The sequence below is a fragment of the Macaca fascicularis genome, chromosome 14 (genome assembly GCF_037993035.2).
Source record: "Macaca fascicularis isolate 582-1 chromosome 14, T2T-MFA8v1.1".
NCBI classification, from domain to species: domain Eukaryota; kingdom Metazoa; phylum Chordata; class Mammalia; order Primates; family Cercopithecidae; genus Macaca; species Macaca fascicularis.
Window position 1 is genome coordinate 42,879,409 of NC_088388.1, and position 288,358 is coordinate 43,167,766.

The 288,358-nt window shown below is 36.0% G+C and overlaps 2 protein-coding genes across 5 annotated transcripts; one reads left to right on the forward strand and one right to left on the reverse strand.

Moving 5' to 3' along the window:
• Window positions 1-2,102: 2,102 nt before the first annotated feature.
• On the reverse strand, window positions 2,103-181,810 carry GAS2 (growth arrest specific 2). 4 transcript variants are annotated; one of them, XM_065528372.2, is made up of 9 exons: window positions 178,607-181,810; window positions 137,419-137,583; window positions 127,185-127,306; window positions 88,730-88,871; window positions 77,503-77,566; window positions 66,135-66,276; window positions 59,429-59,536; window positions 43,960-44,013; window positions 2,103-3,314 (listed from the first exon to the last, which is right to left on the reverse strand). In XM_065528372.2, the coding sequence occupies exons 2-9, from the start codon at window positions 137,561-137,563 to the stop codon at window positions 3,096-3,098; spliced, it is 996 nt and encodes a 331-aa protein (XP_065384444.1). In that variant the 5' UTR covers window positions 137,564-137,583; window positions 178,607-181,810; the 3' UTR covers window positions 2,103-3,095. The 4 variants fall into 4 exon arrangements, with proteins under 4 accessions (XP_065384444.1, XP_045227553.2, XP_005578433.3 ...); XM_045371618.3 differs by lacking the exon at window positions 43,960-44,013; XM_005578376.5 differs by lacking the exons at window positions 43,960-44,013; window positions 178,607-181,810 and adding an exon at window positions 145,651-145,972.
• On the forward strand, window positions 181,162-184,685 carry FANCF (FA complementation group F). The gene has a single exon (XM_005578381.4). It carries the CDS (start codon window positions 181,197-181,199, stop codon window positions 182,319-182,321), a length of 1,125 nt encoding a protein of 374 aa, XP_005578438.3. The 5' UTR covers window positions 181,162-181,196; the 3' UTR covers window positions 182,322-184,685.
• Window positions 184,686-288,358: the final 103,673 nt, after the last annotated feature.

Here is a 288,358-nt window from a genome sequence, read left to right on the forward strand (position 1 = left end):
GAGAGCAATCTGAGAAAAGATTTAATTAATCACAAACAAGTTTAAATTTAGTTTACTCACCCAGTGTTTTTAAATGTTCCTGTGGTAACATCTTTGAGGAAGTCAACTCTAGTTGATATTGTCTTTTCAGTGACAAAGTGTCAAATACATTATGAGGTGGGCATTGTGTCGTGAATCATTTTTGTAACACAGTTCCTCTTTCCTTTGAGCTACATTGGTGATCCAGAGTTTTCTCCTCATTCTCCCTGCTTCTATTCTTTTCACTAGTACAAAACAATCTGTAGACAAGACAGCTAACAGTTCCTCCAAGTAATTTCTTAACAGTAAAAATGAATACCTCTCAGTGTTCCTGAAATCATTCCTTATATGTCTCTGATTCAAGCACTTTTACCACATATCCTGTAGGTACAATTCTGTCCCCACCCACATCAGGAGACACTGAATATGATAGCAGTGAGTCACTTAATTTCAGAATCAGCCTAGTCTGCTCAATGTGTTGATATTATTTCTCACTGTGGCCTTTTTACTATTTACTTGAACTTCTGGTTTGAGATGTTTCCACTCTGTTTGCAGCCAGATTTCTAGACTACTTAGACTTTTTAATTCTTTATTCATTGGCTATTGGACCCATCTCTCCATTGTCCTTCCTTGGATCTTACATCTAGCTGAGAATAAGGTGACATAAACCTACTTTGTCTATGTCCTGGCCAGTCTTCAATAAGGAGTCGAGGAGTAAGAGGCTGAATATAGTCTAATTTTTTTTCACATCCTTGGTTGGTGCTGATTGACTAGCAGCTAGACTCCAGTGGCAGTTGTGACCATGTTTTCAGTGACACTTCAAAGACCATCTTAGATGTGGTATGGGTGTCATAATCCTTCCCTCCCCACCAAATATGTTCATGTCCTAATCCCTGGAACCTGTGAATATGTTATGTTACACGGCAAAGTGGATTCTTTAGATGTGCTCAAGTTAATGACCTTAAAATACATTATCTAGGTAGAGCCAATCTAATCATGTGATCCTTAAAAGCAGAAAACCTTTGTAACCTATGAGAGAAAGAGATATGAAGAAAGAAGACGGGTCATAGAGATGCTGCATTGCTGATTTTGAAGATGGAGGAAGGAAATCATGGACCTTAGGAATGCAGGTGGCCTCTAGAAGATGGAAAAGGAAAGGAAATGGATGCTCCTCTAGACCCTTCAGAAAGGAAAACAGCTTGGTGACACTCTGATTTTAGCCTATTGAAACCATGTCGAATGTCTGACTGCAGAAACGTGAGATAATAAACATGCTTATTCAGCTACCAAGTGTGTGACAATTTAATGCAGCAATAGATAACTACTAATGCAAAAGATAAGGAGGTTAATATTACTTTTGTTAAGCTGCACTTATTCTTTAATGAAGTTGACTATTATTTTAATTTTTGTTTGTTTTAGACACAGGCAGTAAAATTATATTATTAAGGATATAAATATGCTTATGGAACAAATTTAGGCACAGGAGAAAATGTTGAGGGAAATATTGTCATTAACTATACAAAGAAATTCAGTGTATTAGGTAACTTAAATATCTTAATCACTCAAGATTATACTTTTAAATATATTAGAATTATTCACTGTACCAATGTGACTATCACCTACAACACCTCAGGGGTTTTTTTTTTAATCTATTTTTTTTTTAGGTTTCACTGACTTTCTCTCCCTGAAATGATTATCATCACTTCCAGCACCACAAAATTATGCCACGCATGTTGTTTAAGAACTTCTCAATTATGTATGTTTTGACTAAATTTGTCATGTAACAAACATTCTTCCTTCCTGACTTTTTGGAGAAAGAAAGGTGGATTCTTTTGTTAATGTTGAAAAATTAGTACATGAAAAATTAACTTTCTATCCTTTTTATACTCAGAGCAGCACTTACATTACTACCAATAATAAAACCTGAACTCTCTACTAAGGAAGACTAACACCACCATCACTCATCTCCCAAAGTGAAGAAGTGCCAGGGAGCCCTAATTTGATTCTTCTTATAACTCTTGGAGAAAGTTGCCATTTGAAAATTAACTTGATTTCAGAATGAGGCATTGATTTAGAGACAGATAACATTTTTAAAATATATCCTTTTAATTCTTGAATGAGTAAGGACAATATTTTGCTGTTTATTGGTATAAAACAGCCCTGTCCCAGGTATACAAGGGTATACGTGAGTCTGTAACATCATTAGCTACAGTGAATTTACTTTACTAGAAGGCATAGCAAAATAGGATTAACTAAAGATATATTTTTAATAAGAAAATGCTTTGAAATAACATGAAATCAATGAACATTTTGACTGTACAATTTACTCATCAAAGTATCAACGTATGTCAGCTCATGTGTGAATTACACTAGATCATTCTAAACACAGCCATGTGCTCAGCAATGTGAGAAATAACTCATAAGCTATTCTCTAAGGGGGTGTACTGAAAACTTCTAAAAGTACCCCAGATATTTGGTCACAGATAAGAGATATACTTTAAGGCAACCTTCCAAGTGAATGTAAACTTTTCTGAAGTGGCCTTTCCAGTAACATATTACTATTGTGAATACTCTGTACTTATTTGTAGTGCTGTTGGATATTTTTTTTTTTTTGTAGCACATTATCACACTAATCAAAAATGTAATGTAAAAAAAACAGCATAAAAATCTTGCAGTTATAAAAATGTCTGGGGTGCTTTTACTCATGGATGTAAAGCAGGCACTTTCTGTTGACTTATCTGCAAATCCTAAATGTTCTCTCCTTATAGTGTTTATCTTTAATTAGAATTGTGTTTCTAATAGTTTGTGTTCTAAATACTGTGTTTGCATATTAAGAAATAATAATTTGCCTAAAATTTGGCTAATTTAAATTTGAGTTTAGAATTTCTTTTAATAGGTCATATTCTACAGAAGCGTTAAAAATAAATAGTGCTACTCTTTGAACATTTTTCAATATGATGACATTTTTCTGTCTATCTTTCTCCAAAACAGTTTTCAGAACATATGAACTAAACTGACTACACTGGAGAAGCGGATACAGGCCATTATGAGGGTCCCCTTGTCGTGACCAATTTGTTTCACTTAATTTCCTTCTTAGCCTTATAATTGGCAGAGACCACCAAGTAGTTATCTGGATTCATGTCCTTTAGAGTTGGAGATTTGCTTTGGATAGGGGATGTTTTGCCATCCACACGGGAGATCTGCAGCATTCGGCAGGGGTCGTGTTTCAACAAATACCCTGCAAAAGTTTCCCAGCCTCCTCCCACACGGACCATGACATGTTTGTTGTGCAGCATCTGAAATGAAAAAATATCAAAAGTGTTAAATTATGAAAATTCTTATAGTATCTTGAATCAACCCCTGATTCTAGTGAAATTAGTGTTTTGGTTTGGATTTCATGACCCACTGTTTTTCTACTTGGTGCACAATGTCTGAGGTAGCATATAGTCTATGAAAGAAGTCCTTTTTTTCTATGGAAGTGAATTAAGGATAAACAACTCCAGAACCCAGCTTTGCTGTGCTATGGGAACCAGCACCTATGTACAATTCTTTGGTTTAATGTGTCTGGAGGCTTCTCTCTGATATCTGATGTTCTATTACAGTTCTTATCACTGTCTCTAGTTCCTGCCTACTGACTCAGCTTAGTGCTCCATTTTTCCCAGTGGGTTATTCCCCTCTGAATCAGGATTTTAAAGACCATGGAAATGTCTGCTAATGAATTATAATGCTAAGAGTCAAACAAATACTCAATACAAAATAACATGGAAAAATGCACTAAAAAAATTATTGAAGTTTTCCCCAGTCATTGTCTGAGCCCTTGAAGGCAAAGTGTTTTTGAATAGGCAAACATTTATGTTTTTCTTTATTCTTTTTCTTCCTAATTATCATAGAATATGTCTTTGAAAACAAACAAACAACTTACCCCAAGCCCAGGAGCCATCTAGAGCTCCAACTTAACAAGGTTATTGATTTAAATGTGAAGAATGCATGATTCTTTGTATCTAGTAAAAATATGTTATGGCAGTTTGACATGGAAAACCAAATAATTTGTCATCAACTTCTTTCAAATATCAGAAAATTTAATATTAAGAGGTAATGTTGCACAATCATCAAAGACCCTGTTGACGCCCTCTCCTGCCCAAAATGTTATGGATACATATGGGCACTGTAATGTTGGGAAGAGGATGTGATTGTGAGAGAAAATCTGGGAAGTTACATCATAGAGTCTATAAAATCTGTTTCAATTCTTCTTACTTGGTGTCAGCTTGAGATCTAGACTTTTTTTTTGACTCCCAGCCAGTGGGAGATGACTTGTGTTCTTACCACTTTCATGTAGCTTTTGATAAAGGTTTTGGACCTGCTTTCTATCTGCCTGTATCTAAAATTTCTGCATGTGTATTTGGGGGTTTCATAGAACTTCATTTATGTGGTTGACATGGAGCAGTTTTCAAAATCAAATATTGTGCCAACTAATAAAAATTTAATGAAAAACAGTAATTAAAACTATTTGATTTATATGAATTAAACGTATTTCTACTGGTTATTCTCATTTGAGTATTAGAATTTTAGAACAGAAAGTGAAACCAGCACTACTGTCCCATAGAAATGATGTTTGTGGTTTCTTTTGAACAAATACAGAAACTGACCCTCTCAGTCTTAAAATTTGAGAAAATTACAATTGTCTTATTTGAGTTCCCTTCTCAGAAAACCAAACATCAGGCATCCCAGTTAGTATCAAGGAGCTGCAAGTTACCAGATCACCACATCTGGACAATGAGACATCAGACCCCTCATCTGTTGTGATTGCCTAATAGACCATCTGTTCCCTGTTGACCAATTACTCTTCCTTACCACTCCCTAATTCCTGTTTTCAAGGCTACATATCTTCCCTGCTATATAAACCCTTAATTTTAGTCCATCAGGTAGATGGATTTGAGACTGATCACACAGCACCCGAATAAAGCCTCTTTCCCTGGAAACACTCATTGTTTCAGTGACTGGCGTTCTATGCAGTGAGCAGCAGGACCTAGACAGAATCTCTGACATTTCAGTAGCAAAAGGACCTTATAACACATCTTCCAGTTTGAAGTCTTCAAACTTATTTTAGCATCAGAACGTACTCATTAAAACATCAGTGAGAATCCCTGAAACATAAAGCAGATAAAAAGAGGGTTTAGCTTGGAATTACTTTGCCTTTCCTGGCCCTGCCAGTGGCACTGAAATTGGCTCAAGTGTCACACAGAACTAATAGTTACTTTTAAAAATAAATAAATATGGTTGGGGATGGTGGCTCACACCCGTAATCTCAACACTTTGGGAGGCCGAGGCGGGTGGATCACCTGAGGTCAGGAGTTTGAGACCAGCCTGACCAATATGGTGAAACCCCATCTCTACTGGAAAGAAAAAAATATAAAAATTAACTGGGTGTGGTGGCAGGCACCTGTATTCTCAGCTACTCAGGAGGCTGAGACAGGAGAATTGCTTGAACCTGGGAGGCAGAGGTTGCAGTCAGCCGAGATCGTGCCACTGCACCCCAGCATCGGTGACAGAGTGAGACTCCATCTCCAACAATAATAATAATAATGAAAATAACAATAATAAATATAGAAATTGACCCTCCCTGGTCTTAAACTTGAAACTTAAATTTGTCTTATCCGAGTTTCTTGCTCAGCAAACTGACCTTTAGGCAAGGAACAGATGACACCAGACAGTTAAATGCCAGACTCCTTGCCCCTCCCTAAAATTCCTGTTTTCCTGCATGTAGCTACATTCCTTCTGCATTATAGAAACCCTGAATTTTAGTTGATTGGTGAAATAAATTTGAGACTGATGTGTTCTTCTTGGCTGCAGCATCCAAATAAAGCCTCTTTCCCTGGCAATACTCATTGTCTTAGTGATTAGCTTTCTATGTAGCAAGCAAGAGGACCTAATCCCTGGTGTTCCGGTCACAGTACCATGTTGTTTTACAGATGCAGACACCAAGAACCAGATCTTAGGATCTAAGCAAATCAAATCAAAGATCTGGTTCTCAGTGTCTGCATCTGTAAAACAAGAACCTAACTGGAGGCAGGTTGGACTGGAGCCAGGTTCTTAGCATCTGACTCTAGTCTAGTCCTTTTCTCATGACAGCTTTTACTAAATAAATAAAATCAACTAGGGCTTTTATAATTTTATCCACATATTCATAGTCCTACAAATTTCTGCATATGTTTTACTACCACCAGCTTCCAAAACTTGAATTCACTGGGACAAAAACTGCAAAGGTCAGTGTCAGAATAACACTTGGATTCTTTCTACCACTGTTCGAGAGAACAACTTTGCCTATTTTGAAGTTCTGGCACCTCCTAGCTCTGTAAATTACATTTAAGTCTTGTCTCCAAACATTCTTGGTATCAATGCCCCTGGCAAAATGCCCAAGTCTAATTCAGTGTTTGTGAGCAGGCCATTTCAACCAGAAAGAACCGCCAGTGAGAACGGTTTTTAAACAATTCTAGGAAGCAGTGACAGAAACACTTTTCAGCCTGGAGTATACTGACCATTTAGGCACATATGCAGTTTGCTAATTTCTTAATGAATCAATAGTACTTTGCAAAGTGGATACAGCATGGAACAGAGTCCCATATCGAATATGAATAATACAGGAATTAAATTTCTGCTCACTTCTTCTTCCACATCCTTTCTACTGCAGATGTTGGTTTCAGTCCAATATTCTTACCACAGTCAATAGAGGAGGATTAGCAGGAAATACTTTTACAATGTATCTAGGTTTACTTTCCTGCCTTTGTAAGAGTAGTCTAATGGACATAATTGTATTTTTGCGAATAACATCCATCTCCAAAGTCTAGCTTCATCATGTGAAAGTTCCTTTAATAAGAACTACAGTTGGAGGAGGCATACAGCTTTGTTGATTGATTTTGTGTGACTGTGAGGTGGAGGGATATATTTGTTGTTTTCTCATTTTGAACCCTGAATCTAGGTGTTTCATGAGATTATCTCATCCTTTTGAAACTTGCCCAAGGGTCCCATAGAACTGATGTTTATGATTTCTTTTGAATAAACACAGACATTGACCCTCCCAGTCTGAAAATCTGAGAAAGTTAAAACTGTCTTATCTGAGTTCTTTTCTCAGAAAATCAGTCATCAGGCCTCCCAGATAGTGTCAAGCAACTGAAACTTACCAGATCATCACGTCTGGACTATGGGAGCCAGATCCCTCACCCACTGCCTAAGGGAACACCTGCTTCTTGTAACCAACTTCTCCTCCTCACTCATCCCTAATTCCTGTTTTCCCACACATAGTTACATTTCCTCTCTGCTATATAAACCCCTCATTTTAGTCAGTTGAGATGGATTTGGGACTGATCTCCCATTCTCAGCTGCAGCACCTGAAAAAGCCTTCTTTCCTGGCAACACTCATTGCCCAGTGATTGACTTTCTATGTGGAGAGCAATAGGACAAACACCAAACCTCTGGTGTATTGGTAACAATTTCCCTTTGATTGTGGTTCTGTAGGCAATAACTGGAGAGGTGTTTTTCTCCAAAGGTATAAGATGACCTCCTTCCACTCCCAGGCTTTTAAAGGAAATAATGAACAGACAATTTATACCTACATTTTAAAAACGTGTTCCACAAAATTAGAGAATTGTTTTCCTTTTAGAAACAGATGCAACTTCCTATAAAACACTTTACATGAGACACTGCTTTATATGGACACCTTAAGAATGGGACATTACTAATAGTAAAATCAGATATCAGAGGTTTCTTTCTCTTGGAAGATTTCTTTTAGGTATCAGCCTTAGTAGTTTGTTTGGATTTTCCAATTATTACAAAGAGAGTTTATATTTTTCCTGATCTTCTCTATGGACCTAGTCAGTGCTCTGCAGCTTGGGTCCTTAAAAATTTATCAGAACTGTAAAGTGCTTCTCCCTTTCTTTGAAGTAGTCGTTTTTTTCTTTATTCTTTGCTTTCGTGTTTCTAAGCTACACTGAAAAAAATGACAACATACATAAATATACTATTGCCTTTCACTGAATGCTTCCTTGATGCTGTGTTTGACAAGGGTGTGAGCATCCATGATTCATGTACTTACCCATGATACTTAAAACAGAAAGGACTTTCTACATCTTCAAAGAAGAATATTGATTTCATATTGAAGAGGAGTAATTGTGGAATCCATTACCTTTCCTCATGCCTCATTTTGGCTACTCTCGGGAGATGGAAGGGTTTTAGGTCAATATTATAATGTTTCCACAGCAAACCTTACAAACTATCTCCATGAAATAGGTGGCCCTGTCTGAGGATATACTCTAGAAAACAGATTTTCAATTCTGAGTTATTCTTGCTGATGTCTCAGTTAGACCTTGCTAATCAGTAACCTAAAATTTGCTAAGAAAGCCAGTGGCTAAGCTGTTCAGAGGTTTCAAGCATGGGATTAAGATATTAGGGTCATACAAAAGATAACAAGTGTTGGCAAGAATGTGGAGGAAAGGGAACCTTTACACACTATTGGTGGAAATGCAAGTCAGTACAGCCATTATGGAAAACAGCACAAAGATTCCTCAAATTATTAAAAATAAAGGTACCATATGATCCAGCAATTCCACCCCTAGGTATATATACAAATGAAATGAAATCAGTGTATCAAAAAGATATCTGCACTCTCATGTTTACTGCAGCACTATTCACAATAGCCAAGATATGGCGTCAACCTACACGTCCATTAATGGATGAATGAGTAGAGAAAATGTAGTATATGTACATAATGGAATACTATTCAGCCATAATACGGAAGAAAATCCTGTTGTTTGCAACAACAAGAATGAACCCAGAGGACATTGTGTTACTTGAAATAAGCCAGGCACAGAAAGACAAAAATACCATATGATTTTGTCGGAGGCGTGTGAACAAGAGCAACACCATCTTGAATAGGGGCTTCAAAATGAGGCTGAGACCTACTGGGCTGCATTCCCAGATGGTTAAGGCATTCTAAGTCATAGAATGAGATATTTCACAGGATAATTCATAGGATAAGATATAGGATAAGGTCAGCACAAAATACAGCTCATAAAGAAGCCAACCAAAACCCATCAAAACCAAGCTGGCAACAAGAGCGACCTCTGATCATTCTCACTGCTACACTCCCACCAGTGCCATGACAGTTTACAGATGCCATGGCAACATCAGGAAGTTACCCTATATGGTCCAAAAGGGGGAGGCATGAATAATCCATCCCTTGTTTAGCATTTCATCAAGAAATAACCAGAATATGGGCAACCAGCAGCACTCAAGAATGCTCTGTTTATGGAGTAGCCATTTTTTTGTTTGTTTGCTTTTTTACTTTCTTAACATACTTGCTTTCACTTTTACTCTGTGGACTCATCCAAAAACCCGCGCTTGGTGTCTGGATCCAGACCCCTTTTCTGTAACAATTTCACTCATATATGGAATCTAAAGATGCTGATCTCATAGAAGTAGAGAAAAGAATGGTGGTTACTAGAAGCAGGAGTGGTTGGTGGGTGAGGGGGATAGGAAGGTGTTAGTCAAAGGATATATAATTACAGTAAGTTAGGAGGAATAAGTTCAAGAGATTTGTTGTACTGCATGGTGACTGTAGTTAAGAATGATATATTGTATCCTTCCTTAATTAAAAAAATGCAAAAAGAGTGGATGTTAAGAGTTCTTGCCACAAAAATGATAACTATGTAGGTAATACATTTGTTAATCAGCTCTATTTAGTGATTCCACAATGTATATGTACTTTAAAACTTTATGTTGTACATGATGAATATGTATAATTTTATCTGTCAATTTAAACAAATACATACATAAATAGAAGAGGATCCATATATAAATTCTTTTTTATAAAAGATACTACTGTCATAGAGATTTATAGCCCTGATTAAAGAGATTAAAATTCCATGTTTTTCTGGTATGTGACCGATCTAAAAAAAAAGTTGAACACTCACCTCCATCTCCATAAACCAAACTCCCACTGTTTAACCTAAAAGCGAATCAGCCTGCTATTATTATTCAAACTCTTCCCTCCCTTTCCCTAGAATGGTTGCACTGCAATGAGCTTTTCCAGCACAGATGCTGAGCTGGTTTAGAAGGAAGATTATATACTTCATCCAAGAACTCTTCCATCTCACAGATTAGTGACATTAGGTCAATTGCAATTAATTGATTCTTTTAGTTTTGGTCAGCTCCATTTCCCATTTTATCTATTACCCTCAAACACACCACTTGTCCCCCTCCCTCCATCAGCCTACTGATGACTTCACCTTTATCAAGCATGCATCCTCTATTGACACCTCTACTGACCAATATACCTGAATCTGTATTTATCATTTACTCCACCTTTCTTATCTCAGAAGTTCTCCTGTCCAAGTTCAATTCCTCCCACTATGTTCTAACTCTCGTTAATTTCTACTCTTACTCTTATACCTTCTGCTTACATCTGACCTTCTTGATAGTTACATTCACACTTGGTGTCTTCACTTCTAACTTGCTCATCACGGTATAACCTACAGTACACTTTTCTTCTGCCCCATACCTCTTAACTGACTGCACAGGGAAAGGGAGCCAGATGGCATCTACTGTATCAAATACAATGTATGGCCCTTAAACTTTATTTCTCATGATAACTCTGTCAAGTAAGGTATCTAATGATGTTGACCACTCCTTCCTTGAAACTCCCCACCTCTTGACTACCTGTGACAAGTATGTCTCCTGAATTGCCTACTACCTATCTTGTTGTTCTTTCTCTGACTCCTTGATAGGTTACATTTCTTCTACATTTTAAGTTTTGCCATTCCAACATATTCTGTCCTTTGTTTACTGCTTTTCTGACTCTAACCACTCTCTATTTGCAACCTCATGGTTTCCACTACCACCTACTTTTGTCTCCAAATTGTACCTCTAGCCCTAGCCCTGATGTTCAAAACGTCACCCTCAACTGGAAAATCTTCCATGGTCATCTCCTTCCCAAGATAAGTGAATCCTTCCTTGCTGTGTACTGTTTAGTTTCCACATGATTTCACTGTTACACGCATCCCACAATATTGCAATTGCTGATTTACCTGTATGTCCCTTTTCAGAATATGTGAGCTCTCCGAAGAGAGGGATGATGTAGTCTTCATTTCTGGACTCTCATATATGCAAGCTCAGAACAGGGCCAATATTGTTATCATATAATACTTCTTTTCATTTGATACTGCCACAAGTTGTACTCACTTTATCTAATCTATAATGTCATTATCAGTATTACTGCTTTTATAGACAGGAATATTGATGCTCTGAGAATTTAAGCAACTTAGGCAGGATTACACAACAAATCAGTAGCAGAACAGGGCAAGAATCCTTTATTCCATTAAACCATACCTGCTAGATTTTGGTTTTCACCCATGCTTGGTTACTTACCTGTGGTAATTCAGCACAGGCAAGACATCACTACTATCAGAAGTAGTAAGTAGGGTAAGCAGATTAACTGTGCTCATTTAAAATGAGTCATAGGCTTATGTCCTAATAAATCTTAAATAAATATTAAATTTAATTTCAGAAGATTATCCTCAAGTAGCCCTAATTATTTTAGAAGTAAATGTGTTAAGTGAGGTAACACGATGGAATACATTCATATCTAGTTATCTGTTGGCATAAGTAAGAAGGGGCTTTGATTTCTGTCCAGTGTGTATCTCACTGCTTTTTTTTTTTAATTTTAATGCTTCATAGAGTTGAACATTTTGTTCTTCATTCCAAAAGGTAGCGGCTCTTGCCCAGTAGCATCAATGCATATGTCAATTGAGGATGGTCGTGCAACACGTAATAATGAGAACACAATCTGAGAAATGTGTGTCAGGCAATTTCACCACTATGTGAACATCACAGAGTGTACTTACACAAAACTAGATGGCACAGCCTACTACACACCTAAGCTATATAGGATAGCCTGTTGCTTCCAGGCTACAAACCCGTACAGCAAATTACTGTACTGAATATGTAGGCAATTATAACACATGGTAAGTATTTGTATATCTGAACATATCCAAACACAGAAAAAGCACAGTAAAAATCAGTATTAAAATCTTATAGAACCATTCTTATTGACTGAAACAGTTATACAGTACATGACTACATTCAATATCGAGTCCTATGTTGTTGTTATTTTTCTTTATTCTTGTTGTTGATAAGAAACACAAGAGTTGCTACAAATAGCCTCCAACACCATATGTTGCAAAGCAGTAGCTTTTGCTTGTTAGTTTTATTATGGCTGTCACCATTTTGAACAACTGGTTTCATTCCTTACTGTGCCTCTGATCATAGCAAAGCCCAGGCGATCCATTACTGACTTAAGCAACATTTCTCAATTCTGAAGGGGGGAAAAAGACAGTGACCAAAATCTTCTCTCAGCTTTTATCCCAGTGGCCCTAATGAAGTTCTATAAGCATAATCAGGCTGTTGCAAACACTGTAAATCGTTTCTTTGTTTCTATTAATGACACACATTCCTTGAGGAAAGAATCAACATGCCTCAAAGTTGTCTTTTTGTTGCTTTTTTTTTTTTAAATATTTTCTCTCAGTAATGAGAAGAAACACTCCCATTCTTAATCAAGAGCATTTTGTTTCATGACTCTGTCTTACTGTGATGCTTAATTATGTGTTTTAATTAGAAAACCTCTTCATATGTGACACTAAGAGGGAAAGTGTTTCCTTGGATGACAGAGTCATACAATAGTAGAGTGCTTACTATGTGCCAAGTAATCTACAAATACCCCCTGTTGAAATTAAGAGGATAAAAAGAAACATTGAGGTCACTGGTAATGTTTCACAGATGCACAGTCTGAGAAGTCACATAGGTGGTTCACTAGAGCCAGGCTAGAAACCACATCTTTATTCCCAATCCAGCATATGACCTTACAATTAAGGACCTGTGTTATTTCAAAAATTATTTTCCTGGCCGGGCACGGTGGCTCACGCCTGTAATCCCAGCACATTGGGAGGAGGAGGCAGGCAGATCACGAGGTCAGGAGATCGAGACCATCCTGGCTAACACGGTGAAAACCCGTCTCTACTAAAACTACAAAAATTTAGCCGGGCATCGTGGTGGGCACCTGTAGTCCCAGCTACTTGGGAGGCTGAGGCAGGAGAATCGCGTGAACCCAGGAGGTGGAGCTTATAGTGACCCGAGATGGCACCACTGCACTCCATCTAGTCTGGGCGAGAGAGTGAGACTCTGTCTCAAAAAACAAAAACAAAAACAAACAAACAAAAAAATATTTTCCTAATAATGAATGCAATATTTAAGGGTGGATGTATCATTTAGTATATTGAAACAGCAGTGATTTACATCAGGTCAGGTAAGTCACTATGTTTTACTGAATTGAATACACATTTTTGAGACTATCATATGTTTACTTAATGCCTACTTTTTAGTGCTATCTTTTAATTTTATTTTCCTAACATTAAAACAAACAAACAAACAAACAAAAAACTATCTCATGCTCCAACCCCAATCAAGTTTCTTAGCTCATCCAGATACTTAATCCAAAGGGGAAAAATAAGTTGATATGAAATAAGTTAACTTTCTCATGTTAACTCAGAATATAACAAAAATTTTGTAAGTTGTGGAATGATCAGTCAGCAGCTTCCTATGGGTCTTGGGGAGGTCACTGCAGCATCAAGGGGTCTAGCGCTCTGGCTCCTATGATACATGATAACAGGATTTCAGAAAGTAGTTTTTTTTTCCCCCCTCTGTCTTAATTATGTAGTTTAGCAAGATAGGTTGGAATCACATTATATGGAGTTAAGAACTTAAAGCAATAAAAAAAAAAAAAAAAAGAAGAATGTCTTTTCCTTTTTCTTGGGAACATTTGTGTTTAGAAACAGAAGCATATCAACTCAATTTTCATTGAAAAGGTAAGGCCTACATTCATGTAGATCACAGAAAATCATATATTTTACTAAGTGAAAAAGGCCACATAGGACAGCCAGAAAAAAATGTGTATTTATTGGTAACGTACTTGTTTTTTAAGATAACCAAGCTGTATATATCTTAGCTATATTACATAAACAACAAACAAGCAAAACTACTAACAAAAATAAAAACTACCCAACAGAAAATGTCTTTTAGATGAGAATTTTAACTTAAAATGTGAGGGCAGCAGGAGTATCTGTCAAGTGCTCTGAACACAGATGTCATTAGACCTTGAGGACGTGAACGCTCTTCTGCAGGATGCCCCCTCATCTCTCACTCTTCACTAATCCACCTTCTACTCCAGAGCCACAGTAACATTCCTCAAAGGAAAATCTGAACATGCTTCCGCCTTCTTAAAAACCTGTGAGTGGCTCTCCATTGTCTAGTGTTTCTCAGACATTCTTAGCTATAGCTCACCTGAGAAATATGACTCACAGTAAATTAGCAATGTGGCAAAGATCCTGGGAAAGCGGGGGTGGGGGGTGGGGGTGGGGAGGGTAAGGGGAGGATATCAGCATCTCCATGGTGGTCAGAAGCATACATAATGTGGAAAATTTGACAGCAATTCTGATAACCTTCTCTTTTACCACTACCCCCATCCCTCCATAAGAATAAGTAACCTGGCTTACAAAGCACTTTATAGCCCAGCTACTATTTTCTTTTCCCACATTCTTTCTCACTATGCCAGAGTTACCATGTATTACTGTTCAGGATGTGCGCTGCACAACTGTACTATACTGTATGTAGTCCTACCTTCTGAGCCCAGGCCCACTCTCCAAATTACTCACTCCATAGATATTCGGAACTCCTTAAAATCCCAAGAAAGTTTCCTGCCTTTATACATGCAGAGAATTGTTCCACATTCACCAGGTGAAGTAAAGTGAATCCCTTCCTTTGACCATTCAACAAATATTTGTTGAGTGGCAGGCAAGGTTATTCCTTGCTAAATTTCATACCCTAGGGACCTAGCACAATGTCAGGCACACAATGCTTACTAGATGAATATTAAATGAATAAATGCATGCTAAACGACTGGATGAACAACACTAATACTTACTAATGCCCCATTCTGAGCAACACTACCTTTATAAAATACATCTGCATTGCTTATTTATGAAAGGATAGGAGAAAGGGAAAGGTAAAATGGTTTGTGCCCTTATTTAGAAAGAGAAGTCTGAAAAAAAAATCTGTGTGTGAATAATTCAGACACCAAGTTTTGCTTCAAGAATTTCTTTGAAAGAAAGATAGTTTTGGGTCAAAAATTGAAGCTATAACAGGAATTGCATAAGAAAGTGGGAGATTGTATTGAGAATCAAGAGAGAAACAGAAGAAGAAATGGGGAAAAGGGAAGCAAAAAGAGAAGAAACAAATACCATGACAGAATCCATAGTGAATTAAGTACATTATTCTCTTCATGATCTTCATTCACAAATTCTTATTATACCTGGAATGCATTTTTTAAAAAACATGGTTTACAGGAGTAATAAATTGCTTCATAAAATTTTCACCCCTTCCTTTTCTCTCTTTTAATGCCTAAGTGCCATGGTTCCCTCAGTACAATTCTGGGTCTCATTAAACGATTCCCCACTTAATGGACCACAGAGGCTCATGTTTCTGCACAATCTGTTAACTGCTATTCACTGAAGTCATCCTTTTAAGAGGCAATGGTATCTGACACCAACTGCCTAGAAGAGACAACCCACCTAAATTTAGATCTGTTCAGTCCCCTGGGATATCATACACTTCCCAACACCTTCTTGTCAACCCCATTCACTGTGTGTTTTTACAAGCCATCATAACTCGAGAGAAAATATTGTTTTTAGAATGCAGTCATCTGCTCTCCAGAGGAAGAATGTTAAATTAATTTATAGGACAACAGACTCTGTCATTGTCTACTATTATTCTGAAATGGCATATGCTCAAAATTGGGCGATTGGGAATTCAGCTATTTGCCTGAGGTACCTTAACACATGGAGGAGTGAGACAGCAGGTGTTCCATGGATAGTTTGCCATGTTGAAAGCTTGATTCTAGCATTTTCAAGATAACTGATAAGGTCACCGGTTAGCAGGGCAAACTGAGGCACTACTAATAACAAATGACATTTGAAGACGTCCTTGCCAAAGGTGGGGAATTCATTTCAACCTCTCTAGTTATGTGCAATTATAAATAGTTAATCACAACCCAAATAAACAAGCTTCTGGAATTACCATTTTACTGTTTACAAGCATTTTTCTTATTTATCATCTTATTTACTATCTCATTTTAACTTCCCAATAGTCCTTTAGCCTATTATACCCTTTCCTTAGATAAAACTTCAGAGAGATAAATAACAGTAAATAAAGCAGAAACTACTATTTGTTTTTCCTTTATCAGACTGCTAACTTGCTGTATGACCAGAATAAATTTATTTAATCTGTGTCTCAGTTTCTCATCCACAAAATAATGACTATAGTAATTCCTTCTCCCCATAGTTGTTCACACACAGATATTAATATGTGTAAGCATGTAGAAACAGTGCCTGGAACATAATGTAGACAATAATAACCTGCTATTGTTATTTTTAAATAATAATGTTGTGCTGCTGCTGCTGCCACTGATAATGATAAGGTTGTTACAGGTTTTATTTAACTTAATCCTTGGAGCAACTCTAAGTGGTTTGCATTATGTCCATATTTAAAAATGAGAAAACAGTGGCTCGGCAAGGTTGAGTGAATTGCCCAAGGTCACCTAGCTTAGAAGCAACAAAGTTTAGCTTTGAAAGTCTCTTATGATTCAGATAATACTCATTACTACTCAACTATACATCCTAAAGTGACTTTGCCAAGGGTTAGAGCCACCTGAGTTTTTATCAAAGGTCTTTCCATGGGCAACACCCCTTTTCTTTACGGATACATATTGCCATTTTATCAAGTCCTTGCTGACGGTCATATTGCCCAACTGGGAATGAACTCCAAAACCACAATAAAGAAGGTGTTTTACATGCTTGGAACAATTTACATGCTTGAAACACTTTACTTGAATCTGAACCTCATTGTTTCGGCCATACAAAAATGCTGAAAGCTAGGTGCAGCCTGAATGCTTAGCCCTTGAGCCCACATTCAAAAATGAAATCTTATTAAAATCCTGACAGTACTTCCTCCTATTTAATTTTGTTATCACCATTACCCAGTGGCTCAGTAGGCAAGTATTACTGTTACCATTATTCGGATAGAGAAATAGGGCCTCAGAGAGGTTAAGTGGGTAGCTCAAGGACACACAGTGCACTAGTCTTCTGATGCCCAGTTGTGAGGCATTGTCTCCAGTGATAAATCACACATTAGGGTGAATGTCATCCTCAAACCTTTATTTGAAGGGTGAACTACTATAGTGCCCTAGATGTTGAGAACCAATCTCCCAACATGGACAGGGACTTGGGTCAGAAATATTCTGGCTATTAGAACTGAACAGAAAAAAGTTCCCGGCTTGCTATAATTGTCTCCCTCTGGTGGGGGAGGGAATTCAGCTTTATAAAGCAGGCTCATTGTAGAGACAAATGACTTTCACTAGCCTCTTTCTGGAAGCAAACATGGGAAAAGCAGCAAGTAAGTGACATATGATGATGGACTGGTGAAAAGTTCCATTTGCATCTTCTTGGAAATATGTGTAGGAGCACTTAACGCCAACTGCCTGTCAGTCCTCATCTCCTTGTTATGTAAGGTCTCCATTTTCCCAGCCCTGCATCAAATGAAATTAAGAAGGCTTAGTCTCCATCTAATTACCAGTGTATAGCACCATTTCAGACAGAGAAGACAGTCATAATAAATATTTTATAGAACAGTCAGCATAGTGAAAGCAATGAGATAGAAAATGTTAGTGTTAGAGGAAGGATTGGTAGCTGGTCTATACCAGAGTGAAATTAGAATTTACCCACTCCAAAGATGTAATAACCTATTTAGGAAGGGAAGCAGGATTCCATAGGGCAAAGAAAAACCATTCCCTCTACTAAGCAGACAGGGTCACATTTGCCTGATTCAATCTGAATTCCATTATCACTTCTAAACACTAATACCAAAATCCAACAAACAGGCTAGAATAAGTAAGCACTGGGAGAGCCAAAGTTTAACACTGCATGATGGTGATACACAACAGTGGTTTCCAAACTGATGTTGTCTTGAGTCTTAAAAGGCAACAAAAGAGTTAGTAACCTAGATACTCTGAAAAACTATTACTTTGCTACTGGTTTTAATGTGCCTTTAGTATATTGATATTACAATGGAAAATTAAGTATTACTAAATATATTCAGTTTTTTCTATTGGTAAAATATTTAAAAATATGAGCCTCCTTCCTTTTAAAACCCTACTTAAATGAAAAGGAAAGAATAATGTTACAAAGTCAAAGGATAAGGGAAGTTGAGAGGATAAAATGATAGAGAAGAAAGAGCAATACATTTTTAGAAGCTGGAAAACAAATGAGTTGTAACTAAGAGAACAGAGGTGGAACTCAAAGCCTGAAACGGCAGCTGTCAAAAAGAAGCAAGCAAAGCAATGCCTGGAAACTATAGAAAACGTAGGCTTTAGAATCATCATACCTCCATCAGGTGAGGAGAAAAATGCAGTTTAATAAAGTAGAATGGGTTGAAAATTAGTATAAGGATTGGTTAGCACCCAGAATTACTATGTCCCCACCCCAGATTTCCCATGCCAGTGACTGTGTCATCACAGCAGGAGACTGAAGGTTTATCTCTGCAGAAACTGAATCAGAGAAATGTCTGACTGGCAGATGATTCAGCCAGAGGATGGAGAGAAGGAAAAATATATGATAAAGCAAATACAGCAAAAATTTCATTGCAGTATCCATTTGGTAGTTACAAAAGTATTACCGTCTCTATGTGTATGAAAATTTTCACAGTAAAATATTAGAGGAAAAATACATCTAGAATCCAATCTTTTCTCACCATCTTCACGGCTGTCTCCTTAGTCCAAAATTCTTTGATCTCACCCAAATTATTGTAACAATTTTCAAATTTGTCTTTGGGCGTTCACTTTTGCCCTTCAGTGTATTCTCAATGGAGCAACTAGAGGGATCTTGTTAAAAGAGAAGTCACCTCATGCCATAACTCTTCAAAACCCTGCATGGCTCCCTATTTCCCTGGGAGTAAACTACAGAGTTCTCCCAATAACCTAAATTTCCTAGGGGATCTGGACTCCTGTTACTTCTCTGACTTCATCTCCTACCACTGCACCCCTAAAATGCTCTGCGACAGCCACACTGGTGTCCCTATTTCCCAAACACTCAGGTCCACTCTAGATATTCTTCACTTGGTGTTCTTTCTGTCTGGAATCTTTCCTCCCAGATAACCTCAGAGTAAACACCTCACCTCCTTCATACCCTTGCTAATAACTCATCTTCTCAATGAGGGTTATCCTAACCACCCTGTAAAAATTGCTATCCCTCCTCCTGTTACTCCCAATCTGCCTTACCCTGTTCTGCTTCTCCTTCCCCATTGCAGCATGACACTGATCACTCTCTACCATGCTATTTATTTACCAGGGTTTTCTGGTATACAGTCTAATCCCTCCCAGTTAGGGTTGTCATATTTAGCACATAAAAATATAGGACACCCACTCAAATTGAATTCCAGAGAAAAAATTAAATTTTCTTAGTATATCCTTTACAATATTTAGAAAATATTCGTACTGAAAAGTATTCATTGCCTGAAGTTCAAATGGAATACAGCACTCTGTATTTTATATGGCTAGCCTACACACTACACACATAAATATGATGTCCTTAGAGAGTCATGGATCTTCTGTTTTGTTCCCTGATATATCCTTATTTCCTAGAACCCTTTTGGTTTCATAATAGATGTTGAATAAATATATGTTGGATGAATGAATTACTGATTTTCTCAGGATGAGCTCTGGAAATTGAGGGAGTAATCTACAGAAGACTCTGATCCAGTAAATAAGGGATCCAACAGAACAAGGTAGAGAAGTTTCAGGGTGACACTGTGAGATCAGGCTGGAGAAATGTAGGGGACCGGAAATGAAATGGAGAAATTCACTGGCATGTTTGCCTGTGACATTATTGTGAGGGTCCTACCCTTCCCTAAGGGGATCTGGTAAGGGCCTTTTCATCACACTTAGGATAACACAATGAAGAATTATTGACTTCAAGAAAAATTGAAATTATTTCAAAAAGGAAGAGCAATCATAGTACACTGTAATATTAACATGATCATTATAAAGTAAATGCTGAATAACGATTTGACCAACGTTATGGCATGGCTAATGATGTTGAGCAAATAGAAAGAAAGGAAGTGTAATATGTGTGGTGAGTAGGGGAAGGGGAGAGAAAAGATGGCTAGATCGTCATCTCCCTACTCCTGCTACACTGAGTTCATGAATATGCCATAGAAAATATCTAAAATTTAAAACTAAGATAAAGCAGCGTAAGTGAATAATGTTGAAGCTTGGAGATAAATACAAGAAGAAACAGCCATAACAGCTGTCTCTGGGGAGAACTAAGGAGAAAAAAAGAGTGGAAAGGGGTAAGAAAGGAGGAGCAGGTTTGCTGTTTTGAGGGCATAAGTCTTATAGCACCATTTTATTAACAATGTATATGTATTTCTTCATAAAAATAAAATCGGGTTTAAAATGCTCAGCTCAGCTACTTAAAAAAAAGCAAGAAGACAGAAATATTTCCAAAATGTCTACATTAAGAAAATGTTTTTCTTCACTGAAAAAAAATTGTTTTATTAGTATGAAGACCTTATTCTTGTTGTGCAGACTAGCTGGCATGCTGTCATATAATTCACTACATAAAGATGCAATTTTACCTGAAATCATTACAAAAGTAAGGATGAATAATGATCTATTCCCCCTCCCCCACCATACTTCAGGAGTAGCAGATAATGGAAGAGTCCTCAGACCTTAGGCACAATCTAGCCACCCAATTTCAAATCCATTTCCTAACATTTTAATTGCACTTTATGGTTACAAAATCCTCTCTTACACCATTTCACTTTATCCTTTAATGTTACTTTTTAAACTATTTTCATATTACACATTATTTGAACTCCTCCCATCACAAAACACAACCATCATAATATCCTCAGACAAGGCCATGACTGAATTAGGACTCAGAGCTTTGCTATCTGTATTGCTTTTCCTTTGTTTTATCTTCCCCTTTCTATAACATACTTCTGACTTCTGAATAACTATAAGCCTTCGTATTTCTCTCTCAGAAAATTTCTCCCCAAGATCATCATTCCCTGTTCTTCCTATTTCTCTTCACACTTTCCATAGCTTCATCATTTTGTTCCCTATAAATCTAATAGGCTCCAAACATTTTATCTGGGGCACAAAGTGTTCTTCTTTCTCTAACTCTGTGTTTCTCAATCATTTTTTGCCCAGACTATACTAGTTGACTTCTTTCAAAGCTTTAATGATCATAAAGTTTTCCTACTATCTGAACAGTTAATGAACATAGAAGAAAATTATAAACCAATTTCATTTACCTATATGTAAAACTGACTTTTGTAATTGTGTTCTTTTTAAAATTTTTATTTTATTTATTTATTTATTTATTTATTTTTGAGATGGAGTCTCACTCTTGTCATCCAGGCTGGAGTGCAGTGGCATGATCTTAGTTCACTGCAACCTCTGCTTTCCGGGTTCAAGAGGTTCTCCTGGCTCAGCCTCCCAAGTAGCTGGGATTACAGGTGCGTGTCACCACACCCGACTAATTTTTGTATTTTTAGTAGAGATGGGGTTTCACCATGTTGGTCAGGCTGGTGTCGAACTCCTGACCTCAGGTGATCCACCCACCTCAACCTCCCAAAGTGCTGAGATTATAGGCTGAGCCACTGCGCCCAGCCATGGCCTCTTTGTAATCCCTGTTTTTGTCTTCCATACATATGATCTTCGTTATGTCTTTTAAATTCTTTGACCTATTCTGAATTACAAAGTCTTTCTTTACTGAATATTCTGATTCCATCACTCATTTTCCAATATGAGTAGGTGACGCTTGGAGCTCACTTCCAAATTGTTCAGTCTTCTTAAAGATGAAGTCCAGAAGAATTAAACAATTCATCACTGACTATGTCTATCCACCCTAGCTTCAGAGCTGGTCACATGCTGACTTATAAATGAGCCTATTGTTCCATGGGGCCACCCAGAGGTCTCTGTAGGGAGGATGACACAAATGCTGTTTATAAAAGCCACACATAACGAATGCCCTAGGAGCTTTTCACCACAAACTGCCTGCTGAAATTCAGCCACTTTTTAGACATAAACTCCCAAAGCTCCCATGTTGACTCTTTGCTCTTAAATTTACTTTTGCCTCTAGAAATTCTAGTAACTTTATTCCTTTCAAAATTTACACTAAAAATTGTCACCAGTTCATCTTCTATTTTTGTATTTCCACAATTGTATATTTCTATTCTCTCATTTCTATAATTTTTTCTCATGATTTCCTAAAGTCTGTCATATATGTGTGTACAGGTCTTCTATATGCACACATGTAGTAGAGAAAAATGTATATAAATTTATCCCATCTGATATAAAATATATACATCCATCCCATTCCCATGTCTTTTTTCCTTCAACTATTGTTAGAAGGATGTTGTTTAACTAATTAGGGCCCAGCTGGCATACTGGAACTACTTTCTATTCGTTTAGTCCACCTCTCTCAAATGATGTGTGTTTTCTTATGACAAACTATGGCACAAATCTTCAGCTATGTGGATCCCTCAGCCACTTCCTTTTCTTTCCCCAGTAACCCACTGTGTGCAATGATATGCTCCTGCTTGCACAAATATCTTTAATATTTCAGAATTTTCCCTGCATACCCATATCACTTTGTGTCAGTGAGAAACTGTAAGTTTTCTGAGAAACACCTTCCTGGGCCTTTTGTATTTTAAGCTAAAAAATGATGTTGAAGGAACACCAATATTCACTCCTCATTGATAAGTCTAACCTATATTTCCTAATACCTTGTTTTCAATTCAGCTCAGCCTCCAGTGATGTGCTTGTTTATATAAGGGCCTAGTATACAAAACCATTCCTAAGTTGCCACCACTTTGGCTTCATGAAGTCATCCCCTTATCCATAGTATATGTGTAGGGAGGCAAAGCTGGCAACAGTGTAACTCACTCTGATTCTGTTCATTCCTTCATTTGTCTTAAAAGCCCTCTTTCCTTGGCTCCAATATCTTTTAAGTTCACCCATATCTCTTTTCTGCCACTTTGTGATTCATTCTCCCTAGTATCTAGCCAGCTTATTTTAGTGAGATCAGAAAAAGAAAATTAATTAACGTTCAAGTCACATTAGCAGCCTCCAGATTTTAAGATCCTTCCTCTTTCTTTTCCTGTATATTATGATTAATACATATACTGTAATGGAAATGGATATTTCACCTTTGGCCCATTAGCTTCTAAAAGTAGTTGCAAAAAGCATGTCTGTCAGGTCTTGAAGACCTCAGCACTGAGACCTGCAAAGTGAGACAGATGTGCTATCCATCTATACCACAGACCTGGTGGTAATCTCTGATGTGTGATGTCAGCACCTAAAAGGCTTGCCTCTCCCTTTTTTATTTTTGCCTATTTCTCCATTTAGAGATTCTTCCATCCCCTCTATACCTTTTCTAGATTTTTAACTCAGTGTCACAAGAAATTCCATTATCCAGTCTCTCAGCATCTTCACCATAAATTCATTCTCAAATCTCACACTTACCATTTTTTTTTCTTCTCTGTCTATCCATTACCCTAACAGGTCTTCAGGAAGGGGATTTAATCTTGCCTAATCTATTCTTTTTCATTTTGAGTTTATTTGGTCTCTGATAGCAGCCATTTCTGCTAGAATTTCTTCACCTTTGTGATTTTATCTATGCTCTCAGTGTTTTTATTTATCCTCTGATGTCCATTTATATAGCTGTTTTATTTCTCCATTATCTTTGATACTCTGAAGCAAAAAATAGGTCTTCTCTGCATGTACTACATTTCAAATTTCTCATTATAATGTAATTTTAATAATCTATATTAACTATATATTTAATAATATATCTTTGTTAAGCTTATTCTAATAAAGGATGCTAAGAAAGCATACCGAAAACCGGGTGTGGTGGCTCACACCTGTAATCCTAGCACTTTGGGAGGCCAAGATGGGCGGATCACTTGAGGTCAGGACTTCGAGACCAGCCTGGCCAACATGGTGAAACCCTGTATCTACTAAAGATATCCTGGTGACAGAGCGAGACTCTATCAAAAAACAAAACAAACAAACAAAAACACACACAAAAAAAAAAAACAAAAAAAAATTGAGGATATTTTCAGCCTAGTCTTTGAGGGCAATAGGTTTTGTGAAAATGTCTCATTGGAGGAAATGATATGAGCATTAAAGAAAAGTAGGACTTTGTTGGAGAAAAAGGATAAAAATGCATTCCATCTGAGGGAAATCAGGTGCAGAGGGACAGAAATGTAAAGCAGCATGGCTCTGTACATAGCACTGAGTAGTTCACTATTAACACAACTGTGAGAGGGATAGGAGAGGCCAGTCTGAATGCTATTGCAGTGGTCCAGGCTAAAGAGGGTTGACTGCACCAGGGGTGGTGTAGCTACTAGAATCTTTCTCGTAGTGTTCCAGTTACCTCACTCTCATCCAATTTCCCACCAGATTTTTGCTATCATTTTCCCAGGATGCACCACTGATTCACAGAGAGAGATCATGCCGTTGGCTGTGACATGTGTTAGGTAGGTAGAGTAGGTAGGGGTACACATAACCCATTGAACAGAGGAGAAAAGGGAGACACAGAAGAAAAATGTGCTTACCAAATATGTTGTCTTTCTAATGACTTCCAGAACAGACTCAGAGAACCATGTTTATATATCATGCCATGTTAGAAAAATAAACATGCTTTCTCATAATTAATGTGTTATAATGAACTGTTTACTTGTTTTATAACTCAGTCAGCATTCTGAAGTAAAATATATATTATATATCTATCTCTCTATATATATAGATATATAGATATATATTTCTTTTCTGCTAGTTTCAAAAACTACATTAAAATATATATCATATGAGATACACACACACACAAACACACACACACATACACACACACACACACACACATGAAATCTAGGCATACTGCCACAAGAAATTGAACTTTTTCTACTTCAGCCAGTTAACTGCTGACTAGCATTGATTCCCAAAGGCATCTCCAACAAATTGGTGTCAATCCTAATAACAATGACACGTCATAGGATCTTGTACTTCTTCTCTATTATAGTAGTGATCAAGATAATTATATATATAACTATATTTGAATTCTTTTCCCACTACACTGATCTACTTTGGGAAATGATGGATAAATCATCATTATTTCCCTAGTAACTGTAACAATTCCTGGCACATAGAGGGATTTAAAATATCTATTAAATGATAATTAATACTTACTGAGTTATTACTAATTGGTAGACACTGCGATATGGACTTTAAATGCAATATCTCATTTAATTTTTACACTTATTTTGTGAAGGCAACGCAATAATTATCTCCAGTTTATGGCTGAAGAAAATGGAACTTTAGATTTTAATATTAATAGAGATAGTAAATTATTTAATCACAAAATTTAGTAAGTGGCAGAACTGAGATTTAAACGTATACTACTTATCATTATATGATGTTGTCTCTCTCAAATACATAAATGAGGGAATAAGTAATTAAATAGCTTGAATTTGCTGGCAATTCCTGAGGCATCACACAAGCTCTGTCCCCAATTAGTACAAACCCTAGACTAATTAAAAATATAAAAATCACTTTTGATCTGTAATTACCATAGTGTGCTTTTCAGTGGTTCTCAATCCATGAGACATTTGACAATTTCTGGAGACCTTTCTGGTTCTCACAAGAAGGGGCAGGGAGACGGGTGCTTATACTGGCATCTAACGGGTAAAGGCCAGTGATGCAACGAAATCTCCTACAATACACAGGACAGCCCCAGCCCCCAAACAAGGAATCATCTCATTCAAAATGTCAAGAGCCTGAGTTTGAAAACATACTATTCTATATCATGTGATTGTTCATATGAAGAAGTCAAATCATACTGAAACTTTTCCTGTCAAAGGAATAAAAACATGTTTTTCTCATATTCTACCTCTCAGTGATAATTTTTTGTTTTTCATGTCTCTTGGGCTTTCCCTTTGGTGCCACTTTTTTTTTTTTTTTTAGACGGAGTCTCGCTCTGTTGCCCAGGCTGGAGTGCAGTGGCCGGATCTCAGCTCACTGCAAGCTCCGCCTCCTGGGTTTACGCCATTCTCCTGCCTCAGCCTCCCGAGTAGCTGGGACTACAGGAGCCCGCCACCTCGCCCTGCTAGTTTTTTGTATTTTTTTAGTAGACACGGGGGTTTCACCGTGTTAGCCAGGATGGTCTCGATCTCCTGACCTCATGATCCGCCCGTCTTGGCCTCCCAAAGTGCTGGGTGGTGCCACTTTTACTACCATGAGCTTAATTAGCATGCAAGACTCACACTATAACATTCTACTATAACATAATAACAGCGAAATGGAGCAGATTTAGTGCTACATTCCTTTTTCTTGCAGAGCAGAAGTGTCTTGCTTAAATAAAAACGTAAGGAAATGCACACCATTTCATGTTGCAGAGGCACTCCGGCAGCTTTCAAAAAGATGAGCTACATGACAAGAAGCCAACAAACCATTCCACTTAAGCCAGAAGCTATTCAAAATTACATACTCTAAAAAGAAAGGTGAACCAATACACTTACACAAACATATATCAACCATATTTAAGATTCCTTTCAAAAGAACTAACAAAATACCAAGCTGTTTTCCAACCCTGAATACCGGACATTAAAACCCGCAGAGCAAAATAGTAGTTATTGAATCTAAGCACTAGGTGGCAGCAGCACATTAAGTGCGTGGGTTTGTCCCGGAATAAAAATGCAGTGCTGCATTGTTTAAATTCTATCGGAACTAAAGAAGCAAACATGATTTTCCCCCAACGCTTCTCACCAATGTCTCCAATGCATTTTACAGGGCTAAAAACTATTTAGCTGCTCTTTTTTCTTTTTCTTTTTTTTCCGGAATAAATCTACTTGTCACTCCAGCACATGTGTTTCTCTGTGTGAAAGTAACAAATATTTAATATGCATATGTGTATGTATACATATATATACACAACAATTATGTATACATAACTATGTATATGTGCATGAACTGCATATATTGCATTTAATTGTATAAGTTTTGCACATGAAATTGATAATAAATACTGGATAATAGGAACAATATTACTTTCTATTGAGCACTTTATCTCATTTAATGCTTCTAACAACCTTACGAAGAAAAATATTTGCTTTCTACCTTTGCAGTTTAATTGCCAAGGATCAGAGAGATTGAGTAGCCTGTCCAGGGTCACACAGCATAAATAGCTACAGAGCGAGCCTGGATTCACGTCATACATTTCAGAAAACTCTAAGTCTGGGAGCTTTTTGAGAGAAAGGAATCTTGTTTCATTAGTGTCTATTCTCTCGCACCAAATATAGACAAATGCTCAAAAATCTATTATATCAGTTTTAAGAACAATTGTGTATTTTCATGGCGGTGAGGAAAAAGAATTCATGTGGGGAAATGAAAGTGATTATTGGAATACATATTAAAATGTGGATTATCATGCCTCACTCCAGACAAATGAAATCAGAATTTCTTACGGAGGGTAGTTTTCTAAAAGTTATCCATGTGATTCTAATATGCATCGTTTGAATCTATATTGCTATAGTAGTGATATATATCTCATAGTAGCAACTATGAGAATGAGATTTTAAGTAGTAGTAGAAGCCTTTCTCACTTTTCTGAAAAAGTTCTCAAAAATAAAACTGAAAATATCTAATACCTAATAGTGTGATGTTTAGCACTGAAGGAGATACAAGTTTGTAGCTCACCAACATTGACAATGTCCTGCCCATTTGCATCTACTTTTGTGGTCAATTTTGTGACTTCATTGTCAGAGGCAGGTATCTGTTTTTGTCTATTTCCACACAAGGCCAACATTCATAGAAGTAAATGACAGATAAAATTACAATCATTTCTGTACTACATTGCCGATTATCTTCTAGAAATTCAGCAAATTGTTCAAGACACATCTTGAGATATGACTTATTATTAATACTCTCCTTTATTACTGTTACTGAACACCAATCCTTGCATAGTGGACAGTGATAAGTTCTTTCTGCATGAATAAGTGGATAAACGCTTATCTATCCATAAATAAGTAAATGAATGGACATAGGATGACTTGTTAGGTAATGAGATATGCAGTTGATCTTATTGGTTAGTCTTCAAAAACCCACTTCAAGACATTCTCAGTAATTTCTACCAGTATTTCTATCTGGCCAATTGTTTTTAAAAATAATACAAATTAATGGTGACAGCTTGGATGAAGTTCATTTTCACAATTTTTTAAATCCAACTCATGTAAATGTAAATCTCTTTTCACAAATAAAAGCCTGGTAAGCTTTGTGATTGTTCTAACAGAACTATGAGACATAATTAAGAACATTTTAAGCCATTCTGAGGTGGATACCACAGAAGCAGAATCTGTTTTTGGACAGATAGAACAATAAAAGGGTAGTTCTTTGCTTGGTTTGCTTTGGATTTTAACCAAAACTCCCCATAGAAAACTAAGTCCTTTAGAAGGATTTATCCAAGAAGTATGCCTTGCATTTATTATATCCTTTCATGTTCAGAAATTCAGAAACAATTTCAGATAACTACATATTACTCACAGTCCATATCATCATGTAGGTAATTCCTGAATATGCTAATATGCTGACATCTTCCAGAATTATAATGCCAGTTCTCCCAAAAAAAGCACAGCTATCTATGCTTACAGTTTTTGCCCTATACTTCCTTATAGACTTACAATCCTGAAGAGAGAGACAAGGAAGAGGACACTAGAAAAAAAACTTTTCAATGAAAGTGGCATATATCTAGGACTTTGAATGGCAAGCAGCTTAGAGCAAAAAACCAAGTGCTGAAGATATAGTTTAAAAAAAAAAAAAGGTGAAAACATGCTTAGCAAAGAGTCCCCCACAAAACTTGTAGTCTGCATAAATTGTCAAGGCACAGCTGTGGAGGTGACCGGGGCATTTCCTGATTCCCAAGACATCAGCAAAGTCCTTTAATCAACACATACATTATTCTGTTCTGTATGTAATATTGTTCTTGAATATTAAGCAGCCAGCGATTCAGTGCCATCTGGCACTTCCTGGTTAAGCACAGCTCTGATACAGTAAGAATGTGTCAAGAGTCCAGAAAAGCACTTTCCAAGGAGGATAATGCAACAGTGAATTAGACGGGCTAGGCAGGAGTGGGAGAAAAGAGACACTCTTCCTTCACCCAGGATGAATGGAAAAAGAGGAGGTGGTAGGGCATCAAATGCTTTGTGCCACTGACCCTCTTCTTCCATGCAGACTATAAAGATGCACTTTCTGAGTGCTATGGGGGGATTTTTGTTTCTGTTTTTTACCCCTCAGCAATGATGTAAAGTGTGGCAGAGTACATCGGGCTTAGATGACAAAACATCCACGACTCACACAGACCAAACAAGTTGTTCTTGGCCTTCAGAATCTCTAGATTTGGAATATGTCGAGTGTGATGGAGGAACACTGGAATTTTTGCTATTCTTTTTCCTCTTTTTGTCCTCTAAGACTGAAGACGTCCTTGCAATTTAACCACAGGATTTTGCCTGTGTCAGGTTTACTGGAACCTTCTGTAGCCATGCCAGAAGATGCAAAATGGTCTTCAAATGAATCTAAACCATGACCTCAGATCTTATAGTTGAAAGCAACAATGAGTTGGGGAAAACAGGTAGAAAGAGAGACAGGAGAAATGTCTCAGAAATGAAAGTGAATGCCTCTACATAGGAATAGAAGACAGAAGATACACAGAGGATTTAGGCTACTTATTAGAGCATATTTATAGGACTGGGTTTGATTCTGAGGCTCATATTGGAGGAAGGATATAGTCAACTTGGAGCATATACAATAAATGTGCATAGGATGGTGAAAAACCTATGAAACCTTGCTTGTGGGGAAAGGCTGAGTAAGCAGCTACCATTTACATTGTGAGCAATGACTATTATATACCAGGCTCTTAATGTATAATCACTTGGAAGGCAGTTATTTCTATATCCATTCTATAGATAAGGAAATTTAGAGTTACAGAGGATTCATGCCTTGCCAAACAAAACCATCTGTAGCAGACCTGGGGAGGTTGGTATATGGTAAGGAATATGAACTATCTGACCTAGAAAGTACCTTGAAATTTAGTTAACTTTACTAGTAACTTACTATTATCAATCCAAAGCTTTCCTTCTTATCATTGAAGACAAGGAACCCTTAAATGATATCATTACTTTCCCAAGATAGTTTATAACAGAAAATACAAACACAGATCAGTTGAGTCTTGACTTCATGAGTACTCAAACACTGCTTCCCAATTTACAGATTCAACACTATTCCTATCAAACTACCAATCATTTTTCAGACATAGAAAAAGCTAAAATTCATATGAAACCAAAATGAGTCCAAATAGCCAAAGCAATCCTAAGCAAAAAGAACAAGGCCAGAGGCACTGTATTACCCAACTTCAAACTATACTATAAGGCTACAGTAACCAAAACAGCATGGTCCAAGTATAGAAACAGAAATACAGACCAATGGAACAGAAGAGAGAATGCAGAAATAAAGCCACACACCCACAATCAACTGATCTTTGACAAACTTGACAAAAATAAGCAATGGGGAAAAGACGCTAATTCAATAAATGATGCTGGAACGGCTGGCTAAGCATATGCAGAAGCATATGCAAAACTGGACTCCTTCCTTACACATGTACAAAAAATAATCCAAGGTGGATTAAAGACTTAAATATGTCTCAAACTGTAAAAATCCTACAAGAAAACCTAGGAAATATCCTTCTTGATATGGGGATTGGAGTAAAAACTCACAAAGGGCAAATAAAGAATTTCCACTCCTCCCACAGGCGTGCTAACTCAAAAAAAGTAAGTAAGTGGGATCCTTATAGGGCCAGAGAGAGGCTCTATGCAGGTGTACAAACTGTTTCAAAAGTCACTGGAAAACTCAGCCTGCGGGAGTAACAGGAACAAAAAGCACATGGCAAGTCATAAGGAGCCTTTGCAAAGAAATTATGGCTAAGTCCTCAAGAGCACTGCAATAAAAACAAAAATTGATAAGTGGGACCAAATTAAACTAAAGAGTTTCTACAAAGGAAGAGAAACTATCAAGGAAGTAAACAGACATGTTACAGAATGGGAGAAAACATTCACAAGCTGTATCTCTGATAAAAGTGTGATATCCGGAATCTATAAAGAGCTTAAAGAATTCAACAGGCAAAAACCAAATAGCCCCATTAAAAAGTGGACAAAAGACACGAACAGAACCTCTCAAAAGAAGACAAACAAGTGGCTAACAAACATGAAAAAATGCTCATCACTAGTCAAAAGAGAAATGCAAATCAAAACCACAATGAGATGCCATCTTGTACCAGTCAGAATGGCTTTGTTATGTCAAAAAGAAAAGGATGTTGGCAAGGTTGCAGAGAAAGGGGGACATTTACACAATGTTATTGGGGTATGTAAATTAGTCCAGCTCTGTGAAGACCAGTTTGGAGATTTCTCAATGCACAAAGAGTGGAACCACTATTTGACCCAGCAATCTCATGACTGGGTATGTACCTAAAGGAAAATAATCATTCTACCAAAGGAACACATGCATGTGTATGTTCATTGCAGTAGTATTCACAAGAGCAAAGACATGGAATCAACCTAGGTGGCTATTAGTTGTAGATTGGATAAAGAAAATATGGTACATATATACCATGGTATATACACACTATACAGCCAAAAAAAAAAAAAAAAAAAAGAACAAAATCACATTATTATGGTTATTATTATTTGCAGCTACATGGATGCAGCTGGAGGCCATTACCCTAAATGAACTAACATGGGAACAGAAAACAACGTACTGTATGTTCTCACTTATTAGGGAGAGCTAAACATTGGGTACATGTGGACATAAAGATGAGAACAATAGACACTGGGGACTACTACAGGGGAGAAGGATGTGGGAGCAAGAGCTGAAAAACTCCCTGTTGGATACTATGCTTACTACCTGGATGATGGGTTCAAGTCATACCCCAACCTCAGCACTGGGCAATATAGCTTTGTAACAAACCTGCACATACAGTCTCTGATTCTAAAATAAAAGTTGAAAAAGAAAGACAAAACACAGTGCTTTCCATTTGACTCACAGCTAAGGAACCCCTTAACTTTTTCTTTTAAACTTCCGGTTTTGAAAGAAAAAGAATGATAATGATGCTACTGCTGCTTCTACTGCTGATGATAACTCTCCATCATTAAGAGGCTAGGCTACTATGTGCTAGTTATGAGCTGGGTGTTCTCTCCAACTCTCACAACAAATCTGTCTAATTAATATTATTAATCCCTTTTATGTAGATGAGGGAATTCATTCCCACAATCATTGCATAACTTATTCAAAGTGACAAAACAGTCAGGACCAGGGTTCCACCTTACAATTCCTTCCAAAATCTGCATTATTTTTCACATACCATGCTGAAAGACTTTATCAGCAGATGTTATTCATTAATAAATAACTTGGTCCCCATTTTAATTAAGAAAAAAATATATGAAATGCAGAATATCAACTGATTAGTAGAAAGAAGCAATTTTTATATTAATTTGGCCTAAAGTATGTTATTTGGTGAGTCAATGCAACCTAGCTATTGGTAAAGGTTCAAGTTCCATTGTCCTTTCTGAAACACTGAAATTAACCTATGAATCCCAATTTTTATAAGCACAAGACCCAGGGATCTAGACGGTCCTAGAGGGGAACTGCTTTGTTACATTACAGTATTATAAAAAAAAATTCCTGCTAATATTATATTTTTTGGACCATATAATATATTACACTGGGGTCAATAATAGACCTCAGGGAGTTTACCCACATATCTTTAGCTCAAAACACAGACTAACAATTACGATTTTCTTTCAATCAAGGTTCCCAATGAAAATCTATATGTTGTTAAAGGGCTTACTAATCTCTTCCTACAGAAAGAAAGGCACCATAACCATGCAAGAGGTCATGAGCACTGAACTTTTTTCTCTCAGAGAGAAAAAATTACAAAACAGAAATGATAGATGGTGCTTGCTAGAAATTTTAATTAAACCTGTGAGTGAAAACATCTAAATCAGGCTGAGTGGCAGCTGCACTCATACATGACCTGCTTCAGCAGCAGAGGCGGGAACATGTCAGGATATAGATATTCTGTGAGAAAAGCCATAATACCCTTGAGTTTCATTTAATCTAACTCTCTACGTGGCCTAGGTCTGAAGGGCCTTCTAGGAGATCGCCCCGCACCTCCCGCCCCCACCTCAGTGAATAGCTCGGAATACAAAGAAATCTCCTCTTGGTTGCTAAGTGACAGTACAGTGTGGACCACAGGATGTCTGTAGTGTGTGTGGGCTGTCCCTTGTTTACCAAAGGACAGCAGACTCTGCCATTCTGCAACTTCCAGTTTTGCTGCAGTAATTAAGCAAGACTCTATATGCAATTTCGCTAAGAGCTATGATTAAGAATACTAGCTACCCATAAAAATATCATAATGCATGCTCCCTTTCTATATTGCCTACTTTACCAGAAAGACACTTAGGTGATCCATCTTTTTTCATCCATAGCTTTACATGTCAGGCTTTGACATGCCCTTGGGAACAGGATGAAGAACTTGGACTTAACATAGGACGAACATGGTTCAGTCTTGACTCTATCACTTATAAGTTGTCTGTCTCTACTCTGATCTGCTTTTTTCTCAGGTTCTCACCTCTTAATCTATCTAGTTTTGGGGGATGTTATGAGGTCAAATGCCCTAATTCAGAATGCTCTGCTTTGTAAATGGTCAAGATGCTGTGATTATCTTTTTAAAATTTCTGAACCACATTTACTTTGTCATACTTTTTGAAATTTACAGACATAGAAGGCTGATTGAATTTAATCCTGAATCCAAGTTAGAATTAAGCTATTTCCAAGTCAATACATTCATCAGAAAAACATGCAATTCCTAGGCCGGGCGCAGTGGCTCACGCCTGTAATCCCAGCACTTTGGGAGGCCGAGACGGGCTGATCACAAGGTCAGGAGTTCAAGACCATCCTGACTAACATGGTGAAACCCCGTCTCTACTAAAAATACAAAAAAATTAGCCGGGCGAGGTGGCGGGCTTCTGTAGTCCCAGCTACTCGGGAGGCTGAGGCAGGAGAATGGCGTGAACCCGGGAGGTGGAGCTTGCGGTGAGCCGAGATCGCGCCACTGCACTCCAGCCTGGGTGACAGAGCCAGACTCCACCTCAAAAAAAAAAAAAAAAAAAAAAAAAGAAAAACATGCAATTCCTTATAAAAGCCATCTTTTTCTCCATCTTTTTGCCTGAGACACAGAACCACCTTGGACCATATGTGTCTGAGACCTACCACCGGTGATGGCAGAGTATTGAGCTTGAGTAACTGAGTCTGTGGGGACTTCGAGTCATCTAACCACCTGGAATTTTATGATGAAGAAACAATCTTTTATCTTCTTTAAGTAACTGCTGCTTGATTGTTTTCTGTTACTGTTGTTTAAGTAACTACTGCTTGATTGTTTCTGTAAGATTGTTTCTGTAAGACAATCTTACAATCTTTTTTTGAGACAGAGTCTTGCTGTGTTGCCCAGACAGAGAGACAGTGGTAGGTCTCAGTCACATATGATCCAAGGTGGTTCCGCTCTGTTGCCCAGGCTGGAGTGCAGTGGCACAATTTTGGCTCACTGCAGTTTCTGCCTCCCGGGTTCAAGCAATTCTCCTGCCTCAGACTTCTGAATAGCTGGGACTACAAGCGTGCGCCACCACGTCCAGTTAATTTTTGTATTTTTAGTAGAGACAGGGTTTCTCCATGTTGGCCAGGATGGTCTCAATCTCCTGACCTCGTGATCTGCCCGCCTCAGCCTCCTAAAGTGCTGGGATTACAGGCGTGAGCCATGTCCGGCCCTCACAGCCAATCTTAACCCTAGCTAGTGAAATTACTTTTCTACTTTTCAGAGTTCCCTGACTTCCCAAAATCCTGTATTATGTCTAAACAGTACCTGTTTGTTTTAGCTCAATTCATTTGACAAATAATTATTAAGCAACTCATATATACCACGCAATGTACTAGAAAGTACACTGCACTGGGAAGAGAGTAACAATCAACCCCAAGTCAACCCTTAAGGTCAAAAGCAGTAAAGAATGGAAGAAAACACAGCAAAGATTATGGCATCATGAATGTCATGAAAGAAAATTACAGGGTAGTTGGGATCATTATCCCCAACAGGGAGACCTAATCTAACAGTGGCCTAATTTTGGGAGGAAGGTTGGTTAGTTGTAGGACAGGACATTGGGAGTAACCACTAAAAAGAATTGAAATGAGATGTTAGACAATGGATAGAGAAGGGAGGTACATCCCAGAAAGAGTTACTGTAATTCTTTTTTTTGTTGTTTTTTGAGACGGAGTTTCGCTCTTTGTTGCCCAGGCTGGAGTGCAGTGGCACGATATTGGCTTACAGCAACCTCTGCCTCCCGGGTTCAAGCAATTTTCCTGTCTCAGCCTCCCGAGTAGCTGGGATTACAGGCCCATGCCACCACACCTGGCTAATTTATATATTTTTAGTAGAGACAGGGTTTCACCATGTTGGCCAGACTGGTCTGGATCTCCTGACCTCAAGTGATGTGCTCACCTCAGTCTCCCAAAGTGCTGGGATTACAGGAATGAGCCACCGTGCCCAGCTGAGGTATTGTATTTCAAAAGGCCCTTGAACAAGATACAACACACTGTGTTGAAAAAAGAGAAGACCAATATGGCTACAGAACAAACAAGAACTCAGACATAGGTGTAGAGGTGGGCACCATCCCCACATTTTCACTCTATTCTCTATTGTCTCCCCATCATCTCCAAAACTAGGGAGATGGGCACAAAATGAGGGCAATTACTAGGGATCATGAAGAAAAAAATTCCAAGAACCATTTTTCAGAATTTTTTTGTGGGTGGAGAGATAGAATTTAAACCCACACAACAGAATCAAAGTATTCCCTGATTCTATGTTTTTTCCTTTATTTTATCCCCCCCAAAAAAACACTGAAGTGAAAAAAAAAAACCTTAATGGGGTCATTGTTTTGCCCTAGTTTATATAAGAATGAACAGACCAAAATAAAATATGCAAGTCATCCCTCTCAACAGAACACTTCTTGTTCCCCTCTGTTTCCATTCCTTCTCATTTACAAAAATAAATAAATATATTCCTCTTCAACAGAGCTGCCTTCTCAGAATTCTGTTTCCTACATAAAGAAAGAGTAATGCATTTCACAGAACCAATGCACACATACACAGTTTCAACATTCTTCATGGCACTTGGAAAAGCCTATTAACAGGATTAAATAAGCCATAGAGGACACTAGAGGGCATGTGACCCTTTTAAATCTGCTATGATTTCTACCCACAGACTAACAATTAAGTATTACATTTGTAAGTGTGCATTTCCTAAAAAGTCTGCTACACTGCTCCTCAAATAAGCCAGCCTTTGCACTTGCTCTTCCTGTTACCTCTGAACTGCTTTTCCTGCTCTTCGCAAGCCTGGCTCCTTCTCATCATTTACATCTCACTTCAAATATCACTTCCTTGGAGAGGCCATCTCTTCAAGCTTTACCCAAAGTAACCCCTCCTGAGCCCTATTATTCTACATTGAATCAAATGTTTCCTTTCAACTCAAGGTTTAATCTTATTAGAACTCAAAATTACCTGTATATTTGCTCACTGAGAAAGAATCTGTCTCCACCAGAAAATATACTTAATGGCAGGGACCTTGTCTCATTCATCACTCTATTCCCAGGAGCTAGACAATAATTGATGGAATAGCAGCTGAATGAATAATCAGCCCTCTAAAAATGAGTAGCATTATAATTCGCATCATAGATGAGTCACAGAGACTTGATCAAGGTTATGTAGCAAGTGGACGACAGAATCATTTCACCTCAGAAACTCTTTTAAGCTAGAAAGATTTCAACTAAATTTTTTTCTAGGGGAGGAGTTATTTGTTTTAAGAAATCACTATTTTCAAAATTCTAGTTTCTTCTTCACTTTTTCCCTCTATTCCATTAATAGCCAATCAAGTCTACCCTCAAAATACCACTAATATTGCCTGTCATTTTCCCATTCTACCATTTTTGTGAATGTGCATAGCATATGAACAACTGAAATAGCCTCCTAATTGGCAGAATTGCCTTTGGTTTCTTTCTGCTCCACCTATAATTGTACATACAAATCTCTGTCAGATTAATTGGGTTAAATTTCAATTTACCATGCTATTGCTCAGTATCTCCAATTGTTGTGTAATGCCTTCAGGTTAAAATACCAAAATTTTGACTTTATCAAGGCCCTCCAACAATTGCCCCCAACCTACCTTTCTCACATTATTCCCTGCTGGAATTCTCTACATAATCTCCAGTCAAACTAATTGTGCTCATTGTTCGAAGAGACCTTGAGTTCTTCCTATTCCTCTGCCATGCTTATCCTTTAAAATGGTGCTCTCAAATTAAAATCCCAAATACTTCTCAGGACACTGGTGAATTTATACCTTCTCTTTGAAAGCTTTCCAGATAAATCTATATCATATTGATCCTACTTGTTACAATTCATCAGTGTCTAGAACAATATCCAGCTCATTATAAGTACTCAGCACAATTTTGTTGAATGAATATGTACTCTAAATAATGCTGCTTCATGGAACTTTTCATTTTGTCTTATTTTATTTGTGTAATTAACTCTTGAGTCTTTCTTAAACTGGATCGTCGAGGTCTGAAGCCATGGCTTCTATCCAGTTCCTTATATACAAGAGGTAACACCTGTTGTCTGACAGATTATTCCACATGCATCAACAAAGGGAGCCAAATGACACAGAGTATTGTTCATAAACTTGTACTCTTTAATTTGTTGTATGGCTTAGGATTTAACAACAACTACAGTACACATAAAACAACTAAGTCTACAAATCTTAGAGAGATCACTTGAGATTCACAAGTAAGCCTCTCCTTTTCCTTCAGCTAATGTTTTCCATATAGGAAGTTTTCGTGCATTGTGAAAGCAAATTATCAATCTGAGCCACCTCTTCTTGGAATACTAGCTGCACTCTCTTTTAACTTTTCTGATCCTCATAAAATGGTAATTCAATGGTTATGACATGCCAACGACAGAAGATGCCAAGCTGAGAGGCCAATTTAGAAACTAATATATAACACTGCCCACACACTTCAGGTCAGCATACACAAAAGATACACTAACCAATGTTACATTTTCTTGGGGCTACGTGAATCTCATCATTTAATAAATGCCATGGAAATTCAGAGGGAAGTATGAATTAAAGAAGCCTGGAACTTTTGAGAAAGATATTATCTGAAATTCTCTTCAACAATAGCACAACAATTATTGAGTCCAGGTATATGTCAGCATGTTCTATATGATTCCCACCTCCTATAAACATGTGATATATAACTTAATTTTCATAGCTTTATATATAATTTTAAGAGAACGGTAAATAGATGATAAATAGATGATATTGACAACTTGCTCTTTAATCACTTGGACACTGATTTAACCCAATCACAAAAAAAGTCTTGCACAATCACTTTGGCGAAAGCTGTCACAACTACTTCCTTCCATATTATCCTGTTCTATTTTCTTTATTATTAGTAGATAAGATGAACTTCCTTATTTAATGATCTATGTTAGGGGTCAGCAAACTATATGGCTTATAGAACAAACCTGGCCCATACTCTATTTTTGTAAGTACAGTGTTATTGGAACACAGACACGCAAATTCATTGCTAAAACAATAGAGGTAAGTAGTTGTAACAGAAACCATACACCCCACAAAGCCTAAAATAGTTATATCTGGCCCCCTTGGTCTATGTATTTATTTCTGTCTTCCCACTCCCAGAACATAAAAACAAGACTGTTTTGTTCACTGCTCAATTCACGACACCAGTTCCAGGCACATAGTAGGTAATTACTCTCTGCTACTGACAATCAACAGGCATAATAGGAGGTAAATAAATTGTGTTAACATGTACCCAAAGTTCTTAACTCAGCCGTACATCTGAAATCAATGCTTTCTGGGTATATTTGCAATGAACTCACGTAAAGAAATTTGTAAATGGCCAAAGAATGCTCCAGAAAGGATCTTGGCCCAAGGAACAGTTTTAATATAATGTCTTGGTCTCTATGAAAGGTTTACTGTGGGCAGAGCCCTATATTTTTTATAGTTCTTCTATGCTAAATGAGGCATGTACTAAATCATGAGGCAGACCTAGAACTGAGAATCTGAATAACATCTGGAGAATAAGAGCTTAGGGTAACAAATTTCTAAAAACTTGCTGTTAGGAGCACCAGTCTATGCTTTTTATTAATTTATTTGACTCTTGTCAGTTGATATTACCTGTTTTTTAAAATAACAATAAAAAAGAAACTCACTACAGCGGTAAAATGTTAAAATACTATTTCCCATCACTCTCTTTTAGTTTCTGTGAGTAGCCCCCAATTTTATTCTACATAAAATTCTCACCGAAGAAACCACACATTAACAAGCAGAAATTCTAATATTTTGAAACCCAGTCAATTCCTCTATGCCAGGCATATGTATCAGAATAAGCCAAAATCAACGTGTTGCTTTTCTGTTATTGTTTGCAAGACAAAGATGAACTTAACGGTGTTTCCATTTTAAATAACCAAAACACCAAGATAGAAAGCCTCACCCAGCAGATAATAATATACATATCTGGAATTTCATGAGATAGGTTCCCAGACTGAGCTGCCACTCTCTTGACCTACACATTCTCCAAGCCAAAACGGTGGGATGCTATTCCTCCAACTTTATACCATTTCAATTCATTATCTGCATTACAGCCTGCATGATTTAAAATGCAGTATACTCATGTTTCTCCTTGTCTAAAAATTATTTAGAATTTCCTTATTGACTTTAGGAGAAAGCCAAAGCTTTCATCATACAGGTAGCTCTCCATGAGCTGGCTCTGTGTGTCTGCCTGGCATCATGTCTCCCTTGCTACACCAGCCCCTCACTGCCCACTCCTCCTCTTGTTCTCAAGGCTGCACTTCTACAGTTCTGATGAGGTCTCACTCTTTCTCTTCCCTTCATTCCTCCTCTGTTACTTCTGGGCCTTTTTGTATGCTGTTTCCTTTCTTTCTGATTCTGATTGAAACACTTTCACTTTTACTTTGTTTAGCCAACATGTGCTTATTCTTTGAGTCTCATCTCAGACGTTACTTTCTGCAAATACCCTTTCTTGACTCTTGACGTCCACATTAACAGCAAAAGAAATGTATTGCATGAAAGATTCATGAAAGGAAAATCTCTACCTTAAGTTTGATGTTAAATTGGTATCTCCTCAAACAGAATCTCAGTTCTTAAAGTCAACATACCAAATACTGCCTTTAGTACTTGCCCATGCAATTCAGTTTGGGTCTCCCAATATTCAAGCGCTTTGCTACCAAAAAAATCTAGGAGTTGTTACTTTAAGAAAATGCCTTGTTTAAAACATCATACTAACTACATTTCCATGAAACATATGTCTTGTTTTGAAAGCCTTCACTTTAAGAAAATCAGAAAGAGATCATGTTTGAAGATAAGTCATTTGTAGTAGCTCTAACACCTAGTAATTTGAGATAGTTCTGGGTTATTTTAGAGAAATACTTGTAACAGTAAATAAATTTGGAGATCATTGAACATAAAATTGCACAAAAGGCTGGGCGCAGTGGCTCATGCCTGTAATCCCTGGACTTTGGGAGGCTGAAGAGGGCCAATCACCTGAGGTCAGGAGATCAAGACCAGCCTGACCAATACGGTGAAACCCCATCTCTACTAAAAATACAAAAATTATCCGGGTGTGGTGGCACGCTCCTGTAATCCCAGCTACTTGGGAGGCTGAGACAGAATTGCTTGAACCCAGGAGGCAGATATTGCAGTGAGCTGAGATTGCACCGTTGCACTCCAGTCTGGGCAACAAGAGCAACACTCCATTTCAAAATAAAATAAAATAAAAGTGCACATAAAATAAAAATGGAGCTCTTATGTATTTGAGAATGTCTAGGAAGCACATGCCAGTTGGGAAGCACATTACATACATCAGTGCCTCCCTCACTAGCCTCTGGTTATGTGAAAATTGCTGGAATCTAAATGCTTAAAATGGTCTTTGCCACTTTTTTTTAATAACCTGCTGTGGAAGGGGGGTCAGGAAGGAGATCATGTTGAAATGATGATCAAGTGAAAGAAACTGATCTGAGAAATGCAAACAAAAACAAGTAGAAAGGGCAATCTTGCTTCAGAGAGAAAATATTTCATAGCAAATAAGCCCCAAGGAGAGTGCCAATTCCAGCCGTGTACAGATTTGGCAAGACTTGATGGTGTTCTAAAGAGAAGAGATTAAGATTGAGGTGTGACATTGGACATAAAGAGCAAAGATGACTGGAGCATAAGTTCCATCCTTGGAAAAGTGCTTGAAATTAGGCAGGGAAAACTGGGCCCAGATGTGGGTAATGAGACTCAGGAATGAAGATATCTTGGCAAGCCTCCTTACCAAAAGTCAGAAGGGCCAGAGGACAGAGGTTATTCTGGGGAATACTGGGAAAATGAACCGCGACCACAGACAGAAGGCTGCAGCCTCTAGGAGGAGGAAGAACTAAGAAGTTGGCACTATGTAGCCTCTGCTGGCCTCCAGGTGTTTCAGCCCTAGGTGCCAAGGTATGAGAAAGCCTGAACCTCTTAGCATTCTCCTGGAACTTCCTGAGTTCAAGAGTAGAAGGAGAGATGACCCTGGAAGGGGTTATACACACTAAAGCTCCCTCTCTTTATTCTAGGACTGAAAAAGAGCCCACTGGTGTAGCTCAGCTCCAAATTATTTCTTTGGGCATTGCAGAGTGTGAGAAATGTAGGAAGCATGCTTTGCTCTTGATTTTATTGCATTTAAACTTTAAGTAGGATAATGCCAATGCTGTCATTCGATACCTGCATTTAGAAAGAAAAACAAATCAAAATGGGGATGCTACTGCCAAAACTTAGCAAATTATCCTCCCTCCTTATACTCATCTCTGGGAAAAGATGGAAGGCAGAGGAAAGGAAAGAAGAGAACTCTGCATGATTTCTAGCCCCTCCAAATGGAGACCTGAACTTCCTTCAAAAAACTATCATGCAAACTCCATTACAAACCTCCAGAATAAAATCCATGATGCCTACAGAAATCATACTAACTTTAGCGATATTTTTTTGAAATTTATTCTAAAATAAGAATTATTCCTAGGGTTTTTAGAAAATACCACCTCGTCTATATAGTCCAATACACACACCCCTTTAAAAGATACTGATGAAAAGTAAAAAACAAAAAACAATAATTTTATAAGACACAAGGAGAACAGCAGCAATTTCAGTAGTGAAAATAACAGAGGTACTCATATTATTTGAAGAAAACCTGTCAGCCAACATCTTCCTCTTGAACCAAGTGACACCTGAATAGTGAAAGGGGGAAACTTAACACCAGCCAGCAAGAGGGGTTCAATCGACTTTGGTGACGAATGGGGGTCAGGGCTGTCATGGTCAGATTAGCTCCACAGACTTAGGTTTCATGTTCATTTACAAGTAACTTGCTTCATAAGTCTATACAATGCCTTTCAACAGCTCCAAGAAAAGTCATGTCTGGTGTTTCTGTCACACAACTGAGTTATACTTGTATCTTGTACGACACATTTGCAGGTCTGTTGAAGGAATTTTAGAAGTAGATTTTCAGAAACTCACATCTGGTCTTTGTCAATTATTAATGGGGATAAGAAATTAAATTATATTGAACTGTCAAAATAATTAGTGGTATATGACCAATATTTACATTATTAAGCATTATCTTTACAAGGAAACAGAACCTACAAAGAAATCACATCCTCAAGATTTCTCACAGTTCTTTCAAATAGCACACCCTCATGTATGTGATGAATGAATGACAAAATAAATGATGGACAAGGAAATACATTTAACCGTGCTCTTTTAGAAATCTAAACATTCTCATAATGTAGTTTCAAGATACATTCATCTAGTTTGAAGTAGAATTTATAATACAGGGTTTCTCTTATAACTATTATAACAGACAAGACTTTCTCAAGTAAGCTGTGCTTCCTAGATATAATCATTAATATTTAAAAACTAAAAATGAGCCAGTTTTCCTGCATGCAATGCAACTTCAGTACATCAAAATCAAGTCCCATTCCATTTCCATCCTCTCTAACTTTCATCATACTGAAGTGTTAAAACATGACTGATACATCTGGAAGTTTGGTATGGTGTCAGGAGCAAAAATGTGGTAGAGGTCCATGAGGTTCCTTTTGCATTAAACTACAAATAGGAGTAGAAATGAGACATTCTGAAATTATATAGTGTTTCATTTTTTATTCTATAAGTGTATTGTTTCAAACATTTGAAAGCAAAGACCAAGATGATATTGCATACAGAAGCTAAAACCCAGGTTTATACAGACAATTTTTAACAGTAAGCTCAACATTCCTGGAGCACAAGAATTTTACTAAGAAAATGACAAATATTATATTACCAGGTTACTGTCTTCTAACCGCCCACAATAAATCTGAGATTGCCATTTTTAAAAAGTATCATGGTAAAAACAAAAGAAGAAACAGTGTTTTAGTACCTCATGAAAAAAAGGTAAAATATGAACTTTTGAGTGCCCAACTTCCCTCATTTGACTAAAGGCCAAGGCACCACAGTGAAAGCAAAGTGGAGATTTGCCCATTAATTATCTAAGTAATTACCTTAAATGTCTGCTTTGCTTTGGCTGTGGAGATATAGTCACAACCATGAAGACCCTACTGAAACAAGAAGATATTAAGTTCATAAAATGCTCTCCGTCTTCAATGAAGAAAGGTACATGAACGCCACCTAAAAATGCAAACTATGATCTTTTGTGACAAGACTAAAGAAAAGCTTTTTGAACGACAATGAGAATAACTATTTCTATATTTTTCATATCTTATAGTGAAGTTTCATTGCATAGTAATCCATATTAAACGATATGTGAGACATATATACTCTGAGAATCACCAGTTACATTGGTAGTTGGCAGTTTGAAATACATATGTTAGAATTATCTCTCTTCTGGGGTTTTAGTCTCCTGTTCCAAAATAAAAGATACCTGTAAGGAAATATTCTTTTTTTAAGATGACAGATATCAAGTCTGTGTCTCAATTCTATAAGAGAAACATATCAGACTCTAGAGAATGTCTAATAAAGTCCTAGAGAAAATTGTTAAGTAAATGAAATGTTTAATTTCAGTGCAAAACTTTCTACTTTGGGGAAATATCCTACTATATTGTTCTGAGTTCCCTCTCACCTCATTCGTGTTGGCCCCTTGCTTCCTGTCTAGGCCCTACCACTGTATTATGAAAGTAATGAACCTACCATTGCTATTTATTTATTTATTTATTTATTTAAACTTCAGTTAAGTTCCAGGGTAGCTGTGTAGAAAGTGCAGGTTTGTTACATAGGTATACATGTGTCATGGTATTTTGCTGCACCTCTCAAGCTGTCACCTAGGTTTTAAGCCCTGTATGCATTAGCTACTTGTTCTGATGCTCTTCCTCACCTCACCTCCCCTACTCCCACAGGCCCCAGTATGTGTTGTTCCCCTGCCCTTGTCTATATGTTCTCATTGTTCAACTCCTACTTATGAGTGAGAACATACGGTGTTTGGTTTTCTGTTCCTGTGTTAGTTTGCTGAGGAAGATGGCTTCCAGTTTCATCCATGTTCCTGCAAAGGATATAACCTCATTCCTTTTTATGGCTGCATAATATTCCATGCCTACAATTTGTTTCAATGGCAAAAACTGCAATTACTTTTGCACCAACCTAATATTTACCCTCAGAAAGTTATATGACACAGGAGGCACTCTTTTCTACTCTACCGCTTTCTTTTGCTGTAATTAAAAATGTAATTTAGGTAGCATCTTAAGCTCACAATTAGAGAGATTAACTCAAAATTAGAGATTCCAAACTCACAAGGAGACAGTTTATCTGAAAGGTAATTTGTTGAAAGGCTTTCAATAGGAATCAAAGGATATGTTTCAGATTTTCTGACTAAGCATCAGGATGACAAAGTTAAGTCATCTTTGGGAAAACTGTTTCCCCTCCCATGATTACATAGTATTATGGCTGTAATTTTTAAAATTTACTATTTCAGGCTACTTTCCCTTTTGTCTTCAGAATATTTCATCTTCACTTTTCCTCTAGTTAATATATGTAGGCATGTTATCTATCAGATCTACGAATGCTGTACATGAGGGAAGAGACTGTTCATGTCGCTGTTGCCAAGCTGTCAATTAAATTTCAGGTTCATCTGGAATTCTTTCAGTACTTATTGGTGGATTTATTTTTGTTACAAGATTTTGGGGGAAAAACAGGAGATAAATAAGATCTTCAAGGCTGGACATGTTATTCCTTGCTGTGCTCCTTAGAATGCATGCCCCTACCTGCTTGTCATGTTGGCTGTAGGTTGTTAGAGAAATAGTAGGAGGTATGAAGGTGTTTTGTAAACATCAACATGGGAGAGGAGTTTTGTGATACGTATCTTGTGGTTCAAAGTGCCTCCCTGGGCAATGCTAAAGCCCACCTTAGGTTAAGTCCTACCAGGTGGACAGGCAATGTGATGTGAATAAAATTGTGTGCCATATGAGTTTCCATACTTTTTCTATTAACCCTGGACCTCATTAGGAACATAAAGAGTTCCTTAAGATCTTAGCATGATTACCAAAATAGAGTCCGGGACTGAGTAACATTAGCATGCATAACACATTGGTAGATGATGACAAATTAATGTGTTACTTTGTCTGCATGTTACAGTTCTGGAATGAAATTCTTAGAGACCTTATGCCTAATGCAAAAGTTAGAAGACAAATTTGAAATAAGACCTGCCCTTTATCTGCCTTTAAATGAGATCTTAGGAAGACTATTCAATCGTCTCTGCATTCCCCTATAGTCTATGAAGCTAGATTTTAGGAAAAATATGATAAATGAACTATGTTGAGAGTAAAAGTTAGAGACTGGGAACCAAGGTATCAGTTTCTGAGAAAGGGAACTAATAAAACGTTGGATAGGTTGGTTTAGCAACAACAACAAAAGGTCAGGAAGCCCATTACAAGGTGAAGTCTCAAATAATTTGTTCCCATGGAGTTTGTAGTCCCTTAAAACTTGCTAGAGAGAAGTCAGTTTTCCATAATTGGCAAGAGTGTTTGAAGGGCAAGGTGTGAGTGTGGGGCTGGGAGATTAGAAGCTGGCATGAAAAGCTGGTGTGTAAAAGAGATAGTGATGTAAAAGAAAGCTACAATTGGGAGATGAATAACACCTTGATGTAGTGATTTCTTATTGCTGGTGTTTGTTTAAAGAAAGAGACAAAATGCCATTAAATAACTTGCCAGGGTTTTTGTTGTCATTTTGCTTTGTTGTTGTTTTAATAATATCTGGAATTTCTTTATAAAGAAAATTGAATAATATATCTTTAGGACAATATGTAACCCAAATTTTCACACACTGCTCCTCCCAAAACCTACCTAAAGAGCTCCTTAAGATCTTATTCTGCTTCTAACAAGATGGCAGACTATATCATGAAACACTGTACACTGAGCCTTCAAATGAAAATGTTAATACACCGTTTCAGTGAACTAAAAGTTGCATGTGAATCAGTAAACCTCTTGCAATGGAAGGACTGGCTGTTTAGATGAAGGAGGTGCCTCCTGGGTCCAGGACCATGATTATGTGTTTTTACTGAGGAGGTGAAATTCAAAATGTCAAGCATTAAAGGGAAATGCAAGGCAAGCTCTAAAATGACCAGTCACGTAGAAACTTAACTCACTAAGTTTATGAAAAAGATAGCACTAAACGAGTCCTAATTTATCATAGTGAATCTTGTAACAGCAGCATTTCCACCACGCTTGACTATGTTCAACAAAAACTCAAAATGGCCACAAGTGCAAAGCATATTTCTTAATGAATCTAGCTACATCCTACTTATGCAACTTGAGCCCACGGGAGAACTATAGACAATTTATATGACAGTTATTTCACAGGTTTTTTTCTTTGGCAACTAGAAGACATCAATTATTCAATAACAAAACGTATTGTGCATAATTATTTCATTTCTTTCCCCTTTGCAAAAAAATCATTCACATATCAGTATAGAACATATAAACCAAGAAATATTCTTGTCAGGATGTCTACAAAAAGATAAAAGAAAAATCTTACAAACATTGCGAGTAGACATTACTGTGTTGTTTACTTTGGAATTTAAGGAAAACAATGCCAAAATCAAAAACACAGGGAGCGACTATTTTCACTTACATAAAGTTTTTTTTAAAAAAGAAAACTTCAGGCTGGGCGCGGTGGCTCACGCCTGTAATCCCAGCACTTTGGGAGGCCGAGGCGGGCGGATCACAAGGTCAGGAGATCGAGACCACAGTGAAACCCCATCTCCACTAAAAATCCAAAAAATTAGCCGGGCGCGGTGGCGGGCGTCTGTAGTCCCAGCTACTCGGGAGGCTGAGGCGGGAGAATGGCGTGAACCCGGGAGGCGGAGCTTGCAGTGAGCCGAGATCGCGGCACTGCACTCCAGCCTGGGGGACAGAGCAAGACTCCGTCTCAAAACAAACAAACAAAAAAAAAAAACTTCAAAAGGAAATTTTATTGTGTGAAGTTTAAATCATATAAAATTTAGACATAAAATTTTCATACTATAATTAAACCTGGATCAATCACTTACTAACAGGATTACTTTAGGAAAATTACTAAATTTCTGTTAGCTGCAATTTCCTCATCCATAAGTTTTATAAATTAACAATCACACTAATTTTTGTCATAGAGTACTAATGAAGCTAAATTGAGATAATGTATAAAATGAAAGTACTTTACAAACAATATAAAAGATATCTGTACTGCTATCAAGAAACAAGACAAAAACAGTTAAGAAAAAATGTTATGTAAAAATTACTTGACGCTTAATTTTAGGAAACTTGCTTTCAAAGCATTAGTTGCTATGCCAACGTTTTCAGTTTGCACTTGGTCATATATTTAGTTTAGACCCTTTAATAAAAGTAAACAATGATACAAAATGCAAATTCATCTCTACGCTATACCATAGCATGCTCAGAAAATCCTTCCATGCCTAATGAAATTAAGAGGATTTAATCTTGACTGACCAAAGGCCATAAATATAAGTTTATAATTGTAGTAAATTGTAAATATTCCTTAGTTTCTTCATTCCTAGAATAAATTTTTGTTTCTGGAAGACTTTTCAAGTAAAGAAAAGAAAATCAACAACTATACTGAACTATGCTAAACTACTGAACTATTCTTGTTGGGTTTTCTAGTTTATGTTGTTGTTGTTATTGAGGCTGTTTTGTAAGATTCTGTTTCCTGGGTGCTTTTTTTGTTTTGTTTTGTTTCTTTTTTTTTTGACTCTAGAATAGGGATTGGCTGTTAAATTCCTTGTTTTGCTAAAGCACAAAGGCAAACGAATAAGCAAACTAGGAGCCATTCATCGAGTATAGGTAAATTACTAATGGATTGAGCAGTAATACTTACAAAATGACATGCCAAATGTCTATATGGTCTGAAATGGAATGAATAGCATATAGTTAAAACTGTGGGCTCTGACATCAGATACATTAAATTCAAATAAAGGTTTTGACGCTTACTAACTGTGTAATCTTTGACAAGCAATTAACTCTCTAACACTTAATTTCCTTATTGTTACTATTAGGATAACAACAGTGCCTACCTCAAAGAGTTGTGAGAGTTGGAAAAAAAAAAAAAATCCAAGGAAAGCACTCAGACATCAGATGCACAGAAAGTGTTTGGTTAGTGTTAATTAGTATATGACACAGTTTAGATATTTGTCTCCCACCCATGTCGCATGCTGAAATGTAATCCCCAATGTTGAAGCCGGGACATGGTGGGAGGTGTTTGGATGATGGGGGCAGATACCTCATGAATGGCTTGGACCATCCCTTTGATGATAAGTGAGTTATCGCTGAGTTCACAGAAGATTTGGTCATTTAAAAGTGTGTAGCACCTCCCCTCCCACTCTCTCATGTTCCTACTTTCACCCTGTGAAGTGCCTGCTCTCTCTTTTTCTTCCACCATGAGTAGAAACTTCCTGAGGCCTCCTGCGAAGCAGATGCTGCTTTCTGTACAACCTGCGGAACCATGAGCCAATTAAATCTATATTCTTTATAATTACTCAGTCTCAGGTCTCTCCCTCTCTCTCTCTCTCTCTCTCTCTCTCTCTCTCCTCCTTCCTTCCTTTCTTTCCTTTCTTTCGTCTCTCTCTGTCGCCCAGGCTGGAATGCAGTGGTACGATCTCGGCTTACTGCAAGCTCTGCCTCCCGGGTTCACTCCATTCTCCTGCCTCAGTCTCCCAAGTAGCTGGGACTATGGGGGCCCACTACCATGCCTGGCTAATTTTTTGTATTTTTAGTAGAGACAGGGTTTCGCAGTGTTAGCCAGGATGGTCTCGATCTCCTGACCTTATCATCTGCCCGCCTCATCCTCCCAAAGTGCTTGGATTACAGGCGTGAGCCACTGCCCCCAGTCAATCTCAGGTATTTCTTTATAGCAATGAAATAATGGCCTAATGCAGTAAATGTATATATAAATATAGGATAAAAAGGTGGATTTTTCCACAACATTTTTAAGTTGGGATTTCAATTTCAGTTGTAGAAAAATCAACCTGAGATCCCTGTTAAAATCAGTTAAAATGCCAAATCATTGGACCAATTCAACTCTCTACTATATTGTTGCTTTTCACTATACACACATGTATTTCTGTATTTTTTTGTGTGTGTATGGAGGTGTGTGTCTATCTGTATAATATATACATACACTATATATATACATATATATACACACACACATCACTAGGTATAAAATACACATATATGGAACAAATTTATCTAAATGGCAGGAAGGCCATAGCAATGTAGAAATCCGAATGCAGATTATAGAAGCTGTGCAGTTTATTCAATGAAGTCATTTGACTTTTCAATGCTTCCTTTAGTTTATATAATTTTGATTTGTGGCCAATGAAAAAGCAATTGTACATTGATTCTAGATACAGCGTTAACGGCAAAAGAAAATTATTCAAACTAAAGTAAGGTGGCATGTGTATTGTACAACTTAAAACCATAGTAAACCTTGCTAACTGAGTTGGAGATGAGTAAGAATGCTTATCAGGGCAAGTGAAAGTAGACACTATTGAAAAATCTACTCATTGCTAAATGGCCAATGGTGGTAAGTTTTTAATGAAGAATAATTTTTGGTTTTGAGCTTCTATTTATTTAATGTTTTTCACATTTAATATGTCAGTGGAAGAAGAAATGAGTTATCTAACTTAATTTAGAATATAGAAAACTGCCCAGATGTATTATTAGGTTGGTGTAAAAGTAATTGTGGTTTTTGCCATTACTTTTAACTATTGTAATAAATACCAAATTTCATTGTCTTTCTTGCTTTTTGAAAAAAATGGATGTAGTTTCAGGGTGCAATTCTTGACAAAGCTTGTTTTGAATTTTTAAGATTTTTTTAAAGGTTTTCAACCTGAAAGGGTAACTCTCAGAAAAAAAAATTACCTGAATTATTTACAGCAATGGTTAGTTACTTAAACTGCATTTATCTAAAACATATGCCTTTCTTAGACACTATAGGTTAAGAGTATTTATCAATATCTGCAAAGTCCTTTGAGATACATTTTACCAAAGTGTCATCAATGGATGATAAAACAAATGAGAGTGTCTTTAGTGAAGCAAAAACATAAAAGAATTAAAAGCTAAAAGCATTTGAACATATTTAAAATACTATTACTTGCATTTCCTGAATTAGTGTTTAGTTTTGAGGCAGTTGGGAAAACTGAGTTTGGAAATATTCATGTATTAATAGCACTCATATTTCTCTTACTATGGCTTAGAGCACTATAAATGTCTGAGGTTTTATATACCTCAGAAGCAAACACACCCATATTTTCCCCCTAGAAACAAATCTAGGCATTAATATAATTTTAAAATTGTATTCATTGTTCTCATACATTGCTAAATTAGATGATCTGTGTGTGTGTGTGTGTGTGTGTGTGTGTGTGTCTGTGTGTGTTTTAAGGAACTGTTGACTTTCAGCTGCTGAGTAATGGCTGCTTCTGCAGCGTTTCCACTAAGGATAAATGGAGGTTTTAACTTCCTTGCTAGTTGTTTAAAACTCCTTTACATTTTCACACAACAGCCCATTTTTCATCACTAGGAAAAATATGAAATTTGAACCATCCTACGTTTTACTTACAGTAAATCAGCATGTGTCATAAGAGCAAAAAGGAACGTAATAGCACTCCCTATCATGGACCTTTCGTTAGAGCAAGTCCCAGAAGACATTGCCAAGTTCAGTTGCTATAGCAACCGAGCTCTGGTGCCTCTCTTGCTTGGTTTGTTTCAGAGAGTTGATTTTTACCACACAGGCATAATCCTGAAGAATTTTTATGCTAAGGAAGAAATTACACAGAGTCAATAACAATGTGTGTGATCTTTCTATTGATCGGTGATGATTTAATTTAAAAGTAGTACAAAGGAGGTTAACGCCATAACATTTCAAATCCCTTTGCTGACTTCCAATTAAATTATTCATTGTCTTTTCTTTAGGCCCCTCAAGTACTCATATTTCTTAACTAGAAAAGTACTCGTAAGCCACTGGAGGGTCAGTATGGAATTTCATATTATTTTACCCAACTGTGAAGTTCTGCTATGAAAATATCTTGAAATAATACCAATATACTTAAAAAAAAACTACAATTAGCAAGAGAAGACTCAACAAGACTATACGAGCAATATGGGAGAATTATCTTCTGATTTGTATTGAAAAGATATCAGGACGGATAACCATATGTCTTATTATAGAATGCTAGTTAATTTTGCCTATTAAGGAGATAGACCACATAAAGCATTTTATATAGTGTCCATCATACAGTAACAAAAATATTATCATACGTTTTATCCTGTCATAATATAGTCAGGCAAATATATTATATATCTTTACATTAGGCACTATTGATTATGCAATTGAATACCCTTTGGATACTGAATACTTTTAAAGTAAAAATGGTATAAAAATACTTTACTATGGTTGAGCATGAAATATATTATAAAATATATTATAAAAAATATATTTCTACACAAAGTTATTTTATATGTAAATATAATTTAAAAGCCTATTTTTTCACTTACAATGACATCTTAAGCATTTCCTTCCAACAATACATAAAAGTCTTCAAAATGATCATTTTTAGCACCTAACTGCTAATGTTCTTTCATGATCAGACATGCAAATGATTTTGAGTTGTGTTGATTATTTTTAGAGGACTAACCTTTTGAATAATATATTTGCATTTAATGGACATGCCACAGGCAGCAGCTTAGAGAGGAATGTGTTGTAGGTTTGGCAAGTCAGGGCTTTGACTTTTATTTATTTTACTACTTACTTAAGAACTTCTCTAAGACTTTATTTTTTCACCTGTAACAAAAAGATAAAAACAATTTCCAAGCTGTATGGTTTAGAAAGAATCCTGTGATATAAATATAAACATAAAGCAGCTGGTAAAATGCCTGGAACAAATGATCCTTATTAAATTTTAGCTGTCTTTTCTTTAAAGGTTTTCCAGTCATGTCCTTGAAAATCATTTCCAAATGGAATCTGAAGGTAAAAATGAGTACAAATTAAATATTCCTTAATACCTTAAAAATATATGAGTTTTAATTGTGGCAAGATGTGGAAAACTTTCAATATAAATTCTATGTTACAAATTATTCCACTTGCTTCAGTTGACTTTCTCAAACTATGTTTTCATGACCTCCTAGCAAAGGAAGATGATCTGGGGGGAAAGAAAGGTGGGAGGGAGACTATTTCTATGGTTAAATACATTTGGAAAATGCTGAACAATATATTTCCCTCTAAGAGCTTACAAATCACATTAGTATTTTGAACTGTCCAAGAAATTCCAGGTAAAGTGATCAATACTGTTTAGTGGTAAAGAGTATACATTTAGGAGTTAGGCTGCCAGGGTTTAGTACCCACTTCCAATGCTTATTACCTTAGAACTTTGAGAAGTTACTCAACCTCAGTGTCTCAGTTTCCCCATCTGTAAAACGGAAATGGCAACAAAATTTTCCACACGAGTTTGGGAGGTTATAATGAGATATGTCAAGTGTTCTGATTCAGGCTAACAAAGGCAATTATCAGTAAATAAGAGCAATTAAAGAAACCTGTTTCAACCCTTAACCATGTTAACTTTACAAATAATATTTTTGAACATCATCTGGAACTATTATTCTTGGGAACACACTCTGAACAACTCTAAAGTACAATATTAGGGTAGTGATAAATTGCAATTAAGTAAAAAAGTATTCATTACATTAGTGAGCAAACCAAGAAGCACAAAATGTCATCTACCTCACAACATGTGACCCCACTGGCTGCTACTTTGTCAGAAATTTTTATTATCAGAACATTAGAGCAGCTTAGTTAAGTGTGAAGACCTTATCCCATAGATGTTCTATTCACCGGGGCTGTCTGCATCCATTTCATAAATTAGCACAGATAAGTTTATCATATTAGGTTATTTTCCTGCCACTAAAAACTGAGCCCTAAATGAATGGAACACCAAATGGTTAAAATTGTAATGATTAGTAGAGAAAAATCTGAGTATGTAGATCACTGATAGAGTCTGCAAAGATAAGGAAAGACAAGGCATATTATCCAGACAGTAAACATTTGCATATTTCCAGGTACTAATCCTAAACAACATCAATTTCCAAAATGGAGACATAAAATAGTAAAGGAAGACAGCTTCATCTAACGAAAAGTATGCTACAAGTTCACAAAAATATGCAATAATTCTCTGTAGTCTAAATAATACCATGACTCCAAAAAACCTCCCCACCCTTTTCCGGAAGATAGGAAGCTCAGCAAAAGGACCATTTAAATGAGCAGTCTGCTAATTAACCTGACAACTTTCAGAGGGCTTTTAATTTATTCTCAAATTTTTAACTGTATCTGGTTGCTGGTTTATCCTAAAGAGTTCATATTTTTTAAATGATCATCAGAAATTTGCAGAACAGAAAAAAATCACTCACTCATAATTCCATGTCCTTGACAAATAAAAACTATTTTCTATGTTTCCCGTTTTCTTTGTCTTTATGCTAATCATTTCTACACAAAGTTATTTTATATGTAAATATAATTTAAAAGCCTATTTTTTCACTTACAATGACATCTTAAGCATTTCCTTCCAACAATACATAAAAGTCTTCAAAATGATCATTTTTAGCACCTGACTGCTAATATTCTTTCATGATCAGAGATGCAAATGATTTTAAGTTGTGTTGTTGGTGCACTGAATCCCTTCCTATATATTGTTCTAAAGTGATTTTCAAACTTCAGGACACATATGAACCACCTGGAGGACTTATTAAAACACAGGTGGCTGGGCCCTGCCCTCAGAGTTTCTGATTTAGTAAGTCTTGGGTGAGCCCCAATGATTTGCATTTCTAACAAGTTTCCAGATGATGCTGATGCTGCTAATCTGTGGCCATTTTAAAAATTACTGTTGGAAGAGGCTGAGTGCGGTGGCTCATGCCTGTAATCCCAGCACTTTGGGAGGCCAAGGCAGGCGGATCACTTGAGGCCGAGAATTTGAAACCAGCCTGGCCAACACAGTGAAATCCTATCTCTACTTAAAATACAAAAAAGAAAAGAAAAAGATTAGTTGGGTGTGGTGGCACACATCTGTAACTCCAGTGACTTGGGAGGTTGAGTCACAAGAATCACTTGAACCTGGGAAGTGGAGGTTGCAGTGAGCTGAGATCACAGCACTGCATTCCAACTTGGAGTACTTAGGTAGAACATAGACATCAAATCGGAATTGATAAGTCAAATAACACAGACATTATTATTGCATCTAAGACATATTTCTGAAGTCCGTTTTTACAGGCTCATTCGGATTTGTAATGCCAGGTGACTTCTTGATACTTGAAGCCTATATAAATACCAACTGACTGAATAAACAAATGAACAAGAGAAAATTCTCTCCTCCCTGAAATCAAGACATTAGTCCCGAGATCCACCTATTTACATTTCAAAGATATATGTATTATGATTGAACGGAAATAATCCAAATCTCTATTACTGCAGAAATCAGCAAGGTTTTATCATCGCTCTCCAAATTCCTGAAAAATAACTGAAATATTTATATCTTGGAGGAGAGTATATTTGCATGTACACAATACAGACAAAAATTAGCTGCATTTGATAGTTCAAAAAAAAAAAAAAAAACCGTTGCTCTTTGGAAAGCACAGGGCAAAAATCTGGCTTTGACAAATTATTTTTCATAAGCTAGAAACAAAAAAAATTCCCATTTGGCAATGGATTATTAGGATGTTTGCCTAAATCCTCAGAGGTTTTTCTTTGTATTAAAGGATTCTTAATATTTAGGCATGGATTAATCCTCACCTGTAAAAGAGAAATATGAACATAAACAAGTCTGTCTACAAAAGTACATCCACGCCTCTATTAATACATAAGTACACATTAGATAGCCATGTATGTGAAGTATCTATTCATACATTGGTTTCCAGAAATCCACAGACAAGACATATGCTTAGTAAAGATATTCTCTGCAGAAAATATCTTCCTGAGTCTTCCTTTGAAATTTGCGGGCATTCTTATTTTTTTCATTCATAGTTGTTATTACTGTATCTGTTTGAATGTATAGGGAAGATACATTCATATACATACATAATCATAAATTGACACATAAAGTAGTTATTGTCAACAAACCTTGTAAGGTGGTTAGCAATGGAATTGTTAACTCTGGCTTAGTTAAGCATCAGTCAAGAGTTAACTGTGTTAGGTACAGGCTTATCAAAAGACCATGATTTTATTTTCTTTTCTTTGTTTCTTTTTTTGAGACGGAGTTTTGCTCTTGTTGTCCAGGCTGGAGTGTAATGGCATGATCTTGGCTCACCACAACCTCCACCTCCAGGCTTCAAGCGATTCTCCTGCCTCAGCCTTCCAAGTAGCTGGAATTACAGGCATGCCCCACCAAGCCCGGCTAATTTTATATTTTTAATAGAAACGGGGTTTCTCCATGTTGGTCAGGCTGGTCTCAAACTCCTGACCTCAGGTGATCCACCCGCCTCGGCCTCCCAAAGTGCTGGGACTACAGGCGTGAGCCACCGTACCTGGCATATCTATGACTTTCTAAGGAATAATTCTTACTGAGTTAGTGTTCTGATAATTGTTTTATCTTTAAGTAAAAGTAAACAGTTTCATTAGCCTTACGTGACTCGGAATTGTTCTTTGCATTTGGCATGTTCATTATGACCACATGAATACACTGCTGCTCTCAGGGTGAACAGCCAACTAGGGGACAAATGTTAAGACACAATGTATATGTCATCGTAGGTATATTTTATAGAATAATATACATAAATACTGCCAGTAAATATGACCATATTAGGCAGCCTCTAAAAATATGTGACAAAGTTTAAAATATGCCCATGTGAAAAATGCAAATTTAAGAAATGCAAGAACTGTAGTGAAGACACTATGAGGCAGTTGTTCACCTAGTATGTGTGAGAATTTGACTATAGGCACTTGCTACTTAATCCAGGTGTTCAAGGAAATACAGGTAAAACATTAGCAGTGACAACCATATGATCATTTGAAAACCAATTCAATACCTATGAGATTTTTTGAGTAGTAACTGCCAGTTTCTTACAATGAGTTGGAGCAAAATGACAATCCCTACCACAAATCGAAAGTACTAGCATATGTATATGCACATTAAGGAGATATTTTTAGTTTCTCTAGTTAACACAGAGGAGGAAATAGGGAAAAATATGCAATTCAAGGCACATGTGACCTGCCTATGAAATTTTAATTTTTAAGCCTCCACGGATAACCAGACACATAGAGAGAAGCCTTTTTTGAATCACGTTACTCCTTCAGGGTAGAAATGAACTCATGACAAGCCCAAGGATAAGTATTTCAATCAACATATGTTCAAAAATGTTTTCTTTTTTTTGACAAATAGTTTTTGTTTGTAATTTAGGCAGTGATGGAAATTTATCTTTATTAAAAACTAAATTTTTAAAAAATTTCATTTTAGAGGAAAATGTTATAAAAATAGTAAAATTGTATGTGGATAGTACAAAAATCAAGAGAATAAATTATTAAAGTTCGTTAATACACTATTCTAAAACATGTCATAATAGCATGATGCCATAACTTGCTGGGCTAATCAGTGAATAACCACATCACAGTTAACTCTTATTGCAGGTTCACCTGGAACATTAGAAGTAAGAAACTGAGTGTGCACAACATGTTCTTATGTATCAGTTGCTATTAAATTAATATCCCTAAGAAATTTGATACAATTTTTTTCAGTACAGCAAATCTCAATTTCTCTATAAATAATGCATGAATAGATTTAAAATCAATAGATAAATATTTCTTGAAAAGAGAAATGGAACAATGAAAAACCTGTCTTATATAGTAAGGACTATAAAAACATGTTATTCATAAACGTGGACATTAAAATCTTTGACGAATGACTAAATTTGCATGTGAAAGCTCAGATGCAAATAAACATATGTAATATATATATTTTGACTGAAGATAATAGGTTACGTTGGAGGGAGCAGTATATAATTTATTAATCATGTGTTTTAGTAACACTTTTATTGCAAAAAGGAGTAACTGTTTAAACAAATGACTCTCTATGTTTTGATTCTAAGCTCTGGAGCCTAATATTCTAAAGGAGACTGATTATCAATTGAGAAAGGTCAACCTGGTAAAATTTAAACACATCTGTGGCGATTCTAGATCACTATTATTTAACGTACTAAGTGACAGCAGGCAGTTTGACTTAACAAAATATGTATGCTATCTTTGCAATAAAGAAGAAAAAAACAATAAGCAACCCAGACAACTGCCTTTCCTAGTGAGGCCATCTACCCAGATCTCATACCCCTAATAATAACACATTGTTATATCATTTTTGCTGCTATTCCAAAGCAGAACAGCAATTATTTCCTGGAAAATTAAGAACTATATTAGTAAACACTAATCTAAAATTAGATTAAAATTCAAAATCATTAACATTATATTTTAAGGCTAAAATTATGATTAAACTTTCTTTTTTCAACTGCATGTTGCAGAGTCTTTAAAAAGACCTGTTATGGGCCGGGCGCGGTGGCTCACGCCTGTAATCCCAGCACTTTGGGAGACCGAGGCGGGCGGATCACAAGGTCAGGAGATCGAGACCACGGTGAAACCCCGTCTCTACTAAAAATACAAAAAATTAGCCGGGCGTGGTTGTGGGCGCCTGTAGTCCCAGCTACTCGGGAGGCTGAGGCAGGAGAATGGCGTGAACCCGGGAGGCGGAGCTTGCAGTGAGCCGAGATCGCGCCACTGCACTCCAGCCTGGGCTACAGAGCCAGACTCCGTCTCAAAAAAAAAAAAAAAAGACCTGTTATGCAAATAAGTTTTGGTCAAAAATAGAAATTAAGAAAACTTTACAAGGGCAAAATTTCAACAGAGTCATTACAGATTTGAGTATTGTGAGAATACACATTGCTGGTACTAGATGTACGTATTCAAATCATTGTGTTCTACAAAACAGCAAGATATTTTTTAACTTTTTCAACTGAGGAAAGAATATAGTTTTTTCAAAAAAATCACAACCTCTGTTCCTTTAGAAATGACTAAACCATAAAGCAGAAAATTACTTTTATTTTCAACTGCCGATTTCTAGGAATGTATCGCTATTTTTCATTTTCTTATTTTTTTTAAAAAAAAGAATTATTGGTCTTAGTAAAAGTCACAAACTTGCTTTGAGAGATTAAATTATCTTGATTCTTAGCAAAACAGAACACAAATGGAAAGGCTTCTTCATTCTATTTGATCTCCACCTGTCTTTGGTGTGTATGTGTTTTGGTATATGTACAAAGAGAAAACAGTTCTATTTAGCCTTCAGTAGAACATTATAATGTATGCTACTTAAAAAAAAAAAAAAAATTCGTACCATGTATCTTTAAATGTAAGCACCATATGGAAGTTCCTGCTCTTATCTGTCATATTTCCCCTAACTCAAATTCTGAATGTTTCCATTAGTAACAAAATAAGTGAAAAGTAAAACTTTACCCTAATGAAAAGGATCTTCTCTCCCACTCGGTATCTTCCTTGGGAGAGCCGCTCCACACAGAACTTGTTTGGGCATTTGCAAGGAGGATCTTCAGAAATTCGTTTCACCTGAAATAGAAGAGCAGGTAAATTCATTCTTCTTAATTAGGTTGCATTTATGTTAATTTGCTCCAAGGACTCCAGGGCCGCTGAACCCTTAATGACTTTAAACTTGTTCTTTATCTATGGACATCATGTGAGCATAAGAATATCATATTAAATCATAACTACGTAAAGTTCAGGTCCCAAAGACATCTGAAGGCAAATGACTGCACTAAAGCATAAGCTAGCTAATGACAGTGACGAGGCTGGAGGATAATGAGCGGGAAATCAACTGAAATTATAGAATATTAATAATCAGCTGGGTTCCTACTTTTGGAGGACTGAAAAGACGATGCACATTTGGGTTGTCAAGGTCAACCTGTTGAAAACTAGAATAGAAAGTATGTTAACATAGAGTTTATGTTACTTCAGTATAATTTTAATTGTATTAATTTTACTCAGTTTCAGAATAAATTGAGAGTGAATTTAACAAGTTGTTGTTGTTGTTGTTTTTTAAATGAGACTATTGTTTCACCTTATTTTGAACTCTAAGATTTTCTCTAAGAATTAATCTCATTTACTCAGATTTACCCTGCAACTCATTCCATCTCAGTAATTCCTACCTATCAAACCCTTCTTCAACCACGTTTTACAGCTTACGTGTGTTCTATGTAATCGATGCCTGAATATCAGATTTTCATCCCTGTTATATCTATTCTTCCACTCTTTTAAAAATACATAATCTAAATGATATGTGCACAAAGCTTATGAATAGTTGTCATTACTAGAAGATGATATAATAGCCCATGATTTTAGGAACAATTTAATGTTTATGTTTTCCCTGACTGGGAACCACCCACTCTGTCTGCTCTTCCACTAACCAACCAACCAATCAACCCAAAACAATAATCTCCTGTGTTTTGAGGAAAAGTTTCCACAGAAGAAACAGAAAGCTATAAATGATGTGCAGCCTGCATTTAGAAGCTAGATAGAACAAATTTAGAAATTGGTCTGGATTTTCCTCACCGAAATTCTTCCACGAAGATGTCAAGGTGTCTACATTTATGTCACAAAAGAAATGCAATCATTCCTTCAAATAATTCAATTTCTGACTTTAAACAGCCTTCTAAGCAAAAACTGTGCAGAGGGTAAAACATGAACTCAATTGCATGTTAATGTAAAGGAATTAAATTGTTTTTCCTAGAATAAGAAATGTTCCAGAAAGTATGGAAGCATAAGACACTGGAAGAATAACCAAAAAAAGGAAAAAAACCCTGAAATTAAATTTATCTCATAAGCAATTATGACTCAATGAGGATGTATACAAAGAGAATCAACACTATTTGGGGGGGGGGAAGAACAAAAGAACCAACTTTAATATATACATTGCCATCAGTCCCTTTTGCTGTCCCTAATTCTGCTGACATATAAACCTATAGCTTTTGGTACTTATTTTTATCATAGCATATTGTATCTCATTTAGTGGTTAACCTTAATGTCTTCTCGCTAGACTGAGTTCCTTTAGAGTTAAGATGGTATTTCACTATATTTTAAAATCATTGATATAAAGCACGTCTTAACGGCAAATAAATATTCATTAAATATACATTGACAAAATAGATAAATAAGAACATGAATCTATACAGGCCACAGGGGGAAATTAGAGGAACAAAATAATCATGGATTCACAGAATCTTAGAAATAGCCTTCATCAAAAAGTGAGAAAACTACTTAACATTAAGTTAGTGATTAGGGCAATTTCTTTGTGTTCTGTGTTTGTTCTATCTTCTTATACTTGGCCCATAGATACATTCACCCCAGTACTAATAGACTTCTGTTCTAAGAAATTGTTTGAAAGGTTATTTCTAATGGGACGATGATAATAAAACAAGATGTACAAAAGTTGAATAATGATCATATCATTTCCTTCCAATAATGCAGAACCACATTCTGGGACTGAGGGTAGGGTCACAGGACCAATGAATGTCGTCTATGGTTCCTGTTTTCAGTGTTTTTTCTATGTGTATCTCTTTCTATATGCGTTTTAAAATATGTTTAAATATAAATATGTGTATATATATGTAAATTATGTTTATGCCATTGCTAGAAGGGGTACAGTTTTTCTTTTCACCACAAATAAGGGCTTCCATGAGGAAAGCAAGGATGAAGAAATGGAGGGGCATTGGGAGGAAGGGTTGATCATCCAGAAGAAAATCAGACTGACAGCATCAAGAAAGCACATGGCCTGAGGCCTAAACTTTAGGAGGATCGTGCTTGGCACAATTTTGCTGCCATGTGGTGATTAACCAAAGAGTAAATTGATGTTCAACTGGTTCCTCCACTAAAAAATGACAATCATAAGTCTGTGTGGAAAGTATTTCCATTTTTCAGTGTTCTTAGACAAAAGACAGAAACTCTTGGTATCAAATGAAGTAAAATACAAGAAACATTTTCTCAAGTGGCCTGCCCTTCTCTAATGCCTTTCTAGCTTTGAAAATGGAGTTGATTTTAAAAATCAAGGGCTGTTTTTGTAGTCGTATGAGAGGTGGAAGCAGAAATGAAAGAAACAAGGCCAGACTGTGGCCAGTGGAAATATATTGTTAAGTAAACAGTGACTGATGACATCTATGCTTCTTACATTACCTAGGGAAAAGTCAGTCTGGCAGGTGTTCTTTTTTGGCTAGGAACCCAGCCAGTTTTCTGCTGAAATGGGATTTCAAGAGGAGCCTGATTACTCAGAATTATGCTATCTCTCATCCCCAGACTGAGGAAGTTGATGGAGAAGAGGAAGAAAGTAAGAATGATTTCTGAGAACCGTATTCAACTCATTGTGTGAGAACTAGCCCAGCAAAGAAGAGAACTAAACCTGACTCCACCGTTTTATCACAGCTGAATCACTCTATCAGGACATCTGGAGAATAAATTAATCTGAATGGACACCACTGTGTTTCTTTCATGATATCTTGATTAAAGAAGGTGATATATTTTCCACCTAAATGGTCACCTATTTTTTCCCACTATTCCCCTAAGTATCAAACAAAGAAATGTGAAGAAACATTGAAGGTTTCAAAACTGGCAGTTATTGCTGAAACTGTTCACTGGAATATAATAACTTAACACAGATCTGCTTATTTTGCTTTCTTTTATTTTTATTTCTTGTTTATTTTCCCCCCTTTTATTACCCCTCTTCTCTTTTTCCTCCTCCTTTTCTTTTTTGAGGTGGTAGATAATAGCTTTCCCAGAGTAAAAATAGCCAATATTATTAACTAAATGCAGAAACTCTGCAAGCAATCTCTATTTTATATTTCTATTCTAAAACCCATGTTGGGGTACATCAATTTGAACTCCCAACTGCTATATATGCCCCACATGCAGTGAAGCTGTTACTATAGGAACAATTTCCTTTTATATTAGATATATTAATTTCTGATTTAAAACGTTAGTGAAGTTCAAATTACTTTTCTCTCTGTTCCACTGTTCCTGAAATAAAACACTTCAGTAAAAAACAAACAAACAAACAAACAAACAAAAAAACCCTATCAAACAGAATGCAAATAGTTCAATGTAGTTTTCTCCAGTGTAAAATGAAGAAACAAGAGGCTTCTGTGGTCAAATAAGTTTGGAAGATTCCAGGTTAAACAAGATCTTATTATGGAACTCACTAGAGTCTTTGATATGCCAAACTAGAGTCTTTGATATGCCAAACTATATCACCAGACTCTAGATGAGGACTATAGTAAGTTGTATTTCTCAAACTAATTTAACCATGGTGTCTTTGATCAAACATTCCTTGAAAAATGCCATTTTAAAGACTTGTGAAACATAGTATTCTAGCTGACAAAGGCACAGAAATATCCACATTGTATATTTCCTACATTCGATTAAAACTTTTAACTAAGCAGATGGTTATGTTCTAAACTCTGGTAAACTTTAAAGAAGGTTTAAAGTTCCTGTGAAATCCCTTCCATTGTTCTCAATTGAGAGCACACAATTTGGGAGTAGGGGAGAACCACCATGGACTGACTGACTGGCTTACAATTGTATGGAAAGTCTTTATCTCACTCTCTTTTTCTGAACTGGAGTATTGGTTTAATTCTGAAATCCTTTTCATAGATTTCCTACCACCTTCCTGCCCTCTCTTGTTTTTCTCCCGATCCCAAGGATTGTCAGATATGAGACAAGCTAGTGAAGAAAGAAAATCATCCTAGCTACTTTTTCTAGGTTCACAGAAATAGCTTCAAGTGGCAGCATCTCCTCCCTCTACAAAGTTACAATAGAAATGAAAGGTGCATGCATTTTCAGAGCATGTGGCCAATTTGGATAAATAGAATAAGGGAGAAGGTTAAACTTTGATTAGCTACATTGATAATTTATCCAACAAACATGGTACTGGATATAGATCGATAAAATATGGTCCTTGTCTTTGAGTACAAGGTCTGCACCTTGAGATGAAAGAATATTTGTGCCTAATACAGTAAATGCTTCATTAAATATGTACAAATACTTGGAACACCAAGGAATAATTTGCCAAGTATACCTGGGATGAGAGATACCAGAAAAATCTTTATATAGGAGGTAGCACAACCTTAATTTTAAAAGATGGAAAGGTGCTTAAAAGTAGTGTAATAGGTGAGTAGGCAGAAATATGGTGAGAAAGCAACAATGGCTTCATCAAAATGCAGGGACAAAAGCAGCAGACAAAATAGCCAGAAAACACACAGTAGGCCAGAACATGGAGGACAATGGACTATATGACATGTGAACGATCTTGGGTTTCACCCTAGATGTTATAGGGAACCCTATATAATTTTAACCAAATCCAAAGTGCATTCAGTTTGATCCTTCTGGTAGCGGAAATGTTGTGGAGATGCATTTCAAGAATGGAGTGGTCAACAGTGTCAAATACCAGGAAGCGATCTCATAATTTCAGGACTAAAAAAATTCATTCGATACAGTAATTCATTCAATAGGAGGTTAAGACAGACATTAACCAGATACTCTTCAGTGGTCTGGAACTCTGACTATAAGGTATTTTTTGAAAAAATGAATGAAGGTGATAGCTGAGAGGATATGGACTATAAGCAAGTATATTTGCCACAGGAAAATACATTTATAACAGAAAGACTAGAGGTACATCTTACCCTAAAGTAAGTCTAGTCAAAAAAGTATATTGACAGAGAAGAAAGAATGTTCTCATCAATATATAAACAATAGACCATTATCTACTATTAACATAACGTTACTCAATTTCCTTACAAAATAAAAAGTGAAATACTATGAAAAGTAAGGTATATGACCAATTCTTCGATAAAGTTATGTGATTTTAAAATCCTTTTCAGTAGCATTAAATCAAAATGTCTTACCTGTTCTTCTTTAGTTCCAGAGTGATTGAACAGTTACCCAGAAGAAACCAAATTAAACTGGCTAAGATACCTTTAAGAGCTAATATGTTTGCTGCCCTTAAAAGAAATGAGGGTTCTTAATCTATGAGACAAACCGTTATATTTCGGCTCATCTAAGTCTGCAATAGCGTTTATAGTGTCACATGGGGAAAAGCAAAAGTCAGATAAATCTCTTTTTCTGCATCCTGTAGTGTCGAATCATTTTCTCAACTCTTTTCTGCTCCTATCCTGGAGGAAGAAACTCACAGCTATGGACAACCAGTCCTTTTCAGTTCTGCCTATTTTTACAGCTGGCATTGTGGTTGGTGCTAGTTTCTAAGGACTCTCTCCATGTATGTGAGATATACGTCAGTCTCATGCCTCTGGCATAGAGATTTTCTATAAAATTCATAAGCAACTACAACTCCCAAAATACAAACTTTGCATAAACAACATCCCAGTCACTCATGATTTATCTCCTTTATTAATATTTTTTACATTTGCACTTAAAATATATGTGTGGAGGGCATATGCATACACATACTCAACCACACCGCTTTTCATAACCAGTAACTACTTAACAGACAACCAAGGTACCTTGAGAGTTTTAATTCACCGTGTTTGCTGCTATACCTAAAAACAATTTACTGTGATTCTGAGAGAATTGTTAAAACATTTTCTAACTACAAAAAATTGTGACTCAAGTACTCTGCTGAGTAGAGGGACCTTGAAGAGTTAGACAAAACTCTGTTGGAATCTAAGCTCCTCCCCTCCCCTCAGCAGGTTACTCAACTTCTATGTTTCCATTCCTCAAGATGGAACCTGCCTTTCATAGATGAGAGCACTTGAAAAACAATGGTAGTCCATAAAAGGCACTTATCTTCTCTATCACATACTTACTTTCCCTTCTTTAACAATCCTCAAGATCTTGTTTTCAGACTTCTTATCTGTGAAAGTGGGAATCGTGATCTAGTGACAAACAGACTTTCATGTTTTCAAATACAATTTTCAGGGAGCTGACTTATTCTAAAGTTTTAGATATTGCTCTGCAGCATTAAGTGACACTTTATTTTAAACAACTAGTTCAGTTCTGAATCTCAAAATGAATTGTAGGACTACAAAGTTTTTCATATGGGCTTAAAATAAATTTCAAGAAAATTGATATTGGTAAAGATTAGACTGACATGAGATTGCACAGAATATGTTTTGTAGTGTTGGTAAGAAGTCTGACTGATTTTACTTACTGCATCATCCAGTAAGTTTCCTGTACTCTTTTTTCCAGAAGACTTTGATGAAGGAGAAGGTGAAGGAGAAGGGGCAGAAAGTGTTTCTTCTTGTTCAATCTCTTTTTCCAATTTTATCAAACCAGGAGGCTCCACACCATACCTTTAAAAAGACACTGGATCATTACACATGCATAACTTATAATGATAAAATTACAATATATTACGTTTGATGACGAGCACCATGGGAGTAAATTGCTGACTTTTAAAAGCAACATTCACTTTTTTCTGGCATTGAAATGGTAAGCTCTTGAATTAGCATCCTTCTAAGCAGAGGAAAAACACGTATACCTGCTGTGTATTCATATGTGCACATATATGGACACATATAGTATACTAAAAATAAATAAAAGCACTCAATGCAATATATTAATGAAACAGCAACATGAATAACCATGTAAAATTTGGTCTCCAGCATTCACATTTACCAGCTTTACTGATATTAGTGCTGTAACTAAACTATTTTGAACCTAAGTTTGTTAAAAATAGAAATACAATCAGAGGATCAGAGTCAAGTTTGCAAACAGCAATCCCCAGAAATAAACATCTTCAAATGATTTAGCAGGAGAGAATTAACTTTGAATATATTTCCTATGGGCCCAGAACAATGTACTATGGGTTATACAATGTCATAGGTTATGCTCCTAGGAACAGCATAATGAAAGCACATATATTGTGTTGGGAAACAACTGAGCAGAGAGGAAAGAGACATAATTTAGAGAAACAAGGTACAAAAAATGTGTGTTGCAAATTATAAATGCCAGAAAAGTTCAAAGGGAGAGACATAGTTACTATCTCCTGTAATCATGTATTTCTTTACCTAAATATTAAATTAGATTTGGTTTCCTAAGTAGATATCAACTGTACCTAGAAGGCCCACAATAATTCTAGAATTTGAGAGTTGTGAAAGGTTTTGAGGGTCATTAATTTACACCCTTTCACTTTTACAGGTAACAATAGAGATCTAGAGAAAATATATAACTAGTGAGAAGCAGGATAAAGACTTGAATGCAGATTCTCTGACTTTAATCAGGTGATTGGGTGTTAAAAAGGAGAGGGAAAAATCACTTGGAGAGTTATAAAAATAGATACTTTTAAAAATCAACTATTATCTACTTTTTTTAATCTACAAAGTAAATAATCTATAGGTAGATAATACATTGACAATATGTTTTAGTACCTCTTATTGAACAGTATATGAAAACATCATTAGATTTAACCTTAAATAGCTGTCCTATTCTAATGGCTTATTATTTTAACTGATACCATTACACATATGTTCAGTACATACTCCTAGGGGAAAGCAATTTCCCTATTCTTGGTGTTTGGTTTTTGCAGTGGATGCTCAAGTAGTTTTATTCCTGGCTTTTCTGCTTCATTAACCATCCGCTACAATGTAAAGGGATTTATAAAATCAGTAAATTTAAGAATAAACTGAACATGCTTTACTTAGTTTACCCTACTTCTTCTGGAGAAGAAGCTGTCCACCAGGAGCCCTCCACATGGACCCCCACTTTGCTTGTGACTAGGCAGTTAATTGGCCTAATTCTGGAGCTCTGTTAAAGACACTAAGCATGTCTCTCAGCTTGGATCTTTTTAGCTGTAAAGGTGATATGTAAGTCTTTTATTTTCTATTTTTTCAGAATTCAGATAGTAAAGAGGGGTGCTATGTGTTAGGAGCCCTTTGAGAGTTGGAAAATTTAAACAAAACAGTCTAGTGAGCTCAATTCTACTGAACAATTACTGCTTTGAGAACAGCCTCTAGTCCACAGATTCGTGTTTACTTACATCGATATCACTAGCTAAAAGGCTGTAGGCACCACTGAACATATTTCTAATCTTTCGTACATAGGTAACAGTTTAGGGGACAGGACAATGGCGGAAACATGCTAGACTGCAAACTCTGTAGTGGTCGAGACCACCGTCTGTCTCATTCCAAGAATCACAAGCATCTCCCATAGACCTGGGCACAGGGTGATTACCTAATAGCTACCATTTGAATGTAAAAAAAATTCCTCTATTCTCATATGAAAATAAGGTTCTTAATATGAATTCAGTCTTATGATTTTGAATCCCTAACTGCACACAAGGCTTTAATAAAACATTTAAGTATTAAATGTACCAAAATGCTTCACCAAAAAAAGTTAATCTGGAAGACTTTAACTTTGTCGAAAACTAGAGCACATTTTTTTATTTTTTTATTTTTTAGTTTTCTAGTAATCATTGATTATGCTGAATTCTAGACAGCATCTGGTTACCTTGCTCTTGACAAGTACCAACAATACTCACACTAAGATTTATTTCTCATTCTTCTCTGAGTTCGATTTTGAACTAACTGCTCCATTAATCTACTTTTTAATTTTTTTTTTTTAAAGTAACTTCAACTTGTATTTTAGATTCAGGGGTACATGTGCAGAATTGTTACATGGGCATACTGCATAATGCTGAGGTCTGGAGTGCAAATGATCCCATTACCCAGGTAGTGATCATAGTACCAAATAAATAGTTTTTGTTTAGCCTTTCCTCCCTCCCTTGCTCTCCACTCTAGAGTTCCCAGTGTTGATTGTTCCCATCTTTATGTCCATGAGTACCCAGTGTTTAGCTCTCATGTATAAGTGAGAACATGCAGTATTGGGTTTTCTGTTTCTGCTGTGTTAATTTGCTTAAGAATGGCCTTCAGCTGCCTCTATGGTACTGCAAATAACATGATTTCATTCTTTTCTATGACTGCATAGTATTCTATGTCTTACATTTTCTTTATCCAATCCACCATTGATAGGCAATTAGATTGATTCCACGTCTTTGCTATTGTGAACAGTGCTGCTATGAACACATGAGTGCATGTGTCTTTTTGGTAGAATGATTTATTTTCCTTCGGGTGTATATCTAGTAATGGGATTGGTGAGTTGAATAGCGGTTCTAAGCTCTTTGGAAAATCTCCAAACTGCTTTCCTCAGTGGCTCAACTAATTCACATCATACCAACAGTGTATAAGTCTTCCCTTGTCTCAGCAGCTTCACCACTAACTGGTGGGTTTTTTGTTTGTTTGTTTGTTTGTTTGTTTTTGAGACGTGATCTTGCTCTGTCACCCAGGCGGATATGCAGTGGTGTGATCATGGCTCGCTGCAGCCTTGACCTCCTGGGCTCAAGTGATCCTCCAACCTCAGCCCCCTGAGTAGCTGGGACTACAGGCACATGCCACCATGCCTGGCTAATATATTTTTTTTCTGTATTTTTTTGTAAAAGTGGAGTTTTTGTAATTTTTTGTAGAGGTGGAGCTCATCTCAAACTGGAGTCCAGCGATCTGTCTGCCTTGGCTTTCCGAAGTGCTGGCATTACAGGTGTGAGCCATTGTGCCTGACTTCATTATTGGTTTGATTCACATTTCTCTGATGATTAGTGATATTGAGAACTTTTTTGTATGTGTTGGGGCCAGTTGTATGTTTTTTTAAGTGTCTGTTCATGTCTTTTGCCCAAATTTTAATGAGGTTATTTGTTTTTGCTTATTGAATTGCTTAAGTTTCTTATAGATTCTGGACCTTAGATCTTTGTCAGGTGTGTAGTTTGTGAATATTTTCTCCCATTCTGTAGGTTGCTTGTTACTCTGTTGAATTTCTTTTGTTGTGCAGAAGCTCCTTAGTTTAATTAGTTCTCACTTGTCAATTTTTGTTTTTGTTGCAATTGCTTTTGTGGATTTACTCCTAGTATTTAGAAATCCTAGTATTTCCCAGGATTTTTTCTAGAATTCTTATAGTTTGAAGTCTTACATTTAAATCTTTAATGTATCTTGAGATAATTTTTGTATATAGTGATTGGTATGGATCCAGTTTCATTCTTCTGCTTATGGATACTCATTATCCCAGCACCATTTATTGAATAAGAGAGTCCTTTCTCCATTGCTTATTTTTGGCAACATTGTCAAAGATCGGATAGCTGCAGGTAGGCAACTTTGTTTCTGGCTTCTATATTCTGTTTCATTGTTCTGTCTGTTTTTGTACCATTACCATGCTATTTTGGTTACTGTAGCCTTAGGGTATAGCTTGAAGTCAGGTAATGTGATGTTTCTGGCTTTATTCTTTTTGCTTAAAATTGTGTTTGCTATTTCGGCTCCTTTTTTTTGGTTCCAAATGAATTTTAGAATACGTTTTTCTACTTCCATAACAAATGACAGTTGCAGTTTGATAGAAATGGTGTGGAATTTATAGATTGCTTTGGGCAGTATGGTTGTTTTAATGATATTGGTTTTCCCACTTGTTTGTGGGAAAGAAATAATAATTTCTTTTCTGCAGTGTTTTGTGGTTCTTCTTGTAGATATCTTTCACTTCTTTAGTTAGATGTATTCCTAGGTGTTTTTGTTTGTTTGTTTGTTTGTTTGTAGGGAGATAATTTGACTTCTTCTTTTCCTATTTGGATGCATTTTATGTCTTTATCTTGCCTGATTGCTCTGGTTAGAACTTCCAGTACCATGTTGAATAGGAGTGAAGAGAGTAGGCATCCTTGTCTCATTCCCGTTCTTAACGGAAATGCTTCCAGTTTTGACTAGCTTTTGCTTCAATATGATGCTGGATGATGTTGGCTGTGGTTTTGTCATAGATAGTTCTTATTCTTTTGAGGTAGGTTCCTTTAATGTCTAGTTCATTGAGTTTTTTTTTTATCATAAGGGATTTTGGATTTTATCAAAAGTTTTTTCCATATCTATCAGATGATCATATGATTTTTGTTTTTAATTCTGTTTATGTGGTAAATTACATTTATTGATTTGCGTATGTTGAACCAATCTTGTATTCCAGGAATAATGTGCTGTTAAATTCAGTTTACTACTATTTTGTTGAGAATTTTTGCACCTGTGGTCAACAGAAATATTGGCCTGTAGTTTTCTTTTTTCATTGTGTCTTTGCCAGATTTTGGAATCAGGGTGATGCTGGTTTTACAGAATGAAGTTGGGAGGTGTCCCTATTCCTTAAATTTTGGAATAGTTTCAGTAGAATAGACACGAGCTCTTCTTTGTATGTCTGGTAGAATTTAGCTGCGTACTCATCTGGCCCAGGGCCTTTTTTTTTTTTTTGGTAGGTTTTTTATTGCTGATTCAATTTCAGAATTCAATATTGGTCTGTTCAGGGTTTCAACTTGTTCCTGATCCAATCTTGTGAGGTTGTATGTTTCCAGGAATTTATCCATTCCTCTAGAGTTTCTAGTTTGTGTATATAGGGTGTTCATAATAGTCTCTGAGGATCTTTTGTATTTCTTTGGGATCAATTGTAGTATCATCCTCGTCATTCCTGACTGAGCTTCTTTGGATCTTCTCTTTTTCTTTGTTAATCTAACTAGTGGTGCATCAATCTTGGTATCCTTTCAAAGAAGCAACTTTGGGTTTCATTGATTCCTTGTATGGATTTTGGGGTCTCAATTTTGTTCAGTTATGATCTGATTTTAGTTATTTCTTTTCTTCTGCTAGCTTTGGGGTTAGTTTGTTCTTATTCTCCTATTTCCTTTATAACCTACTTCTAAAATTTCACAAATCACTTAACCTCGATGAGTCTATTTTTCTATCAGAAAAGTAGAAATGAAAATGGCCTGTTCTCAAGATCTATCGTAGCAGTGGAGGGAGGGAGGCAAGAGGAAGAATCTTAGAAAAGCAACTGCTACTGAACATCTTCCATGCACCTGACATTGTTGGATATCTTGACATATATTATTTCTGAATCTCAGTTTTATTTAAATATAAAATGGAAATTCTAATTTCTATGTTTTAATGTTATTAGAAGGAATTAAAATAGTATACTTTATGTGTCCAGTATAGTGTCTGACACATGGCACAACATCTGAGATTGTTGATAAGTTAATTGACAAATTAAGTGTTGCACAACCTGGAAACTGCAGCCCTAAGGTTCTGTTGCTAAAATTCTTGGTTTTTAGAATATATTATACCACTGAATGACATCGTGTTGACTTCAAAATTAAGGTGTTAAAATACAAAGTAATATTGTTATATTCTTTACCAAAAAAATTACTGTAGGTATTTTTTAAATAAATTTCCCTAGAATTGTGAAATATCAGAAAAATCTCACTTCTGGAGTTTAGCAGATCAAGTTATAAATTCAGCTTTGCTACTAACTCACTGGATAAAATTCGGCAAGCAGTCCCTTTTAAACTCTGTAAACTTTTCTGCCATCTTAGTTCCAGGAAGCTATAAAATTTGGTTATGTATAATGTTCTTAAGAGTATAACATAAACTTGGTAGTGAGGCTAGAGTAACTTAAGACATGAGAAGTCACAGCCAAATAAAAGTCATCCATAAGTGAAAATATCATATTTGAAACTTAAATTAGGTGAATTGGAAAAATATGATTTCATTTGTAATTGTAGGTGGATTCATGCCCCCTTTCAGGGAAAGATTGCATAATTTTTAAATTTTTTTACAAAGTGAAATAATAATAAATATGTTAGAGTAACAACAGACTTGGCTCTATGTCCAATATAAACAAAGTAGACTAGGTTTGAATAAAATTGGTAACAAAGTCACCCATGGAAAACCTTTCTCTGGAGATTTTTCTTTATCTGGGAATGCTGAAAATTAGTTATGCCACTGAACATAAAAAATCAACACTAAGTCCCAAATCTCTGCTTATATTGGCTTTTGAATACTTCAAACTGCCTAAGGTACAGTCAGCCAGTCCTGAAATGCATACTTAAACACAATTCATTGGCTTCCTGTCTGTCTGGAGATGTCAACAGATTGTAAATCACAAAATTCCCTTTGGGTTGGGGGCTTGCACCTGCAAGCCAACTTAGTCATCAAATAGATCTTTTTTCTGTTCTCCAAAAGGCTGCTTCATTCTGGTTTCCATGAACTCTATACCACTCCACATTTTTATTTTGTCTATGAGGTTTTTACACATTTATAGTATTTTCCACTCCCTTCCAACTACAAAGATTTCAGAGTTTTAGAATGGAGTAGCTGTTGTTCTCCAACAAATTAAGGGTCACACCAAAGAGACCAAGAAGGTCGAATCTACTAAAATCATATCCTCATACCTTTATACCCCAGTGATATGAAAGTAGGGTGAATACTCAGAGGGCAACATACCCTTGTCTTTTTTTGAAAAAAAGTGATAGGGAACAGGTCTTATGGTTAATGACTTTATGATGAGGTTTTAGGAATGGATTTCTCATTTTTCTGGCACTTGACACAATTTTCGAGCTCTAGGTAAAATAACTAAGTCCCCAAACTGAGACCTGAACTAGAAAATTTACTCAAACTATTTAGTAGTCTAGAGTTTTCAAACAAAAGACATCTGGATCCTATTTTACTAGGGTTAGAGGAACAAATTTTACAGCCTAGTGCAAGAAACTGCCCTTTTAAAGGCATATAACAGACAGTTTATAGATTCTTGCAAGATAATTTTTTCCTCATTTATCTTCTGTTTTAAAGCAATTTAAAGATTGATTTAGATTTGGAAGGAAATTTCAACCATGTGAAAGTATATGATGTTCTCAGCAGTTAGCTCAAGTGCTTTAAATAGGATGGATCAGTTAATCATCTTTGTATAAGAACATTTTTTTCTTTTAAGTAACTTTTCCTTTCATAATACCATGGATTAAAATGAGAGATTAAAGAAAATGTTCAGAAAGTATATTTCTTTTAAATGGTCATAAATTTTGCTCCAAATCAAGGAAATACTAAAAATTAAAAATCACAAAAACTCCACTCTACCACTGATTATTGATTATGACCCCAAAAGAAAATATCAAAAGTTGTTTTTTACTTCTATTATAAGGATCATTTTAATTCTACAGTCAAAAAATGTTGAATTTATACTAACTTCGTTTTCAGCAATGAATATCAAAGCACTGTCATTAAAAATATCTTTGAGGTTTTATTAACTTGCTTTTATACAGAGTTTTACTTTTCACAAGTCAAACACATATTTTATATTCAGAAACTGATATTTTTCCGAAATATTAGCAGAGGGATTTCACTCTCCAGTGATGATAGCTCTATTTAGTTGAAAATAAAGGAAGTTTTACCCATGAGAACAAAAATAAGTGGTCTCATTCAGCCATCTCAGAACTCAGAGAAGCCCACAGCTTGCAAAGGAGCTTCACTAAGTGTCCCCAGAGAGGAAAACATGGCAGAGAATCAGAAACTCACTGGGAATCATTTCCAAAGTGATGTTTATGGTTTTAAAATTATGTTTATGTAATCTGGAAAAGTGTTTCGAATCAAATATAAGAATACATCGTCTTTCAATGATGAAAAACACAAAACTCACAATATTGTACTGGAGACTTCATTAAGGTTTAAACTCATCTGCTCTGTGTGCAAATTACTGTTGTGATTATTGAGAGTGCTCCTAAAATCAGTTCTAGTTCTGCCTAAAACTGCTTTAAGTTATTAATTTGTATAATCCTTTACGGGTTTGTGAGAAGCACAAATTTAAGCATTTAGATGTAAGTTTAATGTATGGAAGGCAAAATTTAGGAGTAAAATTAGATTAAGAGAAATTTCCCTTTTTTCTTTCAACTAATTATGCTTCAACACAGGGGTAAAACAGTAAGATCTGGGTTTATTGGGTTGTTGTTTGTAAAACACATTTGAATTTGCATCAAAATGAAAAAAACTTTAAATGTATCCAGAGAGAAACCTAGACATTCTTACTTAAATGTTCAATCTATCCTACTGGTATTCAACTGTTTACCATCACGTCACACACTGAAACAACAGTAGCACCATGAATAACTCATAGGATATTTTTATTGCTGGAAGTACACAATACTTCACACCATCCAAATGAGTAAAGAAGATAAAAGACCAAATTTGCAAATTAAATATTTTAATGTAAGGGGTATCTTAATCCTTGTGGATCTTCTTTTGTAAAATCCATAATTTATTTTTTGGTAAAGTGAATAATCACTGCTTTTATCAGGTTGCATGGTAATGAAGCACGGTCAGAAATGGAACAACCCCAAATCACAATTTTAAAATATTTGGGTGGGAGGAACCCTTCATATAATGTATCACCTTGAAAATGACAAGGCCATTATAATTCACTTTCATTTACCAAGATTTTAATTTGTTGTACATCCTGTAACAAGGGACAATTTATGCCAGACTCAGAGCTGGAGGAAAGGTGATCCTTAAAGGCATTTTATAATTGGGCAGCTTGTCTTGCTCTTTGATGGCTTGCCTATGATTAAAATGTTTATTCAGCGGGCTCCCTAATCAGAGTGCTCATGTAATATAATACATAATAACAATATATAAAATAAAATCCAGAAATAAGGCAAATGCTATAAACTTAAATTGGAGGAAAATTTATAAATCCCACCTAATTCTAGAGATAGAATAATCCCGTCCGTTTACTTCTGTATCACAACTTTCAGAAGCAAGATGCTTATCTGATGAAATATTTAGAATATTTAAGTAACAAAAAAGTTGTTTTTTCTCTATTCTGTCTTTAAGTAGGAACTCTAGACAATCTATATTTCTTTTTGTTTGTTTGTTTTTGAGGTGGAGTCTCGCTCTGTGGCCCAGGCTGGAGTGCAGTGGCGCGATCTCAGCTCACTGCAAGCTCCGCCTCCCGGGCTCACGCCATTCTCCTGCCTCAGCCTCCCGAGTAGCTGGGACTACGGCGCCCACCACCTCGCCCGGCTAGTTTTTTTGTATTTTTAGTAGAGGCAGTTTAATCCTGTTAGTCAAGATGGTCTCGATTTTCTGACCTCGTGATCCTCCCGCCTCGGCCTCCCAAAATGCTGGGATTACAGGCGTGAGCCCTGGCGTCCGGCCAACTTCCCCTTTCTTAAGCGATAGATGCTAAGTCCTTGGTTTTCACTTGACTCAAGGCCATTTGTCTTCCAGGCCAGAAGCCCCAAGGTTTGGTGGGGGAGTAGGTGTGGCGGGGTCCTAGAAGCAAGAGGTGTATCTTTATCCTGCTCCTTCACAGAACCCAAGTATGTGGCAGCAATGATAGAGAACGAAGTCCTAAGAAACAGCCAGAGGCCACAAGTTTGAACTCTGCCTGCGCAGTGGATATCTGAGAGCACCAAGACTAGAGAGTTCTCCCCCAGAGGCCTTCCCACAATTAACTGGGAAGAGTGTGAGGTAAATAGAAAAATCTTCACATGTCTCAAATTGTTTTTTTTACTCCCTGTTGAGGTAAGACTCAAAAATATTAAATTTGAATTGAAAAACATTAAAGCAATATTTTGCACACCCAATTATTGTGGCAAAATAAAATTTATACCCGATGCACAATTCACGAAGATTGTATTGATATGATGATATAAAGAACTTGAGGTTACACATTCTGATTACAGGTTAATTTTCTATTGGATCAAAGAAAGGTCTATTAATTGGCAGCAAGTTTTCTAGCCGTGTTGTAAATTGCTGGTGTGCTCACCCATTTTTTTCTTGATTTTATTAATAAATTATTTGAGAATATTCATTCAGTGTTAGTTCTCACTTTATCTTACTTGTTCATCTAATCTCAACCCTAAAAGTATACCGAGATGTGGATAAGAAACCATTTTCTAATTAATCTTGAATTTTTAATTTGCATCAAGACTTCTTCAAACATTTGTATCTTCATTTCCTGTTCTTTGGGCTTCACGGACTGGCCAGAAGCCCTGTCTGATGGTATATGCAATATAATAAATGGGAAAACATGAAACCAAAGCAAGTAGGTTTAGCTAACAGAGTTCCTTCCTCTGCTTATTTAGCTATGATTTCTGCAATTAATTCTTCTTTTGCCTTCCTACAGGAAAAAACAGGTTTCAAAGAGGCTTCTACATAAGGATAACATTCTATATCTTTTTCTAATAAAAACATAGATAATTTTAAAACTATCATCCCAGTCAGAAGTGGAAACGAAAAGAGCAAAATGTTGAATGAGGGAAAGTAAAAAAAGGAATAAAAAGGGAGGCTGAAAATTATTAAAAAGTAAATAGGAAGCTAGGAGGTTAAGGAGGAGGAAGATAGACAGAATATGGGAATAGACTTCCACTAAGGAGAACTGTCATATAAAACTGCATGTACAATGTCCTCCCCCACCCCCAGGAAAGTTTTGGAGGGAAAATGTATTTTATTAAACGATATTAGCAAATGCTTAGACATAGTGGCTTTGACAACAAGATCTTGAGGTTAAGAATATTGGTGGCACACTTTTAGTTTGGTCAACTGCTGCCCTAAAGAAGTTCATACTATCATTCCCGAATGAGTAGATTCTCAACATCCAGGTTAAACATTAGCAATGAAAAGCCAGCAAGCTTCTGTGTTGCTTGGATGCTGAAATCGTCTATGTCGTGACATAGTTGCAGTAGTTTGACCTACCTGGCTGCAATCCGGCCAAGCTCTAGCAGACAGAGACACACTTCTCTGGGTTGCTTGTGGAGGACTGAAAGACAAGATAGAGGCAAACACCTTTACAATAGGAGGAATAAGCAGCTCAACAGTACTGGCTTGCCAGTGACCCTCATCCCTCATGCTCCCAGGAAAGGATCTAGTCTTCATTCTGACAGTCATAGAACCCATCGCATTCCTCAATTCACCTGGCTCTACTAAAAGTTTAAATTCGTTCTCAAAACTCTGCCTATGCTTCCTCATGAAAGCTATTCGTCTCAGGAACTCTCACCCCAGGTAAATCTCACCCTAAAAATGTTTTCTTCAATTAATTAATATTGGTAAGTCAATATTGGATACCTATGTAGCTGTAATTATGATATCTGTCAATAATTGATATTTAAAAACACAAAACACAACTATGGAGCAAGGGCTAGCCATTTTAATATTATGGGCCTACCTCCAACAGTGGTTTTAGCAGGAAAAAAATGAAATAAGGATAAACATTTTATACTACATTCTTTTGTTATCCTCCAAAGATGAATGTCAAAGTGAGACCCTGTCACTTCATGTGCCCTTCGAATCAAATCTGATTAAATAATACTTTAGGAAGAAACAGTTTCAACTGACTGAATTTTGTAAATATGTACCAATGCACCATCAGCCAGTTTTGCCCGTCACAAAAGCAAATCAGAAGGTTGTACTTTGAATTGATATTTCTATTATAATGTGATTAATTAGTGCATTTGCTTTATTGATAGACATTCAGTAACGTTGACAAATCATACTTGTTTTTGTCAAGCCTACAAGAAGAGCATGTAAAAGAGCGTACTATTCTCTTTTTTAAGCAAAATGTGGGGATTTTTACAATATTCTTTTATTCAGCACTGAATAAAGATAAGAGAGATTGGAAAAAATTTGCACTGAGAACAGTCTTACACTGATAAATAATATTCTAAAAGAAAATATTAGCTTATTGATTGTTTATTGATAGACTTTAAGAAAAAGAGAATATTGCCTTTATTCTTAAACACAGAATTCTGTAATAATTTAACTTGCCAGCGTTAGTCTATTCACTCAACTTAAATATTCTAATTCCTTCTTTCTACAGACTATGGTAGTGGCAATATTTGGTCCAGTGACAGCACAGTGGAATTTGCTGGGTGTGCGTAGTAAATAGAATAAACACTTTTACCTGATTGTAGAAGTATGTGATTTCATTTGGTTTTAGGGAGACATCCAAATGTATTATTATTTGGTTATAAAATGACATTTTAAAGCTTTTAAAATAAATTTGAATCCTACCAGAATTCTAATGCCTCCATTAAATTTTAAATCCTACAACTAATTATGGAAAATCTGAATCGCAAGATATTTCTATTACTGATAACACAAATTTTAGATTCAGATGACCATTAGTAAATTGTCACAAAGTCCTAGTTAGGGAATTCTTAATTACTTTTAATTAAAAGGGTTTAAAATGAAGATATTTACTACCTCCAGTTTCAAATGTACTACAAGTTGACTGTGGCTAGAATGATATCAACTTCATAAGGTTTAGCATATTAAATAAATTCCAGCACATAGCAACCTAAGGGCTGTAATATCACACAGTCATCAATTTCATACAGAGAACAATAACACATATTACAAAACAGAAATAAACAAATGAAAATGGATCTTCCTGTCTAGATCATCATTTTTTTTTCTGATTCAGATTTTTTTTTAACATATCCATGGTACAAAATAACAAAAGGGAGTTTTGAGTGGGAGAAAAAAGTATATAAAAACTGAGGAGAGGAGGACTTTTAAAGCTAATGCTTTCATCCTAAGTAAAAGCTGTGTGAAGCAGTGGCTGTAGCATCAAGAGCTTTGGATACAATGTCATGCATTTCTTGATGACAAGAGTGTCAAAATCTAAAAACTATTAGTTAACTGACTAAATTATGTCAATGTGCTGCTAATAACCAACTATAAAAGGTAATACCTGATAATAATGGTTCTTTAACCAACTTACTGTACATATTATGAGTACTAATTTGGAAAATCAAATTCATTCTGAAGAAAAATAATAATGTGAGTGCTATAAGAAAGACAATTTCACATGTAGGATGCATCAATTTTGTGTATTTCTTTGCTTCTTCATTTACCAATTTAAAACAGCTTTTGCATGCCAAAACTCAATATCAACTCTATCATAGACTCATTAGGAAATCAGTTTGGCAAACTGAGAAGAAACTGCATGATTCTCCATTTTATTTCCTTAACAGAATCAGCCCATTAAAATTTAACACAGATAAACCTCTTCCCCAGTATCACTTCTTAGGAAAATGCTAACAGAAAAATGGTGTTTTACTTTCAATTTTTTGTGTAACTATCGCCTTTTTATAAAGCAATAACATTGCTTTAAAGCACATCTGTAATATTACCTCACACGTTAATAGCTTTTCAAATAACGAATATACCAAGCCTGGCCACTAATGGACCAAAAAAAAAAAAAAAAAAAAAAAAAAGAATGATTGGTGACCAGTAAGCAATGACTTAGATAAATCTGTAGAGTTGCATAACTTAGCTCAATACTTAAAACAGAGAAAGGCCTTAGTAACTACTATGCCTTATAAGACAAGGAAGATGATGGTTATGTGGTGGTGGTGATAGGGGTTGTGATGCTGAACAAACTGAATAAAGGCTAACGTTTTACCTAGCATCTTTGGAAAAGGAAAGAATTTAAATCATGCGAATATTTAATTGCAAAACCAAGCACTCTTACCTTCTGGCTATAAAATTTAAATTCAAATGTCTGTATGTAGTATCTATATTATACTAAAAAGGTGACTTTTGTTGTGGCACTAGAGCAAGTTCTAAACTAAAGTTAATAGATGAAAAGAGTATAATGGCTGTGTAATTCAAGCCACAAAGCTCTGAGTGTGAGTATGAGCACTAATATTTGCTAGTCATGTTATTTTGGGAGGTTATTCTACAAAATCACATTTTTCTGCAGGAAAATAATAATGCCCACCTCATAATATTTTTGTGATGATTAAACAAAATAATATTTACTGTTATGCTTAGCACAATACTTGGCATATAGAAAATACCTGCCCAATGTTAGTTTTATATTTTTTCTTTTCATTATTATTATTTTATTTGGTTTAGTCGATTAACATTAATTCACTTTTTTCCCCATAGGCACTTTTTTTTTTGTGCATCATAATGTGTCAGTTACTAGACAGTGAAAGAAACTCTGAAATGAAGAAAAGATTACTGTTATGAGATGTAATTTCAATTGATTCTGTTATAATGAGTATACATTAAATTTTTATCTTTTATATTATATCAGATATAGTTAATTTTAAATTTAATAAAATTTCATGTCAAATGAGTCAATTTGGCCAACATATAAAATATAAAGCAGATATCCTTCAGTGATTACAAGTTGATGCTAAGTATAAAGTTCAAGTAACAATTGCATTAGGACATATATCAGTTTCTGAAACACCAAATATCTTGCCTTTAATTTTCCTTTGTGATTAAATTTAGTAGAGTTCACTTTTAGTAATTATTTATGTTGATTATGTATTATCTATTTTAGAAGATAAAATAACTGAATGTATACCTTTGTCAAGATGATTAGACAGGGAACTTTCATTGTATTGTGTTTGTACTAAAGCCCTTGCATCCAGTCATATGTACTAGTCATTTTAAGCACATTTCATCATTTATCTTTTTCAAAAGAGCATCTAGTTACTTTAAAATTTATAGTAGGAGAAATTTTCCCCACTTTATCATTGTAACATTAACGAAGTCTTTTGCTTTGAGTTGGGGTAGAAGAGAGGATTGCTGTAGCTTTCCTCTGAACAAATTCTCTTCAAAACAAATAAAGAGCTCTCTAGTCAATGGTGATTATTACACAAATGGTTTTATCATTGGCGGCTTCTTTTTAAATAATCAAAACCATTTCAAGAAAAGCATAATGTAAAACACCTCTGGGAAAAGTAACACAGGTTTCCATTCTAAAAATATGTGGCAAGAGACTCAATCTCATAACCTAGATTCTATAAAAAAAATCTCATGGGCATCAAATGTCAAATGGAATGCTGCTAGCCCCAGGAATAGAAAATGAGGCCTTCCACTAAAGCAAGAGGGTAGAATTTCAATGTCACAGAATCTGCAAGGATAAAATGCATTGGACCATGAATATATAGTTTAGCTAAATATATTAAGTTTTAACAGATGGGCAAAGAAATGAAAGCATGAAAAATTGTGTTGTCCATTTGGTTTCTATATAACTAGAGGTTATAACATTAATGGTAATGTTGAAGAAAATTGCTTTTTAGCCTTTTGTTTAGTAAGGAAACTTGAAAAATATACTTTTAGATAAATGTTGTTCACTTATAAGAATATCATAAATTAATGACTGCCTACTTTCCCAGAGTAGAGAATTGCTTCTAATATGCCAAGGAGAGTGGTATTGTAGAAGAAATAGTAATCTAGAGGTCAGAAGAATTGGGTTCTACTTAAGGCTAATTTCTTCAACAAGTGCCATGTTTTCTACTTGCTCTTCTTTATAAGGTAACCATACAGTTAAGAACACTTGGTACCTGGCAAACACTCAATAAATGTTACTCTCTTGCACTAAAGTGTGACCCACAGACCAACAGTATTGGCATGGCACAGAAGCTTGTTAAAAATGCAGATTTGGGGCCCTATCCAGCTCTAATAATCAGAAACTACATTTAAACAAATTTTCCAGGTGATGCGTATATAAAGTTTGATAAGTACTGTATTAATCAATGTTATAATAATAAATAGTGGTTATAACTCCTACATCTGTTTTGCTGAAAATATTTAAGTGTGCTTTGATATATGTAACATGCTCTACAAATGTGAAGGATAACAATGGTGTTAGTGGTGATGATGATGATGATGATGATGATGATGATAACGATAAATGGAAGGGAAATAATGTGAATGTTGGATTAGCCCTTAATAAATATTATAGGCATTTCTCTCCTGCCAGAATCTGTAAGATACATAAAAACTTTCATGCTTCCCAAGAAAGTGAAGACAGTCACAAACTACTTTCTGTGTCATGTCACTCTGAGTAAGACCCACACAAAAATCTGTGAGGTTAAATGTAGGTGTCAAATAGGGATAGTAATTTAGGGGCTATAAAACTGATCTGAGGCTAACAAGAAGAAGGAAAAAGCAAACAAAGAAGAATCTCACAAGCTCAATAATCATATGTGTGAGTATCCACATTTCCCAGAATCACCAGTAAAAATGATTTAAAATGGAATATGGCATCCATATAAATCATTTGAACAAGGAGCTTCCATTCATAATCTCATCAGTAATGGAAACCCTACAGAGTAGAACGTATTTCATTGCCTTTGCCCCGGAGTTGAGAAATATCCTGGAAGAAAGAATGCTCTTTCTCTAGCACCCAGTGCCCAGGTTAAAATAATGGATTAAGCCACCATCACTCAGAACAGTAATGAGAGGTGAGTCTTTTCTAAGTTGGTGTATATTTTTTCCTTTTGCTTGAAATAATTCTAACAACATCTAAAATGAATGCAGACAAAGTATACGTTTCTATAACAGATGGGGCATGATTTTTGAAGGTGACTGGAGTTGAATTCAAACTGTAGCTGGGCCATTTAAAAGTTGTGTAACATTGGGCAAGGGATTTAATTGCTCCCTCCTGCATCTTCCCTGGCATAGGGGAGAGGGCCAGATTTGAAAAGGGTTTTCTCAGTTCCAGAGTAAAAGTGAATTCAAATGCTAAATTTCATAAAACCAAAATGTGTTAAAAAGCAAAAAGTCTAAAAGAAAATGATCCTGGGAAATAAATGAATATAAATAATCCAGGGCTGAATGAGTAGCCTGAAATTATTTTTGTAAATTAATACTAACAAAAGTAATATAGCTTTTTTTCCACAAAAATACTCTCATAGTCTTCAGTATAGACAAAAACAAGAATAAGGAGTGATTTATCAAACACTTAAAGGCAGGCATAGATTCTTTTTCTGATGCAACATGTGACTTTAAGAAATGAAATGGAAAATGCCAGTATTTAAAAATCCACACACAAACCTTTTCACTTCAGGTAGACAATGTTTGGCTCTGAAGCAAAATGCTGGCCAATGTTCAACAAAACAAAATATTCATAAAATTCCTCATCAGAATGATGCATCAGAAGAAGACAGTACCACACAGCAAACACAAACACAGAAAATAAAAAGTTTTTAAAGTTATACTCAAACAAATCACACACATTTGCATGCTACACCGCAGATAGCAAACCCTTTTCTTGTTGAGTAGATTCTTTCTCAGAGAAATAGATGAAGCATAGTCACTGGATTCCAAGTCCTATAATTATCCAATAACATAATGATATGACACAATTATAGCAAGCAAAAAAAGTGTGTATTTTTAAAGTACTTCCCCATTCCTTTTTTCTCCAGCTCCCAGCTCACCAGAATATATATAAATAAAACAAAATAAACAAATTTCTAGCAAAAAAAGTTAACTTGACAATTTCTAAATTGATAGGCCAATGTAAATTACAAATAATAAACTGTACAGAAAGACTAGCAGTAATTTAAGAAAATGGTTACTCAAAATATCTTGATAAAAAATGACATAAAACCATCAATTTTATGATTCATAATTGAAAACTCTTTTTAAGCTTGAAAATAAAGTATAGATTTCTGATCTTAATTTAAATTGTAAAAATGAGCCCCATAAAAACACTCAACATCATTTTAGAAAACGTGCTTAAATGAACATTTGAAAAATTACTAAATTTACTGTTAGCAAGATTATTCATTAATACAGTCCAATAACTTTTACATTTTGGTGAAATTGAAAATATAAATGCTTTCACACCTAGAGCCTTCTATAGATATATATATTTTTAACTCTACACTAAAAATTAATTCCTTATGAAATAATTATTGGGGTCTATTTTGTTTATAGACTGATCAACTACATACTTCTGAATTCAAAATATTTATGCTCATCTTTTTACCTTAAAGCACAATCCTAAATATTTTAAAGGAATCGAATGAAACTGTTGTTCATCTTAATATATCAGAGTAATGAAAAGAAATGTTTCCCTTGTCACTTGTATGTCAACACGGTTTGAACAGCAGGGGTCAGAGTGAGGGTTATACGTAGACCCTTCTGGTTACAACATGCTCCGCAGACCACGCAAAAACCTTTGTTATGATACAACATAGAATTCTGTAATCACTTAAAATATCAGTTTAACTTCAACAATGTGAAAAATCCTTTTAATATACTGATGTATAAAATTTTATGTCAATAAATCTCTAGGCTAATTGGTCCAATTGCATAATATAAATCAATTGTTCATGTTTCAGATTACATGCCATAATTGTTCACTATCTTAAGTTTGTTTGTTAATAGATAATTAAAGAAAATGATATAATTTACAACCTAATTACTATTTATTTTTCTTTCAAAGTCTGAATATTAAATTTTATTGTTACATATAGACACAAACGGGTGACCTCATGTTAATCATATATCATATTTCCCATATCCTTAAATAGTTTCAAGAATATTATCTTTGGATGGTATCTATGGATGACTACAATTTGTTTAAGCTGCTACCAAATATCATGGGTTCCAGCTATTTTTTGTTAATGTTTCAGTAGACATTCTGGTTCCTATCTCTACTAATTGCCTTTTAATACATTTTTGGAAGCAGAAGAACTTAATCAAAGTGTATAAATATTTCTGAGGTCTTTGATATATAATATCAAATTGCCTTCCAAAGAAAGCATGCCAATTTCCAATTTTCTTCAGCAATGTATGGAAGATTCTGATATAATATATACTTACCAATACTAACTATATAATTTTCTTAATTTAGCTATTTTTTCATAGCTTTTATTCACATCTACCTTATTACTAAATTGTCCAATATTTTAATATCTTAATTGGATTTTTATAAGTCTTTTGCTAATAGGTTCTTCATGTCCACTTTTCTATAGGTTTATTTCTGAAACAGTTCAGGATGTAGCGAACATATGATCTAAGAACGGACATTCTACAGAGGAGAAATTATCTCTAAAGAATGCCACAGAGTATAAATTGCAGGTTAAACCCTGTATGTGGCATAGGAAGTTACCTGCCAAGCATAAAAAAGACAAGAAGCATGACATAAACATATGGAATTAGTTGCTCTCCATTCTCCCCAGTTCATCCCTTGCACACCTTCCCTCACCCACTGAGGTTTCTTGTCATTAGCTGTTGTGAAAAGAGAACAGTGAGTTGTGAATCAAGATCCTCTAACAAATACTTGTACAAAAAAGCACTGCAACAGAGGGTAGCATATCAGTTGCCACAAAGATAAGGATGCTTTATGCAGGCAAAGACCTTTGAACAGCTAAACACAGAAGCCTCTTCATACGCACTCTCCAGTGATCTACTTTATCATTCAAACACATTTTTTTCCCGTTCATCAGAGCATCTTTTCATTTTATTTGCTGTTCAAAACACTAGGACACAAAGGATGTGCTTCATCTTCTGTGCCACTGAAATGAAATCTTGAGGTAAAAAAAAAAAAAAAAAAAAAGCCTTGCCCTAAATTTCCTTTCAAAAGTGAAGTGTGAAAAGACATCAAGCAGAGGACACAGTGTTATTGTTGCAAGAAAGTCACTTCTGCAAGTAGAGTCCAAAGTCATCAGCAGCGGCTCAATCTCTTCCTCACCCATAATGAATAATAATAATAATAATAATAATAATGATGATTATGAAAACAAGGAGAAAGGGTTCCACTTGTGGAAATGGAATTTCTTATTGTGCTTCCTCCTGATTATCATGAACATCTATGAGCACAGCTGTTTCCTTTCTCTGACTAATCCTAAAGTCAATGCCATAATATTGACCCCCTTCTATTACATCCTTAGAGCCTATTATATATCACTTTGGGTTCTATTCTGAGCAGGAGAAATTGAAAATGTATCTTTTCATTGAGCAGCAACTGGAAAACCTAACTAATTAACTTAACTTGGTACTGATAAGTTTAGAAATGATTTTTAAATTTTTATAACCTTTAAAAATTGTACAAAAATTTTTGTACAATTATATATATATAATATAAATTACGGACATTTTATAATGTCAGAATATATTTTTTCAAACAGACTGAAGAAGTAGGGCATCTAAAAGTTCTTCCTGACATAATTTTGTTTGCTACAGAATATGCATTTATGTACCAGGGTCATTATATAAGTTGCTTTAAACTTTATAATTTTAGGGTAAAATGTATTATTATTTGAATGGAGTTTTTAAAAGCCATCAAAGTAAATACCCATGAGAACCTTCACCTATAGTGCTATTTCTAGCAGAGAGGATTTAATATTAGATGGATTCTTTTCGGTGTCCACAGGAAAATTTTATTAGTTCGAATAACAAAAGAAGTCATGGACAATGAGAAAATAAGACAAGACCATATTTACATTCATAGATTTTATTAACCAATTTCACCTATAGTAATCACTGAGAAAATACTTCTTTAATGAAAAATTGTACAATGAATAGACTAGCAAATTAACGATAGTTCTCCATGTGATTGTTCTTTGGCAATTCAGAGGCACTGTAGAATTTTAAATCGTGATGTTAATTGTCCACATGTGCAGAGTGTACTACTTGTTACTAAGATTTGATTTTATGGCTATATATTTTTTACAAGATCTTAACATTTACCAGATCTTGTAAGTGATTTTATTTAATTGTGCAAATAATTCTTCTATACCCCCTTCCTATAATCCTCCACTCACATGGTTTCCTACAAACCTGAAAGTTAAAATTGATCTGTAAATTAACCACAGGACTGAAAAACAGGTATTATCTATGTACACACACATCTTCCACCAAATTTTTTTACTTTGATATGAGGAAATGGTAATAATAATCAAAAGCTGATTTATTTACTGAGCATTTCATGAGCACACTATTGTATACAGCAGACTACTGTGAGATTATTCTGTTTCCTTTTTTTAAATTCAGGTCTAGAATATTCCCCCAGGCTAAATTTATGCTGTTCCCATCTTTGCTAAGAGAATTTTCAGAAACTTGATGATATTTCTTTGCCATATCACACCAACTCCTCTGAGAACAAATACAGATTTCCTTAAGCAGATAAAATGAGTAAGATTTCAGCTGTTTCCATAAATTTCCTAGGTTACGCATGGGAATGGGGCCTAGGGGCAATAGGCATTTTGGCTGTTTGGAAGGTAATTTGTATACTTGTTCTCTCTGAAGGATGCTCAGCTTACTTTGATATTAATATTCTGTATTGTATGACCTATTAAGTCGACTTTTTAAGGCTTCAGGCAAAAAGAAAGCAAAGGTTTTTTCTCTAGATGTCTCCTTTCTCAACTTGGTTGCATTTTGCAAAAATGAGCCTTTAGTTCTATTATTTTACATATTCGAGTTATACTGTGGTGGAGCCTACAAGGAAAGTTTCAACATTTTATCCTAGTACATGGAGTGGTATTGAAACACTGAATGCTCCAATATATGTTTTCTTCCAAAGAAATAAGCTCATTCTACGATTTGGAAGTGACTTTGCCAAAATCCAATCAGAACACAACTACAGAAATCTAGACAGTTATCTCAGTAGGTGTAGGCACTAAGGTATCTGTCTTTTAATTCAACATCTTTGATGATATCAATCTCTTGTTTTCTTGCCTGATTTTTAACTCACTAAAAAATAAATAAATGAACTAATAATCTGTAGTTTCAATAAAGGTAGAGCTTATGGGCAATAGTGTTTCCATACTGCTGTAGAGGTGAACAGACAAGAGTGCTCTCTACGGCTAGAACACGCACAGCTACCCTTTAATCCAGATCAAAGTCTGGGGGTAAAATTTGGCCCTGTGTTTTCCAAATACCTACAGTTTTACACTAATGGCCCTTGTATTTAGCTTGGAAAGAATTGTGCTACTTCTGTTTCTATTCTTGTATCCATGAGGTAACCAATAGTAAGAGGGCATATTCATTTTTCTATTTTCAAAGTATCAAGTTAGCAGCAAACCTGCAAGTTTTCAACAAACTCAGACTTTTTAAGCTGATAATCTGCAAAATGACATCATACAGAAAACTTTTTGATGGCTATACTGACAAAGACAAAAGATAACTTGAGTATCTTATCAACTAAAATTCTGAAGGAAATACATACCCAAACCTTCCGATTCAAATAGACATGTTTCATCCACCCCTAAATCTCGGCACCAGGATAAGAAATTTGCTGTATTGTCTCGGGCAAAAAAGGAGCCCGAGGGTGCATTGGCTTTGCATGGGATCTTCTTCAATGGTAGATTCTGAAAAATAAAGAAATTCATTCTAGGAGAAATCTGTCAAAGTTAGCACAATGATGTTTTAAAAACATGTTTTCAACAAAATGCTTTGGAATGACCTCATGCCAATAAACAGGCTTGTGAAGAACCCTAGAAAGGAAATATAATGCTATGCAATTAACCTGGCAGTAAGGGACTGAAAATGTGTTCCTGCAAGCACATATCCTTTTCTTTTTCGTACCTAGAAGGAAAGATAGTTAAGTACTTTTCTTGGCTCGGGCTGCCGCTTCTCTTTCTCTTCTATAATTTTTATGGCCTTCCCTTTCATCTAAGCGTTCTATCAGTATTTTTCACAAAGTACTTATTAATGTATTTCTCATTGGTGAAAGAGGAATGGGAGAAACACAAATATATTATATGAATATGATATACATATAACATATATACACCTGCATTCTTACAGGTATAAACACATACTGTAAAAATTACACAAGAATTATAAAGTCAAAAGAGAGCAGCGGAATTATTTAACATCACAAGTCTCAATCATCAATACCAAGAAAGGGAAATGCTAAAAATAATGTAATGATAACATTTGCTGTGTGTGGTGGCTCATGCCTGTAATCCCAGCACTTTGGGAGGCCGAGGCAGGAAGATTGGAGTCCAGGAGTTTGCAACTAACCTGGGCAACATAGTATATCCTATCTCTACAAATAAAAATTAGCCAGATACTGTGTGCACCTGTAGTCCCAGCTGCTCAGGGAGCTGAGGCAGGAGAATTGCCTGAGCCCAGGAAGTTGAGGCTGCAGTGAACCTTGACCATGCCACCGCACTCCAACTTAGGTGACAGAGTGAGATGTTCTATCAAAAATCTAACATTCTACAGACTTTTTTCCAGACTATTTTCTTTTAAACCACAGGATATAGCAATAGCATATAATACAAACATAATTCTGGTCTGAACTCTGCTATCCGACCTTGAAAGAGATTGTTTACTTTCTGCATCATTTCTATTCTGGGATAAGAAAGTGCTTAAGATAAGGGTGGGGGTGAAACTGGATAGAGTTTTCTGTTAACCATCTCATAAAATTTTAAGCAGGAAGTCTCCCTTGGAACCATACCAAGTGTTATCTTTTTTCTTTAATAGAACATAACTTATTTCCATGACATTCCATGAAACTAAAGAATGTAATTCTTTATGATGTGAAAGAATGAGCCATGCCTTTGGGTGAGCTGGGCTACATAGGACTTTGCCTCAACAAGCAAAAAAATCAAAGAAGAAGCACTCTGTGATTTAAATTTATAAAATCTTTCTTATATTCACAGTGAACCCTTAAATACAACCAAAATATTGTTGATTGTTGAACTCATTTACAAGGATGGTTATAAAAAAATAAAATAGTGGCTAAGGTGGATTGGTGAAGTCCTGCCAACATGCAACTCTTACTAGAGTTCTTACTGAGTTCCAGGGATTTTTTGATTATATATAACAACTTAAAACATTCAGTTACTACGTCACTCAAAATGCATGTCTGTCTAATCTCAAAGATCCATCTCTTTGTTGCAACTTGAATTTGATTTAGGATAGATGCAATCAAAGTTTCTGCATAAATACACAGATACATACTTCAAGCACTATAGCTATATAAACCATATATAGGGTTACCTATATAACAATATTTCCTTAAATGATTTTGCCCAGATATCAAGTAATGGCTTTCAAAAGAATGCTTTCCTAGATGAGTTATAAAAACAATCAGAAATAGTGTAGTATAATGTCTCCCTTGTAACGTATTCATAAGCATTAATTAGCATGTATTGAAATTAAAATATAAATTCCTTAAGTCTAGCAATTCACTTCTAAGAATATATTCTACACATAAAATAGCACTCATGATTAAAATATATGTACAAGTATATTTGTTGCAACACTGATTGAATAGGAGAAAAACAAAAACACATCAAGAGAGCTAGTGGAATGGCATATAATATATAAATACAATGAAACTCTATATAATCATAAAAGTACAACATATGTACATGTATTGAACCAGAAATATGTTCAGAATATACTCTTAAGCAGAAACAAATTTGCAAACAGATATTTGTTCCATAATGTATCATTTTATGTTGTATATACATGTGTACACATTAGTGTGTGTGTATATACATGCAATATAATTGGCCATATATAAAGTTAAATTGCATGTAAATATATTGTGATACATATATAAATATTTACATAGTTATAGAATGTAGATTTAGAAATAATTCAAGAAGGACCTGCCTAATTGATAGTAACTGCCTTTGAGGAAAGGAATTGATTGATGTATCAAGGAACATTTACTTATTTTATATAATTCCAAAACAAGTAATAGGATTTTTAGTGTCTTTTATGTTTTATCAATACTACCAAATTAAAAAAAATCAAAGTAGTAGGCAAGTTATGTCAGCCAAAACATATTTTTTAAAAATCTGCTGAATAAAATCTCCAAGAGATGATGGTAAAGCTTTTTAAAGACACGAATAAGGCAAAAACTATGTTTAGGAAAAGAACATAATTAAATCCAAACAATGAGTCGCTTTAAGATCTACCACCTGTATCCCTGGTGGGCAGGAAAAACTACATGTGAAACCACTTCAAACCAATATGAGTTTGCAGGTAAAAATTGTAATCTAGGAAGTATAAAATAAGTCACATAGCTACAGACTTGCTAAATGACATGAGGTACATGATCTATGCGGCAAAAAGGAACAAAATATCCATTTTGCACTGAAGAAGCAAGAGATTGATTTGACACTTAATCCACCAAGGGGTACATTTTGAAAGAACAGGCACAAGTGACAAGCCCTCAAATATCATTCAGCCCACTCTTGAAGAATTTACAAGGACAACCACTAAGCGTGTAAATGAAAATAGCATTTATTTTCCCTTTACAAAGTCATGTACCTATCATATGCCAGAATCTCACTATTTATTTAAAATTCAATGCAATTGTACTGGAAGATGGGAAAGTCATTTTAAGACAAATAAAATGATGCTGGCTATTGATACTGAAAAACTTGGGAATTCCCAGTGTAGAAGAATTTAGCAGTAACCCTGATCTAACTACTTGGCATTTAGGTAATTTATGGGGTGTTTGCTTCTGAGGAAGAGCTGTTAAATTGAGTGTTCCCATGCCAGCTGAAGACTGGAAAATAGTAAACAGTGTGAATAGAAGCTTCCAATTTTCATCCATATAAAACATTTTATTTGAGGATTTTTTAAAGTCACACTCATTAGTCCTATCAAGTCCATCACATATAACTAGAAATAAGGATCTCTGCTCATCAGGAATTTAAAAGAGAACCTTCAATAGTTCACCTGATATGTTTTCCATATTAGTTTTATTGAGCATATTGAGCAGTATTAACCACTCAATTCTTCAAATAACTACAACATTTAAATTATATATTATCTTTGTTTACTCAGGAAAGTTTTTTTAGACAATATTATGTTCTCAAAAACGAATTGATGAATGAATGAATGAATGAAAGAATGCTAGACTGCCTCCTCAAACTAGATCATAATCAACTTGAGAACAGAACCAAATACTCTGTATTAGAAGTTTTACATCCCCAAGGGACATGTTCCCAGGCCTTCAAAATTCACTAAGTTAATGGGATAACCATGCATAAAATGCCTTCCAGAAATTCAGAAAAGCATAACTGAAAAATTTAATACCTTCAAACCTTTTCTGAAAGTTACTGAATATGAATAATGAATAGAAAACAGTCAAGCTGAACCTAAGTTGGACAGAAATTTAGTCTCACTCACTCACTAGCAAGAGTCATGCTATATTGTACAATAGTGTCCAAAGTGTAGGATTCAATATTTTGTGTTAGCAAAATGAGAAGTTACTACCAATAAGCTATTGGGATTGTGTGCAAGCAGTCAACAGGATGAACAGTAAAATTTCTAACATCAAGACTCTACTGATTTTATCTCTCAACAAGATTAATCCAACATACATACTTATAGCTTCTAAAATACTGATAGATTGGTTGATTGACCTATAAGAGAACAGTTATGCATTCCAAAAGAGCCCTTCCCATTCCCGTCAGGAAACAACCAAGATGGGTGACAATAAATAGAAAAAAGTTAAATTTTCTTCTAAAGGTTGTTATTACTAATTCAATCCACTGCTTTTCAGATTAGTTGCCAGGTAGGCCTCTGGAGTCCAATTACCTGAGTTCAAATTCAGCTATATTTCCCTTCATGCTGTGATTGGTAAATGTACTTAAAATCTATATTTCAGTCTCCTCTGCTATACGATGTTCATAAAACAAGATGTACACCCCATTGACTATGTGTCCTGGGGTGCAAATTAATTGAAGTGTATTAGTAAGTATTCAGAAAAGGTCATCAATGCAAGTAAAAACATACTGAATATCTGTGATTTCCTTCTCTCATATTTTCTTGCCAACATTGCATTATTTCCATTATGGGTATAAGAATTCAGAAATAGACTGCCAAATAATTTACTTCTTCTTATCTTTACCCTAAATTTGAACCTTAGCTTCTGAATAGTTTTCTAATATAACTTTCTACATTGATAAAAATGTCCTATATCTGTGCTAACCAATATGGTAGTCATTAGCCACATGTGGCTATTGAATATTTGAACTTTTAAGCATTTATTTCATTTATCAACCTAAATTTAAATAGCCACATGTGGCTAGTGGCTATCATATTAGACAGCACATTCATGGGGGGACAGTGAAGCTACAATTTGGAGTTTTATGAAGTGTGGTGTTTGACTGCCTGACTAGCTTCCCTCCTAAATCATCTCCATGTCTCTCAACTCCCATCAAATCCAGTAGTTACCCTGGGTGTAGTTACTAAGACATAGAAACATGAAAATCATTTTCAAATATTGTACATATATGCTGCAGTATGTCCTAGTTACGGTGTCATGAAGCGCATTCATAACTAATTCTATTTATAATGTTGTAATAATCTGCATCTGGAGAACCAGGATCTTATTTAGCATTACACTGCCACAGTGCCAAATATGGTGCTTTACATACAGGGGGTACTGACTTACTGTTTCCTGAAAGTTATGGTGGGAGTGGGGAGGAGGGTACTCGTGTTGTAAGTGCCTTCAGTGCTCTAGGTACACAATGTTTACTTTCATATGATTTGTCCTATTTAATTCTCAAAAAACACCACTAAATGAATTGGGTAGGTAAGAGAAGCCCCATTTTCCAGATGAAGAAACTGAGCTTATGCACAGTTCAAACCAGATCATTTGGTCTCTTATGCTCCTACACTTTCAACTGTTCCATGATAGCCCACCAATGCCTTGAAGGTAATATATTTCAACATTTGATTTATCTCCCAAATGTTTGTCCAGGCAGCATTAAAATCAAGAATCATATATTCTCTTTCACCTATTCAAGTCAGAAGAAAAAAGACTGAGAGAATGGTATCTTTAGTTCCCTTGCATTGTGTGAACTGAAAATTTAATACTGGTAGTTTAAATAATTCATTCTTCACAAAAGTTTAAGTCATACTACTCCCCTTGATTACATCAAGTAGACATTTGAGATATAAAACAGAAGAGATAAATGAAGACACGAGGCTTGCCAAGAACTAATATTTTTTCTTTTCCAAAGGGTATATAAAGTGTACTGTTCAAATAGGCAGGCAATAAAGTCACCCTTTCCATGATGAAATTAATGTTTCTGCCTGTATCCCCTTGCTACTTTTAGTTTCACTGTATATTTAATAGAAAAATAATCTCTTTCAATAAAATTATTTCCTTCCTGATTCATAGTATCAAGGTGTCTAACTATAACAACCAAGTGGCTTGATAAATGATGAAAATATAGTCTTTAAGATAAAAATTATAGGAAATGTTTTAAAAGGAAAAAAAACTTTTGTGGTACCCTAACCCTCTCCTGGGGACTCTCCAGTAAGACCCTGTGCCTCAAGCAGTGAGCTATGATTTAGGACAGTTGAACACAGTAAGCTTGAATCCAAAATTGACCCTTTCTCCTTTTTCTGTCTCCAAGATAAATTCCACTTTATATAGAACACATCTTACATCAAAATTTTCGTGCAATATTCATGCTGTAATGCCATAGGAATATTGACATGCATAAAAAGGAAATATAAAACAAGTTTCTCATAGCAGAGTTTTAGTACACCCTTCTTCCTCTGAAATCATGAAATTAATCACTTAACTGACAAAGTTGGCAAATAAGTACAGCATTTTGAATTATCTGAAATCATCTCTGGCGTAATATAAACTAATGTTTGAAATGAAGGTCAAACCTAGTCCTCAAGCCTCAGGCTTACAAGATGGACAATAAAAGTTACTATGTAAAGGAGTTGAAAACATTATCTACTAAAAATCTGCCCATGGATGCTTATAGCAGTTCTATTCGTTGGAAACAACCAAGATGTCCTTTAGCAGATGAATAATAAAGAAACGATGGTAAAGTCAGACAATGGATTATTTGGTGCTAAAAAAAAAAAAAAAAAAAAAAAAAAGGGCGCTATCAAACCATTAAAACACATGGTGGAACTTTAAATGCATATTTCTAAGTGAAAGAAGCCAATCTAAAAAATACTACAGACTGTATGATTCCAACTATATGACAATCTGGAAAGGCAAAACCATGAAGACAGTAAAAAGATCAGGGGTCAGCAGGGAGGGACAGATGAAAAGGTAGAATACACAGAATTGTTAGGTCAGTGAACCTATTCTGTATGATACTATATTGGATACATGTCATCTGTAAAAACACATACTGTTTAACACTAAGAGTGAACCCTAAAAACTATGGACTTTGGGTGACAATGTGTTAACGTAGGTTCAATGACTGTTAACAAATATCCCATTCTGGTGTACTTTCCACTCAATTTTGCTGTGAACTGAAAGCTTCTCTAATAAGTGAAATCTAAAAATGTTGAACTCATAAAGTCAGGGAGGGGAACGGTGATTGCCAAGGGGAGGAGAAAGGGGTTGAGGTCTTGGGAGATGCTAGTCAAGGGTACAGTTTCAGTCAGCCAGTATGAGTAAGTGCTGGAGATCTAGTGTACAACCTGGTGACTATTATTAATAACAATGTATCACAATAATTGCTAAGAGAGAGGATTTTAAATGTTCTCATCACAAAAAAAGTAAGTGGGGTGATGAATATTTTAATTATCTTGATTTAATCATTTCACAATACACACATATATGAAAACATCACAAATACACCATAAATACATGTAATTTTTGTTACACGTTAATTATACCTTAACAAAGCTTTAAAATAATGTCTGCAAAAAAGGTTACTATGTCATTGATAGTTTGAGAAGCAACAAATGCTTCCCAAAGGAGAAAGTACAGGAAGTTTGACAACAAATGCATTCCTTCCATTTTTTTATACTGTGTGCCTAATTTATATATCCATCCACATGGAATCATCATCAACTATGAAAAGCTTGTGTTCTCCCAACTAATCGTTTGCATATGAACACACTGAGATTAATTTCTTAAAACCTCCAAAAGTCTAGTTCTACACTTTAAAATTAGTCAATTGGTGAGGCTATCGAAAAAATTTAAATAGAAATCTCAGTGTTCATAATGAGGAGTAACAGAAAGATTGTAACATTTACTATTATTATTATTTCAATAGTTTTGGGGAGACAGGTGGTGTTTCATTACATGACTAAGTTCTTTAGGTATAATTTCTGAGATGTTGGTGCAGCCATCACTTGAGCAGTGTTCAATGCACCCATTGTGCAGTCTTTTATCCCTCGACCCCCTCTCACCCTTCCCCCAAAGTCCCCATAGCCCATTATATTTTTCTTATGCCTTTGCATCTTCATAGCTTAGCTCCCAGTTATAACTGAGAACACACAATGTTTGACTTTCCATTCCTGAGTAACTTCACTTAGAATAATGGTCTCCAACTCCATTCAGGTTGCTGTGAATGCCACTATTTCACTCTATTTTATGACTGAATAGTATTCCATGATATATATATATATAAAAAATATATATAACATAATATATATACACACACACCATATATATATACACCACATTTTATCCACTTTTTGGTTGATGGACATTTAGGCTGGTTCCATATTTTTGCAATTGCAAATTGTGCTGCTATAAACATGTCTGTGTAAGTGTCTTTTTCATATAATGAATTATTTTCTTCTGGATAGATACTCAGTGGTGGGATTGCTGGATCAAATTGTACTTGTACTTTTAGTTCTTTAAGGAATTTCCATACTGTTTTCCGTGGTGGTTGTACTAGTTTAATTTCCCACCAGCAGTGTAAAAGTGTTCCTTTTTTACCATATCCAGGCCAACATCTACTTTTTTTTATTTTTAAATTACGACCATTCTTGCAGAAGGTGGCATCACATTGTGGTTTTGATTTGCATTTCCCTGATAATTAGTGATGTTGAGCATTTTTCCTGTGTTTGTTGGCCATTTGTATATCTTCTTTTGAGAATTTTCTATTCATGTCCTTTGCCCACTTTTCGATGGGATTATTCAATTTTTTTCTTGCTGTCTTGTTTGAGTTCCTTGTAGATTCTGGATATTAGTCCTTTGTCAAATGCATAGTTTGTGAATATTTCTCCCATACTGTGGGTTGCCTGTTTACTCTGGTGATTGCTTATTTTGCTGGTCAGAAGCTTTTTAGTTAAGTCTCATCTATTTATCTTTGTTTTGTTGCACTTGTTCTTGGGTTCTTGGTCATGAACTCTTTGTCTAGGCTAATGTCTAAAAGAGTTTTTCCTGATGTTATCTTTCAGAATTTTTACAGTTTCAGGTCATCTTAGAGTTGACTTTTATATAAGGTGAGAGACAGGGATCCAGTTTCATTCTTCTACATGGGATTTGCCAGTCTTCCCAGCACCATTTATGAAATAGGGTGTCCATTCTCCAATTTATGTTTTTGTATGCTTTGTTGAAGATCAGCTGGCTGTAAGTATTTGGCTTTATTCTGGGTTATATATTCTGTTCCATTGGTCTATTTCCCTATTTTTATACCATACCATACTGTTTTGGTAACTATATCCTTACAGAATAGTTTGAAATCAAGTAATGTGATGCCATCAGATTTGTTCTTTTTGCTTAGTCTTGCTTTGACTATGCAGGCTCTTTTTTGGTCCCATATGAATTTTAGGATTTTTTTTCCTAGCTATGTAAAGAATGATGATTGTATTTTGATGGGAATTGCACTGCATTTGTAGACTGCTTTTGGAAGTATGGTTATCTTCACAATGTTAATTCTACCCATCCATGAGCATGAAATGTGTTTCCATTTGCTTGTGTTGTCTATGATTTCTTTCCTCAGTGTTTTGCAGTTTTCCTTGTAGAGGTCTTTCACTTCCTTGGATAGGTATACTGCTAAGTATTTTATTATTTTTTGCAGCTACTGTAAAAGGGGTTGAGTTCTTGATTTGATTCTCAGCTTGGTCATTGTTGGTATATGGTAGTGCTACTGATTTGTGTACATTGATTTTGTATGAATTACTGAATTCATTAATCAGATCTGGAGTTTTTTCAAGGAGTCTTTAGGGTTTTCTAGGTATATGATCACATCATCAGTAAAAAGCGACAGTTTGACTTCCTCTTCAATAATCTGAATGCCCTTTATTTCTTTTTTTCCTCTTTCTTCTTCCCTTCCTTTCTTTCTTTCCTTCCTTCCTTCCTTCCTTCCTTCCTTCCTTCCTTCCTTCCTTCCTTCCTTCCTTCCTTCCTTCCTTCCTTCCTTTCTTTCTTTCTTTCTTTCTTTCTTTCTTTCTTTCTTTCTTTCTTTCTTTCTTTCTTTCTTTCTTTCTTTCTTTCTTTCAGAGACTTGCTGTGTGTGTCACCCAGGCTGGAGTGCAGTGGCATAATCTTGGCTCACTGCAACCTCCACCTCCCAGGTTCAAGCAAGTCTTGTGCCTCAGCCTCCCTTGTAGGTGGGATTACAGGTGTGTGCCATCGCACCTGGATAAATTTTGTATTTTTAGTAGAGACAATGTTTCACCATGTTGGCCAGGCAGGTCTCAAACTCCTGTCCTCAAATGATCTGCCTGCCTCAGCCTTCCAAAGTGCTGGGATTATAGTCGTAAGTCACTGTGCTTAGCCTGAATACCCTTTATTTCTTTCTCTTGTCTGACTGCTCTCGCTAGGACTTCCAGTACTATGTTGAATACAAGAGGTAAAAGTGGGCATCCTTATCTTGTTCTGGTTCTCAGGGGAAATGTTTTAAACTTTTCCCTGATCAGTAAAACATTTGTCATAGATGGCTTTTATTAACTTAAGGTATGTCCCTTCTATGCCAATTTTGCTGACGGTTTTAATTATCAAGGGATGCTGGATTATTGCCAAATGCCTTTTCTGCGTCTACTGAGATGATCGTATGTTTTTTGTTTTTACTTCTGTTTATGTGGTGTATCACATTTATTGACTTGTTAAACCACCCCTGCATCCTTGGTATGAAACCCACTTGATCATGGTGGATTATCTTTTGGATATGCTGTTGAATTTGGTTAGCTAATATTTTGTTAAGGATTTTTTCATCTATGTTCATCAAGGATATTGGTCTGTAGGTTTCTTTTTTTGTTATGTCCTTTCCTGGTTTTGGTATTAGAGTAATACTTGATTAATAGAATGATTTAGGGAATATTCGCTCTTTCTCTATCTTTTGGAACAGTTTCAGTAGGATTGGTACCAATTCTTCTTTGAATGTCTGATAAAATTCAGCTGAAAATCTTCCTGGTCCTGAACTTTTTTTTGTTGGCATTTTTAAAAATTACTGTTTCAATCTTGCTACTTGTTATTGGTCTCTTCAGAGTTTCTATTTCTTCCTGGTTTAATCTAGGAGGGTTGTATATTTCCAGGAATTTATTCATCTCCTGTAGGTTTTCTAGCTTGTGTGCATAAACTTGTTCATAGTAGCCTTAAATGGTCTTTTGTATTTCTGTGTTATCGGTTGAAATATCTATTGTTTTGTTATGTCTTCCTTCCTTCCTTCCTTCCTTCCTTCCTTCCTTCCTTCCTTCCTTCCTTCCTTCTTTTTTTGAGACAGAGTCTTACTGTGTCGCCCAGGTTGGAGTGCAATGGCACAATCTCGGCTCACTGCAGCCTTCACCTCCCGGGGTTCAAGTGATTCTCCTGCCTCAACCTTCTGAGTAGCTGGAATTACAGGCATGTGCCACCAAGCCTGGCTAATTTTTCTATTTTTTTGTAGAGACAGGGTTTCAAAATGTTGTTCATGCTAATCTTCAACTCCTAACGTAGTGATCTGCCCACCTTGGCCTCCCAAAGTGCTGGGATTACAGGTGTAAGCCACCGTACCTGACCTGTTTCTATCTGGAGCTTATTTGGAAATTCTCTCTTCTTTTCTTGGTTAATCTCATTAATGGTCTATCAATTTTGTTTACCTTTTCAAAGAACAAGCTTTTTGTTTCATTTATATTTTGTATTTTTTGTCATTGTTTCAATTTCATTTAGTTCTGCTCTGATCTTTGTTATTTCTTTTGTTCTCCTAGGTTTGAGTTTGGTTTGTTCTTGTTTCTCTAGTTCCTCGAGGTATAAGCATAGATTGTCTATTTGTGCTCTTTCACAGTTTCTGGTGTAGACAATTAATGCTATGAATTTTCCTCTTAGCATTGCTTTTGCTGAATCCCAGAGATTTTAATTGGTTGCATCATTGTTATCATTCCGTTCAAAGAATTTTTAAATTTTCATCTTGATCCTTGGGTCCACAATGAAATCAATAACAGATTATTTAATTTCCATGTATTTGTATAGCTTTGAGGATTCTCTCTGGAGTTAATTTCCAAATTTATTCCACTGTGGTCTGAGAGAGTACTTGATATAATTTCAATTTTCTTAAATTTATTGAGACTTGTTTTGTAGGTTACCTCAGAGAATGTTCCAGGTGTTGAAGAAAAGAATCTTTATTCCGCAGTTGTTGGATGGGATGTTCTGTAAATATCTGTTAAGTCCATTTGTTCTAGGGTATAGTTTAAGTCCACTGTTTCTTTGTTGACTTTTTGTCTTGATGATCTATCTAGTGCTGTCAGTGGAGTATTGGAGTCCCTCACTATTACTGTGTTGCCATCTATCTCATTTCCTATGTGTAGTGGTAATTGTTTTATAAATTTGGGAGCTCCCATGTTAGGTGCATATATATTTAGAATTGTGATATTTTCCTTTTAGCCTAATCCTTCTAACATTATATAATGTCCCTCTTTATCTTTTTTTAACTGTTTTTCCTTTAAAGTCTGTTTTGTCTGATATAAGAATAACTACCCCACTCGCTTTTGGTTTCCATTTGCATGAAATATCTTTTTCTACTCCTTTACCTTAAGTTTAGGTGAGTACTTATTTGTTAGATGAGTCTCTTGAAGATGGCAGATAGTTGGTTTGTGGATTTTTATCCATTCTGCAATTCTGTACCTTTCAAGTGGAGCCATTTACATTCAACATTAGCATTGAGATGTGACAGAGTAGTGTTCTATTCGTCATGCTAGCTATTACCTGAAAACCCTTTTTTTTTTTCTCATTATGTTATTGTTTCTCATTGTTTTCTCATTGTGTTATTGGTCCTGAGAGATTTATGATTCAAAGATGTTCTATTTTTGTGTATTTCAAGGTTTTGTTTCAAGATTTAGAACTCCTTTTAGCATTTCTTATATTGCTGGCTTGGTAGCAGTGAATTCTCTTAGCATTCATTTGTCTGAAAAAGACTTTATCTCTCTTTCTTTGGTGAAGCTTAGTTTGCTGTGTACAAAATTCTTTGCTGATGATTATTTTAAGAAGGCTATAGATGGGACCCCAATCCCTTCTGGTTTACAGGGTTTCTGCTGAGAAATCTCAGGTTTTATTTTATAGGCTACCTGATGCTTTTGCCTCTCATCTCTTAAGATTCTTTCTTTCATCTTGACTTTAGATAGCTTGATGACTATGTACGTTCCTAGGTGATGATCTGTTTGTGACGAATTTACCAGGTATTCTTTAGACCGTCTTGTATTTGGATATCTAGATCTCTAGCAAGACCAGGGAAGTTTTCCTTGATTTCCCTCGAATAAATTTTCCAAACTTTTAGATTTCTCTTCTTCCTTGGGAACACCAATTATTCTTACATTTGGTCATTTAACATAATCCCAAATTTCTTGGAGTCTTTGCTCATTTTTAAAATTATTTTTATTTGTCTTCATCATATTGGGTTAATTCAAAAGACTTCTTGGAGCTCTGAATTTTTTCTTCTACTTGTTTGATTCTATTGTTGAAACTTTCCAGTGTATTTTGCATTTCTCTAAGTGTGTCTTTCATTTCTAGAAGTTGTGATTTCCTTTCTTTATGATATCTATTTCTCTGGAGACTTTTTCATCTGTATCCTATATGTTTTTTGTATTTCTTTTTTCTTTTTTTTCTTCCTTTCTTTCCTTTTTCCTTTTTTTTTTTTTTTTTTTTTTTGGTTTTTTGTTTTTTGTTTTTTGACACAATCTCACTCTGTTGCCCAGGCTGGAGTGCAGTGGCACAATCGTGACTCTGTCTCCTGGGTTCAAGCAATTCTCAAGCCTCGGCCCCCCAAGTAGCTGGGACCACAGGCTTGAGCCACCACACCTGGTTAATTTTTTGTATTTTTAGAAGAGATGGGTTTTCACCACATTGACCAGTCTGGTCTTGAACTTCTGACCTCAGGTGATCCACCTGCTTCAGCCTCCCAAAGTGCTGGAATTACAGGCATGAGTCACTGCTTCCAGCCTTTAATTTCTTTAAGTTGGTTTTCATCTTTCTCTGGTGACACCTTGAGAAGCTTAATAATCAACTTTCTGAATTCTTTTTCTGGCATTTCAGAGACTTCTTGGTTTAGACCATTGCTGGACAGCTAGTATGATCTTTTGTGGGTGTCATAGAATGTTGTTTTGTCATATTACCAGAATTACTTTTCTGGTTTCTTCTCATTTAGATAGAATGTTTCATTGGAAAGATCTGGAACTCAAGGGCTGCTATTCAGATTCTTTTGTCCCACGGGGTAATCCCTTGATACAGCGCTCTCCCCTTTCTTCTAGGAATAGGGCTTCCTGAGAGCCAGACTCCTGTGACTGTTATTGCCCTTCTGGATCTAACCACCCAATGGGGCAACTGGGCTCTAGGCTGGTGGTGGGGAATGTCTGCAAAGTGTCCTGTGATGCAATCTATCTTCAGGTCTACCAGCTGTGGATACCGGAACCTGCTCTGGTGGAGATGGCAGGGGAGTAAAGTGGACTCTGTGGGAGTCCTTGGTTATAGTTTTGTTTAGTGCACTGGTTTTCTTGAGTGTTGGTTATGCTAGCAGTGAAGTTGTCATGTGGACAGACTCAGGACCTCTGGTTAGCCAGGGTGTGTCAGGTGGTAGAATTAGCTGTTGTTTTTTCCTGCTTCGAAGCAAGGTTGTTCTGTTATGAGTTGCTGTAATGACTTGAGTTGGCTGGCCTCCAGCCTGGAGGTGGTGCTTTCAAGAGAGTAAAAGGAGGATAGCAGTAGAAGAGGGATATAATTTTGCCTACATTGACCAGATGAGTGCTCAGGTTTCTGAGGTGATGGCAGGGTCACACAGCTCTCAAGAGATTATGTCTTTTGTCTTCGGTTACCAAGGTGGGTAGAGAAAAACCATCAGGTAGGAGCAGAGTTAGGTGGACCTGAGCTCAGACTCTCCTTGGGCAGGACTTGCTGCAGCCACTGTGGGGGTTTGGGGGTGGTTTTCAGGCCAATGGAGTTATGTTCCCAGGGAGAGTATGGCTGCCTCTGCTGCATTGTACAGGTCACCAGGGAAGTGGGGGAAAGCTGGCAGTGACAGGGCTCACCCAGATGCCACATAGTCAGCAAGGCCAGTCTCACTCCCACTGTGCCTCCCCAACTGCACTAAGTTTATATCCAGGCAGCTTGTGGGCAGGACTGAGATCTTGCCCCAGGCTATAAGCATCCCAATTGAGAAAGCAAGCAGGGCTCTCAGGCCTTGGCCTGTCTACCCACACCATCTGTGGCTTCTGTACTTGTATCTGCACTTCCTGTTCTCCCTCTCTCCCCCTGATTCTGCTCAGGAAAGTTTGTGCTCAGTTGAAATTATTACAAAGTTAAGCTAGGAGTCTGCCTTACCCTGTGCACCTCCCAAATTCCACCAGCTGCTTTCCTTTCCCCAAGGACCTCTGTGAGATAAGGCCAGAGATGGCTTCCCTGGACTTGAGCTGAAGACTGGAAGTGCCTATGGGGCTCTTCCCCACTGCTTCTTCTACTTTTATCTTTCATTTGGCTTCCTAAATCTGTTTTGGCTCTCGGTAAGGTTAAATCCTTCTCCCATGATCAGTATTTTTTGGTTCACAGTGGGGATATATGTTTAGAGGCTGACTTTTTACCCCACACACTTTGGGAACTCATAGTTTTTTCAGCTGTCTCATGGCATTTGCAGAAGCAAGCTGCTTGTTTCAAAGGGTCTTTGAATTATTTCTGTTTTCCTGATTTGTTCCTGTGATGGTTCTTGGAGCAAAAGTTCACAATGTGAGTCTCCAGACACTGTTCTGTCCATCTAAGTGGGAGCTGCTTGTTAGTCCTGTCTCCTATCTGCCATTTTTCCTACTTGAATTGTAGATTTTAACATTTTAAACTAAGAAGTAACATAGACTTTGGAAAAAATAATTATGACATTGCTCTCAAGGAGGGACTAAAGGAAAAAAATTAATAATACTTCTGCAGAAGTAAAAACACTGATTTCTTTTTCTCCTGACACTTTCATCTTGGAAACCCTTAAGTCATAGCTGAGTGATAAGACAGAAAAAGTGACATACAAAATGGAATATGAAAGATTTCTCAGAAAGAGGAAGGAGTTTGAGACAGCAGGTATGACAATCCTCAGATTCTCCATATGATTAATAGAAATTATTATTAATTATAGATCAATCAAATTGATGATAGTTTTATTTTTGAGAATGTGCATCAGTTTTTCTGTCTCTTCCACAATTGAGTAACTTTCTTAGGAGTATGAAACTTTCATATATATATATATATATATATATATACATACACACACACACACACACATATATATATATATCTTGAATTTTTCATTGCCAGCAAATATTCTGCACGTTCCATGACATCATAATTTATCATTATTGGCAGCAAATTGTGAGTTCAGAGTCTCTGGCTCTAATATTTTAGTCAAAACTACTTCTGGGTACTCATCCGTAAATTATATATGAGATAAGTATTTTCAAAAGTTCAAAGATTTTTTAACAGATGGATTCCAAGAAAGGAATTTATTTTAGTGGCTCACAGATTACTAAATGATTTTAGGGGAAACTTTTTTTTTTTTTTTTTTTTTTTTGCTGCTAATGTCACTGCACTAATAATAACCAAGAACAGCAATTTAATCTAATTAACCTTTCAAACTGAAGGCCTAACATTTGTAACATGTTTTGAGAATTAAATAAGATATCCTAGAAAGCACCTAATACCAATCCTAGAAAATAGCTTATCTTCAACTAATTTAATATTTTTTTCAAATACATGTCTACTTTTAATTACTTTTACAAATAATGCCCTGAGGAGAGTTGATTATTAGCTATCTCACCACATCTGTAATTACTGTAGTAAGCCCACATATACACAGGAAAAAATAAACATTTAAGACAAATGTTTTACCTTTCTATGGTGATTTAATTACAATATCTTCTGTTTTGTTTTGTTTTGTTTTGTTTTTTTCATTACCATGCTGTGCATTCACCTCTGAGTTCTACAGTCTAATCAAATTAGGGTTTTCAAACGGAAAATTTGATTGAGATTTTCCCTGCTTAAAAATCTTCAATGACTTCCCAGTGCTTTTAGGATAAAGACGAAGCTCCCTATGATGTGGCTTCCATGGTTTGTATTAGCCTGCACATGGTCTGCTCTAGTACCATAGGCCCTCTGTCTCCTGTAGCCATGCTAGCATTTGTTCCAATTCCTGCATGTTCTCCATCGTGCCTCCCACCACACACTTCTTGCACATTATGTGTCCTCTCTGCCCTTCTCATACTTCTTCACCCAAATAACTGCAAGTCCCACCCCTTACACTTCAGTTTACCTGGGTAAAATCCACATTGTTTAAGTGGTCCTGCTATCAAGTTCCTTCATATGATTAATTGATTAACAACTATCTCTCCTTTTAGGCTGTAGGCTTCATGAGGAATGGAACAGTGACTGGTTTTGTTCACCACTTTATCCCTAGCACCTACTGTAACAACCCATCAAATAGTACTTATGAAATATTTATTGAATAAATACAAATATGATTGTAGCTAAGGCATATATTCCATATATAGTGAGGGGCAGCAGAATGGAGTGGTCATAAGTACATTTGGAACCAGACTGCCTGAGTTTGAATACTGGATTTTCAATTACTAGTTGTGTTGACATAGGCATATTAACTTCGTCTGTGAAATGGCATAATAATAGCATCTACATCATGAAGTTGCTATGAGGGTTATATAAGTTTAAACAGAATTTCTTGAAATAATGACTGGCATATAGTAAAATTTAGGTACATGTTTGTTAGAAAACTGAAGAAAAGGACATTTAAAGTAATTGAAATAAAATTCAGTCTGGGGTGCCAATGAAAATTTGGGGATTTTAAAAATCACTAAAAAACATAAACACAATCTCAAAAATATCTGTAATATCTACCTACATATCTTGCTATTCAGTACATCTATCAAGTCATTATATGTCTCCCACAAAAACAGAATTTCCTTCTTTTGTTTTGTCCCCTAATCATCATATTGTCTCAAATTGCAAAAATTATAGTAGCTTTGATTCTTCCTTCATCCCTTCTTTTTGTGCCCAGTAAATCACCAATCTAGCTCATTGTTGTTTTCCAAAAATATCTCTTCAATTACCCTGCCCCTTTTAATCAAATGTTGACACACTAACTTCAGACCATTTAACATCTCAGATCTCAACAAATGCAGAAATTTTACCCCACGATCCTCCTGTCTCCTACCTCAAATTTCTCCAACTTAATAGGAATATACATCAACCTCAGATTAATCTTCCTAAATTTAATGATCTCATTCTCCAGCTCAATGCTTACAAAAAAAAGTTCAAATACTTAAGTCTTACAGTTATGAGATGTGAGCTTCACCAGTCTGTGTGCCAAACGTTCTCTCCATATATGATCCACATCAACCATGTTTTTCTATTCACTATTACTGGTACATGCTTGCATTTTTCCAACTTTAATACTTGGTTCAGTCAGTACATGTTTATATAACATTTGCCACAAATTTCTCTGTACATTTATTTGCACCATGTTTGGACAATTTAAATTCCATTGCTGACATGCAAACTTCCCCGAGCACTTAGACAAACTGTTTCTGAACCCTTACAAGAACCTACTATGTATATCAGCAGAGGTCTGTCTAAACAATGGTGTGTCTAGATCAGCTGAGAGGCAAGTCTATAAACATTTGTTACTTTTAAAAGTATAGATCTTAACAGCTTACAACTGAAATATTTTTCAAGGACTAAGTCAAAGAAAATTCAAGTTTACGTCTAAAGCACCTCCTTACTCATTTGTTTACGTTTCCTTGAGCAGAAATGAAAGGAGTGGCGTGACAGGGAGCCGACAAGGCCCATAACCCTCAGGTACTCGTGAAGATAGAATGCACATGTGTGTAAGAAACAACGATGTTTCCCCAATCCTACTCTTCCGTGGCCTTTCCAGTTGCAAAACAAAGCACCACCATCCATCTGTGTCCTCAAGTCGGAAACTCTGGACCAATCTCCCTAACCCATTCTATCCAATTTATCACCAAGCTCTGACAAGCCCACCTGGTCTCAATATACCTCAAAACCATCTATTCTTTCCCATTCCACTGCCACTACCCTAGGATAAGTGGTCATTATCTGTCACCTGAGCTGGGAAATAGCCTTCTGACTTGGGTAGGTAGTTCCACCTTCACTTCTCCTTTCCAATCCATTCTCTATACTGCTAATGTTGTCATTTTAAAGGAGTCTATCATGCTTCTGTTTAAAATATTAATACTTCAATGGCATATTGTTATACTTAAGATAAATGCCAGCATCCAACAAGACTTAGCTCTGGTCTCATCTCTTGATTCTCTTGAGTTATGTGCTAGTCTCCAGACATACTTGCTTTCCTTTACTTCCTCAAAGCCATCATGCACCTTCACATCTGAGGGCTTTCACATGTGCAATTTACTGTATTTCGCACACTCTGTATTCCCTCTCTGTCTTGTTTATTCTCATTCTGCTCCAAAATAATCTAACATATCCTTTGTACATGACTAGTTTAGGTCCTCCTCTTAAAGCTGTTCATGTATGTACACTTTCCTGTATCTATACACAGCAGTTGAAATTCACTGTTTGCATACTTTTTAATTACCAGCTTAATGCTATTATCCCCTGCTAATCCACAAAGGCATGAAGCATGTGAGCATTGAATATTTTGCCCTGTATATTTTAGGTGTTCAATATACATATATTGAATAATCAATGGAATGTTATCACTGTAATGTATGTTATGGTTAAACAAAAGTTGAGAACCACTGGTGGGTATCATTTATTTAGCACTTGCCATTGATATCTATATTATTATATGTTCATATTTTATGTACCTAACTAGACTGCAAGTTCTTGGGGAGGACCCAGTAATGCTTTACTCTTCTTTATCAGATCTTGTACACAGTTAGCATTCAATAAATGTTTGGCAGTTGAAGAGTCTGGAAGAGCATTCTTGAAAGGTTCTTTATATAGGTTGGTCAGGGAAGGCCTCAGATAAAACATGACATTTGAGCAGCGACATGAAAAGAGTGAGAAGCAAGTCATACGCATCCCTGGGAAAATAATACTCTAAGAAGCTAGGAGAACAATTGTGAAGGCTCTGTGGTAGATGGGACCTACTTGTCAGGTTCAAAGAATTGCAAGTAGTCCAGTGTGGCTGCAACAAAGTGAGGTAAGGGACAAGTTAATAATAAATGAGATCAGAAAGGTCGCCAAAGAACAGTGCATATAGAGCCTTGTAGGCTGTCATATAGATTTTGGCTTTTTCTCCAAGAAAGTTGAGGTGTCATTTGAAAAAATTTGAGCTAAGAAGTAGCAAGCTCTATCTTGAGTTTTAAATTATTTGATGATTTAATACATGTAAAAAGCTTACTCTGAATGACACGAAGTAAATACTAAGTAAATGTTTGCTTTATTATCATATCAGATGGCATTAATTAAGTCTGTGGAAAAAAAGGATCATATATCTACTTTTCAATCTTTGAACAATTTTAAATGTAGCAAATATAAAAACATAGAACAACTATGGTTTGGTTCCACACATATATGTTTGCACACACATTTATTAGATAAGTAAAGATTAATCTCTCCTGTATTAATCTTCCCACTGCATTTTGTTTATTCTGTAAAAATCCATTTATTCTGAGTTTTGTTTGTTTATTAGAATATGCCTTACTACAATACTCCTCACTACAAGAAAGGGTCCTTTTCTGGGAGAATCATGAATTTGAGATGAGCAAAAAAAAAAAAAAAAAAAAAGGATGTTTATTTTCACTAGCTTGTATTTGAAATTTAATATCCCTTCAATTATAAATGTAGACAAAAAAAATCACAGTAGTTCTATCATCAGTAAAAATTGTAGAAGCTTTTATTTCATATTACAATTGTTCCTGATATCTGGAAATACTGGGTTTACTCTCTTCTCTACTTTATAACTATAGGATTTATTAGAAGCAATGCCAGATTAACCTTTTTAAAATACAAGCACATAGTAACCAAAACAGCATGGTACTGGTACCAAAACAGAGATTTAGACCAATGGAACAGAACAGAGTCCTCAGAAATAATACCACACATCTACAGCCATCTGATCTTTGACAAACCTGAGAGAAACAAGAAATGGGGAAAGGATTCCGTATTTAATAAATGGTGCTGGGAAAATTGGCTAGCCATAAGTAGAAAGCTGAAACTGGATCCTTTCCTTACTCCTTATACGAAAATTAATTCAAGATGGATTAGAGACTTAAATGTTAGACCTAATACCATAAAAATCCTAGAAGAAAACCTAGGTAGTACCATTCAGGACATAGGCATGGGCAAAGACTTCATGTCTAAAACACCAAAAGCAACGGCAGCAAAAGCCAAAATTGACAAATGGCATCTCATTAAACTAAAGAGCTTCTGCACAGCAAAAGAAACTACCATCAGAGTGAATAGGCAACCTACAGAATGGGAGAAAATTTTTGCAATCTACTCATCTGACAAAGGGCTAATATCCAGAACCTACAAAGAACTCAAACAAATTTACAAGAAAAAAACAAACAACCCCATCAAAAAGTGGGAAAAGGATATGAACAGATATTTCTCAAAAGAAGACATTCATACAGCCAACAGACACATGAAAAAATGCTCATCATCACTGGCCATCAGAGAAATGCAAATTAAAACCACAATGAGATACCATCTCACACCAGTTAGAATGGCGATCATTAAAAAGTCAGGAAACAACAGGTGCTGGAGAGGATGTGGAGAAATAGGAACACTTTTACACTGTTGGTGGGATTGTAAACTAGTTCAACCATTATGGAAAACAGTATGGCGATTCCTCAAGGATCTAGAACTAGATGTACCATATGACCCAGCCATTCCATTACTGGGTATATACCCAAAGGATTATAAGTCATGCTGCTATAAAGACACATGCACACGTATGTTTATTGCGGCACTATTCACAATAGCAAAGACTTGGAATCAACCCAAATGTCCATCAGTGACAGACTGGATTAAGAAAATGTGGCACATATACACCATGGAATACTATGCAGCCATCAAAAAGGATGAGTTTGTGTCCTTTGTAGGGACATGGATGCAGCTGGAAACCATCATTCTTAGCAAACTATCACAAGAACAGAAAACCAAACACCGCATGTTCTCACTCATAGGTGGGAACTGAACAATGAGATCACTTGGACTCGGGAAGGGGAACATCACACACCAGGGCCTATCATGGGGAGGGGGGAGGGGAGAGGGATTGCATTGGGAGTTATACCTGATGTAAATGACGAGTTGATGGGTGCTGACGAGTTGATGGGTGCAGCACAGCAACATGGCACAAGTATACATATGTAACAAACCTGCACGTTATGCACATGTACCCTAGAACTTAAAGTATAATAATAATAATAAATAAATAAAAATACAAGCACATTATTTTAAATTTGTGTTTTAATGCTGATTTTTAATATTGAAATAACTGTATTTTAATAAAGTTGGTTCCTTTTATTTTGTATTTATTTCATGCATTTAAAAATAGCATGATGAGAAATGATCCACAGGCTTCACCCAAGTGCCAAAAAGAACATGGCACAAAGCACTTAGTGTTCCTCATCTAGAAGAAAGAATCTATGACTTATTTGCTTCACATGCTCCATAACACCTACAAAACAGACTCTCAAAAGACTTTCTGAATTTATTGAATTGTTTCACCTTCATTTTCGAGTTCTTTTCTTCCTTGTCACTTCAACGATTTAATTCTTTTTTAACAATTTTTGATTGAGCTGGGATTTTTGTTTGTTTCTTTTGGCTTCAAGATATGCAAATTATCACTTTTTTTTTTTTTTCTTATATGAAACAGCAATGCTAGCGAGCCATCTGTTAGACAAGCAGCTTACACTGGTGTGAAATTAGACATGACCAGCCCCGTAATATAAACACAAAACACATACTAGAAGGCTTCATGCATGATATGTAATGCATTTTCAAACTGCTAAGTCAAACAATAGAAGTCATTCATGTAGTCAGCCCCTAAGAGCTTAAGATACAGTTGAAGAGCTCTATATACTGTAAACTCAGTTACCTCATCTAAAAAACATTATTCCATTACTCTGTAATGTACCAGTACCACATACCTTGGACCACACACACATAAATATGGTGAGCGCTTACATTTTAAATTACCTAGCAATTCTCAGACATTTTTAAATGAAAAAGCAACTCTTTTCCCCAAATTTCAGCCTTTTAGAAAAGGCTCTTACTATAAAATCTATGAATGTTCCCCTTTAAGGAATAGCATACATATTCATTATTGATTTGTTCCAAAGACTTGAGTTTCTCCAACACATTTAGTAACAGCTCATTTTAAAGTAATTAATTTTCCATTTTCCATATGGTGAGAGTGACTTTTCCTGACATGATATTCTACATCCACAGTGCTTTGAAAGCAGTGACCACAATTAGTGCTATCAAATATCATGAAAACAGCTCCCCAGTTAGACTCCTTTTACAATCTTGTCTTACTGATGTGCCTGCATGTTGTTAAGTGCAGGATGTGAGACTGTAAGTAGAAGGGATGATATCATCATGGAAAAATTCAGTCAGGTTTACTTTTATGCTCAAGGGACAACACTGTGCTAATGCTAGGAAATCACGTAGATGAAAAATGTGTGTGTGTGCATGTGTGTGTGAACCTCCCTTTTTTTCAATCCAGAATTTGTTCTTCTTCTTTTTATACTTTCTGGAGTTTCAATTTAACATATTTTATTTTCAGTCATATGTTTCATATGCCTTTAATGCAACTGTTATTTACACTACCAAATAATATATTATGGTTTGAGCTCATAAGCAAAAAGAACAATTTTGAAGGGGCCCTTTATAAGCAGATTCATATAAATGTAGTAGCCTCTGGAATCTAGACAAATTTCTAGGTTAGAATCCACCACCTGGTCTTTCCCCATCTCTTCTCCCTGCTCTGAACTATGTAGATTCTCAGCAGGGTACAGAATAGGGCTAGATATACTCTTCCCCACATCTCAGCACAAAGTCCTTATTAGGAGCATATCCCAATATGAAGAGAACATTAGAATTGTGGAAATGGCTTTTTGCTCATATGAGAAGGCTAGCAGCTACTGGCCTACAACAAATAAGAAAGGAGACAAATATGAAGATGATAGATTTTATGTTACCCTCTTATAATTTAAGGGAAATTCTAAAATAAATTTTACTTTTGCCATTTGCTTCTTAGGGCGTAAAAAGTAAGCTATCTCAAACACGAGTGCTTTTTACAAAGGCTTTCCAGGCTTTGCATATGGTCATTTTTCATTTTGCTAGGGCCTATATACTCTTATCCAAATAATTTTAAATACATAGGCCATAAAGTACTTTTGTTCAATTTGTAATTCCATCTACAGATAGTTCAACAAACTTCATACTCTTTTAAGTATTATTCCTAAAGAACTTCAGCCCAATATCTTAGACACTGGCTGCTTCTGCCACCCACCTCTAGAGTTATATATCAAAAGGATGAGAGACAATTCCTTCTATGATTCATTGAAAACAAATAAATGAGATTAATTTGGATTTTGACCTTGTGATAATAAAAACAGTAAAGAAAATGATAATGTATGGGTTGTCAGAATGGTCAAATTAATCAGTTTAAACCCACTTAAAAATCATTGTAATAGGTGTATACATAAGCACTTTAGACATTGCAATGCATGTGCGGCTCCTATATTTATATTATATGGCAGGTATTTTCATTTTTAATTAATATCATTTTTGATTTAAGAAGATAGGACACACTTAAAATAATTTTAAAAGCGTGAAAATGTTTCAGTATGTACTGTTATATCTTTTAACTTCTATTTTAATTTAAGCCCCATAATAAAATAATGCCTTTTTCTTAAGACCTGTGACTGCTTGCAACTAATTTTTTTCCCAACTGTTTTTTTTTTTTTTTTTTTTGAGACAGTCTCACTCTGTTGTCCAGGCTGGAGTATAGTGGTATAATCTTGGCTCACTGAAACCTTGAGTCTTCCAGGTTCAAGTGCTCTTCCTCCCTCAGCCTCCCGAGTAGCTGGGACTACAGGCTTCTGCCACCATGCCTGGCTAATTTTTGTATTTTTAGTAGAGACAGGTCTCACTATATTGGCCAGGGTGGTCTTGAACTCCTGAACTCAGGTGGTCCACCTGCCTTGGCCTCCCAAGGCTGGGGTTACAGGCATGAGCCACCGCGCCCAGCCCTTTCCCAACTTTTTTTTTTTTTAAGCTTGATCTCATAAGCTATGCATTACCACATACAACATATTTCTTCCTAATAGAGAGTAAACTCTTTGAGAATATTCTATATTTAAATCACACCCTTTAAATCACAACTATCTTTCTCACCATCAAGACAAATGCATATTAACACTCACAGCCAATAACATCATCTTTTGTTGCTAACATATACTAAAACTATTCAATTCTAAAGTAACGTATATAAGTAGGACTCAATTATCATGAAATATTTGTAGTTGGTAATATTCAACATTATAAAAGATCGATATAATGAACTTGCTGTACTCCATGATCATATTTAACTCTTTTTTGAGTTACCCATTGTTTAATAACACATTTTCAGCAAGTCGATAGCAGGATTTATTGTGCAGTTTTCCTAAGTACTAGAATTCTGATTCTCTCCTGCAGTTTTATAGAATTTGTATTTTTACATTGGTTGTTAAACAGTGCTTTGACAGACAGCTAATTAGGTGCTCTGAGAGAAAATAAAGGTTCTAATATTCTCATTTCCCTCACCAACTATTTTATTGAGCAAAAGAGGCAGTTATTGGGAAAAAGATGCAAAAGAAAAAAAATGATTTCATCTTTATGGTTCCTTTAGTCATTGAAAGACACAGCATTTCGTTTCAGGTCAAAAAAATATCTTGAAAACCTGTTACCTAAGAGCCCTACAATTATTTTTCTTCCTAATTTTCAATGCTCAGCAAATTCATGAAACCATTGGCTATCGTACATCTGATGCTTATTTTATACTGCAAGCAGTATAATCAGGCCTTGAAAAGAAATCCCCAAACTGAATGAACCATTGGATATAAATATGATCATTTTTATCCTAATTTTTACCTTTATATAATGCTCCGAACTCAAATAATACATCATGTGACTATATAATAACATTTACAATTAACTAAATGATTAACCTCCTCCAAGATTCACTTTTTCCTAACTAGTTTAAATCCCCATGGTCTGTTACTTCAGCCAATCTCTTGTCAGTGCTTTTAACATCCTCAGATCCTTGTTCTTTCCCTAGACCATTCTAAAATTCTCAAATCTTCCGTCTTTACTACTTGAAAAGTCAGATTTGCTCCTCATGCTTTGTCATATCAAAGACTTTTGAGCTAAGCAAACAGGCAGAGGGAGGAATTTCAAACTTAATGAGAATAAAGTCTTCAGGATTAATAATCAAAGATGGCTAAAACCCATGGATAATAGTATTCTGGATCTAAAAGTAAATATCCATATCAGGGCATGTATTTATTCATTCATCCAACACCATGTCTACTGAGCATCTATATGCTAGGCATTATGTTAGACTCACAGATGAATAAAACATAAACTATGTACTCAAGGATCTTAGAGTCCAGCAAAGGGATAAAGACTAGGAAACAACTAAGTACGACAGTGTGGTACAAGAAAGAGTGGTTAACATGCAGATGGAGAGCAACCGTAAGAGAGAGGCCAGATCTACAGATACAGAGTGTAGAGACTGCAAGAGCATCTCTACACTTCCAGTATCCTTTTCCCTTCTTAGGTAAGAGTATATTAATTTTCCTTAGGGACACTATCATTCTTTCATCTTATTCAGTCTGAGCAGTCAAGGTATGAAGCCATGATCTAATCAGAATATTGGCTGTTAATCAGGCTCTTTCTTGCTGAAATTTTAGTCTTCAGAGGAATGATACAATAAAGTTAATAGCTAAATGTTAATGTGCACCCATATGTGCTAGGTACCACTCAGTGCTTGTGCATACTAACTTACTTAGTCCCCATAATAACTAAATGAGGTAGTTACAATTATTACTACATTCTACAAATGAGAAAACTAAGGCACAGAGGAGGAGTTACGATTTCACCCCAGGTAGTGTGACAACTGAGTTTAAACTATTAACCATTTCTGTTCAGCTGCCCTCTCTAAAAAATTTCTGAAATTATTTGCCCTAACAGTGGTACCCTGAAATGACTGTGGATCTCTGCTGCATAATCCTTGCAAATAGTCTAATTCTTAAGCCCTCAAAATCCAGTTTAACTTTCCTTCACATGTCTTTTCTCTCTAAGAAGTACCCCCATATCTTTCCAATAAATTCTTTTGGCAATAAGTTCATCTTTTCCAAAAATTTTAGATTTTAAAAAATCTACCTGTCACCTGATTCCCCACAAGGCATTTCTCTTCCCTGAATGCATAATAGAGAGTCTGGATCCCTTTGGAGATTAGAAGGAAGCAGTACAGTAAAGACTTGAGATCATTACTCCCTTCATTCAGAATCCTCCCTTCATTCTGTAAATTTATCTCAATAAATTCATCTTTTCCAATAATTTATTTGGTACCAGAGTATGGAGTTAAGTTGTCAAGACTCAGAAAAATATGTTATATTTGGAATTGGTGTTGAGACTGATAACGGAACACAACTGTGGAATAGAAAACTAGCAGCCCATACCATTTACACAGGGGCTAGAAGAGAAACAGTTTTTGTGGGGTCTTGAGCTTATTTTATTTGGGGGCTTTCCTTATAAAAAAGAGCAGAATTATAATTACAAAATTAGATATGGAATTAAATATTTTAGCATAATAAAAAATACAAGAAATTAATAACTTTTAAAAGATGGCAAACACTAGAGCCATCACAAAGCACAGAAAATTAACATAATATTTCTTATTAATTAACTGCATGAAGGAATGCTACTTCACATTTTCTTAAATATCTTCATTTTAAACTTTTTGGTCACCTCTTCTTAAAACAATGTTTTAGAAATATTTACATAGGAAAAATATACATACATAGGAATCTTTCCTTTAGCATGATTAATCAGGATAAAATTTCTAATAATTCAGGAAAATCTCTTTCAAACTCACAGCTCATTATTGGTGAATATCACAAAATTTTGAAATTTTTTCTTTATTTCAAATTTGTTTGACAAATATTCTGTTGTCAAATTTATAGAAATCACCAAGTTTCTTTCATTTGTGAGCTGTTGCATACGGAAGAATTTTCCACTGAAGAGCTGTGATATATGGAATTTACAGAATAATATGACTTGCATTTGCTACTGTTTCCTGTCCTTTGCTAAAATCCTGTCCCCTTGCCAGATCCTGGTCTCAGATGAGAAGGGACTAACATTCTTTTCTTGGGAAGAGAGTCAGAGACATGAAAAGAATGGACAAGTTGGGAAAGAAAATAGCAAGCATACCCTCCCAGGAAATAGGGAGGGTACATGGTGGATTCCTCTACATCCAGTATGCTCCTGGACCAGGTTAAGAAAAGTATATCAATTAACTTGGACAGTTCGGAAACAATGGCTCTGTCCTTAAATTTTAGCTAGCCACAGAATAAAGAATCTTTTTTTTTTTTTATTTTTTGAGAAAGAGTCTCACTCTGTCATCCAGGCTGGAGTCCAGTGGCAAGATCTTGGCTCACTGCAACCTCCGCCTCCTGGGTTCAAGCGATTCCCCTGCCTCAGCCTCTCAAGTAGCTGGGATTATAGGTGCACACCACCACACCTGACTAAATTTTTTATGTTTTTGCTAGAGACAGGGTTTTACCATGTTGGTCAGGCTGGTCTCAAACTCCTGACTTCAAGTGATCCGCCTGCCTTGGCCTCCCAAAGTGTTGGGATTACAGGGGTGAGCCACTGCACCCAGCCAAACCCACACTTTTTTAAGCCATTGCTGACAACCTCTACCAGGTGTCAAAATACTGCAGCCTGGCTAAGGATTAATTTAGATACATGTTACAGTAAAGCTCAGGAATCCCTGGATAAATAGTTACAAAGCCTCAATATACATTTAAAATGTTGAGTGCCACTAAATATATTATGGCAGAGCATTTTTTCGTTTTGTTTTCTTTTTCTTTTTTTTTTTCTTTTTGCTGTCTTTGCAATAAATTTTGAGGGCATTAGTCTGAGGAGAGCAGAATGTAATTTTAGAATCAGCAAAATTAATTTACTCATACTGGACTAAAAAGATGTCCCCAATTCAATAGGCTAGCATGAAATGACCCTATTAAAGTTTGCTAGATTTGCTAATACACAGGTAGATTCAACAATAGCTTACATTAAATGACACAAAAAGGCCAGGAATCACTTGGTATGATAGAGATAAAGGAATTAAGAACTTGAAGAAAAAATTCCACATTCCATTCAACCTATAGTGAATACCTCACATAAGCATACTTTTCACTATGCCACTCAGTGAGGCCCAAGAGGCTCTATTTTCCACTAAAGGATGAAGAATAAGTTGATGAAGAAAGCTTCAAAAATTTTAAGGTGACATTATTCTTCAGAAAGTCTTAGGAGCTGTTGTTGAAATAAGCTTCCTCATTTTAGTGTGAATGGAAATTCTCAGGGTAGCAGTAACACGTGTTGGCACTTAATTTCCAGAGGCAAAATAGATATGGTGGATAGAACACAATCTGGAGAGGCCAATCAGATCTCCTAGAATGACCTAAAGCACAGGAAATCTGATTATGGTTTATTAATCATGGGGCCTTGGGAAGTAAATTGAAAGTCAGCTCCCTAAATTCTTGTTTTTTTTTTTTTTAACTTTTATTTTAAGTTCAGGGGTATAAGTGCAGGTTTGTTACATAGGTAAACTTGTGTCAGAGGGTTTGTTGTATAGATTATTTAATCACCCAGGTATTAAGCCTAGCACCCATTATTTTTCCTGATCCTCTCCCTCCTCCTACCCTCCACCCTCTGAAAGGCCCCAGTGTGTGATGTTTCCCTGTGTGCCCATGGGTTCTCATCATTTAGATCCCACTTATAAGTGAGAACATGCAATATTTGGTTTTCTTTGTATAACAAAAAGAGCAACAATATGAGAGAATCTTCTGATTGCCCAATTCCCAGACTGGAGCCAAATTATAGATCCAGAGCTCACTGAATGAAGGCAGTAATGATCTCAAGTCTTTATGTAAAGCTTCCTTCTAATCTCCAAAGGGACCTGATCTGTTTACTATGCATTCAGAAAGGGGAAATGCTTTGTGGGGAATCAGGTCACAGTGAGAATTTTTACCTAAACCTACTTTATACTATGACTAGTACACCTTTGCAAACATTAGATGTTATTTTTATAGTTTTTCCTGAGTGCATAATTTGCATGGATATTCTCAACAATTGTCCTAATTTTTATCTTTGACACATGGAATAAGTTCTTTTGTGGTAAAAGGATCAAATAAAAAAAGCACACCTATTTAAAAAGCCAGAGATTCATGCAATTATTAATGACCTGAATATTGCAAAAAAATAAAAAGTGATTTCTACCACCTCTCAATGAAAATCAGTAAAAAGAAAGATTGATATGACTTGGAAACAGCAGGGAGATTACAATGAAGTAACATATTTAATCAGAATCGCTGTTACAGATGTGCTCTTTTCAATGAAGTGTATCACTCAATATCCTGGTTCTTGACATTCATCTCTTGGTTTGGAGAATGCAGCTTTCTTTATTCTAATGAGTAGAAAATTCCAGAATCAGTTTGCATATGTTTGACAGTAACAATAGAACTCTTACTATCCTATACACCATCTCCAGCCTTGTGACATAACAGACAGGGACCATGGATATTTCAACATCACAGGTCATCAAGCTCCTCTACTATTTTATGATATTTGACATTGGAGATTTGATACTGGAAAGCAAGAATAGTAGGCAAACCAGACGGTTTCATAAAATACACACATTCTGGAGGGTAGAGAATAAATCTCATGAAAATGCAGAAAGGGGGTTCTGCCAACTAAACAAAGTTTCTGGGTCTAGTAGTAGGGGCCAGGTAGGAACATTGCTGTTTTAGGAAGGGCACGATTCAAATGTTCCTCGCTTGTTCTTGTTGTCTGATGGAGACTGAATTTCTACCATGGGAACCAGTAATCACGAAACATTAACTGTTTATGATGAACTTATTGCCATGTGATCTACTGGGCCATATTTTTTATTGTGCCCAGCACTAGTTTATCATTGAATATGTGAAAAGAAAATATCTTGGGCCCCCAAAATCACTAAGCTAAAAGGAAAACTCAAGCTGGAAAGTGCTTAGGGCAATCGTGTCTCCCATTCTATTCAAAGTTATACCTCTGGTCACTCAGATAAATGGGATATCTGATTGCCTCCTTTGGAAAGGTTAATCAGAAACTCAAAAGAATGCAGCTGTTTGTCTCTCATCTGTTGGTGACCTGGAGCATCCTCCCCACTTCGTGTCTTTCTGCCTCTGCCTCAAGTTGTCCTGCCCTTCCAGACCAAACCAATGTACTTCTTACATATATTGATGGATGTCTCATGTCTCCGTAAAATGTATAAAAGTAAGCTGTGCCCCGACTACCTTGGGCACACGTCATCAGGACTTCCTGAGGCTGTATCATGGGTGCACGTCCTCAATCTTGGCAAAATAAACTTTCTAAGTGAACTGAGACTTGTCTCCGATTTTCTGGGTTTACAAGTTCAAGTGCCATGTATGGGATGGGCTCAATTAGACATTAAGATCTAAATAAGTTCTATAGGCACATCACTCATTCCCTATCTTGCCCACTTTTTCACATTACTGCTTTCCGTGCCCCCCGCCAACTGCAAATGTAGCCCGTATCAAGTCTCCTGTGACCAGTTTTATCTGAAAAATAAAAGTCAAGTTCCTTTACGTACTATTCTTTTTATTCTATATGATATACCAACATGTAATGATATGGCATTGAAACCCCATTTAGGCATATCTCTGGAAGATGGTATAGAACAGAAACACTCTCGGGGAAAAGAAAAAAAAAATTAAGCAAGACATTTCATTGTCTTTCATTTGGAGGTGAATAATTTGGCTATTTGGTCAGACTTAGAAAAATAGTGACAGGGGGATTTAATTTTATACTGAGAAATAATTCAACCTGAGGAAGCAATTACAAAGTAAATAAAAAATTTTAAAAATTCAGTGTATTTAAAGCTTAAATATATTTTACCTATATTTTACAAATCCTGAGGAACTGGTCTTTACCACTAACTTTCTTTTTCCTTTAGTCTCTGGTAGCAACATACCTATAAAAAATTATTTCTTTCCTCATCATTCCACCTATATTCTTCCCATCTCATCATAATATATTCTGTTTAATTCTAGCATTATGTTTGCAATTTAGAAAAATAAATTTTTAAGGGATATAAAATCATTTAGCTGTGTAGCCAGCAATGAATGACTCCAGAATAATCACAGCTGAGATTTTATTTTCTTTTTCATACAAAACCTTTTATTGCATCTACCATACTTTCTTGTTCTGCCAGAGTGATCAGCAGTAAACACAAATATCTGGATTTCTCAGAATTAAATCTTGATAAGATGTTCTCTGAACACAAAGTGCTACTGATTTTTCTGAGAAGAAAATCTCTAATCTTTATGTCTTATTTAATTCCCGGAGGGCACAAAACAACATCCTGAGGTATTGTTATCTTGCAGCTCAAGGAACCAAGTACTCTTGATGGGCAAATGCTTGCAGCTATTCTATCTGCAGGATGTTCTTTCTCCTGAACAAGGACTGGATTCTACATTTAGACGGTTAATGTTCAGTTCCTTCCTTGGAGCATAATGTAGCATTCTACTAGGTAACAGAACTTCTTTTTTCCCCCCTCCTTCATCTGCTTCAAACTTGATCTAACCACCCAGGGTTCTTTGAAGTCAGAGGAAGCTCTGAACCCAGAGAAACTCTGATGTCTGAAGAAGAGACTCAAAATAAACGAGACAAATGCAAAGGAAAATTAGTAGAAAAAGAAAGGTTAAACCTTTTGAATGTCTTGCCCTACACTGATGCCCCTTGGTTGAGAGAGTCTTTTGCATCAATCAGCAAACTTGTGATTGGTGGGGGGGAAAACAAAAAAGAGAGAGCAAATATACAATAGGAAGGGGTTTGTACTGTGGAACACTATTTGCACCAGGAAAAGAAAGTTCATGCATAAATGTAACAATTCCCCTGTCTTGATTAGAGATGCCAATTGGATCAGGTAGCTGAGAGCCAAAAGGCATAAAACTTAGCCTTAAACTTGCCATTTGGTTTGGTTTTCTCATCCTAAAACGATACTGCAAAGATTCGTTTCATTTATATTTTTGTCTTTAAACATTCTCAACTCCAGAAATATTGAGATTTATAATTACAGTGAATTTATATTATACTACCTATAAATGAATTAAATAAAATTACACATTAAACGGCTGCACACTGGTCTCAAATGTTTCCACCCATCTACTGCCCAACTCTGCGAAGTCTCTGCATTGCTCTCATGCAGAGTTAGAAAACGGCCCACTACACGAAAGCTAAGATTAACTACTTAGAGCTCACACACACAAAGAAGCTATTTTTAAATTGATCTATTGATGTTTGCAAGAAAGAATCATAGGACAGAATTGTTTCCATTCAGAGTATTTTATCAAAGCAAAGCTGGATATAAAAGAGTCATGGATTTATATCTAAAATATTAAATATGTGAACTAACATTTATTAAAATTTACTTTCAGATTTAAGAGCATTTAAATCATCCTTAATACAGACATACTTCACACATACCAGGCATAACTTACTCGTTCAAATTTGTTTACACAGCTGTAAAATCTCCAAATTAACTATCAACCAGGAAAAGTAAAAAATATTGCTATGAAAATGAGGAGATAAGATTAAAGCTGCTAGAAAAAAAATTACAGAGAGCTTCCTGTGGCATGGCTTTGGATGGGAGCAAGTTCGTTGTCAATTTTTTTTTTTTTTTTTTGAGACGGAGTCTCGCTCTGTCGCCCAGGCTGGAGTGCAGTGGCCGGATCTCAGCTCACTGCAAGCTCCGCCCCCCAGGTTCACGCCATTCTCCTGCCTCAGCCTCCGGAGTAGCTGGGACTACAGGCGCCCGCCACCTCGCCCGGCTAGTTTTTTGTATTTTTTAGTAGAGACGGGGTTTCACCGTGTTAGCCAGGATGGTCTCGATCTCCTGACCTCGTGATCCGCCCGTCTCGGCCTCCCAAAGTGCTGGGATTACAGGCGTGAGCCACCGCGCCCGGCCCGTTGTCAATTTTTTAAAAGTAATTCTGTTTCAACATCTCCCTATGCACAGTTTCACTAATTCAGAGCATGTATTGACTAATGCATCTATTTTTGCCACCATTTTTTTGGAACTTCAAAATGCCAAAATGAGAAATAATTCTGTACAAACCATACATGAACACATGAGTATAAACACATGTAAAAGCAGACTTAATATTGTAACCTCCAGACTATTTAAACTCAATTTTAAAGCCTCATTTTTTCTCATGGGAAATATTCACTGTAATCCTAATTACCTGGGTTGTAGTGAATCCGTTATTATTTAAATTTGTATTTAGATTTAATAATATCAACATGCTTACAATCTCATAACTTTTTGTTTGTTTGTTTCTAGACCAAAAATGAACTGAAAATCTTGAGTTCAACAGAAGTATTTTATGAACAATAGTAGCCATGAAGATATACATACTAACGTTTTGGCTTTTCATCTTTTAAAATTTTACTATAAAAGGCAGAAAAGAAAATGTAGTGATCTTTGCACTTTTCATATGGTAAGGCACAAATTATTATTGATTTAAGCTGCATATTACTGGCGGTCAGTTGTGAATATATAAATGCTGCTAAGAACACAGAAGGCAATTCAGTCAAGAGCAACTATGTCAACTTTTACTTCAGATCAAATTTGATGTATTGAGCAGTGAAAGTGAGGTCATAACTGGTATTTTTTTCAACTTTTATTTTAGGTTCAGAGGGGAGACATGTGCAGGATTGTTACATGGGTAAATTGCACCTTGTTGAGGTTGGGTATACAAACGATTTCATCACCCAGATAGTGAGCATAGAACCCAATAGGTAGTTTTTTGACCTTCACCCTCTTCCCGCCCTTCCTGCTCAAGTAGGCCCCAGTGTCTTTTGTTCTCCTCTTTGTGTCCATGTGTATTCAGTATTTGGCTCCCACTTATACGTGAGACCATGTGGTGTTTGGTTCTGTTCCTGCATTAACCTGCTTAAGATAATGGCCTTCAGCTGCCTCCATGTTTCTGTAAAGGACATGATTTTGGTTTCTTATGGCTGCATGGTATTCGTGGTATACAGGGACCATATTTTCTTTATCCAGTCCACCGTTGATGAGCATCTAGGTTGATTTCATGTCTTTGCTATAGTGAATAGTGCTGCTATGAACCCACAGGTGCACGTGATTTTTTGGTGAGATGACAATAAGTATTTTTAAACCTGCACTTGTTCAAGTAACACATTTAAGGTTTTATACTAAAACCTTTATCACAATCTGAAAAAAAATTTAGCTTCATATTCAGTCAAACAAAATTGCCTAGGTTCACAGAACTATTTCAAGTTTAATAATTTGCTGCAGTTCTACTACTAACTGAAAAATATTCTTTTGTTTCTTTATGTTTTATAGTTTTATTATAAAAATTATAATATTGAAATAAATGTTTAAAAGGAAAGTAGTTACATAACTTTCGATCCGTAAATATCCTCAATATTACATATTATCATGGAGATTGGGGCAAATGTATACATATCTGCACATAGCAACTCTCATGCTAAATACAAACATTTATAAAGCATTTATTTTCTCCCTTCCAAGTACTAACCAGGCCCGATCTTGCTTAGTTCCCGAGATCACATGAGATCGGGCATGTTCAGGGTGGTATGGCCATAGACTATAAAATATTTATTTTCTTATAGTTAATCGAAAATTCTTATGAGGGTCTCTTACTTTTCACATAGGAAAAAGAGATTTTATCAAGAGTCCTATTTTGTGCAATGCTCTATGGAAGGTATGCATGCGTAAGTATTACTCCTATTTCACAGATAAGGAAACTATGGCTCAGACATGTCCAATGAATAAATAAAACTAGAACCCAAGCAAAATGCACTTAATGTCAAAGCCTTTGACCTATAGGCTAATGCTTTAGGGTTATCTTACATTTGAGTCTTACAATTGCAAATCTATTTGGGAATCTTTGCTTCTGTTTTAAAAAAGCAAAGACTTACAAACAAAGCAAAACCAGAAAACTGCACAATGGCCTTAATAGAGTTGGTTAATCTTTATTACTCTGGAGGATTCAAGGATTCTTAACACTGAGGCATTGGGCTCTCCATCCTCAAAAACAAGCAATACGGGTTTCAGGAACCTCGTAATGTGAAGGTAATGCTTTCAAATGTCTGGGCACCACAGCTTATTTCCCTCTGTTCATTGCTTTACAGTAAACCTTCTATACAAATTGTCCTCTTATTGGCATTATATTTTCTCATCAGTAGCTGATGTAGAGGCCAGTTACATCACGATGGAAATGAGAGCAGAAGAAAAATTGGTGTCCTAACATTAAGCTTGACACAAAGCATTTTCATAAACAGTCTCCTCATTCCTGGGCTACCCATAATGAACCAAAATGAGACAGCATTAAACTTGCAAAGTTGTCTGTATCAGCTTCATGATTGGTCATTTACTAGCCAATCTTGTACAAATTACTTAGAGTCTTCAACCATCCAATCAAGGAGAAAATTAAAAGAAATTCATGGTTACCAAACTTTGCTGCGCATTAGAATCACCTGGGGTGCTTTTTAAAAATTCCAGTGCCCAGGTTTCACCCTATGGGATTAAATCAGAATGTTAAGGCATGGGATCCAGGTCTCGGTATTATTTTATTTTATTCTTATTTTTGAGAAAGGGTCTCACTTTGTCTCCCAGGCTGGAGTGCAGTGTTGTGATCTCGGCTCACTGCCACTTCAACCTCCTGGACTCAAGTGAACCTGACGTCTCAGCTTCCCAAATAGCTGGGACTACAGGAACCCACCACCATTCCCTGCTAGTTTTTTTGTGTTTTTCTTACAGATGGTGTTTCATCATGTTGCCTAGGCTGATCTTGAACTCCCGAGCTCAAGCAATCTGCCTGCCTTGACCCCCACAAACTGCTGAGATTACAGTCATGAACCATCACATCCAGCCCAGCTCTCAGCATTTTTCTTAAAGATGCTCAGGTAATTCCAATGTGCAGCAAAGTTTGGGAGCCACTTAATTAATTAATACCTTCACAGAGCTGCTTTTAAGATTTAAAAAAATAGAGGAAGGTTTTGTATATTATACAATACAGAGTAATAGAAAATATCTAAAAAATAAATTCAGTGGCAATACACACATATACACACACACACACACAAACACACACACCCCTTTTATTTTTTCTGTCAGAGTTGCACAAAAGCCTTAACAGTTGCTTTCTGTAGTAAGTTGTCTTCAACATTTTTATTTTTATTTTTTTATTTTTATTTTTTTTAGATAGAGTCTTATTCTGTCACTCAGGCTGGAGTGCAATGGTGTGATCTCTACTCACCACAACCTCTACTTCCTGGGTTCAAGCAATTCTCCTGCCTCAGCCTCCTGCGTCGCTGGGATTATAGACATGTGTCATGGTGCTGGGCTAAATTATTTTAATTTATTTTTTATGTATTTATTTATTTATTTTAGTAGAGATGGGTTTTGGCCAGGTTTGCCAGACTGGTCTCAAACTCCTGATCTCACGTAATCTGCCCACCTCAGCCTCCCAAAGCAAAGTACTGGGATTACATGCATGAGCCACCATGCCTAGTCAACATTATTTTAATATTTTTTATATCTCTTTTCATTCTCTATTAAAAATTAAGTACAATCTCTCTTGTTTTCTTCAAAAAAGTCAAACACCATACTTTCATCAAGTGTTTATAATCACTAGAAAAGAATATTAGAATTAATGTGGAGAAAAGAAATCTGAGTAGTTAGAAATAAAATATATAATTTGTCCAAATTTACTTAGTTCAATGGTACTATTATTTAGAATAAACAAAAAATTACAGTCCAGAAATTTTGATCTAGTATTCTGCCATAATATTTTTGAAAACAAAGATCTATTCAGTAAATCTTTCTTGGCTAGATTTGTGCATTGCCTAATGACACAATTATTTCTCTGCTAAGATTTTGGTCAATACTTTAGATTCATTGAGTTTATATACAACACTCTTTTAATACCATCATTTTTCATAAGCTTTTATTTAATTAGATTCACCAAAAGGATTATGCAATTTATGTAATTAGAGTGCAAATAACACATTACCTAATTAAAAAGAACCCTCTGTACTTTGTTGTTAGTATAGACCTTGATGCATCTGTTCACAATAAATTTTTAATTACATTCAATTTATAAGCAATTATAAATGTAATCTACCACCTAAGAGTGATTTTTGCATTGGGATCTTTTACCTTTGTGGGCTTGTTAACATCCATGCTCTCCTTGAATTTCTCCTGCACAGTTTCTGCAAGTTGACAGAGCAAGGCACCATTGTCCAACTTCTCCATAAAAGTTTCTGCTGTAATCTCCTTCCCTGAAATGACAAAAAGAAGCATTATAAAAAGAAAATCAAAATGTCAGATTCACACTAAATAAAATATTTGACACAATCTTATTACTAAAATTGCTATTCTAGCTGAGTTACGTATCTGGGATAGGAGCTTACCAGAAATAGTCATTTCTTTGGAATTTTCTATCTTCCGTTGGTTGCAAGAATTTCAGCATTTAATATTTTCATAACATAGTGCTAACTGCATAAAAGTTTTATTTCATATTAAAGGTGGCAAAATGATATCCTGGGTAAAAGAATTCCATCATTTAGTAATCAGGGGGAATGAAAACTAATCAACAAAACTCAAAGAACCAGCTTTACCAGTGATTTCACAATTTGGCCTCCATTAATCATTCCATTCTCATCCTCAATGGCCCATTAAATTACTTTGACCCATAAGGCAGGACATAATGCAGAACAAGTATTTTTTGTTAGGTGTATGTCTGACTACAAGAACAACGTAGGTCTCTCTCTCTCTCAACAGGATTGTACTCTATCACCCAATCTGGAGTGCAGTGGCAGGATCATAGCTCACTGCAGTTTCAGACTCTGGGGGCTCAAACAATCCTCCAGCCTCAGCCTCCAAAAGTACTGGGATTACAGTCATGTAATCTGGGGTGCACCCAGCCAGATCAATTTTCTTTAATTTAAAATAGAGCCATGTATATATTTTTAAAAACCACCACTGGGAACTTTAATAACATGGCCAATATATAAAACCATATCTCTAGATTCTATTGAAATGGTTTTCCTGATTAAAATAACACAGGTAGGCTGGGCACAGTAGCTCAGGCCTGTAATCCCAGAATTTTGGAAGGCCGAGGTAGGTGGATCACTTGAGCTCATGAGTTACAGACCAGCCATGGGGCAACATGGTGAAACCCCATTTCTACAAAAACACAAAAATTAGCCAGTCATGGTGGTGCATGCCTGCAGTCCCAGCTACTTGGGAGGCTGAGGTGGGAGGATGGCTTGGGTCTGGGAGGCAGAGGCTGCAGTGAGCTGAGATCCTGCTACTGCACTACTTTCTTATATACTCTTTCAAATCATATCTTTCTCAAAGCCCTCTCCTTTTTTTGTTTCCTATTAATCTAAATTTCAGAATATTCCGTTTTCCTGCCTTATGTTTCTGTAAATTATTAGTCAGAAGTCCTACAGATTCAAGCTTCCTTCTATTTCTCACGCCATAACCTTAATAAAAATCTTCATAATGTGATACTTAAACCTCTAGCAACAAGAACAATGGCTATTCTTTCTGTCCTCAGCTTCTCTCTCCAATACATACCATGCTCACTGCTAAAATTAAGATTGCTAAACACCGTCCTCACTGAGGCATTCTCCAGACACCTTTATTGCACAATCCCTAATTTTCTCCTTTACCTGGAATATGAAAACTACTTACATTATTTATAATATTTACTTTCTGTAATTTTGTGAAATAATTTTCTTATTATTTGAAAATGCGGCCTGGCATGGTGGCTCATGCCTGTAATCCCAGCACTTTGGGAGGCCAAGGTGGGCAGATCACCTGAGATCAGGAGTTCAAGACCAACCTGGCTAACTAGGTGAAACCCTGCCTCTACTAAAAGTACAAAAATTAGCCAGGTATGGTGGCGCACGCCTGTAATCCCAGCTACTTGGGAGGATGAGGCAGGAGAATGGCTTGAATCTGGGAGGCGGAAGTTGCAGTGAGCAGAGATCACACCACTGCACCCCAGCCTGGGCGATAGAGTAAGACTCTGTCTCATGAATAAATAAATAAATAAAATCCGGCTGGAACAACAGATGAACCATTTACCATTTAAGTTAAACTCACAATATCTAATATATTTGAATTTCAAGAAACATCTGCTTAAAATGAATTTTTTTTTTCCATTTTGGGGGGCAGTCTTAGGGACAAAGAATTACTTTTTAAACAAATGTCCTTTTTCCCCTACTGGGTAGTTCATATTTTGGCCCCCAATTAGAATAATGACTTCTGCAGGTGGAAAAACATCAGTAGCTTTAAATATTCACCACACAGGTAGCCTGTGCAGAACTTTCATTTCAAAACTGTGTGCAGCTCCGTTCAGAAATGAAAGTAGCATGCCAAAATACAAAAAGCCAGCATAACAGAATGTGTATTGTGTATTCATCATATTGGCCTTCATTTTCCTTTTCTTTTTTTTTTTTTTTTCAACAGAAAGTGACTAGCCACAGACTGGAGTGCAGTGGCACAATCTCAGCTTTATTGCCGAAATCTATTGCTAGGCTGGAGTGCAGTGGCATGATCTCGGCTCACTGCAACCTCTACCTCCCAAGTAGCTGGGACTACAGGCATATGCCACCATGCCCAGCTAATTTTTGTATTTTTAGTAGAGACAGGGTTTCACCATGTTAGCTCCAATGGTCTCGATTTCTTGACCTAGTGATCTGCCCACCTCAGCCTCCCAAAGTGCTGGGATTACAGGCATGAGCTGCCACGCCAGGCTGCATTTTTTAATAATAACAAAATTATTTCACAAAATTACAGAAAGTAAATATTAGCAATAATTTTCTTAATTATAGTGTTATTCAAATAAATTTAAATTTTAAGATAAAGAAGATAAACTTTAAATTGTTGAATTATTTCTTTACACATTACTTGCAAGACTTTCCATTTTTAATAGATCTTTATATATTTTTATTTCATTAAATTCTATGGCAATTTGAAGATTCTATTCATAATTTTAAGTTATAAGATGTTTACAATATACTTAAAAGAACACATAAATCATAAAAAGAAAAAAATTGCTTTCATTAAAAACCCATTAACAATTTACCAAAAGGTACGATTTTTACTTTTTATGCATTATATCTTTTTAGTTATCCTGTTTTTCATGAATACTTGTAAAAAGAATTTTACATTGAACATCTGTATCTAATGAAAAATATATTAGGTGTCAGCTTTCAATTCTGTACATTTTATAGCTCTGAAAGGTGAGTTTTTTTTGGCTAAAACAGACTATTACATACTTTATAGTTGAAATGTACTGCCTCAAATGAAGAAAAAATACAAGTCTGAGACTTTTATAAATAACTTCATGTGTAACATATTTTCCTTCCAATGATTAAAAATTATTAAATATATACTTTATGATTACAACCACTGTGTGATTGTAAGAAATCAGTTGTAATCTTTATATGGGGATGATATATTATCTAGTTCTTTATTGCATTAATATTAATAATATCAACAGTATTTTTTTCAAAAAACAATACAATATAAAAGTAGTTGAATTTATCTATGGCAAATTCTTAAGAACGGGCTATGTAGAAATAATTACAATTTCTCAAGTAAAAGTCATACATAGGTAAATATCTCTGTTAAACAGAATCGGATCTTCTGTAATTTAAATTGTGCACCTGGTTTAACACATCAGACTACACGTACTGGAAACAGTGTGATTTTAGCACCAGAAAATCATTTCTTCCCTAACCCTAGCATTTCATTTTGGTTGGTGTTTGCAGGGAAAGAAAGAACAATAAATAGATACAATTAAAGTATGTTAAAGTCCTGACCAGTGCTGGTCCATAAAGCCATTGGTTTGAACATTAATCTAGCGTATCCTAGTCTAGAAGTAATAGTTTTGCTTCCTGAATTTATAATTGTGATATTTAATCTTCACATGATTAATTTAGTCAAGAATGACAACTTGCCAGTAGATCAAAATCAGGAAATTTGATTAAATGTTGTGGCTAGTCGCTTTCTGTTAAAACATTATAGCTCAAAGGTGGGATATAAACATCTGCCTGAAATCTTTTGCCAGGCAACTATAATCAACATGCACACACATACACATCAGTGTATTCCTCCCAGAAATATGTTTGCCATAACTTTTGTAAAGATTTACATATCAGTCTATAAAGTGTTTTAGACTGGGGCCACCTGGAAAAAAATAATCCTTTTAATCTTCTAAGTTGCTGAGAAAGAATGTTTTCTTCCCAATAAATTAGCAGTATTAAATTTCTAAAGAATTCTAATAATAATATTTAACAGTTGAGTTATTATTATATGTCAAGTACTGTTCTAAGCATTTTACATGAATTAATGCATTTAATCTTCTCAAGAAAACTGTGAAGTGGGTGCTACTATATATCCATTTTACAGATGGTGAAACAGATGTATAGATTAAGTAACCTGCCTCAGGTCAACTAATTCGCGGGCAGAGGAACTTGGCTCTTTGGCAATTTAGGTTCAGAGTTTATGCTTTTAGCCACTATGCTTGACTACTTAAATATTTGCTGAATACACAAATGACTATTTTCCATGACAATGAATTATCCCTCTTGCAGTTGTCTTTTTCTATGTAGAAACACCACAGAAACCTCTTTAGGAAAAAAAGAGAAAAAAATAAAAGCTTGGGGTTGAAGATTGTGGTGCTGAAAAATGAATCGCAATCCACCTTGTAGGTTGGAGAATGGCTAACAATATCATTCAGGCAAGTTCTGGTACTTGGCATGATTCACTGAAGAAGAAAGTTGGTATATTTTTAATCCCTAAAGATGATCCAGATACTATCAAATTCTATTTTCATCCCCACTGTACCTCTCAATACAAATATATTTTTCTAACTGGAGAATTCAAAGTGGTTCATATGCTGTCTACAGTTTCAAGGTTGTAAGATAGGAAACAGTTCATTATATGCAAAATCCCTAGACCAGCACTTGCTTCACACTAATTTTCAAGTGTCTACCCTGAATTTACATCAAAAAATATAAAGCTGGTTCTGCTGCACAAATCACATACAAAATTAGGATAACTGCTCTGAAAGGTGTCAACTTGTGAACATGAAGGTGATTCTGTAAGCTTTTGAACTAACACAAGATACCACCTGTCCTACGGAATTTTTGTTGGCTATACCAAGAATATGAGAACCCTGCAGAATAAGTATCTGGCAAAAGGGCCACAAGAAAAAAGAAAAGCAAGCTGTTCCAAACTCATTAGATAGTAGCTGTATTTGACAGCAGCAACCCTAATAAATAGGTGCTTAAATGTTTAATGCTGAAAATTTTATTTTTTAAGAATAACTGAAAATAATGAAATGTTACATATTGCTTGTATTAAGTAGAAAACAACTGCATTTTATTTTGTATGCATGCACAAAGCTCAGAGAGGGGGAAAATCACCATGATATCAACTGTCAATGCATTTTCTAAATATAAGTAAAATCAATTCAGCATAACTTGATTTTTAATATATCTGATGATGTATTCAAAGTCCCTGCATTATCCAAACACATATGCCTATATCCTAAAGATCTATAAGCTTTAAGAACAATTTTAATTTATTTGATGTTTAACAACTATAATCCTTTCTTTGAAATACACTCCCATGTAATTTATACAGCATTAGACAAATATTAATTGAAAATAAAGGCAAGCCATCATTTTCAATTAAAAATACATATGAAATAGACAATTTGAGAACATTTATTTTAGTGTATAATCAAAGCCAAGCCAGTAATATTCTTCACAAGTCCATCAATAATTATAAAAGTAGTAGAATATGCCTAATGTATTTGAATAATGGGTGGTTGCCATAATCCAGGACTGTTAATGTAATAACATGCTGTTTGCTCACAATGACAATTAAAAATTTCCCCAAGCTTTATTTACATATACAATTCATGTTCTAATATACCCTAAGGGCATAGTTAAATAAAAGATTAGCAATATTTGGTTCATGAGCAAAAATACCAAAAGACCTAAAATAAAAATAAAATGTGTATATTTAATGTCAATAGGCAACAATGGCTGAAGAAACTTTTTATAAAGAAAGACGATAAGATCTTCATGACTGTTTTGCTGTCTTTTTTGAATGTTGGTCACAAAACTGCTCCGTGGTGCCAGCCATTATTCAAAAACATACTAGGACTGCAAAGAGTATTTTCTATAAGATCAGTAGATATATCCAAGGATATGTAAATAGTCAGTAAATATTACATGATAATCTTCTCGTTAATTAATGTGTGCTACCCCCTAGATAAATCTCAGCTACTATAAACTATTTATTCATTTTAACTAGTTAACATCACAAGACAGCTTGTATTTTATATTCTAATATATAAATTTCAGTTAGCTTAAAAGTTTGCAGTTGATGCTTTAATCCTATGCCTAGGAATTTAAAATGATATTTATTATTATTACTGATTAAGTAAGTATATTTCTGGGAAATGACAGTATAATACATATATACATTACATGAATATGAACATTGGTTTATGAACTAATAAAATCACTTTCTTCTCCATCGAATCATTTTGATCCATCAAAATATCAGAATATAAATGGAGTATTCTTTAAGGAACCATATTTTTAATAGACAGTTTATATGTACGATCAGAAATATCTGAATTTAGAACATCATTAATACTCCTTTTGAAAAACATAAAAGGAAAAAAATTACATTTTAGACAAGCATACTAGAAATCAGGAGAAAAATCTTTCCACAAGTAAACTCTAATGGCACAACAGCAACATCTAATTAAAAGTTTTAATTTAACATGTAAATTTCTACCTCAGTTAGGAATTCAGAGGAGATATATCAATTCTGAAGTTACTTTCAAGACATTTTCTTTTTATGTTTTTTACTTTGTATCTCTTTCAAGTAGATAAAAAGCAAGACTTGAAAAAGAGTGGCATAATAAAAATCTGCAAATATTTCTGAAGTGACAAAACAGCCAATAATAAATTATTTTAAAATATACTTTAATTGCTCTATTTCCAAAGTATGTGAGTACTAAATGTACCTAAGTGTAAGAAAAATATCTTCTAACATAACCATAAATTTATTCTTTCCCTCCTTATTATCACCATTCTAGTACACAATGCATTTTTCTACCTCCAAATGTTTTACCACGTTTCAATAATCTCAGGTTATTAGTCCACTTATCAAATTGCGATGAGAATATTGACTTGAAGTCTATTATCTGTCTACTTTGTATGAACTGAAGTCAATTCAAAGGTTAAACTTTACTGTATCTTGAGATTCTTTTAGGATTCCTTTTCTGAGAAAATTTCACAAGTCATGAATTGCATTTGTGTTATAACTACTAACATTAAAAAAGTCTTAATTTGAAGGAAAAAAGTCATTCATTTATGTAAATCTCCTCCCTGTTTATGTATATTGATGACTCTCTCAACTACCCCAAACTGGGTCTCAAGAGATGGATTTCCTAAAACTCAGACTTTGGGATCTGGAAAGGACATTAGAGATCATCTACTTCAACCCCTTCATTTTATGGTTGAAGACACTGAGCCCAGAAAAGATGGCTGAGTGACTTTGGGCAAGTTTCCTACCAAGTAGCAGAGCCAGAACCAGAGGCCAGGTCTCCTGACGCCCAGTTAGGAGCCAGGTCTCCTGACTTTTAATCCAAGGATCTTTCCATTACAAACACTGACTCTCTATTCTTTGAGGCTGTCTTGGGCTGCTCACACTGATCAAGCTGCCTTGTAAATTACCACACTCACTAAATAAAATGCCTTTGATGACAAGTCATAGGACATTATAGCATACCTTTATAAGCAGGCTATACTCTAATTAATCACACTCTTCCTCTGTTTAGAACATCTCAATGGTTTCTCATAGATCATACTGTAAATTATAAGCTCCTTAATATGATCTTCAAAGTAATATATGATCCAGCCCAAACATGTGTCATGAAACTCTCTATTTCTTTTCTGTTGAAACTAGACTTGCTTCATTTCTTGCAATGTACCAAGCTCCTTCCTACCTCAATACATGCCCTTCCCTCCTTGCAAAGGCTCTTACCCCATGTTTGGTCTGGCTAGCTATTAATCTTAGTTCTCAGTTTAAATATACATTCCCATAAAGAAGATTTCCCAATCCCTCTGATCCTTTGCCCTACTCCTACCTCAATTTACATTTTAATTGCAACTTGTATCTTTTAGTGTTTATAACAAGTAATAGATTATACATTCAATTACTTATTTACTGTGTTTTTTTTGCTAATCTACTCTAAGCTTTGCAAGAATAGGTACTACATCTATTCTTAATCACTATCTTCCAGTACCTAGATGACTGTCTGGAACACAATAATCATAATAGTTATTATTTACTGCTTGATTATGTGCCATACCTTCTTCTAAAGGCAATTATCTCATTCAAACCCCCAACAATCCCATAAGGTCGGTTTTATTATGGTATTTATTTTATAGATTATATAACCAAGACACAGTGCAATAAGACACGTGCCCAGTATCACATAGTAAGTGATAAAACCAAGATTTGAATTGAAGCATTCTTATTCCAGAGTCGATGTTTTTACCAATGCTTATGCTGCTGCACACTCAAATGTTTGTTGGAAAAAAATGAAAAAATGATGCACAAAATCAAATTTTCACTGAACTATATAAGTAGTATAATAACAAAAACAGTATAGTGTTTACTAGGACCAGATACTGTTCAAAGTACTATACGTATTTTAATCATTCACTCCCACAGCAGCCCTACAAAGTAGTTACTACTGTTATTACCACTGTACAGATGAGGAAAATGAGGCACAAGAGAGGTAAGTAACTTGCCCAAGATCACACTGCTACCAAGTGGCAGAGCTGGGGTTCAAACACAGGCAGTCTATTTCCAGAGCCTGTGCTCTTAACTTTTATTCTATACTACCATACTTGTGATTGCCTACATCGGAAAACAGATAGCTCAAATTTAATAATTAATTCCTAATATAGCAATCATTAGTGAACCCAAAAAAGACAGAAGAGAGAGAAAAATCCATCTGCTTAGGCTTAAATAACCCCCACTCCTTGATGGAGATAAAAGGTCCTCTGCATGAATGAATTGCTGAAAGGTGTAGCCCCTTCCTTCTGGAGGAGAGACTTCCATAGCAGCGTGAAGGGTCTTTCTGGGGAGTGTCTTCTTTTTCTGACCTCACTATTTGCTGGTGAAGGGTACAATTTGCATACCCATATTCAGTAGCCTTGGTTAGACTACAGAGTTGCCAAAATTGTGTGCACACCATGAAGAAAAACGAAACATAGGATAAAGAAATCCTAGGATAAAGACTAAAAAATAAATAAATACAAAAGCCATGCAAAAATCCAGAGCCATGGAGAGAAAGCAAAACTCTGATAAAATGTGCTAAACCCCTGCCAAAAATTGCTAAAATTTCAGATGGACGGGGTGCACCTTCCTAAGCTCTTTAGTTTCATTAGCTAGAAAATAAGGATAACAGCCCTTACCTTGACAGATTCTTTAAATAATAAAATAGTGTTGATGAAATCTCCCCTGCAAATGATAAAGCTGCATGCAAGTTCTATGTTTACGCAATGCTCAAATCTTGTATCTTATAAAGTCTACAGGGATCTTTTTTCTCACATTTAAATTAAATTTATTCTCTGTGAAAAACTTAGTGGAAATAGTGTTGCTATATATGATGATCCTTTAAATATGTGATTCTATTTTTCACATAGTTGAAATTTTATCCTGTGAATATGAAAGCACAACAGCAACAAAAGGATAGGCATCTTTACCAGGAGGTAGCATGAGGTCAGCAAAAGTACTGTTAGACTAGACCTTAAAAACAAAAGCAAATGGAAATGAAAAATTTTAGTTCAGGGTTAGATGATTCCAGTCAGCTCATTTGGAAAAAGGATACATGATTTTGTTCCTGAGTCTGAGTATTCAGCAGTTTTAGAAGGTGTGCTGTAAAAGTAGGGCAAAGAAATCCAGATTTAGAAGCCAGATTTTACAGACACTGTGGCCTGTGTACAATGTCAAAAGAATAGGTCAAATTGGTCAGCTGCATGAAAGAAAAGCCAAAAATAAATCAGACCAGCATATAGATAAAATAAGCAATCTGACCGCATATTTCCACATTTGAGTGCATCATATTGGAATTACTAAGCACAGTTAATGTGACAGACATTGGGAAATTCATTAAAATTTTCCACCTGCCTCAGGTTTCCCCAGTGCAAATGCCAAATAGTAAAAGTCTTTCTTTCCAAGGTGCTATCACATGCTTAGGTGAAGGACACTACAGGAGGAAAAATAAAACAAAAACTGTTATCTTTGATCACAAAATGAGATCTTATAACCTTACCTAATAGATTGGTTAACCACAAGGCCAGATCTTCTTTCATTGGTAGCAAATTAGCTTCATGTCTGCTGGCTAGCCATTGGCTATACTGATGCATATCAGAGAGGCCAGGTCCACTGCGTATCTTTGGGCTCAGAGCAGTGCACATTATTTATCCACTTGTAATACCTGTTTTGGAAACAAAAGAGCAATTGCTTTTTATACAGACTTCTCTCACTAAAATGTTGTCATCATGACATTATAATGAACTGGATCTATGGGTTTTTTGATGACAGATCAGTTTGTTAATTATTAAACCCCATGAAACACTATTTGCTTTATCTGTACTGGCCCTCTCACTTTTGGCCAACCACTTAGCAGGAAAACAGCAGTAATCAAAGGTCAAATAGAAAATCAAACAAGAAGCTCCAAGTTTGTATGAAACAATATACTTGGAAAGAGCCAGCTTCTAAGCAAGAAATTCCACTTATTGAAACACAAAAAAATGTTAAAATGTTAGTGTCCAGTTTGTTAGCTCCTATTGTTTGGCTACTATTTAAAACCATAGATTTTCACCAAATTTTATGAACTGAACACTAGCAATGACAGCATTTGTACAACTCACTGTAAACACATGATCATTACCTTTAATATTGTAGCCTAAAATGTTAAGCAAATCACTTCCTTTTTGGAGACGGCCAAGCAATCATGGACTCACAATTTAGAGAACTGGGTAAAAAGCGGGGGAAGAGGTATACCCAAAGACTCTCTACTACACTTCTCTCTTGCAGTCAAAGGAACCAAAAAAAAAAAAAAAAAGAAAAAGAAAGAGAGAGAGAGAGGATAAGTGACTTCACCAAGATCATATAGCTAGGTCATGACAGAACTAGTCTTGAACCTGAGTCTTCGTATTCCCAAGACCACTGCCCTTTCTGTAATGACACATTTTTACAAAACGGAATAGTTAAGAACCCATATTGATGATAACCCAAGAACTGCACCATAGTTCTAACAAATGCTGCCAGAGGTGTTTGTTTGTCCTCTGCTATCGCTACAATAATCTCTTTCTCTTTCTTGCTTTTTATCTTTCCACTGTATTTGTTTTACATGCAGGGTTTTGTTTGAAATTATCTTTGGAGTAGAAGTACTTAAATATCTTACACCTATAAAAACAAGGATGCTTTCATTAACCTGACCATATTGTAAAGTAGTGCAATCCCCCACTTGGGTTGTAGACAAGGTATTTGAAAAATAGTTGGCCTTGAATATAGCATTTTGGTTTATTTGTTTGTTTGTTTTGTATTTTTTAGTGGAGATGGGGCTTCATCATGTTGGCCAGGCTGGTCTTGAACTCCTGACCTCAAGTGATACACCTACCTCGGCCTCCCAAAATGCTGGGATTACAGGCGTGAGCCACCATGCCTAGACAGACTATAGCACTTTTGTATGCATTATTTATAGGATGTAAGACTACAGAAGAACTAATGAAGCAGTTAATATAATAGTCATAATGTTTAACAACATGTAGGATTCTACTCTGTATATAAATATGCTTATGAAATAACCAGATGCATTATGACTATATGACAGTGAAAATGAAAATATTTACAATAGGCCAGAAGTAATGTTTATATGGTATCATGGGGTTTTCAGCGATATTCCAGTATTTATGGCATTTTAAAGTTACCAATAAGTTATATATTCTCCTTTTGGTTTTATCATTTGAAACTCTACATAGTATTCCTTTCCAGGTAACCTCAAACTCTAATTCACTTAACATAAGTTAATTTCTTTTAAATATTGCCTTTGAAGAAAAAATAAGACACTGGTGTTTAGAAAAATGCAAAGTGGGAGCATCTCCCAAATATTTTGCTGTAGCGATAGAAAAGACTGTTGGGAGTATGAGTAAGTACCTAAAAGGTATCATAAGTACACTATTTAAAAGCATAATTTCATTTATAATTAAATTACTCGAGTAATTTTTTGAAAAAAATACCATAAATTTTCTCTGAAAACATTACATATATGTTTATATATATATATATATATATATATATATATATATATATATATATATATATATATATAAATTCAACCATTATAAATGTGAACTGCTTTTAATATACTTTGCCATATGTTGTTAGATTGTCATTACGGGAATCAGAACATCACCACTTTTTATTATTTCATAGTTAATAATGACATTATCCATATAAAGTCCTAAAGTTTTCTCCAAATTCTGTGATTAAACACCAAAAACCTAAAGCATTTTCTGCCCCAGTTAAAAAAAATATATGTCTAGTCCCAGAAAAAACAAAACATCTCCCTGTAGCTGGTTAAGATTCCTATATGCCAGCTAGCCTCAGAAACATTTAAGTAATACATGTGAGCACAAGATTCATATATTGAAATAACTAATTGAAATCTTAAAAGGGTTACCTCTAAAATGCCTTTCTTCTCAAGACACAATCTCTCCCACTACTTTCCTGAAAGTGAGATGTGGCCGTTCAGTAACTTTACCTACACCCTATTATGTGCTCTGCAACTTCCATTTAAGCATCAGAGTCCTATTTTGCTCTACAAAAGCAAGAAGACACCTCAGATTCTTAAGCTCATTGTCCGGCAAAGAATTTATCAAGGGATAGTTTACAGTAAGCCTAATGGCATGTAACAATTTCAATGAGCCAGAAGGACACAATCCTTTCCCTCAAAACCTCTAAACAGTGAAGTTTTTATTTTCCTTGACAGTGGCACATTTATTTCTCATGTACTCTGTCCTGTGTTTTGCCAGAAAACTAACTCAAACTACCTTCTAATAATTAGAGATGAACATTAAGTAAAAACAATAAGAAAAATTAGGCAATTTTTATTTTGCTACTTTGTATACAGTCAAAAGTTTAGTGGTGAAAAAAAAAAGCAAAAATACAGTTACATTTTCCCACAAGATAGAGGTGAGAGAAAGAAGGCTTAGTGAGTAATTAACATGCAGTAGAAGTTACACAATTAGACTTATGTCAAATATGTAGAAACCTAAAGTCACTGTCATAGATAAGGACTCTTCTGTTTAAGTCCCTTCTTAAAAGAATTCAGATTCTCAATCCAATTTCTCCTGATCCTTTAAAAGAATTCAGATTCTCAATCCAATTTCTCCTGATCCTTTTTTCACATTTCAAATCACTGCCAAACTTAACATGACTCAACGGTTTGGCTGAAAGTCAATACATGGAGGTCTTGGATTTAGATTTGGCTAGCCATGAATACGAAACATGAAAATGGATTCAGCTAGCATGATCAAAATTTGGAGTATGGAGAATTTACCCCTTGGTGAAGTAGTTTCCAACTACAATGATTACATTGTGGTGAAGAAAGGTCAAATTAATTTCTATTATTCCCATAAAAAGATCACTATGGAATTTTACCCGTCTTATAACTTTTTAAAGAAATGTTTAGTCAATATGGATCAGATGAATTACATCCTAAAGAACAAGCTACACAAAAAGATCATTTCAGTTCTTTTAATTCATTCAAAAGTGTTCAAAACCACAAGAGATGCCAAGGGGTAACTTTTAAAGGTGGGAAATAAAGTGACTGATGATTCATCAGACTTGAAGAAAACAGTGAGGTTAGGAAGAAAGAAAAACCTTTTTGTATAATGTGCCTAAACATTGAATGATGTTTCCAATAAAGTATATATAGTCCAAGTATTTTAAAAGCTTGATAAGTAACTTTGGTAATTGTTAAACAAAGTCAATACTTTAAAAAGAAGAGTAAGACTCAAATACTTCTATGGCTCCTCCAAGCTTTCTCGGTCTTCCTAAAATGGATAACCAACCCTTAGGTCTAGGAATTCAGAAAAATAAAACTTAAAGAGAAAAACATGCAGAAACTTAATACTAAATCCTTCAAAGACTGTGTGTGTATATATTTTTTCTTTCTTTCCATAGCAGAAGTGATTCTGGAATAACAATTATGAATATGATGAGACTTGAAATAGCCCAGGAGAAAAAGAAAAAAATAATGACTTTGTAAGTAAAATATCACATGTTTAAAGACTTTGTCTAGTTTGTTGTCCCAGAATCCCAGCTGAGGACATCAGTTTTGACTCTGAAGAAAAAGTATTCTTCCATGCCACCTAGAGGTGTGCTTTGACTATGACCAAGATGATTTCTGGCTTATCTCTAGACTGTGCCGACATGTTAGAGAAAATGCATTGCGATATGACATAGAAAAGCAACTGAAAAGACAAAAAAATGAAATGATATACACTTCTGTCTGCTATGAGGTTTCACTTAGAAGCCTGAATAATGGATAGAATATTGGAACTGGAATGAGAAGTCCAGGATCAAATAATAGCTGCACTACCTAACCATTTAGTAGCTATTCTATTCTAGTCGTATGAATTTTCCTCTTTGTACCTGTGTTTTCTACTCTATACAAGGGAGGCCAAAACCTTAAAGATAATTGTGAGGATTAAATATTTATGCCAATGCTTGGCATATATTTAATATTCAATATATTTTTATTAGCAAAATAGAAATGATCACCATCAGAAATGTGCCAAAATAAAACTTCTATTGACATATCCCAAAAAGAAAAGCAATTCTGTGACAAAATAGGAATATTTTATAGAACTCTAAATCATTAAGAAAAGACAAAGAACAAGGGGGAGAACAAATAAATGTATTAATGATACAACAGATAATGGATTATTCCAAGTTTTCTTCATATTGAGAAGAACGCTACCCCTAAGATGATGATTAATCAGTTAATAGGGAAATGCTATATACCTCTCAAAGTAAGTGTGAGAGGACATCACTACCGCCATCCCATCTACACACACAGATTCAACTGTGAACATTGAAAACAATGAATCCTAATCAACCCACAGTCAAAGGTCTCCTCCCTAAAGGTAACCTTTGTTGCTCTCATCTGCAGCACTTGTCCTTACATCTGTTCAGTTTCATGTGTTACAGGTGTCAAACACTGAGGAAATAGTTTATCAGTCAGTCACATTAGCTTTTAAAATTAAAAATAAACAGTGCTCCAAACTGAATACCCTTCCAAAATCTGGAAAGAGAAAATGCCATTTTTCTAGCTGAACTCAAAGAACAAATTACCCAGGAAAGTTGTAGATGTCTCTTTCATCATTGTGGGTTCTTTACTCTTGTGATTCATTTTGACTAATTAATAGTATCTCACAAAATATACAATTTCAACCAATGTTATGGATGCAAAATCTTACTATAAAGGTCTAATCAGAAAATAAAGTCCATAATTTCAACAGAAAGGCAATTTCAGACCTTGTAATGGTACCTCCACCTCGGGTTCAGTAGAGCAATTTATCCACAAATTGAAAAGCACCAAACATAAAGCAAAATGACACTTAATGGTAGTTTATCTAATTCCATAATAAATCTCTTTAATTCAAAGGAACCTTAGAATAACAATATATTCAGACTCCCCGTTATTAATAAGGGGTTGGTAGCCTAAGAGGATATTTTGTCCACAGTAACAAGACTGTTTAGTCATAATTATTAAAAGTATCCTACTCATCTCTTGTGATTCTTAATTTTGTATAGTGCTGACTCCCTTTTAGAGAGTTCTTTTTTATCCCACAGTCCCATCTTGATTTGTCTTGGGTGAAATGATGGTATAGTTACAAATAACAATTTCTTCTCAAATCATGATTTTAAAAAAACTGAGTGAGAATTGATTTTCTATATTTTCATGTTGTTAGGGATATTTTAAAGTTTTAAAAAAATCATATTAAACCATCCTTCCAAACAATTTAGCATAGTTTTTTTTAACCCCTACCAGATTAGCTTGGAACATAATTAAAATAGAAAACCATCTGACAGTTATTAACAATATTAACAACTAGAATATTTAAGGATTTACATCAAAATTTTATCTGAGTTGATTAGGTAAACCTCAATTCATGAGAAAATTCTTTTCTGTTGTTTAAATATAAATATTTCTGTTTTAATTAGCTATAATGTAGTTAAGAACCAGCAGGGTTCTACATTCTGTGGAAATATATATACGTATATGACATGGTCTCACATAAGGGAGTAAAATCAACAAAGTTTTAATTGTATTGACCCTGAAAACATTTAATACAGAAAATTACATAAGCCTCTTACTTAATTTTGACAACATATTATTTTCTACTTTTACTCCAGTTCATTTTACTAGTCAAAAAACAGTGAGTGGAAACCTTCCTAGTTGCTCAGGTTTAAAGAACCAGTTGGATCCTGTTTGGACCTTAATATCAAAACCACAAAGATACCAAACTAACCTCACAACATACCCTGAAGTTTTAAACAGGAGTCTCTCTGTAAACAGTGATAGCCTCATCATGCCGTTTCAACCAAGGTAACTTAGCTTTCCAAAGTTTCCCTGAGTCTTCAGTGCAGACTTCCAGTCTTGAAGTAAGATTTTTAAGTAACACACAACATACTTAGGGTTAATATAAGACCAGATATTTCACCATACTTGAAAGTTTGAGGTTTAACTGAAGTTTCTAACCAAGATGCTAAAAAAATTCCAGGGCAATCACATGACCTTTTGCACCAGGTGAAATAATTTTTTGCCATGTGAACTTATTTCCCAGTAAACCACAGTCCATAACTCCACAGTATAGTGTTTAACAGTAAAGTAATGAAATAAACCCAAACTTCAGTAGCATTCAGGCTGAAATCCAAGCTACCTTTTCCATGTAAGGGACCATGCAGGCAGCCCCGTGCAAAGTCTCCAGTGTGCATTGCAAAGGCACACTGTCCCATGCCTCATCCATCTGTCCCTTACCTTCTCTTAGGCAGTCAAAACCCAGACACCCATGTTGGAGAGGACCACCAGAGCCACCACCTTCACCGCAGTTAGAGGAAAGCATTCCTTGAGAAGGAGTTCATTGATCAATATCAAAGTCAAGCTGGGCGAATCAGACCCCACCTGCAGTTAATCAGTGTCCACACTGCTAAGAGTTTGGGGTAAAGAAGCAATGAGCACAGGGCTTGTTACCTGCCTTGCCTCTGTGAATCTCAGGGGATAAGTGGGGAGGAAAGGTGTTCTTCCTCTGCCGGGCTGGCACATCCAACCTATCCAAGCCTTTATTTTAATACTAGAATGTCTAATGGATGTTCCTGTGCACAAGCAGATCTTATTTCCTTGGCATAAGAACTCCCATACACAATTGATCTAACTTTGTTGGAGAGGGTTGGAGGAGATAATTTTATAAGAATAACGTTTTGCAAACACTTCACTGTAAGAAGATCGCAGAGGTGAGAGGATGAAGATGAAGATGGAGAGGGTAAAGACTGTGGTTTCAAAAAGGTTAACTGGGAAAATAATAACCCTCCCCCAACCTCAACTGTTTTTGGAATGTAGAAATAGAATATGTTAACTCTCACTTTTGCTCCCTCTTCATTCAAGACAATGGAAACTTCTTCGGATGTCTGAGCTAAGTTAATGGTAATTTACCATACTGAGTTGACAGAATTTAATTTTGCCAGTGTAAATAATGTCTCCAAACCAAAATTGCCTCCTTTGTTCCCCAAACAATTTCAGATTCCAGTCTCAACTTTGGACCGAACAAAAAGAACAATACCATGCAAAATCTTCCCAAAGTGTGTTGATATATATCGGCTAGCGTTTTATTCACATAAAACCTAATTTCATCAAACTTATCAGACACAAACAGTGAGTATCACCGCAGATCACACATGTGGTGCTCTTTCCTCCCACCCTGGCCTCAACGACTGAAGTAAAACATTCAGGATCAGCCCTTTAAGACCATTCTGGCTCCATCCCACCCACTGCCCGCCGCCCCCATAACAGGCAATGCTGAGCATGCATTACAGATATTCTTGTGCACGAATGCATATGTGTACATTTATAATCGATGTGTTCATTAAAAATCCTCACTCTGTCCCTGGTTTGCAGAGCCACCTCAGCGGGCTTACGCGCTGCGGTCATCTGGGGTGTTCCACAATAGGGATAAGGAACACATGGTTGTTTCCAGGGAATCAGAAAGTCACCCCCTGCAGCGAATACCCACTCTTAGAGAAAAAGCCTGTACAACTGTCTGCCGCTCTTCACTCTTCCCCGCCTCGTTACTGAGGTTATTTTTTAATGACCTCTCCCCTCCCCCGCCGCCCCGGGTGCAGCAGACAGGCAGGGGCTCCCGTGAGCCCCGGCTGCAGAGCGCGCGCGCTGCGGCGGCGTTGGCGCAGAACTGGGCCAGCCAGTCATGCTCACCCCCGCTTCCCGAGCTGGGCTGCTGGCGGCTCTCAGAGGCTCTTGGGCTCCGGGCTGGGCTCCTGCAGCTTCTCGGGGCCGGCCCCCTCCAGGCGCAGGTCCTGCAGCAGCCGATCCCCGCACCCCACCAGCTTGGCGGCAGCGGCAGCAGCTACAGCCGCACTACCCTTCTTCATACTTCTCTGATGGCTCCTTTTAGTGCTGTTTGGGAAAACGATTTTTTCTCCCTGCCAGAAACAGATTTCCTACATTTCATCAGTCCTCATAGACTGAGCGGAAGTAAAATGCTTACTTTTTCTGGTGGACAGCAAATGCAATTGACACTGATTTACCCTTCAAACGGGGAGAGATTGTATTACAAGCCCTTGGCAGCAATTCCGAGGTTGGGGCCAAGCTCCAGCCCCCTCCTTGTCCCCCAAACACTAACCTAAGAGAGAAAAGGTGGGGGGTGGGGAGGGGATCATATTTAACTCTAGAGGTTTAACAGAGTCAATAGCTTTAGCACAATATTAAAATTGGGTGTTGGAAAAGTTTTTGCTTTCCTGGCCAGTGATTTTGCAGACGGAGGCACGAGCTTTCCAGTAACTTCGGCCACTCTTCATTCCAAATTGAACATTTTGATGTCTTACAATTCTCTTTAAATATCACATTTTTAGAAGAGCCTGCACTTAACGGCTGTTTTTGCTTTACCAAAGGAAATACAATTCCACCCTTCCTTCTCTCAGCCTCAGCTCAGAATTATGTTGAATGTCAGAGACAATTGTCTCCAACTGTTGTTTATTAGTACGTGTATTCTGAGATGAAATGTCTTCCACGAAGTGGACAGATGTTCAAGTGTCTGATTCACCTCTAATGCGCGGGGACTGCTTGTTGAGTGTACTGATTGCCACAGGTTACCACTTCCCACGGAGCATAGATAAAACGTATTACACTTTTTATTTTGTTTCGTTCTCATGTTCATCAGTTTCATGTATATTGCCATCCAATGTTTACAATGGCAGTGGCACAGGTGTTCTGATCCTTGCTTGGATACCATTTTTATAATGATGAGTTACCTAGCCTCACTCCCAAATAGAAACTACCTGTACCTCCACAATAGCTAAATGATGTAGATGATTTTAGATATAATTTAAAAAATTATTCACATTTCACATTTATTATTGCTATTATCTGGCAGAAACTGCATCAGTTATTTGCTTCTAGTGGCAATACATGTAATAAAGAAGAGAAAACAGACTGAAAAGTTTGGAGTCATCGAACTCCAAACTTTTTATTTTAGTTTAATTTGGTTTTGCAGCTATCAGCTCCACATTTCCTCCTTAGCTTTCTAAAAGAAGGAAGAAATAGTCATTCTTAATTTTAAGGAGAAACAGCATTTTTAAGAGCTCTACATAACAGCTTGGATAAACATAAATAACAACAAAACATACAGAACTCGTTACTGATGAGTTTTAGTGAACGAATCTGAATGATAAAATTTCCTAAAATTTGATCAGATCTGAGTATTCCTAGAGCCCCAACAAAGAATTTTGAGTGTCTGAACACATACAATTTAGTAAAAAATCAAATGTTCTTGATAAGTTTTCCTGATCAAAACATCATCAGCCAATAAATGTTAATTTAAGAATTATCCATATATGTAATGAGTTCAAAAAATGTAGCACCTTGAACTTTCAAAATCTTGCATCCTATTTCTCCCCAGATATGAATATTCTTGTCACATTATTCATTATTGGTGTTATAAAAAGCAAAGAGTAAGGCAATGTTTTTGTTGATTCAGGAACAATGCTAAATACAGTTTGGCGGGAAAGAAAAGGAGGCTTACATCTCCATGTCATTTCTTCCAGGCATTTTTTTTTTTTTTTTTGGCCTTAAATTTTGCATTATAGCAGATCCTCTGTCTCTCAGAAAGATCCAAAAGAAAAATACCAGGAGAAATAAAGAATGTGTTTTTTTTTCATTAACATCTAAGAGTTGCGCTGAATAATTTTTTGTGTGTGTGACAAAAGAGAAGTAATACAAAAGATTTCTGAAGAGACACGAATATAGTGTTTTTATTTTAATTTTTTTAGCATATGTAAAAATTCCCATTTGATTTTTATCTTGTGTTTTTCAAAATCTATATTTCTATTTATATATTCTGATCACTCACTGATACATTTATCAAAGATTATCTTTTGTCTAAGTATTTTATTAGCTTAGTGTGGACTCAACCCAAGCTGTTCACCTTAGGAAAATGTAGTCCAACTGAAGCAACTATAGCTTATCTCATGTGAAGGCAAAGGAAGCAAATACCTCACTTAATAAGATGAAAAAATATTTAAATATATCCTTGAAACTTAACACCATTAAAAAGAAAAGTCAAGCCAGATTTAAACAGTTTAGCTTTTATTGTCAAGTGATCACAGTTAGAAGACTTTAACACGGGAATTTTCTGGGTTACTATGTGTGTCCCACATTCTAAACTTTCAACATTGTCTCAAACATGAATTTTCTCATTTCTCTAAGAAATACTTAAATTTTGAGTTTAAAAATGATCAATAAAGACGTTATTTTTTTCCTCCTATGTAGATAACTCTCCTTTTCTCTCATAGTCTTTCTCCCAAATGAAAATAATATATGTAGCACTCACTCTTAAAAGTGAAGCAAACCTTCAATAAATAATTGAGGTTAGAGGACACTTTGAGAAAAAATTAAAAAACACGGAAATAGACACTGGGTTAAATTTGGTAAAATAAATTTCCAGAAGTGACCAACAAAGACTTATATTCCTAAACAGCTTCCAAGGAGCAATTAAAAATGACAAAAGACAGCCTGGGAAGCAAGTGAGAATAATGATACAGAAAGCAGTATGAAGACATACAATGGTATTAAAAAATACATGAAGAAATATATTTAATAATAACTTAAAACATTTATTTACATTTTGTTAAAACACTTCCTCAGTGAGGTCAAATATGTTTATTTTTCCCAACCTAGCATCTTACTCTATAATACAAGGCCTTCAATTAACATATTGTGAAATACAGTTTTTTAATGTCATAAAGCAAAGAGAATAAATTTTATAAATCCTAGCACAGTAATTACAAATACTGTTAGGAATAAAAACAGACTGTTTCTGAAATTTTAAACGATAAATGCTATTACTTTCCACCACCATTCATATATAAAATTACAAAGGATAAATCAAAGAAATTTCACATGTAAAGTTCAAGGTTTATTCACCATCTAATACGCAATTTTAAAAATCTATTACTTTACTCTCAGTGGAGAACTTTAAACTTTTTAAGTACAACACAACAGTAGCATAAATATTAATTCCCTCCTGTGGAAGACTCATTTTTTTGGCAAATCATGTTATATATAAGCATATGTTTTCTAATTTTTACATAAGAAATAGATTAAAAATCATTTCATGAAATATGCCATTTGTCTTATCTAGTTTTATTTATTTTAAATTTTTGTTTTTTAATTTTTTGGTTTTTTTTTGAGATGGTATCTCACTCTCACCCAGGCTGGAGTGCAGGGGCGTGACCATGGCTCACTGTAGCCTTGACCTTTCAGGCTCTAGCTATCGTCCCATCTCAGTGTCAGGGTAGCTGGGACAACAAGTGAGCACCACTGATATGGTTTGGCTCTATGTCCCCATTCAAATTTCATCTAGAATTGTAATCCCCAAATGTTGAGAAAGGGACCTGGTGGGAGGTGACTGGATCATGGGGTCAGTTTCCCCCATGCTGTTCTCATGATAGTGAGGGAGTTCTCCCAGACCTGACGGTTTTAAAAGGGTGGCACTTCCCCTCTCTCTTTCTCTCTCTCCTGCCGCCATGTAAGACATGCCATGCTGCGCCTTTGCCTTCCCACATGATTGTAAGTTTCCTGAGGCCTCCCCAGCCATGCAGAACTTAAAGTCAATTAAACCTCTTTTCTTTATAAATGACCCAGTCTCAGGTAGTACTTTACAGCTGAGTGAAAACAGACTAATACAGCCACCAACTCTGGCTAATTTTTTATCATTTTTTTTTTTTTTTTTTGCAGAGACAGGGTCCCATTGTTGCCCAGGATAGTCTCAAACTCCTGGCCTCATATGATGCTCCTACCTCAATCCTCCAAAGTTTCTGGGATTACAGGCATGGGCCACCACACCCTGCCTCATCTAGTTTTAAATATCCTATGCAGTACATGCTGTAGTGTGACGTCTGTTGTCTAAGTTGAAGGTGTTTTTTTTAAGTTTTCTTTATTTGTATGTCTTGTAGTTTGCTTCTAAATCTTTAAAAAGTCTATGTCATGTCACTTTAATCACAAGTACCTCAAGTATAATATAAATATTTAATGTAAAATATGTTTATTTCAACAACCTTTCTTGTCTTTTCCACCACTATATCTCTAGCATGTAGAATATCATTAGACATAGTAGACATTCAATAATTGTTGAAAGAAACGAATGATTATTTTAGAAGAAGCTTGTGTCTTAGAAAATATACAACTAATTGGTTATATCTTTACATATTGTCTCTAATTTAACTGTTTAGAACTCAGAATAGAAAAGTAATGTTAAAATAACATTACAAATGATAGTTTCACTCCCAAGCTAGCAGCATTTCATCTGGTAAAATGTAACTAGAGTTCACTAAAACAGATGCTTGCCTGCGTGCCAGGCTTATAAATGAGGTCAGTCTGTGTCACTTGTCACTTCATTAAAAACCAAGGTTCATTTGGACTCAAGGTTTAATCATAACCAATATAAAAAGAGTGCAATGAAAAGTAATAGAAAATATTACTACTGCAGTGGCTTTCAATTTTTTTTTATTGTGACCCACAATATGAAATACATTATGGAACAGACGCATAGAAACACACTTAGACACAAATAAACTAAACATGTTTCACAAAACATTACGTACTTTCCTATTATATTGCACTCTGATATTTTTCTACTTGACATTATTATAGTCTCTTCTATGCTATTCAATTTAAAAGAAATGCTATTAGAGAACTGCTAAATTTGTTTTATGACCTACAGTTTTTTAAAAAATCTGACTGTAAGGAAACTAAAGTAAGGGGAAAATCAATAAAAAGTGAGGTAGGGTCTCAATTTAACGGATGGTTTCATTATAAAGTATGCAACAGATATGTTTATATATTGTCATTGGTAGACTTGATGCGATGTAATGTCACAACATCCCAAACATCTTAGACCCTCACACTTTCAAGCCTTTGCTCATGCTAACCAAAATGATCTTTCACCTTCACTGTCTCCCTCTGAAGAAATCTGATTCACTCTTCTAGGAGAAGCTTAATTGTCACCTTCTTTGTGGTTCTCTTGATCTCTCTGGTAGAGATATTTTTTTGTGACTCTATGTTCAGTGCTCTGAGCACTTTGCTATTTCTTTTGTTTCTCACTTATAATGTAGCATCACAGTTATTTGCTTATGCATCTATCTCACTTACCAAACTGTGAGTAAGTGAGTAAGGACTAGGCTATTCATCCTTATATTTCAAGTCTTTATCACAATACCAAGCCTAAGGTTGCCAAATAATTGAGTAAATAAATAAATAAGTAAATAAATAAATCACAAAACCACTGCATATCCAAGGGAGGAAAAAGTGGGGGCCATTGGGTGAGAGAAGGGATACTGCAAGAACTGTGCTCATCAAAGGAAAATTCAATGGAGATCCCTCTGTAAAGACAATACCAGTTATTAATTTTGCATCTTTATTCCTAGCACAATTTACTTACAAGTGAGATTTTAGTATCACATTTCTTGGGATTCTCTTGCAGTTAGATATTGTTCCAGTTGTTAACTGATTTTTAAGTACGCTGATAATTTCAAATTTAGGATTATTTTGTTGAAGAATGAGAAGTTTGCTGAAACTTCCATTATTGTAACTATAACATAGGTCACAAATATGGAATATTTTCCAACTGTTGATTTATACAAAGCACTTAGAGATATGACACTTAAAGTAATCTCGTTAAAGCATTTTTGTAGCTCCAAATAATGGATCAGGAAGCATCCTATAAAAGGGCAGTACTCCAAGCCCAAAGTGAGAGAACTGTCTGAGGATGAGGTCAGTGTCAGTGGGGCTTTTCCTAGCATAAAGGAATATTGCCATTCTGCTATGATCACAGTAGTCACTGAGTCTCTAGAGTCATTTGCAAAGAAGTTTCACCAGCCATCATCCCCACAGAAGTTCTCAAGGAATAGGCATAGTAAATTGTAATATAGTAGTCACTACAGTTAGCAGAGTAATCTGGAGTCCAGATTTGGTCATGGATGAAATCAGGCAGGGTCCACTTCTAGCTTCTTCGCCTGTTTGCTAAAAGTTATAAGCAAATGATTTTACCTTTTCAGTATCAGTTTCCACATCTGTAAAGTGAGATTAACAAATACCACTCTCTCATAGGCATGTCTTGAGAGTTATACAAGTTAATACATGTAAAATAGTTTACTGTTTGACATATAGCAAGTTTTAAATGAATGTTAGGTATGTTATTGATAAGTGAGCACCCAAATATTCTTATTGACTCATTAAACAATTCCCTAAGATAAAGATATTAGCAGCATTAAAAATACAAACGTTCAGAGAATCTTATACATTCTTTCTCTGAGTCTTCCCCTCCTTGCTTCCTACCATTCCATTTTACTCTCTTTAGACATCCAGTGGCTTCGTGATTTGTTGGTTTACTCATTCATTTATTCTCCAACCTCCTCTGCATTAGGCACTTGTATCAAAATGAAGCCATATTCCCTGCATTCCAGGAGCTCATTCTAATAACAAAAAATGGTTTTAAAAAGCTTACCTAATGACACATATCTATTAAGCAGCATAGGTAAGATTTCAACTCATGCCTGAGTCTGACTGATTTGAAAATATGCTCATTTCCCAACACAAATGGGAAGCAACTTCAAGCAACTTATTTGAAGCAACAGAGCTTTCCTTTCCTTCCCTCCCTCCCTTCCTTCCTTTTTCCTTTCTCCTTCCTTCCTTCCTTCCTTCCTTCCTTCCTTCCTTCCTTCCTTCCTTCCTCCCTCCCTCCCTCCCTCCCTCCATTTTTTCCTTTCTCTCTTCTTCTTTCTTTTCCTTCCTTTCTTCCTTCTATCCTTTCTTTTTGTTTCTTTATGAGGAGGTGTGGGGATTCTATATATCATTTTAAAAAATTTCTTAGATAAAAACTAGAAGGATTTTATATTTAAAAGTTAAAATGTGATAATAAAATTATTTGAGAAAAAAATCATTTTTGAAAAGAAGTGTGTTTCTGTCAGGTATCCTAACTCCAAGCCAGATGAGCTGCCCCCTGTACTGAAGTTTCTGCATCACAGAGAATGAAGTCAGATGCCTCATAGAAGTACGAGAAGGAACTCATGAAAAGAATACTGAAGAAGGCTTTTGAGGAAAAACTTTTAACCAGGAAAAGTCACGAGAAGGTTTCAAATCCTACACAGAAATAATCTCTTTTCTTTTGGATTTGGTATCAGTCGAGGATAGATGGGGGTCAGGGAAGATGTCTTCTTAACTAGCTCCCAGGCCTAAGCAGGCTGAATAGCCAGGAGACTCAAAGTGCCTCTTAAAGGGGAGGGGTTGCATTCCTATTTTTAATAATAAGCTGACTAGGAACTGAGTCAAACAAATTTGACTTCAAAATAAGATGCAGAATAAGAACATACCAATCAAGATCCAGAGTTGGATTAGATTATCAGAGCTAATAGTAAAAGATCTTCCCTACCTAGACCATCTAGTCTCACACATTAATCGCCTCTGGAAACACCATCATGGACATACCCAAAATAAAACTTCAACAGGTTTCTAGGTATTCCTTAATCCAGTCACATTGACACACCTAAAATTAAGTTCACACATCTACTCCTTGTCAATTTAGCAACCATATGCATCTCCTTAAACTATACTTAATTTCCAAAAAGAGGCAATAACAAAATCATAGTTATATCCAATATGATGCTGCTAACATGATGCAACTATGCTGCATACAACCAAAACCACACTAATCTCATCCCCACAAGTTGGCTTTCGTAATTTCAACATTCAGACTTACGGCATTTAGAATTGCATCTTTAAGGAGTATAATCCAAACTCCTATGGCAGAATCAATAAATGAGGGGAGAGGAGATAAAAGTCAGGGAGATCTTTTGAGTGGTTATTATCTTCTCTTTTATTCTTTCTCAGTATGCTCATCTTCTAAAAAAGCAGGTGAATTATGTGAGCATTCAATCCTACTCTACAAACATACATCATCCATGATATAATTCATCATTTTAAATTACGATTTACATTTTATTATGATTTGCTGATAGATGGGTATGTGGTGTGAGAAACAGACAAGGAAAACTCCTAGATCTTTTTTTTGGATAGGAGGTTGCAAAAATTATGCTGCCATTTAATGAAATGGGAAAGATGGGAAGAAGTTGTTTTGCTTTGTTTTGTCTTGTCTCATGTTCAGTGGAATGAAAATCAGGGTTTTAGTTCTAGACAAGTTAATTTTGAGATGCCTATCTGATAACTAGAGGGATCTATAGTGTGGTCAGTGGGCACAGGAAGAGGGTAAATCAAAGTTAATTGAGTCTTTTTTAAAATTAATTAATTAATTATTATTATTATACTTTAAGTTCAAGGGTACATGTGCATAATGTGCAGGTTTGTTACATATGTATACTTGTGTCATGTTGGTGTGCTGCACCCATCAACTCGTCAGCACCCATCAACTCGTCATTTACATCAGGCACATATACACCATGGAATACTATGCAGCCATAAAAAAGGATGAGTTTGTGTCCTTTGTAGGGACATGGATGCAGCTGGAAACCATCATTCTTAGCAAACTATCACAAGAACAGAAAACCAAACACCACATGTTCTCACTCATACGTGGGAACTGAACAATGAGATCACTTGGACTTGGGAAGGGGAACATCACACACCGGGGCCTATCATAGGGAGGGGGGAGGGGGGAGGGATTGCATTGAATTGAGTCTTTTAGAAGCAAAGGCCAGGCACAGTGGCTCATGCCTGTAATCCCAACATTTTGGGAGGCTGAGGCGGGCAGATCATCTGAAGTCAGGAATTCAAGACCAGCCTGGCCAACATGATGAAACACCGCCTCTACTAAAAATATTTTAAAAGTTAGCTGAGCATGGTGGTGGGCACCTGTAATTCCAGCTACTTGAGAGGCTGAGGAGGGAGAATCGCTTGAACCCAGGAAGTGGAGGTTCCAGTGAGCTGAGATTGTGCCATTGCACTTCAGGCTGGGTGACAGAGTGAGACTCCGTCTCAAAAAAGGAAAAAAGAAAAAAAGAAAAAAGACAAAACGCAAATTGTGTTCAGTTGCCTACATTCCACCACTTCTCACAGATACATCTGGATTGTTTTAAATTTCTAACACCAAATAGTGGCGAATTCCTACATAAAAGTAGAAATTATAAATAGTTCTAATCGTTTACTAGTTGTTGCACAACTGTGTGGGAGACTCAGTTCATTACTAAATTGTGAAGTAAATTTAAATTCTAATAAAACACATTAAAACTAATACATGATTGTGGGCCAAGATTTGATGCTCACATAAGTCAGCTGCCCCGTTTGACAACAAAAGACCTGGAAAGGAGTGTGAGGAAGTAGGTAGTCATGACCCTGCAGGTTAAAAGAAGAAAATAACCTTGTAAAGAACCTTCTGTTCAGGAGCAAACATATATTTTTTTCTTCCCTATTATTTTCTCTGTTTTATTTGCCTTGTTTGTATTTAGAGTTTATTCAGCTCTTTTTTACTTCGTGTATGTGTGTGTGCATGTGTGTTGGGGGGGGCACACACACACACACACACAGGAACAGCCAATGAAGCCCACAATCCAACCACTTCCCTTAGTGAGTTCTCACCCTCTGAGCCACTACACACTCACCTTAATCTCCCCTGGGACCAAATATCAGACAACTAGGGGGAGACCCTCTGCTCTAGAGTCTTCAGAATTATTCAAATTAGCAATCCACAGGGAGGGGAAAACCAGCTAACCCCACCTTGTTTGCCATACATAGCTGCTCTCCACAGCTGCAGCTTGCTGTTACCCTGTCCCAGGGTCCAACCCCTGTGTGGTTCTGACAGCCTTCTCATTTGGAGAGGTAACAGAGTCCTACCTTTCATCTATCAGGTGTCAATGTGTTGTGTCCCACCATCAACAGAATCTTTAAGTTTTACAAATCAGTAAGGGACGAAGAAGTCTGTTTTTAGACTGACCACTTAGCTTTCTTCATCTTATTCACACTTCCAGAATTCCTCCTCTTATTTGATTGCTAGATTCTTTCTACTTCACTGCCTTCCTCTTTTTACGAAGTTCTTTCACTCCCACTGTCTTCTCTCTATGGAAATATAGTGATCATACTTACTGGGATCAGAAATTTCTGTATGTTATCTCAAAACACATCATAAAAGTTAAAGCTAAAGAAATGACATGTGTAAAATATATGAAGTTTAATAGAGTAAAAATGAAAATATTCAGCATACAGCATGAAAGCACGTAAGTGCTATAAGTACGCCTCCTTAACACACACACACACACACACACACACACGTACGTCATGACAAACACTATCGCTGAGAAAGTAATAAGCAATATCTCTGTGTCATGTGCACTGTGATATGACCTGCCTTTGACTATTTCCACTATTACAATCTTCTCCAGCTCATACATCTTACAGGTTATTATTGTAAGTTTGGGGATGATTTTTAGGTGTTAATGCTGCTTTACCTTTTGATTGTGGACTCATGAAAGCATACGGTTTACTTCTAGATGCTTTTAAGTTTTTCTTAAGCTCCAGTAATTCTTTATAGTTTACTTGGATTAGGCATTGTACTTTGTTTTCCTCAATATATGAATATTCTTTTTATAGTTATTCAATTTATCCTTCACACAATTTTGTAGTATTTTTTCTTTTCTTATATCAACCCTCTTTCATTCAACAGGTATCTTTTTCAACATTCTGTGCCTTAGGCAGATCTCTCTAATTGGTGTTGGTGTCTGTCATGTGTTGATTTAAGCAAGGGAAGTTACCCAACTCCCTTCATTAATGACATATGTTGCTGCAACTCAGAAGGAGATGATGAAAAGTTTCAGGTTTCAAAAAACATAGCCAAGTTTAAACACCCAAAATATAAGTCAAGAATTAAAAGAGACATCAGCAACTAGTATATGCTGTGGTTTTAAGATTTGTAGAAATTATAGGTATGACTGAAATTGAAAAATTCAATTTGTTTTAAAACATTTTAGTCCCTTGTTCATTAATAAATTTGGTCCACAGTTTTACTCAGACAACATGACACCACCCAAAAAGATATTTTTATTTTTTAGTGAATGAGAATATTTCTATGAAACAGTGGAAGAATGTATGACCCACTAGGAACAGGAAGTATAAAAACATACTATAGAAAAAAATGTTTGCTTACCATTCTTCCTCAGAACTATTTAATAATTGATAAAATCACATACATTAATCCTTAAAGATTGTGTTAATTTTCAGTCTAGACACATAGAAAGTAAAGAAATAAAAGTAGGCTCTGTATGAAGGAAGAATATGATTTACATCTTACGGTTTGGTTTAATTTATTTGCTGAATGAGCAAACAAGACATTTGTGAGCCCTGCCAAATCATACATTAATTTTTTTCATTGAGGCAGATTTTATAAGTGGAATCAAATTATGCGTAGGAACAATACAGATGCCTTCATGAATAGAGACACTAATTTTTTCCAAAGAAAATTGGCAATTTCCACAATATGAAGTTTATGACTTCAACGAAGTGCAGTGATTTTTGTTTTTGTTCTTGTTTTTCAAATACTTGGATGAAATTTTTGAATCAGTGAAGAGTAGATGGAGATTCTGCTAATGTTTTTGGAATGTTTCCTTTTTTTCATATTGTTTTTAAACATTTATGAACTCTTTATTGAGTACCTAAACTGGGCATTGTGGGAATACAAGATGAATTAGACAGAATATTGTCCTTGAAGAATTTTCCATTGGTGAAGGAAACATAACCTAATGCAGAATCAAATAATTGCTACATATAAATAGAGATGACGTTCCATGGGAGAGCAAAGACACACAAGATAAGTATGCCTCTGGGAATCAGGGTAGGTGGCAAGGTTCAGTGGCCCTGTCAGGATAAGGTAAGTGATTGAGCCCTAGCCCAGAGGTCTGAAAATGTACAGTCTTCAGAAAAGGACAGACCGTCTGAAGAACTTAGGAGATCAGAAGATAAAGGGCAGTAGGGAGGGAGAGAGGAGGCTCTGATCAGGTTTAAGGTGGTTTTGAGCACCATTTTAAGACGTTTGGACTCTTAATAGTGACACTAAGGTTTCCATTCAATTTTCTGACAGATTTGGTTATTAATTCAGGTTTAAGCATCACACACTACGTATTTCATTCTTTGATGAAAATGTTCATTTTCTAATCATGAAGACTAGTATGTAGCTCCAAGTTAACCGTAACTCTTTATGGTCTTTTAGTTTTATGATAAAATTTCAGGGAGATACTACCTGGGGAAGGAATATATTCTTTATCAGATAAATAATAAGTGAATGTCATTTGGACCTATGAGTTCTTGCATGTCATTTTATTCTTACTTAAAACAGTCCAAGCGTGATGGCTTGCATCTGTAATTCCATCACTTTGTGAGGCCAAAATGGGAGGATTATTTTAGCCTGGGAGTTCAAGATCAGCCTGGGCAAAACAGCAAGACTCTGTGTCTACAAAACTTTACAAAGTTAGCCAGGCATTGTTGCACATGCCTGTAGTCCCAACCACTCAGGAGTCTAAGGTGGGAGGATTGCTTGAGCCAAGGAGCTCGAGGCTGCAGTGAGCCATGATTGCACCACTGCAGTCCAGTCTAGGTGATGGAGAAAGATAAAAGAAAAGGAAAAAAGAAAGAAAGAAGGAAGAGAGGGAGGGAGGGAGGGAAGGAGGGAGGGAGGTGAGGAAGGAAGGAAGGAAGGAAGGAAGGAAGGAAGGAAGGAAGGAAGGAAGGAAGGAAGGAAAAAATTACCTAAATAATTTCAACTAGAGGGGTTTAAAAATATCCCTGGATCATCAAGTGATAATGACCTTATAGTCTTTACCCTAGTTTTGAATTAAGCACTCCTGTTCAAGCATCACCTAATGCTCCAGTTACTACTGTTGTGAAATAAACCATCTCAGAATTAGTGATATAAAACAACAACAAAGTTATTTTGCTCATGGATTCCATCAGATGAATCAGACAAAGCACTGTATTGTGGCAATAGCTTACATGTATCCCACAGTGCCTGGGACGTCAGGTGGGAAAACCTCAACATTCAAGAATCAAAATAATTTGGGGGCTTTGCCATTCACATATCTGGTGCCTGGTGTGGGATGACTGAGCCTTCTCCATGTGACTTAATTTTCTTACATTATGGAGGGGGGTTCCCAGAAAAAGCATCGTTAAAGGAGGGCCCTAAGAGTGAGCAGAATAGAGTGGAAGCTGTATGGCCTTTTGGGATTTTGCCTCAGAAGCCACAACGCATGTCTTTTATCATGCTTTATTGATCAAATCAGTCACAAGTCCATTCTCTCCAGACAAGGAGTGTCAAATAATTCTGAAGACATGTTTAAAACTGCCACACCTAGTGTCTCAATCCTAACTGTGACTGTCCACCATTTGAAGTTTCTTTTCTTTTAGATTATGTTTTGCTAATGCAGACTCTATTTTATTCATTATTGTATCCCTAGAACATAGTATAGCATATAGTGCAGGTTCAAGAGTATTGATTGAAAGAATAAACAGATTATTTCCCAAATGCATCCTGATCACATTATTTTTTCATCTTCCAGTCTTCATATAGATCTGGAAGTGATTAAAAACAAGAAAGTTTATTGATACCTTTTTTCACCATATTTGCTATTTACACTATTTTGCTACTTGCTAATGTTAACTGTACACTGATAATGTACTAGTCACTGCGCTAGGTGCCTGGCAAACATTTCATTGAGTCCTCACAATGAAACGTAATTATCTAATAAAAAGTTAAGTAACTTGCCTGAGGCACAGTTCTTGTTTAAATTCTTCCCATACACTAAATGATAACAGCTCTCTTTTTTTTCTAAGTACTTACATGTGAGAATATTGGTACTCTGCAATCGATGAGTCTTATTCTGACCATATATAGAAGCAAATGAGTATACATAAGGAGAAAAATAAGCAGGAGGAGAGGAGAGGAGAGGAGAGGAGAGGAGAGGAAAGGAGAGGCAAGGAGAGAGGAGGAAAGAAAGGATGGAGGAAGGAAGGAAGAGAGGAAGGAAGAAGGAAGGAAGAAGAAGGAAGGAAGGAAGGGGAAAGAGAAAGAAAGCAGGAAAGAAAGCAAGAGAAAGAGAGAAAGAAAAAAGAAAGAAAGAAAAGAAAAAAGAAAAGAGAAAGAAAGAAAGAGAAAGCAAGCAAGCAAGCACGCACAATTGAGAAGAAAAGAAAGAAGGAAGGAAGATGGAGGGAGGGAGGGAGAGAAGTTTATAAGAATGACAAAGCAAGCTGTGTGTCAATACCACTTAACTAAGCCATTTACCGTGGATGGTGTATGAAGTAGGTTTTTGCTTTCTGGATTAAGTTCTAAAAGAAATGCCATAAAAATACAATTTAACAGAGGCAAATGTCATGGCTCTCTGTTTCTAAAATACCGTGCTTTTCTCAAAGTAGATTTTTGTTTTAAAAGTTTCTGTTGCATATTTCCTTTAATGCTGTCAGAAGTCCTTACAATGCCCTGTCATCTGGGTATCATAGTTTATGTTCCTTGATTATATACCAAACGAGATTACAAAATTCAAAAACACATAGATCGACTGGAAGTTGAAAATATTTGGAATGCTAGAATTCAAGTGCTAGATTTGGTGTATGCTAAACTCTAAATTGTAAAGCATAAAAAGGGAAAATTTGGCAGCCAGCATAGGCAATAAAAGGTAAACTGATCCTAAAGCACACTGTAACGACATTAAGTCATTCTGCTAAAATTAAGTTAAGCTATTTTTTAAAGTATAATCTGTAAACAAACTAATTGAAATTATCACATCAGAGAGCTAGAAAAGAATTTAGCATTTCCCTTAATACGTTCTCATTATACAGAATTACAGATATTACATGATATTCTCCTGGTGAGCAGAAGACAGAAAACCAAATTGTTTTTTCTCAGTAAATAAAGATGCCCGTAATCCCAGCACTTTGGGAGGCAGAGGCAGCTGGATTACCTGAGGTCAGGAGTTCGAGACCAGCCTGACCAACATGGAGAAACCCTGTCTCTACTAAAAATACAAAATTAGTCGAGCGTGGTGGCGCATGCCTGTAATCCCAGCTACCCGGGAGGCTGAGGCAGGAGAATGGTTTTTACCTAGGAGGCGGAGGTTGCAGTGAGCCGAGATCGTGCCATTGCACTCCAGCCTGGGCAACAACAGCGAAACTCCATCTCAAAAAAAAAAAAAAAAAGAAAAGAAAAAAAAAGCAAATGAAACAAATACCACTTTTTGCAACTAAGAACACCAAGACAGAAAACTTTATCTGAACTAGAAAATTATAATGTCACAATTCAAAATTTACAATTTTTACTAACAAAAATTTTCACTATAAAATTTGACATTCTTTGTTTGGAATTATATCATTGACTGTGATCCCTAACTTTGTAATATTTTAATAACAATATTATTTAGAACAACATCTCTCTGAAAATTTTCTCAATATTTCCCACTAAATAAAGCCTGAAAAATTTTATGTGTATATATGTATATATGTATTTATATATGTATATTTATATACATATATTTATATTTATATTTATATGTGTATTTATATCTATATATGTGTGTATATGTATATATGTTTATGTATATATGTGCATATATGTATATATGTGTAAATGTATATATGTATTTATATATGTATATATATCTGTATATATACCTGTGTATATGTATATTTTAGACAGTTTCACTCTGTCACTCAGGCTGGAGTGCAGTGGCACGATTTCACTTCACTGTAGCTTCTGCCTCCCAGGTTCAGGCGATTCTAGTGCCTCAGCCTCCTGAGTAGCTGGGACTACAGGCACAAACTACCATACCCGGCTAATTTTTGTATTTTTAGTAGAGACAGGATTTCACCATGTTGCTCAGGATGTTCTTAAGCTCCTGACCTCCTGATTCACTCTTCTCGGCCTCCCAAAGTGCTGGGATTACAGGCGTGAGCCACTGCACCTGGCCATATATACATACTTTTAATCTCGCCTTTATTATTATCACTGCTTTCCTCCTTCTACCCTACAATTCTCTCTGTAATTTAGACTTGTTCTAAACTCTTGGCATTTTATGATATGCAGAATTGGCTATGGAATACAAAACGTCTTTGAATGGATCCAGGTACAACCATCATCCTGGTAACAGTGATATTGCTCCATTGTGTACTTCTCCTCCTCTATGTACAGCATCAATAAGATAGAAAATTCTAGTTATATCAACAAGAGAGAAGGTGAAGACACATTTTATTCTAAGATAACAAGAAATAGGCAGCGGTAGTGGTGGCTCATGCCTGTAATCCCAGCACTTTGGGAGGCTTAGGCAGGCAGATCACTTCGAGCCCAGGGGTTCAAGAGTAGCCTGGCCACTGTGGTGAAACCCCATCTCTACTAATAATACAAACATTTATCCAGGCGTGGTGGTGCATGCCTGTAGTCCCAGCTACTTGGGAGGATGAAGCATGAGAATCATTTGAACCCAGGAGGTGGAGGGTTGCAGTTAGCTGATATCACGCCACTGCAGTGCAGCCTGGGTAACAGAGGGAGACTGTCTCAAAAACGAAAAACAAACAAAAGCAAGTAGGAGCTTTCACTCAACATATCTGTTTAAATAATATATGCAAATTCAGAAATTATAGCATTTATTAATCTGTTCAAAAGAACAAAGGGAATAGAAATGTAAGCTATAGTAGTTTTGACTTCAAATACCCCTCTATTCCCTTAGAGTGGTTCTCTCAAATCTGATAGAATATTCTCTGTAAAGCCTCCCTTTATATTTGGAAATTAACTGATAAAAACAATACTGGAAAAAATTTTTACATTCTAACAAAATGCCTCTGTGATATTGCAATTTTTTAAAAAATCACTTATTTGGCTTATTTCAGCCAGTTTATTTTGAAATGCTAGGGAGCTCTGGGGAAAATGCTCCTTGACATTAATGATATTAACAGACTAACCCAATCTAACTACTCAGATTACGTCTGGAAGTAATTTTAAAAAAGAAATTTCCTGATACCTTTTATATCATAATTGCTACTTAGTGAAAGAGTAATAAGAAAAATTAGATTCATCTATTATCTTTTAAAGGAAATTAAAAATGAGTTTACATATCTACATACAGGTAATGTACATGCAAATTTTTCTTTGCTTTACATTTTCTTAGCTTTTTTATATTAATTCTCTTAAGACATTTTGTGTTATATGTCTGGAAATTTCAGCCATCCAGAAAAAAAGGAGGTTGGGAAATAATGAAAAAAATGTGCTGAAAGAATTCACATAAAAGTTTTGGAGATTTGAAAATGGGAACAACAGACACTTAAACAGTTATTGAACCAGAAAAAAAAATGTCCTTCCTGGCAGGTATATAGCAATATACTGATAACTGCTGGATAAAAATAAAGGCATCCAGACATTATTATAGAGCTCTTCTATATGAAATGCAACTTCTTATTCAAAAGTAAAAACAGAGCCTGGTCTGTATTTTTTTTTTTCTTTGTGGTTTGAGCATTAGAAAAATATCATCAATTGTAAAAGAAAAACGAAGTCTTAAAAATAAATTTAGTTTATTTAGTTCAAATATCTGCTTAATAAGTTCTTCCCATTTATTACTACACAAAAACACACTTACATACTACAGAAGATATGTGGGTTATCTGTATATTAATAGGAAGTTTCAAAATAATTTCTGTTAATATGATTGCCATTGTTGTCCCTTCTATATATATATATATTTTTTAAAAACAGATGTCCAAGAAGTGGCAAAAATGTAAAAATGGTAAAGTCATAGAAGCCCCTTCCAGTGGGACTAACTCAAGTATTATGTAGTTTCTGAATATTAGCAATGCAAGAGGTTTCGAATTAAATGCTCAGATTCTGGGCATTGAACTGATGATTATTTTAAGGAAGAGGATAATTTCTTGTTTAAATTCTTCCTTTTTTATATTTTAATCCATGTTTTTAATAACTCATCTCTCATGAATTCAAGATGTTGTCTGGTAGACTTTGAACCAAGTCTATCTGCCTTTAAATCTCATGAATTAATAAAACCAACCAACCAAAGCTGGAGGCTTTTTATACTTTTCCCATTATTCATTTATTTGAACTTTATTATATAAAGTTATTTAGAAAAAAAAAGTTAGAAAGCAAAACCAAAGAGATAAAGTGGAGCCAAAATATAAAAATAGAAACAAACATAGGACCTTAGATTCTATGCACTGAGCAATAAGAAGTCGTGAAAGTCTCTCAAACTCAAGAGTAAGAGAACAAAATGCCACGCAGATGTTGGTCTTGCTGCTGTTTTAACATCCTTTTCCTTCCTGAGTTTGAGCCCAACTACAGAGCAGGCAATGGGTCTAGAATAATTTATAGATAAGGTTCCACATTATGGCATACCTATAAAACATATTGATAATTTAGCCAGAACATAAAATCATTTTTTTAGTGGATAGAACTATCTTGTTCTTTATATTCCGTGTAAATTTTCAGATGTCATTTTTAACATAATTACAAGATACTGACAAAATAAAATAAGCTTTCAGCTGGTATTGATTGCTGATTTAAAATAATCCAGATGTCTTCTGGACATTTTGTGCATACCTTATTATCCACTAATTATCTATTATATTCTATAATTGTCTTATCCAGGGGCTCTTAAAGAGTGTGAGGAATGACAGTAGTCTGTGATTAAAAAACAAGTTTATAAGAATTTCCACTGAGTCAATGTTCTGCTATGAATTTTGTTTTCTTTTTCCTAATTACTGGCATCAGTCTAAATCAACACTAATTCAATTCCAGAGGTAAAGAGGCTTCACCCAATCACGTAAACGAGAAAATGCAGAATAATCTTTCGCATTCTTCTCTCCATTAAGATTTGTTTATTCTTCATCAAAATTTTCAAATCTCAGCACCATCCTATCAAGACTTCCTAATATTTCCTCTGCCACTGCTGTAGTGAGGCATCATTTTGCTCATGAGGACTATTGCAATATTTTTCCAGCGATCCTCTATCTGTATTCAGTTGTTCCAGCTAGCAGTAATCAATTCTCTACATTGTTTTATAACAGATATACTCATCATTCCTGTGCTTCAAAATTCTCAGTAAAATTGGAATGTCAATTGAACACAGACTCTCTTCCTTAGCAAGGTATTCTAATGTCTTCACAATCTTAGTCCATCTACAAATATTTCCACCATTTCCCACACTATAAGAAATGCTTTTCCCCTTCAATTTATTTAATTACTTTTATGAAAACACTTCATATTGTTCTGTCATATATTTTTCATTTATTACTGTAACAATGATGACTTTGTCATAGATTGGCAACATTGCATGGTAATGACAGGTATTTGGGAATCACTGTATTAGACTTCTCATCATTTTCTGAAAACACACTGATGGATAGTATTATGACTCACTAACTTATATTAATTATAAGAATGGCTGATAGTTCAGGCAACTGCGTCAGTCAAGCTCCTGGCAGGAATCAAAAGCACATTCAGCAGGGATTTTTAAGACCATTTAATAGAGTAATATTTACAGAAGTATGGGTAGGGTTAAGGGAATCAAAAAGGTATGTTAGAGCAGTTAGGAATTAGCAACATCAGGAGGCCCCTACAGTTGCAAGGAATAATATGTGTTACCTCAGTCTGGGGGACATCTTACAGGACTTCTAGAAGGGCCTGTTGTGGGGTGGGGGAGTGGGGAGGGATAGCATTAGGAGATGTACCTAATGTAAATGACGAGTTAATGGGTGCAGCACACCAACATGGCACATGTATACTTATGTAACAAACCTGCACATTGTGCACATGTACCCTAGAACTTAAAGTATATTTATATATATACTTTATATAGATATAAAGAATATAAATACATATATATATATATAAAGAAAACCCTCTATGACTGCCTTGTTTGAAGACGTGGAGTCCAATTCTATTTGTTCATATAAAGAAATATTTCATCAAGCAGAGAGCTGTAATTAGTGTGCACGTCATTGAATTTATATATATATATATATAAAATCTATCTATCTATCTATCTATCTATCTATCTATCTATCTATCTATCTATCTAATCTATCTATATATATATATAGAAAGAAAGAACAAACCAGAATCCTGGAACCTTAGCAGAGACCAGGGAATAAAAACCCTTAGTCTCTCTCCTCCAGTTCTAATTTTTTGCTAATGCCTCCCCTTGGTCAATTAAAAAAAAAGCTGGCGCACAAGGGAACAAGGCCTCACACAGTCAGTAAAGCTCAGTTCACTCCTCTGCACAGAGAGGCGGTGGGAAAAACAGAAGAAACAGATGAAGCTAAGAGGGAAAAACAAATGGAGATTAACTAGCTAACTTACTTTCTCCCAGTCCTATTTACACAAATCTAGCACACACTAATTTGAATCACAATGCCCTTTCTTTTGCCCCCTTTTCTTAGCTAATTGTGTTAGAATGCCTGTATTAGAACAGTAATTCCCAAACTTTTTCAGACCAAAGCATAGGCAGTCAACCAAAGAGCATTTAAGAGGCATACATACATACGTGGTGAAATAAATTCTTTTGCACTTGCTTTGTATGATAATATGAATACAGGTGATTACATATACAATTTATATAAAAATTCCCAACATCTAGAATTCTCATATTTTTAAGAGAGAAATTAAGCTTGCTTCATGAATGCAATTTTTTTCACATTGGTTTTTATGTTTGAAATGGTCAGTTACAATTCCTGATCAAGACTTTTAAACACGTTCTCTTTATATTCTTGAGAATCTCCGTTGACTCTCATAGAGAAATGTTGTTGACAAAAAAGGTAAAATTATTTTGTGAATGTCTATAAAGCCATTCAAGGTTTATAAGAAATGAGATTACATTTAAATAAAACCTCTTTTCTATCCTTATAAAAGCAATAAAATGTTAAACATTACTATGATGATGCAAATACATTTTAAATTCAAACAACATTTTCCATATCACAAATTTCAAAGTGTTGATGAAGCTTGAATTTGTAGAATATACATACATTGTTATAGCGGTCTTTCTGCTGCTGGCTTTAAGGCCACTTAAAGTCACACCCACTGGAACTAAAAAGATGTATCTCAAATTTGTGAAAACAGATTTGTGGCCAACATTTAGATGTGTGCCCACAAGGAAATTCTATCTTTAAATTCCTCTTCCACTATGTTCCTCTGAATTCACTATGTTCTATTATGTCCTTCTTGGACATCTGAAATTCTTCCACTAACTTCATGGGCCCTTCGTCTATGATGGATTGCAATGTATGCCCTTTCTAGCTAGTGTATAGATGTCCAGGTGGTAATGAATATCTAAAGAAGACCACAGGATGGATTAAAGGATCTCTTTCCATCTCAGCAATGACAGTCATGTCCCAGACCTCATTCATATGCCCCAAAGGTAAAGGAGATCGATATCTCAGGCATACACTTGTAACCCTTTCTGCTGTACACGAAGTAGAATGCTCAGGAACCAGAAAATTTTTTGTCTAGTTACAGTCTATTATGGCCTACTGAAAATAACTCTAATGGTAGGAAAGGTAAACCTAGTGTGTTTTCCCCATTAAAATATAAATTTAATTTTTTTTAAAGATTTAGTATGGCATTTATAGTTTGATCAGGGAATAGTTATAATATCATAGGATGCAAGACTGAAAACCTAATTACCAGATTTTACATGCATAAAGTCTTCTATCCATTATAATTCATTTGGCGATTTTCCCCTTTTGTAAGGGAAATCAATGAAATGAAGAAATCACGATTTTACAAGTAAATACCACTAAGATCTATGTCTCAGTCCATTTTCTGCTGCTATAACAGAATACCACAGACTGGTAATTTTGAAAGAAAGGATATTTATTTGGCTCATGGTCCTGGAGGCTGGGGAGTCCAAGGTGAGGACCTTCTTGCTGCTTCAAAACATGGTAGAAGGCAACACATGGTAAAAGACGGCAAGAAAGAGAGGAAATCGATCTATACTTACTTTTATCTGAAACCTACTACTGGGCTAACTAACCATTTACTTAATATTATATGAGGACAAAGCCCACGTGACTTAATCACCTGTTAACAGCCTTCCATTCCAATACTATTATGTTGGCAATTAAATTTCACATGAGTTTTGGAGAGGACATTCAAACTACAGCAATATGGAAAGCTTTTTTCTAGAAAGATAGTTTGCAATACCACAAACATGGCAAATATGTTTGCAAAGTTTCTATTAGAAATCTCGATTAAAAAATTGCTCCAGCTTGCTCTTTATAGTTGCTACTAAAGCACATAGAAAGACCTAACCTTATCCCTGACTTGACTGAGATAGTGAAGTGGAGTTGCTATCAGTATAATCACCACCTATAATATTTACCCTCAGAGTGATTGCCAACACATCAAAAAATTTCCCAAAAAGTAGATTTCTGGATGAGGAAAAAACCCTCTATGACGGCCTTGTTTGAAAATATGGAATCCAATTCTATTTGTTCACATAAAGAAATATTATTTCATCAAGCAGAGAGATGTAATTAGTATGCATGCCATTAAATATAATATTGTTCAGAGTAAAAACATCAGAATAACTTGTTTTCATTGGTCCATCAGTTGCATAGTGTCCTATAATTTCTTGCATATCTTAAAATAATAACAAGCCGGGTGCGGTGGCTCATGCCTATAATTCCAGCATTTTGAGAGGCCGAGGCAGGAGGATATTTGAGGTCAGGAGTTCCAGACCAACCTGGCCAACATGGTAAAACCCTGTCTCCACTAAAAATACAAAAATTAGCCAGGTGTGGTGCCAGGTACCTGTAATCCTAGCTACTTGGGAGGCTGAGGCAGGAGAATCGCTTGAACCGGGGAGACAAAGGCTGCAATGAGCCGAGATCACGCCACTGCACTCCAGCCTAGGCAACACAGTGAGACTCTGTCTCAAAAAAAAAAAAAAAAAGTGTTATAATAACAACAAAAATTAGATTCAATGTAGAGAATGAAATCAACTCAAGTTTTCAAGTCCTAATATTCCATTGGACAGGATTTTTTAGAAACCTCTCAGGACCCAGAGTACATGTTGCAGCAGCAAGTTGTGTCTTTGATAACATTTCCTCCACCACAGCCCATAAAGATGTTAGTGGTTGCCTTTTTACATTTGGCAGTGGTGGAATAGGGAGAAGACATGGGAAGATGTAAACTTTGGAGGCTTATGTAATATTTATAACAACAATAGCCAATGCTCATTGAATATTTGTACCACACAGTATTCCAAAGGGCTTATACTTGGGTGCATTTAAATGAAAGCAACAGAAAGTAAAACTGAAACTGGAAGAAAAAAAAAAACATTTGGGAATACATGTAAGGTTACATAATTTTAAACAGGTTTGTTTAAGGTCTGTCTTAATCCAATTTTTATTTGTGATTCTGAGATTTTCTTGGTTTGGGGAAGGAGATATCTATGGCAGCTTTGGGTTTCAGGTATATATACAAAATATATATGTAATTTATATATAAATCTATAGTTTACATATATGAATAATATATAAATGTAAACTAATTTACATTTAAAAATAAATATTACTACAAATACATGACTATGTAATATTAATTATATTATAATATAATACAATATAAATTGTATTATATTAATATATAGATTATACTACTATAATATAAATTATAGTAATATAATTTATCAATAATATAAATTACATATATAATTTTTACATATAAAGGGAGATGTATGGTATATACATAGTTATATGTTATATATAGATGTTATATATGTCTAGTAAGTATATATAAATATATAACATTATTTTAAATAAAAATTTATATTACCTTTTTATATTACCTAACATAAACATAATGTACAATATTTATATTAATAATAAAATATTATTTTATTAATAATATAAATGATTTAAATAATATATTGTTAATAATATATATCAATAATGCATTTAACTATATTAATATTATTGCTGTAATATAAATCATTATATTAATACTAATATAATTATATTACTAATTATACAATTAAAATATAGTATATTATAATTTTAATACATAAAATATATTTATATATTATATATTTTAATTATATAATTAGTAATATAATTATATTAATAACAATATAATTATTTGTATCAATATTAATAAATATAAACAATAATACAGTTAAATGTATTGATATATATTATCTACAATATATTATTTATATTAGTATAAATAATACATAATATGTTATCATGTATTATTTATACTAATATAAATAATATATAATTATTAATATAAATATATTGTATATTATTATATTAATATAATTATATATAAATATATTTCATATATTAAATATATTTATTATATATTATATATAAATACATAATCATTTAATATATAATCGTATAATTAATATATGATTAATATATTAATCATATATTAATATATAACTTATTATATATTAATATAATTATATTAATTATTAAGTGTATAATAAAACAATATATTAATATTATATTAATATTATAATATAAATATTTATATTATATCAATATATTAATATAATATAAATATTACTATTATAGTTAAATGTATTATTGATATAAACATATATTAATATTAACAATGTTATTTATATTATTAATATAAATATTGTATATTGTTATATTTAAATAATATAAATAGGTAACAAATTTTTATATAAAATGTGTTCATATATACTTACTAGACATATATACCATCTATATATAACATATATAACTATGTATATAACACATATATCTTCCTCTTTATGTAAAGAGGAAGAGAGAAAGTATCTAGTATGTTTGATATTAAGCCTGTATACTCTAACATTCTCTTATGGCTAACTTAAAATTAATTAATGTTCATGTACTGACACTGAAGAAAGTAATAAAAGTTTTCACTAGATCCTCTAGGCCTAATTGATTAAAATTAATTCAGTTCATATGGATATTTCTGAACAAATTTCTGACATTAGAGAATGCTATACATTGATTGGCTTAAGGCTAGGTTCTTGAATTAATTACTGAATTAGAACGGGATTGAATTAACATGATTGGCTCAAAATGATCAAATCCCCCATTGAGCTGAGCTGTGGTCAGTATCCCAAATTGCACGGCTGTTATGCAATGTGGGTGGGTAAGCGGTAGAATTCATATTAAAAGACAGCCACAATTTTATATTTGTGGCATTTTATATTTGTTATCCCATTTAATCCTTACCAGGGCCCATGAGGTAGGTTGTTTGTGAAAGCATCTTTTCCTGATCCTTAGTTGTTTGTGTTGCTAACTCCTATCGTTTGAATGACATCTTAATTTAATACAACCTCCTGTTTTTCCAGAATGGTGGATTGGAGGCATTGTTAGCATGTCTCTCCCACTGAGAAAGACAAAACACTGTGTAGAGATTCATGCTGTGAACTTTTCTCCAAGAAGCAACACAGGAATTTAACAGAAAAACTGAAAAAACAAAAAACAAGCAAACAAAAACATAGACCCTTTGAAAGAAGCAGTGGGCAGCAACCTACACCCTAAGCCAGGCAGAAAACTGAGTCCCCAGAGTGTGAGTGGGGAGAGACTGCCTCCATGGTAAATCCACAAGTCAGGCAGAAAACTGTGAATCCCCAGAATGTGAGTGGTGAGACTGCCTCCATGATATATACTCCCATTGGGGAACCTGCCCCAGGCCATGGAGGAAGGCCTTAACCCTATCTAACACTGGAGCTGATTTAGTGAGTGGTGAGGAGTATATGAGAAGGAGCAGCATCAGGACATGCTTTGCATGCACTCCCAGACTCCAGTGGAGACAGAGGAAAGCCATTCCAAATCCTACCTCACAGAAGTAAGCCAGCTAACTCAGGCAGCAGTCACAGGTTGAAAGAAGCTCCCAGTGGAGATTCACAATATAATCTTGAACAGGGATGAACCACTTTGGTGAGAACTGAGACAAGTGGGAAGTACTATAAGCCACAGGTGCAGGACCTGGGTACCCCAGCTCTGCAGGCAGACAGGGAGGGGTGTGGTCTGAAAGCCAGCGTTCCTGTCTTGGTAGGGAAGGCTTATGGCCTGGGGCAGTTTTGAGTGCTGAGCACAGGCTATCTGGAACCCAGTTAGCTGCTGCAAGTGGAACACTGCAGGTGTGAGATGTGCCTTGATAAGTGCGTAGGCACCAGGTGAGGCTTACTGCTATTGACTACCCACTGCTCACCATACGGATTCTTCTGCACAACAAAGGCAGCTGTGCTCCTCCCTGGAATGTTCCCTCAGAGGCCACAGAACTGCCCTTTGATCTCCACTAGAGCTGCTGCTTATGCTGGCATGTGGGAGGCCAGAGTGTGGGACTTGATTGATCCAACCACCACCTGGCTTTGCACCTCCATCTACCCTAGTATCCTAACACAAAGGGCAGGGACTTTGGGGAGTCCCACGACCCTGCCCATTGCCTGAGACAGCACAGTACCTACCCTGGGTAACATAACATAAGCACAAATCCCATCACAATCACTGCAGCTGACACTCTTTTGCAAGCACTGCCTCCTGGCTGGAGGCCAACTGACACAGTCCATTACAGCATCTGTTGGCACAAAAACACAGCTCCCCGGAAGGAGAAAACTTTTGGATGACCTCAGCACCACTGCCTGCATTACTCTGGGTAACCAGGAGGTCTTTAGTCTATTCACGTGACTAGCATATTACTACTAGAGCTGGCATTTGAGAATAGCAATGCATTAAGGCTATGTATAACCAAGAAAATCTCAGAGTCTACATCACTCCCCTGCCACCCCCATCAGAACTTCTGCTGGTACCCACTACTGGGAGATTAGAGAACAGGTCCTATCACTGGATCCCTTCCAGACATTCCCCAGCACCATCCTGGAGAATGGCAGCCCCACTGGGTGGCTAGAACCAGAAGAGAAGCAGCAGGATTGACAGTAGTTTGGCCCTCAGGGATCCCTCCTCCTAGGGGAATTGGGAATATACCACATCAAGGGAGCACCCTGTGAGACCAAAGAATCCAGACTGCAGGCCTTTAGTCCCAAAACTGTCCGTTTGTGGGAAGTTTATTTCAGCAAAGGCACAGGTACAGTGCAGGGCTCAGTGGAGAAAGTTTGTGCCTCTACTCCAACCATCAGGTAGCCCTGGTGCTCATGAAGCATCCTGGGGAAGAAGACTTTTTCTTCCTGATATGGTTTGGTTATGTCCCCACCCAAATCTTACCTTGAATCGTAGTTCCCATAATTTCCATATATTGTGGGAGGAACCCAGTGGGAGATAACTGAATCGTGGGAGCAGTTTCCCCCATCCTGTTCTCATGGTAGTGACTAAGTATCACAAAAGCTAATGGTTTTATAAGGGGAAACCCCTTTCACTTGGTTCTCACTCTCTCTTTGCTAGCCATTGTGTAAGACGTCCCATTGCTCTTCCTTCATCTTCCGCCATGAATGTGAGGCCTCCCTAGTCATGTGGAACTGTGAATCAATTAAACCTCTTTTCTTTATAAATTGCCCAGTCATGGGTATGTCTTCATCAGCAGTTTGAAAACAGACTAATACACTTCCTCTTGCCCATCACTGCAAACATAGCTGTGGCTTCTCCCACAGGAGCTTGGCATGGGTGCACATGTAGAGAGGCTTCCTGGAACACTTCCGGGTGACTGCATCCCCACAGGAGGAGTGTCCTCCAGGTTCAGACTTACATGAGGGATAGAGTCATAGTCCTTTTCTACATGTAACATCATCATTCCTGCAGAAGAAAAGGGATGCCTGTGTCATCTGAATAGCTGGAACACTGGGTCAGGAGTGTGACTGGGAGTTGGATCACTTTCCTGCTGGCCTGGCTGGGGAACTACAGTGGCTCCTCCCTTCACCATGAAAAGACCTTAGTGCATTTCACTGAAAGCTTCTCCAGATGCCTCTGTCAAGGTTAGGACCTCTGTCCATCACCGGATATTGCATTACACCCCTGCTTTAGCTGCAGACTGTTTTTACCCATGAATACCTCCTACTTGCCTGAAGCCTGAACTGTTCAACCCAGTAAATAAAATACTGAGAAAATAAATGAATGAATGAATGAATTAATGTACACCACTGGGGAACAAAATAAGCTTCGTGACATCTTTGTCATTCTGGCCCCATAGGAGACAGTGAACCTGCTCACACACTGAGCACATTGCTACTATAACCAGTAACTGAGAAGGCCATCACACCAAGGAGTTCATACAGATTTTTCATACAGATTCTTCATCATTGAAAACACCAAGAGCTGAAATAAACTATAAACATTAAAGTCACATCCTCAAGAGGGAAAAATAGAAATTGAAAAACCACATTTGAATAAAAAATAAATTCAAAAAATAATTAGAAGAAATGGTCTACCCAAATGAGAAGAAATCAGAAAAATAATTCTAGCAATATGTAAAAACATGATTCTATAACACCACAAAGATTCTACTAACTCTCCTGCAATGGATCCAAACCAAATGAAATCTTTAAAATACCAGATAAAAAGTTCAAGAGGTTGATTATTAAGTTCCTCAAGGAAATACAAGAAAAAGATGAAGAACAGCACAATACAATTTAAAAGAAAATCAGGTTATGAATGAAAGATTTCCTAAACAGATTGATATTTTAAAGAAAAAAAAAAAACAATCAGAACTCTGGAGACAAAAGACACATTTAGGGAATTATAAAATGCAGGGAAAAGTTTTAACATTAGACCAGACCATGTGGAATAAAGAATTCCAGAACTTGAAGACAAGGTTTTTGAATTAACCCAATCACATAAAAATAAAAAGAAAGAATTAAAAGAGATGAATAAAATCTCTAAGAAACATGGGATTATGTAAAAGCGTCAACCTAAGAATCATTGATGTTCCTGAGGGGGAAGAAAAAGCAAAAAGTTTGGAAAACTTACTTATTTGAGGAAATAATTAAGGAAAACTTCCCTAGCTTTGCCAGAGATTTAGATATCCAAATACAAAAAAGCTCAAAGAACTCCCGGGAAATGCATTGCAAAAAGGCCAACACCAAGACCTAAAGTCATCAGGATATCTAAAGTCAATGTGAAGAAAAGAATTCCGAGAGCAGTATGAAAAAAGCATCAGGTAACCTATAAGGTAAAACCTTTTAGACTAACAACCGACTTCTCAACAGAAGCCTTATAAGCCAGAAAGGGCTATGGTCCTATTTTAGCCTCCTTAAACAGAATAACTATCAGCCAACAATTTTGTAACCAGTAAAGCTAAGTTTCATAAATGAAGGAAAAATAAACTGTTTCTCAGACAAGAAAATGCTAAGGGAATTTGTCACTGTCTGACTATTAGCTAGTTTAACCAAGAAAAGAAGAGAGAAGATCCAAATAAGCTAAATTAGAAATGAAAATGGAGATGTTACAACCAACCCCAAAGAAATACAAAATATCTTTCAAGACTACCAAGAACACCTCTTTGCAAACAAACTAGAAAATCTAGAGAAAATGAATACATTTCTGGAAACACACAACCCTCCTAGCTTGAATCATGAAGACATAAAAATACTGAATAAGCCAGTCACAAGCAGTAAGATTGAATCAGTAATACAAAATTTGTCACACACACACACACACACACACACAAAGTCCAGGGCCAGATGGATTCACAGCCAAATTTTATCAGACATTCAAAGAATTGGTAACAATCCTACTGAAACTATTGCAAAAGATTGAGAAGAGGGAATCCTCCCTATTTCATATGAAGACAGTATCACCCTGAAACCAAAGCCAGGAAAAGACATAACAAAAAGGAAAATTACAGACCAATATCTCTGATGAACATAGATGCAAAAATATTCAACAAAATACTAGCAAGCTGAATCCAATAGCACATCAAAAAGATAATTCATCATGATCAAGTGGTATTCATCCCAGGGATGAATCAATGGCTCAACATATGTAAGTCAAAAAATGTGGTTCATCACACAAACAGAATTAAAATAATAGCAACATGATTATCTCAATAAATGCAGATAAAGCAATCATTAAAATCCAGCATCTCTTTATGACATAAATCTCAACAAACTAGACATAGAAGAAACACACCTCAAAATAATAAAAGCCATATATAACAAACCCAAAGCCAACATTTATGTTGAAGCATTCTCCCTAAGAATTGGAACGAAACAAAGATGTCCACTTTCATCACTTCTAATCAACACAGCATTGGAAGTCCCAGTCAGAGCACTCAATCAAGAGAAATAATAAATAAAGGTCACCCAAATTGGAAAAAAAGGAGTCAAACTATCTCGGTTTGCTGATGATGTGATAATATACCTAGGAAACCCCAACGACTTCTCCAAAAGACTCTTAGATTTGATAAATGAATTTAGTAAAGTCTCAGGTTACCAAAGCAATGTACACTGCTTTATACCAATAGTGTCCAAGCTGAGAATAAAATCAAGAACTCAATCCCTTTTACAGTAGCTGCAGAAAAATAAAACACCTAGGAATTTACTTAACAAAGGACAGGAAAGATCTCTACAAGGAGAACTACAAAACACTGCTGAAAGATACCACAGATGACACCGAAAAATCAAAATACACCTCATGCTCATGGCCTGGAAGAATCAATATTATGATAATGACCATACTGCCCAAAGCAATACACAGATTCAATGCAATTCCTATCAAACTACTAACATTATCTTTCACAGAATTAGAAAAAGTAATCATAAAATTCATATGGAACCAAAAACCAGCCTGAACAGCCAAAGCAATCCTAAGCAAAAAGAACAAATCTAGAGGCATCACATTACTCGACGTCAAATTCTACAAGGCTGTAGTAAGCAAAGCAGCATGACACTGGTATAAAAGTAGATATACAGACCAATGGAAGAGAATAGAGAACTCAGAAATAAAGCCAAATACTTACAACCAGCTGATCTTCGACAAAACATACAAAAACATGAATTGGGAAAAGGTCACCTTATTTAATAAATGGTGTGGGGAAAAGTGGATAGCCCTGTGTAGAAGAATGAAACTGGATCCCTATATCTCATCATTTAAGAAAAATCAACTCAAGATGTATTAAAGACATAAATTTAAGAGCTGAAACCACAAAAATTCTAGAAGAAAACTTAGGAAAAACTCTTCTGGACACTGACCAAGGCAAAGACTCATGACTAAGACCCCAAAAGCAAATGCAACAAAAACAAAAATAAGTGGGACCTAATTAAACTAAAAAGCTTCTGCACAGCGAATGAAATAGTCATCAGAGCAAACAGACAACTCCCAGAATGGGAGAAAATATTTGCAAAATATACATCAGATAAAGGACAAATATCTAGAATCTATAAGGAACTCAAATCAGCAAGAAAAAAAATAATCCCATTAAGAAGTGAGCAAATGACATGAATACACATTTCTCAAGAGAAGATACAGAAATGGCCAACAAATGTATGAAAAAGTACTCAACTTCACTAATTATCAGGGAAATGCAAATTAAAACCACAATGGGATACCACCTTACCCTAGCCAGAATGGTCATTATTAAAAAGTCGAAGAACAATAGATGTTGTCACGGATGTGGTGAAAACGGAATGCTTATACACTGTTGGTGGCAATGCAAACCAGTACAACCTCTATGGAAAAGGATACTATCTTACTCCAGCCAGAATGGTCATTATTAAAAAGTCGAAAAATAGATGTTGGCATGGATGTGGTGAAAAGGGAATGCTTATACACTGTTTGTGGGAATGCAAACCAGTACAACCTCTACGGAAAACAGTATGGAACTAAATGTAGAGTTACATTTGATCCAGCAATCCCACTACTGAGTATCTACCCCAAAGAAAATAAGTCATTATATCAGAAAGACACTTGCATGTATATGTTCATCACAGCACAATTCACAATTGCAAAGATACAGAACCAACATAAGGGCCCAACAACTGAAAAGTGGATACAAAAAGTCATACACACACACACACACACACACCATGGAATACTACTCAGCTATAAAAAGAATGAAATAATATATTTTGCAGCCAACACACACACACACACACACCATGGAATACTACTCAGCTATAAAAAGAATGAAATAATATATTTTGCAGCCACTTGGATGGAACTGGAGGCCATTATTCTAAGTGAAGTAACTCAGGAATGGAAACCTAACACTGCATGTTCTCACTTGTAAGTGGGAGCTAAGCTGTGGGTATGCAAAGGCAGACAGAGTGGTATAATGGACACTGGAAACTTGGAAGCAGGGGAGGTGGGATGGGGTGAGGGATAAAAATCTACATGTCGGGTACAACATACACTACTCAGTTAAAGGGTACACTAAAATCTCAGGCTTCACCACAATAAAATTCCACCAAGTAACCAAAATCCACACTTGTACCCTTAAAGCTATTGAAATAAAAATAAACAAAAAAGAAAAAAAATAAGTCTGTTAAAGTAATGAAAAGAGGACAAAAAAATTTTATGAGCTACAATATTTGAAAACTTCACCAAATAGAAAAAATCAAAATAAATAAATAAAAATAAAATCTGCTGAAATTTGGCCTTTTTCCCCCCCAATTTACTGTATTCAAGGAATTTGGGGATCAAAACCCAAAGGAGGGAGACTGTTCCTGGTATTCATGGCACACAGTACACACATTTGTGTTCTCATATATTTTACCTTATATTATTTCTCTCACTTGGATTTTCTTCTGTCCCATGATTGTTCAAATACTTCGAGGCCTAAATCAAGTATCAGTCCTCTGTAGTCTTCCGAGAACTCTCCTGTCAGTTTATATCTAGTCTTTCATAGCAACATTCTTAAAATTTTCAAAATATATAAAATCTGCTTTGCATTATAATTTTTTGTATCCCTACCCACCCTGCCTCAAGAATATAGGTTAAAATCCTAGGCTTTTCTTTCTTCTACAGGGGGAACTTCATAGACATTTCAGTTAATGAAAATAGACTAACCTGAAATATGTAGGAGTTTATATATTACTATGCTCAAGGAAGAATTTAAAATCAAGATTTAAATACATAAGTTGAAAGGTATGAAGCTAAAGTTAATCTGCGTAATTCTTGCCATACACTGTCATCCCCATTTTGAATCAAAGCTTTTTTGGATTTTTCCACCTCCTTAAATAGGCCTGGTTCTTTCAACTCAGATACCTGCAAAAAAAAATTAAGGATTCCTGTAGCCTTGAAGGCTCCTCTCAACACTCAGCTTTGAACTTTCAACTGAAAAGTCTGTTTCTTTTCTTTCCCCCACCCCGCCAACTCTTTTTTTTTTTTTTTTTTTTTTTGAGAGGGAGTCTTGCTCTGTCGCCCAGGCTGGAGTGCAGTGGCCCCATCTCGGCTCACCGTAACCTCCACCTCCTGGGTTCAAACTATTCTCCTGCCTCAGCCTCCCGATTTGCTAGGGTCACAAGTGTGCACCGCCATGCCCAGTTAATTTTTTTTTTTTTTCCCCCAGTAAAGACAAGTTTTGTCATGCTGGCCAGGCTGGTCTCGAACTCCTGACCTCAGGTGATCCACCTGCCTCGGCTTGGCTCTCCAAAGTGCTGGGATTACAGGCGTAAGCCACTGTCCCCAGCCTGAAAAGTCAGTAATTAAAGAGACCTTCCTATCACCTAAGACTTGGTGACCCTACTCAATTTCATCCTCCTACACATTTGAGGTTATTCATTTAATGTCTCTCTTAAACGGTACAACATGAACTTTTCCACTCATGCTAGGACTGCATTTATTTAACTACTACATCTGTAGCACCTCATACTATGTATCATAATAGGTGTTCAATATAAGAATAAATAAATGAATTAGTGATGCCTGTACATTTGCTAAAGGCAGGCTGCACATTTGGTTCTAAGTTTCTAGTAGCCAACAAAAATAATTTTAAGATTCGTAGTATCCTTAGGATAAAATAAAACAACCATTTCAGGACCAAATACGAGTTTGAGATAACTAAGAAAAATCAAATAATAGCCGAGCGCAGTGGCACACGCCTGGAATCCCAGCACTTTGGGAGGCCGAGGCGGGAGGATCACTTGAGGTCAGGAGTTCGAGACCAGCCTGGCCAACAAGGTGAAATCCCGTCTCTACTAAAAATACAAAAATTGGCCGCACCTGGGCGACAGAATGAGACTCCCTTTCAAAATAAATAAATAAATGCATAAATTTGAATTAACAGCATGCACATGACTGCTTTACTTTCTAAAAGGTGTAGGAATGCTTATTTTAATAAATGAAAAATGACTTTTCGTCTCTTAAATTTCTCTTCCCCTTTTTGTTAAAGTACAAAACAAAACACCTTGCTCCCACTTTTTCGAATAGGACTAGAAAAAAAATTTTGACTGTCTGTAGGACTAGAAAGAAATTCAGCTCAAACGAATTAGTATATGATCAACTTTAGTAAGAATTATGCATTTGGTACACAATGTAACTCCTAGGAGTTGACAAATGTTTGTTAAGTGCATCAATGAGCGACATAAGACCTTCTCCTCCCTACTCTCTTCTCACAGTTTTTATTTAATCAAACATTTATTATTGTTCGATGCTCTTAAATGCCATTTCCTTCAGCTGATTATTTGTGTGGCAGAAGAGTCAATTAAGCTATTTTGTCCCCAAAATTACGAAAACGAAATGTACAATTGTGAAGTAAAATTTTGTTCTTTTGCAAATTTTAATAAATCATTAAACTTTTTTTTTGTTTCAAATAATCAGGGCTTCAGTTCTAATAACGAAAGGACAATGTGAAGGCCTAGAATTTAGCATAGCGCCTGACATTAATAGGACGTCAGTACATTTTTAGTACATGTTTCTCAAATAGATCTTAAAATTTCATTTAAGAGCGTTTCCTCACGTCACGGTATGTCTCTGGCGTTACTTAATTTTGAAAAACCTCAACACAGATTCTAGTTTTAGGCAAAGCTCAGAAAAGTTCTACTTAAGGATATTTCCAAAGCGAAAGGAAGCGCGGAGACGTTCATGACTGGCATCATCTCGCATATAGGCTCCGGAAATTGTCGGTAGGATGCCCTACATCTGCTCTCCCTCCACTAAGAAGAACCTCTTTGTGTGGCGAAAGTAAAAGTATTAAGGCTTTTAAGTTGCCCAGTCGAGGAACACGGATAAAGACGCCAGGAGATTGACATGCATTTCGACCAATAGCATTGCAGAAAGGCGTATCATTTCACGGATGTCCCAATCAGTACACAGAGAGTCGCTGTCTCCAAGGTGAAAGCGGAAATAGGGCCTTCGCGCACCTCATGGAATCCCTCCTGCAGCACCTGGATCGCTTTTCCGAGCTTCTGGCGGTCTCACGCACTGCCCACGTCCGCACCTGGGACCCGGTCACTGTGCGCCGGGCCCTGCAGTGGGCGCGCTACCTGCGCCACATCCATCGGCGCTTTGGTCGGCACGGCCCCATTCGCACGGCTCTGGAGCGGCGGCTGCACAACCAGTGGCGGCAAGAGGGCGGCTTTGGGCGGGGTCCAGTTCCGGGATTGGCGAACTTCCAGGCCCTCGGTCATGGTGATGTCCTGCTCTCTCTGCGCCTGCTGGAGAACCAGGCCCTCGGGGATGCAGCTCGTCACCACCTGGTGCAGCAACTCTTTCCGGGCCCGGGCGTCCCGGACGCTGATGAGGAGACGCTCCAAGAGAGCCTAGCCCGCCTTGCCCGCTGCGGGTCCGCGGTGCACATGCTGCGCTTCAACGGCTATAGAAAGAACCTGAATCTCCAGGAGGACTCTCTGATGAAGACCCAGGCGGAGCTGCTGCTGGAGCGTCTGCAGGAGGTGGGGAAGGCCGAAGCGGAGGGTCCCTCCAGATTTCTCAGCAGACTGTGGGAGCGTTTGCCTCAGCACAACTTCCTGAAGGTGATAGCGGTGGCGCTGTTGCAGCCGCCTTTGTCTCCCCGGCCCCAAGAAGAGTCGGAACCCAGCATCCATAAAACACCTGGAGAGGGGAGCCAAGCGCTAGTCCACTGGCTTCTGGGGAATTCGGAAGTCTTTGCTGCCTTTTGTCGCGCCCTCCCAGCCGGGCTTTTGACTTTAGTGACTAGCCGCCACCCAGCGCTGTCTCCTGTCTATCTGGGTCTGCTAACAGACTGGGGTCAGCGTTTGCACTATGACCTTCAGAAAGGCATTTGGGTTGGAACTGAGTCCCAAGATGTGCCCTGGGAGGAGTTGCACAATAGGTTTCAAAGCCTCTGTCAGGCCCCTCCACCTCTGAAAGATAAAGTTCTAACTGTCCTGGAGACCTGTAAAGCGCAGGATGGAGATTTCGAAGTACCTGGTCTTAGCATCTGGACAGATCTCTTACTAGCTCTTCGGAGTGGTGCATTTAGGAAAAGACAAGTTTTGGGTCTCAGCCCAGGCCTCAGTTCTGTATAGGCAATGCTGTGTTATTATTACTTGAGTATAGAATATATAGTTTACAAAATGAAAATTACAATGTTCTCACCAAATATATGCCTTCGTGTGTCCAAAGTATAATTATTTTAGATGCTAATTTTGAATAGTTTATTAAACAATTATAAATGTGCAAAGTAACTGGCATGTAGTATCATGGATTTGCTGGATAGAGGAAGTGATTGGAAGTACTCAGCCATGGAATTAGCAATAGTTTGCTTGTTAATGGAAGGCCCATTTGTAAGAATATTGAAAATATATGTACCGTTTGAAGAAAAAGGAGCTTTAAGGTGACAAACGAAATACCTTTTTCTTTCAGTATGGTTTATTTTTCTAGGTTTTCTTTCCCTCCCTCAGTAGTGAAGAGTTTTCTTTAACCAACCAATATGTGACAGTGTCAGGAATGTTGGTTTGAAAAGCTATTGGCCTGTCTAGAGTTTGGCCTTGTTAAGCTAGTATTCTAAGTATTCTAGCCAGTTAACCAGCCTTAGTATGCATTAAAATTGTATTATTAAGAAAGTTTGTTTCTCATTTTCTGCAAATTCTTACTCTGAAAATGAGTCACCACATAGTATGTCCATTTAAAGCATTGACTCACCGACAAATGTTTAAAGCACAGTAAATACAAATATATGCCTTTGGATATCAAATTAATGCTTGATGATGAAATAATCAAAACAAACTTTTTTTTTGAAACGGAGTCTTGCCCTGTCGCCCAGGCTGGAGTGCAGTGGTGCGATCACTGCTCACTGCAACCTCCGCCTCCCAGGTTAAAGCAATTCTGACTCAGCCTCCCAAGTAGCTGGGATTACAGGCCCACGCCACCATGCCCGGCTAATTTTTTGTATTTTTAGTAGAGATGGGGTTTCACCATGCTAGCCAGGCTGGTCTCAGACTTCTGACCTGGTGATCCACCCGCCTCAGCCTCCCAAAGTGCTGGGATTACAGGCGTGAGCCACCCCGCCTAGCCAAAAGAAACGTTTTAAGTAGAAGATCCAGGTTTTAGTGCAACTTCTGCCGTTAACTAGGTTAATAAATCACAAACTTGGGACCACAGTTGTCTTATATGTAAATGAAGTGTTTAGACTAAAATAGTTAAATGTCATTGTTTTTCCCTCGGTGGCTGCCCTATGGAAACAGTTTAGAATATTTGTTTTGCATGTAGGAACCTGGTTGTGTTAGTTTACCTGGGTGTTCCATAGCTGATAGTGATTTCCAATAACCAAACTTAAGGGCAATTTATTCATTTTTACTAGGGAGGTAGAACTTTACAGTAATCAAGATATTTTTGTCCATATTCAGGTTAGCTGGTAACAGGATTTTTTTGGAGGTAAAAAAATGGTATTTAGAAAGTTAATTTCTATTTCTAGAATAGAATAAAAACAGTAAGAGCTGTGTAATCTTGTGGAAAAAGAGTTGTATAATCTTATAGAATTTCTCATTCTGTGGTACAACCCAGGGGTAAACTATTATTCCAGTAGTAAATACACTTTTCTAGATAATCTTGAGTGAAAACCAGTAATTTCTTTTTCCCTGTGGTCAGATTCCTTTTTCTAATCCATGAAGGCCATCTTGTAGATTACATTTGTCATTAATGCAAGAATAAAGACAATTCCTCCTGTCAGTTACATGAAATTATTTTTTTTTAAGAAAGAACCCAGTGAAGAGTTATACCATAGCAAGGCTTAATATTAGCTTTAGCTTTAGAAAATAAGTTTGTGAACTTACTTCCCTATGTTTGCAGTGGTATCTCACACTATGATTTACAATGAAATTATAAAGATTGACAATAGACTTAAATAACATTTTAAAATCTATTTTATACTTACCATTTATTATTCTTTTAGTCTCCATATGTACATTACATACATAATCTTATTTAATCTTCACACCAAAACTGTATTCTTATGAATATAAGCTAAAAGATTAAGTAAAATGCCCAAGGGTATAAACAAAAGCAACATGAAAGTGGAAACTGTATCTGTTATTTATTTTGTTTCCAGGAGCCTAGTATAGTGTTCAGGGTATGGTAGATACTTCTAGTGTTTGAATAAATGAAACCAGCTTTATATACTTTCTCTTAAAGACTTGAAAAGATTAAGAATCTGTGCATACACTGAGAGAAAAGTGAGAGGAAGACTATAAAAATAGAATATTTGATAACTTCTTTATAACATCTAGAAATATTTATTTTGTGTTTTTTTCCCTATGTCCTATCAAATGAGGGAGCACTATTGAAATCTCCCATTGTAACACTGTTTCAGGAAATTTTATCAATTATCATCTTATGTATTTTGGGCAATTTTATGACATGAAAACAAATATACAATTGTTATATCATCTTAATGAATTGAACCTTTTATTTGTAGTGACTGCTTTTCTGCTTTAAAGTCTATTTTTGTCTATTGTCATTGTCATATATTAACTCTATATGATTGGACTTTTCCCTGCTATCCTATTTTGTGCTTTCCACTTCCTTTGATTTCTCTATGTTTCATTTCTCTCTCAGTTCTTTAATTGACTAAATATGTGTTTGCCTTCTTATTTCATGATCTTTTCCCCTCTACCAGTTAGGATGTTATATTCTATACCCATGCTTTTACTCTCAGAACTTATCATATTTAACTTAAAAATATCTAATATTAGTATCTAAACCCTCCTCTTAATGATACGATGGACCTTAGGAAACTTTAACCCTGATCTCTTATCTCTAAACTCTCAAGTTATTATCCAGTGTTTTGGTTTAACAATTTTGTTTCCCATGATTGTACCTCAAATTCACTTGGAGAAGGTCTCTTGGTGGTAAACGTACTCAGTTTTTATTTACAAAGATCATTCCTTGTTGATGTTGTTGGAAGGTAATTTTGCTGTGTTCCTGATTTGAGGTTAACATGTTAAAGATATTAACTCTTTTCTGGTTTCCATTGTTGATATTAAGAAAGCTATTCACCTACTTGTGGTTCTTTTGTAAGTGATTTCTTCTTTCTGGTTTATTTTAAGGTGGTCCCAGTTTCAGTGTCTATAGTCACTTCAGAATATCTAATTGTAAATTTCTGTTTTTCTTGCTTGTTTTATGTTGTGTTTCATTTATGTGTGGATGTGCATTTTTCTTCATTCTTAAAAATTTCCAGCCATTTTTTCCCCAATATTTCCTTTCTTCCATTTTTTAAAATCATTCCTGTCACTTTGATCAGGCCTATAGCAGATCTTCTCACACTACTCAAATCATGTAACCTCTCTCTTCCAGTTTCTATCTCCATATCATTCTATTTTGCTCTGGAAACTGCTGTTATATCCCAAGATAAATTTCCCCATCTTCATTTTAGCCTACCACCAGGTTTTAGCTGAAAATGGCCACTCAGAGAGTAAATTTCTCAGTTTCTCCTACAGTTACATGTGGCCATAATGCTAGGTTTTGGTTACTTTTATATAAGCAGAAGTGATATGTACAACTTACTATTCATTCTCTAGAAATCTGAAATGATTTTCCCTTAATGCTCTGCTTCTCCCTTTTAATGGGCTGGAAAGTTAATTTGCTGCTAGTTTGCCGCTACCTTGAATCAGATGGCTGAAGATGACTGGGACAATTGCTGTAGACCCAAAGATGAAGTCATATGTACAGAATGGCAAAACAGAGCCCACCTGCGTAGCTTGTCCTGTTAATATAGGAGAGGAATACAACTTTGTCTTATAAACACTGCTTGAGATGTCTTATGTCATCAACATTGCCTATAACCCTAAGTAGTGTTGGTATAGTCATGGTAATTCTGTCTGATCTGAGGTTTAAGCTATCAATTGAGTTTTAAATTTCAGTGCTTTTTTAAAAGTCTTAATTGGCTTTTTTTCTCCTAATCTGTTTACCTTTTAATAATCTCATATGGCAGGCTTTTTGTGATTCTATTTTCATTTTTTATCATTGTTATTTTATCATCTAATAATCACAACCTGAAGTATTGGGGATCTAAACCTGTTGATTCTCATGACAGTTTATTTCTTTACATCTTTTGTAATTTCTTATTGTAAATTCACATGTGTTTGGTCATAGTCTATGTAAACCTAGGAGTCTAAATAAGGTATTCTTTGCCCAATGAGGGTATATTTAAATGCTTCTGCTAGAGAAATAGAGAACCCCCCTAACCTAGGACTACTTTGGTTTATTGTAAGAGTTTTGGCTTGAGTTTTTCTACCTTATGTTTTGCTCAAAGCATATTTTCCAAATTTTATTTGCTTACTACTCAGATCTCCCTGTTTTGGAGAAACAGATATGAAGGGGTGGCTTGGAAATTTCCTTTATTTTCTGAAACCCCAACAAAACATTCAAAGAATGTTATATTGAGAATCTATTTGTTTTGTAGCAGTTGGGCCCTATGGAATATCTAGTTACTGATTTGCTAAAAGTGGAAGTCCTCATTTTCCCTTTAGCCCACACCAACCTAACTTCTGCCATCAACACTCCTCTGAAATAAGTCTTGTCAAGCTCACCAATCACCTGCATGATGCTAAATTCAAAAGACACTGTATTAGTCCATTTTCACACTGCTATAAAGAACTCCCCAAGACAGGGTAATTTATAAAGGAAAGAGGTTTAATTGACTCACAGTTTCACATGGCCTGGGAGGCCTCAGGAAACTTACGATCATGGCAGAAGGTGAAGAAGAAGCAAGTACCTTCCTTACGAGGCTGTAGGAGACAGAGAGAAAGAGAAAGAGAGAGAAGAGAGGAGGTGCCACACTTTTAAATCATCAGATCTCATGAGAACTCACTATCACAAGAACAGCATGGGGAAAACTGCCCCCATGATCCGATCACCTCCCACTAGGCCCTTCCCTCAACACGTGAGGATTACGATTCAAGATGAGATTTGGGTGGGTTCACAGAGCCAAACCATATCAGACACTTTTCTGGTATTCAGTTATTTGACTTCTCAGCAGCATTCAATACCATGGCCTATCCTCTCTTTTTTGAAACTGGGCTTGGAATTCTATTGTTATAACATACATGACACCACTCTATCCTAGTTTCCTCTTACCTCTCCAGCAATTTTTTTACAGTCTACTTTTTTGTCTCTTCTTCTTCTAATCATCCTTTAAATATTCAAGATTTCTCAGTGTTTAATGACTGCTGCCTCTTTTTTGTAGTGCTCTCACCCCATATGATCTCATCCATTTCTGTGGCGTTAAATACTACCTATATGGTATGAATTGCACAGTTTATATCTTTAGCCTGGCGGTCTCATCATAGCTTCGGGACCAATATCCCCACTTGAATGTCTCACAAGCCTCTCATACCAAACACCCAAACCAACTCTAAATATCAGAGAGAGGGTGGAGCAAAATGGCCAAACAGAAACCAATCATTCCCCTGCCTCCCCAGCAAGGACACTGAGTTAAGATAGGTATACAGAAAAAAGATCTTCATAGCAACCAAAAATCAGGTGAGAACTCATAGTGCCTGGTTTTAACTACATATTGGTAAAAGAGGTACTGAAGTGATTTAAAAACAGCCCTGAATCACAAATGCCACCCCTTCCTCACACCAGGAAGCAGCAGCCTCTGAGCACTGAGAGAGGGAGAACACAGCAATTGTAAAGCAATGAATTCAGTGCTGTCCTGTTACAGTAGAAAGGAAAACCGGACCACACTCATCCTGCCCACAGAGGGAACATTTAAACCAGCCCTAGTGGGAATCTGAATTCCTGCAGATCTCACCAACATGGGCTACAGGCTATAGCAGTCTGTGCCTCCAAGTAAACTTGAAAGGCAGTCTAGGTCATAAACTCTTAGGAAAGTCCTTGTGTTGAGTTAGGCCCATAGACAATGGACTGAAAGGGCACACGGCATACTGAAAAACCAGCTGGGGCAGCCAAGGGAGTTCTGGCATCACTCCTCCCCTAAACTCAGGTGGCACAGCTCATGTCTCCAAAAGAGACCCTTTCCTTTCACTTGAGGAGAACAGAGGGAAGAGTGGGGAGGACTTTGTTTTGCATGTAGGATCCCAGCCCAGCCACAGCAGAATAAGGGACTGATCAGAGTAGTGAGGCCCCTGTTCCAGACACTACCTCCCAGATGACATTTCTAGATACACACTGGGCCAGAAGGGAACGGAACCTGCTGCCTTGCAGGAAAGGACCCACTACTGGCAGCATTTATCACCTGCTAACTGAAGAACCCTTGGGCCCTGAACAACCGGCAGTGATGCCCAGGTACTATATCAAAGGCCTTGGTGAGCCTCTGAGATTTGCTGACTTCAGGTGAGACTCAGTACATAACCAGCCATGGTAACTAGCGGGCAAAATTCCTTCTACTTGAGAAAAGCTGAGGGAAAAGTAAAGGGGACATTTTTTCCCGCACTTTGGGCACCAACAAGGGGAGGAAGGGACCAAGTGTGACCCTGAGGTCTTTGATTCTAGGACTTGACTCTTGGATGACATTTTTGGACCTGCCCTGGGCCAGAGGGAAGCCCACTGCTCTGAAGGACGAGTCCCGGGCCAGGCGGCATTCACAACACACCTAAGAGACTTTGGGCCTTAAGGGAACATTGGAGGTAGTCTGCCAATACTTCTCACGGCCTGGGGTGGCAGTGGCTGTGGGAAGAGGCTTCTCTGCCTTTAGAAAGGTATAGGGAGAGTGGTAAGGACTGCCTTGTGTGCCTTGAGTGCCAGCTCAGCTGCAGTACTTTAGAACATCGAATAGACTCTTAAAGTTTTTGACTCTCATCCCTGACTCCCAAATGGCACTTCTGGACCCACCCAGGACTTGGGGCACCTTGCTGCACTGAACGGACGAACACAGGCCTGGCTGGCTTTACTATCTGCTAAATGTAGTACCCCAGGGCCTTAAGCAAATATAGACAGTAGAAAGGGAGTTGTTGTAAGCAGGCCTTGGGAGAGACCCAGTGCTGTGCTGGCTTCAGGTCTAACCTTCTGCAGTCATCGTGGTGATGGACACAGAGGTGCTTGTGTCACTCCATCCCCAGGTTCAGGTGGCTCAGGAGAGAGAGAGAGAGAGACAGAGAGAGAGAGACTCTGTATATTTAGGAGAAAGTAAGGGAAGGAAACAAGAGCCTCTGCCTGGTAATCCAGATAACTCTCCTGGATCTCGTCCAAACCCATCAAGGCATCACCTGTATGAGTCCACAAGAATTACAACATTGCTGGGATTGGGGTGCCCCCTAATGCAAATATAGTTTAGATCACAAACCCAAGTCATTTTAAATGTCTGAATAGCCTTCCCAAGAAGGACAGTTAAAAATAAGCCCAGACAGTGAAGACTACAATAAATACCTAACTCATCAATTCTCAGACACCGAAGAACATCTGCTAGCCTCAACAGCATGTAGGAAAACATGATCTTACTAAATGAACTAAATAAGGCACCAAGGATCAATTCTGGAGAAACAGAGATATGTGACCTTTCAGACAGAGAATTCAAAATAACTATGTTGAGGAAACTCAAAGAAATTCAAGATAACACAGAGAAGGAATTCGGAATTCTAACAGATAAATTTAACAAAGAGATTGAAATACTTAAAAAGAATCAGGGCCGGGCGCGGTGGCTCACGCCTGTAATCCCTGCACTTTGGGAGGCCGAGGCGGGCGGATCACGAGGTCAGGAGATCGAGACCATCCTGGCTAACACGGTGAAACCCCGTCTCTACTAAAAATGCAAAAAAATTAGTCGGGCGAGGCGGCGGGCGCCTGTAGTCCCAGCTACTCGGGAGGCTGAGGCAGGAGAATGGCGTGAACCGGGGAGGCGGAGCTTGCAGTGAGCCGAGATCGCGCCATTGCACTCCAGCCTGGGCGACTAAGCGAGACTCTGTCTCAAAAAAAAAAAAAAAAAAAAGAATCAGACAGAAATTCTGGTGCTGAAAAATGCAATTAGTGTACTAAGAATGTATCAGACTTCTTTAATATCAGAATGGTTCAAGCAGAAGAAAGAATTACTGAGCTTGAAGACAGGCTAATTGAAAATACACAGTCAGAGGAGACAAAAAAAAAAAAAAAAAGAATAAAAAGTAATGAAGCATGCTTACAGAATCTAGAAAATAGCCTCAAAGGGCAATCTAAGAGTTATTGGCCTTAAAGAGGAGATAGAGAAAGAGATGGGGGGAGAAACTTTATTCAAAGGGATAAGAACAGAAAACTTCCCAAACCTAGAGAAAGATATCAACATCCAAGTATAAGAAGGTTATAGGACACCAAGTATATTTAACCAAAAGAAGACTACCTCAAGACATTTAATGATAAAACTCTCAAAGGTCAAAGATAAAGAAAGGGTTCTAAAACAGCAAAATAAAAACAAATAATATATAACGGAGCTCCAATATGTCTGGCAGAAGACTTTTCATTAGAAACTTTACAGGCCAGAAGAGAGTGCCATGAAATATTTGAAGTGCTGAAGAAAAACAAAAAAGAAGTCTTTACCCTGGAATAGTAAATCTGGTGAATATAGCTTTCCAACATGAAGATAAAATAAGACTTTTCCAGATAGGCAACAATGAGGGATTTCATCAATACCAGACCTGTCCTATAAGAAATGCTAAAGTACTTCAATCAGAAAGAAAACGATACTAATAAGCCATAAATAATCTTCTTAAGGTAAAAACTCACTGGTAAGAGTAAGTACACAGAAAAACACAGAGTATTATAACATGGTAACTGTAGTGTGTAAATTACTCTTGTCCTAAGTAGAAAGTCTGAATGATGAACTAATCAAAAATGATAACTACAACAACTTTTCAAGACATAACCAATACAATAAAACATAAATAGAAACAACAAAAAGCTAAAAAGAGGGGGATAACATTGAAGCATAGGACTTTTATTAGTTTTCTTTTTGCTTGTTTGTTTATGCAAATAGTGTTAAGTTATTATCAGGTCAAAATAATTACTTATACGATAGTATATGCAAGCCTCATGGTAACCTCAAACAAACAAACAAACAAACACAAAACATACAATGGATACACAAAAAATAAAAAGCAAGAAACAAAGTCATATAACCAGAGAAAATCACCTCCACTAGTTGAAGACAGGAAGAAAAGAAATAAGGAAGAGATTACAAAGCACCCAGAATGTCAGGTATAAATTCTCACTTATCAATAATAACATCAAATGTAAATGAGCAAAACTCTCCAATCAAAAGACATAGACTGGCTGAATGGTTGAAAAACAAGACCCGTTGATTTGTCCCCTACAAGAAACACACTTCATACAAAATACACATAGACTGAAAAAGCAGTGAAAAAAGATATTCTATGCCAACAGAAACAGAGCAGCAGCTGCAATCCTTATATCAGACAAAATAGATTCCAAGACAAAAACTGTAAAGAGAGACAAAGAAGGTCATTCTAAAATGATAAAGGGATCAATGCAGTCAGAGGATATAACAGTTTTAAATATATATGCACCCAACCCTGGAGCATCCAGATATATAAAGGAAATATTAGAGCCAATGAAAGACATAAGCCACAATACAATAGCTGGAGACTTTAATGCCCCACTTTCAGCACAAGACAGATCTTCCAGACGAAAAGTCAGTAAAGATACCTCAATCTTAATCTGCACTGTAGACGAAATGAATCTAACAGATCTTTATAGATTCTTTAGATTTCTATAAATTCTTTTCCTCAGGACATGGATCATTCTCAAGGATAGACTATGTAATAGGCCACAAAACAAGTCTTAAAATATTTTTTAGAAAACTTGAAAAACATCGAGCATCTCCTCTGACCAGAATGGAATAAAATTAGAAATTAATAATTAAAGGAATTTTGGAAACCATACAAATACATGGAAATTAAGTAATATGCTCCTGAATGACCAGTGGGTCAATGGAGAAATAGAGAAAGAAATTTAAAAAAATTTCAAATCAAATGATAATAGAAATACACCATACCAAAACCTATGGGATACAGCAAAAAGCAGTACTCAGTGGGACGTTTATAAGTGCCTACATCAAAAAAGAAGAAAAATTTCAAATAAACAATATTGCAATGCATCTTAAAGGACTAGAAAAGCAAGAGGAACTCAAACCCAAAATTAGTAGAAGTAAAGAAATAATAAAGATCAGAACAAAAATAAATGAAATTGAAATTTCAAAAAGCATATCAATGAAACAAAAAATTGTTTTTTTGAACAGTTAAATAAAATTAGCAAAACTTTAGTCAGACTAAGAGAAAAAGATATCCAAATAAATAAAACCAGAAATGTAAAAGGAGACATTAAAACAGATACTGCAGAAATTCAAAGAATCATTAGTGTCTACTATAAGCAACTATTTGCCTATAAATTGGAAGATCTAGAAAAAATGGGAAATTTCTAGATATATACACACTGCCAAGATTGAATCAGGAAGAAATCCAAAACCTGCATGGACCAATAAAAGGTAATGAGATTGAAGCTGCAGTAAAAACTCTCCCAGTAAAGAAAAGCCTGGGACCCAGTGAATTCATTGCTGAATTCTAACAAACATTTAAAGAAGAACTAACAATACTACTCAAATATCCTGAAAAACAGAGGAAGAGAGAATGCTTCCAAACTCATTCTACAAGAGCAATATTACCCAGATACCAAAACCAGACAGACATATCAAAAAAAAAAAAATAATAATAAATAAATAAATAAATAAAAAAGAAAGAAAGAAAAAAGAAAAGAAAACCGAAACTACAGGCCAATATCTCTGATGAATATTATTCCTCAACAATATGCTAGCAAACCAAATTAAACAATACATTAGAAAGAGCATTCATCATCACCAAGTAGGATTTATTCCCGTGATGCAAAGATGGTTCAATACATACAAATCAATCAATATGACGCATCATATCAAGAGAATGAAGGATAAAAACAACAGGATCATTTCAATTGATGCTGAAAAAGCATTTGATAAAATTCAATATCGCTTCATGATAAAAACCCTCAAAAAACGGGATACAGAAGGAACATACCTCAACATAGTAAAAGTCATATATGACAGACCCACATCTAGTATAATACTGAATTGGGGAAACACATCCTCTAATACCTGGAACATGACAAAGATGCCCACCATCACCACTGTTATTTAACATAATACTGAAAGTCCTAGCTAGAGATATCAGATAAGAGAATGATATAAAGTGTATCCAAGTTGTAAAGGAAAATGTCAAATTATCCTTGTTTGCTGATGATACGATCTTATATTTTAAAAAGCCTAAAGACTTCATGAAAAAACAAAACTAATTCAGTAAAGTTGCAGGATACAAAAATCAACATGCAAAAATTAGTAACATTTTTATATGCCAACAGTAAACAATATAAAAAAGCAATAAAAAAGTAATCCCTTTACAGTAGCCACACATAAAATTAAATATCTAGGAATTAACCAAAGAAATGAAAGATCTCTGTAATGAAAAATATAGAACACTGATAAAAGAAATTGAAAAGGACACCAAAAAAATGGAAAAGTACTCCATGTTCATGGAGTAGAAGAATCAATATTTTAAAAATGTCTGTATTACCCATAGCAATCTACAGATTCAAAGAAATTCCTATCAAAATGCCAATGACATTCTTCAGAAATAGAAACAAAATCCTAAAACTTATATGGAACCACAAAAGACCCCAAATATCAAAAACTACCTTAAGTTAAAAGAACAAAACTTGCGTAATCCCATTACCTAACTTCAAATTATATTACAGAGCTACAGTAACCAAAACAGACAGCATGGTACTGGTATAAAAACAGACATATAGACCAATGGAACAGAATAGAGAACCCATTAAAAAAAATCCCTATAGCAGACTTATTTTTGACAAACATGCCAAGAACATATACTGGGGAAAGTACAGCCTCTTCAATAAATAAATGGTGCTGGAAAAACTGGATATCTATATGTAAGAGAAGAAACTAGACTCCTATCTCTCACCATATATAAAAAACAAATCAAAATGAATTAAAGGCCTAAATCTGATATCTTAAACTAATAAACTACTACAAAAAATTGGGGGAAAACTCCAGTACATTGGTCTTGGAAAAGACTTCTTCAGCAATATCCCACAAGTATAGGCAACCAATGCAAAAATTGGCAAATGGGCTCACATCAAGTAAAAGAGCTTCTGCACAGTAAAGGATAAAATCAATAAAGTGAAGAGACAACCCACAGAATGGGAGAAAATTTGTAAAATTACCACTCTGACAAGGGATTAACAATGAGAATATATAAGGAACTCAAATAACTCTATAGCAGGGGTCCCAAACCCAAAAGCCCTTTCCCCACCCTGGTCCATGGCCTGTTAGGAATCAAACTGCACAGCAGGAGTTGAGCCATGGGTGAGCAAGAATTACTGCCTGAGCTCTGCCTCTTGTCAGATTAGCAGCAGTATTAGATTCTCATAGGAGCACAAACCCTATTGTGAACTGTACATGCTAGGGATCTAGGTTGTGCTCTCCTTACGAGAATCTAATGCCTGTTGAACAAGAAATCATACTCCCATCACCCGCATCATCCATAGAAAAATTATCTTCCATGCACTGTTCTATAGAAAAAAAAATCTAATAATCCAATCAAAAATGGGCAAAATATTTGAATAGACATTTCTTAAAATATAGATGACAAACGGGCATACGATAAGGTGCTCAACATTATTGCTCATCAGAGAAATGCAAATCAAAATTACAATGGTATATTATTTGAACCCAGTTAAAAGACTTATATCAAAAAGATAGGCAATAACAAGTGTTAGTGAGGATGCAGAGAAAAGGGAACCCTTGTACACTGTTGGTGGGACTGTAAATTAGTATACCCACTATGGAGGTTTGAAGATTCCTCAAAAATCCGAAAATTGAGCTACTATATAACCCAGCAGTTCAACTGCTGAGTATTGATATGGTTTGGCTGTGTCCCCATGCAAATCTCATTTTGAATTATATCTCCCATAATTCCCATGTGTTGTGGGAGGGACCTGGTGGGAGATAATTGAATCGTGGGGGGCAGTTTCCCCCATGCTGTTCTCATGGTAGTGAATAAGTCTCACGAGATCTGATGGTTTTATAAGGGTAAACCCCTTTTATTTGGCTCTGATTCTCTCTTGCCACCACCATGTAAGAAGTACCTTTCACCTTCCACCATGATTGTGAGGCCCCTCCAGCCATGCGGATCTGAGTCCATTAAACATCTTTTTCTTTATAAAATACCCGGTTTGGGGCATGTCTTTATCAGCAGAGTGAAAATAGCCTAATACAGTAAATTGGTACTGGTAGAGTGAAGGCGCTGCTGTAAAGATAACCTGAAAATGTGGACGTGACTTTGGAACTGGATAACAGGCAGAGGTTGGAACACTTTGGAGGACTCAGAAGAAGACAGGAAAATGTAAGAAAGTTTGGGACTTCCTAGAGACTTATTGAATGGCTTTGACCAAAATGCTGATATTGATATGGACAATGAAATCCAGGCTGAGGTGGTCTCAGATGGAGATGAGGAACTTGTTGGGAATTGGGGTAAAGGTGACTCTTGCTATGTTTTAGGAAAGAAATTGGTGAAATTTTGCCCCTGCCTTTGTGATATGTGGAACTTTGAACTTAAGGGAAATGATTTAGGGTATCTGGCAGAAAAAATTTCTAAGCAAGGAAGCATTCAAGAGGTGATTTGGGTGGTGTTAAAAGCATTCTGTTTTATTTATTTATTTTATTTTATTTTATTTTTTTGAGATGGAGTCTTGCTCTGTTGCCAAGGCTGGAATGCAGTGGCGTAATCTCGGCTCACTGCAAGTGCTGCCTCCTGGGGTTCACACCATTCTGCCGCCTCAGCCTCCCGAGTAGCTGGGACTACAGGCGCCAGCCACCATGCCCAGCTACTTTTTTTGTATTTTTAGTAGAGACAGGGTTTCACCGCATTAGCCAGGATGGTCTCAATCTCCTGACCTCATGGTCTGCCTGCCTCGGACTCCTAAAGTGGTGGGATTACAGGAGTGAACCACCACGCCTGGCCTCATTCTGTTTTAAAAGGAAACAGCATAGAAGTCTGAAAACTTTGTAGCCTGATGACGCAATAGAAAAGAAAAACCCATTTTCTAAGGAGAATTTCAAGCAGGCTGCAGAAATTTGTACAAGTAATGAGAAGCCAAGTGTTAATGGTCAAGACAATAAGGAAAATATCTCCAGGGCATGTAAGAGACCTTTGTGGCAGCCCCTCCCATCACAGGCCCAGAGGCCTTGGAGGAAAAATGGTTTTGTGGGCTGGGCCCAGGGACACCCAGCTGTGTGCAGCCTAGGGACTTGGTGCCCTGTGTCCCAGTGGCTCTAGTCATGGCTAAAAGGGGACAAGGAACAGCTTGGGCTGTGACTTTAGAGGGTGCAAGCCCAATGCCTTGGCAGCTTCCACATGGTGTTTAGCCTCTGGGTGCACAAAAAGTTTGTGTACACAGAGAAGAGGATGAAGGAGTCAACTTTGGGGCACTCCAATATTAACAGTCAGTAATTGAGGTTTGGGAACCTCCACCTAGACTTCAGAGAATGTATAGAAATGTCTGGATATCCAGGAAGAAGTTTGCTGTAGGGGCAGAACCCTCATTGAGAACCTCTGCTAGGGCAGTGCAGAAGGGAAATGTGGGGCCAAAGCCCCAACACAGAATCTCCACTGGAACACTGCCTAGCAGTGCTGTAAGAAGAGGGTGACCATCCTCCAGACCCCAGAATGGTAGATCCACTGACAGCTTTCACCCTCTCCTGGAAAAGCCACAGCCATTCAATGCCAGCCTGTGAAAGCAGCTGGGAGTGGGACTGTACCCTGCAAAGTCACAGGGGCAGAGCTACCCAAGACCATGGAAATCTGCCTCTTGCATTGATGTGACCTGGATGTGAGACATGGAGTTAAGAGATCACTTTGGAACTATAAGATTTGACTGACCCACTGAATTTCGGACTCCCATGGGGTCTTTAGTCCCTTAATTATGGCCAACTTCTCTGATTTGGAATGAGTGTATTTATTCAATGCCCGTACCTTCATTGTGTGTAGGAAGTAACTAACTTGCTTTTGATTTTACGGGCTCATAGGCAGAATGGACTTGCCTCATCTCAGGTGAGACTTTTGTCTGTGAACTGTTGAGTTAAAGCTGAAATAAGACATTGGGTAACTGTTGGGAAGGCATGATTGGTTTTGAAATATAAGGTCATGAGATTTGGGAGAGGCCAAGGGTGGAATGATATGATTTGGCTGTGTCCCCACCCAAATCTCATCTTGAATTGTAGCTGTCATAATTTCCATGTGTCATGGGAGGAAACTGGTGGGAGATAGTTGAAGCATGGGACAACTTCCCCCATATTGTTCTCATGGTAGTGAATAAGTCTCAGGAGAGCTGATGGTTTTATAAGAGGAAACCTCTTTTGTTTGGCTCTCATTATCTCTTGCCACCACCAAGTAAGAAGTGACTTTTGCCTTCCGCCATGATTGTGAGGCTTCCCCAGCCACGTGGAACTGTGAATACATTAAACTTCCTTTTCTTTATAAATTACCCAACCTCAGGTATGTCTTTATTAGCAGTGTGAAAACGAACTAATACAGTATATACCTCAAAGAATGAAAATCATTCTATTGAAGAGATATCTGTACTCATATATTTGTTGCAGCATTGTTTACAATAACTAAAATTTGGAAGCAAACTAAGTGTCAATTAACAGGTGAATGGATAAAAAATGTGGTATATGTACACAATGGAGCACTATTCAGCCATAAAAAGGGTGAGATACAGTTATTTGCAACAATGTGAGTGGAACTGGAAATCATCATGTTAAGTGAAATAAGCTAGGCACCAAAAGACAAACGTCACATGTTCTTACTTATCTGTGGGATCTAAAACACAAATCAATTGAACTCATGCATATAGAGAGCATAAGGATGGTTACCAGAGGCTGGGAAGGGAAGTGGGAGGTTGAGAGGGGAAGGTGTGGATGGTTAATTTGTACAAAAATCTAGAAAGAATGAATAAGACCTACAATTTGATAGCATAATAGGGTGACTATAGTCAATAATAACTTAATTTAATTGTATATTTTAAAATAACTTAAAGAATGTAATCCAATTGTTTATAACTCAAATGATAAATGTTTGAGGGGATGGTTAATCCATTCTCTGTGATGTGCTTATTTTGCATTGCATGCCTATAGAAAAGCATTTCATGGTACCCCATAAATATATATACCGACAATGTACCCACAAAAATTAAAAACAGAAAACAAAAAACCCAAAACAACTCTACATATATCCACAGAAGCCTGCTTATCCTCATATGTTTCTCAGTAAATACCCAGAAACCTGGGAATTATCCTTAAAATATTTCTTTCTCCTAAGCACCATATCCATTACATCAACATATGTCACCTTTTCTTTGTTTCTACTCATCACCTTCATATCAGATATGTTAACCATGTATTTTTATTTGCTCAGGAACTATTTGGGATATGTCTATTGTCCAAGCATAATTATTATAAGTGTCCCTTTTATTCTCTAAGGTGCCATGGTTTCACTGATAATTTATATGATCACGTTGGTCCCAGTCATCATATCTCCACCAGATTATTGCAACTGTGTCTTGACTGTTTTCCCTGCTTTCTTTATTACACCTATACAATCCATAATCCACATTACTGCCCAGGTAGTGATATTTTAGTGACATTCATTGAGAAATCTGAAGCAACTGGAAGATAACTTAGTCTCTCACCACAATATCTATTTATAGTAACATTTATGCCTATGTACTTTATCTTCTGCTTGTTTTCAGTGATATGTTATTCTATACTAAGCCAATTTTTTCTACTTCCCCACTAGATTTCATACCTCTTCAAGCACTCAAGATCAGGGATTCAGAAATTCTTTCTTTCTTACCACTCCAGCCTACATACATACCACTATTTTTACCAACTTAAAGCAAACAAAACATCTGTTCCCACTTTACATACCAAATACCTGCTTCATTTATTTGCTCTGCATTGCAGCAGGTTTCTCGAAAGCCTCTATTTTCTCTTAAGACTGTTCCAATCTGGATTCTCCCACTGACCTTGCAATTCCATCAAACATGCCCTTGCAAGGACACCTAGTTTCTTCTACCTTACTAAATCCATTGGTAAGTTCTCAGACTTCATCTTGTTTAGTTGATCAGCAAAAGTTTACATCATTGATGCTTCTGTTCTTATTACAATTTCTCCATTTGGCTTCCAGAATAACATAGTTCCTTGATATTCCTCTACCTTTATTATAACTCCTTTTCAATATTCTCCTTTCTATAAACTGTTAATATTGGAGTGCCCCAAAGTTGACTCCTTCTTCCTCTTCTCTGTATACACGAACTTTTTAAATAATCTTGTCCTTTCCATGGCTTTAACATCATCCATGTGTCAGTGACTCAGATCTTTCTCCAGCCCGGACTTTTTCCTCAAATTCCAGATCTGTATATTCAACTTCATGCTAAATACCTCCTCTTGGATACCTCAAACTAAACACGTGCCAAACCTATTGATCTGCAGCCTTCCCCATCCCTGTTAGTGGCACTTCCATCTTTCCAGTTTTCTCAGGACAAAAATCCTGGAGTTGCTCTTCTTTCCTCTCTTTATTGTTCTGTGTCCAAACTGCCAGACTTTTAGTTCAAATGTCTTCAGAATGTGTCTGCATCATCTCTGTTGCTAAACCCCTTGTCTGAGCCACCATCATCTTTTACCTGGACTCCTGCAATAGCTTTTTTCTTTTTTTAATAGGCTTTTTTAAAAAGAAGTTTTAGATTCACAGCAAAACTGAGCATATGGTGTAGAGATTCCCCCAACCCTTCGCCCTATACATGCATAGACTCCTCCATTATCAACATTCCCACCAAAATTGTATGTTTATTAAAATTAATGAGCCTAGAGTGACATGTCACTGAAAGTCCACAGTTTACGTTGGGGTTCACTCTTGGTGTTACACATTCTATGGGTTTAGGCTAATATATAATATTATGTATCCACCATTATAGTAGCATAGAGAGTAGTTTCACTGTGCTAAAAATTATTTATGCTCTGCCTATTCATTCCTCTCTCCCCATTTATCATTGAAACCGCTGATCCTTTTACTGTCTCTATAGTTTTCCTTTTCCAGATTGTCATATAGTTGGAATCCTACAGTAATGTATCCTTTTCAAATTGGCCTCCTTGACTTAGTAATATATATGTAAACATCTTCCATGTCTTTTCATGACTTGATAGCTCATTTCCTTTTAGTGCTAAATAATATTCCATTGTCTGGATGTACCACAGTTTATCCATACACCTGCTGAGGGACATCTTGGTTGCTTCTAACTTTTGTCAGTCATAAATAAAGCTTTCATAAACCTCTATGTGCAAGTTTTTGTGTGAATACATGTTTTCAACACCTTTGGGTAAATACCAAGGAATGTGAGTGCTGGATTGTACTGTAAGAGTATGTTTAGTTTTGTAAGACACTGCCAAACTGTCCACCAAAGTGGCTGTACCATTTTGCATTCCCACCAGCAATGAATGCGAGTTTCTGTTGCTTCACATCTTTGCCAGCATTTGGTGTTGTCAGCGTTCTGAACTTTAGCCATTCTAATAGGTATATAATGGTATCTCATTGGTTTAGTTTGTGGTAGACAGTAGCTTTTTAATCAGGTCCTGACTGCATTGGGGTCTCTCTACCATCCATTCTGAACAATGCAGTTAGGGTAATTTAAAATATAAGACAGATCATGTTATTCCTCTCCTTAAAATACTGCATTGGCATCTCCTTTTATCGAGTCCTTCTAGTGTCCTACAAGGCTTTATATAATCAGCACTTTCTCTTGTACCCCTCTGCCTTTTCTCTTACTCTTACCCTAACTCCCTCTGCCCTAGCCACACTGCCCTCCTTGCTGCTCTTAGAAAATGCCAGGCATGGCCCTGCCTTATTGCTGTTCTCTCTGCCTGTGAAACTCTTTTTCCCATTACCTGGTTAGCTAACTTTCTAACCTACTTCAAATCTTTGCTCAACTTTCACCTCGTTGAATCTTATTCTAAGTACTCTGTTTAATATAGCAACTTTCCTCACTACCAGAGATCCTGCCCACTTTTGTCCCATCCCCATTCGTGATCCTCCTCGTACTGTTCCATTCTTTCTTGTTTCCATAGAAATGTTCATCATTACCTACTAATTTACTATTTCCTTGTTTATTTTATTTATTATTTTTTTTCCGCCTTATCTCTATAGAATGTAAACTCCTTAAAAAGAGGGTACTTAGTCTGTTTTGTTTGGTCATATATCTGAAGAGTGGGGAACAGTTTTTAGCACAAAGTGAAAGCTCAAAAAGTATTTGTTAAATAAATATATGAAAGAATAAAGTAGTTTTTATAGAGTCAATTTTATGATTTCAGTCACTTACTCAAAACCTTTTAGTGGCTTCTCATTCCACTTTAAATAAAGGCCATTTTTCTTTCTTTCCTTGCCTTACAAGATTAAAAGTATACTCTCCTTCTCTACACATGTTTATTTGCTCATCTCTTGTCATTCTCCTTTCCATACACTCCAAAAACATGCACATTCTTTCAGTTTTTGAAATAAACAGATTCTTTTTTTCCTGTTCTAGCACTTTTGCTTACATTATTCCTTCAGTCAATAATGTTCTCATTCAGGTCTTTCACCTCTCAGCTTAACCTTATCTTCTCACCATAACATCTCTGTCTAAATATATTTCATCCTGATATTTTTCTTCAGGTGGCCCATTTTTTATTAATCATAGTTTTCCTGTTCATTTGTGTCTGTCTTTTCAACTGGACTATAAGCTCAGGGAGGGTGAGAATGCCTCTCTTTTGCTAACTATTGAACATCTAAGCCCCTCATACTATGACTGACATACATTAAGTAGCTTATGAATAGGAATAAATTAGAAATTTGATGAGAGCATCATCCTCTGTGTCATATATCTAAGAAACATAAGTCATTTTGGTAGTGGCTACAAAGAGTGTAAACTCACACAAGAAGAGTGGGGGTCCCAATATATGGTAACATTTTCATGCTACCACCCAACAATCTGAAAAATCTTCCAAATCTTCTTTGTTGCATTTGAGTTGGATCAACAAGATTTATCAATGTCAAGATTTAGTTGCTGTGGTTAAATTTCCATTTTTTTCTTGATCTTTATAGCTCTTTTATATATGTTAAAAGTTCTGAAACCATATACCGAAGCTCTAAAGTAGAAACCAATTATAAATAGAATGGCCCATCTTCCCTAAGAAATTGTGGATATAGGGTATTTATTATTAACATAAATTAATTAATGTAAATGCTCTAGGAAGGAACCATTGATTTCTCTCAGGAATAAATTGAAAATGATCAATCACTATATTAGAAGTGTGGCAGTAGCATCATTTATCAGATGCTAATTGTCATAGTGGGCTAAGAATGCCCTTTTGGCTTAGAAATATGGTGTCCCTAGGGAAAAGTAGCTTGAATCATTACAATAATTAACGTGTATACAACTGTCTCTTGGAGCTTCATTACTCTTAATATTGGGGTTAAGATCTGAGTTCAGAATAGCTTAAGGTGTTCTAAAGCGCCATTGTGGTTTTATTCTTTTAACTCATGAATGATCAGGACTTAAACCTTAAAAATTTTTTATATGCAATGATTTCAAAGTATAAGTGCAGGGATATAACATGAATAATCAAATTCTATTTTACATTTATATGTAATACAAGTAGTATCAATCTCTAAATGAGGTCTATGATAATCTCAGAATATTGAGCATTTATTTAAAATTCAGATTTATACTTCAATGTTTAATTTATTCTAAAGGCAAATTTATTTGCTTATCACTACAAACAAAGCCTTCTCACTTTATACACAACCTTTAAATTTTATATTAATGTCACAAGTTTTTACTCATTCATTTATTCAATAAGAATTTGGTAACGAACTATATGTCAGGATGTGATTTAATGCATTAAAATGATTACACACCAGTTTCCATAGTTTATATATTTAAATTTTATTAACCAAATTTCTCATTTTTTTAAATGAAAATCTTTCTGGAAAGCAGTATGTAAAGGACACATATATGTACAGATCAATATTGGATTTTTACCCTCCACAATTTTTCAAAGCTTTGTGGAATAGCTGTTAAAATATCCATTATTATACTAAGCATCTGACATAATATCAATAGTCTTTTTGTAAGATATTCTGTGTGAGGTTATGCATATATTTATAAGCACTGACAATATGCCAAGATGGAATAAGAAAATAGAATGCCGTTAGCTTTCATTGTATATACATGCACCAATGGAAAAGAATGGATAGAAGTATTTGCTAATCTCAGGCACGTCAGGCACCTTCAAAATGTTAACTGAATTTAAATGCACAATTGAATTTCAAATAATCTTTCATGAAAAAATTGGCTATCAAAATCAGAAAGTAAAATCAATGCAGATTATAAATCATTTCATAATCTCTTCTAGAAATAAAGGGATTTCTTAATTTCATAATAAATACTCTTGGTAGAAAGAGTATTTTTTCTATCTATTTTGTATTTTCTAATAGAGAAACATAAAACCGTGTTCGTATTTTTTGATGATTTACAAAAATAGTCAGTAGTTTACATAAACCTTAATATCCAAGAGTGGGGGTGAGATTGAAGGTGGACGTTCATCTGTTTCTCCAATAATTGTAAAAACATGTGTTTCTGACACTGCCAGTTTGAAATTGTTGTTGAAAACATAAAATAAATTACAAGTGACTAATGAGCAATTTACAGAAGATACACGATATAGTTCAATAGTCAGCAGACATAGGTTGCATATGGAATTGCTATAGTAACCAAAACTAATCAAGAGCAGGCACCATTTTCTAATTATAGCTGGAAAGCACTGAACCTTGTGCAGTGCACCAGCAAATTGGCCCCTGTAGATTAAAAATGATTTCACTGCTTGTCATTATACATATTATCCAGGGCAGGATATTGGTAGAATATAGTTTCTGCAATTTGTTAAAGGTATTATATTCATATTTATAATCTAGTTCTATAAATGGAATATTATACTTACTGTTACAAAATTATAATTAAAAGACATTTATAATTCTATTTAAGAGCAAAATAAAATTTAAAAAACAATATTTTTTATGGTGTGGGAACTAAAGAGTATGGAGACAAAAGGGGGAATATATTTAAAAACTTGTTAAATGGGCTCTTTAGTGACTTATTTTTATAATGTAAAATTATCTCTGAAAATCTTGGGTAAACTCTTCATTAAGTTTCCTTGTTCTTATTTACACAATTTACATAAAAATAATAACTACATCTTCTCTCAATAAAACATGAATATTTTGTTAAAAAATTCTTTTAGTCTTTGTTTAGAGGAGGTCTGTTGGTGACACATTGTCTTAGCTTTCTTTCATCTGAGAATGTCTTTTTAAAAATAAATAAATTAATTAATTAATTAGAGATGGAGTTTCACTACTGTCATCCAAGCTGGAGTGCAATGGTGAGATCTCGGCTCACCGCAACCTCCGCCTCCCGGGTTCACGGGATTCTCCTGACTCAGTCTCCTGAGTAGCTGGGATTACAGGCACCCCGCCACTACGCCCAGCTAATTTTTTTTTTTTTTTTTTTTTTTTTTTTTTTTTAATAGAGACAGGGTTTCGCCACGTTGGTCAGTCAGGCTGTTCTCAAACTTCTGACCTCACGTGATACGCCCGCGTCCGCCTCCCAGAGTGCTGGGATTACAGGCGTGAGCCACCGCGCGCGCCAAATGTCTTGATTTTTGAAGGATAATTTAACCTTATATAGAACTGGAGGCTGACATTGCTTTTCTTTCAGCATTTGAAAATGTTGTACCGTTTCCTTCTGGCATCCATGGTTTCTGTTGACAAATTTGTCATTTATATTATTTTTGCTCTATTGTTAAAATGTTGTTTTTCTCTCACCACTTTAAGAGTTTTTCTTCACAGTTTCAGAAGTGTAATTTTAATCTATTTTGGTTTGGATTTCCATCCATTTTTTCTGTTTAGAGTTGGCTTATCGTTTTGATTCTGTAGGCATGTCTTTTGCCAAATTTTGGAAAATATCGGCAATTATTTCTTAGAATATTTTTTTAGCTCCATTTTCTTTTCTCCTTTCTAGATTCCATTGACATGATGTTAAATCTTTCATTTTAGTTCCACAGGTCCTTTAGTTTCTGTTCATGAATTCCACCCCTTCTCCCAGTCTATATTTTCTCTTTTGTTCAAGTTGGGTAATTTTTACTGTTCTAGCTTCAAGTTCACTGTTTCGTCTGTCGTCTTCATTTTGTTGTTAAGCTCCTCCATTGAGTTTTTTTCAGTTTTTGTATTTACTTCAGTGTTTTCTCATTGTCCAGTAAGATATTTTGATGAAACAAGTTTATTCATTCTATCAAAAATAAAAAATTATATACCTCCTCGAAGGTTAAATGCCCTAGTAGATGTTATTTGTAATGTTAAAATCAGGGACTTTCCACATGGGACCCAATTATTTTTAGAGGCTCAATGATTTTTAGAGGCTCAAATAACGAACCTGTATTACTGTTGAACTCCTGAAATTACATGCAAAATTTGATGTCCATGTGTTCTCTTCTATAGGGGGCAGTCCTCAGCTTTCATCAGATTTTCAAATGGGCAAATTATACAAAAAATCGTGTTGACTCATGCTACCCTATGCAGTACCTGGATGTATAAAGCAAGATTATATATCAAAATCAACATGATGTTAGTTATAATCTATAATTATAACAAAATAGCTAATATTTATTTAGTCATCTCAGTTGCATATACTAATATACTGAATTGTTATAACAACTCTCTGAGATGGGTTACACTTATTTTTTCATTTTTCAAATAAGAGCTTATTTGGGAATTATAAATCTTTGCCTTTTTGAATAAATGCCTTATTTTCACAGCCATTTTAAAATTTCAGATTATATTATCACATGTGTAGACTTCTAATTTTATTTTCCTACTGAACTTAGCTCTCAAACTCTGACTGCTATTTATTGCAGAAAACATTATTTTACCAAATTAAGGTAAGAAAATTCCTGGTGGTTTAAATCACAGTCTTTTTGAGTAAAGACTCCCCATTCTATCCCTATATTCCATAGGAAATTTCAGCTCAAGAGCCCTGTGGCACTCCTCTATTGGTGTCACTTATCTGTGTTTTTGGCCTGGGCAGTGTATTAGTCCATTTTCATGCTGCTGATAAAGACATACCTGAAACTGGAAAGAAAAAGAGGTTTAATTGGACTTATAGTTCCATATGGCTGGGGAGGCCTCAGAATCATGGTGGGAAGTGAAAGGCACTTCTTACATGGTGGTGGCAATAGAAAATGTAGAAGATACAAAAGTGAAAACCCCTGATAAAACCATCAGATCTTGTGAGACTTGTTCACTTCCATGAGAACAGTTTGGAGGAAACCACCCCTATGATTCTAATTATCTCCCAGGGGGTCCCTCCCACAACACGTGGGAATTATGGGAATACAATTCAAGATGACATTTGGGTGGGACACAGAGCCAAACCATATCAGGCAGTGCATGGAGATCTTGATGGTCACTCCTTGAAGAATATGCCCACACCTTAACTACGAGTGGCAGTACTGATACCATAAGTAGCCACATCCTTCATCCAGACAACACTTTAGACTGTGTAATGTCCAGCTGATGCTAATGGTTCCCCACGTATACCCTCCTTCCTCTGCACTGCATTAGGCATACAGGCCCTCAGTTCTCAAGTATGCAAAACACATGTCACACCTTGCCAATGTTCTGTGGAAGTGAAGTAAAACTCAAAAGGGAAAGAGATGAAAAAATCTGAGGCCCTTTATCTCTTCAGACTTGCCTTGCCTACGTGATAGCATGAACCATTCTTCATGACTCTCTCCTCTCAGAGTTCCATATGGAAAGTGACACAAAAGTTCTCAAGTTCCTTCTACTTTTGGATGGCCAAACCTATTGAGCGTGTCCTATAATCTCTTTATGATTTTGACTCTAAGGAAAGGTAAAACTAGAAACAGACTTCCTTATCCATATTTAAGTTGTCTTGCCTTCTCTTTCAAAACTTCTCCCAACTCCTATGCACATTCCAGAAAATGATTTTAATCTGTTCTCTAAGGAAAGACTGGATTAATGTTGTTATATAACTTTTCCTCGTTATGGGATTTATTATATAATTTTATGTTCTCAGTCATCCAGACTTGCACTCTTAACATGCAGAGCCAGGTTTTGCAAATCCAAGAACAGATAAACAACCACAATAGATGTTTAGAAAAACATGTTTGGGATACTATTTTATATCCGTGTGCTAAGTGATATGTTCTCTTTCGCCAAAGAAATAAGCGCTTTTTACTTAGTGGAAATTGTAAGAAATTATATTACAGGAATGTTGGCTGTCAAAATATTGTAATGCCCTAGTAGAATAGAAATGGATCCAAAAAGTCAACAAATAAGAAGATTTTGGAGTGTATCTTTCAGGTACAATGGAAAAACTAGTATAAATTTACCTTTAATTTTGGGTAAATTTCTACTTTTTTAACCTTCATCTTTAATTTTTTAACTTTAATTTTGGGCAAATTTATACTTTTTTTAAATACTAGGAAAAGGGAGGAGAAGAAACCGTGGTTATTCTTGGAGCTAAGATTAAAAATGAGAATACAACTTCTTGGGCCTCATACAATCACTAGTCACTTTTTTCTTAAGATATTCATGATACTTCTAATGGAACCAACTAGTTTCTATTAAAATGAACAAAACATCGGGTCATGGGTAGTCCTGGGGCCCAAAGGGAGAGAGTTTAATATTTAGTGAGCATCTCCTATTTGCTTTGTTAGGTTATTTCCTTTATGATTTTATTTAATCACCACAATAACCTGGTAACATAAATAGCATTATCTCTATGTTGTAAATGAGAAACAGAAGTTTGTAAAGGTTAAATGACTTGTCCAAGGTCATTCAGTTAGTAAGTGAAGGAGAGAGGATTATAACTCTATTCTTTCCAAAATTTTGTCCTTTCCTCTACTTCAATCATTGGCTACATGTAGGCCATTGACCCAGGGTTCATGGGAAAACATTTTTAAAGTTTTTGAATTCACATTTGCTTATGTGCATTCTTTTTTTTTTTTTTTTTTTTTTGACAGGGTCTTGCTCTGTCACCCAGACTGGAGTGCAGTGGTGCAATCTTGGCTCACTGCAACCTCCGCCTCCAGGGTTCAAGCAATTCTCCTGCCTCAGCCTCCTGAGTAGCTGGGACTACAGGTGCATGCCACCACACCCGGCTACTTTTTTGTAGACACGGGGTTCACTGTGTTAGACAGGATGGTCTCGATCTCCTGACCTCGTGATCTGCCCACTTCAGCCTCCCAAAGTGCTGGGATTACAGTGTGAGCCACCGCACCTGGCCGCTTATGTATATTGTTATTTCACAGATACCAACAATAAGGCTACTCAATAAGAGTAAGCAGAATGTTTGGACAGAAAAGAAGTGACAAGAAAAATATGCAAGCACACCACCACCACACACACAAACTTTTGTTTAGTTTGTCATAAACAAAAAGGAAACTGTTCTTGAAGAAAACATAACTTAAGGAAAAGGATAAAATTCCCCAGTGATTCTTCATACTGTAAAAAACATAAGTTAAGGAATTCAATGAAAAATGAACTCAATGACAACATGACAATAAAGAGAGGTTGCAAAACTAAAACAAATGGTGAATCATTTCTGAATATATAATAAATAGATTTTAATGTGCTGACTTAGAGAAAGGTTTGAGATAATCACAGTAATTTTTAAATGGTAGATGTGAGATTAAAATATTAATGAAATTAGAGAGATAAAAATGTGATGGATAAAGATAGTTAAAAATAAGGGTACTTGACATCCTTGAAGAAGACAACCAACCCCTGCCAAAATGGAACAAATAAAACTATTCAAAGATATGGTAGAAAAAAACGAAAAGAAGAAGAACACCGAAACTAAGGAATGAAAAAGCATGCCACATTCTTGGAAATAAATGATTAAAAATATCAAGCAAATATGCTGATTAAATTATTGCACTTCAATGATCAAAGAAAAAGTTTTGGAGAACCAGGTGGAAAAAAATGAGTCACATATGAAGAAAAAGATCAATTTGGCCTAAAATTTCCCCTCAGCAAGATTGAATGCCACAAGATAATAAGTAATAAAAATATACTCTGATGGTAGGTGCTGGTGGAGAGTGTGTTGCAGGAATATTGTATTAGTCTTGATTACTTTTTCAAGAACAAGATAAGAGGCACATATTAATCATGGGAGAACTTAGGAAATTTAGAAATAAATTTGAAATAACCTACTTATATAGGCAATCTAGCCAAAAAGCCAACTAAAAGATAAATGGAGGAGGCTTTGTCCTCAACCGAGCAATGGGCACTATTTTGGGGAAATGAATTTGAGTCATGAATTTTACATCCAGCCATACTTCCTTTCAAGTATTGTGGCAACAGTCATTTTCAAGGAGGCAAGATTTCAAGTAGGAACTCAGAAAACCTCATCTCTAAGTAAAATTTCAAATTTCTTTCTTTTTTCTTTTTCTTTTCTTTTCTTTTCTTTTTTTTTTTTTTTGAGAGGGGGTCTCACTCTGTCGCCCAGGCTGGAGTGCAGTGGAGATCTCGGCTCACTGCAACCTCCGCCTCCCGGGTTCACGCCATTCTCCTGCCTTAGCCTCCAAGTAGCTTGGACTACAGGTGCCTGCCAGCACACCTGGCTAATTTTTTTTGTATTTTTTAGTAGAGACGGGGTTCCACCTTGTTAGCCAGGATGGTCTCGATCTCCTGGCCTCGTGATCAACCCTCCTTGCCTCCCAAAGTGCTAGGATTACAGGCATGAGTCATCGTGCCTGGCCATCTGTAAGTAAAATTTCTAAAGAAATACTTAAAATGCAGCCAACTATGAGAATTATCAAATTAAGGAGCATAAGTATGTAGGAAGCCTAGTGGTAAGTATTGAACCTATTAAAACGCATGTGTGTGAGTGTGTGTGTGTGGCATAATGTGTATTATAAATTATGGCCCAGTAGTCAACATATAACTGATTTTAAAAAAATGTGAGATAGAGGTAAACGAAGAGGGAGAAAATGGGAGTGATAATTTGTTCATCTTTTGTGACAAAAAGTCAATACTGTCTAAAGTTGAAATATGGAATTAACAAAAGTCACCAACCCTTCTTATTGTCATAATCTTTTGAGTTTATTTATCTAGTAATTTGGTTGTTGGCTTCCAGGTCTATTTTTCACCCCTGCCATTGGTCTGCTCCGTATGTCGTGGAGCTAATTTCTATAAGCTATATTTCTTAGGCTTCTTTACCCAGGACTTTCGGTTAGGTTTGGCCAATGGGAATCAGAGGTGGCAGATTGATAGGTGGGGAAAAGCCAAGATACTCCTTTCTTCTCTGCTTTGGGTGACATCTCTGGCAGTAACTGTGTTTATGTGATCCCAGCTCCCAAAGAACAGCCTCTGTGGTGCCTGCTTCCTCCATCCAAGCAGCGCTGGCTCCTGTGCTTTGAAAAACCACTTCCTTCTTTGTCCCTGAATGGTGGTGGCTTCTCAACCTTTTTAATAATTAAATTGTGCCACTTTTTTGATTATTGTAACTAACTCCTCACATTAAATTTCCCTTATTTAGCCATCTAATGGGCCACTTGGCATAGGTTTTGTTTTCTTGACTATACCTTGACAGTTATATATCATCCATAAGAAGAACTTTAAGTCATTAATATCTCTTATAGTAAACAGATATGTGTTATCAATTTTTAAAGTTGTATTTTGTTTTTTTCTTAAATTCAATTTTTATAATGCTATCTTTAACTATCTACTTACTTATTATCTAACTCCCTATCTACACATCTATCAACATCTATAGCCACATCTATAGATATACATACAGCTATGCATAGAAAAGGATCTGCTAGTTCAGCTTAACCTAATGATCATTATTTTAGATAGTAGGATATGGTCTTGGTTTCGCTTTCTTTTTTGAACTTTTGTTGTATTAAAGAAGTAAACATATATAATTTTCTATATATAATAAAATACCATACATTTATCTTAAAAATAATCTTTTTGAATGCAGTTAAGAAAATATATCAATTTCAGCCACCATCAAATTAATTTAATAACCATTGCCAAGGTGACCAGACACATTAATTTCATACTCACTAGCAGGGCATTGATTTAGTGATTTTTAAATGTAAGCCTGTAGATGTTATGAAACTGATTTATGCCTTGTATGACAGCAATTGTGCAGTTACCAGATACATTTTTCCCTGCGGACCACTATTATGCATCATAACAAGAGAAGACAGAAAGATGAGAGAAGCTAGAGAAAAAAGACAATTAGCTAAAGCATAAAACAAACTATTTGTGTATATGTGTATGTGGCTATATATAATTATATATAATTAACAGTCAAACATTTTGAACATGAAATTTATTTATGTAGCCAGAAGTTGTTTTCCTTTTTAAAAAGTTAGGAAAATAACATACTTGGTCTTATTAGATGTGTGAATTGAAAATAAGTTGTCTGTAACTTTGACATAGAAATACCAAACCAGATTCCTTTTAAACGTTCTTTAGAGTCAGGAAAGATTGATAGAAAGGTAGAAATAATTGTGACCTTTCTGCAACAAGAAATTAAGAACTACTGGCATGTTTTAAAAGATAACATGTCAGTTAACACTGCCTATTGTTATCAAATAAATCTCTACCTTTTTGATGTCCTAGTTATGGAAAAATATATAAAAATACAACAGTGCTGTGATTAAAAGAAAGAAATAAGAGTATAATCATTATTCAAGTATCCTATTTTACATTAAACTGGGTAAATATACCTTTGTTTGCTCTGCTTTAAATATTCTATTCTGAAACTGTGGTGTGAGTGAAAATAACTGTTTTACAATGGCTCCTCAGGGATATAATTACATATAATAAATAATTTAAACAATAACACAATTATAGAATAACTTTCTTTCTTTCTTTCTTTCTTTTTTTTTTTTTTTTTGACGGAGTCTCGCTCTTGTTGCCTAGGCTGGAGTGCAATGGCGCGATCTTGGCTCACTGCAACCTCTGCCTCCTGGGTTCAAGAGATTCTCCTGCCTCAGCCTGCCCAGTAGCTGGGATTACAGATGCCTGCCACTACACCTGGCTAATTTTTGTATTTTTAGTAGAGACAAAGTTTCACCATGTAGGCCAGGTTGGTCTTGAACTCCTGACCTCAGGTGATCCACCATGCTTGGCCTCCCAAAGTGCTAGAATTACAGGCGTGAGCCACCTCGCCCCATCCTAGTAACTTCCAATAAATGGGAATTTATAATGTTTTGAAGCTAGGATAATATTTGAGAGTTTGTCTTCCTAATCTGTTCTTCAGACTATTTCAAAAGAGAGATGTTGCTAAGCTTTAACTGAGTCCAGAAATTGCTAAGGGGAAGGGTTTTTTTTTAAGAAATCACTGACAATACTGCCATTCATTGTGTTTACAGCCAGTCTTTTTTTTTTTTTTTTGGCTTGTTTGTTTTTTTCGAATTCTGAACACATACCATGTCAGAGAGAAAAGGACAACTTAAAATGTGTGACTTGGACAAAGCCCAAAGATTCACCTTTTGACCAAATTTTAGTAACGCTTCTCTGAGCCTTCTTTCAGCTTGGACTGCCCCCACCTCCACCTGCTTTTGGCCTACTCAGCCCAGTCTGAGCAAATAATCCTGCTAAGTCAACCCCTACCCATGATATCAGATGAAGTTCATTATCATTCACCTTTGATGTCTTGACCAGCCTTTAGCAAGATTCCTGTTAGGCCAGTTTAGCAAGAATTCCTATCCTTGATGTCTCCTGTTAGTAATTTTCCACCCACTGAGATTCTTACTATGATTATGGCTATTGTAATACTACTATTGCAGTCTTGAACAAAGTCTGTCACTATTCATAGATGGGGCCTCACATGGCAAGAGGCCAGGCACATAGGAACTAATTCCATTAGTGAAGGCTCCACCCTCATGACCTCCTAATACCATCACCTTTTGTGTTACGATTTCCATGTATGAATTTTAGGGGAACACAAACACTCAGACCATAGCAAACAACTTTACTGTTAACTAATGTGTCCAACACAGTATTTAAAATTAGACAAATGCAAACTGGAAACCTGTTGAGCAATAGGTTAATTTTCATTTGACAAAAACTGAGAATCATAATACTACCAACCCACCCAGAGTCCTTGTGAAGATAAACAGTATGTGTAAAATATTTAGAACAGTATTTGCATATGATAAATGTTCAATGACTAATACATATTATATATTATTATGGAACCGTGATCCTACTACTACTGCTAATAACAATGAGAGAATAAGAGGAAGAAGAAGACCAAGATGAAGAAGGAGGAGGAGGAGGGAGGAAGAGGGCAAATGGTATATTTTTCAGCGGTGTGTGTGCGTGCATGTGCATATTTAAAATGGTTTTGTGCATGTTTGAAAGGGAAGTATAGCGGACATTTTTAGCTTATGCCTTCCAGCATGCAGTTCCTCTCCAGGTAACAAAACCTTATTTTTACTTCAGGAAAAGTATATTTTTTATTTGTATACAGTTGGAGCTCTGCTTCAGGTACTCTGCTCTCCCTGTTCACCCTGATCTTGGTGTTCTGACAGGCTTGAGCTGATTGTCTGGATCCTTAGATGTTTCCTGTTTCTTTGGCCCTTTTCTATTTTTATTTTTACTTTTTCCAGCTATTCTTACATGTGAAGAATACATATCCCTGTAATAAATTATCTTTTATATAGATTGACCAGGGATAATCTCTGTTGTTTGCAACCATATAATTCTAACTGGGTGTAGAATAAGAGTGAATAGAATTTTTAAACAAGGAGGGAAAGAATAAGAGTGAATAGAATTAAAAAAACAAGGAATGGAGCAGTCATTCTAGAGCAGAAGGTAGGCTTTCCTTCAATTCATCTAGGATTACAACAGCAGGGAGGGGAGAGAATTACAGACAAGAAGGTGTGGAAGCAAATGGTATTATAAAAGATTTCTATGTGAAAGCACAGGTAGATAACCTTGATCTCAGTAAAGACAAATATTACACAATCATCCATTCTAAATGAGAATAAAAGGGAGTAAGTGGAATCTTAAGGAAAAAGAGGGTGCAAAATAACCACCAGGAAGTGTCCTCCGAAAAAAGAGAACTTATAAAGCTAGTGTTTTTTAGACATTGGCAAGAAAACCTCATATTAAATTTAAGAGAGAGAGCACTGAGTATTCTAATATATTTTCTCATGATAAAACCACTCAATATCAGTAAGCTTTGCCTAATCCAGGTTCTTGTTCTCTGGCAGCAAGTCATAATGAAAAGTAATTTAGTTTATACAATGCAAGTTGAAATATTAGATTTTCAACCGGAGTAAAATATTTGAGTCTGAGAGAGTGATAAAATCTTGGGAATTAATGGTATAGTACCAGAGTGGACTCAAAGCATAACATGCCTCAAAGAAACATAGAAAAATAGGTCACATCCCTGCCACATCTGTCAGAAAGATGCACAAAACAATATTTAGCAACTAATGGCTGCTTCTGTCATTGAAATATCGAGAGGACTAAAAGGAAAACTTTGAATTATTTATATACAACACTGTGACTTCAGAAAGAGTATAACTTCTAGTTCCTGCAGCAAGTTTTATCTCAACTCTCTCCACCATAACTGACCAACAGAACTTTGGTGATGATGAAATGTTCTATGACAAAGATAATTTGACATATATAGTCTGTACTGTCACATGGGCCCAGAGGCTAGGCTACTGTATTGAATAGCACAGCTCTGCACCATATATATCTTATTAATCTATTGATATTCTAAAAATGTATACACAATATCCAAGAACAGCCCAAATGGAAAGTACAGATGATAATCTAAGAACTGATAAAATAGCTAGAATTTTATTATGGTTTCAATTTGTTTGTAAAAAGTATGCTAATTTTTATTACACATACTAGTGTTCTCATATATTTTCAGTTTAACTTTAAAAGAAAATAAAGTGTGTCTGTGGTGGTTAATATTGTGTGTCAACTTGATTGGATTGAAGGATGCAAAGTATTGTTCCTGGGTGTCTCTGAGGGTGTTGCCAAAGGAGACAAACATTTGAGTCAGTGTACTGAGAAAGGCAGACCCACCCTCATCTGGGTGGTCACCATGGAATCAGCTGCCAGCTGTGGCTAGAATAAAGCAAGCAGAAGAAAGTGGAATGAAGAGACTTGCTGTGTCTTCCGAACTCCATCTTTCTCCCGTGTTGGATGCTTCCTGCCCTAGAACATCAGACTCCAAGTTCTGTAGCTTTTGGACTCTTGGACTTCCACCAGTGATGTGCCAGGGGCTCTTGGGCCTTTGGCCACAGACTGAAGGCTGCACTGTCAGCTTTCCTACTTTTGAGGTTTGGGGACTCCGACTGGCTTCTTGCTCTTCAGTTTGCAGATGGCCTATTGTGAGACTTCACGTGTGATCGTGTGAGTTAATACTCCTAATAAACTCCCCTTCATATGTACATATATCCTATTAGTTCTTTAGAGAACCCTGACTAATACAATGTCTAAATTCCAAATTGACATTTTTTTCACACAAGTGGGAAAGAATATGAGATTATTTTTAAAGATATAAATAATTACCTTAAATTACATTTTACTTAGTTTACACCTAATAGTTTTTTAGGAAATGATTCATTTCTATTTTTGGAGGATTTACTGATTTGAGTGACATATCCACTGAATAAATTTTGATGAAACATTTTGGAACAATATTTTGCTTTATCAGTAAGAATTTTGCTCCTGGAGTTTATAGCTTAATTTCCTAATAAACTATTATGAAAACTCTTATCATAAAAGATCAAGTAACAACTTTTTTTAAAAAAATATAAAGTGTGCAGTACATGTCAATGTTTAAGAAATAGTTCCTGTGTAAAATTTCAGGAAAGTGGGGACAGTGGGGAATAAGAAAGAATAGTTATGTAGATATTTCTATCTTGGTCCATATAGGTAGAAATGCAAGTGCAACCTTTGAGATTTTCTTGCTGCCAGAAATGTCCAATCAAATGAGGAAGATATCATAAGTAATTGTAGGTAGAGTAGTAAAGAACATATGTGAAAATACAGAGGAAAAAAGATTAATTCAAATTGAGATGTTCTGATAAAATTCTAGGAGGTGGACAGAAAGATATATTTCTGATCATGTAGATATTAAATGAATTATGCTGTTTATAAAATATAGGAATATAAAAATTAATATCCATTAAGACCTCTGTGTATAAAAACTACATAAGAAGTAGTTGTCTATTAACTTACATTTTCTAAGAATTATGCAAATAGAAAAGAATAAAAGATGTAATTTCTTATGAGAGACTTCACAATGCAGAGAGAAGTGAATTATATTTATTAAGATCTAGGAAACATATTTTCTGCATGTATAATATTTTTTACACAAGTGGGGGACACTATGAGATTAGTTCTTAAAGATATAATTACCTTAAATTAAATTTTACTTCATTTACACTTAATGGATTTTTAGGAAATGATTTATTCCTACTTTTCGAGGATTTACTGATTTGACTGAGATATCCACTGAATAAATTTTGATGAAATGTTGAAACAATATTTTGCCTTATTACTAAGTATTTTGCTACCGGAGTTCATACCCTAAATTACAAATAAGTATATCTATTACTGTTGGTAAGTTTAGCTATAATAACAACAGAAAAATATATAAAGGCACATGCACATATGGGAAAATACACACACACACACACACACACACTTAATATCTAGTGGATTTATCTCAAAATCTAGAAGATTGAACCCAAGGATGCATCTCCATCAAAATAAACAATGTACATTTTAGTCAGTTATATGGATGTGTTATCTTCATACAAGAGAAGTACTACCATATTATCAGTTATCATGTAGGAACTACTAATATCATAGGAAAGCACAGTACTTAACGTGACATGTGGTAGAATTTAGATATACTTTAGATTAACATATGCATGGGAAAAATATACAAGTTAAGATAGTATAAAGACAGTATTTTGCTTATATATAGTTAGCAATATGTGTATGAGATTCAAATAATTAAAAATTAAGTTGTATCCATGGAATATAATAACCATATTCAGACAGCTTGCTTAATGCCAAAATAGATTACAGAATAAATTCTGCCTTAAACACATATTTTGATTTGGATAATTGTCCTCATAGCCATTTTTTCTTCTCTTACCTTTACATTTAATACTGACTACATTATTTGCCAGACTTGAAAGCCTGCAATTAGTTTAACATTTTAATTTCTCCAAATGAATCATGTGAACACTAATTTCAAAGGATGTTCAACAACTTGCAAAATGGGCATTTAAAAATTAAATAGTTTTGTTTTGTTTTTCTTTACTGAAGAACTAGTTAGAACCTTTAATATGTAAGTATAAGTCATTTATTTCTATTTGGGAGATATTTTAATAGAAGTTTAAAATACATTATTGAGGGCTTATTGTTTCCTGGGATGAATAAAATAAATAGGGATCCAAGTATCATGGATTTATAGACTAATGGGGAAGACAGATATGAAATAAACACACAAACATATATACAAGTAGACAAACACATGTAGATGTAAAAGATAAACAGAGAGGAGATATGATATTTCTCATAAATAAGACTACATGACTATTTTTTTCACAGCATCTCAGGGCACTAGTATTATTAGGGCCAGATTTGGGAAAATTTTGATTATGAATTTCCCAACCTTATCATTTGTCTATATGTGATATATTTGCGTTTTGCAACTAATAAGTAACACCTTCTCAAATATGTTTCCTTTCGCTTGGGACAATAATTTCTGTGTTCTGATTACTCTCATATTCTATGGTTCCCATTAAATAATTATAATAATAAAACTAAGAACTTTGAAATGTAAAGTATTTTTACTTTTTGGTTTCTAGCCATGATACAATGGCATGCTACTAAAGTTATGATGACCTCCAATAATAAATATAATGCATTTGTGTACTTTCGTTAGAATATGTTAATTCAATGATAAATGATAACTGAATTATGTTAAATCATATTTTCCTGGGGCCATTTGCAGGAGTTGAAATTATCGGCTCTCTAGTCTTTTAGTGAATATATACATTTATTAATTAAAATGAAGTTGTTATGTTTCAGTTTAGTTTAATATCATAAATAGCCTAGTTTACATATAAAACACATTTTTGTAGATTGGGGTATTTTTCAAATTTAGACTTTTATAAAGCTTTTTACTTAAATTAATGGCAGTGAATTTTCACTGCATTGGCTTAATTGTACTCCTAATGTATCTGTCAGTCTGGAATAAATTACCAAGCCAGTTCAGCAATATAAATAATAACATTTAAAGTGAAACATGAATGCCTATTAAAATATATCTAACAAAATAAATTATTTGGACTTTGTGTCCTAATTTATTTTTCTATATCACAAGTCATCAAGCAAGAGTGTCCTAATTTTTAAAAAGTATGGTTAATAAAACTCATTTTCCTATTGTACACATATTTTGCTTTTGAGTCATTATCTGATCATTATGTATACTATTCCAGGAAACCAAAATGATTATGTGAGAAATAATATACTTCTACTGAGTATGTGTGACTAACACAGAGTGCAGAATGCAAGAAAACTTTTTGGTCCCAAATTTCCACTTATGTATGTTACTTGTCAAATCTCTTCATATTTTAATTGGTGAAGTAGTTTTTGGTGAAGCCATGAAGACAATTCACCATTGTATTCAGTGTTAAGTGTGAGTGAGTGTTGTCTACATACAGTTCTAGGTACATCTTTATGTTCCTAGAATACAGACCTAGCTAAAGAGGACTATTTAAGCTACTGTAAATCAGAGACAAGTTCTCCCCTGCTCTCTTTCCGGACTACATGAAGCCACTTATTGAAAGGTTCATCACCACATTAAACATGGCAAATATGGAAATTTAAATCAAGGAAATATAGTTAGCATTTTCTAGAATGTGTTTATAATTAACTTTATTAGTCTTACTTCACTAATAAAACAATTAAGATTATCTAAACAGCTGGAAGTCTATGTGGGCAATAGAGAATAAAAAAAGAGGCATGACACCATTATAAATGTGCATAATAAATACACACAATAAATTTTATATATCAATGTATAATGTGCTATACTTACTCATCCTTTCAATTAAAGACTGCAAATGTCTATCTCAATACATATGATCTATTCATCAAATGAATTATGTTTTTCTTAATCATTTTGTCATTCATGCATTGAATTCTTCGCTCAATTGGTGACTTACTGTAACTTCTACAGTGTAAGACTCCGATCACAAAAAGAAATTAACAAATGCATAAGATAAACACTTTTATTATAGGATTTGTTCCCTTGCAAAAACTGTTAACAAATTATTCCAGGTTCCAACAATGGAATACAAAATTATAAAATTTTAGTTGGTTATTTCATAAAGCTTTAAAAAGCAATTTTGTCCATCACAACTATGAGGCATAAAACTAAGTGGATTAGCAGAATTTAATAAATAATCAGGTTTGACAATGGAAATGTAACCAGCACCTTAAGTTATACATTTGCTAAGTGCTTATTTTTATATCAAGTAACCTTTTACTTATTTGATTTATTACATTTCACAAAATTCTACTTATTAACTTGTTATTACATAAATAAACAATATACTAAATTCTTTATCAAGTTCTCTTTTTCTATCTATAGGTATTAAAATAAAGGAAAAGCAAGTACAAATGCTGTGATAACAATTTAAGGGCTGCCACTAAAATGATAGAAGCCAGAAGAGATGAAAACCTCGTATTAAACTTTGCTTTTTTTCTGAGATATTTGAAAATGATGTTTATCTCTCAAGAACCTTGGAAAGTACAAAATTTTACATGCCAAATATTCAGTTATTCTTAGTTATTATACAGTAAGAAAAAGACTAATAATTTTATCTTTGAAAGTATAAATCAAAACTATTTTTTAAAAGAAAATAAAAAATAGTTTATTTTTCCAATATAGAAGTCTAAAACAATACTGGGTTACATATTGAATTCTTAACATTCTATTTAACTCATAGTACAGTAAGTGTAATGCCAAAATCATGTGAGAATTATAATGAAAATACTTTTCTATTGAATTGAATTCTCTTATTACTCTCATACACTATGAAAATTAAACTATCAAGATTATTAAAACTATAAAATTATCAAGATCAATAGCAATTCCAAATTTCTTGATCTACAAAAAGTTTTGGAATAGAGATAAAGATTCAAATGGTAAATGGAATTTCTTTACTCTCCCCTAGATTGGCAAGAATTCTATTTGATTGATAGTGACTGCCTGACTTGCTGAATTGAGAAGGATTCTGAGACCACGTTGGAACTCAGCAATTGCTGATTAGTTTCTGCCAGCTCCACTGGGATGAAAGATTAGGGACATGTACAGCATATATTTACCATAGGCTGCCTCTAACTTTTCGTTAGGAATATTTATTTCTCTGTGTAGATTGTCAGTTGATCAAACCAGTAATAGAAAGTGCCTCTACTTAGCTGTCTTTTTGATTTACATCATAAGTAAAGGCTATTCTACACCATTACGTTAGTTGATGGTATGGTTTTGCTACAGTTCTGTTACTGAGCAGGGACAGGGTTTCAGAATAACATAGGTGGATGTGATTATTTTAATTTTTGGCTGGCATATGGTTCTTTTATTGAAGAAAGAAATCCCTCCTGCTGATTTGGTTATTTTTCATGTTTATAAGGTATAAGTGTAGGCTCATATGGTAGATCCATATGAAGCAGTCAATTGAAAATAACTTATAAAACATGATTTATTTATATTAGTTCCACGTTTTCCTTTTTATATAAAATGCATTCTATATATTATGCCAGAATGATCACATTTTATCATGTACATTTTGCAAAGATTATGGTTATCCTTTCTTCTTCGCTTTTTAGTTTAAAATCAAATTTATTACTTTTGGCTGAGTAAGCACTTATAATGGGAATGCCATATGTGCCAGCAAAGATAGTTTACATTTTTGCTTGTGCTGGCCTTGGCTGACTGTCATCTCTGTAAACTCACTTTCTCACTCTTGCTAAATTTTGTAGTCTCCAACTCAGGATCTTAGAGTGTGGCCATGTGAGGAATTTCAGCGGCTGGCACCTTTCTTCATGACTTCATGTATGCCTCTGCCTTTCACAACTCAGGGGGTGTTCTTAATATCTTTTTTTTAATTTCAAAAATAATGTAAACCCATATACAGAGCAAAAATAGTGACGTTCTTCTTCATATTGCCACTATCACCTATACCCAGCTTCTTTCCATTTTGCAGAGGTAATTACTTATAACAATTAGTTATGTATCCTTTTAAGCAGAAAAGATTGTCTAAAGACTCTCAGTTATATTATACATATTGTTCAGTAATTTGTTTATTCATCTAACTACATATCTTGAAAATATTTCAGTCTTTGTTCATTCATATCTAGCTTTGTCTTTCTAATAGCTGTATATTATTCTGTTATGTGGATAGATTGTTATATATACTATATGTTATATAAATCATAATATATATATTTAGAATATATATAGATTATGCTCATTTTAAGAGCATTTAGGTTTCTGTTTATTTATGTTAAAATGCTGTTATATGCATTGTTTTTCAGATGTCATTTTATTATTTTTATTTGACAACTAAAAATCATATATATTGATGGTGTATGTGTTCATCCATTTGCATTGCTATAAAGGAATACCTGAGGGTTTATAATTTATAAAGAAAATAGGTTTATTTTGCTCAGGGTTCTGCATGCTATACACAAAGCATAGTGTTGGCATCTGCTTCTGGTGAGGGCCTAAAGAAGCTTACAATCGTGATGGATGGTGAAGGGAAGCCAGCAGATCAAGTGGTGAGAGAGGGAGCAAGAGAAAAAGGGAGGAGTTGCCAGGCTCTTTTAAACAACCAGATCTCGTGTGAACTCAGAGCGAGAACTCACTCGTTACTGCAAGGACAGCACCAAGTCATTCATAAGGGATCTGCCCCCGTGACCCGAACACCTCCCTCTAGGCCCCACCTCCACCACAAGGTCACATTTCTACATGAGATTTTGTGGGGAGGGGACAAAACATCCTAATTATATCACCATATAACAGGATGTTTTGATACATGTATACATTGTGGAATGGCGAAATCAAGCTACTTAACATATGCATTACTTCAATACTTATCATTGTTTTGTGGTGGGAATACTTACAATCTACTTGCTTAGCAATTGTCAAATATACAATGTATTGTTTTTAACTATAGTTGGCATAATGTACAATAGATATCTTGAACTTATTTGTTCTAACTGAAATTTTGTGTTTGTTGACCAACATTTCCTTCATTCCCATGCCTCAGCCTCTGGTAACCACCGTTTTACTCTCTGTTTCTACTGTTTCAACTTTTTCACATACCATATATATAAGGGAGGTCATGCAGTGTTTGTGTTTCTGCTCTCGTGTTATTTCACTTAACACAATGTCCTCCAAGTTAATCCATATCATAGCAAATAACGAAATTGCCCTGATTTTAAAGGCTGAATAGTATTCCTTGGTAAATACATACCACATTTTCTTTGTCCATTCATCTTATGTATGCATATTTTTTATGTCATATTTAATTTATCTGAGTTTATCTTTAATCTACCTGGGATTTATTTTTGCCTGTAGTGGGTGCAAATGGAGATATTAAATAGTTTTCCACTGGATTGCAATGCTAATTTTTTTTTTTTAACGTTTTAACTTTTATTTTAGGTTGAGGGGTACACATAAAAGTTTGTTATATAGGTAAATTTGTGACTCAGGGATTTGGTGTACAGATATTTTGTTACCCAGGTACTAAGCACATTACCCAACTGTTTGGTTCTTTTTTGATCTTCTCCCTTCTCGTTCCCTCCTCCTTCAAGTAGGCCCCAGTTTTTGTTGTTCCCCTCTTTTTCTCCATGGGTTCCCATTATTTAGTTTCTACTTATAAGTGAGAACATATGGTTTTTGGTTTTCTGTTCCTGGGTTTTCTAAGGGCTAACTTTTTAAATACTAAAATTCACATCCAAATGTTTCTAGACTCTTCTTTCTGTTTGACTAATCTATTTCTTCATTAAAACCATTCTGTTTTCATTTTTATATGCTTATAATGTAACTTGATATCTGGTAAGAAAATATTCCTTGCACTATTTTTTACCAGATATATTTTAGTTACTCCCTCTATTTTTTGACTCCAGGTGGACTTTAGAATTTGCATACCAAAATCCATCTAAAATTGTAATGGCTTTCTCATTGGATGTGGTTGAATTTATATCTTAGTTTGTGGCATCTTTAAAATTTGTAAGTCTTCCCATCTAGGAAAATCTTCTCTCTCTCCTTTTATTCCGAGATTTTTTATCCTCTTTGTATTCTGTATTTATTTTGTCCTTTATGTTGTGTTATTTATTCCTTTATAGTTTCTGAACATTTCTTGTTAAATTTTTTTCCCAGCTATTTTAAGATTTTTGTGCTATTTTGGAGTACCTTTTGTTTCTAAAGTACTTAACCCTAAAAAAGAGTCAGTTACTTCTGCCAGTCATTATTTATAATTAACTATTTTGTCCTACTGTATATAAAATATTTTATTTGAGAAAACTAATTATACACCTATATTTTGGTGTTGGTTTATTAAGCTTCAGCTATTTAAGGGTTAATTTAAATCTTGCCTTGTATAACGAAACTTCCAACATTTCAGAAGAAAATGCTCTACATTTCTCATTCCTGGAAAAGGCAATCCCCCCTTTCTTCCAATTTCAGTATTTTTGGTAACAAGTATGGAAAATATATTCAAGTATTTTTAGTTTTTCTCTTTAGATTCAATTTGTGTGCAATGTGAAATATGGAACTAGATTTGAGTTCTTCAATTAACAGAACATTTTAATTTATTTTTACCCTAAGACACTTCTTCCATGTTCAGCCTCTAAATTTCTGGCAGTCAAGTTAGGAAACATACATTTGCATAGCTATTTTGGACATCATTCATTATAGTATTGATTTAGTTCTACATCTTTCACGATGGCTTATTCATTTCAGAAAGCGGGAATGCAAACAAAAGGGACAAACAATTTTTAAAAGTCATATGGGTTAACCATATTTTTAGTATAATACTTTGTTTATTGTGGCATACGGTTTTTGGACGTTCTTCTCTCTCATCTACAACACTAAGTTTTAAGCAACTTGGTTATAGCTGGCCTTCGTTCCAATTTCTATTTATGCTGGTAATGCTTACTAACACTTCCGTCATCTTGCTTGCTTTCCCTCACTCTGCTACTGAAGAGTAGGTTCAAAGAAAAAAAAAAAGAAACAGAAATAAAATTAAATAAAAAGCTCATGTTGAAAAATAAGACTAACTTGCCGGAAACATCGACATTTCCAGGCAGTATCTCACAATAAGAAGCTGTAGGCATTGAAAGAGTCACAGACAAATAATTACTTTCTTTGTTAACGGTTGTCCTGGGAAGTGTAATCAATAAAGTTTATATTGTAATGTGATATTTAGTATGCTGGCATCTTTCATTTTTATGTCGTTAAGTCTCCTTTCTTTCTGTCAGGTTTGAATTTGAACCTTGAAGACTTGTGACTCTTTTTGCAAAATTGTCTTCAGGTACTGGGAACTGCTTTGCCAGCCCCTGTGAAGAGCTAGAAGTGTATAGGGTGTTCAGTTTATGTCTTCCCCAATTCTCTGGGGTGCTTATAACCAATGAAGAAAACTTCAGCTCCGTTTCCTCAAATCAGGACAAATTGAAGGAAAACTTACACTCCAGGGATTCCCTGATTGTTCTGTGGAAGTTTTCCTCTGTGATGCTTTGCTGGAAAGCTCACCCTTGCTGAAATTTCTCCCTTTCTCTAGTCAGCTGCTCACATGCTCTTGCTGGTTTCCTCAAGAGCACTTCCTTATTGTACCACTTACTATGCATCTTTGTCTCAAGACCTGTCTTCTAGGCCAGGTGACCTAAGACATGGCAAACAAAAGCATTTTGAATATCATTTTATATTTTCTGCAGGTTTTCAAGTTTCCCCATCAAATACACTGGCTCTTTATGTCCTTTTCTTTAGCCCTTTTTAAATTCTTTATCTTACTGTAAAAATTGCCTTTTTCAGTAATAACCCCCACATTCCTATCTAGATTCTCTCTTTGTTTTTCATTAGTTTTGCTTTCTCACTCAGTCATAGCTTACAACTCTGGGCCTCTTGCATTTGCCGTCAATTTCTGAAGAGGTCTGAGAGAATTAAACTTGGCAAGATTAGGCTTGAGGTTTAAACTCACTTAGCCTACAAAGAGTTCTTCGAAAGTATAATCTCAGGCATTGGAAGAAGAAAAAATAGGAGAATACATAGCTACCATTTATTGAGTGCTTGCCATATACCAGCCATTCTGCCAGTATTTTTCTATAATATTTCATTTAAATATCATAACACCTATATGAAATATACTATTATTGTCAGCATTTTATATATAAAGAAATTAAAGCACAGAAAGATTATTTTTTTCCTGTGTTTACTCAACTAATAAATACAGGAGATAGAATGTGAGCTAATGTTTCTCTGACCCTAATTCATCTAATTCATAGTCTTAACCACTATGCGGCATTGGCTCACAGAAATAAGACTCTTAGGAGCGAGTGAGACTTTTGTTTCTGAAAATATGGTCCCAGTGTTAGTAGCATTAAATCTTCTGGGAATTGATTAGAATTGCAGAATCTTGGACTTCACTCTAGATCTCCTGAATTAGAATGTGAATTGTAGCAAACTCCTCAGGCAATCATATTTACATTAGTTTGAGAGACACTAGGTCAATTAAGCCATTGACCTAGATGGAAATTAAATTGACAGTTAACTCCACAAAATTTTACTGAAATTTACTCTGGGCAAACTTTGAATTAAGTATAAGGAATAAAATTGATACCCACTTTTAAAGTGTTTACAGCTGAGTTAGAATCCAAATGAGTCAACCAAATGAAATAGGTCGAAATTCTCACTCAATTGTCATTGTACAAACCATTGTAAAGTATATAGTCATATAGTTGATGAAGAGGTTTCCTATTTAGAAAAGTTGAATCTTGTTGTATATGTGTGTATACACATATATGTGTATTTATAACATATTTTAAAACAGCATCTGACCTTGGATCGTAGACCAAAATTACTCATGTTTTAAAAAAGATGTTAGCATTTTGGCATTTGTTTACAATGTGAGACAGAAGAGCATTCTGTTTTATTTTGTTTATAATTGATAAAAATGTACTTGACTGACCAGGTATGCACCACAGTTTATTAAGTAGTGGGGAAGCTTGTTTTCATCTTAATATACCAGCTTAAAATGAAAACTCAGTATGTATTTTAAATGTAAAATAATATTAAAAATAATGAGAACTCAATAGAGCATTTCTTTTTTTTTTTTTTTTTCAAGAAGTGATAGAGTCTTAGTTATTTCTGTACTTGCTTTGCTAACTCCCTTGTGATTTAAGTAGAATACCTGACACTTCTAAAACTGTCTTTAACCAACTAGGTCAAGGATTCATGCAAATATTATCATGTTAAGCAGGAATATATATATCTTGGCACAGCAAGACCATTACTTTCCATTTTGTAGTCCAAGTTTTGAGCTGCCAGATATCCATATAACTTCCAGATTACTAATGGAGCAATGAAAAAAAAGCCTCTATTCCCCACTCCTCTATCTAGGACCCAAGGCTAAGTGTTTGGTGATATGATCATCAGGAACTCAAGAATAACTAAACATTGCCTTGTCTATGTTCCAAGAAGTTTCACAGAAAACTGCACATTCAAACAATAGCAGTATAGGTATTGTTAGCTTGTGAAGTGTCTGGTATAATTGTGGTATTCTGATAAAGCTCTGTTGGGAAGTCAGCTTAGATTTGAGATCTATATAGAGTCCCCATCTTTCATTTTAGCTCAAATTGAAAACTTACCCTTAGCTTTTCTCTGAGCTGGAGAAAATGACAGTACCATAGCGTGCAGGGAAGAAATGAGAAGCAAAGAATGAGATGGTTGGATCTGCTCTAAAGAAAGAAAACTTAATTTACCCATACAGCAGCATAGCATGAACATGGGTGCCAGTAAGTAGTAAATAAGGCCCAACTTGTGTCTGTAATCTAGATACTCAAATATCTGTGTCTATATATTTCCCTTTGGAAAGAGAATTTTTTTTTTTCTGATATGAGAAGAGAGCTGAGAGCTCCTTCCTTGTAAAAAGTCTACAACATGTTTTGTCAAGTAAAATTTTTCACATGTCAGTCTGAAATTTGAACAACTCCACCAAAATTCAGGACTGAGTTGAAGATATTGAATAAGAATTCAGCTGAGAGAGTCATAAAATGATCTTTCTCACAACTTAATAGAAAAAAAGGAAAAAATAATTTAATGAAAATAAAATATTTTTCTACACTTAAAATAATACACATCTAACCAGTTTTGGCATTTAATCTCTGCTTTCATCCATAAAAAGTTCAGGAATATTGAATTTTGTTGGAAGTTACAAATTTAATTAGCACTTCCATCTTTCATCTTAGCCCAAATTGGAAACTTAACTCTAGCTGGTCTTTGAACAGAAAGAGATTTGATACAGCTTGTTGGGTACTTGTAAAATCACTAGAATGGCTGGAGGAGCCAAGTTTTATCCTTGGTGCTCTAGGAAAGACTCCCAGAATGCACTGCCAAACTAGTTTATGAAGGGGCGGTTGTCTTCTACAATCAGGAAGCTGAGGAATCAGAACATGACATACTAATTACTGGCTCTAGTATTATATTATCTTATTCATAATCCAATCGGAAAGCTGTTATGAGACATTATTGTCTCCAGGAAATCATTGCTTATCAGTATTATGGAAGTCAAGAAGAACCTGCAAGAAATGTTGGCTTCAGACCCGTAATCCACTGGCTGGGTCTTCAACAGTAAAATCAATGTCTCAGGTCTTTACTATCTTTCAGGGTTCACTTGATTGGCAGAACCAACATTACATCTAGAACTCTAGCTGTAAGGAAGTCTGAGAAATTTCCTTTTTACCTTTGCTAACTCTGTCTACTGAAAGCACTATAAAAAAAAGGCTGAAAAAGATGTTGAATGAGTGAATACAGAGAATAGGACGCAGTCCACTCTAGTTTCAAAGAACCCTGCTACAAAACCAAGAATGGCTTAATGATTACAAAACAATTTCACATTTCTTATTTTATTTATTATAAAGGAAGCTAAGATGTCAAATTATTAAGTCCAATTTCACATACCTGGCAAACAAGTAGGAGGAGAACTTTCAGTACAGAAATGAAAGTTGCAGAAAAAGTTGGTGATGAAATCATAGAAAGCAAGAATGGAAAATTTTTCAATTTCTAAGTATACTGCTTCCTTAGTCATTATGGAAAAACTTATGAATAATTAATAAAAGTATCTTCTATTCATTCTACTTTCCATGATAAGTTCTGGGAATTTTAGAACATCCTAATTTTTCTTGATTTAATTATTTCTCTGATAACTGGTAACTATTTGGGCAGGAATTTCAATTTTGTCAATGACTGGCAAGGTTGGATAATTCAGAGTAATATTTTGAGACACAAATCTGAACCATGTATCTGTTTTGTCAACTAAGAAGATACAATGTTAGGCTGACCAAAACCCTACTTTACAATTCAGAAATATATAATGTAGCTCTTAATGACAAAATCAAATGCGTTAATAAAAGTATTCATATTCTCATTTTTTTCCCATTAAGATTAAATTTTTCTTTTGATTAAAATTTTTTTGTACCATACACAGGCTATTTAAGGAAGTAAAACAATGGATTTACAACTCATTTCATTCCCCTTGGATAAAATGACATTAATTTTCTGTCTGAAAAATTAAAGTGCTCTTATAGCTATCCAAGTCAATCTGTCATTCCTCAACCTCTTAGAGGACCTATTCTGTATTTTCTATAACTTTATATTCATCATATGCCTTAATATACTGCTAAGGCAAGGCATCTTACTTCCAAAAGAATGTAACTTAAATATTATCAACTCACACAGTCAGGTAGTTACCCATGGATTGTGTATGAGGTTTCAAGATTTGGACATAGGGAATCAGACCTGGTTACATGGAAAAAAAGTAGGTAAAAGACAACCACAAAACCATAGGTGGATCAAAAGGAAGTAAGCATATTTTATGCAGCCAGCTTTTGGCATGGACAGCTCTTTCTTTTCTTTTTAAAAATATTTTCTAATAACTTGCAACTTTTAATATTTGTGGGTACATAGTAGGAGTATGTATTTATGGGTTTCATAAGATATTTTGTTACAAGCATACAATGTGTAATCATCACATCAGAGTAAATGGGATATCTATCACCTCAAGCATTTATCCTTTATGTTACAAACAATTCAATTATAGTTTTAGTTATTTTAAAATGTACAATAAATTATTGTTGACTATAGTCACACTGTTGTGCTCTCCAATACTAGATCTTATTTATTCTATGTAACTATATTTTTGTACCCATTGTCTGGCTCTTTCTTGACATTTGGTCTCAGCCCTGTCTTTACCTTAACTGGCATTTCTGGAAATCAGATACCCATAGCCCTTGAGCAGTTCCTTTCTATCACATTATTCTGTTTTCTTTTTTTTTTTTTTTTTTTTTTCACTTTACACGTAAGAAAGTATTCATTTATTGCTTTAGTTGAATGTCTCCTAACTCCTTCCACTAGGATGTTATCTCCACAAGAATGGAGACGTCTTGTCTTTCTTGCTCTCCATTTGTTTCTCCAGGGCTTAAAACAAGGCCTGCCATATAATAGTAATTTAATAAATATTCCTTAACTGAATGAAAAAATAAATCCTTAGCCAGATGCTGTCTCTTTCTCTCTCAAAATGTATACATATGCCTGAATACACGAATTATAATATGTAGTTCCTGGGATTATCTTCAGTTAGGCCTCAGTGGAAAATTCCATAAGGGTGTTTCAATACCACCATATATCCTTCAGCTTATTGAATCTACTAAAACTAGTCTATAAAATCTCAAAACTAATAACTTGACACTTCTAGTTAGAGCCAATGTTGCAAGTAAAATGTGACTCACGATTAGATGCTCTGTGAGGGTTCATGTCACAGCTGTTATTTATTGGATATTGCTAATGAATTGGGTCTTCATATCAAATCACCCTAGGTCCATTTTACAGAGCATTTATTTATATAGAAAATAATAGCAATATTATAGACCTTGGCATAGCCCTTGGAAAATTCTCTCCCAGGGTTAGACTTTTCTCATAACAGTCATTATTTTTCCTGCCAATATTTCTGGCCAAGGCAATGAACATTCTACCATACCCAGTGTTGACTTTCCATTGTTGAGTTTGGGTTCCAGATTCATGGCTTTGCTGTCTATCCATCTCCAGGGTTTGCCCTTATTTTTATAATCCTTTTATTAAGTGCCCAATAATGTATTTGCATTTTTCAAGTTATGAGGTATTTTTATTAGATTTCTTTTTCTGATTAGAGGTTGATTTGGTAAGTGTGGTGGTGTCATTGAATCTTTGATGATAGTAATTTTATATTGCCGAGAGTCATCAATTTGAACATTGACTTCCATTTAAAGTACAATAGGTGCAGAAGGAAATGTTTTGTAGACATCAATGAAAGTAATTTTTTATTATATCTCAGAAGAAGAGCAACTGATCGGCTGTTCAGCTAATTTTTTAGAAAAACAGAAAGGAGGAGAAAAATCTGATCAATAAAAATGTTGTAACTATATTTAAAACAATCGACATTTTATATGTTACCGAATTATTTCAAAGATCTGGATTCACTTATAAATAAAAAAATCCTGTTCTTAGTGTTTATTCACTCAAAATCACTCACATTATTAAAACATTTTATGTAATTCAAAAATATCCTTAAAATCTATTTATAAAACAGGCTGTCATTCTCCTTAAATTATGAGACTATACGAATCATGACATGTCTGAGTCCTCTATCTAAAAATTGTATATTGCCTGTGCAGGTTTGGATTAGAAAGTGGGAACGATATCTACTAGGACTTGAGAGTTGGGATCATATGATAATTTTTTTTTTTTTTTTTTTTTTTTTTTTTTTTTTTACAGCTTCGATTCTGTAGTTGGCTCAATCTGGCTTTAAATCTCAGTACTGATAACTACATTTTGGCCAAGTTATTTAACTCAGTTTCCTCATCTGAAAGTGCAAAAAACTATATTACCTACTTCATAAGATCAAATGAGGGACTATTAGCATGGTAACTGAAACAAAGCAAATCATTTCTAATATTAGATATTGTTGCTGTTGGTTTTATAATTCCTTATATCCAGAGAAAGTTGTTCCTAAATTATCCTCTTCTGTGAAAACGCAAAAATGAAAATGTTTATGATGTACTAGAAGATCTTTGAATTAGGGGCTAAATATCTGAACCATGGACTAACATTAGCAGCTTAAGATTTACCTGTTAGTTCAAAGTAGTGACCTGTGAACCACCTCTCCCTATAGGTTTGTTTTATTTGTCTTAGACCTGTTTTGGGTCACTCATTTGTATTATCTACCAGTTTCCTTCAGGCATTTGAGTTTTGATCCCCTGGTACATGCTATTTAAAAGAACAGACACCCTTCTACTCAAAATTACCCTCTTATCTACTATGAAAAATAAATTTTCTTTTATTTCTTCATTCAGAAAACATTCAATAAGCATGTGATATGTTCAATATAGCATATTGGAAACTGGATGTTCAATGATGTCAAGCAAAATTTCTCTCTTCGTGAAGCTCGTAATCTGCAACGCATGTGAAAACCCACTAGGATACCCTAGACTAAGTTGTGCAGCAGACTCAGAGAATTTTGAGCTATACTGTGGCTGTTTTTTGTTGTGTTGTGTTTTTGTTTTTGTTTGAGGCAAAAAAAACAAGCCTCTGTCGCCCAGGCTGGGGTGCAGATCTTAGCTCACTGCAAACTCTACCTCCTGGGTTTAAGTGATTCTCATGTCTCAGTCACCCAAGTAGCAGAGAGTACAGGCATGCACCACCACACCTGGCTAATTTTTGTATTTTCGGTAGAGACAGGGTTTCACCATGTTAGTCAGCCTGGTCTCGAACTCCTGGCCTCAAGTGATCCACGTGCCTCAGCCTCCCAAAGTACTAGGATTACAGGTATCCCAATATTAAATTATCATGCCCGGCCCAATAGTTGTTGTTTAATGCCATAGTTTAAGGCAGCTTTTTGCATAATAGAGATAAATTATATAGAAATGGAAACTAGAAATGAAGTGTTGCCATAAGAAAAGTTAAAACATATTGCGTTGACTTTTTGATTGGGTGGATGGGTACAGGCTGGAAATGCAGTGCAGTGACACAGCAAAGTATGGAAAAATAGTGATCAGATTATCCCAGAGGCTGCACATGTGTGAGGAAATCGTTACTGCGGTCTTTTATAACAAACTGAAAGAATGTTGATTTGAAAGGTAGAAAATGTACCTAATACAAGTTTGGACTTTGCAAAGGCAAAAATTTAAAAGTGTCACTGCTTCTTTTCATTGCTTATGATCAAGTACAAGAATAAGGAGCTGAACTAAGAAGAAACTGCTTAGTTTGTAGTCAGAATTTATTACAGGAAATAGAGAACAGAACTTGCTGGATTGGAAAAAAAAATATTTATCTTCCCCAATCATTTAGTTACAAAAAGATTCTCTAAATGAAATGAGGCCTGGCCACAAAGATCAAAGAAGATGTGGCTATAAAGTCATTTATTATTATCTTTGAGATATTTAAGATTATGTTCAAAAGACTTTCTGAGCCAGATGAGAAGACTTCTAAGAGTATAAAGGGTATTGTCTTGCAGCCTCCTGAAATGCCAAAAGCACAAAGAGCATGTCACAAAAAGAGGGACAGATATGGCTTTGGGACACAGAGCAGATGTGGAAAACATAGGAAGTTCACGTTTTAAAGAGAGATGTATAAGCACCATATTGAATTAAAAGTAACTGAGATTGCTTAAATTGCAAAAGGCCTTCAGACCTTCAAATTTTAATTGTAAGGAAACAGAATAAGAAAGTAACACAGATGCAAATGATATCTATTTTTTATGGAAAAGAAAGGACTTCTCAGAGGGCAAAAACCCACAGTTCAGAGTCAAGAGATGTGGAGAAGAATGAACCAGAGAAGCATTCAGAGGAAGTGGTAAGGGGCAATGTACTGAGGAGCCACTCAATAGGAACCACGTGACTCCTATTCAAAGAATGTTTCCAGGCCTGCATGTAGGGCAATCTGTCAACTTATGCTCTACAAGGCTTCAGAATGATAATGAGGCAGTGATACTATGTGCCTCCCACTGGAATACGAATACTGATTTCCATTTTCCACCATTGTAACTTAGGTTTGTGGGGATCAGGCAAATTGTAATTTTTAGTTCATGTACATCAAGAGGAGCCACTCCTAAGGAGTTACACCCCACACTGGGTAGGTTAGGAGACTTTGAACTTCAAGCTTGATGCCACAATAGGATGGGATTTTAGGGATTCTAGAATGGGATTGACATTTTATATAGAATAAAAGAGTATAGAATGTTTGTGGCCAGACTGTATCATGTGATAGATTGGGATAAACAACCATAGATTCTTGTCCTCCTCGAATGCATGCCCCTTGCTGTGTAACTTTGAGTGTCCTTTCTCTAACTCTGGGCTTGGCCATATGACTTGCTTCAGCTGATAGTAAATTAGCCACTATAATGCAAGAAGAGTGGAATTTGGGAACTCTGTGACCACCACTACATGAGTAACTCACTGCACGTGGACGGAGAACAATGGAGAAAGAAGGTCCACTTGTGCCAGCTGTCCCAACCAAGGTCTGAGTCATATAAATAAGGCCATTTCGATCTTCTACCTCCCAACTGACCTCTAGCTAACTACGGTAAAAGAGCCTAGACCTGCCTAGACCAAAGGGACCACCCAGCTGATACCAGCCCAAATTGCTGAATAACAGAATCATGTAATACATGGTTTTGTTTTAAGCCAGCAAAATTTGGGTACTTGCTAATATTGCCAATGTATCCAGCCACATTATCAACCAAATGTCATGGTGTGATGAAGATATTCCAAATGAGTGAGGATAGAAGACAATTTTTTGTCCTGCATCTCTTCTTAGGATGCTACTGGAAGATGTACTTCAGAAGAATAAGGAAATACACCAAGAGTTAGTTAAGTGTTAAGAAATCACTGAGAACACAGCCGGGCATGGTGGCTCACACCTGTAATCCCAGCACTTTGGGAGGCAGAGGCAGGTGGATCACGAGGTCAGGAGATTGAGACCATCCCGGCTAACACAGTGAAACCTCATCTCTCCTTAAAAAAACAAAAAAAAATTAGCCAGACATGGTGGCAGGTGCCTGTAGTCCCAGCTACTAGGGAGGCTGAGGCGGGAGAATGGCGTAAACCCAGGAGGCGGAGCTTGCAGTGAACCGAGATCGCGCCACTGCACTCCAACCCGGGCAACAGAGTGAGACTCCGTCTCAATAAATAAATAAATAAATAAATAAATAAATAAATAAAACCGCATGCTCCCTTTATGGGACCATGTTAAATATACATGTTAAATATACCTTGATATAGCCCTAAAATAGAATAAAACAGAGTAGGGAATATATAACCTTAACAAAGAATGAGGTCAATCTGTTTGTGCTGATATGGATGGTCTCCCTCATAACTTATTAGTGGAAAAAAGCATGACATAACTTTCTATATGATTCTTTCCAACTAAAGGCATCTATGTATATGCTAAAATATGCATTTTTTTGAAAGATATGTAAGAAGCTATTAGTATGAACAACGTTACTTTCAGGGAAAGGTACTTGGTGTTGGGAAATAGAAGCTTTAAATTGTATATGTATTTTACAGTTCATAGATTGGAAAATATTATTTCAAAGCAGTTCCATCCAAAGCTCCTATGTTAAATGAGTGGGGACTGAGTGATTAACCCTAACCTATCCTGTTTCTCTCTCCTGATTCCACATATAAGTCCTAGTCATAAATTATAGAATGAAAAGTATGAAAACATTTGGGTCCTATTATCTCAACTTCTTCATTAATTTAACAAAGTTCTGCTTATGACATTGAAGATAAGCAATGCTAATTATATAATGAAACATACACTCATGATAACCATAACTCATGGTTTATTTGCTATGGATTTGAGGACATAGTTTAGTTACAGCTTTGCATGAACGAGAACTGGCTGATATTATAAACAGCATTCCACACAGAACACTTCTAACTTACCCACCGAGGCTTTGTGTTGGATTGATTGAGCATGCCAGGGTTTTTCTGATGACGTCTTGCTCAGTAATGGTGGCTGATTCTTAAGAAAATACCCAGGGACTCAGCCCAGTCCCCACTCATTTGACATAGGGGCTTTGGACAGAAATGCTTTAAAATATATTTCCTAACATATAAAATGTAATAAATCAATTCCAGAGACCATCTGGAACAAAGTTCCAAAGCACAATGTCATTGAAGGTGAAGAAATATATCATTTTAAGGCATTTGACAGGAACGTATTTACAATAGAGAAGAAACTTGAATTATGTCTAATTAACAATATAGTTTTATCTCCTTCCAGAAGAATAGTCAGATAGAGTGAGAGACAGATTTATTTTGTTTGAGATACCTTTCAATATGGGCTACAAGTGAATCAATATCGTTTTATAAATTGTACCATAAATACACTTCGTAATCCCATGATGCTCAGGGATCTATTTGGGAGTTATTCATCTAACAAAAAGGGAGAACGTAGGCTGTTTACTTATGAAAAAGTGAGCCAGGTAAACTGTTAATGGGATACAAGGGCCCTTTGTCCTCAGCAGCAATGTATGTCTTTGAGCATCAATGGTTAGCATTTACTGGGTTTTTCTTTGTGCCAGGAAATGTACTGAGTACCAATATGTGTTATTATATTTAATTATCTTACAAATCTTGTGAAGTAGGAGCTATTTATCTCTATTTCACACACACACACACACACACACACACACACAGAGAGAGAGAGAGAGAGAGAAGTTAATTGAGGTTCAGAGAGGTTAAGTAACTTAGCATGAAGATTGTATCTAGACAAGGTGAAATTTAAACTAGGAGGTCAAATTCCAAAACTCATGCTCTTAATGAAAAAGCAATGCTGATTTTAACAAATTAGATCATTTAACTGAAGGATATATTATACAGTTTTTGGAATCCTTTGGCGTGTGTGATAATCCATAATTGCATTTGTATAACCTGTAAATAACATTTAGTGATTTATGCTGACCTCAAATTAGGACTACCACAGTTGTCTTACCTGGGATCCCCAACCTTTAAACTGAAACAACATTCTTGATAATTACAAAAAGACATGTGGTCACTCTAAAAAGAATAAAAGGTAGAAGAGTTGCATGTGGATGAGAAATTAAGGAGAAAATGTCTGCTACCTTGTATCATGAGAAAAGGCCCTTTTGCTGCCATCTTGGAGTATCTGAGACTAACTCTAGGTTTTGTCCTCCTTACAAAGTTGCAAGGTAGGTATTATTGATAGTAATTTAGTCATGAGGAATTGAAGGTGAAAAAGGTTAAACAGCTCTCACAATTTCACACAAAACTGTGATGATGGGTCTCTTATATTTTTCCTCTGAATCATACTGATATTTCATGATCAACTTGGTGAAATTTAGTAAAGAACTCCTAGGGCGTCTTGTTTGAACTTTCCAGGCACCTGCAGCCTTCAATATCCCAGCTGTTTAGAAAGCATGTTCAAAACTTCTGTATAATCTATCCTAAGATTATTAATATAATAAAGCAAAGAATTAAAAAGTGAGACTAATAAATATCCACAGTGTTTTTTAGCCCATGCTTAAGAACTCATGACCCTAAGGAATAGAATAATAATCATGAGGGTGAAAAAATAAAACATCTTGAGTTACTTTTGTACATGGTTAAAGCTAAGAGTCCACTTTCATTCCTCTGCATATGGCTAACCAGTTATGCCAGCACCATTTATTGAATAGGGAGTCTTTTCCCCATTGCTCTTTTTTGGGCAACTTTGTCAAAGGTCAGATGGTTGTAGATGTGTGGTTTTATTTTCAAGTCCTCAAAAACTATTACAACAAAAACAAAAGTTAACAAGTGGGACCTAATTAAACAAAATAACTTCTACACAGCAAAAGCAACAGTAGAGTAAACTGACAACCTGCAGAACGGGAGAAAATACTCAAAACTATGAACCTGACAGTTGCTTAAGGGACTTGAAAAATTCAACAAACAAAAAACAAATAACTCCATTAGAAAATGGGCTAAGGACATGAATAGACACTTCTCAAAAGAAGACATGCAAGTGCCCAACAAACGTGTAAAAAATGCTCAACATCACTAATCAGAGAAATGCAAATCAAAACCACAGTTGGATACTATCTAATACTAGTCAGAATGGCTATTATTAAAAAGTCAAAAAATAACAGATGTTGGTGAGGTTGCACAGAAAAGGGAATGCTTATACACTGTCGGTTGGAATGCATATGAGTTCAGGCACTATGGAAAGCAGTTTAGAGACTCCTCAAAGAACTTAGAACTAGCATTTGATCTAGAAATCCCATTACTGGGTATATACCCAAAAGGAAAAAAAAAATCCCTCCATCAAAAAGACACATGCACTTATATGTTTATCACAACACTATCCATGATTCTACCATCATGGAATCAGCCTAGATGCCCATCAGTGGTAGACTGTATAAAGAAACTGTTGTTTGTGCCAACCAGATGACTAAATAGAAGCAGCTAGTGTATACCACCGTCACTCAGAGAGAAGAAAAGTGTCGAGTAAATATTAGCTCTTCAACTGGAATATCCAGGTGGAAACAACAGGATTCATCAAGGAAGCAATGTGACCCAGGGAGAACAGAGAAGAGTGAGACAGGACATCTGCCCACCTGGGAGTGGCACAGAGCCAGGGGAGGACACCCACTATGGGAAAATGGTGAGTGAGTGTGAGCCCTTGGGGACTCACACTTCTGCCATGTACCTTTGTAAGCCTGGGCTCAGGAGATCCCCCATAAGTCCCCAAACTGGGGCCTCCAGACTAACACAGGGAGCTATGTGGAGTCTGGGTAAAGCTGCTGCTCAGGCACATGCAAAGTCACAGGGTCCTTGGATCTCCCAGCAGCCCAGCACCAGTGACTGCAGTTCCAGCCATGGGGGAGGCCAGGCTCCCTTTCTTACCCCAGGACAGGGGCCCTATTCCACTGCACTTCACAGGGTAAGGTCTACTAGCCAGGGACCCTAGCAAGGGCTGAGGTCTTGGGTCAGGAGCAGCTCTGCATTACCCTGGGACAGAGCTTCTGGAAGGAGAGGCAAGTTGCCATTTCTGGTGCTCTGCAGCCATCACTTCTGTTGCCCTCAGGCTGTGTGGACCCCCCAGCACAGAGCAACCACCTTACAGAAAAATGGCCAGACTATTCTGCAAGCACGTCCCCATCCCCACTACTTCTCACTGAGCAGGGCAACCCAACCTAGGACTCTAGCCATTCCCCACCTGGGCTCTTGGGCTGATGACAGCTCTGGACTTCCTGGGACGGAGTTCCCAGAGGTAGCAGGCTGTTATTTTGACTGTTCTACAGCCTTAATTCCTGCTGCCCTCAGCCTCAGCCAAAAATGTAGTGGTTGGGAACTGACGTGGACCCTCAGCACTGCACAGCTGCCTTATGGAAAAGCTGCCAGACTGTTCTCATGGGGTTCCCACCCCCACTACTCTTCACTGGGCAGTGTCTCTCAACCTGGGTCCCCAGCACAACCACGCTGCCCCTGCCTGAACACTTCACTCAGTGGTAGCTCTGCATTTCTTTGAGGAGGAAATTCCCAAGACAACTCACAAACCCTCTGCCATTGCAACTGCAGTGATACCAACCTTACTACCCTCAGCTGTGGACGAGTCAAAGGACCTGGACGCTATGCCGGTACCCTCAGAATACTGTAGCCACGATACAGTTAGGAGCCCCATCTCTCTTCTCTGTGAAGCTCCACCACCCACTCTTCACCAGGCAGTGCCCTGGCTAGGGAGCACAGAACAGCTGTCCCACCCCTGGTTGAGCATCCCCAGTGGCAGTGGCTCTGTGATTTCTTAGGGAGGATCTCCCAGAGTTAATAGACAATGCTGCTGCCATTGCCATGGCAGCAGTTCCACCGCTGCTGCCCTCAGTCAAGGGAAGAAACAAAGAGCCTGAGGGCTTTTACTCAGTTACCATAAGATGAGCCCAGTCTCTCATTCTTGTGAACCCTCGACCCCACCCCTCTTCACTAAGCAGGGCCAGCAGTGCAGTCTCCTCAACTCCTATCTGAACATTCCCAGTAGCAGCCACTCTGTGTTTCTCTGAGGTGGAGCTTCCAGAGGCAACTGAAAGCTCCTCCACCACTACCATAGCGTACTGCCCTTGCTGCCCTTAGACTGGAAAAGGAGCAAAGACCCTCAGTTCTTTAATCACACCTCCAGCAAGCTGTAACTGCCCTAAGGAGCAGAAACCAATTGATCAACCCTGTGAGGTCCCTGCCGCCTTTCCTTGTTACCAGGCAACCTCTCCCACTGCTCCATGCCAATCACACTGATTGATAGCTGCTTCACATCTCTTTGGGGTGGAGCCCCAAGAGACAAGGTAACAGCCCTCTGCCACAATCACTGCCAAGGTCCCTTCCCCTGCTGCCTCCTAGCTGGAGAGGGGATATAAAGCCTGAGCTCACCCCAGGGCTGCAATGTGCTGCCTGTGAGTGCCAAGTCAAGATCTGCAGTCAGCACTTGAGTGGGAGAGAGGAGCCAGTCCAGGCTTTCAGAGAGAGCAGGGCTGCAGTCCTTAAAAAAAAAAAAACAACAAAAAACAGAGGAGCCACGTGGCTGAGCTAGAGCCTACCTACCAGCCATTAGGCTTAAGCTTCTTCTACTGGATCACAGCCCAAAATTCAACATCAAAAACAGTTGGCTAATATACCCCACTGTGAAACCAAGGGCAAGAATTCAGCTACAAATAAAGACCCTGCACAAAGCCTCAACCCTCTGAAAATATCCAAAACCGAAAACAACTGACTGTATAAAATTACACCATAATTAAAGAAATATGAGCCCATACAGATGAAAAAGACCCAGCCCAAGAACTCTGGCAACTCAAAAAGCCAAAGTGTCTTCTTTCTGACAAATGATTACAGTAGTTCCCCGGGAAGGGGTCTTAACTGGGCTGAAATGGCTGAAATGACAGAAATGGAGTTAAGCATGTGGATAGAAATGAAGGTTATTAAGCTTCATAACAAACTCAAAACCCAATCCAAAGAATCTAAGGATTACAATAAAACAATACAGGAGCTGAAAGATGAAATGGTCATTATCATAAATAACCAAACTGATCTGATAGAGCTGAAAACCACACTATAAGAATTTCATAATGCAATCTCAAGTCTCAACAGTGGAATAGATCAAGCTGAGTATAGAATCTCAGAGCTTGATGTCTGGTTCATTGAACTAACTCAGTCAGAGAAAAATAAAGAATAAAAATAATTTTAAAAACTCTGAGAAATATGATGTTATGTAAAGAGACCAAATCTATGACTCTTTGGCATCCTGGAAAAGGAGGAGGGAGAAAACAAGGAACTTGGAAAGCATATTTCAGGATATTGTCCATGAAACAATTCCCAGCCCTGCTGGAGATACCAACATTCAAATTTAGGAAATGCAGAGAATGCTTGCAAAATACTCCACAAGACCATTTCCAAGACACATAGTCATCAGGTTCTCCAATGTCGAAATGAAAGAGAAAATGTTAAGCGTAGTTAAAAAGAAGGGTCAGGTCACCTGCAAAGAGAATCTCAAAAGGTAACAACATACTTCTCAGCAGAAACCCTATAAAGCCAGAAGAGATTGGGGGCATCTCTTCTATATTCAGCATTTTTAAATAAATAAATTTCTAACCGAGAATTTCGTATCTTGCAAAACTAAGCTTCATAAGCAAAGGATAACCATCCTTTTCAGACGAGCAAATGCTGATGGAATTTATTACCATCAGACATGTCTTACAAAAGGTCCTGAAAAGAGTGCTACATATGGAAAGGAAAGATCATTATTGGCCACTGCAAAAACAGACTTAAGTACATAGGCCATTGACAGTACAAAGCAACTGCACAAACAATTCTGCATAATAATCAGTTAACAACGTGATGACAGGATCAAATCCACACATATCAATATTAACCTTGAATGTAAATGGGCTAAATGCACCCATTAAAAGGCACAGAGTGGCAAGATGAATAAAGAAGCAAGACCCAATGGTATGCTGTTTTCAAGAGACCTATCTCACATGCAATGACACCCATAGGCTCAAAGTAAAGGGATGGTGGAAAATCTACCAAGCAAATGAAAAACAGAAAAAAACAGTGGTTGTTGTGCTAATTTCAGACAAAACAGACTTTGAACCAACAAAGATAAAAAAAAGACGAAGATGGTCATTACATAATGGTAAAAGGTTCAATTCAATGAGAAGATCTTACTATCCTAAATATATATGTACCCAACACAAGAGCATCCAGATTCATAAAGCAAGCTCTTAGAGACTGAGAAAGAGACTTAGATTTTCACGCAATAATAGTGGGAGACTTCAACACCCCTCTAACAGTATTAGACAGATCATTGAGGCAGAAAACTAACAAAGATACTCAGGAACAGAACTCAACACTTGACCAAATTAACCTGAAAGACATCTATAAAACTCTGTACCCCAAACCAACAGAACATACATTCTTCTCATCTGCATATGGTACATTACTGTAAAACAGGCCACACAATTGGCCATACAAAATTCTCAGCAAATTAAAAGGAAAACAAAATTATACCAACAACACTCTCAGACCACAGCACAATAAAATTAGAAATCAATACTAAGAAAATTGCTCAAAAGCATAGATATACATGGAAATTAAAAGACTAGTAATCAATGAAATTAAGACAGAAATCAAGGAATTCTTTGAAACTAATGAGAAAAAAAAATCCAACACATCAGAACCTCTGGGACACAGATAAAGCAATGTTAAAAGGGAACTTTATAGTGTTAAATGCCCACATCAAAAATTTGAAAGATTTCAAGTTAACAACCTACATTTCACTTAGAGCAATTAGTGAAACCATAGCAAACCCAACCCAAAGCTAGCAGAAGACAATAAATAATCAAAATCAGAGTTGAACTGAAGGAAACTGAGATGTAAAAAACCATACAAAAGATCAATGAATTCAGAAGTTAGTTTTTTGAAAGAATAAGAAAACAGATAAAGTGCTAGCTAAACTAATAAATAAAGGGAAAAGATCCTAATAAACACAATTAGAAATGACAAAGGGGACATTACCACTGACCCCAAGGGGAAAAAACAACAACCCTCCGAGACTACTATGAAAACCTCTATTCACACAAGCTAGAATCCCTAGAAAAATAGATAAATACCTAGAAACATTCAACCTACCAAGGTTGAACTAGGAAGGAATTGAATCCCAAAACAGTCCAATAATGAGTTCACAAGCAAATCAGTAATTAAATGTTACTAACCAAAGAAAGTTCACCAAAAGGATTCACAGCTGAATTCTACCAGATGTATAAAGAAGAGCTGGTTCCTAGTGAAACTATTTCAAAAAAACTGAGGAGAATCCTTCAATAACTCATTCTAGGAGGACAGCATCCTCCTGATAGCAAAACCTGGCAGAGATGAAATAAAAAAGGAAACTTGAGGCCAATATCATTGATGAATATAGATGCAAACATTCTCAATAAAATACTAGCAAACTGAATTCAGCAGCACATCAAAAAACTAATCAACCTCAAATTAAGTAGGCTTCATCCCTGGCATGCAAAGCTGATTCAACATACACTAATTAATAAATGTGATCCATTACATAAAGAGAACTAAAAACAAAACCCACATGATCATCTCAATAGATGTAGAAAAGCCTTTCAATAAAATTCAATATTGCTTCATGTTAAAAATCCTCAACAAACTAGGAACTGAAAGAATATATTTCAAAATAGTAAAAGCCATCTATGTCAAATCCACAGCCAACATCATACTGAATGGGCAAAAACTAGAAGCATTCCTCTGGAGAATAAGAACAAGACGAGGATGCCCACACTTACCACTCCTATTCAACATAATACTAGAAGTCCCACCCAGAGTAATCAGGCAAGATAAAGAAACAAAAGGCAACAAAGTAGGAAGAGAGGAAGCCAAAGTATCCTTGTTTGCAGATGATATCATCCCATACCTAGAAAAGCCCATAGTCTTTGGCTGAAAGCTCCTTGATCTGGTAAACAACTCCAGCAAAGTTTCAGGATAGAAAGTTGATGTACAAAAGTCAGTAGCATTTCTATACACCAATGACATCCAAGCTCAAGGCAAAACCAAAAACTCAATCCAATTCAAGATAGCCACAAAATAAATAAAATATGTAGGAATACAGCTAACCAGAGAAGTGAAAGATCTCTACAATGATAATTACAAAACACTGCTCAAGAAATCAGAGATGACACAAACTAATGAAGAAACATTCCATTCTCATGGATAGGATGAATTAATGAATTGTTAAAATGGCCATACTGGTCAAGCAATTTACAGACTCAGTGCTATTCCTAGCAAACTAAGAATGATATTCTTCACAGAATTAGAAAAAATCTTAAAATTTATATGGAACCAAAAAAGAGCATGAATGGTCAAGGCAGTCCTAAGCAAATGAACAAAGCTGGAGGCATCATGTTATCTGACTTGAAACTATACTACAAGCCTACAGTAACCAAAACAGCATGGTACTGGTTCAAAAGCAGACACATAAACTGATGAAATAGAATAGAGAGCCCAGAAATAAAGCCACACACCTACAACCATCTGATATTTGACAAAGTCAACAACAACAACAACAAAAAAAACGTTGGGGAAAGGACTCCCTATGCAACAAATGGTGCTGGGATTTGGCTAGCCATATGCAGAAGATTGAAGCAGGACCCCTTCCTTACACTGTATACAAAAATCAACTCAGAATGGATTAAAGACTTAAGTGTAAGACCTATAATTATAAAAATTCTGGAAGATAATCCTGGAAATAGCTTTCTGGACATAGGAATGGGCAAAGACTTCATGATGAAGAGGTCAAAAGCAATTGCCAAAGAAACAAAAATTCGCTAGTGGGACCTAATTAAACTAAAGAGCTTCTGTACAGCAAAAGAAACTATAAACAGAGTAAACAGAAAACTTACAAACTGGGAGAAAATGTTTGCCAAGTACACATCCAACAAAGGTCTAATATCCAGATTCTACAAGGAACTTAGAAAAACTTACAAGCAAAAACCAGACAATCCCATTAAAAAGTGGTCAAAGAACATGAATAGACACTTCTCAAAAAAAAGACATACATGTGGCCAACAAGTATATGAAAAAAATGCTTAATATCACTAATCATTAGAGAAACACAAATCAAAACCACAGTGAAATACCATCTCACACCAATCAGAATGGCTATTACTAAAAAGTCAAAAAATAATAGATGCTGGTGAGGTTTCAGAGAAAAGAGAATGCTTATGTACTGCTGATGGGAATGTAAATTAGGTCAGCCATTGTGGAAAGCAATGTGGCTATTTCCCAAAGAATTGAAAACAGAATTAACATTTGACCCAGCAATCTCATTATTGGAAATATATTCAAAGGAATATAAATATTTCTTCCATAAAGACACATGCACATCTATGTTTATAGCAGCACTATTCACAATAGCAAAGAATGGAATCAACTTAAATGCCCATCAGTAGTAGACTGGATAAAGAAAATATGCTACATTTACATGATGAAATACCATGCAGCCCTAAAAAAGAACAAGATCATGTTCTTTGCAGAAATGTGGATGCAGCTGGAGGCCTTTATCCAAGTGAATTAATATGAGAACAGAAAACCAAATACTTCATGTTCTCACCTGTAAGTGGGAGCTGAACATTGAGAACACATGGACACAAAGAAGACAACAACAGAGACTGGGGTCTACTTGAAGTTGGAGGGTGGGAGGAAGGAGATGATCAGAGAACTACCTGTCAGATATTATGCTTATCGCCTGGGTGATGAAATAATCTGTACAACAAATCCCCATGACATGCAAGTTACCTATATAACCAATCTGCCCATGTACCCTTGAACCTAAAATAAATGTCAAAAAGAAAATGTTGTACCTAGACACCATGGAATAATATGCAGCCATAAAGAGACTGAAATTATGTCCTTTGTAGCAACATGGATGCAACTAAAATCCATTATCCTAAGCAAATTAATGCAGGAACAGAAAACCAAATACCACATTTTCTCACTTATAGGGGGAAGCTAAACACTGAGTACATGTGAACATAAAGATGGGATAAATAGACACTGGAAACTATCAGGGGTGAAGAGAGAGGGAAGGTGAGGGTTGAAAAACTACCTATTGGGTATTATACTCATGATTTGGGTGGTGGGATCATTTGTACCCCAAACCTCGGTGTCATGCAATATACTCATGTAACTAACGTGCACATGTACCCCCGAACCTAAAATAAAAACTGAAAGTAAAAAATTATAAAAAATAAAGTGGGGATGATCATGATAATTAATATCCATCTCATTTTGTATAAAGATTAAAGAAAATGCCAAAGTTAGTGCACCTAGGAGATTGCTTGGCACATGGAAGGCCAAGAAGAACAAAATTCACTGTGTTCCAGACACTGCACCAAGTGCTATGTACACATTATTTTATTTAATCATCATTAGAAGCTTGGAAGCTCCACTTTCTAACATAATACCCTGAGGGACGTAACGGGAAGTGCCTCTATAATTCCAGAACTATTTAAAACTGTGCTTAGCCCAAATGGTAACAGAAAATTACCATTTTCTATGAAGAGTCCTTCATTAAAAAAGTGAATATAAGTATTTAAAAAATTAAAGTACCTAACATACATCCCTTTATATTTCTGTAATTCTAACATTATAGCACTTAATTTGCTTTTTATGAATATTTAATTAATCCACATCTACCTCATCTGTCTCATTGGATCATAACCTCTGTGAGGGCAGGACATTTCTCTTTCTGATTCATTCATCCATCCTCAGCACTTAGCACAGTACCTGGCACAGAGTGAGGCTTCAATAAATATTTACTAATTAAATAACTTACTGTAAAGGGTTCTGGTGAAAAATTGATGAGGACTAGCTTTGTAATGGTAAAACAACACACATCCATGAGGTTTTATTATAATTAATAATTTGTATTAGTATATTTGTGTATTCCTTCAGATTTAATGCAAGCCTATAAAAAGGACTTGGGCTCTTTCCCAGAGGAACATTATAGGATACAGTCCGAAGACAAATACTATCTTTCATGAATAAAACCAGTTATGTTTCATCCATCAGAGCGATGCTATTATATTCAGTATGCAAAAAGTAAATATGAGAAATGTATCTATAAACCTGATATATTTTAAGCAGATACTATAGGTGTGTGCTGAACATGTTCTAATCCTCGAGTTCCTGCATAACCTAGAAAAGGCAGTGGACTCTGGTTCTTGTTTGACTCTCAATAAACCCACCTTTTTTAGGCAATGTGACTGGGCATTGTATTAAACCAAGAGACATAAAGATAAATATACATAGGTTTGGCCTGCACTTCAGGCACTTTAACTCTAGTAAGAGAGAAAATATTACTGTAAATCAGATTGAACTAAGATAAGCAATACATTTAAATAATATGAGGCCCAAAAGAGAAAGCGCATTTTGATACAAAAATATTGAGAGACGTCTAGAAGGTAACTAGGAATTTGAATGTCAGGAAAGAGACAAGAAAGGAACATATATATTTGTACTTATTTTTTGTCTTACATTATTTTTAATAAAGTAATTCTTGATGCTGAGCAGTTTACACAGAAAGTAGACGTGGATGGAGAGGGCTGCCTTCCAGGCTCTTAGCATTAAGAGGCCATGTGTGTCTTGACACCCCTTGGATGGGATGTGTTATTGCATCTTACTGGAATAGCATGTTTTAAATTAATGTTAGAATACTTATTTTTTGTACAGAAAAATCTGTTGGGCATGTATAACCCAGTTTGGCTGCAAGCTCCTTAAAAACCTTAAAATTTTTTCTTCAAGATTCACAATGTGAATGAATGACTTAAAAAAATAACATTTGCATTTCTGACTACAAAAGCAGTCCATACATTTATGGAACACTCATTTTCTGAAGATTTACTATATAGCTTGCACCAGAAGCAGCAATGTTAACACAACAATCTGGAGAAGTTACAGAAAAGAGAAGCGGTATCAACAGAGTGGGCATCTGGTTCATCAAAGTAGTAAGAGTGGCGTCATGAGGTGGGGTACCAGTGTAACCATGGGTGTCCTGGGTTATGTGGGAGTGTGGAAGAGACAACCTGGGTATCATTTAAAAGGGAAGAATAGGAGGACAAAGGTGAATGGTAGGGTTTCAAAAAATGTTACTGATCAGAGAATGAGCTTCAATATTTTTCCTTTCCACCACTGGGACTCACATTTTTCAGCGGCAGACTTATTCTGATATGGGCAGAATAAAGTGTCTTTTAACTTGCTCCAATTGTTTTACTGTGCTTATATAGTTCTTTATGACTCTGGCTGCTAATGTCATAACATGTGCAAAAAGAGTCATAGAATGCCTTCCATGCATACGTATCGTGGAAATTACAGTGGTAAACAAGAAAAAGCTCTTCCTTCATGGTGTTTACAGTGTTACTGAATTTACAAACAAACATGTATTTTCAGTTTGTGATTTTTTTTTTTTTTAGCGTTAGAGATTCAAAAGAAAAAATACATATCCTTTTTTTTCTTTTTGGTCTTTCTAGAAATGGTGATGAATGCAGCTATTTAATGTATTTAATTCAATTAGTCTGTAGAACTAAACAGATATTATGACTGCTTTTATAAAGGTGATTTTCCCCCATTGCAACCCTTGTAAATGACTTGTCACATAATATAGTTAAGTAAAGTAAAATGATATTTTTCAAATTTTTTTTCTATCTTCTTTCCTCTGACAAATGTACATTTAAGGTGAGATTTAAATGCAAACTTCCAAACTACTACTCAGCATGAAAGTGTCTCCAATGTACTTGTATTTATGCAGGGCTATAGAAAAGTAAGGCATGGAGAGTTATTATAATAAAATGATTTGGTGATGAGAAGAAAATGAAACAGCTGGGACAAAATGAAGCCATGGACTCAAGGGAAAATTAAATTCATGTCCGCACTAATGCTCTTACTAGCTGACTTGTTGGAAAACAAATACAATTTATTAGATAATTTTGCTATAGTGAACGTTTTTTTGCAGAATCAATCATTCACTGCTGCTGAATATTACAATAGTGGAATAATAAAGATTTTTAATCAAAATGATTACTGATTTTTTTCCATTTACTTTAAAAGCTGTTTGTAAAAAAACACAGTTGCTTGCTGTTTCATTTGGCTTGATGAAAAAGTGAAACCCAATATATAAAGAATTATGAGTTCATTTTCTTTCTCTTTTTTTTGGTGTAGATTTTCAGCACATAATAATTTATACTGCATTTCCTTCTAATTAGACTGAACTGAAATTTCAGCTAAAGCAGGCATGAGCCCCCTATTGTTTTATTTGAATAATGAATGGTCGGAAACCTAGCATTTAATCTAATGCAGAATGGGGAGCAGGTCTAGAAGGTTACCATTGAGAGGGGGAATGGCTGTTTTTATTTAAATGGAAACTTCGTATTTGGTGACCTTGCTGTATAATGTTTTCTTTTTATGTGTGTGTGCAATTTTTATTTTTTCACAGGGAGGTAAGCCCGTGTGCTGTGGAGTTTTCTCTGGAGGCCTGTTCTCCTGGCTGGATGTGTATGACAGGTTTAGGCATTAAATGGCTTTAAGCTTGTCAAAGAAAGGTTATTAAAAATGTCCCTGCCTTTCAGGCTCCATGCTCAGTAGGAGCCCAAATGCAGTCCTCTGAGGCTGTCTTTCTATTTAGTCATGTCATTTGGCTCTTTGCCTATAGCAAAAAATGAGACACCATCTGTTATTTTTCACTAATGGCTGTCGGTCCCAAGCTTGCCTGGATTGCTTACCCTTTTCCCACCAGCCGCTGGACACAGATTCACTAACATGATTCTCTATAGAGAAGTGTGTTTTATTATCAACAGGCTAAGAAATGTGGAAGTGCTTAATTACTTGAAAACACGATTCGAGTCTAAGCTATTGTCCTTAATTCATTACCACATTGAAATGTACATTTTTTTTTTGTATTGGATTGATCTGCATTTTATGGGAGAACTAGCATTTTTGCTTATGGTAACAATAGCTTGTATTAATTTAAGGCATATAAGAGTTATTCTTTTAATTCTCACAAGTTCGTTTGTACTAGGCGTTATTGCCTCCACATTACAGATGAGAAAATAAGCACAGGTTTTCATTACTTGCTGAGTTCCAGATCAATTAAGAGCACGATTAGGATTCATCCAGATCACACTTTCTTCCAGAGCTGTACTCTCAACCACAACACTGTTGCTTCTCTACATAATGTATTGAGTTACTTGAGGTAAAATGTGAAACCTGAAGCCTAAAAAACACTATATGCCGGGAGCAAATTGTTTTCCCTGGGGTAATTTTTGGTGTCTGCATTTATTTACGAGTGAAGAAACACCTTCTCTTTTGCTTCAGGAACCATCTTGGATTTCCAGCTTTGCAGTCGGCCTTGCTAAAAATTCTCCTTGGCTTACACATGGAGTCTCAGAACCCCAAAAAGACCCTCAATGTCAGTGTGTTGTCAGACTCTTACAAACAGCACTCGCTTGAAAAACATTGGCTGAAATATCACTTATCACCAAGGCCATGATGTCTTTTCCATTTCAAAACCTCAACATGAGACAGTGCATTGGAACAAACCTTTGTTATATAGCAACAGACAACTGTTGTATTAGACTAAATCTTGGTAAATTTTATAGGTAGTATATATTTTGTAGTTGAAGTTACAACATTGTTACCTAGTTTAAAAACTCTTACTGTGTATTAGTTACGATGATGGAACTGAAAATACTGAAAAAGCTAAACGAATAAAAATCAGTTTGGTTTTCTTTGTCAATTCAAATTCAAATCGTTTCTGGAAAACTTCATTATGATTTATGTGAAGCTAAAAAGTAGGTTAACTGCATTGTTAGAGTGTCATTATTGGCAATTTTGCTGGACATTTAGTGATGAGTTGGGCAAACTAAATTGTTACAAATTAAATTACTCTGCAGAAAGCTAGATTTACACTATGTTAACAGAGGTTGCCCAAAAGGAAGACTCCATTGTCGAATACGTTTGTGAAACATTACCTTGAAAATATATGGTTCTCTCTACTAGAGAAAAAAAAAAACAATCAAAACCCCTTTGATCTTTAATACATCGGTGTGTATTGAAAATTTTTTCTAAGGCATAATATTTACACTATTTCCTAACCTTTTTAATCATGGAAACTTATTTTTTGAAGTTTTTACATGTCTAGTTTTTGGTAAATATGCTTTGGAAGATACTTACCAGGTATGCTACCTGCATATTCCAAAGACACCTTAAACTCGTATTTGTACTTTTTCATCTCGCAATTAGAGCCTCTCTTAACTCACTTCGCTAGTTGTCCAAAGCAACAGCTCATCAGCTTCACTCATGTATTATTTTCTTTCATTTCTCACATCAAATTAATTGCCAATTGTTATACATTTTACCTCCAAACAACTTCTTGGAAACAACCTCTTCTTTTCATTCCCACTGTTTATGCCCCAGATCACATCATTATGATTTTCTCTCTCTGTACTGGAGTGATAGCTTCCCAATTGATCTCTGTGCTTTCTATCTCCACGTATGACCAGAATGATCTTTATAAAATATAAATTGGGTTTTGTAAATCAGGTCCTTGCGTAACTTCACAGGGTCTCCACAATGAATAATAAAAGTTGCAGTCCTCCACGTGGCTTTTAAAGTCTTCTGTGATCTGATCCACACTCATATCTTCTCTTCTCCCTATACTTTAATCATTTGGGCTGCTTGTTGTTTCCCAAATACAGGGTGACTTTTTTTTATGTATTTGTGCTTTTCCTGTTTCACCTTCTTAGAGTGTCCACCTGTCAACTCTACCCACTGATTAATCTCTTGCAAAAACTTTCTAGCCGCTCCACGCACTGTTATTTATTTTGTCCTCTTTTCTTACAGGGTTTCTTAATGCAGGGTCTGTGAGGCATTCTTCTGGGAAGAGGTCCATGGAGAATGTGGTAGTCAACCCTAAAGTTATTCTCTGATAATAGCTGCCTCCTGGTATTTATATTCTTTTGTAGTCTTCCATATTTTATCAGGTCACATAGAATACTGCATAAAGGATAATATGTCACTTCTGATGGTAGGTCATAAACAGCATTTTGGCTTTCGTCTTTATCTCCTTCACGGATCACTTGCTCTGAAGAGAACTAACTGCCCTGTCATGATCAGTCCTAGGAAGAAGCCATGTGTTTGAAAAATAAAATTTTCTGAGATAACCCATAGGGAACTCCCTGAGGCCTCCTTCCAATAACCATGTGAAGTGAGCCATCTTGAAAACATGTTCTCCAGCCCCAGTCAAGCTTTCAGCTCATAGTAACCCCAACTGACATCTTTACTACAACCTCATGAGAGACCCTGAGCCAGAACCATCCAGCTAAGCCACTTTCAAATTCTTGACCTTCAGTAATTCTATGAGATAATAAATATTCGTTGTTTTGAACTGCTAAGCAATCAGGCAAATATTTGTTATATAGCAACAGCTAAACAATTTAGACTATCATTTTCCCAAAAGGGTCCATGACCCAAAAAGGATTAAGAATCTCTGGCATGCATATTATTCATACTGTACTTCTATTAGCATTTGCCACTGTGTGTCATTTAACTATTGTGTGTTTGCCAGTCTTTCCTTACAGGAAGCTACCCCAAAACAGCAAAATTACATTTATCTTTGCATCCTCAATACTACTTCTGAGCTAGAACTATAAGACAATATTTTAAAAGATTTTCTGATTAAATGAAACTTTACATTTTATATGGAGCTTGATGTGAATATAGGCTTACAGGAAAGGTTATAAGAAAGGCAATGAAGGTCATCTTATGGTGCTTTGATGCATTAGTTTATTTACTGAGAACTTCTAGATAATTCCAACATATCTGAGACTTTTAAAGGAGCTCTCCCAGTGGAAGAGATACAGGGAAAACAAAATGTATAGATGCAAAACGTTACGTATGGAAAATACTTGATTTTTCTTCTCTTTTAACAGAATCTAAACCTGTGTCTCCTATGATGTAAGAGCCAGGGAAAAAATATCTCAGCCATTTTCAGGTGATTGGGCCCTCAATCAATAAGGATGATATAAACTAGGTATGGCTTCGGACTAGTCCGTGTGTGTGTTTGTGTGTGTATATTTCACATATGTGTGGTTAGGAGGCATTTAAAACGTGTCATGTTTCTGTAAAAACCAAAGTCTGGCTTGCAGAAATGTTTATGGGAATCTATAAAAGGCACACAGGGCTTTTGCGTGGAGTTAGCTGAAACACATATGCATAAAAAGAGAAGTTCTTTAAAATTGGCTGTTGTGCTTTATAGTATAGTTATATATATTACAAAGCACTTTTGTGCTTTATAATAAAAATATTACTTTTTTTGTTTTCCTTGTTGCTTTTGCAAGAGAAAGTGTTCCCTAATACAGCAATAATTGAATGGGCAGTACAGCAAGTCTGGCTCTGCACACTTATAATTCACAATCAAAGAAAATTCTAGAAATCTCAGATCATTTAAAATTACCAAACAAAAAGGAGATGAATTAGAAGGAAAGAACAGGCTTATCAAAACAGATCTACCTTGCAAAGTCCTTATGGCAATCTATAGTTTTAAGTTTGATAACATGGGTATTCAACAGTTGAATAAACACAATTTTGTAAGGACAGATTGATGCTATCTGCTCATACTCTTGTTTCATCATCACACTTGGGATGCATTCATGTTGTTGACACAAATCACAGACAACAGCAAGATTTTCCATGTTTTGACATCTTTTTTTAGAGGGAAAAAGCAATGAAAAAGATATAGATATACCTCAGAGATATTGTGGGTTTGGTTCCAGATCACTGCAACAAAATGAATATCACAACAAGGCAAATACTGAAATAAAGTGAGTCACAAACCTTTTGGTTTCCCAGTACATATGACAGTTATGTTTAAGTTATACTAGAGTATATTAAGTGTACAATAGCATTATGTCTAAAAAGCCAATGCACATATTTTCACTAAAAATTAATTTATTGCTAAAAAGTGCTAACAATTATCTGAGCTGTCACTGAATCACGTTTGTGCTGGTGAAGAGCTTCACTTCCATGTTGATGGCTGCTTTGAAGCCAGGCATTGATTTCTTCTCTCTAGCTATGAAAGTCTCAGGTGTCACTTCCTTTCAATAGAAAGCTGCTTCATTGGCATTAAAGATCTGTCTTTAGTGTAGCCACATTTATAAATGATCTTAACTACACCTTCTGGATAATTTGTTGGAACTTCTCCATCAGCATTTGCTGCTTCATCTTGCACTTTTGTGTTATGGAGATGTCTTCCTTCCTTAAATATCACGAACCAACCTCTGATAGCTTCAAACTTGTTTTCTACAATTTTCTCACCTCTCTCAACTTTCATAGAATTAAAGACAGTTAGGGCCTTGATCTAGATTAGGCTTTGGTTTAAGGGAATATTGTAGTTGGTTTGATCTTCTATCCAGATCATTAAAACTTTCTCCATATCAGCAATATGGCTGTTTCACTTTATTACCATTTCTGTGTTCCCTGGATTAGCCCTTTTAATTTTTTCATCAACTTTTCCTTTGCATTTACAACTTGACTAATTATCTGGATGCAAGAGGTCTAGCTTTCCACTTATCTCAGCTTTCAACATACTTTTCTTATTAAACTTAATAATTTTTAGCTTTTGGTCTAAAGTGAGAGATGTGCAACTCTTCATCTCACTTGAACATTTAGAGGTCATTACACTTGAACATTTAGAGGTCATTATTAATTGGGCTAGTTTTAATATTGTTGTATCTCAGGAAATAAGGACACCCAAGGAAAGGGAGAGAGATGGGGAACAGCCAGCCCATGGAGCAGTCAGAACACACACAACACTTACGGATTAAGTTCCTCTACATTTCATTGTGTCTTACACGGGCATGGTTTGTGGTGTCCCCAAGTAATTACAATAGTAACACTGAAAATTACTGGTCAGAGATCATCATAATAGATATAATGAGAAAGTCTGAAATATTGTAAAAATTACAATGTGACACAGAGACACAAAGTGAGCACATGCTGTTGGAAAAAATGGTGCAGATAGACTTGCTCAAAGCAAGACTGCAACAAACCTTCAATTTTTTTTTTAATAAAGCAATATCTGCAAATCACAGTAAAGTGAAGCACAATACAATTAAATGTGCTGGTGGCTTTTTAAAAATGTAAATGCTGTATTTTCAGGACTCTTCAAGTATAGCAGGACTGATATTTCCTAAAAGTTTGCAATTGTCTCATTGGAAAAGAATTTCCAAGATTCTTTTGTCTTTGGGGAATTTTTAATAGTATGTACCTTCATCAGATGTTTACCCCTGAGGCTAGCTTTTTCTTTTTAACTGAAAGTAAGTGATTCACAAAACCTCCTAAATGAGATGAACTTAAATATTCAGCATTTCCAACACTCTGAATCATCTCTACAAAATGCTAACCAAGTTGTGATACAGCCTACATGCAAATGGCTCTGGAGACAGACACTGCCTTCAAAACACTGACTCAAGAAGCAGGACGTTTTCCTTATTTTAAATTAAAATATCATTTTATGGCTGTCACACAATGGAACTGTCTCAGTCTAGTCCCTCTTCCATAGGACAAGTTATCTGGAACTCTCACCTTGCTCAACTTCACCCCACTCCCATCCCAACACCGTACCCTGCTCTTCTCTAGACTACATATTCAAATTCCTTGGCTTAGCTTTTCTTTCAGTCAGCTGATGGGTTTCTACCTCTTGGTTTAAGACCTCAGTGCCCTCACTTTCCTCATCCTGAAAGGCTCCCTCATCCTTTACCCAGTTAACTGTTACCAGTCTCTCAGGACTCAGTTTGTCACATCCTCAGAGAAGCATTCTCGTGTATTGCCTGTAGGGCCAACAATATACTCTGTTAAAAGCATAGTGTACATTTTTTATTATTCTTTTGATCTGTAATTCTATATCTGTGTGACTCCTAGATGAATGTTTGTGCCCATGTATTTGTCAAGTTGAGCTGCTATAACAAAAGACTGTAACTGGGTAGCTAGAACAACAGATATTTATTTGTCACTGTTCCGGAGGTTGGGAAGGCCAAGATCAAAGTCAGGGAAATTCACTATTTGGTGAGAGTCCACTTCCTAGCTTGCAGAAAGCCACCATCTCATTGTGTCCTCACGTGGCAAAGAGAGAAATATCTGGAATATTTTTTTTTCTTCTTATAATAAGGGCACTAATGGGAGCTGTCAATAAGGGCTCTTTATGGGAGCTCCATCTTCATGAGCTCAATTAAACCTAATTAATTATCAAAAGATCAACCTCCTAATATCATCACATTGGAGGTTAGGGCTTCCAAGTATGAATTTAGGAAGGTACACAAAACATTCAGCCCACAACAGTCCCCTACTAGACTCTTCTCTACGGAACAGAGAACTCTGTATCTCCAGCACTGGCACAGTGCCTAGTACATAATAGACATTCAATAGTTGCTGAATGAATGAAAGAATTCCTTATATGTTGTTTGATCATCTTAATATCCTAAGGGGTCCTTCTTAAAAGAGAATTTCTTAGGATATTTTTGATCAGTAGCATTAGAATGAGCCTGCCACATCCTATACTTAAACATAAGGATCACATAGTAGCCCAAGATCTCATTAGCATTTTGGTGTTTACAACCCCTTGTATCACCCTGTTGACATATAGAGAGACCTTTTCTTCCAGTGGTAGTATGAGATCTTCACCTTTACGCCTGCAAATAAAAGCAGGAGGGTCAGACTGCAACTAAAAGCAGGAGGGTCTTGTGCATATGAAAAATGTTGCCCAAATTTTTTTCCAGGGCAGTAGGGAGTTAATTTTAGTCCATTGCCAAGATTTTGGTCCAGATCTTTAGTAGGATTACTTGAACTCCAACAGGGTAAAACAGTTTCCTAGTTTTACAGAAGGTTTGTCTACTAGATAGGATAACTAATAGAAACTATTGTGGTACAAACTAGCCGATGCTCAGGTTTAAAACTTAGCTCAATCCAGGATGAGTATAAACCATAATTTAGTCTCTACAGGAACATCTAGGTGCTATCCTGTTTTGTGTGAAATCTACCGTCTGACCGGAAGCAAATTAGACTCTAGGTAGGAGGTAAAAAGGGGTTCAAGGACATGAGGACCCAGGAGCATTGCTGGTGCCACAGTACTCCAGTTCAATAAGGATGATTAGGTGAACTTATAACTCACATTAGAGAGTAAAAGGACGGGTTATTAATAATTAACATAATAATTAATGTCAAGTGTAACCTGGAACTGTCTTTGGAAAACCAGGCTCTATGGTTGTCCTAGTGATGGCATAATTCTTAGTCCCATTAGTCTCTGACACTGTTTAACTGTTTCCTGTTTTCTGTTTTTATCATCTGTAAAAAGTGAGCTGATACTGTTTATCTTATGAATAATGCCTAACAAACCACCTGACACACTGTTAATGCTCAAGTGTAATCATAGTAGTTACCTTCCTTCATTCTCCTCTAATCTCCCAGTACTGGCTCAGAAATTGAAAGACTGCTCCTGAATAGTGGAGGGTAGAGGAGGCACCAGCAGACACAGAAGAGTGTTGGTAGAGACAGAGGAAACTGGGTCTTCCAGCTCAGAGCCGTATTTTTTAGCTTTGGTGTGTGTGGGCTGTGATGTTGGCTTTCTAAACTTCATAAAATCATTGAACGTAAGAAACTGCCACTTGCCTACTCATGTACCAGTACCAACCAGAAAGGGTTAGTGTTGCAGTAATTTTTAGGAGGAGATATTTTTGACAATTAACACCAAAGGTCAAAAATAATTAATGTTATAGGCATTTGATTTATGGGCCAAATATTTAGGGAAACCTGTTAAGGAAAAGGAGAAAAAAAGAAGTGATCGATCGATCAGCCCTTAGATGTAGAGGCCCAGGATCCACTAAAATAAACATTACGAAGCCATAACACTCAGTCCTCCCAAACTCACACGTTATTTTCTTGGCTTATATATTTAGAATGTTTATGATTTTTATTCTCTGAATACTTTTTTTCCCAAATATTTCGGTCTCAAAAGTAAGTTTCCAGGGAGGGAAAACAAAACACAAAATAGATAGTGGCTGATTTTTTTTTTCCTTTGAAAGCTTTCACATAGATTATCATCTCAAAAACACAGTGACATGCTAAGAAAGCAAAAATCAGATGAAAAATGAGCCAATGGGTGACAAAAAGTAGCTGTGAGAAACGAGGTTTATTAGCATCTTCCCAGGGGATGTCAGAGAATAAGGGAAGCTTTCAGGACTTGCTTCCAACTCTTCCTTACTCGTTGTTCATGAGATGGAGCTGATAGTAAGGTCCTGTGGGGATCGAGAATGTTGGTGATCAGAAAACCAAATTCACTCTTTCACTGCCCTAAATAAAAGTGGGGGGTCTACTGCTTCAGCTCATCTTCAAGAAGGTGGAAGAGGATCGGGAACACTGGAAAACTGTTTCTCCTTTTTCTCTCCTCTGGCGCTCGTGGTAATAGGTGAGATATCTTGATGAATAAGAGCACCCAAGTTGGCTGGCTTCATCTCGGCTCTGCCAGTTACTAGTTATGTGACCTTGGGGATATTATTTCATCTCTCTAAATCTCATTTTTCTTATCTATATAGTGGGGGCAATTTAAATGCATGGGATTTTTGAGAACTTTAGATTTAATGTGCACATATTTTATAGAATAATGTTGGGTAGAGTAAGTATTCTGTGAGTGTGTCTTTTATTATCCATTATTGTCAGTAAAATACTCTCTTCTCCTGTCTTTAGATGCATCAAGAACCCCATATACTTTCTCACACGATTCAATGAGTCCTATAATTGATTAGTCGGTAAGGTGAGGCTTGATTAACCTATGAGGTGGTCCTGAAGGACTTGAGCTAAACTAACATGGACAGTTTCCTGTCCATCACCAAATCCTTCCAGAATCATATGTGCTTTATCTGATTGCTAAAAAGGGTAATGAAACCAAGCATGCTCAGTTCTTCCTCTGTTCATTCTGCAATCTGTCTATGCAGACAGATGGCATTCTAGTCTGCTTTCTAATATCCAGTAAGGTTACTAGACAGGGTCTGTCTTTAGTAACTAGGAAGATGAGCTACAGGTGTCCAGTTGAGTCACAAGTGGGTGGGGTAATCTATTTACTAATGCATCAGTGAAATATCAGCAACTCATTTAGCCACATACCTAAGCAATATTCTCCACATGTCTTATTTTTCACTTATTTCTGAACTTGAAGGTAAAGAAGGGGAAGTTAATTGACTTTGTATCCTCCAAAAATTATCTGGCCGATATATCAAGTGAAAGCTCCCTCAAAATAGGCAGTTCTGTTTTTTCTTTTTTCTTTTTTTTGAGACGGAGTCTTGCTCTGTTGCCCAGGCTGGAGTGCAGTGGCACAATCCCAGCTCACTGCAAGCTCCGCCTCCCAGTGTCAAGCCATTCTCCTACCTCAGCCTTCTGAGTAGCCAGGACTACAGGTGCCAAACACCACGCCTGGCTCATTTTTGTATTTTTAGTAGAGACGAGGTTTCACCATGTTGGCCAGGCTGGTCTCGAACTCCTGACCTTAGGAGATCCACCTGCCTCAGCCTCCTAAAGTGCAGGGATTACAGGCGTGAGCCACTGCACCCAGCCGGCATCTCTTTTATTCATTTTGAAAATTAGATTTTAGAGGATCGATATTACATATACTTGGTCTTTGTTTTAAGTTTTCTTTTGTTTTTTCCTTTTTTTTTTTTAACTTTGGTGCCAACTGGTGTACTTTAAGTGTGACTGTCTATTGCAACCTGTCTAATGAAGATAGACAAATGGTAGTCATGCACTCTTTGCCTTCCCCTGACCCAGATTTGATAGTTTGCTTACCCAAAAACCTCTCAGGTTTCACTTAATGCCCTGATTAATTGCTCTGGTTTGCTCATTTATCATTTTCTCCATCAATGCTACTGTCTAGCCTCTATTCTTACCCCAAAGCTTATGGCAAACTCTATAAAATGAAGCATATTGTATATGGGGAGGGAACTTTAAAAGTATTCCTTAACAGTATCATTTTCGCTGGTATTTTGAGGGTATTTGATTAGTTCCATAGTTGTTCCAATATTTTTTATTTTATCCAGTCCTTGCAACTTTTTTCATTTGTGTACCTTTTGCAGTGCCTGCATTGCAAACTATTTGAGATCACAGCCTTGTCATAAACATCTCTGTATTACCTGCATGGTTTAGACTAGTGCCTTACAAGGTATAGTTATTTAATATGACAGTCTTTGACCAACACATAATTCTACAAGAACCTTCCAGGTTTTCCAGGTATCAGGTTCCATCATTCTGACTCTGTTGGCTCTGTTTATCTACCAATGTCTTTGGATTCCTGAGAGGTAGAACAGAGAGAAAATCCAAACCAGAGGCATGTTCTACTGATGACAAGAGTACTACCATAAATCTTATGTTCAACGCTGGTGAGATAAATGAATTATTGGTGGAAACTCAACCATCTCCATTTAAGAAACTCTCAGTGCCTGGGAGATGGTGTCAAAATTATCTTGGAAGTGGGGTGGGTGGGAGTCATTAGTTTTGTAAAATCATGAACTTGAGTATTAATTAAGCAGTTGGTAAAATCGAAGTTAAGTAGTCAATGTTTCTTCTTCCCACGTCCCCATCTACCCCATGTTAGAGAGTTGGAATTACTGAGGGAGGGGATGTATACCTCAGGCATGAGCAAGTAGGCAAAAAGATGCTTCCCAAGGAAATGATGCATTTAGGGCATCTCACTCCTTTTCAAAAGAGAAAATGTTTCAATCCAATATTTATTTTTCATCTCTTCACTTCGAGCCACTACATATAGTCGTGTGGGTTATTCCCGAAGTGGCAAGTCTGGGTTTCCCTCTCCAGGTCATTTGTCCATAGTATAGCAACTCCACATCATGAAAGATGGTGCTTTTCACAAATTTGTGTAGCTGTATTACTACCCTCACCCCTCCAACCAAAGATTTTATCCATAAACCTAGAAAGTAGGACATTTGGAGACCTGCATGATAAAATTATTACACCAGAGTCCTTCCCGAGGTTAGGCTTGATGGGTTAATGTTGAGGGGATGGGTAGACAAAGGGGAAGGTGATCAATTGCAGTTGAAGAAGATTTTGACTGGAAAATCTAGTCTGGATTACACAAAGATGGGGAAACTCATTAATTGGTGGAACATGTCAGAATAAGTCATTTATCCATACAATCCAAACAGCCTTTTCATCTGTAATTCATGATTTTGGTTTTAATTGATGCTCCATTTTGGAGGATTTGCTCAAATCAGCAGTTAATTGAATTGATTCATAAGCGAAAGCTTGCATGACTAGCTCTTGTTTATGTTTCATTACCAGCATTCACCATAAGAATAAAAAAAGACCCCTTCCCATAACCTAAAAATCTCTTATTTCTCAGATTGCTTTTGTATTGTTGCTCTGGTTTTCATTTTAGGCTGCTTGAGATTTTTTTTTTTTAATTTGGACACAATATTAATAGAATTCATCATTTTTGTCTGCTGACTTAACTACCAGGAGGCATCATCTGGCAATTGTCCCTTGTGCATCTAATTGCTTAATTAACATTCAAATCCAAGGATTTAGGAAAGGGTTGGTATTATTTTAACTTCTGAGTTAGTTAATTGCCACCATAACACCTTTAAAGCTGTCACACAGCATCTAGAAAGAGATTCTTGGGAGATGGATCTAGCTTGAGGTAAAATAAAAAATCACAGATTTAAAAATACATGTGAATAGTAACTCAGAAATGAGTATTTTTCTTCTAGAAAAATCATATTTAGGCATGAAATTTATAAATCAGTACTCTTTATTCAATCCCATTGATGAATAGCTCTTAAAAAGTATCTATGTATTTTAAAATGATTTTATGTTGTTTCAATCAGTGTTTACAAAGGAAGATGGTTAAGTGCCAGTATACTTCACTTATTTATAAATTGCAGAGGACCCATTAATAATGAATTGATTTGACAAAAAGATAGCACAAGCAGATTCAGTGATACATATTTGGAATATATACTCTATAAACAAGTGTAACTTCTTTGATCCGTGTAAAACATATTGCCTAAAAAATGCTATTTCCTAAAAATAAATATAGTAGGCACTACAGAAATAATTATTTACAATGTAACATTTTACATTTTGCAAAATGCAAAACAGAGACGATAGGGTATGGAATTTCTTAAACAAATTCAAATCTGAGAAAAATGAGTTGTTGGAAAAAAAGCTCAAGATTACAATGGATAGATAGATTGAAAGTACAAATACAAGACTCACAAAGGTAAAAATATTAAAAAGGAATGTGTAAATAAGGTTAACAAATAAATAACAAAAAAACTACAGATAGAAAAACAGAGCAATGTTCTTTACATCTATGTTCATCAATATAACAACTAAAAATAGTAATATTTAATGCCACAAAATTGTGGAAAAATTTGTACATCCACCACTGGTCACAGAATAAATTGATATAACACATTTAAAAATAATTTGGTGATTAACATCTATCAAAACCATAAAATATATAAAGAAAGAAACTGTAAGACACATTAACGTCTAAAAATAGGGAAGCCACTCAATGATTTCCTTTTGTCAACCAATATGTATAGAGTAACAATAGTAATAATATTTATAATATCAGGTGAACTATGGAATATGAAATTTTATTTGTGCCAACTGTAAGGAAAAGAGGCACATGACAAAAGAGCATAGAAATGTAAAAATTATTGCTGTCTTGTGGTGGTAGAATTTTAGGTGGCAGCTTACTAGTAGAAGAGAAGGAAACAAATGTAGGCTGAAGAGATGGTTTTTGTTAGCCGTGTTACTGTAGAAAATTATATAGCCTCTCTGAATCTCAATTTTTTTTTTGCAAAATGATGCTACACCTACCTTATAACTTTGTTTCAGTGTTATATGACGTAACGCAGGTACAGTGTTTTAAGGAGTCTCAGAAAACAAAAGCTATAATACTATGTCATTCTTGGCAGTCTTGGTATCAAGAAATATATGAAAGGGAAGTTGAATAACAACATTCTTATACCAGGATAAGAATCACAGGTAGAGTGATGACAAGGGTTGAGTGATAATGTAGACAGCATGCCTATCACAGGAAGGGCTTCTAATAAGATAACAGAATTTTAGTAGAATATTGAAGAAGGCAAGAGAGAGCTCTGTGAATATCAAGGAAGATATTTTCCAGGTATAAGAAAGAGCAAATGCAAGTACTTTGAAGTGGAAATTTGTGTGACTTTTGTTGACAATCACCTATACAACATAATAGCATCAATTTATGTTTAACATTCTTTGTTAGCATCTCCTGAGTGCTAGGTACTGGTTGAGTATAGACATAAAATATCCTTCCCTTTAATGGGCTCAAATTATAGAACTGAAAATATGTGAATTTAATCAATGCATTACAAATACCACAAATGCCAGTGGCTAAAACTGATATTTAGTTACCCTTATAGTTCATGCATCAGTGGGTCCACTAAGAGTTGGCTGGCCACTTGGCTGATCTTGGCTGGCTTGTTCATGTTTCTGCCAGTTAGCTGGGGGCTTTTCTATTGGTTGGGCATAACTTAGTAAGGCAGCTCTGCTCCACATTTCTCTCATATTTTTCCTGGGATCAGTTGGCATGTGTTGTCATAGCCTTGAAATAAATGCAAGAAAGTAGTCTAACAGTTTTTTCAAGAACCCTGAAAATGACCCCTCCCTTATAGTTTTCACCCTAGGTACTTCACCTGATGCTCTTTAGTACTGGCCTGCAATTTTTCACTTACACCATGTCACTGCCGACATCCCACTAGCCAAAGCAAGTCACATGAGCAAGCCTGAAGGCAGGAGTTAGGGAAACAGCACTACAAAGTCACATGGCAAACAGTATGAATAGAAGGAGAAACTAAGAAATGGGACTATTTAAAGCAATCTAGAAACAGTTCATCATAATTTGTTTCATCTTAACAAATATATAATCTAATGGTTTCCAAAGCATGGTATTCCTTACACTAGTGGTATGAGAAATGATTTTTGATAGTATTTCAAACAATAAACATTATTTATAATTTACAGTTATTAATAGTATATAGTTATTTTTATTTGTTGAATAATACGATAAGTGCCCTGAGCTCATAATTTTATGAGTATTGCTCCATAAGATGAAGTTGAATTAAGTAAAACAGAAAGTTAATTTATTGAAAAATACATAGTTAATAATGGTAAAAGTGTATGAGCGTATAGGGAAAAAACTCAATAGAAACATAGAAGAATGAAGTGTAGAAGACATTGCTGGTTGGTATATGAACCAACTAAGAGCTTAGCAATGAGGAATATGGAGAAAAGGGAAGATTACAGGGGTGAGGGGTGACATTAGAGCAACATCTTGAACAAGTTGAGGTTTATAAGCCAGGGAAGGGAAGGAATTATCTTCCAGATTGAGAAAGCAGCATGTTCAAAGTTCAAAGGTATACAAGTATATGGCACATAATATAATAATAGGTTCCATTGATCAGATGCTTATAGCGCCAGGCATTAGGCTAGAATCCTTCTGCACAGTATCTCACCCCTGGGTGATTAGAGAGCCTCAACTCTTTCCATTATTTAATAGGCAGGGTTTTGTATGCAATAGGTTCACAGCAAATACCTGTTGGCTGAAAAAATTACTCATGAACTAGTTGGGCAATTTATATAATATCTTAATCCAAAGCCCAAGACTCCCAAAATCAATTCTCATTTTCAATATTCGTATTCCTTGGAAAGGACAATTTTATGTTTTTAGGGTTGCCTCAATTTGTTTTTCAGAGTGAGCTGTTTGATTCCCAAATGACTTACTTCACCCAGGGGTATCAGAGTTGAATGCACACAGACAAAACAAGAGCACATTCACAAACTGAGAGAAATATTTATAAACGAAAAGACTGGAAACTATCTTCAGAGAAATAAACGAAAACCCTTCCTCTCTTTAAGCCTGAGCCTGAGGAACAGCTACCATCTGCCTCTCTTGGCCCGGGAGCCTGTGTTTGAATCATGATGCTGATTTCCCTCACAGAAACAAGTCAAAACAAGGTTTTCAAAGCAATTGCTCTTTTAAGTATAGTTTTATTTAGTTTGGCTGCGCTATATGTATTTTATGCATTATTTGGAGTTCCAGGACTGCTCCCTCTTCAGTGTTTTCCATAGATATAAATAACATCACCAGTTATCCAATTCCTTAGGACATAAACTTTGGAGTCACTCTTGACTGCTCTACATCCAATAGATGAGGAAATGCTGTAAACTCATCCTACAAATTATATCCCCAAATGCTCCTTCTCACCTCTGCGGTTGCAGCTTTCTCCAAGTCATTATCACTTTCTTGGAGCTCCTTGCTTCTACTCTTGCCATCTTGCAATGTGGTTTATTCTCTACGTTGCAGCTACAAGAATTCTTATAAAATATAAATGGGATCATGTTACTACTTTTCCCAAAACTCTTCAATGGCTTCCACTGTGGTTAGAACAGCATCAGAGTCTCTCCATGACTCAGAAAACAAAATGACGTAGGTATGCCAAAGGGAGCCAAGAACAAAAGCTCCCAATGGGTAAAGCTGGAGCAAAGTGACCACCACCATAAGTAATGTAGTATTGTATTATATCCCAAAAGATAAAGTCAATATCCATGAGTCTACGATAATATAAATACACGAATGAACAAACATATAAATGGGAGATAATAGACAAACCTTTCGTGAGGAACAATTCCAAATAGGTTTTATTAGATACTGTTCCTTCAAGGAGATAAAGCACAACAACCTGTCCCTTAAGTGTGGGATGCTGATAGTAATGCCCTTGTAAACAGTATGGTATGAAAATGAGGAAAAATTACTTTACAGTCATTTAACAACAACTGTCTCAGTCAGGTGACCAATGATAGACGTTAGTGATCAGTCATGTTAGTAACAGGTATTCCCGATACAATGTGATGAGAAGAGCATTTTACCTCTGTGGCCTTCCTGTCAAGAATGTACAAACCATTCTGAACATGCACAAATTGAGGGACATTTTATTAAATGTCTGACCAGTACTTTCAAAACTCTTAAAAATCATCAAAAACAGGGAAAGGCTAAGAAACTGTCACCACCAAGAGAAGCCCAAGGAGATATGATGACTAAATGCAGTGTGACTTCTTGAATAAAATCCTGGGACAGAAAAATGATTGTTATGTAAAAGCTAAGAAAATCTGAATACAATATGGACTATAGTTAGTAATAATGTATTAACATCAGTATTCTGGTTGTGACAAATGTGCCAGACTAGTATAAGATTAATAATAAGAGAAACTGGGGATGAGGTATGGGAAAACTATCTGTATTATCTTTGCAAATTTTCTGTAACTCTGAAGTTGTTTTAAAAAATTATTTGAAAAAAAATCACTTCCTAGCCTGCAAGGCATTGCATGATCGGTACCCTGGCTTCATCTCTATATTTTACCTCCTTACTCGCTTCAGCTACAGTGACATTCTTGTTATTCCTTGGGCCCATCCAAGCATTCTTCTATCCAGGGCCTTGGCTCTATCTGTTTCCTTTGCCTGGGATGCTGTTTCTCCCAGATACTCACACAGTTCTCTCACTTTATTCAGGTCTTGGCTTAAATGTCACTACTGCAGAGAGCACTTACGTGGCCATCTGATATAAAAAATTGCATCCTCCGTCATTCTCTATCCTGCTTTGTCTTCACCACAATGAATTTGGTATGTTCATATATTTCATATTCATTTCTTTACTCATTGTTTCCTCTTTCACTGTAATATAAATTTCGGTAAGGTGGAAGCCTATTTGTTTCGCTCATGATTGTATTTTCTGTTCCTGAAAGAATGCCAGGCATATAATACACGCTCAATAAAATATTTGTTCAATAAGTGACTGAATGAATTTAAATATTTCCCACAAAGTTGCATCATGACATTTCCAAAGGCCAGATGCTTTTAAATTTAAAACTTCCACCCTTGGAGAACCATTACATCTGCCAAGCACATCACATCCATGGTTTTATTTGATTCTATGTATGATGGTTCTGTTTGACAAACAGGGCAAGTGGGAATAGGGATGTTCCATTACTTGCTTCAGACCTGTGGTGACTTTGTTAGAGTGTTCATCTCAGTTCTCAGATTCTTAAACCTGGGGTCTTTCTACTGGAACGCATATTGGTAGTATTTTTCTCCTTCTCCCCTTTTACACACACACACATTTTAATTTCTGAAGCAATTTGGACACTGACTGTCTGAGTAAATTTTTACCTCTCCCTTGGTGTAGCACAAGTGAGAAGATCTTTCTGGTCCTTGCTTAGAAGGAAGAAAATAAGTGTGAAATCAGCTCTTGTTGGTGCGACACCTGGTTTCCAAGGAGAAAATGGCTCTGAAGAGCTCTAAACTCTTTCCTAACTAGTTTTTGAGACTTAACTGGAGCCTTCGGTGGGATTTGGACCAGTGGATATAATCCATCATTATCATGAGTCTCTAAAGTCACAGGTCAAGTTGTTCATGAATTTGTTCACTCACCAGGTATTTCCAGAATGCCCATTAGGCACCAGGCGCTGTGCTGGGTGATGTGGAAGGGACAGAGATGACTGGAGCACAGCTGAGTTTCCCAGAAATATACAATGCAAACAATCTACTGAAATACAAATTATAAGAAAAAAGGTTAACAGTGACAAGAAAATAGAAGAACAGGCACCAAAAGGAAGATTTTGTGAGCCAGGGAATGAATGATCAGAGCCCTAGGAATTAGCTGTGGAATTAACTAACAGAGAGGAAAAGTCAAAGCTATGATAATGAGGCAGAATGCAATTTTAAAAACATCTAAAATTGACATTTATCAATGTGTGTGCAAATATGTAATTTGCATTTATAAACTTCTTTTGTTTTATTCACATACATGTACTATATATAGAACATGAAATTTCCTGTTGAAAATTATTTCTTACCATCATTATGGGAAGACAGCAATGAACTCCGCTCTTGTGAAGAATAAAATGACCGTAAAAGATAGGTAGCTTTGAGCTACACACACTGTAGTTCTTTTTAAATTGAGGTGTTCTACCTATTAAAGAAATGCAGTCATTATCCACCAGACATTTTCTGGGCAGAGAGGAACAAGGGAGCAAGATCACGTGTGAATTCTACCATTTACCTGCAATATCCTGTCGGTAATTTTTTGAAATCCACAATCGGTGGTACATTGTCCAGAATAAGAATCACTACTGCTAATTCCACTGCACCTCCCCATCTTCCAGCCTATCTCCTTCTACCACTAGAGTGCACCAGAATATTTATTACCAGCGTGGAGAACCCTGTGACCGAGCTTCAATGATAGAGTCTCATCTTTTCTTTCGATTTGATAATTCTATCACATAAACATTCTCATGTCTGTGAGAGATTAGGCACAGTCCAGGACCCCTAGTTTATAGAAAAAAAAATCCAGTTGGAATCAGACAAGGATGATGACTTCATTCAGTGGCCAAAATTGTAACTAGTTATTCTTTTTGGTGTGTATTTTGAGTTAAAAATTGGTACTGGATGTGGAGGAGGGAGCCTGTTTGGCAAGTGTAATAGAACAGCTTGAAATACACAAAATCCTGGTATGAAATTTGGCGAAAGATCCTTTCAACACATCAGTGAGCTAGTGATGTACTTTACAAATTCCTGGAAAACTCTAGGGAGTACACAACTTAAAAATCCAAACTATTATTAATATATTTTAGTATGATGCAGTTTGTAAACATCATCTTAACACCTACTATGTTCTTGGCACTGACGGGCTAGGTTTTAGGGTGGATTTAGCATTCTTGTTGAAGGCTACAAAATACTCTGCTTCCAGAAATATTTCTTCCATAGCAATTCCTCCTAAAATGCTTACTTCTGCTTAAATTTTATTATTTGAACATCATTATCTTTGAGTTAAGTAATATTTCCAGGACACTTCTATTAAAAAGAAAGTTTTAAGCAAGAAAGGTTACCCATGGAGTTATTAATAATGATGATGGTGATCTTGGCAGCTAATATTTATTTATGCTTAACACAAGTAAAAACTTTTTAAGTGCTTTGCGTTTAGCTTATTTACATAAGGTCATTGCTATCATCATAACCTATCTGTATTACAGACAAGTCGGTAATACAGATACACAGCTAGCAAATTGCAAAACCAGATGCAAACACAGAGAGTCTATATTTAAAGCCATACTTTTAACCACTATTCTGTATAATAACAATTCCCAAACTTATATTTCCAGTATATACACTTTCTCTAAGTTGTAGACTTATGACTGTCAACTTGGCATTTCCACTTGGATGTCTCAAAGGCACCTCAATGATAATGTGTCAAAAATCGATCTCTTTATTTCCACCACCATTTCCCAGAAGTTACACATGAATACACCCCAAAACAAATATTCTCTCTCCCTCATTCTCTCTCTCTCTCTCTCTCTCTCTCTCTCTCTCTCACACACACACACACACACACACACACACACACACACATATACACACCATCATTTCAGTTAAAGTTACCACAATCTACCCAGTATTAAAGTCAGAACCATGAGAAGCATGCCTGATTCTGAATGGTCTCTTACTCTCATATCCAAAACACCTGCAGATTCTATTGGTTTTCCATCCAAAATGTATACCAAATATGCCCATTATCTCCTACTTGATCCAAGCCACTGGCATCACCACTGAATTAGCATCCTATCTGATCTCTGTGTTTTCTTTCCCTATCTCTCCACCACCACTAAATCAATATTTGCATTGAAATTATTGTGAACTTTCAGAAACCTGAGTCAGAAATGACACATTAAAAAAAAAAAACCTTCAAGAGTTTGTACTTAAGTAAAAATTCTTGATTATGACTCAAATATTCTGTGTCTTTTCTCCTCTCTCTCTCTCTCTCTCTCTCTCATATCCTCTTAGGACCCACCAATCCCTTACTTACAATGTTGAAGTTGGGGGTGCTGATCTGCATATTCCTAGAGCATGCCAAGTTCTTGATGGCACAGGGAGTCTATGTGCTCTTATCCCTCTGGTTATGTTTGATTTTCCTACCTTTTCACATGATTGACTTTTTGTTCTTCAGGTTTTAGCTTAAACATTGGCTCCTCTTAGTCATCTTCCCTAACCACTCCATCTTAGATAGTCTACACCCATTATCATTTATCCTAACACTTTGTTTCTGTATTTCATAGTACTGATCACAATCCATAACCATTTAGTTACTTATTATGTACTTATGTATTTATTTCTCTCATATCAATGACATTCCAGAGTATCAGGAACCTAATGTCTCTTTTTCATTGTAGTCCTAGTACCTAACCAAGAATATGGCTTCCAGGGGACATTCAATAAATAGCTACTGAATAGTTTATCTACAAGAAAAACATGTAAAAATGAAGGACATGAGAATGCTAAAGTTTAAAGGATAGTAAAAGATATACCAGGCAAAGACAAACCAAAAGAGTTGAAGTTACTTTTATCAGCAGGCAACAAAACTAAAACAAAACACACTCGTCTTTAAGAGAAAAAATATATATAATACACTATATTAACCAATTAAAATATATACTCTACTACATAAACTGATTCGACCTACACTTTACTTAAAAGATAAAACATGATCATTTCAAAAGATGAAGTAAAAGCATTTGGAAAAATTCAAAGCTCATTTATGATAAAAACAGCAAACTAGGAATAGAAGGCAACGTTCTTTATCTGATGAAGGGTAGTTTCAATATGTTTTCAACAAGCCTCATGTTTAATAACGTAATGTTATGAGCTTTCTTTTAAAATTAACATACAAACAAGTTTAACCACCATCATTCTGTTCAAATAACAATAATTTAAAAATAGATATATTAATATTTGGAAAAAAGGATGTCATTGGTGACAAATACACATGTTTACATAAGTAAAAAGATTTTCCATTGGAGCATTAGAATTTATACATTTAGGAAGCTGTGTGCTGATTAAATTAATACATAAAAATAAACTGCATTTCTTTACAAAGGATTGGTACAGTTCCTTAGAGCTTTTAAAATGTGAGTTAATCTATTAAAATGCTATTATTTTCCCTTTTTACACAACTAACTAAAAATCAGAAGGCTATTAGAGTCCTCAAGTTGTTCTCATCTAAGTTAAAGGGAAAGTTTTGAATTACAGGGTCATTAATTTCTGTTAAGGAAAGAACTAATATAAAGAAGAATAATTGTATTTCCTACAGATGGATGTGTTCTGCAGAGGGAAAATGAGAACCTAATGACATTACATTTAATTTCTCTGCCTTTTCTTACTCTACAAATAACCAAGATTTGAAATATTAATACTTTCAATGATTATAAGACTCACGCAAGAATTTATGAAGGCAGGAAAACTAAGTAAAAGTAATGTGCATAATAAGTCTCTGAAAAGTAAAGGTAAAATTTGTTTTGAAAATTTCCAACACAAATCTTTCACCCAGATTTTTAACCTGAAATAATTTTGGAAATAATTTGGAAACATTTTGAATTACATTCAAAATACAATCATTCCCTACCAGAATGGATTTTTAATGCATGTAAGAATCCCCAATGAAATATTTATTTATCAACATTCCTTTGGTATAACAGCATTTTGTAATGGGGTTTAACCACTACAAATTCCATATGTTATTTGTTTCATTTTAAATTACTTTCTATCAAATAAATTTACCTAATTACAACTATGGATAACAGTGTTTTCTTCACCATTCGTTCATCCAGTAAGCTTTCCTTGAATCCCTGGTATGTGCCAAGTACCCATATTGGTAACAAGACTCAATTTCTACTTTCAAAGTCTTGACAGTCTAATAGATGATCAAACGCATAAACAGATTATTATAATATGTAATGGTTAATTCTATGAAGGGCTAAGACCAGAAAGGCCAGAAAAATATATGAGTCACTTCCCCTCAATAGAGAGGTAGTCAAGGAAAGCTTTCTAGAAGAGGTAAGGATTGAATTTGAGCTGAAAGATTAGCTGAGCTACCTAGGCAGAGAGAAGGCAGTAACTGTGATAGAACACTGTTCAGGAGGTGTTTTTAGTGGAATAATGAAGAGAAGGAGTATAAGAAGGGTGATAGCAAAAGACAAAGATAAAGATGCAGACAGATTAAAGATTACAGAGGGTTTGTATGCCATAATTCATCCAGAGTAAAAGATTTCTGTGGATCCACTGAAAGATTTTAAGTTTGAAGGATCATCCCCTAGAGGCTTTAGAAAGAGCATGGCCCAGCCAACACTTTGATTTTATACTTCTAGCATTCAGAACTGTGACACAATGAATATCTGTTGTTCTAAGCCAACGGGTTTGTGATTATTTTTTATGGCTGCCCTAGGAAACCAATATGGAAGCTATCACAGTGCTGTAGACTGAATTGTGCCTCTCTTCCCTGTCAGATTGATATGTTGAAATCCTAGTCTACAATACCTCAGAATATGACTATATTTGAAGATAGCGTCTCTAAAGGGGTTAAAATGAGGCGTTAGGGTGAGCCCTAACCTAATCTGACTTATATAAGAAGAGGAAACTAGGACACAAAAGGAGACATCAGGACTGTGCATGCATGGAAGAAAGACCAGGTGAGGATGCAGCAAGATGGCAGCCATTTGCAAGCCAAAGAGGGAAACCTCAGAAGAAACCAAATCCCACTGACAACTTGGTCTTGGACTTCCAGTCTCCAAAACCGTGGAAAAAGATGCACTTCCATTGTTTAAGCCACCGCGTCTCTGGTATTTTGTTATAGCAACCGAGGCAAGCTAACACATACAGTAGTACAAATACAAAGAACTAAAGCCTTGAAATAAGTTTGTGACTATGGGGATGGAGAGAAGTGCACAGACTGGAGTTTAGTAACAAGATGGAATTGACATATTCTGTGTGATGAGTAGGAGAGTGAGGAAAAGGGCCCTGATTTGGACACTGAGAGCGAAGAAAGAGCTGTAAGGAGGAAAGAGAAAGACATGGGTTTCCCTATTAGACATGCTGGGAGTGTGACATGCTGTGGATGGGTGAAAATGGTGCACTGGCTGTTGGTGATGGAGGTTTGGATGTCAAAAGAGTGATCAGGTCTAAATTTTTAGCTCTTAGAGTCATCATTATATAGAAAATCTATGAAGTCACAGGAAATGATAGGCTCACTTAGGAGAGCCCAGAGAGAAAGGAAAGAGAACTGAAGATCTAAGGAACACCAACATTAAGGGACAGGCCGAGGAGGTGGAAGCCACAGCAGTGTCAGTAGAGTGCTACGGCAATTATTTGTGTTCTATGGGTAGAGAGGATCCATCAGATCTGGCAGTCAAGAGTCCACTGGCACCCTCGCCAGAACATTTTTATTTGAGTGGTAGTGGCAAAAGGTAGACTTTAAAGATAGGTTGTGGGGCACATGAGACAAAAGGAGCAATATGTGTAGGTGACTCAGGATGGGAAACAGCGAAAATGTTATGGTATCTTATAATGTTTCTGCATCAAGGGATAATTTATTTTTTAAAGGTTGGAGACAACTAAGTATGTTCAAATGTTGATAGAAAGGAGTCAGTGGAGATGAGGAAGAAAAAGAAGATATTTAGTAGGGAAATACGTCTGAGCAAATGGAAAAGCACAGACATCAAGAACAGAATTGAAGAAATCAGCATGACATAAGAGGAGGAAAAACTAGTCCATTTGGGAGAACAAAAATGGAAGTAAGATGGAGTGAGGGGAAGTAATGTGAGGGTAATATGAGTAAACTGATGGATGAGGTTGCAGGAAGTAGAGTTTCTAATTTTGTTGTGAAACAAAAGGGCATAGGTCATGGATAGAGTGAGGTGGAAGGCAGAGAAGCAGGAGATTTGTGGAAAGCTGAAAGGGTTTAAATGGCTGCTGTGGTGAAAAAGATAAAGTACTGCTTAGGGGCAGATAGAAAGCTAGCAGGGCGGTGTGGGGGATTGATTATTTTCTGGCCTCAAATTCGTCCCATGTGTAACAGATTCACCAGCAAGTCTCAATGGCTTGGGACTAGAAACTGAGAAGACATCCTGTACTGGGGAGTTGCTCAATTCCAGTTAATAATTCAAGTATTTATTAAGCACGCAGATAATGCCAGACAGTTTTAGGGCCTGATGATACTATACAAAGAAGAATAAGGTATGGTCTTAGTCCTTAAAATTTTATTATCCCTGAAATATTTACTAGATAAACAGGAGGATTAAGTCAAGCACACATGTAACTTCAGAAAATATAAAATACGGGGGTGCAACAAAGAAACCACACAGGACTACGAGGGTTAAAAAAAAGGAGTTTGAAGATGTGTTGAGAGCCGATTACATGACAAGCCCTAAGCTGGAAGTTTTGTATACACAATGTAGTCCTTAGCACAATTCTGTGTGTTTGGTATGACTATCCCCATTTCACTGATGAAGAAACAGGCTCAGAAGGAAGCATAATTTAGAAGGATAAGGAAATTATTCATAGGGTAATTGGTATGTAGAGAAGGCATTAAAAGGTAAGAGAGGTTTGGCCAGATAAAGATGAAGGACTGACCTCATTAGTGGCTGCATGCATTTGTGAAATGGCAAGTTATTGTGCTTGATTTAATTATAGGAATGAAAGATCAAGTTATTTTGCATTTGGGCCTCAAATACTAGCCTAAAGAATATGGTCTTTTATTTTTTAGGCACTGAGAAAGGATGAAAAGCCTTTTAAACAGACTGACATTGTCAAAAAGTTAAGTAACTTTAGATAACATGGATCGAAAAACACAAGAAATTGGGCATGGTGGGAACATTTAAGAAGTCAATTTTGCTATCTAAGGGAGAAAGGCCAAGAGAAATGAGACCAGGGTACAGTTCTCAGATTCCCATCTATCTAATTCTGCACTTTGGACACATCCCTTATCCTCTTTTAGTCCCAAATTTTTGTTATAAAATTGAAGAGATTGGAAGAAATAACTTCTAACGGCCCTTTTGAGGAACATAGTTTTATGATTCTGAGGTTCTGAACAAGAAGGGTGGCAGTGAGAAGGGAAATTATGGGGAAGAATGGAGCAAAATTTTTAGAGCTTTTGAAACCTTAAACACAATGTGAATACAAATAAAGTATTTTCCACTTTATCTCCATACGCAACCTCTACCCCACTTAGGTCTGTTGATTACCAAGTCTCTTGCATCACAAACACACATGTATACACACACACGTAGCCTCTTCTATTCAGAAAATGAGATGAAAAATTTGCTATTCATTATTCATCTGGTTGACTGGTCTAGTTTTTTTTTTCTTTCTCTCTTTCTTTCTTTTTTTGAATTAGGGTCTCACTCTGTCACCCAGGTTGGAGTGCAGTGGTGTGATCATAGGTCAATACAGCCTCAATCTTGAGCTCAAGCAATCCTCCCACTTCAGCATAGAACTACAGGCACCGGCCACTGCCCAGGTTGGTCTCAAACTCCTGCCCAAGCAATTCTCCCATCTTGGTCTTCCAAAGTGCTGAGATTACAGGCATGAGCCGCTGCACCTGGCAAGTTAAGTGTCTAGTTCATACTCATTCTTTTACCTCAGATTCATCTATCCTTTTTAGAAAGTTTTCTCACACTCAAGATATCAAAAAATGAATTTATAATTTCATTGCCTTTGCCTTCTTGCTAGCTGGTTTTCTCTTCTTCCAGGATTCCCCTCGCTGTACAGACTACCATTCACCAAATGTTCAATTCATTATGATTACCTCCTCCCCCCTCAACCTTTCATCTACCAAATCACTTCTCCCTCATCATCAATCCATCACTTAATCTCATGGAGTCTGTCTCCTTGTATATTTCTTCATCGGTCTTTCCCTCTTACTCCTCCTGGCAGAAGTACTCAACAGCTTACAGTGGGATCATTCCTGTTGTCTACCAACTCATTTTGCTTATTCCATTATAACTCATTATCTACACTTTGTTACTGAAAATTTTCTTTTCTTTTGCTTTTTTCTTTCTTTTTCTTTTCTTTCTTTTCCTTTTCTTATTCTCTTTCCTATTCTTTTTTATTCTTTCCTTTTTTTAAATGTTCTTTACTGTTTCTCTTTTTCTTTCCTTCTTTTAACTTTTCTCACCTTTATTGAGGTATAATTTACAAATAAAATCATATATGTTTAAGGTGTACAACGTAATGTTTTGATGTGCATATGCATTATAAAATGATGACCACAAATCAAACTAATTAACATTTTTATTATCTCAGTTACCTTTTTTGTGTATGGCACGAACCCTTACAATCTACTTGTTTAGCAAATTTCAAGTATACAATACAATAATATTAACTATAGTCACTCTGCTGTACATTTGATCTCCAAAGTGTATTTATCCTGCTTAACTGAAGCTTTGTACCCTTTGACCAAATGAAAACTTATTTCTAATAATTTTACTTTTCTACTTAAAATAGTTTCGATACTTGACTTAGAAGTTTATGCTCTTTCTGCAATATATTTTGTAGGTTTTCATTTATATCCACTTCCTTCTTCATTTTTTCAAAAAAATATATTTAAGGAGGCTTTATTTTCTTGACAGGCTCTGTCTGTTTTCTATCTATCTCTCTATCTATAGCTCGACTATATATATGTATATCCAACAGAAAGACACATGTAAGAATATCTGTAGATGTATTATTTTAATATCCCAAACTGGACATATCCAAAATATCGATCAACCATAGACTGATTAAATAATTATTAAATAAACTGTGGTATATTTTGATCGTGGAATACTGTAGATCAATGAAAATATATGTACTACAGCTATATAAAGCTGTAATACTTTGAAAAATTATTTTGATTTTAGAAACTTGTGGCATTATTACAGAAAATAGATGACTCTCACAAACATGTATTATTGAAGGGGAAGACAGTAGACCCAAAATAGTACAAAAATATTATGATTTTATTTATATAAAGTCAAAATGTGGCAAAACTAGGAAAGTGGGATTGGGCTTTGAGAAGGCACAAGTGATGATTTCTGGTACTGATAATGTATTTCTTCATCTAAGTGTGGAAACATGTGTTAACACTTAGTAAAAAGTCATCAAGGCATACACTTTTAAGTGTGTATGGTTATTTAATAAAAATTTATTAAATTAATAAACATTTGCAATTATGTAAAATATACACTAAAAAAGGAAAGATTGAGAGTCAGGAGAAGTGACACATGGCTATAGCTCCAGCTACTTGAGAGCCTGAGGAGGAAGGATCATTTCAGTCCTAGAGTAGTTCAAGTCCAGCCTGGACAACACAGAAAGACCCCATCTCTAAGATAAATAAATAAATATTGAAGAAATTGGGGGGTGATAAAATAATGAAAATGGAAAAGTAGAGAAAATGTCAGCATACAATGTGTATATGATGAGGTCTACATCAGTGTCTGTACCTGACTCACAAGTTCATTCTGGGCTTCCTAGCACATGTTTCCTTACTTTCCCAAACTGCTGTAACCAATAACCTCCTCAATAACATCCTTTCGATACAGGATGTGTCTACTATAATGTTCTACAGTGAAGGCTGTTGCCATCACAACCAGTGGCAATGTAGTAAAAATAATTCAATGGGGTGCTAAAACAATGCCGTTTGGTCTTTTAGAATATTCAGAGTAATAGATAGATTACACATCTTTCAGATAATCTTCTATGGATGTTAACTATTTTAATTGTACTTTCTCTAATAAATGAATGGCAGCAGTTTGATGTCACACTTTCCAGTAAAAGCCTATAGTGCAGATAACCTAGGTTTCCGATTAAGAGCAAGTCTATAGATTTTCAATCATTCTAAAATAGGGTAAGGTTTACCCATAATAAGGAAAATGAAGGCACTTGCCTGGCACATTTGGCTGACAAGTTGGCCACCATGATTCTGAACAGAGATTGCTCAAAGGAATCCACTGGGGCTTAGGTCGACATTTTGCTTAGGAAACAGATTTGGAACATTCTACTCTATTAAGAATCACTGTAAAATCTTTAAAGCAGTATTAGTAATCACTCACCAGAGCCATAAAGATTCACCATAGAGCAACTTCCTGGTGATCTCACTGAGGTAAATTAATTGCAAAATATACTTCATTGATAGCTGCAAGATTTGACCTGATGAATAAAATGGTTGAAGGTAAGCCAAGTAAACACTAGGAGACTTCTGCCATGAAAAATTATTTTGGTTTTAGAAACTTGTGGCACAGAAAATAGAGTATGTGATCAATTGCCTTATCTGGCAGGCCTTAGTATGCCACTGTAATCATGCCATTATCAAAGAGAAAAATATTTATCATTATATTCCCAGTGGCAGAAAGGTGTATGTCTATTTAATCAAGAAATATCAAGTCATTAATGTATAATTTCCAAAGGAGGAAAGTTAAAAATGAAATGTATTTCTAGTTTTTATGCTGCTTGAAATTGTCATCAAAGGACTGTGACTCTCTATGGCATTAGGGTGCATTTTTAGATTAAGATTAAAAGTGAGTTTATACTGCTAATTCCATGTCCAAAGGCTCAATGGGCTTTTGTTCATATTTACCTATGAACTAGTACAACAAGCAAACAAACAAACAAAAAAGCCAAGATCCAATAAAAGCAACCAAGTTGTATTTTTAAACATGTTTTACTTAGGAATTTAGTGTATGATATAGATAGAGTATAAATGTAATGGTTGACTTTATCATATCTTGAGAAATTTACTAAGTTAAACATTTGTCTTCATTGATATAAATTCAGTTCAGTAACCCATATCATCTTGGTTATGCAGGGTAAAACCTTTAAATAATATTTAGCTTTCCCTCTCACCTTATACATGTAGTCTTTAGAAATATTATACTTATTATTTTTCCTAAAATGCCTTTGCCTTGGGGTAGCATAGCATGGTGATTAAGAGTATGCTTTTTGAAAAGATATGATCTCAGTTTTAGCCTTGGGTTTGCCACTTCCCAACTGTGATCATAAACAAATTACTTAAACTCACTCAATTTTAGGTTCATATTTCATAAAAGTTAAAATTATCATCACGCCTACTTCCTGAATTTATTAGGAAGATTCAATAAGATAATACATATAAAACATTTAGTGTAGAGCCTGGCACAGAATAAATGCTTGGCACATAGGGGCTGAATGAATGAGTAAATGAATGAGCGATTAGAAAAGTCAACCCATTCCATTTTCTTCTCTATCTTTGGCATCTGTGATCTCCACCAGCACTTATTAAAATAACAAAAGAAAGAACAATTATGAAAGTTATAATGAACCATGTGTCCTTGTGCATTATGATGGAAAGTTACCAAGGACAAATTGTGCATAAAGAATTCACCAGTTCTTCTTCCACTAAGGGACACATTTAATGGATAAAAGTTCTACGGTTAATATAATTTTCCTTTTCTTCAAAGATATGCTGGCTATAGCAATTATCTTTAAATGTTAGTAAGTTAATGCATAACGTTAAATGCTACTTTAAACAAAGCTTTTATAAAGACATGCTTAACGAGTCCTTAAGACAAAGTGAAGTCCACACAAGACAAATTTGAAAAGTTTAGAGCTTGAAACATTGATTTTTTAGCTTCATGATTGCTTTCAAATGACAGAGATGATACAATTCACTCAGTAAATATTTATTGACTATCATATTACCTTTAGTAATAAATGGTTTTTATTATCTATTTTATGCTCTATATTATTTGTTTTTATTGAATCTTCAGAATAGCCTTTCAGGAAGAGTATTATAATCCTTTAACAGTTGAAGAACTTATGACTGGTGTACATGGGACCAGAAATTTGATTGCAATGCCTTGATCACTCCTCTACTTCTCAGTCTATAATGTTGCAGTTCCTATTATTATTATTAGACATTTGATACTGTGTAGAGGATTATTAAACAGATTCCTCCTTTAAAAACCTTTTAGAGTTTACAAAGTAATCTTATATACTATCAACTTTAATCTTTACCATAATTGAATAAAATTATTCTTTCCATTATATAGAAAGTAAACACAGGCTGGAGATATTAGCTATTTTACTCAAGGACTCACATCCATTAAATGTAAAACTAAATTTAAGCTGGAACCTTCTTTATTAACTATCAACTAAATGTAACTCCTTTAAATAAAATATTATTTTTTCCTGTCAAACTGGCAAGTATAAGAACATGGTAATATGCAGTGTTTGCAAAGTTGTGTGGAGATCACCACTTTCATGTATTCTGATGGAAATATAAACCAGTGAAACCATTATAGAGGGCCATTTGACAAGGTATCTCTCTCTATGAGATGCTTATACCCTCCCGCCTCCTTGAAGTCAGACTTGACCACATGACTTGATTTGGCCAATTAATTTCAAGAGTCATCATGTGCTTCACTACTCTCTCCTTACTGCTTTGATAACCGGCAGTGTCCAAGAGAATGACTCTCTGACAGCTCAGTTCCAGAGTACACAATACGAAGCAGATCCCAAGCAACCCTGATGACTCATATCACAAACCACTGTCTTAAGTCTCCGAGATTTTGAGTTGTTGTCATCCCAAAACAACCTAACATAGCAGAAATTTTTCCACAGAGAATTTATCCTAAAGGAATAGTTAGGTATTTCACAAAATGTATCTAAATGTGTCTTCATGACAGTAAACTTAGAGATAAACTATATAACTATATCTCAGATAGATAAATAAATCAAGGTACTTTTAAGTACATCTAAAACGTGGAATATCTGCTATAACACTAAAAGAAATTTGAGATGATAATAAATGAAAAAGAAGATCAGCCTTAAGTATTACATAATCATAATTTTCTTTTTTTATTCAGAAACAATATATACCATGGTGTTTACAGAATTATTTCTACATGGGTTCCATTTAGTTTTAAATCTTTTTTTCTTATTTGCATTTTCTAATTTCTCAATAAACTCTTTAAAAGTAACAAGAAGAATAGCACTAATAACAAGAGAAAAACATTGTATACACTTTTATCTCAAGTCCTATTCTCATTGAGTTATATTACGCTATGTCTTTAGTGGGAAAACTATATATTTTCATAATGAATAAAAGAGACTCCAGGAAGGCTTGGCTTTGGACACTGAAACTCTATTTTTCTTTTAGAGCCAGTGATTGGACACTGCTTGGAAGGAGTCCAATCATCCTAATAGCAGTTTACCGGAGTACCCCTGCAAAGCTGGAATGTGATGCTCTGGCAAGTTAAACAAATATTTTGCCCTTCTGTTTTTGCTTATTGACTGAAATAAGAAATGTGATGTACTCAGAGTAGAGGTGAACTGTTAAAACCCTGTGCCCTTCTGTATTCCTCAAACTGAGACAATTATGAAAATGAAGGAAAAACTATGAAATTCTCCTAGTTTAGAGGAGACTTTGCCCAGAAGACATGACAACTAAATAAAATGTGGTATTGTGGATTGGCTCTTGGAACATAAAAAGGATATCATGGAAAAATTGTGAAATCCAAATAAAGTCTGAAGTTTAGTCAATAGTAATGTATCAATGTCAGTTTCTTAGTTTTGTCAAATGTACAAGGGTAAAGTAAAATGGTAACAATGAGGGAATTTGGATAAGGGGTATGATAGGCAGAATAATGGTCTCTGAAGAATGTCCATGCCCTAAACTCTGAGACCGGTGAGTTTATTAAATTATCTAGCAAAGGAGAATCAAGGTAGCTGATAGAATTAAGGTTGTTAATCAGTTGATCTTATGATAGAGAGATAATCATGAGTTTGTCCAGGTAGACACAAGATAATAGTAAGAGTCCTTAAATGAGGAAGAGGGAGAAATAAGAATCAGTGTCAAGAGTGACGCAATAGAAGAAAACCTTGACTGGCTGTTGCTGGCTTTGAAGATGGAAGCGGGCCACACACCAAGCAATGCAGAAAGCCTCTGAAAGCTGGAAAAAGCATGGATATAGGCTTTCCTCTTAAGCCTCCAGAAGGAACGGAGCCTTGGCAACACCTTAATTTTACCCAATAAGCGCTATTTCAGACTCCTGACTTCCAGAATTGTACAGTGATAAATTCACGTAATTTTAAACCACCAAGTTTGTTACACAAGCCATAGAAAACTCCTAATTTCTTATAAAAGTCATAGAAAACTCATACAAGAGGTACACAGGAACTCTCTGTACTATGATTGCAACTATTCTTTAATTCCAAAATCATTACAAAATCAAAAGTTATTAAAATAAAACTTTAAGAAAAGTCAGGGTGAATTTATGGAGCTCAGTCATTCAAGGGACTGCTCAACATAATGGAACACTGAACTCTTAAATATATTTGGATTTCCTGGTCATGGGCCCCGGTTTCTTGGTGCTGCCTCCTCTTCAGTCTTTGCCAGGTCTGCCACCTTAGTCAGATGCCGAGTCTAGGTGACTAGGATTTGACATCATTCCCACCACTCATGGATCTCTGACCTGTATGTCTTCCCTAGTTGCGGTTTTGCCATTACTGTTTAGGTGCTGACAACTCAAAGTTGTCACCACCTGCTACAAAAGGCGGATAAAACAACCATTTTTATGTAACATATTTTAGAAAAGAACTGAGCTGTATTACCATAGCAACAAGCTAGAAATGGAAAATGCAGTCAACTCTTTTGTTTGGGCTACAGAGTATCGAGAAATGATGCTATCACCAAACCAGTTTGAATAGCCCTTCTCCCTAGATCCCAGTCACTATTCTTTTTTTTTGAAATGGAGTCTTGCTCTGTCACCCAGACTGGAGTGCAATGGCATGATCTTGGCTAACTGCAAGCTCTGCCTCCCGGGTTCAAGCAATTCTCTGCCTCGGCCTCCTGAATAGCTGGGATTACAGGCACCTGCCACCACGCCAGGCTAATTTTTGTATTTCTAGTAGAGACAGAGTTTCACCATCTTGGCCAGGCTGGTCTTGAACTCCTGACCTCATGATCCACCTCCCTCAGCCTCCCAAAGTGCTGGGATTACAGCCGTGAGCCATCGCACCCAGCCCCAGTCATGGTTCTGATTGTGTACCGTGCTGTCAGTGTGAGACTTTTTCTCAGGTGAAAGACAGTGTTACCCGTAGAGACACAAAGAGTAATTATACTGTAGGAGTAAAAGAATGACCTTTTAGGAAAGGGACATCCTCAACCAAAGACTTTCTTTAGTTTATGTTGTTGTTTATATTATTTTAGTTTTCTTTTGTACTTATTTTCTCAAATACAGTTTTTTTATATGCCTTTAAAAATTGTCTGTCAATGGGTTCTGGGAAGTCTTCTCTGTCTTGAGTCATTGTTCCTGCTTCCATGTGTAGGCAGCTGAAAAGCCATCATTAGTGAGTCATCATTTAAGAATTGTGTTTGGGTCTCAGCTTTACTGGGATATGTAGCAGACCTTGCCACGTAAGGTTAATAAACCATGCAGAGTACTCTACCTCTATTTTGTTGTGAAATATCAATGCCACATAACAGGTGCTTAGTTATGGTTAACTCTCCTTTTCTTCTCCTTTTCCTTATCTTGGATTTTATGGTCTTACATGTACCTGTAAAAATGCAGGAGAGGTAACCTGGAAAGGTAACTAAGATTATGAGTTTTTCTGAATTCTAAACATTCATAAAGATACTTTACAACAAACCCCCATGACACTTGTTTACCTATATAACAAACTTGCACATGTACCCCTGAACCTAAAATAGAAGTTAAAAACAAAGACATTTCAATTCAATTCTTCATCATGCAGGCATGGAAACTGAACCCTGGGAGCTCTTCCCTAAATCAGAACTTTAATTATTGGAAGACCCATGGCCAAAAGCTAGGTCTTCCAAAATTTTATTTCTTTCCCATGGCAGAGAAGGTCCTAGCAAACTCTCTCAGTATAGGACATGTGGAGGTAATTCGTTGACAAATTCCTAGGAGTTTACAGAAAAGACTTTACTCATCTTAGTAAATAATTTCCATGCATCTAATTGTCTGGTTCACTCACAACTTTTTATGTACCCTGGGGAGAGAAAACATGCTAATCTTAATTATTTTAGCAATGACAATGCCTACTATAATGCCTGTCGTATGTGAAAGGCAAAAATTTGACATTTTTCTGATAATTTAGATGCTTCTATAGTGAAAAACCTCTCTGCAAAAAGAATGCAACTAATTGCTATAACTTCATATCTGTTAGTTATTTACAGATAGCTAACAGTCATTCAGTCAATCATTAATCACACATTTATGACTCTAATATGGAAATTAGATAAGGTGTGAAATTGTGTAAGGTATGGATAAGTATGTGTCTAGTCAGGAAAATACCCTGAGTACATTTAATAAAATAAATCTAGAAGCAAGATATTGTGGGTTGTTTTGTAGTTTTCCATCATAATTTGTCTTGTTTTCCATGATATTGTAAGATGTTGTGTCAAATAAAACAACAATACTTTTTTGAAATAACCTTATGGAAGAACAAAATAATTCCTATCTGGCATGGTCTGGAATTTATAGCTCCTTCAGAATTCTCTAACTTTACCTTTTCTGGGTCAGCACAAAAGGAAAAACAAAACCCACAAAGAACATTCATTTTATCCTCTTATTAATGGAGAAATATTAGAATATACAAAACAAAGTGTCCACTGAAAATAGACATTTTTTTCTGTATACATTTTTGAAAAGGACAGGCTGCATATGACAATGAGTTGATCTTTCCTCTCCTTTTTAGAAAATCAACAGCATTCTTTAACAAGGTTTTATTTGTATTGTAAAAAAGGAAAATCAAGGTATGGAGATGTAATTTGTTTTTCACTCTAAAATATTTCTTAAGGTGTGGGGGATGAGGAAGAAGAATAAATAGATTTGCAGAGCCCCACTTAAATTAGTTTAAATCTTAAAATAATATGTCCTTTGGCAATCACTTAATCTTACCATTGGTTCAAAGCAATAAATCTTCCAAGGCATTGAAAAAAAAAAAGGGAACACCATTGTACTAATGAGATTACCCTGAAAATAAAGCGGTGGATTAGTAAAATCTAATTTGGAAGTGATGAAGTATATGTGATGTCCAAGTAATTATTCCTGCACAGTCCCCATCCATGGGGAGCTTGGAGTTATTGGACACTGCAGTATGTTAATGATGCCACTGCCTGACATTTGAGTGATGTGCTGACCGTCTGCTGTGTCCCGTCTCCTATTGTCAATACTCACTACTGGGTCCAGCAGTTGCATTCATAATGCTAACTCACACACAGCCAGAGCTGAATGTGTGCATGCATGTGTGTGTGTCCTGTTTCCTAGGCCAGTGTTATTACCATTTTGAAATCTGGTCAGAGACAAAAGAGCTATCCAGAGTACTGCTTTGTAGAATCCAAAATCCAAATTAATTTCTCTGAGTTTTGTTTAAGCACTGAAACCAAGCACACAATTTGAGTCCTCTTTGTATTCCCTTGTCTTTCAAAAGCATATACCTAAACCCACAATTGGCCAAAAGCAGGCTGTCAGGTAACATTAGGTCCTGTGGTAGTGAAAATATTTCTAATAAAATATTTTACTTCTCTGTACCTTGAATAATGAAAGTCTCTATGATTAGGTGCGTAATGAAGTACTTTTTGTGATAGAGAATATAGAGAATTTTCTGCTTTAATGCATAACTAATCTGAATTCAAGTAAAACGTACAAAAATTACTAAGGGAAGTTGAATGATCATACTCAAAGTAAAAAAAATACAAAATACAAAAAGCCTTTTTATATTTAATCCATCAAAAACTTAATCAGACTGCTCATTTAAGAGGCATTCCAAAAGGCTAACATTAGGTATGGTCAGGGAGGGCTATTTAGAGAAGGAGAGACATTTGTGGATGGATTATAAAAGGTAAAGTGGAGTAGGAAGGGAGGTAGTCTCAGGAGAATGACCAGCAACGGCTCAAAGGTGCACTGTATTTGGCATCTTTAGAGTTAGTTATTTTATTTCAAAAACTAAAATTTAACTAGAACTATCTGTAAGTAAAAATAAGCTATTATAAATATATTGGAATATCTCATGAGAGTCCCTTTCTGTGTGTCTATTCATTCTTCTCTTTCTCTAAAGATTGACTGCCGCCTCTTTTTTGCACATAGTAAAAATCTTATCTAAGATCAATCCTCAGCATTATTTCTTAGACTTTAAATTCTATGTCCAAATGTCCCAGGGAAGGGGCTCATTGGCCCAGCTTGGGTTAGATTCCTTTCTCTAGGTCCATTTGTAATGCCAAAGGTCAGAAAAAAATTAAAACATAGCTGGTGGCCAGGAACGGTGGCTCACGCCTATAATCCCAGCACTTTGGGAGGCCAAGACGGGCAGATCACTTAAGATCAAGAGTTCGAGGCCATGTTGGCCAACACAGTGAAACCCTGTCTCTACTAAAAATACAAAAATTAGCCATGTATAGTGGCAGACAGCTGTAATCCCAGCTACCCAGGAGGCTGAGGCAGGAGAATCGCTTGAACTCAGAAGACAGAGGTTGCCCTACTGCACTCCAGCCTAGGCAACAGAGCAGGATTCTGTCTTTCTGTTTTTTATGAATTAAGCATCTTTAATTTTTGCCAGTTTGATGAGTGAAAATGATATTTTACCATTTTTATTTTCTAGTGAGACTGAACATCTTTTCATACATTTCAGACTATTTGTATTTCCTCTTCAGTACATTACAGGTTCATTTCTCTGCCAATTTTTACTTGAGTTATTTATCTTTTTTTATACTTTAAGTTCTAGGGTTAATGTGAACAATGTGCAGGTTTGTTATATACATGTACATATACAGAAAAAAAAGGGGCGGGGGGAAGGAAACAGGAAACAAGAAACAAGAAAAAACCCCAGCTGCGTCCACTGCAAACACGGTGGAGCAGTGATTCCTAGAAATGGAGTATTGAGCAGAAAATACCATATATGTCTACCAAACACAATGTTTCTTTAATTGCTTTATTTCTAACAATTTTAAGGCCACAGAAACCCTATAAAAAGCCACTGCTTTCTTCAGAAAGGAATTGTTCTAGGTTACACCTCCCACTCTCCGACTCCGAAGCAAACCCTTACTGTCCGTTCTTACTAGATCTCTATGGAACCTGCAATGCTGTGTTTCATGTCCTCATTCTGAGTCCATCCTCTTTGGAGTGCTGACTGATTTGGAAGGTCCCACCTAGCATCTTATTCCACTTCTGAAGCACAGTCCCTCTGGTTACTCCAGCTTCGTGCTTTACTCCAGCCCCAGATACGGCACCTTGGTTCCGTCTATCTTGAGAGACATTCAGTCAAAAAGATATCCAAGATTGCCAGAGGGCTGGAAATATATTCAGTGCTAAAGAATAACACAAGAATTAAATGATAGAAAAAGTGAAAAATTGGTAACCAGGGCAGTCAAGAAAATGAAGTGAAAAGAACAGCATGGAATAGTAGAGTTAGAGGTTCAAGAAATCAGATGTCCATAATGCTATAAATGCAGTAGGGACTCCTTTTCCCACTGAGCAGGATCTGTGCTGCAGGGAGTGCGACACTTAAAAGGCACTCATACTCTGGCATGGACACAGCTCATTTTCTTTCCACAGCAGTAAAAAATATGATTATCAAATGGATATTATGGACTGAGAAGGCAAGAAAGGAATTCCCTTCCTCTAGGGGCAGAGAACAAGTGCTATATCCCGAAAAAAATGAAAAAGAACATTACAGAAAAAAGGTTGGTGGTAGGGTGGTTGAGTGGTTGTGATGATCAGTAGGGTAAAATGTTCGAGGACTCTATTAGAAATACCTATTATAGAGAAGCGATCAACATTTGCTGATTTAGACACTGCTCTAATTGCATTACATTCTTTATATCACTTAGTCAGCAAGTGAAATCTGCAAGATAGATATAATTCCTATTTTATAGAGAAGCAAAATGGAGGCTATATGAGATTAAAGAATGGACAGTGGTTATATATGCCAGAACTAGAATTTTATACTGGTTATATCTGATTTTTAATTCTGTATACTTTCAACAATATAATACTGAAGGCTAATTAAATTCTTATTATATCTGGGACATAGTGCGGAATGTGTATCCTAATAAATCCATAGCAATCCAGTGTGTGTGCACGTGTGCGTGTGTGTACGCGTGTGTATCTATCTCACCATTTAGGAAGAATCCTTGAAACACTTGCGTTTAAATAATAGAAGTGCATCTTTACTGACTTTGCTATCTTTCCGAACAAGTGCCTCAGGGTGGTTTATGCGTCGGTGGGGGATGGGTGGGAGGCAGAGGGAGGGACTGAAAAAATAACGGCCTTGGTATTCATGAAGCAAGAGGAAAAAATAACAAATCCTTTGTTCCAGGCCACTTCCTTTCTCCCACTTCTTGGGTCTGCAAAGTGTAAATTCAGGCAATGGATTTTAGGTTTTTCTTTTTTCTTTATAGGTTCCTTAAAAGGCACAAATAGTGAGTGCAAACTACCTCACTGCATTACCATCCTGGACCATGGAACCCCCTGCCTACCTCAGAGCCTGACTGATTTGCACATCCCAGCCAACTTTTGAG

Coding starts and splice junctions, on each gene's coding strand:
- GAS2 (XM_065528372.2), bottom strand. CDS start 137,563: ATGTGCACTGCTCTGAGCCCAAAGATACGCAGTGGACCTGGCCTCTCT. Junction 88,872..127,184: donor ATGTTAACAAGCCCACAAAG/GTAAAAGATCCC, acceptor TTTATTTTTCAG/AATCTACCATTGAAGAAGAT. Junction 59,537..66,134: donor GAAACTTACTGGATGATGCA/GTAAGTAAAATC, acceptor CTTCTATTTCAG/GTGAAACGAATTTCTGAAGA.
- FANCF (XM_005578381.4), top strand. CDS start 181,197: ATGGAATCCCTCCTGCAGCACCTGGATCGCTTTTCCGAGCTTCTGGCG.